The 282,428-nt window shown below is 43.1% G+C and overlaps 1 protein-coding gene across 6 annotated transcripts; it reads left to right on the top strand.

The window, feature by feature from the left end:
- Positions 1 to 58,460: 58,460 nt before the first annotated feature.
- LOC126284653 (putative fatty acyl-CoA reductase CG8306) lies at positions 58,461 to 233,073 on the top strand. Of its 6 annotated transcripts, none has more exons than XM_049983753.1 (9): positions 58,461 to 58,563; positions 162,691 to 162,943; positions 166,207 to 166,458; positions 170,068 to 170,213; positions 170,335 to 170,444; positions 201,828 to 202,020; positions 208,843 to 209,082; positions 217,863 to 218,120; positions 232,582 to 233,073. In XM_049983753.1, the coding sequence occupies exons 2-9, from the start codon at positions 162,740 to 162,742 to the stop codon at positions 232,718 to 232,720; spliced, it is 1,542 nt and encodes a 513-aa protein (XP_049839710.1). In that variant the 5' UTR covers positions 58,461 to 58,563; positions 162,691 to 162,739; the 3' UTR covers positions 232,721 to 233,073. The 6 variants fall into 6 exon arrangements, with proteins under 6 accessions (XP_049839710.1, XP_049839714.1, XP_049839715.1 ...); XM_049983757.1 differs by lacking the exon at positions 58,461 to 58,563 and adding an exon at positions 67,508 to 67,526; XM_049983758.1 differs by lacking the exon at positions 58,461 to 58,563 and adding an exon at positions 140,795 to 140,888.
- Positions 233,074 to 282,428: the final 49,355 nt, after the last annotated feature.

The raw sequence follows: 282,428 nt of genomic DNA on the forward strand, positions 1-282,428 counted from the left end.
TCATGCTGTCCAACAGAAAATTCCAAGTTCACCTAAAAGGTCAAGTAAGCAAGGTATACAATTTAAATGATGGACTACCACAAGGATCTTGCCAGAAACGAAAGCAAGAACATTTATCCATGCTGATGACATAGCCTTGGTGACGCACGCTAACGATTTTACAACTTCAGAAATGACTCTCACTGAGGATCTGCGAATTCTAGATGAATTTTTTAATGGATGGTGACTCAAAGTAAACAGAAATAAAACTGAATCCTCCACCTTCCATCTGAGTAATAGGCATGCTCGCTATAAACTGCATATTTCCTTTAGAAATCAGTTGCTGTTATATAACCCACTCCCAAAATATCTCGGCGTGACCTTGGATCGTTCGCTAACATAGAGAAAACACCTAACCGAAACAGCTTTAAAAATGAGAACCAGAAACAATATATTACACAAACTCTCCGGAACAAGCTGGGGAGCTAAGGCACCAGTACTCAAAACAACTGCCCTCTCACTTGTATACTCTGTAGGGGAATATTGCAGCCCAGTATCGCTGAACAGCGCTCACACAGACCTGGTAGACACGCAGCTGAATGGCTAACTGTACTGTCTAATATTGCACCACCCAAGTTACGTCGTCAAGCAGCGTTGAAAAGGGTATGGGAGAAATGCTCCAAGAATCCCGAGTTACCGCTACACCAGGACTGTGATGCCACTCAAAGGCAACGTCTTAAGTCCTGGAAACCCTCCTGGAGACTTGGAAAAAGGCTTACTTCTGAAGGATTCCAACCAGAAACAGCATGGCGGCAAGAATGGTTTGCAGCCAATCCCGATTCTGCAGGTCTCATTGCTGATCCTACACGAGTCCCTAGGAGGTCGTGGACCACCCTAAATCGCATACGCACCAAGCACGGAAGATGCCAGGACTTGAAGCATAAGTGGGGAATCGCTGAAAACGCCAAGTGTGACTGCGGACGCCAACGACAAACAATAAACCACATAGTAACAGAGTGTCCCCTACGGAAATGTGCTGGAACTCTGACCAGCATACATGAGGTCTCTGAGGAAGCAATCTCCTGGCTGGATACTTTAGATATTAATCTATAGTTTTTATTACAACTTGAAGCTCTGTTTGTCAATATTACTATTTATAAAAACCACTTTTTCTCTTTTACATGTAACTCATCCTAGTGTTTTTATCCGTATGAATATTATTGATTTATCGATATAATCTAAGACTTTTATTACCATAAATGAATGTAATCTATTTTATTTGTAGTATATGCATATTGTGTTACTAGTAATACCATTGCTGTTCAATTCAAGTAATGTATCCTTGATGCCAAACGAAATAATAAAAAAACTTTAAGAAATTCGCATGTTGCATGAAGTCGGGGTCCAGGTGATATTTTCACGAAGTTGAGTGGGGCGGACGAGCGACACTGCTCAAAGGCAGGGCAGAGGGGTGCGGAAGTTTACAACCGACCATTACGAGTCGGCATGCGAGAGCGTCCCACTGGGGGAGACGCACCGCCGGAGCAGGTAGGCACCCACTGAGCGGGGCCTTGGAGGGACGGCGCCTCGTTGGCGCTGGGCGTTACGCCGACGCCACTACGTCGAGATGAGCTGGCGCCTAAGGCAGCCTTCCCACGAATCTTCACGTTTTCTGGGGCTTTCTATGGAACGCGATTAAGCTAGTGGAATGACTTTCTCCCGCGCGAGGGCGAACAGAGTTTCAGTTTGTTCCAGAACATTCTAGGCGCAGTAAGGCGCAGAATCTTTTAATTGGCTGGAAGAAGCCAGGAAATAATAGTGGGAGCGAACTGTGCTGGTCTAGAGCCACGGGATTGGCCAGCTCGAAAAATAGCGGTGCTGATTTTTGCAGAGGGAAGCTTTTGGAGCTGTTAAGGGGGAAGCGTCTTAGCTCCTGTAGCGAGCGGACGTCGTGCTTTCGGCTCTCCTGTAGGACAGTAAATTCTTTTCAGTGTGCTGTGCAAAACTTTGAATAAGTCTGCCAGCTGCAACTGAAACTAGAATTAAGTTAGGGGTACTCTCATGTTTTACTCTTAGAGACAGGCTGATTCCACTAATTACGGTTGGGAACACTGTCTCACGGGAAGCATACAGGAACAGAGCAATTTCCTTGAGCCACACTTTATTAAAGACGTTACTGGATACCGTCTTTGAACTGGTGAGTCCCGTCTTAACGAGTGCGAGACGATTGGAAAGAAATCAGAATTAGCTTTTGAATAGGAGTTTACGAACAGGAAGCCTGTTCGCGAAAATAAATTCATTTTGCTGCAATTGAGGCTCCTCGACGATGCAGACGCCATCGGCAGCCTGCTGACCTGTCCACGTCGCTGTTTTTGGTAACGTGATGCTCAGCTTCGGCATTTAATACGATATTATGCATGCCTGTGATTACCAGAGCTCAGTTTTCCAGCCACGCTCTTATTGAGAATTTGTTAATTGCAGTAGGTTTGTCTGACGTGTTTTATGCCGTCTGACAAGGGGAGAGAGTAGAAAATAACAAGTACAGATGCGTTATCCGACCTTAAGAGTTAGTTTTGGAATTTAAGGGCCATTGCCATTACTCTCTTAAATTTATCACTTACAAATCTGTCATTGTTCAGTTTGATGTTAGGAAGATTGGTGTTCAATAAATATGTTCAATGCTATCATTGTTTGTCTAGTATTGACCAGTTTCCTGAAAACTATTTAGTTATTAAACATTAATCAAAATTAGTGAAGGAGCAGTTTTAATTAACAGGTTGGGTCTCATAACAGGCCTTCAGACAGTGCCAACGACCTCATCCAGTAGGTAAAATGAACAAGTGAAAGCATTCTTGTTAAAAAAAACCGACATTTGGCTGACCCGCCTAAGGTCTCTAATCATCATTTTATTCAAAGAAACCCCTTCCAAAGAAAAGAGCAGGCTGCTCGCTCCTTATGACAAGAGGGGACTTGGACGTGGCTCGTGGCGCTGAACACGTACCTGAGGGCTGCGGTCTCCACTGCACAAGTGAATTCTGCGCCCAGTGTGTGAGTCTGTGGAACTGTGATCCTAGAGTTGCACCCCAGAGACCCAGAAATGGGGCTAACGCTCTGATCGTCTTCCACTGATAGTTTATGATGAGCAGAATAGGAGCACTGGCGCCTTAGGACTGTCTGTAGTCAGAGTCCAGCTTTTCGAATTGAAAAGGAAAGGTACTCTTGATAACCTTATTTCTCGCAGCCGATTGTCGTACTTCTCCTGTCATATTGGCCCCACCTCCGAGCAGCAGGCGAGGAACTCTCCAGGCTGAGATGAGAAATCTTCTCAGGGCCGCTTTTCGTCTTCGTGGTGTTGCTGCTGTGGGTTCCAAGTATAAGGTGAGAGAAAGGGAAGAAGAAGAGATACATGACACTTAATTGGCGGGACCGCCTTCAATTAAGAGCAGATAATTTTGAGGTTTTGGACTGCTGACGCGACAGTGTTGCGTGGCCCATTAGCTCCGTGGGGTATAGTGTCCTGCTAGTAACGCGAAAGTCATGGGTTCGATCCCTCCACGGGCCATCCCACTTCTTCCTCTAATAGGAAATGCAGTCTCCCGCGAGACTGCCACGCAGATGCCAAATGATCTGCACATCGAGCTGCAAGTCTGAACGTTTCACTCAGTTGTCGCCAACGGACGGCTCCCTTTCGATTAATGAAGTTAAGCAGAGGTGGGCGTGGTTAGTGATTAGATGGGTGATAGGCGGAAACTCTGCGTGCTCTTGTACCTTTCTCCTTTCACCCCCGCCCTCCCCCTTTTGTATTACTGTGTTGATGTGCTATGATGCCTCCCTCAGCAATTTAAATTACGTTAACAAACATAGGATCCAAAATTTAAAGAGGTTCTTTGCAAAAGGAGCGAAGGTTAAGTGCCTGAACGACTTTGGCAGTAACAGAACCGTACGAATCCACAGATAATTTCTCAAATATCGTAGGTAACACTGCAGCGGAGCAGTCAGAATTCCGAAATTTGTAAATGAAAATTTAGCTTTTCGAATAGAAAAGGAAAGGTACTCTTGATTACCTTATTTCTCGCAGCCGATTGTCGTACTTGTCCTGTCATATCGGCCCCACCGCGGAGCGGCAGGCGAGCCAAGTCGGGCCAAGTTGACACATGATTTTAGCTGGACCGAGGTGAGAGACGAGCAGATACTACTTGTGCCGCGACAAACAAATAAAGATGGTAGAGCACTTGCCCGAGAAAGGCAAAGGTTCCGAGTTCGAGTCTCGCTCGGGCACACGGCAGGCGAGCCAAGTCGACACATGATGAAGAAGCCGCCCACTTAGCTGAAACGAGGCGAGAGACGAGCAGATACTACTTGTACCGCGACAAACAAACAAAAAAAAGCTATCAAACAACTAAAATAAAAAATAGAAGAAAAAAGATGGTAAAAAAGCTATCAAACAACTAAAATTTAAAAAAATAGAAGAAAAAAGATGGTAGAGCACTTGCCCGCGAAAGGCAAAGATCCCGAGTTCGAGTTTCGCTCGGGCACACGGCAGGCGAGCCAAGTCGACACATGATGAAGGAGCCGGCCACTTAGCTGGAACGAGGCGAGAGACGAGCAGATACTACTTGCGCCGCGACAAACAAAAAAAGAAAAAGCTATCAAACAACTAAAATAAAAAAAAGAAGAAAAAAGATGGTAGAGCACTTGCCCGCGAAAGGCAAAGGTCCCGAGTTCGAGTCTCGCTCGGGCACACAGTTCTGATCTGCCAGGAAGTTTCATCTTTAGTACAGTTCATATCTAAGCAGAAACGTAGTTGCTATCCCTAAACCTAGAATAACTTAGATCTTCCAATACAGGGTAGAAAATATTATAGACCCCTAATGTTAAACTGGAGCATAATCATTGCATACACTCGATGAAATGTATATAAACTAACGTCGATTATATCCTGAACTGTTGCAGCGTATCGACAAGCGCCGGCACGAAGCGAAGAAAGCAAGACCAGAGAAGGCGGTGAGACGACGTCAGCCAACAGCCGGCTGACAAGGACCGCACCATCACTGGACCGCCCTCTAGCTGAAGAGAATGTAAGCGACGCTCCTGGCTGACTCGGCTGCACAGTACTACGAGAGCACTACGTGTCATCCACACCAATTGCTTACATGGACCTTTGACTGTTTGCATGTCGCCCATCGCTTGCGACACTATTGTAAATTCAAAGTTAAGTATTGCTTATCTTCTTTATTGTAATAAAAACTGTTAAAGTGATTTACTTGAATTGTTGTATAGCAGTCCGAGAATACAGCATTCTTTAGGCACCTTATACGAGACGAGTGGGCAGGACCGCACATAAACGTAATGAAAATAGTATCCATAACATAAAAACAATCTAAAATACAGTGTTCAGAAATAGGTTCAAAACTCAGTCAGCATTCATATGCATCTAATTTATAATAGTGATCAATTACTGTAAAATATCGATTACATTTAAAGGAAAACATCATATTAAATAAAGTTTCGTTAAAGTGCTTAATTAGAAGCCTAGTGTGTCGGTAATACTACACTACTGGCCATTAAAATTGCTGCATCACGAAGATGACGTGGTACAGACGCGAAATTTAACCGACTGGAAGAAGAAGATGTGTACGCAAATGATTAGCTTTTCAGAGCATTCACACAAGGTTGGTGCCGGTGGAGACACCTAGAACGTGGTGACGTGAGGAAAGTTTCCAACCGATTTCTCATACACAAACAGCAGTTGACCGGTGTTGCCTGATGAAACGTTGTTGTGATGCCTCGTGTAAGGAGGATAAATGCGTACCATCACGTTTTCGACTTTGATAAAGGTCGGATTGTAGCCAATTTCGACTGCGGTTTATCGTATCGCGGCATTGCTGCTCGCGTTGGTCGACATCCAATGACTGTTAGCAGAATATGGAATCGGTGGGTTCAGGCGGATAATACGGAACGCCGTACTGGATCCCAACGACCTCGTATCACTAGCAGTCGAGACTACAGACATCTTATCCGCATGGCTGTAATGGATCGTGCAGCCACGTCTCGATCCCTGAGTCAACAGGTGGTGACGTTTGCAAGGCAACAACCATCTGCAAGAACAGTTCGACGACGTTTGCAGCAGCCTGGACTATCAGCTCGGAGATCATGGCCGCGGTTACCCTTGACAGACAGAAGCGCCTGCGATGGTGTACTCAACGACGAACCCGGATACACGAATGGCAAAACGTCATTTTTTTCGGATGAATCCAGGTTCTGTTTACAGCATCATGATGGTCGCATCCGTGGTTCGCGACATCGCGGTGAACGCACATTGGAAGCGGGTATTCGTCATCGCCATACTGGCGTATCACCCGGCGTGATGGTATGAGGTGCCATTGGTTACATGTCTCGATCACCTCTTGTTCATATTGACCCGTGGCTCTACCCTTCATTCCATCCCTGCGAAACCCTACATTTCAGCAGGATAATGCACGACCTTATATGTTGCAGGTCCTGTACGGGCCTCTCTGGATAGAGAAAGTGTTCGATTGCTGCCCTGGCCAACTCATTCTCCAGATCCCTCATCGATTGAAAACGTCTGGTTAATGGTGGTCGAGCAACTGGCTCGTCACAATACGCCACTCACTACTCTTGATGAACTGTGGTATCGTGTTGAAGCTGCATGGGCAGCTGTACCAGTACACGACATCCAAGCTGTGTTTGACAATGCCAAGGCGCATCAAGGCCGCTATTAGAGCCAGAGGTGGTTGTTCTGGGCACTGATTTCTCAGGAACTATACACCCAAACTGCAGGAAAATGTAATCACATGTCAGTTCTAGTATAATATATTTGTCCAATGAATACCCGTTTATCATCTGCATTTCTTCTTGGTGTAGCAATTGTAATGGCCATTAGTGTAATACCACAAAGAAAGGGAAGAGAATTAAGTAACCACAGCATAATCAATCATGTGCCCAAATCTGGCTTTAAGGAATATTGACAACACATGTATATAATAGTGGTAGTGATGAGTAAGATTCTTTGACGAACGTAAAACTTTAGCTAAAAGACATTAGAGGCTCACACATTAAGTACATATTTGAGAGGCAAATATATAAAAAAAATTACATTTGCCTCTTTTGCGTTTTGTATTTGCCATTTCAAGAAAGGTTTGGCTAGTGTGCTTTTTCCTCATCAATCAACAGCTGTTTACTACATTGTGGGAGGTTGCTACAGAAGATGGGAAAGTAATGCAGCGAAGTGAGTTGAGCTCAGCAGCTGCGGCAGAAGAACTGCCGGCGTCGTATGCACGGCTACCGTAACAGCACCAGAGGCTCTGGACCCGGCGTGTCGAGGGCCGGCGTGTAGCCGCGCCGCTCGCCGGCAAGGACGATGTTCCTTCCGGTCAGTGGACTCGCCCCGGCATCCAGGGCGCCGATAAGCGACGGAAGCGGCAGATGTGCGACCACAACGACCCCTGCGGCGTGCAAGGAACGGACAGGGCGCGCCCCTGCTCTGAGGGGCTAACGAGTGCCTTGTGGGGTAGTAGCAGGCATAGTTAGATTTGACATTTACAGTACAAATAGTTATTTTTAGTTATTCTTATTTATATTATTATTGTTAACAGTAGAAATAGTTATGGTGATGGAAGGTAGTGTTGTGTAGGAGCTAATAATGTGTATTACATAATTTGTGTAAAAATAAATTCAGCCTGCGTTTAATTTATAGACAACAGCCTGTAGTGGAATAAATAAATAAATGATACGCTACTGGCCATTAAAATTGCTACACCAAGAAGAAAAGAATGGCTCTGAGCACTATGGGACTCAACTTCTGAGGTCATTAGCCCCCTAGAACTTAGAACTAGTTAAACCTAACTAACCTATGGACAGCACACACATCCATGCCCGCGGCAGGATTCGAACCTGCAACCGTAGCGGTCTCGCGGTTCCAGACTGCAGCGCCTAGAACCGCACAGCCACTTCGGACGGCACACCAAGAAGAAAAGCAGATGATAAACGGGTATTCATTGGACAAATATATTATACTAGAACTGAGATGTGATTACATTTTCACGCAATTTCTGTGTATAGATACTGAGAAATACTAAGAACAACCACCTCTGGTCGTAATAACGGCCTTGATACGGCTGGGCATTGAGTCAAACAGACCTTGGATGGCGTGTACAGGTACAGCTGCCCATCCAGCTTCAACACGATACCACAGCTCATCAAGAGTAGTGACTGGCGTATTGTGACGAGCCAGTTGCTCGGCCACCATTGGCCAGACGTTTTCAGTTGGTGAGACATATGGAGAGTGTGCTCGCCAGGTCAGTAGTCGAACATTTTCTGTATCCAGAAAGGCTCCTACAGGACCTGCGACTTGCAGTCGTGCCTTATGCTGCTGAAATGTAGGGTTTCGCAGGGATAGAAGGAATGGTAGAGCCACGAGTCGTAACACATATGAAATGTAACGTCCACTGTTCACAGTGCCGTCAATGCGAACAAGAGGTGACCGAGATGTGTAACCAATGGCAATCCCTTACTATCACGACGGGTGATACGCCAGTATTGCGATGACGAATACACGCTTCCAATGTGCGTTCACCGCGATGTCGCCAAACACGGATGCGACCATCGTGATGCGGTAAACAGAACCTGGATTCATCCGAAAAAATTACGTTTTGTCATTCGTGCACCCAGGTTCGTTGTTGAGTACACCATCGCAGGCGCTCCTGTCTGTGATGCAGCGTCAAGGGTAGCCGCAGGCAGGATCTCTGAGCTGACAGTCCATGCTGCTACAAACGTCATCGAACTGTTCGTGCAGATGGTTGTTGTCTTGCAAACGTCCCCATCTGTTGATTCAGGGATCGAGACGTGGCTGCACGATTCGTTACAGCCATGCGGATAATATGCCTCACATCTCGAAAGCTAGTGATACGAGGCCGTTGGGATCCAGCACGGCGATCCGTATAACAGTCCTGAACCTACCGATTCCATATTCTGCTAACAGTCATTGTATCTCGACCAACGCGAGCAGCAATGCCGCGATACGGTAAACCGCAATCGCGATAGGCTACAATCCGAGCTTTATCGAAGTCGGAAACGTGATGGTACGCATTTCTCCTCCTTACACGAGGCATCACCAGGCAACGCAGGTCAACTGCTGATTCAGTATGAGAAATCGGTTGGAAACTTTCCTCATGTCAGCACGTTGTAGGTGTCGCCACCGGCGCCAACCTTGTGTGAATGCTCTGAATAGCTAATCATTTGCATGTTGTTGTTGTGGTCTTCAGTCCTGAGACTGGCTTGATGCAGCTCTCCATGCTACTCTATCTTGTGTAAGCTTCTTTATCTCCCAGTACCTACTGCAACCTACATCCTTCTGAATCTGCTTAGTGTAGTCATCTCTTGGTCTCCCTCTACGATTTTTACCCTCCACGCTGCCCTTCCTGTGATCCCTTGATGTCTCACAACATGTCCTAACAACCGATCCCTTCTTCTGGTCAAGTTGTGCCACAAACTTCTCTCCAATCCTGTTCAATACTTCCTCATTAGTTATGTGATCTACCCATCTAATCTTCAGCATTCTTCTGTAGCACCACATTTCTAAAGCTTCTATTCTCTTCTTGTCCAAACTAGTTATCGTCCATGTTTCACTTCCATACATGGCTACACTCCATACAAATACTTTCAGAAATCACTTCGTGACACTTAAATCTATACTCGATGTTAACAAATTTCTCTTCTTCAGAAACGCTTTCCTTGACATTGCCAGTCTACATTTTATATTCTCTCTACTTCGACCATCATCAGTTATTTTGCTCCCCAAATAGCAAAACTCCTTTACTACTTTAATTGTCTCATTTCCTAATCTAATTCCCTCAGCAGCAGCTGACTTTATTCGACTACATTCCATTATCCTCGTTTTGCTTTTGTTGATGTTCATCTTATATCCTCCTTTCAAGACACTATCCATTCCGTTCAACTGCTCTTCCAAGTCCTTTGCTGTTTCTGACAGAATTACGATGTCATCGGCGAACCTCAACATTTTTATTTCTTCTCCATGGATTTTAATACCTACTCCGAATTTTTCTTTTGTTTCCTTTACTGCTTGCTCAATATACAGATTGAATAACATCGGGGAGAGACTACAACCCTGTCTCACTCCCTTCCCAACCACTGCTTCCCTTTCATGTCCCTCGACTCTTATAACTGCCATCTGGTTTCTGTACAAATTGTAAATAGCATTTCGCTCCCTGTATTTTACTCCTGCTACCTTCAGAATTTGAAAGAGAGTATTCCAATCAACATTGTCAAAAGCTTTCTCTAAGTCTACAAATGCTGGAAACGTAGGTTTACCCTTCCTTAATATAGCTTCTAAGATAAGTCTTAAGGGCAGTATTGCCTCACGTGTTCCAACATTTCTACGGAATCCAAACTGATCTTCCCTGAGGTCGGCTTCTACTAGTTTTTCCATTCGTCTGTAAAGAATTCGCCTTAGTATTTTGCAGCTGTGACTTATTAAACTGATAGTTCGGTAACTGTCACATCTGTCAACACCTGCTTTCTTTGGGATTGGAATTATCATATTCTTCTTGAAGTCTGAGGGTATTTCGCCTGTCTCATCATTTGCATATCACAGCATATTCTTCCAGTCGGTTAAATTTCGCGTCTGTAGCACGTCATCTTCGTGGTGTAGCAATTTCAATGGGAAGTAGTGTATCTACTACACCACTGAATGTAACTGCAAAATTATGCCACTGGACAACACATAGTTCAGGAGACGTGACATCATAAACATAGAGATGCGTGAGAAACAAGCTTTTTTTTAAAAAAAAATGGAGTGAAAATTTCCCAGACTGTACTCATGCAGTGTTTGACGACAGCTTGTAAGTGACCTGTAACAAACTTTACGAAACTTGTTCTCGCTCACATGCTCAACTTGAGATACTTAACACATTTGTGTAGTAATCAGACTTCTGAAACTGTTTTATACATGGGAGTTGTGTACTTTATACCGTCGATGATTCGATGGTTGCCTTTGAGAGTTACAGCCTAAGTCTTTGCAGCTGTACTTGCACGTCACTTTAAACAAACAGATGACACCACATTAACAGTCCGTTAAAAAAGTCGCCCCAATCCTACAGGCTTCTCTTTCGTCATTGGAACAGCGTTTTCGAAAGCATCTCCAACATTAAATGAACGTGAAGGCTGTGAATGCCATAAACAAAACAAGTTATAATTAAAAAATTGCTATTTTTCGAAAACAGAAATACAGGCTGACGCTTAATCACGTTTGTAGGCTCTTGTTTGCAGCATTTGTGAATAGTGTAGGACGGCCCACCGCAACTTTCTCTTCCCCTTGTCCTTCCCATTTTTTGACGGACTAAAAAGTTGAGCATCCATTTCAGGAAACACGTACGTTTCAGAATAACTGTAACACCTAAAGTGGAACAGCGAGAGTTTCATGCACAAACCGGTGGCAACCCTGCAGCTCTGGTGAGGAGGTACGCCTCGACATAACGGTGGCGGGCCTGCCACTAACTCCAGATCTCGGGGATTGTCCTGTTGGAAACCTGACTCCTGATCAAACCTCGTCAGGATACGTAAAAATTCCAATAACGTGGCAACGGATGATATTTTACATCAGGCAGAGGTGGGTCACTGTGTGCAGCAAGTAACCGTTCGCGTTCAATGATGTGTTCTGCCCGCTCGTCTAATATAGGATGCCTAGGAAAGCTGCTTTCTGGGATCGCTATACAACAATTCAAGCAAATCGTATTAATGGGGTTTATCACAAAAGGAAATGATTACAATAATTAACTTGTGATATATAGACGTGCAGCAAGCAAGGGGCGACAGACAAACATAAGGAAGCTCTTCAGTATATACAGTTCGTAATACAAATGAACCAATACAGTTCCTAAGTCACTGCTGTAGCGTTCGTAGCTCGGTTCGACCACAAATCGGACCGCAGCCAGGCTAAGCGGCGCTTATATTCTCTTCGTGCAGAGGCCGCTCCTGTCTCGGTGTCATCCTAGAGACAGGTCCGTCGGCGTGCTACTGGCTGGCGTCGCCTCGCAGCGCTCTCTGCTGTAACGTCACTGGCCCATGTGCCGCCGCTTCACGTCACGCCAGAACATTCACTACTTAAAGACAGCGGTAAACAGGCACACTTCCCACTGCTTCTGCCCTCTTCTCATTCCTGTAAGTAACAAACAGGAGCCGGCCGGTGTGGCCGTGCTGTTCTAGGCGCTTGAGTCTGGGACCGCGTGAGCGCTTCAGTCGCAGGTTCGAATCCTGCCTCGGGCATGCATGTGTGTGATGGCCTTAGGTTGGTTAGGTTTCAGTAGTTCTAAGTTCCAGGGGACTGATGACCTCAGAAGTTGAGTCCAATAGTGCTCAGAGCCAGCCAACAAACAGGAATAAGAAGACAGGCATCAATTGAGCTGTGGAATTCGCGAATGTGAATGTGAGCAGCCCTGACGAGAAGGGGGGGGGGGGGGGGGGGGAGTAGCGCCCAAATCGCCGGAGACAGAATCCTCCAGGGTGCCCAGTTGGCAAATGTTAGATTCCTATTGTTGCTTGGAGAGCTGCATCAAGCCAGTCTTCGGACTGAAGACAACGATAACATTGTAAAATAAATTTTTATCTTAAATTTATTTATTTACTCGAATAACATTTTTGAATGGTACGATAAATCAATTATGGTCTTGCTGCCTTATGTTTCATTTTAATTGCTCCCAGACTTCCTTCATCCTTCGAGAGTGTCGTTCCCTTTCTTTCTGGGTCCGCTTTGTTCCTTTTACAGACCTCTTTCATCCCTGAAATCCTGCCTTTTATGTTACTTCTCTAAAAAGTATTGTGTTATTTATCTATAAGGGAATTCCATATCTTTGTCACTTCCGGTGAACTATGTGTGTTGGGCTTTACTGCTGTTCAGTAAGTTGAAGATGTGCTTGCTTAGTCCGTTGTTATCCATTTCGTGTATGTGTCCATAAAACTGTACTCCTCTTTTCCTCATTACATGACTTAGCTTTTCCGCTTTCAAATAGAGCTCTGTGTTTCATCTTAATTTGCATTCAACATTACTATCACTTCCAGGTCCCGGTATTTTTCTCAGAATTCTTCTTTAATTTTTCCTTCAAGATCTTCAAATCTTGTTAATTTATGTGTTTCTGCCGCACACAGAGTTTCAAACGTTGCCAGTGTTTGACAGTGTCTTAGTTTTGTGTTCCATGACAAGGCTGCTTTGTTATACATGTATATATTTTTGTCGTTTGGAATGTCCTTTCTATTTTATGTACTCAGTTTTCAATGACCATCTTTTCTTTTATATTGCATGTTATCCATTCTTCTAGGAATTTAAAACAGTTTGCATTACTTATTCTGTTGTTAAGAGTTTTAAGATATGGAGAGGCCTCACTGATGTTTATCATGAAGTGTCTATTTACAAATGATACTTTTAGTCCTACTTGTTTCTATTGTCCTGTGATTTGTTTTTGGCCTATGCTGTGAATTAGTAATTAATTCCATGTCATTTGCAAGAGCTAGACAATCTACGGCGATTTTTTTTGGGCTTCTTCCTAGTTGAGCACCTTACTACCTTATCTAATACGCAATTGAAAAGTAGGGGTGATAAACCATTCCCCCATTTCAAAAGATTTTGACAGTTCCTCCATAAATTTTACTTTCGATTTTGTGTCTGTTAAAGTTGTTTTTATTATTTTAAGTTGTTTTATTGTCGAATCCGAATACCTCTATACTGCTGATCAATGCATTCCTTTTTAAAATCTACAAAAGTTATCACATATTTCTAGTTTCTGATTTTCTTCGCTTCTGCTATATTACTCAGAGTTAGTATTTGCTCCACGCAAAACTTTCCCTACCAAAATGCTGCTTGCTTCTCTCCTCGTTGTGCCGCGCGGGGTAGCGCATTGTCACGGCCCTCGCAGCTCTCCCCGTTGGAGGTTCGAGTCCTTCCTCGGGCATGGGTGTATGTGTGTGTGTTGTCCTTAGCGTAAGTTAGGTTAAGTAGTGGGTAAGCTTAAGGACCGATGACCTCCGCAGTTTGGTCCCATAAGAACTTATCACAAATTTCCAAATTTTCCTCGTTGTGAGTCGGGCATTCTTTAAGCTCTCTTTAAAAGTGCCACGGACACGGCCTTATACGAGAGAGCATGAGGGAGAGCTTTCGGAGATTGTTAGGATCAGTTTTTCTTCTCTTTTTTGTGTGTTGGATGTATTAGTGCCGATGTCCCTTCTGACGGTAAGCTGTTTCTTGTGTAAATTTCATTAGTGATTTCCGTTAGACATGGAATAAGGTTATCGATAGGGTATTTCAACAGTTCAGGAGCTATACTGTCTTCTCCTCATGCTTCGTTGTTTTTAAGTTGTTTTATGTGTCTTTTAATGAATAAAGAAACATTACCGCAGCATCAGCGTTACCAACCAAGCTGTTACTTTCCACTTCAGACCTTCACTTTTATGATTCTTACAGTCCAGTTGCACGCAATTCTATTCCGTGCTTAATCTCGAGTGTGCAATATTCTGTTTAGATACCGTGCGCTAAAACTACTTTGTGGTGGAGTCTAAAACGCGCTTTCTTTAAATGTTGTTGGAAGTCGTACCAAAACTATTCCGCAGCAATGTACGCGGTAATAGCTGTGAAATGCCCTTATGATTTGTTAGGTTTGCCAACAACAGGGCAGTTCTGAACCCTTCACAAGGTGATTTTGCAGCCGGCCTGTGTGGCCGTGCGATTCTAGGCGCTTCAGTCTGGAACCGCATGACCGCTACGATCGTAGGTTCGAATCCTGCCTAAGGCGTGAATGTTTGTGATGTCCTTAGGTTAGTTAGGTTTAAGTAGTTCTACGTTCTAGGGGACTGATGACCACAGATGTTGTCCCATAGTGCTGACAGCCATTTCAAACAATTTTTTTTGATTTTGCGCTAAATATACAGAAAATATTTTACATTCAAGAGTAAACACAAAAAATATATATGGTAACTCTGATGTTACTTGATGTCACATTATTCCTTGGTCACAGAGCCTTGGCTTTCAGAGGTGTTTGATTGTGATCCATCGATAACCCCAAACGAGAGTGTCCGCACGTTCCAACACTGCAGGAGCCACAGCGATGCGCGGCCGGCCGGCGCGTGGAACGTCGGACAAGTTTGCGCGACTTTGTCGCGATGATGACTGGCGCAACGTCTCACGCGCTTTTTTTCACTGCCAGGTCTCCGTACACATTCTGCAAGCTCTGGTTTACTACCAAAAGAAACTCTGTAACAACTCTCTGCTCGGAAAGCAGCTCCGTCACAGACGCCATTTTGAGAGCTATGTATAGCGCCACCACCTATCACAACTTCATGAAATTGTACGGACTGAAGCGGGAATACTTCACAATGCCCCACAACAAGTTCTGCATTTTTTTACCGAAACTGGCAGAGAGAAAAAACGTGTTGCATTACTTATTGAACGCCCCCGTACAACTGATGTATAAACGAGTAAACAGTTGGGTTGTCGATCATCTAAGGGTTGTGAATTTGTAAAATAGACTGCTTAATTTTTGATTATTATGCTTCTCTCTCTCTCTCTCTCTCTCTCTCTCTCTCTCTCTCTCTCTCTCTGAAGGCTAGGGTGGTCATGCAAGCGCGCATCCTAACGCTTGGCGTTAGAGTTGCTACAACACGTGACACGTGTAGTCCCGTATCAAGATTGTAGTTAGCAACTCTTCAGAATTTGAAAGCAACAGCAGGAACACTAGCAATAAAAGTGACTTCCACTAGACATAACCTAACCTGCCTGTCTGTGAAATAATGGAAAAGAGAAAAATCATAAGAAGTGAAAATATACGACAACCTCCTAGAAAAATGAAGATGCCTATAAGGAGTAACAAAAGCTTAAAAAGTGAATTTAAATCAGTTTTGCTTCGTAGCCTCTGCACCACAGAGGAATGTTTTGACTAAAGGATGTGCTGTTGGTGTATGTGTGCGCGTGTGTTGCCTGCGTGTGTGTGTGTGTGTGTGTGTGTGTGTGTGTGTGTGTGTGTGTGTCTGTGTGTGTGTGTGTGTGTGTGTGTGTTTAGCAAAAGACATTTAAATATAGAAGTATCGTGTAAATACAATTTAAAATTTCTCTTGTGAATTGTCATATGGTAGCAATCTATTCTTTAAGAAAGTGCATTATGTTTGTAAATGGCGCTAACGTGATGCACAGTTGGGCGCCGACGCGCGGCGGCGCGTCGTTATCTGTGTCCCACGGCGGGAAGCGGGAGTTTTCCCCAGGCGTTACGTAATCAGAGACCTGCCTCGATCTTCCCGGTCTTCTCCAAGCCTCTGTAGACTTTTTGCTCCGGTAAACTTCCTGTACGCCAAGAAATCGTTCTCAGCATCTCCCTACAATTTGATCCTGAGGTTAGCGACGTGTTTTTATCGTGAATTAATTTTGCAATCAAACAGCAGTTCGACTAGCGGCTAGGTTTTATACAAAGATACATCAGCAATGGAAATTCAGCAAGCACAGTTTACGACCGTAGTTGACAAAGGCTGTATGATAAAGTGCATGCTGCAGGTAACCTTCACATTACGTAATTTACGTTGCGGCTCAAACAATTCCATGTTGTTGAACTCCACAAATTAAAACGCGCATTTCATGGGCGATGCGTGCTTACACGTGTACGTGAATGTTACTTCGGCCAAATGACGCATGCCAAATACTTGCCGTGTAGGAGTTGGGCAATGGACTTACTGTGACTCCCGAAAAGTTCACAATGCTGATGTTCACGACGGAAAGGAATAATCACCTATCGAAATAAAACTTGACCTGTTGAAATTTCCCGTACCACAGTGGCATGCTGAACTACTTGCTTGTTGCTGTGACTGAAGAATAACGTGAAGTAGTCTTGCCGACTAGGAGAACATGGCAAGTGGCATCAACCGATTTCCCAGTAATTTCGCTCATTGGAAGAGGAGTCAAAAACACCGAACACGTGTATCAGTTTATCCGTAGATGCTCGACCGTTTCAGAGAAAACGACCGTCAAAGTTTTCGACGTAATTTAGATGCCTTTTAGTGCGCGATATGCTCCCTTTTGCTACTTTTATGTCACGTGTTCGAAACCCAAGTATTGTTTTTATTTACTTTATTTTACTTTTTTCGTTTATCTGCCCATGTTCATAGAATTTCAGCACACGAATGTTTCTTATCATGTTATGGGGTACAAGGGCATTTTATGAATCGTAAAATTACAATTGGGTTTCACAAGAAGTGTCATACATTTATTAAATAATATATCTGTGTGCGGTATTTTGAGATTGTCATATTCTTGTATTTCATTCTTATATTTTATTCTTATTTTTATTCTCCAGGAAGTTGGATGGATTGCCTTAGATGAAACCGATCGTAGAAACATTTGAAACCCGGAAATTCCGAACACCAGGAGCATCACACGAAGGCAGAATTGCCACAACGACATTTCTCGGTATGAATTTAACTCGGAAAAGGAACGTCGCTAACATTCTTAAAGATTTAACAAGGTGGCAATAATTTCGCGACAAACGACGCATAACGGGTCACTTTTATGAAAATCTGCGCTTGCAACTGATTATGAATCAAGATTCACTGAAAAAAATTCCAATAATTTTTCAATTAATTTATCGTTTTGTATTCTATTTTCTGTTGTTCTTTTTTAAATTCATTCAGCAGACATACAGTTAGTAGAAGAACAAGAACAACGTTATTTCAGTTCACATTGGAAAATATTCATGTAGTAATATTATACGGACATGGATAGGAAACGAAAAACAAAAATAAAAGTTATGAGCGGGTTTCGAACACGGGGTCACCGCTTCCACTGTACTGTTTCTCTCTCTCTCTCTCTGTGTGTGTGTGTGTGTGTGTGTGTGTGTGTGTGTGTGTGTGTGTGCGTGGGGGGGGGGGGGGAGGGAGGCTGGGTGGGTGTGTGCGCTAAAAGGCACATAAATTACCTCGAAAATTTTGATCGTCGTTTTCTCAGAAGCGGTTGAATATCTACCGATGTGTCGAAACACATGATCGCCTATTTTGAGTCCTCTTCCACTGAGCAAAGTTTCTAGGAAATTGCCTACCGTGTTCTCAGGAGTATCTAATAGGCGAGGTGGAAGAAAGTACGAGTGCATTAAGAGTAGCTGCTAGGGTCTGCTAGAGAGCGGGAGCGGCGATGCTTCTGATTCTGCACAAAGTCTTGATCACTTCTCACTTCGGTCATGGAAGCATCATATAGGTCACGGAAGCGAAATCTATTTGCACAAAACAGATGTTCTCTATTACAGGACCATACGCCTAATACCTGGAGCCATGAAATCTCCTCGCACCAACACGCTGTTACTGGAAACCTACTATGTAATGCCAGTAGTGAAACGAAGACAGATGCCTGGTACCTTCCGTTGAATTGTTTATCGATATATGATCATAACTCCACAAAGGCAGTGTACAAATCCTGGAAGCTAGCAGAGGCACATCACAGGAAAAGCACAGACCGCACTCTTCTGCTGATAAGAAGCCACGAGAAGTGATGACATCTTTTATCAATAATCCTACAGCACAGCAAATTACCTTGCTTTCGGTATCCGTTTGACATCATCTTTACTATACCGCTGGTGTCATACTTGCCACATGGTTCAAAACACGGAAAGAGCCTGACTTACGAAGCAGGGCAATTTACTGTACGTTGTTGGTCACAGGACGCTTATATATACACAGACGGCTCAACTACACTATGTTGCGCTATCCACAGTGATGAAGACATTCTCTTCACTTACGTTAACTCCATGTCTATGTGCTATTGTTAGCCGTATGATCTATGGGGCCTAAAGCCAAAATAAAAAAATAAACATATAAAAAAGGTCTTTAAATTCGTGTTCCGCAGACTTGTAGTGTCTTCATCACTGACTGCTACGATTATTCGTTACATACCTCTAAAGAACTGTTCAAGAGAAGTAATGATCCTCCAGAGTCTCACTTAAAATTAGATATGTTAATTATTGTAGTTTTCAGATACAAATATTATTGCTATATGGCGCGTGGGCGAACTGTTACTGATTATTTTGCATAATTACATTCCATGATGCCACATAGAATAGTACTTGAGGGCAATTCAGTTCGAACACAAGGAACATTTCTGGCCTTAAAGGTACAACTTCACAAAGTTTCGACAAGTTGCTGCTTAAAATGTAGGAAACTAATTCAATTTTTTCTTAGAAGCGAAATAATAGTAATAATTATAACAATAATATGAATAAACATTATTGTACCTGTCCGTGATATTTCACTTTCAATTCTATGCCACGCTTTATCTTGCCCTTTCCCTTTGTTGCATTCAGCACTGTTGTCGTCGTAAACACAGGAATATTTCTCCACAAGGTCAGCAAAAGAGTACTGAAGTCAGGATCATTTTTGTTTTTATTTTCCAGGGTACGCACAAAATCGCGCAACCAAAGCAGAAAGTTCCGCCAGCTGATGCTAGCACTAAAAGTATAAGGGGCTATCACAAAGTTGCCATACAGTCCAGAATCGGTGTGCGGATGAGACAAGTGCCCTGCTGCGTAAAGATTTATGCTGCACGTCCTCGGCCAACAGGAGTCTTCGACTTCAAGGGTCCGGAGGCGTGGTTGTCGCACGGGGAGATATCGGAGTGATACTCGAGTGTGTCCCACGTGAGATGGCGTAACGTCTGCGTTACGACATTTGGAATCAGGGAAGTGCGTTATCGCGTAGGAGCGACACCCCTTGACTCAGCACTTCACAGTGGTGGTTTTCGACAGACGTGCTGCCCCGTATACGTACTTCACGGTCCCATGGATGTCTGTAGACTACCATCGGGAGTCAGGAAAAAAATACCAGCACGTTGGTCCTGTCCCGATACATTGGGTGATAACGTCCTTATAGTTCACGTTTCCGCCTCTATTGCACGCACGCCCGAAATACACGGGTGCCACACAAATCCCTTTCCTACTTCTCGATGCTTATATACCGGCATCGGAGTCGCACTACGTTTCCATAGATGCTGCACCAACATCCTCAAACGAAAACTTTTTGATCTCCCCTTAAAAATAAAAATATGTCACATGGTTTCTATAAAATCTTCTTGCAACTTGTTTAGCCGCTCGGAGTGCCCGCGTGGTTCGAGACGCCATGTCACGAATTGCGTGGCACTTCCCGCCGGAGGTTCGAGTTCTCCCTCGGACATGGGTGAGTGTGTTGTTCTTAGCATTAGTTAGTTTAATTTAGTTTAAGTAGTGTGTAAGTCTAGAGACCGATGACCTCAGCAGTTTGGTCCCTTAGGAACACAATTGAACATTTTTCAACTTTTTCACTGATTTAGTAGATCTCAGGTAATATTAGATCCTTTCTATACGTAGTATGTAGCTAGAGACAGACTTGGTCTAAGAAAGAAACTACAGAGCCGATTTCTAACCTCCACGACATTGTTTTAAGCATGGATACGTATGAATTTATGAAACAAAAAGTCTTGAACTCACACATTGAGCTATTCATGTCATGATTTATTGATCTTCGGCACTAACTTACCAAAAGAACATTCTATAGATCTTCGTTCCTTAGATAACTTTTAGTTAAATTTGTGCCTTTCATTAGACGCTTCTCTACGAGGATATGGTCTGAATATATATTTTGTGAGATGAAAAGCTTCATCCGCAGCAAAACAATAAGAAAATTTTCAGACCTCTTCCGATAAAGGTGGGAGCACATAACCAGGAAGTGATTTACAGAAATAAGTTTCTTTTAATACTCTTCCATTACAGTTGCAACCACACTCCCCAGTACCAACAAATAAGGATAGTACAGCTGCATCTGAGACAGTTAACGCGATTATGGATTGTAATTACAAAACATTGATCCGGATTTAGCAGGAGCTTTAACTGTGATGTGCTTTCCGCCAAAGCTGCGAATATGGTCTGGAAGATTTCATAGTTACCAGTAGCGATCAGCCATTTCCTTGCAGATTTATTGACATTATGTTAGCAAATTTTCATGCTGCTGATTTGTCTTGTCTTTTACATTTCTGACACAATTCTTCAAATAGTAATGTGTCCTCAGAAAAAATAAAAGGCAAGCTTGTTACATATACAGCTCTTTAAATACGTTACAAACATCACAATTGCTCACATTAGTATGCCAGTAAGGATATACTCTCTTAGGTCTTGTTGTCCTGAGAAGGCTCGGTGCCACGTTATTTCTATTGGCAGTGAGTCACATGATCACCATCCTTCTGGCATGTATCTGCCACGATACACAACATGTCACTTGTCACATCACGTCGAATGATACACATACCACGTACCTGACATGCCACACATCGCTCACTTGCCGCGCTACGTTGACACGCACATCAATGCTACTGTCCAGTATCTACCATGTCACGTGTCATGTCGCTTGCCATACCACATCAAGTCACAAACATACCGCGCCAATACTATGTATCTGCCACTCCTACGTTACGTCACTTTCCACGCCACGCCGAGTCACACACGTACCACGCCACTGTCGCACATCTGACACACCACTTGCCACATCATTTTTCACGCCTTGCTGTGTCCTTCCTAACGTGTAACAAACCAGAGGTATAAACGGGCTGAGGCAGTCAATGTGTCAGTACATTTGTGTCTGTATTTACATAACTGTCAAGCCTACAGCGAGTCATGGGAATTGTGCAGTAAGATGGAATATATCCAGATAGATGTATAATCGTGACACACAATCCACATCCACGTTTACACTCTCCAAGCCGCCTTTGGTGCTTGGCGGAGGGTATTTTGTGTACCACTCTCTCTTCCCCTTTCCTGTTCCGGTCGCAAACGGTCCACAGCAAGAACAATATTGCTGGTAAGCCCCAGTGTGGACTAGAATCTCTCTGATTGTACTTTTATGGTCTTTCCGCGAGACGTACGTAGGACCAAGCAAAATATTGGTTCCGTCTTCTAGGAATGTACGGTCTCGGAATTTTAACAGAAAACCACACCATGTAGCATTCCTGATTCGTGTATCACAGTTTTCATAATGGATCTGAGTGAAACAAAGTTTATTTCACTTTTTTAATATTCAAATGAAAGTTAACCACATGCTGCGTACAAGTTACATAAAAGTATACATTTTCTGGGATGTTTCTCTCTGAACCCTCTGTTCTTCTTTGAAAGTTGTGGATTACACATATCTCCCCCATATTTCAGCTTTTCTGTATTCTTCACGGCTTTTCTGTATTGGATGTTTCTTTGGGTAGAAAAGACTGTATTAAACCATACAAAGACTCGTCCTGAATTGATTTCCAGATCATGTCTTCTTTTTGCGACTTTCACGAAACTGACCTGGCAATACAGTAGTATTGCTTAAAGAAGACGTATGTCAAATATGCTTCCGCTATTATCGGTGTTGAGCTAACGAGCATTTCGCTCTCATTTAAGTATATGGCCGAAAGAGTCAGCCTTCAGGAATTGTGAAACGAACCCTGTCGTCCAGGACCGGATGCCACAAAGGGCGCAGATTCACCACAAGATGGGGAAACTCACAGGCGTCTATTGTCTTTTAAAGGCTAAGCGCTGTAGTGTGTGAGTGAGACAGAGAACTTACGTCATAGGAAAACCCAGTAGAAGGTGTTTGTGGCCAGGGAGACTTAGCAGTGTTAAACATGGCGGACCTAAGATAGGCCATAAAGGGAAACATTTATGGAAACTATTCCATAAATTCAGGGAATGAAGCCAGAGTAATTTTAATCTTCCATCATAAATTTTCATGATGACCCCAATAAAACTTGAATAGTTTAGGGTTTACTGCTAAAGTGACATTAACAGGTTCTGTAACAAAGACCTCAATGCTACAATCTGAACTCCTTGGTCGATCTTAATGATCGACATTTCATATAGAAGCGCATCATTAAAATGACAAATATTGTAAATATTAACTCTGTAACTTTCTTTGTTTAAAAGATATAGCAAATTTAAATTATCAGTATTTTCAGTTAAGCATCAGATCTTCATTTCCACCATACAAAACACATTGAATGATAACAGCATGACACGTTATTGAATCATTACGTAATAGAATATTTGCTGTAAAGCTTAGAGCAAGGAAATGGTATTGGTTTTATGTAAAAGAATTTAACATTTATTATGTAATGGATATTTTTGTTACTTTATTTAGAACGTGAAATTGGTCAAGCTTTGATTATTTAAATATGTTAAAATGTAAAATAAGCTGTAGCCAATCAGATGGCCTGCTTCCGGAAAGGGAACTGCCCGTCAGCTAGCGCGAAACGCGGCCGGGGCGGGGAGAGGGACAGATCGGCTGGAGACACCAAACGGTACAGTGCGGATTTAGACGCGAAAGCGGACAGTCGGTCTTTAAGCAGCTGGGAAGTGAAGCGACAGAAAATTTCCCGTTGTGTGGTATCGCGGGACTTGGTCTCTGAGCGGTGAGCAGCCGCGCTCCTGGTGCGAACTCTAACTTTTCGTGTAAATATCGAGGTGGAGTATTAAATGGTTCAAATGGCTCTGAGCACTATGGAACTTAACTTCTGACGTCATCAGTCCCCTAGAACTTAGAACTACTTAAACCTAACCAACTTAAGGACATCACACACATCCATGCCCGAGGCAGGATTCGAACCTGCGACCGTAGCGGTCGCGCGGTTCCAGACTGAAGCGCCTGGAACCGCTCGGCCACCCTGGCCGGCGTGGAGTATTAGACTTACGTTTCGCGATGAGATTGTGAATGATCGAACTGTGTCAAGTGGATTTGCGAACGAGTGTAATACTAATTCTAAATACGACCACTTTCGCTATTAGTTTTCTTTGTGAATTCTAACAAAATCGCAACTGTGTGGCCTACATCATTTATGGGTCGTTAATTTAGTTCCCGATATTATTATCACTGTTATGTTACATTAACTTTGTTTCATACAATTTCGCAGACTTGCCAGACAATTTAACCAAAGGGTCACAAGTGTTTAATTTATATCGTGTAATGCGACACATGCGATTCAACCCTTAGACTAGTTTGAGCCAAGACATTTCGAGGAAGAGCAACCGCATGTGAGCCCGAACATCAATGGGATGTTAGCTCGCAGGTGGTAATTCCATTTCTGGTCGTAATCACTAAACTTAAAATGTTGGATGTCATTTCGTACTTACTTGACACGTTGTCTACCTCTACCCGACACCGTAACCATATACTTGGCGGAGGGTTGTCCAGTTTTGTTCACTGTCGTCGCTGTGTTGTCTGTCTATGGTGTCCTATCTTTTTCTCTAATAACAACTTTATTCAAATCGTCAATGATGCATATTTTTATGCGCACTTTGCTGATTCTCCTTTGCGGTATAAAGAAGTCCTGGAGGGAATAGAGCAGTATGACCTGCTTTACAAGAAGCTGTAGAGAGTTAAAAATGCACAATGAGCTATAGGTGACGAAAAATTGAGGATGAAAATTGTAATATCGCCTACAAGGAGGAAGGGATGGCAAAAAACTGGAAAAGTATATTCAACACTTATATGAAGCAAAGGAGAAATCAGATCCAATCATTGAACTGGAAGATGAGAAACAGAGAGAGAATAAGCCCTCTAAAATTGAAAGAGCGATAACGGGAATGAAGATACGTGAATATGCTGCACTGGATAGTCCTTCTATAGAGTTATTTCAGTTGTAACTAAACTGTTACTACGGGCTATTACGTTATTATTGGGAATGTAAATACTTATTGCTTGTGAAGTTAACTTGAGAAGATTAGGGTCGCCATCGACTCTAACCTTACAACTAATCGAAGGTTTGGTCGAGTCGGAAAATAAATTAATTTGATCACAGACCAAGAACTCACACAAATGCATACGTTCTGAGGTCACTCATAGCGGATACGATGTAATTAATAGTATTGCCCGTGCACTGTTCACGACAATCAAACATTAAAACTAAAATAGAAAATGCATGAACACTGCATAACATCAGCTCCCAGCAACACACCTAAAAATAAGACTTAATCTAAAGCATTTGTTATAAAATACATGGGGGGACTAATCACTGGACCTGTGCATAAGGAAACGCATTGGATGTCCTAACGGGAAAGTTACGAGGTGAGTGGCGTAGGTGCAAAAACGTAATCTCGGAACACAAGAGAAAATTGTAGATAAAATCATTTATTCCTAAGATAAGGATGTGAGGCATGTACACCGTTCCTGATAACACGTGGTTTGTGGAGACACAATTTCTAGGTATAGTGTCCAAATTCCAACAATATCACATCACACAATCATGTTAACATTATCTAAAACAAAGACGCGATCGGGCAGTTAGTTATGCCGGTAGCCCAACAACTATAATGTTCTACCACGTGGTTGGCTCCCCAATGACGAAAAACACATTAAGCAAGGAAAATTTACGAGAAGGCAAAGCTCTAAATATTTAGAAAGGTGAAAGCTTATACAGGCACAGCTGAAGGCAAACAGACATTCATACAGAAGCGAGTGCTCACTTCTTATCGACACCTTTGTGTGGCGCTCTTCCGGTGGAGCCAAGTCTGCTATAGAAATTTACTAAAAGGGAAATCTACCAAAGTTTTGCATTCCTTGCTGCGACAAGGCAAAGCAATCTTTCAGATTTGAAACGCAATTCCAAAAGTTAACAGGTCTCCTCTCGCCAAGTAACAGCGCGCCACGCGGTCAGTATAACTCACCCTTCTTCGACTGGAGCACAGCTGTGGACGCTTCCCGTACCGGCGGTAGACTGCCTCCCGCTTTTCCAGCCTCTTCCACGCTCCGCGTGGCCCGGAAAGCCCAAAGATGCCATTTCCCCACCAACCTAACGCGGGTGGATTGCTCACAAGTAGCGAAAACCTCTTTGCCGACTTGACCACTACGCGAGTTGGCTATTCTGTACACTCTTGCTGAATCTGTACGACTATCGCAGACTTTCTGCAGCAGACTACGCCCCCGTCTAGCAACGTGATACAAAACCACATTCATTCACATCACACCACTATGAGAGTAAAGAGAAAAGAGAAACAAGGAAAAGAAAGAGAAAGGGTAATGAAAATGGGCTACCGGACTAATGAAAGGGGGCTACAGGACCATTTCACGGTGTACGCTTGTAAAAGGCATACCAGAAATGACAACTGTTACGATGCGATATTCGGAAGTGGAACATGGTTAGAAGACTTTTCCAACGCAATGAAGGTTCCAATTACCCCAAAAGTGGGCATAAAGAAATAGACAGAATACAGGATAAAAAGTATAGTCTCTCATGCTGACAAACTTCTTTAGAGTACTGACTCGTAGATGGTATATAATAGAAGACAGAGTGATTGTGTGGGTCAACGTAAGTGGGGTGGGAGTGAATGAGTGAGTTGCAGTTTGTAAGTTTACTTCTCACTACATGACATATTTAGCCATTTTCTCCACATTTCTTCCTTCTAATATTTTTAAAGGGTTGATAACCACGCCTTTGTTCACCTGTAAACTCCAAAAACACATGCACACACACACTGTAAAACCCCACCCGTCACTTAGCTGGTTTTCTGGCGTGTGTTCACCCCTACTAATTGACTAACAGATCAACAGAGTGTGCAAAACTGCCGCAATATCGGCTAACGCAAAAGCGTAATATGGCCCTGTGACTCCTGATTGAACTGCAGTGGCAGTGTTGACATTACTTTATTCAGAATTGATCACATTTAATTAAAAAGGGGTGCACATTCATGCTATATTCAGCTATTGAACACCAGATGCAAATGTGGAAAATAAAATTAATTAAGAAATTGACGTGGGATTTCAACTACTTGATTGAAAACAGATCCAGTCGATTATCACAAATTTATTTTAACTCAAGATCTTCAATCATAACATTACAAGACTCTCCTATCAGGCAGTGGTAATAAATTGCGTTTGTGTGGAGTAAAACGTGATACTCAAAAGTAATTCCTATCGACTGACCCAGGTGTAATGTGAAGTGTGAGAAGAATTATACAATACACGGTCCATGATACCCTCGTGGAAACTTTGCCGATGTGATCCAACAAATTAATCAGTGGCCGGAGCGGGCGCAATATCACCGAACACAGTGTGGCAGAGCGTCGTCGTTGTGTGGACGTCTGACGAACTCGTGGTGCTGAAAGGCTGCACTCATCTATTCACTCCTAGCTATCTTGCTCAGTACATAGCTGAACCAAAATGTCCCATCTCCAAACTCAATCGTTCCCTTTGCTAAGTCCTAAACTGCAGAGATGCTCACTCTTTCTCAGGCAAGCTGAGTCAAGAACGCCACGTCTGCACTCTAGGCAAGCTGGGAATGGGAGACCTCTATGGAGACTTCTCACAGTCTGCTCTTCACCTCGGTTTTCCCTCCAGCAAAATCACTTACATCAATTGCAGCGCCGACCAGTGCGTGCTTTGGGAAGTGAACAAATTCCCACAAAATTTCCCTTCCTCTCAACTTCTGCTATTTCGATCCTCCCAGGCCACCCATCAAGGTTAGCATCTGCACAAACACCAAATTTTATGGAATTCTGACTCCCAGGAGAGTGCTTCAAATTCCTTGGTCCTACGTTCCCATTGGATGCCAGCGTATTTCATGCTGTCGCTGATCACCTGATTTACTTCAGGCTCTGCTCTCGCATGTTTCACAGAAAATGGGATGACAGACATTTATCAACAGGCGTACAAGTTCTCTGTCTGTTTCCCGGTACACCCGGATGGAGTCAGGGTCAACCACCCACTCACTGTCACTCATCTTAAGGCTTGAGCCACCCTAAGCTGCCTATTGTCACTTCCCTTCACTGTTCTCCAGCCGGCCACGGTCCACTCTAGATGCTTCCTTCCCTGGGGTAAACTACAGTCCAGTAAATCAACTCGTTTCCACAAAGTTTTCATGTCGTGTGAATTACTTTAAAACCATCACCTGACATTAATTAAACCTATAGTCCATACTATAATCTCTACAAGATGCATTGTGCCTTGTCAGTCATTTTTTGTTCAGCCCTACTGTTCCCTCAACGTGAGTTAGGTGATCTTTAATCACTTCATGTAAAGGGAATAGTTCTTGCCATCTTACAACACAAACACACACACACAAACACACACACACACACACACACACACACACACACACACACACACATGCACGCATGAAGGATTATACACAAGGCAGAGTGAAACTTCCAGAAGGGCAGAAGGAAATGAATTGAAACTTCACAGGTAGAGAGGGTATGTGATGCTATTTCACTTACTATTGTATGAACCCATTCATCAGTACGACACTGCTCCTCCTATGGCCAGGATGCACGCACTGACTCAGCTGGCAAGGCTGCCACACAGCCGCTGTCTCCTCTCCCGAGGAAAGCTGCCTCACAGCTGCTGTACATGGCCCTCGATTTGCCAGGTACTGGCACTGGGTCGGAGTTGACGTCCCAGCTGGTCTGGGGACCCTGCTTATGACAACAGTACCTCAACATCACGCAGGCAGTTCAGAGACGAGCATTATCCTATTGAAAAATGGCACCACCATACACGAGAGGTATCGCACGATGCTGCACGGTGTCCATGACACACCGTTTTCCTGCCAGAGTTCCCCATTCACTGCCAGACGCCACCTGAAGTCGTACGTGATGGCTCCCACGCCTTGACAGCAAGAGTACATCTACATCTGTATACCTACTCCACAAGCCACTGCCTGGTGCATGGTATTGGGTACCATGTACCATCACTAGTATTTGCTTGCCTGTTATGCAAAGGAGATACGACTATCTATAAACCTCTGTACCAGTCGTAATTTCTCTAATCTTATCTTCGAGATCCTTATGCAAAATGTACATTAACACGAACAGCAGCGACGCGCTCTGGCGGTCATTCCAGCTCGCTCGCAGGCAGCCCTTGTACACGTGTGCACATCTGTCGTCTGGGTGCCTCACATTCTTGTCGGCGGTGTACCGAGCACTAGATGAAGATGCTAGAAGTAGCGGAGGAAAGAGTAAGCATACGAGGCGACAATCAACTGCATCAGATTCTCTGATGACTCGGTACTGCTTGCAGATAAAGCAATATCTCTTCAAAGAATGATATCGAGACTTGAAGGACGTATACAGTTAGGAAAATGAAGTCCAAAAACAGAAATCTAAAGTACAGTGGAAGGAGAGAAAAAAAAGTGGATGAACGGTAAAGAGGAGGACACGAGACTACGAAGCAGTTGGCGTGGAACGCAGTCAGATGGAGACAGCAGTGGTAGGTTCTGGAACCTGTCAGCGGGCACAATATCATATAATGACGATTACCTGAATCCCGGTCCAATCGGCGTTCTGTCCCTCATGTCGTTAACTTGCACTCCTTACTCAAATTAGACGTTTTGTTGGCATTTCTCACCGTCTGCTCCATCGCCACTGTCACTGTGACAGTGGCACGTAAAGTGACCTCCGCCACACACCGTTGGGTGGCTTGAGGAGTATAAATGTAGATGTAGATGTTAGTAAATTTAATGGGATTAGGAGCAAACACTCGCACCTGTCCGTGACAACACTTTATACCATTCTTTCTGTGTTGGCACTACGTGTTAACAATTCACACTACTTAGAATTGGAGCGTAACTTTAACTAGTCACGTGATCAAGTTAGTACCCACTACGGCAGCGTCTATGGTTCGCTTTGTCGAGAAAAGCCTCTTCTGCACGAGTAATTTTCTTATCTCAATAGAAGTATCGCGGCCAGTGAATCTACTGTAGAATCCCTGGTGTATTATCTCTTTACTAACGAGGAGAATACGGCAAATGCTATCAAGCAATTTCTCAGGAACTACGCTCAATGGAGGAGGAGTCAAAATAAGTCATCATGCAGCCAGGCTTACCTGTAGACACTACCATTTCTGAAAAAACGGTAGTCAAAGATTTCGAGGCATTTTCGAGGTACTCGATGTGCCTTTTACTGTGCAACATCCTCAGACGAAGTGTCGGGTCAGTGTTTACTGTCGCGTGTTATTAATTTATTTATTATTTTTTGTTATTGTTATTTTATTTGTACTGTTTTCATTTATCTACCCACTTCCGTAGAGAGGCGTGATGTTATCGTGAGGCACTACTCGTGCGCTGGCCGTATAAATCTCGCCAGTGAAAACATCACCCGTGGACTGCGAGGGGTGGCACCAGCCCGGCAGTGGACGCCGCAGCTCCCCTCTCCGGGAAGACTGCGCGACGCGCCACCCGCTCAGCTCGGGGGTCCGGTTTGTCGCCTCCCCAGTTCCACGGGATAGCGGCTGCCTCCTTCGTAGTTAGGCCTGCGAGAACCAGCGCAGCAAGACAGATGGTTTGCTGTTGACAAAATACTTCATCAGAAATAGCAAATGACTATCATGTTCTATATGACTGCTTCTCAAAAGATAAGTAAATGTGTTTCATTATTCAATTACAGCACTCTCTTCTTCTACAGTTTTTGCCCCCTACGGCTCCCTCTAGCACCATGGAAGTCATTCCCTCATGTCATAACAGATGTCCTGTCATCCTGTCCCTTCTCCTTATCAGTGTTTTCCACATATTCCTTTCCTCTCCGAGTCTGCGCAGAACCTCCTCATTCCTTACCTTATGAGTCCACATAATTTTCAAAATTCGTCTGTAACACCACATCCCAAATCCTTCTATTCTCTTCAGTTTCGGTTTTCCCACAATCCATACAATTCTGTACGCCAGACGTACATTCACAGAAATTTCTTCCTCGAATTAAGGCTGATATTTGATATTAGTAGACTACCCTTGGCCAGGAATGTCCTTATTGCCATTGTTAGTCTGCTTTCGATGTCCTCCTTGCTCCATCCGTCATTGATTATGTTACTGCCTAGGTAGCAGAATTCATTAACTTCATCTACTTCGTGGCCATCAATCCTTGAGTTTCTAACTCTTCTCATTTTCGCTCCTTTTCATTATTTTCGTCTTTCTTCGATTTACTCTAAACGTATATTCTATACTCATTAGACAGATCGTACTATTCAGAAGATCATGTAATTCTTCTTTACTTTCACTCAGCTTAGCAATATCATCAGCGAATCGTATCCCTGATATCATTTCACCTTGAATTTTAATTCCACTCCTGAACATTTCTTTTATTTCCACCGTTGCTTCTTCGATGTACACATTGAACAATAGGGGGCCCTGTCTTACACCCTTTTTAATTCGAGCACCTCGTTCTTGGTCGTCCACTATCATTATTCCCTCTTGGCTCTTAAACATATTGTATATTATCCGTCTCCCTATAACTTACCATTATTTTTCTCAGAATTTCGAACATCTTGCACGATTTAACATTGTCGAACGCTTTTTACATGTCGACAAATCCTATGAACGTGTCTTGATTTTTCTTTAGTCTTGCTTCCATTATTAACCGCAGCGTCAGAATTGTCTCTTTTGTGTATTTGCCTTTCCTAAATCCAGGCTGATCGCCATCTAGCGCATCATCAATTTTCTTTTCCATTGTTCTGTATATTATTCTTCTCAGCAACTTGTATTCATGAGCTGTTAAGCTGATTGTGTGATAATTCTCTCACTTGTCAGCTCTTTCAGTCTTCGGAATTGTGTGGATGATGCTTTTCCGAAAGTCAGATGGTATGTCGCCAGACTCATACATTCTACACACCAACGTGAATAGTCGATTTGTTGCCACTTGCCCCAATGATTTTAGAAACTCTGATGCAATGTTATCTATCCCTTCTGCTTTATTTGATCGCGGGTCCTCCAAACTTCTTTTAAATTCTAATTCTAATGCTGGATCTCTTCTAAATCGACTACTGATTGTTTTTCTATCACATCCGACAAATCTTCCCCCTCATAGAGGATTTCCATGTATTCTTTCCATCAATCAGCTCTCTCCTCTGCCTTTAACGGTGGAATTCCCGTTGAATTCTTAATGTTACCAAGCTTGCTTTTGATATCTTCGAAAGGTGTTTTGACTTTCCTGTGTACTGAGTCTGTCCTTCCGACAATCATATTTTTTTTTCAATTTCTTCACATTTTTCATGCGGCCAACTCGTCTTAGCTTCCCTGCAATTCCTACTTATTTCATTTCTCATCAACTTATATTTCTGTACTCCTGAGTTTCCCGGAACATCTTTGTACTTCCTCTTTTCATCGATCAGTTGAAGTATTTCTTCTGTTACCCATGGTTTCTTCGCAATTACCTTCTTTGTACCTTTTTTTCCAACTTCTGTGATGGCCCTTTTTAGAGATGTCCATTCCTTTTCAACTGTACTACCTACTGAGCTATTCCTTATCACAGTACCTGTAGCCTTAGAGAACTTCAAGCGTTTCTTGTCAGTACTTCCATATCCCTATTCTTTGCTTATTGATTCTTCCTGACTACTGTCTTAAACTTCAGTCTACTCTTCATCACGACTATATTGAGATCTGAGTCTATATCTGCTCCTGGGTACACCTTACAACCCAGGATCTGATTTCGCAATCTCTGTCTGACCATGATGTAATCTAACTGAAATCTTCCCGAATCTCTCGGCCTTTTCCAAGTATACCTCCTCCTCTTGTGATTCTTGGTCAGAGTATTCGCTATTACTAGCTGAAATTTATTACAGAACTCAATTCGTCTTTCTCTTATTCCTTGTCCCAAGCATCTATTCTCCTGTAACATTTTTTCTACTTCTTCCTCTACAACTACATTCCAGTCACCCATGACTATTAGATTTCCATCTCCCTTTACGTACTTGGTTACCCGTTCAATAATATCCTCATAAACCTTCTCTATCTCTTCTTCTTCAGCTTGCGATGTCGGCATGTATGTCTGAACTATTGTTGTCAGTGTTGGTTTGCTGTCGATTCTGATAAGAATAACCCTATCACTGGAATGTTCACAATAACAAACTCTCCGCCGTACCTTACATAACGAATCCTACTCCTCTTATACTATTTTCTGCTGCTATTGATATTATCCTATACTCATCACCAGAAATCTTTGTCTTCTTCCCATTTCACTTCACTGATCCCTACTATATTTAGATTGAGCCATCGTGTTTCCCTTTTCAGATTTTCTAGTTCCCCTACCAATTTTAAGCTTCTGACATTTCACACCCCAACTCGTAGAACGTTATCTTTTCGTTGATTACTCAGTCTTTTTCTCATGATCACTTCACCCTGAGCAGTCCCCTCCCATGGCTTCGATAGGGGGACTATTATGGAATCTTTTGCTATGTCATCATGACACTTTTCAATTACAAGTCACATGTCCTGTGGATTCACGTTACGTGTTTTGCCTTCTGCATCCTCACGTCGTTGATCATTGGTGATTTTTCCGCATTTAGGGGCAGTTTCTCACCCCTAGGACAAGAGAGTGCCCTGAACCTCTGTCCGCTCTTCCGCCCTCTTTGACAAGGCCATTGGCAGAATGAGGGCTGACTTCTTATGGCGGAAGTCTTCGGCCGCCAATGCTGATTATTAATCAAAATTTAAGCAGTGGTGGGATTCGAACTCTGGACTGAGGACGTTTTTGATTACTAATGAAAGAGGTTATCCCTAGACCACGGGTACATCAATTTCACCGACAACAATTTCAAATAATTTTCTCGTACTTTTAATTCATTCATCTGACACACAATTAGTAGACGAATAAAGACGACGTTATGTCAACATACACCGGGAAACATACATCTAGTATTTTCTTCAGGCATGGGTATACAAGGTGTTACAAAAAGGTACGGCCAAACTTTCAGGGAACATTCCTCACACACACAGAAAGAAAATATGTTATGTGGACATGTGTCCGGAAACGCTTACTTTCCATGTTAGGGCTCATTTTATTACTTCTCTTCAAATCACATTAATCATGGAATGGAAACACACAGCAACAGAACGTACCAGCGTGACTTCAAACACTTTGTTACAGGAAATGTTCAAAATGTCCTCCGTTAGCGACGATACATGCATCCACCCTCCGTCGCATGGGATCCCTGATGCGCTGATGCAGCCCTGGAGAATGGCGTATTGTATCGCAGCCGTCCACAATACTAGCAAGAAGAGTCTCTACATTTGGTACCGGGGTTGCGTAGACAAGAGCTTTCAAATGCCCCTGTAAATGAAAGTCAAGAGGGTTGAGGCCAGGAGAGCGTGGAGGCCATGAAATTGGCCCGCCTCTACCAATCCATCGGTCACCGAATCTGTTGTTCAGAAGCGTACGAACACTTCGACTGAAATGTGCAGGAGCTCCATCGTGCATGAACCACATGTTGTGTCGTACTTGTAAAGGCACATGTTCTAGCAGCACAGGTAGAGTATCCCGTATGAAATCATGATAACGTGCTCCATTGAGCGTAGGTGGAAGAACATGGGGCCCAATCAAGACATTACCAACAAAGCCTGCCCAAAAGTTCACAGAAAATCTGTGTTGATGACGTGATTACACAATTGCGTGCGGATTCTCGTCCCACACATGCTGACTGTGAAAATTTACAATTTGATCACGTTGGAATGAAGCCTCATCCGTAAAGAGAAGATTTGCACTGAAATGAGAATTGACACATTATTGGATGAACCATTCAGCTGCTGATAGTGGCTGCACACGCTGTACATGGTACGGAAACAACTGATTCTCCCGTAGCACCCTCCATACAGTGACGAGGTCAACGTTACCTTATACAGCAGCAACTTATCTGACGCTGACATTAGGGTTATCGTCAACTGCACAAAGAATTGCCTCGTCAATTGCAGGTGTCCTCGTCGTTCTAGGTCTTCCCCAATCGCGAGTCATAGGCTGGAATGTTCCGTGCTCCCTAAGACGCCGATTAATTGCTTCGATCGTCTTCCTGTCGGGACACCTTCGTCCTCGAAATCTGTCTCGATACAAACGTACCGCGCCACGGCTATTGCCCCGTGCTAACCCATAAATCAAATGAGCATCTTCCAACTCCGCATTTGTAAACATTGCACTGACTGCAAAACCACGTTCGTGATGAACACTAACCTGTAGATGCTACGTACTAATGTGCTTAATGCTATTACTGTGGAGCAATGAGTCGCATGTCAACACAATCACCGAAGTCAACATTCCCTGCCTTCAATTGGCCAACTGGCGGTGAATCGAGGAAGTACAGTACATACTGATGAAACTAAAATGAGCTCTGACATGGAAATTAAGCGTTTCCGGACACATGTTCACTAACATATTTTCTTTATTTGTGTGTGAGGAAGGTTTCCTGAAAGTTTGGCCGTACCTTTTTGTAACACCCTGTATAAACGAAAAACGAAAATGTAAGAAGAAATACAATTTCGAACATGAGGAGCAAAATTGACAAGGCATGATACTAAGCACTGTGCCACAATTAATATCGTGGTATAAAAGACACATAAAGTACTGGAAAATGCCTCGAAAACTTTTACCGTCGTTTGCTTCAGAAATGGTCGAGTATCTTCCACTCGACGAAGTCTCTGGGAAATCGGGTTATAGCACTTCACGTGTTCTCCTCGCAAGTTTTGTCTGTCACAAGTTCTTCTTTAGGTTTGCACATCGGTGCCAGAAGTGAGTGTCTTGTGAGAAGTGTCTGCCTTGTAGACTGGCTCTCAAATGGTGAAAGGTAGGTTCACAATATAGGAACTGGCAGCGATAACAGAATTTATTAGTCGCTAAAACAAAATTCATGATGAATGGTCTTCACAAAGTTCGTTTGGTAAATCCTCCACATAGCTGAGAACTGAAACAATAGGTAAATATCAAAATTGTTTTGCTCGAGATATACAAAGTATCAAACATCATTTAGAAAATTGTAAATACCATCTTTTGACACATTCCTTTGTATTTTGTGCCTTTCTAAGTGCCAAAAACTTAGAAAATAATTCATCTCGTTTAATAACATGACTTTTTCACAACTGAAACACTTGTCGACAAAAAAACATGCCTGTTTATGTTTCTTGTCTACGTACGGTGTAGCCTTTCTGTTTGTGCAGGTATTTTTGTTCTCAGATGTTTCGTCCCTCTGTGTCAGACATCAGTAAGACCACAAATATCAAGTCCCCACGCAACCTGTGCAATACATCACAAAAAATATCAAGAAGTGGAAAATCGCAAATTCCAAAACAACAACACACGGCTTAGTGCCCATAATACCTGTTTCTGCACATGCGCACTTTGCATCATACTCAGGTTTTAGAACTTTCTGCTCAGACTATTGTTATCACTGGTCCACTCGTGACGTGGTTGGCAGCTGATTTACAAGCAGACACGTGATGTGCACCCATAATGAGTTTTCGCTCTTGACCAGAAAGTCGCTCGTGAAAAATAGGGTTTAACGCAGGGTATCCATGAAAGAATGTCCCAGTTTCAGTGGTATATTGTAGAGTCTAATTACAATTAATCATACATCAAGTAGAAGATAAGCTAAAAGTTGCTTATGAATATTCAGTCTGAGCGCCTATAGTAATATGACACACATCCAACCCAGAATATGCAATTCATCCCATACTTTAGTTAAGAAGTCCGGGGCAATGGCAGCAACAGCCTCTTCAATTCTGTGTCTCAACTCTTGCAAACCATAAGGCCTAGATTTGCGTAGGAAACGTAGGAAAAAATCGCATGGCGTGAAGCCAGGTGCACATGGTAGCTAACGGAAAAGAGCTCCATTCCATTGACCATTACGACCAATCTGACAGTCAAGGTCTTCGACGTTCAACCGCTCTCCTATGAAGAGGTGCGTATGGGATAGAGTTCCATACACCTTCCAAAAAAGTTTGTTTTCAGTTTCATCTTCTAATTGGGGAAAGAGCCATTCTTCCAACAACTCCAGGTAAGCTATCCTCTTACAGTAGCTTCAGTGGAAAAAAAAGGTACCCATACCCTCACCCAGAAAACGTTTAATTTTGGGGAATCTCTTTGAAATTCCACAATTTCATGAGACAATTATGACCACAGACACGGGAGCAGTAGGGAGATGGCGGCGTCTCCCCAATTTTCATATCAAATTGATACGCAAATTAATGAAATTGATCAATTAATTACACCCCCGACCACGCCCAACTCCGCCCCCGACCACACCCACGCCGCAGACTACACGTGGACAGCAGCCCCCTCCTCCGCTTCACCCTCTCCTCTTACCCTCTTTTGCGGGAATTTCGAACTTTGGTGGGAATTTCTTTGTCCCAGACTTGTGCTGACGTCCTACCCGGGAAATGGGGGGGAAATAAAAAATGGCGCTGCCATTTCCGGGACTTGAACCCTGGTCCTCCTGGAAGAAAAGCCCAATAGCACTTCCATAACACAATTTGTAACACCCCAACAGTCACTCATCTGGTTTTGGCGTGTGTTCGCCCCAGCTAATTGACTAACAGATCAATAGAGAGTGCAAAACTGTCGCAATATCGGATAACGCAAAAAAAGTAATTAGGACCTGTGACTTCTGATTGAACTGCGGTGGCAGTGTTGACATTAATTGATTCAGAATTGATAACTTTTAATTAAAAACGGGTGCACATTGATGTTATATTCAGCTATTGAACACCAGATGCAAATGTTGAACATAAAATTAATTGAGAGAGTGACTTGGGATTTCAACTACTTGATTCAAAACAGATGCAGTCGATTAGCACAAATTTATTTTAATTCCCGACCTTCAACCATCACATTACAAGACTCTTCTATCAGGTAGTGGCAATAAATTGTGTTTGCATGGAGTAAAGCGCGATAACTCAAAAGTAATTCCTATCAACTGACCCAGGCGTAATGCGAAGCGCAAGAAGAATTCTACAATAGATGGCCCATGAAACCCTCGTGGAAACATTGCCGCCGTGATCCATCAAATTAATCAGTGGCCGGAGCGGGCGCAATATCACCGAATACAGCGTGGCGCAGCGGCGTCGTTGTGTGGACGTCGGCCGACCTTGTGGTGCTGCAAGGCTGCGCTCTTCTATTCACTCCTAGCTATCTTGCTCAGTACATAGCTGAACCAAAACTTCCTATCTCCAAGCTCAATCGTTCCATTTGCTAAGTCCTAACCTGCAGAGATGCTCACTCTTTCTCAGGCAAGCTGAGTAAAGAACGCCACGTCCGCACTCTAGGCAAGCTGGGAACGGAAGACCACTACCAGGACTTCTCCCAGCCCGCTCTTCGCCTCGGTTTCCTCTCCCGCAAAATCACTTACGCCAATTGCAGCGCAAGTCGCGTTAATTATGCGTCGCTTCCCAGCGCCGACCAATGCGTGCTCTGGGAAGTGAACAAATTCCCACATAATTTCCCTTCCTCTCAACTTCTGCTATTTAGCTCCTCCCAGGCCACCCGTCAAGGCCAGCATCTGCACAAAACACCAGTTTTTCCGGAATTCTGTCTCCCAGGAGAGTACTTCACATTCCTTGGTCCTACGTTCCCATCGGAGGCCAGCGTATTTCATTCTGTCGCTCTCCACCTGATTTACTTCAGACTCTGCGACCGTAGCGGTCGTGCGGTTCCAGACTGCAGCCCCTAGAACCGCTCGGCGACTTGGGCCTGCCATTCCTGTTCCAGGAAATACGTTATGCACTTAGTGGGGTAGAGATTGATCGTATGCGTAATGTTGGTGTAGCATCAACCCTTAAAACACATGTCTCATCATCACACTCGGATCTGAATGGCTTAGAAAATGCAGGATGGTTCATAGATGAGCTTGTAGGCAGAACAGCAGAAAAGTACCGCCGATTTACTGCAGGCATATCTCTCTCTACAAATGCTTATGGGGTACTTTGAGGACATGCAGAGAATTATTATGACTGCTAAAGGGGAGCTTATTCGGGTACGTAGCACAACGGATAGCAACTCATACAATCAAGAAGCTCGAGAGGAGAATCAGATCATCATCAAAAAATTCTATGGAAAATGCCGCCCATCACTGTAGCGGGCGAGGAGCGTCTGAAGCTTTTAAAAGTTCTGAATACATCTACGTCTACATCTACGTGATTACTCTGCTTTTCACAATAAAGTGCCTGGCAGAGGGTTCAATAAACCACCTTCAAGCTGTCTCTCCACCGTTCCACCCTCGAACGATCCCTTGATTTTTTCTGTGCGAGCTCTACAAATCATCTTATTTTATCATGATGATCATACTGGTACACATCTGCCATTAAGTTTCCGCTCACGCCACGTTTTCGAGTACCCGTTGCTACCGACAGCGAGCAGACAGACATGGGATAGTAAAATCTCAGTGCAGCTGAAAACACCAAGATTCATCATACTTGCCTTCCAGACCAATAGAAGAGGGAATTTAGTAAACTATTCCACCGTATTTGGCAATTACAATTTAACTAATGCCAGAGTCTACTTGAATTCTGAATTCTATACGTATGCCAGTTTACTGCTACAGTGGGATGAGAATGTATACAGTTTAGCATTTGACATGTATGCAAGGTTCCGAGCTTCTTACTTTGGAGGTATTGAAGAGGAAGGATGCCTACTCAGTCCACGGAAATTCAAGGAGCTGACAAGCTAGAACCAGTCATCGTGATAGACTGTTGTAAGAAGAATGAGATACTTAAATCAGGACCGATAGATGTACGAATCGAATTTGAATCTTCATCAAATTTCCCAGAACACACTGCAGCGTATGCTCTAGTTCTACACGACTGTGTGATTCACTATTGCTGTGCACCGCGCTGTGAAAATGACCAAGTGCTGTGGCATGCCCAGAGCATTCACAATGACAACTTGCAGACTGAACATCGTTATCGACATTCAAGATTTCTATGATGATGAGTGTAGACAGTTCATATTTAAAAGATGTTGCACTCATAGCATACACGGAAGACGCTCGTATAATAGATACATTCTCAGCATGAATTGCATCTCCGAGGCCTTTCAAGGATGTGACTATGCTAAAACACAAAGGAGTGCAAAGTCGCTAACACGTGTCTTTCATGGACTCCACTGGGACGAACCTGGTACACCTCATAAAGGAATGATGACGTCACATTGAATTTCGATCATCCTGAGACCATCATCTACGTCAAAGACGAGGAGAATATCACTTGGATGCTGCGAATCTTCAACTTTGCATCTCTTCAAGACCTGGAATTTTACAAGTACCCTCCTATCCGTAAGCTCAAGAGGAAGAAGATGTGTGAAAATAGTGCTGTGTCTCCTTATGAAAATTTAAAATTACTTTTATGTTGGATTAATGAAAGTAAATGAATATCTTATCCCACATTCTGTGTTTTTCTTTCTTTCTACCTAGCTCCTACTTATATAGTATGTAGCTTTACCCAGATCCTATGTCTGTGGCTTTGTTCAAGCACAGGAGATGTAATTTCAGTCATGATTGCTATCTGTATTTGTAAGCGGACACGATCACGCGCCGCCTGTTTCCAAATACCTATATGTGCAGCACTATAGGCGAAATCCCTTGCAATAATTACATATATTTTGCTTTCCTCCATCTTAAACGTCACCTCCCTCATGTTTTATTCTAATATCTTGTGTGTCCTGCACAGCCTTTATATACATTTGTAAGGGTAGGGATTTGTGAAATAACAACAAAGACGTGTTGTTGTTGTGATCTTCAGTTCTGAGACTGGTTTGATGCAGCTCTCCATGCTACTCTATCCTTTGTAAGCTTCTTCATCTCCCAGTACTTACTGCAACCTACATACATCCTTCTGAATTTGCTTATGTATTCATCTATCGGTCTCCATCTACGATTTTTACCCTCCACGCTGCCCTCCAATGCTAAATTTGTGATCCCTTGAAGCCTCAGAACATGACCTACCAATCAGTCACTTCTTCTTGTCAAGTTGTGCCACAAACTCTTCCCCAGTTACATGAAATACCTCCTCTAATTTTCAGCATTCTTTGGAGCACAACATTTCGAAAGATTCTATTCTCTTCTTGTCTAAACTATTTATCGTCCACGTTTCACTTCCATACATGGCTATACTTCATACAAATACTTTCAGAAACGACTTCCTGACACTTAAATCTATACTCGATGTTAACAAATTTCTCTTCTTCAGAAACGCTTTCCTTGCCATTGCCAGTCTACATTTTATATCCTCTCTACTTCGACCATCATCAGTTATTTTGCGGCCCAAATAGCAAAACTCCTTTACTACTTTAAGTGTCTCATTTCCTAATCTAATTCTCTCAGCATCACCCGACTTAATTCGACTACATTCCATTATCCTCGTTTTGCTTTTTTTATGTTCATCTTATATCCTCCTTTCAAGACACTGTCCATTCCATTCAACTGCTCTTCCAAGTCCTTTGCTGTCTCTGACAGAATTACAATGTCATCGACGAACCTCAAAGTTTTTATTTCTTCTCCATGGATTTTAATACCTACTCCGAATTTTTCTTTTGTTTCCTTTACTGGTTGCTCAATATACAGATAGAATAACATCGGGGCTACAACCCTGTCTCACTCCTTTCCCAACCACTGCTTCCCTTTCATGTCTCTCGACGATTATAATTGCCATCTGACATCTGGTTTCTGTACAAATTGTAAATAGCCTTTCGCTCCCTGTATTTTACCCCTGCCACCTTTAGAATTTGAAAGAGAGTATTCCAGTCAACATTGTCAAAAGCTTTCTCTAAGTCTACAAATGCTAGAAATGTAGGTTTGCCTTTCCTTAATATTTCTTCTAGGATAAGTCGTAAGGTCAGTATTGCCTCACGTGTTCCAATATTTCTACGGAATCCAAACCGATCTTCCCCGAGGTTGACTTCTACCACTTTTTCCATTCGTCTGTAAAGAATTCACGTTAGTTTTTTGCAGGTATGACTTATTAAAATGATAGTTCGGTAATTTTCACATCTGTCAACACCTGCTTTCTTTGGGACTGGAACTATTATATTCTTCTTGAAGTCTGAGGGTATTTCGCCTGTCTCATACATCTTGCTCACCAGATGGTAGAGTTTCGTCAGGACTGGCTCTCCCAAGGCCGTCAGTAGTTCTAATGGAATGTTGTCTACTCCCGATGCCTTATTTCGACTCAGGTCTTTCACTGCTCTGTCAAACTCTTCACGCAGTATCCTATCTCCCATTTCATCTTTATCTACATCCTGTTCCATTTACATAATACATCGCCCTTGTATAGACGGTCTACAGATTCCTCCCATCTTTCTGCTTTCCCTTCTCACACAAAGACGTATGGTAACGAATAACAATTTTTTATTCAGACATACATACTCACAGTAGCAATACACAGCTTCACATCCACAAACATGATGTTTTTACAATACACGAAGTAGTACTGCTTTTAAATTCGCAGTTCTTGCAACTGTTTGAATTTTTTATTTACATTTCATAATTTTAAAAATAATAGGACTGACTGAAAAAAATGTGTACTTTACATTGCAGTATTGTTTACAGCTATTGCAGAGGCATAGTTTCTCTTACACTAATACTATTACTAGTGAAATTCTGCCCAAGCTAAATTATTTTTATAGCTTTAACTGGGTGGCTCTAAACATTTTCCACCTCAAGCAGCTGAAATAATGTATTAATACAATGAAGCGGATGGCTCTAAAACGTTCATCCCAAAAAGCTGTACTAAAACGAACTGGTGGAACTCACACTTAAAACTTACATACTTGGATAGCTAGCGGTAGGTGAAACTTATACAGTCGCACACACACATGAAGTGCAAAAGTGAGAAAAACGTCAAACTATTTTTTTCCTTCATTTACAATTTATTAACTTTTCCGATGATTTTTGTTCAATTTTGATAATCTTATAAATAATTTTTTTTTATTCCTGCTTATGTATTCGTGCATAGATATGATGCTACTTATTTAGAAAAAAAGAATATATTTTCATACTGTCATATACATTTACACAGGCATCCACAGTCAAATGCACTCACAAGTATACACACAGACACACACATGCATAAGCACTCACACATGTATGCACGCCAGGCATCGCACATACAATATTTAAACTAGGATAAAAGAAGCGTCGTATTAGGTACAAACCCTCGCCCACACACTCTCTCTCACTCACACCATCGGAGTCCCCATCCCCTGTCCTGCTTCAAGTAAGCAGTGTGAGTAAGGTGGGGTTTCGATCCCGTCATCACAAATGGTTCTTTTACCGTCATGACGTGACAATCCGACTTCAGATTGTAGCACAGTGTATATCTTGTGGTCTCATGATCGAATGCTAGTCTGCACTCATAGTGCACCAAATATGGAGGCTGTGGCGATGCACCGCGAACGCCACCGTGCAGGCACTGCAAGCAGTCTTCGACCGTGTGGACACGTGATGCTGTGTGTTGCCCATCTCTGGGCATACACTTTGGATCTTAGACCCACAAACTCCACAATCGGCAATCCACCTGCCTCATCTGTCATTACCCAGATAACGTTCTTGTTCTGAGGAAAAATACTGTGAGGATTATCGGCTGCATATCGCAAAGTGTCGAGTTCATTACCGTGACACCTAATTACTTCATACGGATCGCAGTTCTTCACCCAGAGGATGAAGATATCTGTATCCGTATAAAGTAACTTTGGTTGCACAAATTGAGTTTTAGCAAACTCATAGTGGAACTTGTCCATGTGGAATTTGGAGATATCCAGTATGCACATACCCAGATAGATTGGTTTCTTAAACTCTACTTAAACCTTCGACATCTTCACAGCAACAAAGTTCTCATTGAAAACAGTGACCCGCTTAAAATCTATTCTGGCGATGCACTTTCTTACACCCCACAGCTAATCCTATTCCGCCATATCGTTCATTTCTTCTGCATGGTTTTACCGCAAATGGAATTATTCATCAATGTGTAAAAATACAGATATTGATTATACATAACTTTGAAAAAATTAAATAAATTCTGAGTCGTGGTCACCTTTGTGCTCATACGGCAAAGACTACCAAATCCACTGGTTAGTCCCTCAGCCTGCCGCGGTGGCCCTGCGGTTCTGGCGCTGCAGTCCGGAACCGCGGGCTAAATATGATGCTGGCAACAATCAGAGCAAAATGCCTCGGACCTTTGGAGGTGACGGAGTCCCACCTCTAACTGACAAATCAGGGACTCCTAAGATACGACTCGGCAAACAAATGGTAATGAGATGGGGAGCTATTAACATCAATGGGGGCTACTCTGGGAAGAAGGTAGGGCTGGCAGAGGCTGCAAGTAAGACGGGGCTGGACGTTTTAGCTGTTAGTGACATTCGGGTAAGGAGTGAGAAAGAAGAGGAAGTGGGAGAATACAATGTCTACCTGTCAGGAGTCAAAGCAGGAATAGCACAATGACGTGTAGGGCTTTACATCAGAAAAGAAATGGAACCCAGCACAGTTGCAGTAAGGTATGTAAATGAACGTCTGATGTGGATAGATTTGACAGTGTCTAGCTAGAAAATTAGGATTGTGTCAGTATATTCACATTGTGAAGGGACAGATCAAGATAAGATGGGATATTTTTTATGAGGCACTCAGTGATGTAGTTGCTAGAGTAAAGGACAAGGACAGTGTCCTGATCATGGGTGATTTTAATGCCAGGATTGGAAATCGAACAGAAGGGTATGAAAAGGTTATGGGTAAATTTGGAGAGGATATGGAGGCCAACAGGAACGGGAAACAACTCTTGGATTTCTGTGACAGTATGGGCTTAGTAATCACAAACTCCTTTTTTAAACATAAGAACATTCACCGGTATACTTGGGAAGGCAGGGGAACCAGATCTGTCATTGACTACATAATAACAGATCAGGAATTCAGGAAGGCTGTGAGGGACACACATGTATTCAGGGGATTCTTTGATGACACTGATCATTATTTAACCTGCAGTGAAATTAGGATTGTGAGGCCGAAAGTGCAGGAGGTCAGGTCTATATGTAGGAGGATAAGAGTGGAGAAACTTCAGGATAAGGAAATCAGGCACAAGTACATAACAGCGATCTCATAAAGGTACCAGTTAGTTGAATGTAGTCAATTACAGTCATTGGAAAAGGAATGGACAAGGTACAGGGACACAGTACTAGAAGTGGCTAAAGAATGTCCTGGAACAGTAGTGTGTGAAAGTAGGATGAAGCAAACAGCTTGGTGGAATGACACAGTCAAGGCAGCCTGTAACAGGAAAAAGAAGGCGTATCAAAAATGGCAACATACTAGAACTCAGGTAGACAGAGAAAGTTATGTTGAAGAAAGAAAGAAAGTCAAACAGATAATTGCAGCATTCAAGAAGAAATCTTGGGAAGACTTTGGAAACAGGTTGGAGACTATGGGTCAAGCTGCTGGAAAACCATTCTGGAGTGTAATTAGCAGTCTTGGAAAGGGAGGTAAGAAGGAAATGACAAGTATTTTGGACAGGTCAGGAAAACTGCTGGTGAATCCTGTGGATGCCTTGGGCAGATGGAGGGAATATTTTGAAGAGTTGCTCAATGTAGGTGAAAATGTTTCAGATTTCGAGGTAGAATGGGATAGGAATGATGATGAAAATAGGATCACATTTGAGGAAGTGGAGAAAAGGGTCAATAGATTGCAGTACAATAAAGCAGCTGGGGTGGATGAAATTAAGTCGGAACTCATCAAATACAGTGGAACGTCAGGTCTTAAATGGCTACACAGAATAATTGAAATGGCCTGGGAGTCGGGACAGGTTCCATCAGACTGGACAAAAGCAGTAATCACACCAATCTTTAAACATGGAAACAGAAAAGATTGTAACAAATACAGAGGTATCTAATCAGCGTTGTGGGTACAATCTTCTCAGGTATTGTTGAAAGGAAACTGCGAGTATTAGTTGAGGACAAATTGGATGAAAATCGGTGTGGGTTTAGGCCTCTTAGAGGTTTTCAGGACCAGATCTTTAGCTTACGGCAAATAACGGAGAAGTGTTATGAGTGGAACAGGAAACTGTATCTATGCTTTATAGATCTAGAATAGGCATATGACCGGGTTCCTAGGAGGAAGTTATTGTCTGCTCTAAGAGATTATGGAATAGGAGGCAAACTTTTGCAAGCAATTAAAGGTCTTTACATGGATAGTCAGGCAGCAGTTAGAGTTGACGGTAAATTGAGTTCATGGTTCAGAGTAGTTTCAGGGGTAAGACAAGGCTGCAACCTGTCTCCACTGTTGTTCATATTATTTATGGATCATATGTTGAAAACAATAGACTGGCTGGGTGAGATCAAGATATGTGAACACAAAATAAGCAGTCTTGCATATGCGGACGACTTAGTTGTGATGGCAGATTCGATTGAAAGTTTGCAAAGTAATATTTCAGAGATAGATCAGAAATGTAAGGACTATGGTATGAAGATTAGCATCTCCAAAACGAAAGTAATGTCAGTGGGAAAGAAATATAAACGGATTGAGTGCCAAATAGGAGGAACAAAGTTAGAACAGGTGGGCGGTTTCAAGTACTTAGGATGCATATTCTCACAGGATGGCAACATAGTGAAAGAACTGGAAGCGAGGTGTAGCAAAGCTAATGCAGTGAGCGCTCAGCTACGATCTACTCTCTTCTGCAAGAAGGAAGTCAGTACCAAGACTAAGTTATCCGTGCACCGTTCAATCTTTCGACCAACTTTGTTGTATGGGAGCGAAAACTGGGTGGATTCAGGTTACCTTATCAACAAGGTTGAGGTTACGGATATGAAAGTAGCTAGGATGACTGCAGGTACTAGTAGATGGGAACAATGGCAGGAGGGTGTCCACAATGAGGAAATCAAAGAAAAACTGGGAATGAACTCTATAGATGTAGCAGTCAGGATGAACAGGCTTAGATGGTGGGGTCATGTTACACGCATGGGAGAAGCAAGGTTACCCAAGAGACTCATGAGTTCAGCAGTAGAGGGTAGGAGGAGTCGGGGCAGACCAAGGAGAAGGTACCTGGATTCGGTTAAGAATGATTTTGAAGTAATAGGTTTAACATCAGAAGAGGCACCAATGTTAGCACTGAATAGCGGATCATGGAGGAATTTTATAAGGGGGCTATGCTCCAGACTGAACGCTGAAAGGCATAATCAGTCTTAAATGATGATGATGATGATGATGATGAATTAAAAAGTTCATACCAGGATCCAACAACCTTACCAAAACAAAGGTCAAAATTTAATAATGATTCTGGTATCGCTGCTAAATACTGCATTTTCGGACAACAACATAGTTATTATGTGGCAGGTGTCATTAGAGCACAGTTAATAAACTCATTTCATGTAATAATGAAAAAACTAGGCACTCGTCTTTTCGTGTTTCCCACGCTGGTCTCGTTGTAAAATCATGGCTCAATCGTCGAAAATCTAAGTGTTGATGAGTACAAGCTCGGATGCAAAGAGGCCTAGGTTTTATTCTGCTGAATTCAAAAGTTTTGTAGATGCGTTTCACAAACCATTCTTGAAGATTTATACCTTTCAAAGTTAGCACAATGGTGATGTAAAAAAAATAATCAGCACTCCGAATTTAAGTTACACTTCTTTTTTATTGCTTTTGTTGCAATAGCACGTAACACACAAAACATCACTTCATAATAAAAAACATACTTGAAAACATCTTCCTCACTGTTAAAGTTCACATCTTATAAACTGGCTACAATATGCGTCTTTCCAATATGACGTCCAAGACTTGACTTTTTCAAGGTCCGACTCTCTAACAACTAACTAATAACCGCTTACGCTCCCAAAAATCAGAGTTACAAGTATGTCAAAGATCATAGTGACAAAAGAAAGAATACACATAAGAATAATATCATTGCAATATAAACATATCGATGAATCAAAGTAATCCTACATTAATGAAATCAAATCTGAATGTTGTCTCAGAAATATGTCAACCAGTTTACAGAAACACAGTAGAATATTACTGGTATCGAGAGGTTCAGGTGAGGTGCCGTAATGGTTATGTAATTCAAGCACCATTACAAGGGGGAAGTGACGACTTCTGCTCATCATTCTCGAAGCATACCCCTGCCAGAATCTCGTTTTCCTCTTGGGAATTAGCAACATCTACAACATAGTGTATACGTCACACAACTGTACATGATGAAAAAAAAAGTCTAACGGCAATATATTCTAACTGTACTTACTTTCTTGCTGCATTTCAGACTCCAGCAGCAGCTCATTGTCCATCAGCTGCTGCTCTAAAGGTGCAACAGCGAGATCAAAAGTTTTATAAACACTTGCTACGATCTGAATACATCAAGAGCTGTTTTCTGAACATGTAAACTATCACACAGAATTTGGAGATATCTTTACATGGTGCTGGCACTACCTCTTCTCCTTGCTGGAGCCTTTCAGCTTCCTGCTGGCATCTTAGTTCCTTCAACATTTCGGGAATGAATGTTGTAATAGTAAGAAAAAAGAACTTTAATAACCACTTGTTACGAAAATGTATCGCAATCTCGAAAAACTTGAATACTTTGCTACGAAATTTTATAAGTGTCGCAATTGAACTCGTATTTTTTTTATATAAACACTTACATGGCAACTGACCCAAGTTTGGCCATTTCCCACCACCGCTGCTGCTGGCATCACTGCTGCCTGACCATTTCATGTTGCAGGAATCGCACTGACACCACTGTGCACTGTCAAAGACTGGTGATGATTGCGGTGAGGGTAGGGCTTTATATAGCTTTAGACTCCACCCTCTGTTTTGTAGAGGACCAATAGGAACTCAGAATTCCACATCGGCAAGTTATAAGTTGCCTTCTTTTTTGTTCAAGCACGCTCGATGCAGCTATTTGAGGAAGATATCACATCTGTGGAGGGATGGAAAAAAGGTCTGAGACAAACATCCTTTATTTGCTGGCAAGCAGCTGCAATACTGGACGCAGCTGCTAACTTTAGAAAAATACTCTTTGTTCATTCTGAAGGAAACAGATAGCTTGTTATTTTTGACGTCAGCTGCACCCTTTGAAGCACATGTTGTTGTTAGTCAGGGTATAGGTGTGGGTGAGGACGGTGAAACCACATTTCCCTTTTCTTCTTCAAGTAGGCTTGGTGCAGGAAGCTGCTGTGGGAGACAAAAAATTCTGTGAAACATCCTGTGTTTGCTGGCGTGTATGGATGGAAAATTTGAGACATCTGCTATCTTTAGAAAAACACCCTTTGTTCATTCTGAGATAGACTGATAGCCTGGCGCACCCAATACCAGCTGCATCCCTCGAAATATATGTTGCTGTTTTCCTTAGGACACAGCTGTGGGAGAAGATGCTAACCTCCGAAATCAAATCTGTTGTTTGTGTGGAATTACCAACATTGTACATTAAGCCTTCTGGCGATTTTCAGCTGCGGCATGGAAGTCGTGGACTGGGGAACTGTTAGAGAAGCAGACATGTGGTCATCAGTAAACCGCCGAACATGTTGCCAAGCGGAACATGTGTTGCAGTTGTGTCATTAGGCCACCTGAGAGTTATGAGCATGTGTGGTGCAGCTCCTTTTGTGTCAAAAGTCGAGGAGGCAGGGTAGGCGTGTCCGGCAGTGTCACGTGAGGCACATTCTCCGATTTCAAATCCTCTCAGTTTTTGTTGTTGTTTTTTTTCATTTTCTACCACGTATTACCATTATATAAATGGGAATTGTTTTATAAATAATTTTCATCAACAGTTTCCGTTACGTCCTTTGAACTGACAATCGATTTGTACAATGAGAATTTGGAATTGCCATCAAAATTATAAATTCCCACCAAAATTCCAGCCAATATGGTAGGCTGAGGGAGGAGGGGTGGGGGAGTGGGGGGCTGAGGCCCACATGCAGGCTGACGTCATCCATGGATGGAGGTGGGCGTGGTTGGGGGTGGGGTGAGCGAGGTTGGGGATGTAATTAGTTGATCAGTTTAATTAATTTGCATATCAATTTAATATGAAACCTGCGTTGTTGCCACCATCTCCCTACTACTCACGAACATTTTGGGTATTTATGTCCCTACATAGATGAAAAGTTGCCTCGTCACTGAACTCCACACAATCAAGAGAATCATCTCCCTGCCGCAACACTTCACTTGCAGAACTATGACGTTCACCATAGCCATCTGGCTTTAAGGCAAGTACCAACTGGTATGGGCGCATGTGTAGACATTTTCTTAAAACCTTCCATGCTGTCTACACCAACTGAAGCTCAAGATGTACTTTCCAAATAGCCTTCTTAGGACTTCGAGGGTAAGACGCTCTGACACAGACAACATCCTCTTCAGACACATTTGGTTGTCCTGGGCTTTTCTCACTTTACACACAGATCCGATCATTTTGAATCGACTACACCGTGTTTTTGCCACTTGGGGGATCACAATTAAACTTTGAACAAAACGCAAGTCGAACTGAAATCATACATTCATTCTTAGCAAACAGCAGAGCGCAAAACGCTTTACGCTCCAGCGTCACCATTTGGTGCATGTGACATATGGACCGGCCACGTTTACTTTGCCCCTCTTTGATCGGTCGAAGTCGGCGTACTTCGTGTCGCTCTGGAGTGTTTATGGTCGCTGTGAACAATAGCCACCTAACAGTACTGCGCGCCGTAACAACAGGCAGCCGTTGTGAACAGAGTATTGATTCGAGCGCGGAGTCGTGCTCCCTGATTCTTAACATCACCGACAAAAGAAAGCGAAGAGACTGTACTTGGTCCTTGTAGTGACGTGCCACCAACTTCGTATCTCTTCTGTGACCTGTTAACCCATGATACGTCGATTCCTTTTATAAGTTGTAAGCTAACTGGTCTGGGGAAAGCAGAAAAGCAGACGGGGCTTGTCTGACAAAGGAAACTCCCCCTCCCCAGATTTAGTCGTAAGATGGCCCAGTGGACAGCCCGTCAAAAACACAGATCAGGTATGAAAAGAGGAGAAGGTGCACTGCACTGTGAAAAAAAAGCAGAATAGAAACAGTGAATGTGCCAAGAACAAGAAATGCAGTAAGAGCAGGAGAAGAGAAAATGCGTCGTCGTTAAGTGGTTACGATGATACACTGCCATGCGAGCAAGCAATGTTCAAACCTCTCTGGTGCCATCTTTTTTTTTATATCGCGGTTCACTTTATTCTAACTTATGTCCGTGTCGTGATGTAACGTACATTTGCAACAGCGAGGTATAAGGTAGGGAACTAGAATGACCGTTGATTCCGCACAACTACACTATTAACAGCCGAATGGAAGTGGCTTTCGAATGGGAACCGCAACCGTTTGATGACAAGATGACAAGTCAACAGAACACTCCATCGGAAAACATGTCTGGTGTGTCATACACGACACTAGTGATAGTACGTGTGTCATATGGTAGGAATCTCTTATCGACGAACCTAATTGGTACGACTGAGTGAGATATGCCTCCTTGCCCGATGGTTGGCTCTGAGCACTATGGGACTTAACTTCTGAGGTCATCAGTCCCCTAGAACTTAGAACTACTTAAACCTAAGGACATCACACACATCCATGCCCGAGGCAGGATTCGAACCTGCGACCAGACTGTAGCGCCTACAACCGCTCGGGCACTTCGGCCGGCTCCTTGCCCGATGTAGGTGTTCGTATGAAAGTTAATGTGATTACTCCCTAAGTTCGAAGGAAATGACGAAAGTCGCATAAACTGCAACAAAAGAACGCAACAATTTCACAATCACACAGTTTCTCTGTGCTCTGTCAAAACATATGTCTTTAACGTTTTTGAAGTTGCATTCCGTTTTGGAAGCCATGATTCTTGAATTCTTTTGTTGTAACTTAGTTCACACCCGTTTATTTGTTGTTTTCATTTCTCTGAGACGTCTATGTTGTACCTCGTCTGCTCTCACTATTCATCGCGTTTACTTGCAACGGTAACGTATTCTCACCACATCTCACACACTCCATAGCCAATGTACAGTACGACAATTGTCAAAACTACAGAAAAAGAACAAACATTGCAATTGCCGGACGGACAGTTCATAATACTGAAACAAAATGGTACGGGGGACTTTGGAACGCGGCTCACCAGCTTGGAAGACTAACAGCACGTGCACTTACCCTCCAGGCCGTCGCTGTTTCAGGCTGCTCTTTATTCCACTTCTTGATCTCGGATCGTTCACTGTTTCCATTTTGCTGGTTTTTTCCCCAACAGTTCAGTACCTTCTTGCTGTTTTCCTGTTTGATCTGTGCTTAGTTTTCGACGGGCTGTCCCCCACTAGATCTGAGCCAATGTGCCGTGAGCCGACCGTGAGCTTGCGTTCCCACCATCCTCCGCTTAGGGACCAAGTGAAAGTGTACGATCAGTACCTATCACTGCAAAGGGGAAAACAACAAAACAGTACTCGCTTGCGTGCTGCTTGAGTTTTTATTGTAACCTTGAACTGATACTCTACAACGCTTATTACAATTTATAAATGCCGCAATACACGCACCAGTTTATCGGCCGAACGACGAACCAACCAACCAATTTCGAACCAGCCTACACACGCCCCGACCGGCTTCACTCAGCTATTCCAGCGCCCTCCTCTTCTTGCGAGGTGTTCATCTTACGTTCACTGAGGTCATGTTCTGCGAGATCCTGCTTGGTATTTCACGGAAACAAAAACTAGGATTAGCCTTGGGTGAAAAACGTCGATGCCAAAGAAAGCCGAGAGATAGCCGAGGGCAAAGAAACGGCTAATGCAAAAGGAGGAATTCACGCACGGTCTTGTACCTATGGAGCAGGGAACCGATGATTTGTGAAATTTTTCAGATTGATTGAAACATCGTTTCCGATCTGCTGAAGGTCATATTTCATGAAAAAGAGTACACCCATTATAGAAGTTGTGAGGAGAAGTGTTAGCTATATTACGGTCACTAGGAACTGGCAGAAGTTATGGGGACCTCCCATTCTGCGCAGTTGTATCCCCACAATTGTAATGTAAAAAGATTCCTGAAACCTGCAAGATGATTTATCGTTGCATGAGGAAATGTAACAGTAAAGTAAACCAAATAAAACAAAATTATGTTCACGTAAACTTTATGAAATTATTTGTTTATGAATGTAGCACAAAATATGTGCTGTAAGGGTTTACGAAACTCGTTTCAGCTTACAAGAAGAAAGCCTACAAATGATGGTCACGCACATCATGTCACAAAAACAGCAAAAGGCATGAAAGAAAAGGAAGCCTCAACAACTGCCTGTGTTTTGGTCTCAGGTTTTATTTCCGATACGTATCGGAAATGAAATCTAAAACATAATCTGATTCTATTACCGTTATTTCCGAATAGTTTCAGAAATAAAACCTAAAAACCGAAATTCAGGCAATCGAGCGATTTTTATTCATAAAATATCTCTCACTGTCTCTCGAAAAATTGGAAATTTGTGATAAGGTCTTATGAGACCAAACTGCTGAGGTCATCGGTTCCTAAGCTTGCACACTATTTGATATAACTTAAACTAACTTACGCTAAGCCCGCCCGGTTTGTTGTGCAACGCACTTCTTTCCGGGCTGGAAGGTGTGCCGGTCCCCAGCACGAATCCGCCCGGCTGATTAGTGTCGAGCTTCGGTGTGCTGGCCAGTCTGTGGATGGTTTTTAAGGCGGTTTTCCACCTGCCTCGGTGAACGCGGGCTGGTTTCCCTTATTCCGCCTCAGTTACACTATGTCTTCAGTTGCTGCGCAAACACTTTCTCCAAGTATGAGTACTCCATAATTACTCTACCATGCAAACATTGGGATTCCATTCGTCTGCTGTGAGGCGTTCCCTGGAGGGTCCACTGAGGGCCCAACCACACAATAACCATGGGTTCGGTGTGGGGCGGCGGTGGGGTGAATCGACTGCTGTATCCTGTGGTGGGGTTGTGTACCACTGCGGGCTACGGCGAGGACGAAGCCTCTCCGTCGTTTCTAGGCTTCAGTTCCATACAATACAATACAATACGCTAAGGACATACACACCCATGCCTGAGAGAGGACTCGAAGCTCCGACGGGGGGAGTCACGTGGACCGTAACAAGACGCCCCAAACCACTCGGCTACCCTTTCGCGGCCACTGCCTCTGTGTGCGACATGAAACTGTAATGAACTCGTTAAAAAATAAAACGAATCCACCACCTCGCACGAAATGTCTCAGAAACATATGTAGTCTTTCAGCTTCTTCTGTAACTCTGTAACCAAAGCTTCATCCGTCTCGCACTGTGGCATGTTAAGGCGTGTGCACACAGACCAACTTCGTTGGCCGAGATTTGCTTAGTATGTATGTACTGTAAACTGGAACCAACGAAGCGGTTGGTCTTGGTTGCAATTCTATCTACTGGCGGAAACATCAACGCATTGGCGATTGGTCGAATATTCGTTGTCTCTAGAGCTTGGCTGTAAAGTAAAGTATCCGAATATGGTCCCTTATCCAAAAATGGCCACCCTATATAAGCTCTCCAGCAAGTGGCGCAATCATGTGGTATTACTGTGAAGTTAATCAGCGGGCACTGGAGAGCTACGAAGAGTCAATACAACAAGAAGCTTTCCAGTCCGGAATCTTGTCTGCTCTTTTCGGAGCAAAGGTAAGTTTTGACACGTTTTAGTCAGAGAATCACAGGTAGTCAGCACTCTTTGCTTCATTTTGGATTTGTTGAACATATTTTATATCAACTGTACCGTTGGCAATCACGCGCCATATGCAGTTCTTGCCGTGCTCCTAATATTTCCCCCATGCCGGATCTAATTATGGACCCTCGGCCATATTTGGGTAAATAGCTTATCATATCATCAAATAGTTTCTCTTCATATTTTCAGATGTCAAAACGACGAAACGAGGATAAAAATGTAACGTTCAATGCAATTAAAGTTGCTCGAGAGGAAAATATGCCTGTTAAACAAGCATACGTAAATCTGGGTTACCGAGAACAATATTGATGACGTATTTGAAGACTCTAAAGTCGCAAAATGCTGAATCTGCAGGTGTTTTGAATGTTAGTCTAGGAGTAAAATTATTTTACCTTCGGCTACTACTATTAAACAATGTAGAGCAATTATTATGGGTTACATGCAGGTAATGTTAAAAGTATAGCTTTTCAGCTAGCCATTATAAATAATATTGAGTATCCTCTTTAGTCTCAATAAGAACTCGCATGTAAGAAATGGTTGCAACTGTTCGTGAGAGGCCGGCCGATGTGGCGAGCGGCTCTAGGCCCTTCAGTCTGGAACCGCGCGACCGCTACTGTCGCAGGTTCGAGTCCTGCCTCGGGCATGGATGTGTCTGATGTCCTTAGGTTAGTTAGGTTTAAGTAGTTTTAAGTTCTAGGGGACTGATGACCTCAGATGTTATGTCCCATAGTGCTCAGAGCCACTTGAACCCTTTTTTTGTTCGTGAACCACCATCCAGATATCTCCTTCAGAACACCGCAGCTGCTGTCTAAAGATAAAATCCACAGAATGTGAAAAAAAAATGTGAACAGTTTTTTTTTCGACTCTAAAACGAGAAATGGAGAAAACAAAACAAAATCCTATGAAAATCTTTAGTGTTGATGGAACGGCTTGACGCTAGTTCAGCATATATGTAGAAAATTGTTGCCGTAGAAGGCATATGTCAAGTTCACTCATTGTCTTCTGCTGGGCGTAGTTCACTTGTAAGTCTTATAACGTGTACGTCCGCATATGGACAGTTTATTCTGCCCATGATGATTTTTCCACGCAAGAACTTCAAGGCTGAATACTAGATCGAACTCCTGCAGGAACAATGTGGGCAAATCATCCTTATGGACGGGTACAGCTGAAATTGTTCACAAAGTGGCTCTAACACTTCATTAACACAGCCAGGCATCCTAAGACGATCCATAGCTCCTGATCTTAGACGGCCACATGACACACACTCGTAACATCGACGGTATTCAGCCTGGCCCAGATAATGGTGTTTCCATAGTTTACCTGCCTCCACGCTGCACTGATAAAATGCAACCTTTGGACGTTTCTTTTATCTTCCCATTAAAATCATACTTCATCCAAGAAATTGAAAAGAAGTTGGATGCACAGTAAAATATAATTGTTACTCATTATCAAATAGGTGCTCTGTTGGGTTGTACTTGCACAAGAGATGCAAACGTGTCGAAGGATATCAATGGGTTTAGAACCGTGGGAATTCAGAGAAATTGAGGGAATTTTCCCCATGGATGAAAATATCTTAGACTCATATTTTATGCAACCAGATCCTTCTCCAGAAGCTGCTAATCGTACCACATCACGTATGCCTCTTGTCAAACCATGCAGTTCCATCCGACGAGGTTCAGCTACCCTTGGCACACGCTCAATTCACAAAAATATTATTGTGAAGTCACGTCAGAGGAAGCAAGACAAGGAGGAATCACCTGCAAGAAAGCAGACAGACAGGTTGTGCAAACCGAAGGGGGAAAAGAAAAAATGCTTCCTCTGAAGATTCTGTTGCTGAACAAGATTCAAATTCTGGTGAAGTAGATGTTAGTGAGGAAAGCGACGGATGTGAAGACGCAAAATGCCCAGTGTGCAACAAACTCTATTCGTAGGACAACAAAGGACAAAAATGGGTTCGGTGCATACAGTGCTTTTTCTGGAGCCATGAAAACTAGAATGGACGAATTTCACCTAAATCTACATTTATTTGCACTCTTTTTTTTAACTTAAATGTTAATACTCGCGATAGAGTTTTCTAGCATCAACTAATTTTTGCAAGTTCTTATGTATTTTGCGACTTTATTAAAAACTATCAAAGTTTTGTGTGCCTTTAATAAATAGGAGCCATATCTGGCTCACCTCACGCAAAAAAAGGAATGCCACTTTTTTGTATTATCATTATTTTTTAATTTTAATTTTTTAAATTCTTAATTATTACAAAACTTGATCTTGCCACATACAGTAAACTAACTTGGGTGTATAAATGACACATTCACTTGTCTTTCTTCTAGCAATTTGATGGACTAACAAGTGACAATAAAAAAGGGGGCGATATTTGGGGACGTTACCTTATTTAAGTTATTCAGGACAGCCAAAAGTCGTACTTTCATTGGCCGGTTTCACTCTTTAATTTAACAAAAACATCATGATAAACTATGCAATTTCAAGTCTAAAGTACAGTAGTTGACTGTCAAATGAAAGAGCGAGACAAGTCAATAAAACCTACGGAGTGCGGCTTGTGGCTGTTCTGGAAACTTAGTTTTAACTGTCGCTGCTTGCCTGCAGGCAATGGCTGCAATCGCTAAGAGTGTATATTTATTGTGTTTAAAAATAGTGCAGAGTAGGGTGGAATATGGAAAGAGCATCAAAGCTTATAGAGCTTTACTGCGAACGGGTGTGTTTAAGAGCCTCTACGAACTGCTTTTATAACAACACACTTGAAAGGCGCTTTCGGGGAATAACTCAGCAATTAGAAAGTGATATGCACGATAATAAAAAGAAAGTGGTGTCTTTATTGACATCTTCTGGCTGTGAACGGCAAAGAGAAACAAGCAAAACTTTCTGGTGCAGCTACAGCTCTCCTAAAAGAGACGTCATCTTTGGAAATGTTAGAGTTCTCATAATTCAATAACAATTCGAAATCTGTAGTTTTCATCAGGGGAAAAAATTATAAAATAGCCCGTATTCCCATTCCACTTTAAGGTAGATATTAAGTTTGTCTCACAACACTTCTCCCTACTTTTTAAAAGAGAGGTCGCCCACCAGCGTCGTTTCTTTTTCGTGTTTTTTCTGATGGTCAGCTTCTTGGAGAAAAATACGCCTAAATGTTGCGCGTGTGACGACTGCTACGTTCTCTTCTTCCATCGTAATGCCGCCCAGTGAATCTGTAGTTAAAGCGCTACTTTGTAACGGTAGCAAAACGTGAGCAACGTATTCGAGTTATCAGAGCCAAAAGCGATTGCACTTGGCCGAAACCCTTGGCCCCAAGTCTCAAGTTTAGTGTGGATGAGAAACCGAATGCATTGGCGACCGACGTTCAAATGTGTGTGAAATCTTATGGGACTTAACTGCTAAGTCCCTAAGCTTACACACTACTTAACCTAAATTATCCTAAGGACAAACACACACACCCATGCCCGAGGGAGGACTCGAACCTCCGCCGAGACCAGCCGCACAGTCCGTGACTGCAGCGACGCGGACCGCTCGGTCAACCAACGTTCGGCCGAATCCAAGCTTGATTGGTTGGTTGGCTGTTGGACCAAACAGCGAGATCATCGGTCCCATCAAATTGGGGAAGTATGGGGAAGGAAACCGGCCGCGCCCTTTCATAAGATCTTCTCGGCATTTGCCTGATTCATTTTAAGGACATCACGGTAAACCTAAGTCAGGTTTGAACTACCAACCTCCCGAGTGCGAGTCCGGTGTGCTACCCACTGCGCCACTTCGCTCCGTGAATCGAGGCTTTGTCGTTCGTTGGCCTGGTCTTTACGCGCCTTTAGCAATATCTGAACAGCGTTTTTACCCGCGCGCAGTGAGAGAAGACGAGCTGAAACATCCTTTCACGGGCACCTTGCACTGTGTGGGTTTGAGCAGGCTTCTAGGAGTCGCTTGCACGCGGACGCTCGTGCAGGCTGGGCGCTAGTGGTCGACCCAGAGCAGCAGGCCAGGCCTTCACCTGCCAGCCCTCCCTCCCCCTGCCGCGGCCCCCCTCCCCCCGGCCCCACAGCCGCACGTGCTCTCCCGTCGCGTCGCCGGCAGCTAACGCAGTCGCTCAGCGCTGGCAGCACGCATCGGCATTCCGCCGCAGGTCACGCCACACAGCGCGCTACGGTACGCCACGCCTTCCAGCCACTGCCGCAGGTGAGTCCCAATTTTCCACAAGTTCTCCGTTTCTCCATTTTCAAAAGCCTGAGGCGCACACAAACAAGGAGCAGCGTTAAAATCCATCACGTAACAGAACCTAGAGCGTTGACCTCGGTGGGGGGTGTTCATCCGAGACAAGGGTATCGTCAGGAGTGCCCCAGGCAAGTGTGGTAGGACAGCAATTGTTTTCTATTTACGTAAACGATCTTGCGGACAGGATGGGCAGCAGTCTGCGGCTGTTTGCTGAATATTCTGTGGTTTATGGGAAGGTGTTGCGTCGAGTGGCTGTCGGAAGCTGCAAGGTGAACAATACAAGAAGAGATACATTGCTACATACCGTAAAGACGACACGCTGAGTTGCAAACGGGCACAACGAAAAGACACTTACACATTAGCTTCTTCAGAAAAGAAAACATACGCACACTTACTCACACAAGCAAGCACACCTCACGCATCCACCATCTCCGGCAGCTCGGACGAAAAGGGCAGAAGAGAATGAAACAAGCAAACAATCCTAGTGAACGTATGTCCGGAAACCAATGGTTTCCCCAGTAAGAGTGTTACGACTGAGTTCGTGAGCACCTTATAACAGATCAAATTCGATTTGTTCGATAGGGTTCGACACTGCAATCCTTATATGGCGAGAAGTTGTAACACGCAATGCACCGAGGAACCGTGTGGAACATGATCGTTTTGGTGGTATGGGTATGGGGAAGCATAAAGTTGTACTGGCGTCTAATCCTCTGAACACGGCACACTGCAGCCAACGTCACTGTTACCCTCTGTTCCTTCCCCCATGCGTCTTTTGAGGGTGAATTCGGAACTCATTTTTAGGGTTCTGTACCTGAACCTGAATCGGTAGAAACGGATCAAAAATGTTCAAATGTGTGTGAAATATGATGGGACTTAACTGCTAAGTCCCTAAGCTTACACTCTACTTAACCTAAACTATCCTAAGGACAAACACACACACCCATGCCCGAGGGAGGACTCGAACTTCCTCCGGGACCAGCCGCACAGTCCGTGACTGCAGCGCCCTAGACCGCTCGTCTAATCCCGGGCGGCTAGAAACAGATCACCTCTGTCCGTCCGCCCCTTTCTACTCAGAATCGGGTGAGGTATCAAGCGGCAGAGCGGTTCTCGCCGCTTCAGTCCGGAACCGCGCAACTGCTACGGTCGCAGGTTCGAATCCTGCCTCGGTCATGAATGTGTGTGATGTCCTTAGGTTAGTAAGGTTTAAGTAGCTCTAATTGTAAGTTCTAGGGGACTGATGACCTCCGATGTTAAGCCCCATAGTGCTCAGAGCCATTTCATTTTTTTATTTTTTATTTATTATTATTATTATTATTATTATTTTAATTATCAGGCTGACATTTATGTCACATGCTAAGGTATAGGTCACTCGGCGGCGTGAAAAATTTAACCTCACAAGTCAACGCAATCGAAAGATAGAACCGTAGATGGCACACATTTCGACACTCACAACATCAACCCTCAAAATCTATATGCGAAATGTATGTAAGATATCAGGGGAGCTGTAAGTCTGGAGGTTAAGGGCTTGCCTAAAAACAGACAAGTCGAGGCATCGAATCTCGGTCGGACAACGGATGTTTCATTCCTCGTTTTGAGTAGCGTTAAACTCTCAAGGACGTTAGGTGTCGCCGGAAACAACACGCAGTTGAACTGTAGGTCCCTCTTCCCCGGCTGCAGAACTACGGCAAGTTAGCGACACGTAAGTCGCCGGTGTGGTGTCCAGTAGAAAGACTTGCAACAGCTCGTTGAGCCATCTAAATCTACATCTCTGCAATTCACATTCAAGTGCTTGGCAGAGGGTTCATCTAACCACAATCATACTATCTCTCTACAATTCCACTCCCGAACAGTTTACGGGAAAAACGAACACCTAAAATTTTCTGATTTCTCTCATTTTATTTTGACGATCACTCCTACCTATGTAGGTTGGGCTCAACAAAATATTTTCGCAATCGGAAGAGAAAGTTGGTGACTGAAATTTCGTAAATAGATCTCGCCGCGACGAAAAACTTCTTTGCTTTAATGACTTCCATCCCAACACGCGTATCATATCTGCCACACTCTCTCTCCTATTACGTGATAATACATAACGAGCTGCCCTTTTTTGCATCCTTTCGATGTCCTCCGTCAATCCCACCTCGTAAGGATCCCACACTGCGCAGCAATATTCTAACAGAGGACGAACGAGTCTAGTGTAAGCTGTCTCTTTAGTGGACTTGTTGCATCTTCTAAGTGTCCTGCCAATGAAACGCAACCTTTGGCTCGCCTTCCCCACAATATTATCTATGTGGTCTTTCCAGCTGAAGTTGTTCGTAATTTTAACACCCAGGTACTTAGTTGAGTTGACAGGCTTGAGAATTGTACTATTTATCGAGTAATCGAATTCCAACGGATATCTTTTGAAACTCATGTGGATCACCTCACACTTTTCGTTATTTAGCGTCAACTGCTAACTGCCACACCATACAGCAATCTTTTCTAAATTGCTTTGAAACTATACTGGTCTTCGGATGACCTTACTAGACGGTAAATTACAGCATCATCAGCGAACAACCTAAGAGAACTGCTCAGATTGTCACCCAGGTCATTTATATAGATCAGGAACAGCAGAGGTACCAGGACGCTTCCCTGGGGAACACCTGTTATCACTTCAGTTTTACTCGATGGTTTACCGTCTATTACTACGAACTGCGACCTTCCTGACAGGAAACCACGAATCCAGTCGTACAACTGAGACGATACACCATAGGTCCGCAGCTTGATTAGAAGTCGCTTGTGAGGAACGGTGAAAAAAGCTTTCCGGAAATCTAGAAATACGGAATCAACTTGAAATCCCCTGTCGATAGCGGCCATTACTTCGTGTGAATAAAGAGCTATCTGCGTTGAACAAGAACGATGTTTTCTGAAACCATGCTCATTGCCTATCAATAGATCGTTACCTTCGAGGTGATTCATAATGTTTGAATACAGTTCATGCTCCAAAAACCTACTGCAAACCGACGTCAATGATATAGGTCTGTAGTTCGATGGATTACTCCTACTACCCTTCTTAAACACTGGTGCGACCTGCGCAATTTTCCAATCTGTAGGTACAGATCTATCGGTGAGAGAGCGGTTGTATATGAGTGCTAAGTAGGGAGTTATTGTATCAGCTTACTCTGAAAGGAACCTAATCGGTATACAATCTGGACCTGAAGACTGGCCCATATCAAGCGATTTGAGTTGCTTCGCAACCCCTAAGGTATCCACTTCAGAGAAACTCATGCTAGCAGCTGTTCGTGTTTCAAATTCTGGAATATTCCATTCGTCTTCCCTGGTGAAGGAATTTCGGAAAACTGCGTTGAATAACTCCGCTTTAGCGGCACAGTCGTCGGTAACAGTACCATCGGCACTGCGCAGCGAAGGTATTGACTGCGTCTTGCCGCTTGTGTACTTTACATACGACAAGAATTTCATCGGATTTTCCACCAAATTTCGAGACAATGTTTCGTTGTGGACCTATTAAAGGCATCTCACATTGAAGTCCGTGCCAAATTTCGCGCGTCTGTAAATTTTAGCCAATCTTCGGGATTTCGCGTTCTTGTGAACTTCGCATGCTTTTCCCGTTGTCTCTGCAACAGCGTTCGGACCTGTTTTGTATACCATGGGAGATCAGTTCCATCTCTTACCTATTCATGAGGTATGAATCTCTCAATTGCTGTTGCTCCTATATCTTTGAATTTGAGCCACATCTCGTCTACATTTGCATAGTCAGCTCGGAAGGAATGGAGATTGTCTCTTAGGAAGGCTTTTAGTGACACTTTATCCGCTTTTTTGAATAAAATTATTTTGCGTTTGTTTCTGGTGGATTTGGAAGAAACGCTATGGAGCCTAGCTACAACGACCTTGTGATCACTAATCCCTGTATCAGTCATGATGCTCTCTATTAGCTCTGGATTGTTTGTGCCTAAGAGGTCAAGTGTGTTTTCGCAACCATTTACTATTCGCGTGGTTTCGTGGACTAAATGCTCGAAATAATTTTCGGAGAAAGCATTTAGGACAATCTCGGAAGATGTTTTCGACCTACCACCGGTTTTGAACAAATATTCTTGCCAACATATCGAACCACGTGAAATTATTACCGTCTGTGTACATAATTAAGTCCTTTAAGCACATCTCCAGGTTTGATGGATGACAATGCGCGATCGTATCGAATGGCGCAGGTGTAGGAGCCCTTGCAAAGAGAGGGATATCTTGCGAATGAATTGGCCTGTCCTTGCCCACGACATAAAGCACATCGAGCACGTGTTGAATGCGTTGGGCAGCAGTACTGCAGCACATCTCAACCGCGCCAGTGGAAGAACGGAACGCCCCACCGCTAGAACTCTTTACAAACCTTGTGGCAGGGATGCTACCACACACACCACCTTGCAGATCGCCCGCTGCCGTCCGTGATGCTCACAGACTGTTACGAAGCAATCAGCGCCTTTTGTAATGCCCAAGTGGCCGTCATAAATAGCAATTATTGTCTCGAATAGAAGTGTCATTTCTCTCGGTCTCATTGCACATTTCTTTCAGTTAATTTTTATATTCCACTGTAGCAGTTCTTTCTATATATAACCGAGTTTCGTCTCATTCTTAAGTTTTGCACATCAGTGTCTTATTTATGAAACGACTACTCGCTTTATTAAAGCTTCTGAATTTCACGTCGAATGATTTTACACGTATTAAATTGACAGTGTAAATGTTTAGGGCAGGGTCTCCAAACTCTGTTCCGCAGAACACTTGTCACCGAGAAAAACTATCAGTAACGTGGGTCTCTTCTCTGACATTTTGACGACACTAATCAATGACACACAAATCGTGATATACTTTTAAAAGTCATGATTTCTGTGTCATTAGTTAAGTTTCAAAATTGAAGTAATCACTGAATAAAACAAGTTGTCTCATTTAAATTTTGTTAACCCTCAAAATAAACAAAGTGTTCCATCAGAGGACCGGAATTCTCAAAGTGTTCCGTCAGAGCAGAGGTTTGAGAACTCCTGGTCTGCGATAAGCCAATTCTTACAGCTACACTCAAGTTCACTGTCATTTCATGTCATCTAACTCTCCCTCACACAATTTATAACAGGAGTTACACTAATCGACAGTGCTGCTATTGACAACGTTTCTGTAGACACATCGAGAACGCAAAACCAGTACATACATTCTTGCAGTTAAACTGGAAGACTAAGGAACGAAAGAGGAATTGATGAATAATAAATGAAAAACGAAGTGTATTAGCACATTGGAAATATATACACATCTCTTTTGCCGTCTTTAAAAAATGTAATGTATTCAGTAAAGTAACCTGCCGCTAAACATACTTCTTATTCCATAGCAGAACTTCTCCACAGAATGGCGCTCCAAATTACTGGCTGAAACTTCTGAGTAAGTCGATCGCGTGACGCGAGCGATCGATTGCAGGCGGTGTCGACCTTCAGAACTCGACACTCGGCAGTCAGCTGGTTTACACGTGAGCACGTGACACAAAGACGCGTAGTCGTTTTGACACGAAAAGTCGTTCTCGTGAAACCGGTTCAAGGCGGCGATCTGGAACTCTGCCAGCTCTGCCTTTGAGTCATATCGTTATCGATCTAAGCTTCCAGCAAACCCTTATTGGTACAGCTAATCCTGTCTCATCAGAATGAAAGACAGTAAGAGCAATAATAATCCTAATGGAAAATTCGTGGCGAGGTTCGGTTTCATAATGCTTTCACGTTGTTGCAGTGCCAGAGTTGATATCTCCTGAAGATTACGTCACTATTAATTCCCTGCTACTGCATCTCTTTACAGTTCCGGTATTCATACTGAAATACGCATAATTTCCGCTAAAAATTACTTGGCTGTTCTTTATAGATATTGTGTCGTATTTTCCGCTATCTTTATTAAAAATCAAATGCGCATTTTAGAAAGAGATATTCATAAAATTTCTGTGCTCTTATGACAGCTACTACCTCAAATTCTGGAGGCCTACCAATGAAGAGGAAGAATTATAAATGTAATGACTTCCTGTGATAACAGTTCAATATGGGCATGGGTGTATCGATAACGTAATGTTAGCTTCACGATGATTTTTTTATTATAGTGCCAGTACAGCTCACCACCGATGTACCGCTATGGTTGTTATTCTTCTTCTTCTTCTTCTTCTTCTTCTCCTGCTTTTACTGCCTTGTTGGACCACTTCAATCATTTTTCGGTGGCCTTGTTCAATAGATTTCTTTCCGAATGCAGAGTATCTTTCCATTCGTTCTGATATTTTTTGTCATTCCTCATCTCTAAACAGCCTTTTTTTGTCTATTTTTGGTTCAAATATTATTTTTATGTTTTTCAATTTCCTCAAACTTGCTGTTTGTTTTGCAAATCTTCCAGGGTTAATTTTTGCTCCTTCATATTCTCCTTGGTTTTATTTAACCACTCTACTTGCTGGTTTCATTTATCCATTCTACTAGCTGCACTGTGTTCCACAATTCCTCTATAATATTTCTTGGTAATCTAGTTTCTGATGTCTTCGTAATGTGAACAAAAAGAGATCTTATTTTTGTGTATAGTGACTATAATGGACTCTGATTCACCTTATACCACTTCATTTCGAGCTATCCGCCTTTGGCCACCTTTTTGACATTTCTGCATGTTCTGTTTCCCTTCTGCATGTCACCTCTGATTAAATCACCATCTCGTAACATTGTAATTTTGTTTTCATTGATAGACATTTTTTTATTGTTTGTAGACTGTGTTAATTTTTGAGCATTTTTATTTTGTTAGTTCTTTCTTACTATGCAGGTTTCTACTCCAAGTTGTATGTTATAATTTCTCATAGGTATTAAAATTGCTTCACTATTTTTACTTTCCTGTTATTTACTGTTATGTAGTTGATTACTAATATATCTGCTTCTATTATCCCAGTCTTTTCGAATAATATCCGGAGTCCTATTTTTATGCTACATTTGGTAGGCTAGTTATTTGATTTCTGGCGTCTTGAATGTTATTAGCTAGTAACACTGAGTCATCAACGAATGCAAAGCAGTTGAAGTTTATTTGGTTTCTTGGTTCCAATTCTTAGGCTTTTAGGATTTTCCTTGTACCATTTCCTCATCTCGTACTCGAGAGCAAAGTTGAAAATTAATGGCGATAAATCATATTCCTGTCTTAGCTCTGTTTTAATCATAAATGGCTCAGAAATTTCACCTCTAAACTTTTCTTCAGATTTTATGTTTGTTAGAGTTTTTTAAATTTATAATTTTTATTAATTTTTGATGGAGCGTCTTCATCATTGAAGATTCGTGGATACAACCATAAGGTCTTTTTCAAGACTACGAAGATTATGACTCCTTTTTTTGTCTTTTTTTTGTAGTAATTCATTACCAATTTCAAGATGATGATCTGCTCTGGGCAGCTTGTCCAGGATCTAAATCCTCCTTTGTATACTCGTAGATGCACTTCAAGCTGATCTTTACGACAATTGTATATAATTCTTGACATGACTTCATATGTGATATCCCAAATGGAAATTCCTCTATAGTTTACTTAATTTGATTTGTTGCCTTTTAAGCGTTCTACGCCTTTATTCCATATTTTCACTATCCATTGGTGTAATGATGTCTTCACTGGTTCTGATGCACATTTCCAGTGTTCCGAAGTTTGACCTTACCCACTTGCTTTGTAGTTTTTGAGCTCTTTCAGAGCTATGTAGACTTCATGGATTGCTGGTGTTTCAACAGAGGTATCTGTGTTTATTTGAAGTAGATCTGAGCGTTCTTCGAAATTAAGTAATACGGTAAATGTTTCCGGTGAAATTCCTGTATTTCACTACTATTGTTGGCTATCTTATTCTTTTTATCTTTTAACACTAATGTTGCAAGATCATATCTTTATAATTGTCTACTAAATATTTTGTAGTAAATCCCTGAGTCTGTTTTCTCATTATTTGTTTCTATCATTAGAAGTATATCTTTTTGAGAGAACTAAAACACCGTCAGGAATTGTGAAGCAACTACAGACAATATGGCCGCACAAATGAAGACTATCTTTTTGATATTGGTGCTTAATCTTGCTTATTATTTTTATGCTATCTTTCTTTTTTCTGAGAGTCCCAAATGCGATTCTTCTGTTTTATAACTCTGATACCGTAACCAGGCTTGGTGTCCGTGTGCGACTGTTTTAGCACGCTTTTCGTTTCACCACTGGTGTTTTTTCCCTGGGTTTGTTGAGGTCATCTCTTCAGCTATTTCTGGGAACTATTTCCTCTATACCATGTGCCATTTTTAAGTTCCTTGTTTCTTGTTACTTATGAATTTATGAGAGTCGTAGGTTCTCTTCTGTTTGGTGCGAGTTTTCTTTGTCAATGGGGTGAATTCAGTTTTTATTTTTGTCATGTAATGATCTTGTCCAGTACCGGCCCCTTTCAGAACTTTCACATTGTAGATTTCCATATGATAATTTTTATCCCTATAGACATGATCCAGTTGCCATTCCCCCTTTTTACGATGTATCGTTATTATTGCTTACATTCCTGACCAAGAAATCCTGATACGTTATGTAACACTAGGAAATAAAAATAACATGACTCGAATCCAGTATGGGCTGACGTGTAGTCTGCCGCACTAAGATCGAGTCACATTCGATGGAACACAAGGGAAGTTGAAAACATTCGACAATGCATTATAGCGGTGGCATCCACACAACCCGTCGACGGAACGGTACGAGACTTCAGCCGTCAACGCTTCTCGAGAGAAAGTTTTGTCGTTTGCGTTGGAGGGCGAGTGAGGGTGGGGGTTGGCGGCTGACAGAGCGGGGGAGGAAGTGAAACTACTCGCGCAGTGCTTACTCAAGTTGCACCATTCGATCTAGTGCTTTTGCACTCTCTTCGTGTTTATTTTATTACTAGCTGAGGACCCCACGTTGCTCGGGTATGTATTTATTCGAATTCTTTTAGTCTATCTCTCCTTCCCCATTCTTTGACCATCTCCTCCTCCGGTCTTTCCCTGTCCATTCCCCTCCTCTTTCCTCTCTCTGTCCATCTCCTCCTGCACCTCTCCCTGTCTCTCTCTTCTTCCCTTTCTCTGTACAGTCCGCCCTCCCACTCTCTCTGTCCATTTGCTCCTCCCTCATCTGCGCGTCCATCTCCTTCTCCCTCTCTGTTCATCTCCCATCCCCCCAGGATTTCTGTCCAGGTTGGTTGAAATCGATCCAGCGGTTTAGAGGGATTTTTTTCCGTCGCTTTGCCGCATATACGTACATTTAACTTGCTTCGCTCATATTGCTACGCGTATTTCTAACGAACTTGGCCCTGCAGTTTCGTTTCCACGCTTTATGACGTCATACCTCCTGACCTAGTGTCATACAATGATATAATTTTGCAGGTAAATCCAGTGGTATACGTTGACACTGTTTTCGAAATGTGTTGCAAATAGAGTTAGTAGTAAGTAAGTTAGTAATAAATTAAAAGGTTATGTTTGGTGCGGCAGTTTTACTGCACGAACAGAGAAAATGTAGTAAGTGATAAAGTTTTCTCCTTTCACCATTTTGTGGGTGCTGTGTGAGAGAGAGAGGCTCGTAAAGGTTTGAAATTCCGTTTAAGGCTTGTTGCAGTTCAGTAAGCGCTCTCATTCTAAACACAGAATAAAAAATAAAGTCTTTCTATTCGCGCCTCCTGAGCTACGCTCCATTTTCACTCCCACCCATTTGAGAGGTTGACGGTTTTTACCCCCAGAATGGTTCTTTCCAGACGGTAAATAACGTGTTTACCAAATTTGGTTGAAATAGATCCAGTGGTTTACGAGTAGATGTGAAACATACATGTTGTGTAAATGTTAGACACCACGATAGCAGTCCAGCACTTGCAACCTCTCTGGACTCGCTGGCGCTTGCAGTGCCGCCGTATGGCACGAAGAGAGACTTGCAGATCGCACCGGCCGAGTCAGCTACAGGTCCTGAGCGACGTCAGATTAGAATAGCGTTCAGCTCACTAGTTTCTCAGCCTCTAGTTCGCGCATGTATTACGCACGTAATACCAGAATTGTGTTATCTTGCTTGTTGAATAATCTAGTTAATCTTTGTTAATGAGTCATTTGTATCCAAGAAAGATAGGTAGTTGTTATTAATTATGTTCGTGGAGTGCAGTAACAGGACAAAGTTTAGTAAAAGTTATTTATCAAAGTATTCCAGTACTAATTATTATAGAACGTTCCAGATTCCTACAACCACCGCACTCGTGCTAGCCCATCCCACTGCAAATCCCAGGGGTAGCGATCGAAAAGCATCCTGCATTTGCGTCGCGTCATGACATGCTGCCATCGACCTTCACATCAATACATAGTTTCATTTTTATAATATTTATAGATTTAGTTTCATTTTCCATGACGAGTGCGATATTTTTCCCAAGGTGCTCTTTCACAAGAAAACCTAAATATTTCAAAGCGACAATGATGTAGGTTTTATAAAATCTAGAGAAAGACTGCACTGTGGATAAATAATAACATCAATTGATGAAAGAGTTGTTATTAAATAACCTTTTCTTTAACTGTGAGAAAGTAACCTTTCTTGCAAAAGGAAGTTGTCGTGACGTTATTTAGTTCTTGTAAATAAAAAACACAGTGGATAAGGCAAACGCGCTCCACCGACGAGGGAGTGCTGAAAAGTAATGCATCCGAATATTAAATTACAGTTTTTGAATAACACAAACGTTATTAAAATTCTATATCTTTATTACTCGTGTCTACATATTTATTTCTCAATCTAATCACCAAGGCGACGAACTCATTTCACCCGTCGAGAGACCAGTATATTCATAGCGCCATTATAGAATGTTTGTTAACGGAGCCACAAACTCATTTCTGCCTGCACTGCTTCATCACTATCGCAGTGAAGTCCTCGAAGGTGCTCTTTAAGTTTTCTAAACAGAAGAATATCGGATGGTGACGATTCGGGACTGTGTGGAGTATCGTCTATGACAGTGGACCCAAGAGCCTGGACCGTTGCAAGCGTCGCAGCACTCGCGTGTGATCTGGCGTTCACATGCTGAAGGATATTTCGTGCTCCACGTGTGGACCAACTGTTTGAATTCGAAACGAGATTACAGCACGCTGTACGCTACACGCCGCCATGTTGCACGCTGCAATTCGGAGCCATCGAGCGGCACACGACTGCAAATATGTGGATACGAAGAATAAAGCCGTAGAATGCTAATAATGTTTGTTTTATTTAAAAAGCCTTAAGAGTTTTCACATAAAAAATTTGCAGGCATGCCTTTCCAGTACGCTCTCTTATTCCTTTCTAAATATAGTTGGATGAGCTTCTATGTAATAAATGCCGTTGTTTTAAAATCTTTCATCTACATCTACATCTACATGACTACTCTGCAATTCACATTTAAGTGCTTGGCAGAGGGTTCATCGAACCACAATCATACTATCTCACTACTATTCCACTCCCGAACAGCGAGCGGGAAAAACGAACACCTAAACCTTTCTGTTCGAGCTCTGATTTCTCTTATTTTATTTTGATGATCATTCCTACCTATGTAGGTTGGGCTCAACAAAATATTTTCGCATTCGGAAGAGAAAGTTGGTGACTGAAATTTCGTAAAAAGCTCTCGCCGCGACGTAAAACGTCTTTGCTGTAATGACTTCCATCCCAACTCGTGTATCATATCTGCCACACTCTCTCCCCTATAACGCGATAATACAAAACGAGCTGCCCTTCTTTGCACCCTCTCGATGTCCTCCGTCAATCCCACCTGGTAAGGATCCCACACCGCGCAGCAATATTCTAACAGAGGACGAACGAGTGTAGTGTAAGCTGTCTCTTTAGTGGACTTGTTGCATCTTCTAAGTGTCCTGCCAATGAAACGCAACCTTTGGCTCGCCTTCCCGACAATATTATCTATGTGGTCCTTCCAACTGAAGTTGTTCGTAATTTTAACACCCAGGTACTTAGTTGAATTGACAGCCTTGAGAATTGTACTATTTATCGAGTAATCGAATTCCAACGGATTTCTTTTAGAACTCATGTGGATCATCTCACACTTTTCGTTATTTAGCGTCAACTGCCACCTGACACACCATACAGCAATCTTTTCTAAATCGCTTTGCAGCTGATACTGGTCTTCGGATGACCTTACTAGACGGTAAATTACAGCATCATCTGCGAACAACCTAAGAGAACTGCTCAGATTGTCACCCAGGTCATTTATATAGATCAGGAACAGTAGAGGTCCCAGGACGCTTCCCTGGGGAACACCTGATATCACTTCAGTTTTACTCGATGATTTGCCGTCTATTACTACGAACTGCGACCTTCCTGACAGGAAATCACGAATCCAGTCGCACAACTGAGACGATACCCCATAGCTCCGCAGCTTGATTAGAAGTCGCTTGTGAGGAACGGTGTCAAAAGCTTTCCGGAAATCTAGAAATACGGAATCAACTTGAGATCCCCTGTCGATAGCGGCCATTACTTCGTGCGAATAAAGAGCTAGCTGCGTTGCACAAGAGCGATGTTTTCTGAAGCCATGCTGATTACGTGTCAATAGATCGTTCCCTTCGAGGTGATTCATAATGTTTGAATACAGTATATGCTCCAAAACCCTACTGCAAACCGACGTCAATGATATAGGTCTGTAGTTAAATGGATTACTCCTACTACCCTTCTTGAACACTGGTGCGACCTGCGCAATTTTCCAATCTGTAGGTAGAGATCTATCGGTGAGCGAGCGGTTGTATATGAGTGCTAAGTAGGGAGCTATAGTATCAGCGTAATCTGAAAGGAACCTAATCGGTATACAATCTGGACCTGAAGACTTGCCCGTATCAAGCGATTTGAGTTGCTTCGCAACCCCTAAGGTATCTACTTCTAAGAAACTCATGCTAGCAGATGTTCGTGTTTCAAATTCTGGAATATTCCATTCGTCTTTCCTGGTGAAGGAATTTCGGAAAACTGCGTTGAATAACTCCGCTTTAGCGGCACAGTCGTCGATAACAGTACCATCGGCACTGCGCAGCGAAGGTATTGACTGCGTCTTGCCGCTTGTGTACTTTACATACGACCAGAATTTCTTCGGATTTTCTACCAAATTTCGAGACAATGTTTCGTTGTGGAACCTATTAAAGGCATCTCGCATCGAAGTACGTGCCAAATTTCGCGCGTCTGTAAATTTTAGCCCATCTTCAGGATTTCGCGTTCTTCTGAACTTCGCATGCTTTTTCCGTTGCCTCTGCAACAGCGTTCGGACCTTTTTTGTGTACCACGGGGGATCCGTTCCATCTCTTACCAATTTATGAGGTATGAATATCTCAATTGCTGTTGCTACTATATCTTTGAATTTGAGCCACATCTCGTCTACATTCGCATAGTCAGTTCGGAAGGAATGGAAATTGTCTTTTAGGAAGGCTTCTAGTGGCACTTTATCCGCTTTTTTTAAATAAAATTATTTTGCGTTTGTTTCTGATGGATTTGGAAGAAATGGTATTGAGCCTAGCTACAATGACCTTGTGATCACTAATCCCGGTATCAGTCATGATGCTCTCTATCAGCTCTGGATTGTTTGTGGCCAAGAGGTCAAGTGTGTTTTCGCAACCATTTACAATTCGCGTGGGTTCGTGGACTAACTGCTCTAAATAATTTTCGGAGAATGCATTTAGGACAATCTCGGAAGACGTTTTCTGCCTACCACCGGTTTTGAACAAGTATTTTTGCCAACATACCGAGGGTAGGTTGAAGTCCCCACCAACTATAACCGTATGAGTGGGGTATTTATTTGTTACGAGACTCAAACTTTCTCTGAACTGTTCCGCAACTGTATCATCGGAGTCTGGGGGACGGTAGAAGGAGCCAATTATTAACTTAATTCGGCTGTTAAGTATAACCTCCACCCACACCAATTCGCACGGAGTATCTACTTCGACTTCACTACAAGATAAACCACTACTGACAGACACCAACACTCCACCACCAATTCTGCCTAATCTATCTTTCCTGAACACCGTCTGAGACTTCGTAAAAATTTCTGCAGAACTTATTTCAGGCTTTAGCCAGCTTTCTGTACCTATAACGATATCAGCTTCTGTGCTTTCTATTAGCGCTTGAAGCTCAGGGACTTTTCCAGCGCAACTACAACAATTTACAACTATAATTCCGACTGTTCCTTGATCCAAGCACGTCCTGTAATTGCCAAGCACCCTTTGACATTGCAGCCCATCCCGCACTTTCCCGAGGCCTTCTAACCTAAAAAACCGCCCAGTCCATGCCACACAGCCTCCGCTACCCGTGTAGCCGCCAGCTGAGTGTAGTGAACTCCTGACCTATTCAGCGGAACCCGAAACCCCACCACCCTATGGCGCAAGTCAAGGAATCTGCAGCCAACACGGTCGCAAAACCGTCTGTGCCTCTGATTCAGACCCTCCACCCGGCTCTGCACCAAAGGTCCGCAGTCGGTTCTGTCAACGATGCTGCAGATGGTGAGCTCTGCCTTCATCTCGTAAGCAAGACCGGCAGCCTTCACCAAATCAGATAGCCGCTGGAATCCAGAGAGAATTTCCTCAGATCCAAAGCGACACACGTCATTAGTGCCGACATGTGCCACCACCTGCAGCTGGCTGCACCCTGTGCTCTTCATGGCATCCGGAAGGACCCTTTCCACATCAGGAATGACTCCTCCCGGAATGCACACGGAGTGCACACTGGATTTCTTCCCCTCCTTAGTACGATACTTTTCAATTACTTCACTTCTCCGCAGCTTACCGTTGAAACACTGTCAAGATTAACCATTTTGAGATTTGCTATGGATAACAATAAACCTTATCGTTGCAAGTTGCTTAATGCTGATACTATATTTCGACTTTTTTTGCAGCACACATGATACCTCATAACATCACTTACATCATAAATTCGTTTTCAGTTAGTTCTGCCGTGAGTAAGCACAATTTTTCCTTCTTTACCACCCAGACGTGTGGCGCGGCAGTTACAGCGTCATAAGCGCTTTTCTTTTTTTTAAAAAAAAATATTTGAGCGGAATGAAAATAAATACTCCACTATAACTGAATGGTTTTTTGTACAATTTTTGGTAGCCAAAATGGACAACTGAGATATTAAATGGACCGGCGTGAGGACTAATTTTAGCAAATGATATTTAATTGCTTGAAACTAATCAGGATAGTCGCCAAAATATTAATTAGTGATTTGAGAGAAAATTGAAATATTTAACGATCAGTTGCTGCTCTCAAAGGCCTAACTATTTTGCACCTAAAAGTTACATTGGTGTATATTGGTGACATAAAGGCTTCCTTCGAATCAAATACTAAATTTAGGACATTTCGAGAGAAGGAGACACTAAGAACATGAATGAGGAGTCGAAAAGTTTATCTAATCAAGGCGGAGCTATTTCGCAAAAAGCCAAATAAAAGTTACATTTAACTGTCAAAATGGTTAGTTGATACCAAGTACTAAATTCAGGACACTAAAGAAAGAAAAGACCATAGGAAAAGAAATGAAGTGTCAAGATCAGACTTTCTGATAAAAACCCTGAAAATTAAAAAAAAGTTGAAAACAATGGGTCAAATGTTTTGTGTAGACTAGAGAAATATTTCACGTGCATTTGAATGATGCTCGAAATCTTATACAGGAACTGGGGTGCGTCAAAAGTTTCTCGAATCTTTTTTATTCCTTACTTTTAGACAAATCATTTCAGACAGCATTTGATGGATATTTTTCAAACACGTTTGTTAACACGTGCTGTGGTTTTTGTAGCACAGCATGTGTTAACACGAAAACAAGTAAATCTACCACTGAGGATGCTGTAACTTCAGCTTAACGTGTGTGGCATAAAAGAAGGGAAAAAATGTTTGTTCAAGGCGGAAGGTATCCAAAAACAAACTTATTTGTAAGTAAACACTGACACAAGTGAGCTTCAGCGTCAAGGTGACTATCACTTTCAGCGTTTGCTATTGGGCTAAGCGATGTGTTGTCGTTCGGTCGAGTGTGAATTCGCCGCCGCTTGACGGCGAGGTCGCCTTCCAGTTCTGTGAACTGTGTGTTGTCGGCTGCGCCAGCGTCACTGCCCGACGCCTAACGCCGTCCTGTGGTACACAACAGGCTGGTCAAACTTTGAACGTCGATTTGCTTCTGAAACGCGAGAGCAGCATTCTTTGTATGTGAGGATGCGCTACATTCGTGCAAAAATCGAGCACTATCGGTGACCCGTTGGATGTATGCATCCCCTGCGGAAATTAACACGCTATCTGCCAGTCACTTATTTTAGTTTTGGTGCCCGAAGTATTTTCACGAGATGAGTGTACATCTTCAGCGGGGTTATGTATTATTCGCATTTGACGAGACACACAGTTCCTTTATTCTATTAATCATAAAAGCAATAGATAAAAGACTCGCCGACGACGGCGTCATCAGGGACGGAACACAAGGGGTGGAAGTAAATCGGTTATCTCCTTCCCAAGGGAACCATCCCGGCTTTCAGCTGTACACACTAAGTAAGAAAATCACAACAGCAAGAAAGTGTTGTGCAACATAAACGAAAATTGTTAGGTATATTTATACATCTGAAAGATGACGTCGACCGAAATTGCCCCCCAGTTGCGTAAGAGTGGTGATAGTACCAACAATCTGCGGATGCAAATCACGTTTGCTTTAAATACACGGTATAATGGTCCTGAACGATAGTTACCTTTGAGACTGGGCGTAGTGAGTTGATGTTAGTCAAGAATTCCTTTAAGACAACAAAGACGCCATTTCCAACACCTCACTGAGTTTAAACGAGGTCGTATAATAAGGCTACAAAAGCTGGTTGTTCCATCTGCGATATTGCAGAAAGCTGTGGCAGGAATATAGTCACTGTACAAGAGTGCTGGCAGCAGTGGTCACAGATCAAGGTTACAGGTCACATGGCGCTACTGAGGGAAAGACCATCACGTTCAGCATACGGGTTCTATCGCCTCGTACTGCATCTGCAGCAGCAAACTAAGCAGCAGTTGGCACCACAATGACACAACAAAATGTTACAATACCGATGATGTAGCCCGGCACGCTTTACAGAGTGTTGACATGTTGCCTTGGTCGGCTCGATCACCAGACCCGTCTCCATTATCGGACGAAAACTCCAGCGCCATCCACAGGGCATTAACTGTCCCTCTGTTGACCGACTAATTGCAATGAGCGTGGAACTTCATCCCAGAAACTGACATCCGGAACATGTACAACAAAATACATGCCCTTTTGCACGCTTGCATTCAATATTATGGCGGTTACAGCGGTTATTAATGTACCAGCTTTTCACATTTTCAATGACTAATCTCGCGCCTATATATTAACATATGATTTTGCAATACATATCACTGAAATATGTTAGGTAGTCAAATGTACTCCCGAAATTTCATTACTCTACATTATTTTTTGGCGTTTCAGTTCTTTTTTTCTTATGCAGTATGTTTAAGCAACCAAAATCCGGTGGCCTGAAAATGCCTCCTCCATTGGCGGGGCCATCTCGTCTTTCGTTTTTTGCCTTTCATTCTAGTCTATACTCGTTGTTGGGGTACTTCTGGATAGTTGCATGTTAATAAAAATGGCGGAGAGTGGTTCTAATGTTAAGTGGTATATTTTGGGCCTCTTTAGTTTTAAGAGTTTTAACCACACGCATCTCAAGCTATTTTCGCAGGAGCGCTAATAACCTCGGTGTTGCACACACACATGCGCGTACACCTCGCTATGCAGTTCCGTGCACGGTGTAAACAGGCGAACCTGAGAGTGGAAGAAATGTGCATGCATCTCAGATTGTCTAATGCACTTGTTTTTCTCACAAATACTCACATGGCGCCGTCGTTTTTCCCTGCTGCTGCAAGGAATAAACAAACTTCTAATCAGAAACAGCGTTTCCGCCGTTTTTAAGACCCAATTTAGTTCTACGTAAAGTAAGATCTTCAAAAGGAAACAGCGGATGTAGTGCCGGATGAAAAAAAAAAAAAAACTTGAGACATTCGTATCGGAATTGTAGTGAGTGCTACCAAGCCTAGATTTACTTCTGGAGGAGGTAGAACGGATACTATAAGAAAACTAAAAATATTATATCACTTAAACACAGGTTGAGCAATGTAAGAATATTTAACCTGGAAACAGTCCATGTCAACAGGAATGTCACCATGTTTTTATTGCTGTCGATGAACACTACAGAGCCGTTATCACTTGATATTTCAATGGACACCTGCCTATAAACTCTGGTATATAGATGTCAGGTCGCAGTGGGGTTTGACTGAAAACGATGCTGTCATCGCAGGCGCTGATTGTAGAGAGGTTCAGAGCAGCGCTACGCATTGACGTAAGTAGTCTTCCGGCAGCGGCGGCGTATAGAACCTCTCTCATTCACTGCTTCGTCAGGCAGCGACTGTCCTTACCTGTGGTTTCGTCGTGAGGTACCAACTCTCTGACATGGGTCCTCGTTCTTAGGACGACACCACAGTGTATATCAGCTGTCGTGTATACGATGTGCGATATTCGCGACTACATTCGTGACAGACATGAGCAGAAACGCCCATTTTCACATCTGTGCATATTTTTTAACGTCTCTTCCGGTTCGTCTGGTCAGGGCAAATGGGACTTTTGCGATAAATCTGTACTGTGTTCCGTCAAATGTTAAATACCAGGTGGTTAAAATTGAAGTGCAACTACTCGCGGAGGTCCAGTGTGGCAGCGAAAATTGATAGATATGCTGAAGCATTAATGCGGAACAGATATACGCTGGAAAACATTAGTTCTAATTTTGTACACCAGATACAAATCTGGCGCTGTTTTTTTGTGACGGCGCGACATTAACGCTGTAATGTGACAAGCCATTAACGTAAGTGGACAGTACAGCCATCAGTAAGAAAGACTATGCAATGTTAGTGGAACCGTTTTTAGGAGTACGTGAATGGCAGCAATTACAGTGCCGCATTGAAAGAGCGTAGCCCATTGAAAGGTCTGGGGAGATGCTCGTTGTTACTATATTTTTTTTTAAAGAAGGTGATAATGAAATTGAAAAATACGAGTGAGCTGTGTGGCACGTGGAAGAGGAAGGCGTCCTATCCCGGTGGAAGTTATTGACGAGGTTGCTGTTGCTGTAACTGACCACACAGCACGTGCCCCGGGTAGAGCTAGCGCTCGTGAAGTGTCGCGAGAATCGTCCACACCGTGGTGAACAATATAGGAAGTTTTGCGGTCTATTTTACACCGGTACCCGTACAAGATAAAGACGATGCAGCAGCAGCTGAGTCCTCATGATCCCCAGCAAAGTTTTAGATTTGCTCTTTGGTTTCTGGCAAGGATCGAAGTTGACGAAGTGTAATTCGGTAATGTTCTGCTGAGTGACGAGGCGCATTCTACACTGGATGGTGCTGTCTCTGCATGAAACTGCAAAATTTGGGGTGCTGCTTAACCGCGTGTTGTGTATGAACAACCATTGCACTCAAAAATGTTCAAATGTGTGTGAAGTCTTACGGGACTTAACTGTTAAGGTCATCAGTCCCTAAGCTTACACACTACTTAGCCTAAGTTATCCTAAGGACAAACACACACAGCCATGCCCGAGGGAGGACTCGAACCTCCGCCGGGACCAGCCGCACAGTCCATGACTGCAACGCCCCAGACCGCTCGGCTAAACCTGCGCGTCACCATTGCACTCGCTGTATGTGACTGAGTGGTGTCGATTCACAAGTACTTTTATTCTCGGTCCGTTATTCTTGGAAGATAGTGCAGCCAGATGGCCTGCCAGGTGTAGCGTGACCTCATGTGCAGCATGCGATTCCTGCTGTGGAAGCGTGGAGACCCCTGTTTTCATGCAAGAGGGAGCAGCATCTCATCGCTCGCCCAGTGAAAGATGTGCTCAATGCAACCTTCCACGAGCATCTTATCTCCAGAGGCTTTCCACATGCGCGACCTGCAGGATCACCTGATCTGAATCCATGCTACTTTTGGCTCTGACGATATTTAAAAGAAAGCGTTTACCAGTAACACACTCGCTCTCTACCTGACCTGAAGACCAGTATACAGATTCCACTGGAACTGCTGCAAGTAGCCGTTAATCACGTTTTGCTCTTACTTTGATGCGTACATTACATCCATGAAATGTGTACAATTACTTTTGAATCACCCTGTAGAGCAGATTCTCATCCTACTATATTTTTTTAAAAAAGTTTTCATCTTCACGTTTCTACAAGGTTCTGGGACTACCTTATTAACATATCTCTCTCTCTCTTCTCTCTCTCTCTATAAGGAGTGTATTGGTACTATCAGTACCATACAAATTAAGTATGAAACACCCAAATCCGAATAAATACTCAAAACACGTTGATCATCTGATGAAAAAAAAAACTCAATACCGACACTCTTTTGAGATATCTTCAATGTTTTGGAAGAGAATTTATTAATCGGACGTAAAATAAATGACGTGCTGCTTTAAGACGTCCCATCTAATGACAGACCAACTCCTGAAACTAGTTTTCGGAGTTTCTAAAAATAAGCTTGTCTTGTTGAAACATCTTAATGAAGGCGGTTGAACGTATATGTTATTGGATTCAATGCTAGCTGGCTTCAGATTTTTTTCCCTTGTAAATCAGTAAGTCGTCTCACTTTCTGAGCTGGTAAAGGCATATTAGGAAAAAAAACGACTTTTTCAGTAAGTTTCGGAATTTTTTCTAATTATCATTTCAATCTCTCCCTTATTCACAGCCTAGTCCATACGAATGCAGAACTTCGCATATTTATAAACGATATAACTTCGACGTTAACGTACCGTGCAGTAAAGGAAAAGCGTAACCATCAGTTCACTCTACCTGGGGTGAATGTTATTGTTTTGAACGTCATGTTCGCCTCGCGTGCACTGAACCGAACGATCTCAAAAGTCGACGAACGGCTCTTTTCGTCTTCGATGCAGCACGTGACACCAAAATGACGTCATGTTTGCGCGAAGTCTTGACAGCTGTAGGTTACCCACAATAACGTCTTAAAGGAGAGAAGATAGTCACAGAAATCATCGAACGTGTCTACTTGTGTCATCGAGTTTAAGGATTCTCTTAAGTCATCTATCATAGTACTGTATTTTGTGAACAATGTTTCAGTACAACGTTCACAAAATACTATAATTTCGGAAAAGTTTGCCTGTCGAGAATATCGGAGCTCCTCGCAAGGCATGCAATTTGAGGCGACGCGACACAATCTTGCTGTGCAGACAAGTTGTCGTGGCTGTGCGTCCTGCTGCATTTAAAATAATATATAAAACACTCTGCAACACCAGCCACGCTTTAAAGACATGATTTTTAATAATTTCTGGTTTGCGGTACCCGTTTCTAGGACACTGGCAAGGCCGTGGGGCCTTTTGTTCGTAACAGAGTCCAGTTTCTCATGGCTGGTCCCATCAAGGTTTCCCTTGGCTGTAACGCAGTTCCAGAACTGGAAATTCCTACCGGAATATTCCTAATCGCCCCACTCCTGAATCCAAGAGAAGAGGGGGGAGTGCGGACAGGGGAGGGGGGAGGGGAGTGAGAGAGGTGCCACAGTTCCTTACTTGCTCCTCTCCCACATCCTGCCCCAATCTAATTTGCTTTCGGCATTAATTTTAACGTACCGTACCACAGATGCCTACGATATTAATAACAACAACAATAAAATATACAAAACGTTTTAATATAATAGTGATAATTTGTTTCCGTTAGTGCTCGGTACATTTACTTTTGGCTTAATTTGCAAGAGGTTGCAAATCAGAAAAGGTGGTCTGAGGTGACAAAAGTCATGGAATACCTGCTATTACCGTTTCGGACGTCCTTTTCCCCGGCGTAGTGCAGCAACTCCACGTGGCGTGGGCTCAGCCGCTGGAAGTCCGCTGGAGAGATACTGAACCGTGCTGCATATGTAGGTTCGAAAGTGGTGCCAGTGTACGATTTTGTGCACGAACTCTCCTCTCGATTAGGTCTGTGACGTCGTTTGGCATTCGTTACGTCACATAAAAAAATTATTACACATATATTTTTCTTTTAATTTATCAGCATGATTCTTTCTCTCAGGGATATTGTCTTCTCTTATCACTTTTACTTACGTGCATAAGTAAATATGAAATGGAGTCTTGAAGGGCCTCAGTTATTCATGTACCAACTTTAGATTTTGAGCGTGATGACTAAAATATATTTGTCGTTAACTGAATTGAATGTAATTTTGTTAATTTCTATTTATTGATTGCAAACCAAAGCCGTGGAGCGGCCAAGATGAAACTTACTGAACTCATGGAATCTGTATAATTTAAAAACATGAACTTTAACGTAAATTAATTATTTGTTGCAATTTTAAAAGATTCGTCAACGAAATCTCTCGCATTTACATTTACTGTTAACAGTTCGGCGCGTAATGACCGCCCAGAGCCTGAATCGGAAGATGAGCTTCTCGCAGCGCAATTACTGAAAAATGCTTATTAAAAATAATTAGCCACTGCGAGCATTTGTGATGACAACTATTACAAAGAAATTCATTTTGTGATAATAATAACAAGTTATTTTAGGAATAAATACAAATAACTTACTTAAAATATGTGTAGCCGCTCAATGGCTGCCTTCCGTACAGCGAAACAATACAGTGTGCGTCCCACAAAATACGTCCTTCCTCCTCGGCCGTAAAATCGCGTCTCTTTCGATCCTTTTTTATTTTCATAGACATTAAATAAAGATGCTATCGCTGCATATCAGTTGTTTCAAGAACATTAACTATATCTTTAACACTAATTATATTCATAAAATACGTAAACTATGATTTGCAACCGCTAAAAATGTCAATATTTATGTGACGTACCGTCACAGGTCCTATAAATGTTCGTTGCGATTCATGGCGGGCGATCTGGATGACCAAATCATTCGCCCGAGTTGTTCAGAATGTTCTTCAAACCAGTCGCTAGCAGTTGTGGCCCGATGACATAGCGCATTGGCATCCATAACATAAAGTCCATGAACGACTGCAAATAACCCGAACGTAGCCGAACATAACTATTTCCAGTCAATAATCGATTCAGCTGGGCCAGAGGACCCAGACATTTCCATGTACACACAACGGACTTCATCGTGGGGCCACCACCAGTTTGCTTAGTGCCTTGTCGAAAAATCCGTGGCCACACCCAGACACTACCGACAGCCCTTACTACAATCCTGGAAATGGAAAAAAGAACACATTGACACCGGTGTGTCAGACCCACCATACTTGCTCCGGACACTGCGAGAGGGCTGTACAAGCAATGATCACACGCACGGCACAGCGGACACACCAGGAACCGCGGTGTTGGCCGTCGAATGGCGCTAGCTGCGCAGCATTTGTGCACCGCCGCCGTCAGTGTCAGCCAGTTTGCCGTGGCATACGGAGCTCCATCGCAGTCTTTAACACTGGTAGCATGCCGCGACAGCGTGGACGTGAACCGTATGTGCACTTGACGGACTTTGAGCGAGGGCGTATAGTGGGCATGCGGGAGGCCGGGTGGACGTACCGCCGAATTGCTCAACACGTGGGGCGTGAGGTCTCCACAGTACATCGATGTTGTCGCCAGTGGTCGGCGGAAGATGCACGTGCCCGTCGACCTGGGACCGGACCGCAGCGACGCACAGATGAACGCCAAGACCGTAGGATCCTACGCAGTGCCGTAGGGGACCGCACCGACACCTCCCAGCAAATTAGGGACACTGTTGCTCCTGGGGTATCGGCGAGGACCATTCGCAACCGTCTCCATGAAGCTGGGCTACGGTCCCGCACACCGTTAGGCCGTCTTCCGCTCACGCCCCAACATCGTGCAACCCGCCTCCAGTGGTGTCGCGACAGGCGTGAATGGAGGGACGAATGGAGACGTGTCGTCTTCAGCGATGAGAGTCGCTTCTGCCTTGGTGCCAATGATGGTCGTATGCGTGTTTGGCGCCGTGCAGGTGAGCGCCACAATCAGGACTGCATACGACCGAGGCACACAGGGCCAACACCCGGCATCATGGTGTGGGGAGCGATCACCTACACTGGCCGTACACCTCTGGTGATCGTCGAGGGGACACTGAATAGTGCACGGTACATCCAAACCGTCATCGAACCCATCGTTCTACCATTCCTAGACCGGCAAGGGAACTTGCTGTTCCAACAGGACAATGCACGTCCGCATGTATCCCGTGCCACCCAACGTGCTCTAGAAGGTGTAAGTCAACTACCCTGGCCACCAAGATCTCCGGATCTGTCCCCCATTGAGCATGTTTGGGACTGGATGAAGCGTCGTCTCACGCGGTGTGCACGTCCAGCACGAACGCCGGTCCAACTGAGGCGCCAAGTGGAAATGGCATGGCAAGCCGTTCCACAGGACTACATCCAGCATCTCTACGATCGTCTCCATGGGAGAATAGCAGCCTGCATTGCTGCGAAAGGTGGATATACACTGTACTAGTGCCGACATTGTGCATGCTCTGTTGCCTGTGTCTATGTGCCTGTGGTTCTGTCAGTGTGATCATGTGATGTATCTGACCCCAGGAATGTGTCAATAAAGTTTCCCCTTCCTGGGACAATGAATTCACGGTGTTCTTATTTCAATTTCCAGGAGTGTAGTTAGAACTCGGCTCTCCAGGCCACGTTTCACATTCGTCTAGTGCCCAGCCGACATTGTCACGAGGCGCTGCAGGCGATGTCGTGCCGTCAACAAAGGCACTCGCCCCAGTCGTCTGCTGCCATAGCACATTAACGCCAAATTTCGCCACACTGTCCTAACGGATACGTTCGTTGTACATACCACATCGATTTCTGCCGTTATTTCACGCACTGTTGCTTGTCTGTTAGCACTGACAACTCTACGCGTACACGTCTGCTCCCGGACATTAAGTGACGGAAGTCGGACTTTTGTCGCCTCAGTGTATATCATTTTAAAAGCATATGTCCGAAAATTTGCGAAATTCCCGTGTCACGCAGTTGCTTTAAGAAGTTTGATAAAAATACTCTCTCACAACTCTGGCAAAGTCCTAATGTATCAAATCGAAGTGTGGGATCACTATAGCCAAATTTCCTTCAGTGAACACAAGTCTGCCCGCATCTCGTGGTCGTGCGGTAGCGTTCTCGCTTCCCACGTCCGGGTTCCCGCGTTCGATTCCCGGCGGGGTCAGGGATTTTCTCGGCCTCGTGATGGCTGGGTGTTGTATGATGTCCTTAGGTTAGTTAGGTTTAAGTAGTTCTAAGTTCTAGGGGACTGATGAACATAGATGTTAAGTCCCATAGTGCTCGGAACCATTTTTTGAACACAGGTCTCCACATTATGACTATACGAATGTGTGAATAACAGCATTGCCGATTCATTCAGACATCTTTGCCGATGTTCCACAAGTCAGTCCTGGGTTTTCCCCCTTTCTCGTTACATTTATAGTTAAACTCCGCAAGCCATCTTATAGTGTTTGGCGGAGGGTACTTTGTGTACCACTATAATTTTCCCCCTTTCCTGTTGCAGTCGCCAATAGTTCTAAGAGAAAGTGATTGCTCGTAAGTCGCCTTGTGAGCTAGAATCTTTCTAACTTTTTCTTGATGATCTTTTCGCGAGCTAGGGTTTCGTAGGCTATATCCCTTGTGGGAGGACTACATTTCCTGAGGATTGTTCCAGTGAATCTGTCTGACACGGCCCATACATGTGAAATGAAATGAAATGATCGTATGGGATTGATAACAGGGAGTTCAAAAGACAAGTTAATGAATACTATTGAAAACCATTAAATTTACAGACACCTCTAAAAACAGCCCGGGAATGTACTAAATCAGCAATATGGATGTAGCAATAACTCTTTTTAGTCCTTGTTCAGACGCAGGCCGGAGTGGCCGAACGGTTCTAGGCGCTACAGCCTGGAACCACGCTACCACAGGTTCGAATCCTGCCTCTGGTGTGGATGTTTGTGATGTCCTTAGCTTAGTTAGGTTTAAGTAGTTCTAAGTTCTAGGGGACTGATGACCTCAGAAGTTAAGTCCCATAGTGCTCAGAGCCATTTGGCCAATTTTTTTGTTCAAACACCTCCTTCGAGACTGACTCCCTACTTTCTCATTGTTTTATGAAGATGGATCAATAAATTATTCGCATACTGGGAGAAAGACGTCAGAGCTACGTGTGCCTGCACCAGCCTGAAATTTATTTTTCTTTTAAACCTACACCCTTGTAAATTTAAGCACGAATCGCATCGCTCGGCAAGTTTTAAATCCTGCAGCATAGAATTCTTGTGGCTGCGTTCTCATCTGACGAGTGACCTCTCGGGATATAATAAGTTGATGTGGTTTCTTAAACTGCTGCAGTCCCCAACACCGATGTGTTCCGGGGGAAAGAGCGTGCCGTCACTGTGTAACCACGGCGGCCAAGACGCTCCTTGTTTACGATTTTTTCCTTATTCTTTGCTGTATTCCTGTTTCCAACTGAACACAAATTTCCAAGAAATACCGTCGTAACCATGTACGGGACGAATGTCGCTACGGGCGTGCTCTAGGGATAGTCCCTGGACTCACAAAATTCGCCCACAGGGTTCTGCATTAAGTTTCAGACTCTTTCTCATCGCCATGGGCTCTCTCCCATGGCTTGCAGTTTTCTTGCTCCAAAACGCGAGTTATGCATGTTTGCTGTAGACCTACAGTACACCCCGATACAGATCTTTATTTAGGCTACCAGCTCGTCGGTGCTGTGGCGCAGTTCCGTTTTTTGGGATTTCTTCTTGGTAAAAAGCTGACGTGGCTGTCCCATATTCAGCACCTAAAGACTCCCTCTATGCGGAAGCTTAGTGCTCTTCGCCTCCTGGCCCACGCACCTTGGTATGCAGACCGTGCCTCACTACTCCATCTTTACCGTTCTCTGTTTCTGTCCAGACTAGATTATGATTGTCATGTTTATGGCTCGGCGGCTCCTTCCATTCTGTAACTACTTGACCGTGTTCATAACTGAGGCGTGCGCCTGGCTGTCGTTGCCTTTCGCACTAGTCCTGCCGACAGCCTCCTCGCAGAAGCGGGGATTTCCCCTCTAAAAATGCTACGCAGCCAATTCCTGGTTTCATACGCAATCGCCATTCGACTATTCCCTGACCATCCCGTGTCCACCGTCCTCTTCGCAAACGAGGTATGTCACCTCCCTGAGGCCCGCCCTCAGGTGGGATTCCCTGTTGGAATACGCACGCCTCACTTCACTATGTCGGGATCTCCATCTCCACTCACTGGAATGTGTCCCTTGTATTTCCTCCCACCCCCAGCCCTTCCCTACACGCCCCTCTTGTATGGTGTCTCGACCACGGATTAGGACCAACTGTGGTCCTAAGGTTTCTGTCACCTCTGTGACATACTAGTGTCTTGCGCGCTCCACCATTCCAGGGTACTCTCATCTTCTACACTGATGGTTCCAAACCGATAGATAAGGTAGGATACGCTTCCACGTCCCCAACTGAAATGGAACACCATCTACTGCCGGGACCTTGTAGTGTGTTCATAGCTAACCTAACCTAACCTAACCTAACCTGCTATCCATTAACAGGGCCCTAAATTTTGATACTCAGGCTTCCCTCCACAGTGTTTTAATATGTACCGACTGAATAAGCCCCCTGCAGGCTATAGACAGATGCTACTTTCGTCTCCCTTTGCTCCCTGTTATCCACGACCTTCTGTCTGTCCTTGGCCGTGCCGCCTGCTCAGTTGTCTTTCTCTGGGTCCCTAGTCATGTTGGCATCCCACGGAATGAACCGGCTGGCCGTTTGGCTAGAGGGGCAGACTTACCCTCCCCCCCTCCCCCTCCTGTCCATTACCTTTTATGATTCCAGGTGCTGATATGCGGATTCACGTCAAATATCTTTTTTCCTAAAAATGGAATGACATCTGGTGCGCTACTGCTCTCAGTAATAAACGCCACACAATGAAGCAGATTACTGCAGTTTGCCGCTCTTCCTTCCGTTCCTCTCTGAAGGAGTCCACTGTCTTATACCACATCGGTCATGCTAAGCTCACTCATTGTTTCCTCTTGCGTAACGAGCCACCCCTACAAAGTAGCTATAGACCCAGACTGACTGTATCAATATACTGGTGGAATGTCCCCTTATTTTGGCCCTTTGTACGAAGTACGGTCTTCCAGTCTCTGATATTAGCGGACTAATCACGTGTGGCTTAACTGGCCCTCAGTTTCCTCGGTGAAAGTGGTTTTTATTTTCAGTTGGAATGTTTTGCCTTCCTCCTGGAGCAGGGTCAGAATGCTTATGGTCGGGACCTTTCTTCGTGTTTTCTATTTTCAAGTTTTTGGATGTGACCTACCCTTTTATGCCTTCTACTGTGTATGTATTTAGCTTCCTCCTTTTTTGTTTGATTCCTCTGAAAGAATCCATCCACTTTTCGCCGAGACCTCTTACACACGTACTTTTGAATTGCGGGACTGATGACCTGCCTGTTTAGTCCCATAACCACACGCATACAGTCAATCACAAGAATCGCGGTGCTCTAGTCGGGAAAATACTAATAGTACGGCTACTATCTTCGTCTGACCGCAGATCAGTAAACAACGACGCGTAATACTGTGATATCGGGTACCTTCCACTTACTGTGCGCTGCCACCTTCTTCATACAGAGAGGCGCGAAATTTAAAACGGTGTTCACATTTCATCGTTTTCTATCTGCCATTGTACCCACTCTATAGCACAATCAGCGTATACGTGACACGTTTTCCAACATTACGTTGTGTGTTCCCTACTTCGACACATTAGGCACAGCAGCCGTTGTCGAGCAACGTTCTGTAGCCAACCGCTGCGGTGGTCGCGTAGTATCCAGGGGGACTTCGCTGGCTTGTCGGCTGCATAGAAGAAACTCGCGTGACTCAGACCTACGTGAACAGGTAGAGCAGGCAGGCGTGGCGTAACGTACTCCAGGACGGTATTCGCCATCTGTACGATCACCTGGACGCCAGAGTCTGCGTCTGCATTGCCGCCCGTGGACACTACACCACGTACTGTACTGTATAGGTGTTTCAGCATGGGTCGATACCCCGTACCTCACAACCCTTGTGCTATTTATCTGCAAATGTAATCATTTCATGTACTCGACCTGCACTGTTGCAACGGTAAATCTTGAATGAATTGGAAACCTCTGAAAGGGCACACTGATCTTTCCCGGCAGTGCATGTATGAGGATCACCCGCAAATCAGTGCCCCACTCTTTTGTTTCTCAGCGGACAACAATATTCCGAAAGCGAAATATTTGATGTGAATTCTTCGTAGTTTCCCGAGCAGGCCTCCAGAATTTCTGTTTCGTTCGGCAGATAAAGAATCTGCAGAAATGCTTCAAAATAGCGCTAGTAAGTGACGTAAGTCAGAGGAGGTGATCAGGAGGCAGATGAGCGGAAATCGACGATTTGAAGGGAGCAGAGGGACCGTCCACGGCCGTCACACGTGGTGCGTTGCGAGGGAGCTGAACTTCCGACGCATACGACCCAGTAGCTGGCTCTGCGGCGATCATCAGCGAAGAAAGTCTAGGTGCAAATTGCAGGACAGTTGCGGCTATTATACAGCTCCTCCATGCGAATCGTTTCTTACCGGATAATCTTCGAATATCAAGACACATCCTAGTGATATTTCCATCAAAACGGCGTCTCTAGAACTACCAAGAAGTGTCAACATATGGCGTTCAGCGAGCCTACAACTGTTTCTGTTGGTGTTCTTCAACGAGTCTACTACTGTTTCTATTGATATTTCAATTTCACTAAATATTTCATAAATTTGTAGCAAGGCTATCAAATACTTGTGTAATTTGTTTCGACAGTCATATCTGTGTAATGTTGTACATACAATTGACCTGTAATTTTTACATTTTATTCAGAAGTTGCAATTTTTTTACGTAAGTTACATTTCTACTGACGTAATGCAGCAGATGCGTGCGACTTGGTACTCTATTTAACCCGTGGCAGAATAGCCACAAGGAGCAGTTCCCACGCATCCGTTCAAAATGGTTCAAATGGCTCTGATCACTATGGGACTTAACATCTGAGGTCATCAGTCCCCTAGAACATAGAACTACTTAAACCTAATTAACCTAAGGACATCACACACATCCATGCCCGAGGCAGGATTCGAACCTGCGACCGTAGGAGCCGTGTGGTACCTAACTGAAGCGCCTGGAACCCACGTACCTGTTCCAGTGACTGAACTCAACGCTGCAGTACTTCCGGACTTTTGTATAGTTTATGTAAAGCTCCAGCCACATATCGCGCTGTTATGTTATGTAAGGCTGTATTCCAAAAAAAAAAAAAAAAAAAAAAAAAAAAAAAAAAAAAAAAGTTTCATATCTTCACAGTGAAGGTGGCCGTTTAAACGTGCCGAAACCGGTCATTTTAATAAATAAGAGATCTACGACTCTGTTTTCTTTATATGTTTATCATCAAGAACAGATCGCTGTCACCCCTTTACCATGTTGGTTAAAATTGCAAACTGTGTTATTTTGTGGAGACGCGTGTACCTATATGAAGACTTCCACTGGCTGGCACCACGAAGTGCTCTGTTGGGAGAACTGAGCCGCTGCACACTCCTGCTGCATTCTGATATTCTGATGCAGCTGTCGGCTAACAGACACCGGTTCACTGTTGGAGAGAAGGAAAACAGCTGGGATGTGCCGAGAGGGAAGCTACGCCGATAAAACCAGCGAAGCCTTTAGTCTCCTTTTGAATCTGGAATTGATTTGTCTAAGACGAAAGCTGACATATTCCATGTTGCATCTGCAGGGATTTTCTAGAATTTTGTAAGACGCGAGTTAGAGACCAGTTTATTTTAGTGTAGTTGGGCTGAAGTGGTGAAGAAGAGGAGAGAGATCCAGTGTTATGCAAAGGCACAGCGAAAATGTTGGTTGTAACCGGTATGGCGTTGCAGATCTGAAAAGATGACAGGTACTGGATGTAGTTTGTCACGAAAGTCGACGAGCCTTAAAATTCCTACGTTAGCTATATTAAAACGCACATTCCGTCTGGTGTGGCCTTCTCCACCAGACATCACGGCGCCTAGAGTATCAGCAACGAAACTGACAGCCTGCAGCCGCGGGTTGGCCGCCTCGCAAGCACACCGAAGCACTACACAACCGACAGGCAATAGTGATGAACGGCCACAGCAACAACCACAACAACAACAACACCGTAAAGACACAGCGGCCAGCCTGGACCACTACCGGTCCACATAAACATAAGGAATAGGTCGCTGCAGATCCCGGAACTATTTTCACACGTCAAACCACGTGAAGGAAAATAGTTCCGAGGTACTCATCCGCCGAAGCGCTATAAAGGCCGGCGCTCGGCCGCACATCGGCAGTTCAGCGAACGCCATCAGCCGTGGATAGCTGCCACCCCGGCAGCCCGGCAGCCCGGCTTGGATCTTCTCGCTGATCTCTGGATTAGGCTCGGTATATTGGAGAAGTCTCTGGCGGAGTCTAGTAGGAAATTATTTCAGTTGTTTTCTGTCTTATTCTTGTATGTAGTTGTGATTCGAAGACGGATCACTGTTTTGTGTTGGTGTTATACTTGAAGAATTTGTTTTGGTTGATTGAACAGTCCAATAAATTGTTTTCGGACTTTGATCGTTAGTTTCTTCTGCTTACGCAGACATAACACCCTCCCGTATCAGTACGCTAGTCGTGTTGTTCTGTCTGTATTACATGCAAATAAAAACTTCAGTATTCATGACCACGTAGTAAGACAAAAAAGATACATGCCCAACCTGTAAGGTCATCAGCTTATAAAATTTCACAAAATCGAAACGGTTCACTGCTGACAGAGGGCGAAATTATGTTTACGTTACATCAAAATATTGTTAATTTAATAAGAAAGTCCCATAGTCCCTTACAAAAGACGAAGATAAAAAGAAACCGAATACGGCAGTACACTGAAGTTCCGCAGTGTGCGACTTTGTATTTTATTCCACAGTGTTCTGAAGGCTTTAACATCGGATATGCTATTAACTAACATATAATTACAACAATTCCTTCCAAGAAGGACACGTGTTTGATGAATCTTCAACGTGTCGTCGCCTTAAAACGGCGTGCTTTCATAACACGCTAACTTACTCTGTCCAGTCACATCAACGTGCCGTCCTGCCAAAAGCCTGAGTAACCAGCTCTAAGAGCGCGGACCGCTGGGAGACGTGCGGGAAGAGTGAGTGCGGCTGTGGTGGAAGGCACCGACACTAGTGCAGGGCCATGCGGACTCCACTGCCGCTGCCAGATGCGACATTGACGGTTGAGGGTCCATGTTGCCCACAGCTCGAAAGAGGTGGCCCCGCAGATTCTCCACACGGTTTAATCCGGGGAGTTTGGTGGCCAGGGCACTACAGCAACCGCACGTTGGTGCTTTTCGAAACACGCGCTTACACTGCGAGCTGTGTGACAGGCTGCATTGTTCTCCTGGGACTGCCATCGTGCTGTCGACAAACAAAATGGTTCAAATGGCTCTGAGCACTATGAGACTTGACATCTTTGATCATCAGTCCCCTAGAACTTAGAACTACTTAAACCTAACTAACCTAAGGACATCACACACATCCATGCCCGAGGAAGGATTCGAACCTGCGACCGTAGCAGTCGCGCGGTTCCGGACTGTGCGCCTAGAACCGTGAGACCACCGCGGCCGGCTGTCGACAAACAATCTCCGTATAGAAGAGGATCTATATCTACAGCTACGCGATTACTCTGCTATTCACAATAAAGTGCCTGGCAGAGTGTTCAGTAACCCACATTCAAGCTGTCTCTGTTCCTTTCCACTCTCTAAAGGTTCTCTGGAAAAACGAGCACTTAAATTTTCCTGTATGAGCCATGATTTCTCTTATTTTATCTTGATGATTACTTCTCCATATCTAGGTGGGTGCCAACAGAATTTTCTCGCAATCGGAGGAGAAAACTGGTGACTGAAATTGCACGAGATCACGTCGCAACGAGAAACGCATTGGTTTTAGTGATTGCCACTCCAATTCACATATCGTGTCTGTGGGCACTATCTCCCCTAGTTCGTGATAGTACAAAACGAGCCGCGCTTCTTTGAACTTTTTCGATGTCATCCGTCAGTCTCACCTGATGCGGATCCCACACCGCACAGCAATACTCCAGAATAGGGCGGACAAGCGTGACGCAAGCAGTCTCTTTAGTAGACCTGTTGCACCTTTTAAGTGTTCTGCCAGTAAATCGCAGTCTTTGTTTTGCTCTACCCACAACATTATCTCTGTGATCGTTACAATTTAAGTTATTTGTAATTGTAATCCCTAAGTATTTAGTTGATTTTACAGCCTTCAGATATGTGTGACTTATTGCGTAATCGAAATTTAGCGGATTTCTTTTAGTACTCATGTGAATAACTTACCACTTTTCTTTATTCAGGGTCAATTGCCACTTTTCAGACCATACAGATATCTTATCTAAATCATTTTGCAACTCGTTTTGGTCATCTGATGACTTTGCAAGACGCTAAATGACATCATCAAGTGCAAACAATCTGACAGCTACTCATATTGTCTCCTACGTCGTTGTTGTAGATCAGGAACAATAGAGGTCCTATAACACTTCCTTGCGAAACGGCCGATATTACTTCTGTTGTACTCGATGACTTTCCGTCTGTTACTACGAATAGGAAATCACTAATCCAGTCGCACAACTGAGGCGATATTCCAAAGACACGCAGTCTGCTTAGAAGACGCTTCTGAGGAACGGCGTCGAAAGCCTACCGTAAATCTAAAAATATGGAATCAATTCCTTGTCGATAAAACTCATTGCTTGTGTTTCAGAAGAACGACGTTTTCTGAATCCGTGCTGTCTCTGTGTCAATAAATCGTTTTCTTCGAGGTACTTTATGATGTTCGAATGCAGTATATGTTCCAAAACCATACTGCAAATCGACGTTAGTGATATGGGCCTGTAATTGAGCGGGTTACTCCTACCTCCCTTTTTTGGTGTTTGTGTGACTTGGGCATACAGAAGAGGATTTGTCCTCAAAGAACGATGCATACTTGTGTAGACCCACTGCGCCGTCACAATGGCAAGATCACCCAGGGAATGCCACGAAAACATTCCCCAGACCACAACGCCCCCTCTGCCAGCTCGGACCCGGACGTTTTACGCAGTATATGCCGGTGGCCACGTGTCCGACAGAGAGTAAAACGCGATTCGTCGATGAAGGCCACCTTCCGCCACTCAGCGGACGTCCAGCTGCGTCACTGGCGTCACACTTGTAGCCTTCGTCGGCGATGAGCGGCAGTCAGCCTCGATGCAAGTACCGGTGACCTGTTGCAGAGGCCCATCCGCAAACAACATTCGCTGATCGGTCGTCGAGAAGACACTGCTCTCAGCTCCACGGTTCACCTGGGCGGTCGTTTGCTCAACGGTTGCACGTTATTCGCCCGTACACACCTTCGCAGCCACCGTTGTCCGCTGTCCTCTACGACCCGTGGTACGGCTCCGGCTTTGAATGGCGCCAGTTTGCTGTGCACGGTGTACTTTAAGCACGGCGGCACGTGAACCATTTACAGACTCGACCGTTTCCAGAACGCTTCCGCCCTCGGCCCCTGAGTCAGTGAGCTCGCCCTTTGGGACGCCAGACAAGTCGCTTCCTCGACATGCCCACCACCGCTAGCGCTGCCACCCACCATCTGTGAGTGATGATTGCGCGTTGACGTCCAACAGAGGCGGTAGCCACATTAATGTCACTGGACCCTCTGTACAACACAAAAATAACTAGAAACGAACATTCTTTAACCACCAATATGACGTTTCCTGTCATTTAGTGATAACAAATCGTACCAGTTCTCGAGAGATCCTCAATGTGATAGTGCTTAGAAGCAGCGTATATTCATTGGCTGTAAGTTACAACATATAACCTACCAACTATGGGCTTGAACTAAACACATCGAATACAGTTTGGCGTCTCTGAATTTCTGATTCTCATTGGTTCTAATTCACGTGGCACGTGGCCGAAATATCGCAGAACTTATATTGTGTTCATTCTGTGATAAGAGCGCGAAAAACAGTGGACTGACGTACTACAACATGTACTAAAAATCGGAAATACTACAATGATAATGGCTAGTTACTGGCCGAAATCTAGATTTGCTTTAATAAAGCCTGAAAGGAAAGGATGACTGATCGCTGTGTTCTATCAGTTCCAAAGCCATATCACTGTAGTTGCTTGCATTCCACATTCCTGATGGAAGGTAACTTATTTTGTGTTTCACGTCGCAAAATGTTTCCTCATCGTGAAATAACACGAAGTGACGTCTCTGGACTCGCAGAACGCCACACCATCGTCAGCTAATTCACCCCTCGTGACGAAAGCTTAAGGATCCATAGGTTGGAGTGACGTGAGAAATAATTCTATCTTACAAACGTATCTTACGCAAGAATTGGTAGCTAGCTGAACTCGTCTGAAGTTATCGCCATATTTTGTCCTGTGTTGCACTACGTCACACAAGTAAAGATTTGGCAGGTCTAATTTTTGTTTTATATCATGTAGAAATATTTTTCTACATTTTTGTACTGCGATTAGGCAAGATATTTCCTGCGTGCTGTGACAGTTTCTTCTTCCAATACAACGCCGATAGGCCGGCCGGAGTGGCCGAGCGGTTCTAGGCGCTACAGTCTGGAACCGCGCGACCGCTACGGTCGCAAGTTCGAATCCTGCCTCGGGTATGGATGTGTGTGATGTCCTTAGGTTTGTTAGGTTTAAGTAGTTCTCAGTTCTAGGGGACTGATGACCCCAGAAGTTAAGTCCCATAGTGCTCAGAGCCATTTGACCCATTTGAGCCATAACGCCGATATCTTTTAATGTTTTATTCGATACCATGAAGGATTATCGAAGGAACTATTTTGCGAAAATATACACTGATCAGCTTTCGATGCAAGATGAAGATAACCTATGACTCCTTAGGGTTTTGTTTAAAATCAGCGTTTTTCTCTGTATGGCGTGTAACTCACGACATTGCCCTTCAAAGCTCCACGTAAGATCTGTTGTATTTCAGTCTGGATTATTTCAACGTTGAAAACAATTATTTATGAACCAATGGAGGTCTCGTCACTAATGTGCTAAAGGTTTATCTCAAACGTCCAATTTGGCATTTGTCTTTTTGGTGTTCACCCCTGAGGACGTGCCCTTTCTTGTAGCTTGTGAATGGGAAACTAAACATTTGGACTGTTTGACCTCTGCAAACACTTGGGTTTGCTCTTAGTGTTCACAGAACGCGAGGAACGGCTGGCTCTCAGCAAATTTTGCGGGCTATGCATAAATCTTACAAAGCACCCCATTCTCATCTCTACCTAAGACACCGAAATCTCGCTCAACACCTCTCTATATCCCGTATTATATTTTGTAAACATAATCGTGTTTACAGTATTGCAAGATCGTGGAAGTACTTTCTGTCACCTTTTCTTTTCTCTCCAAAGAAGGCCAGTATTAAATGTGGAAGGGACATATACAATGGCTACACGAGGGAGATCAACATGAAAAGAATAGCATTAGAAAGAGGAAGAAGGTGAGGATGATGTGATACTCGGCGACGAATCTCGCAGAGCGGTGAAAAACCTAGGTCGAAGAAAAGCCACTGGAGTAGACGGTATACTCTCAGAATTATTTAGATGCTCAGGAGAGACAGAACTATTGCACATGGTTCACGAAATGAGACATGCGTTCAATAAGTAATGCGATGAATTTTTGTAGGCCAATTTCGGTTGCAAAACAGGCAGAATTCGTTGTGGGACATAGTGGAATATTCTCACATCATCCCCTATAGTTTGATGAAGTTCCGATAGATGGCGGCGCTATACGTAGCCTTCAAAATGGCTTCTGTAACGGAGGTGCGTTCCAGACAGAGAGCTGTCATCGAGTTCTTTTTGGCGGGAAACCAGAGCACTGTAGGCCCTCGTAGGCGCTTGCAGAATGTCTACGGAAACCTGGCGGCGAGTTGTCGGGCGAGGTGTCCGTCACCATGGCAACAACGTACGGCAGACATGTCTGATCTCCCACGAGCCGGCCGACCGCACACAGCTGTGATGTTGAAATGTGCGGACACTCGCATTCAAAGTGATCAACGGATCACAAGCAAACCCCTCGTTGCACAACTGGACATCTCTGCTGACACACTTGTCCACCACCTGGGGTACTCGAAGATGTGTGTCCGCAGGATTCCTCGCCGTCTAACATAAGTGCAATGAAGCTGTGCACTCCGTGGGAGGCAGTACGTCGGTGATGGGGAGAATATTGTTCCAGCAAGGCGTTGGCTCCGACGTCGACCAGTAGAGTGGTACAATGCGTGCATACAGGCTCACTCAGTAAAGTGGCGGTCGCATTGAACGGAAGTTATGTTGAAAAATAGGGTTTCGTAGCCGAAAGAATGGGTAATAATATGATGTACTGGAGTATAGAATAAAACCAATCTGCTTAAAAAAGGTTGTATTACTTATTGAATGCTCCTCGTATACATGACAAGTGGCATACCCACAGATTGCAAGAAGAATGTGTAATAAGTCCGACGAAGAAAAAAAAGAGAGAAAGAAAGAATGGCCAGGTGCTGGCAGGAGCGATTATTACCGACCTACGAGTTTAATAAGTCATGGTTGCAAAGTACTCACGTTGTTTATTTACAGAAGAATAGAAAAAATGGTAGAAACCGACCTCGGGGAAGATCAGTTTGGGTCTCAGAGAAATGGACGAATACACATGCCAGTACTGATCGTATGACTTACCTTAGAATTTAAATAATCCTATTGTAAATATCATTTGTAGATTTATAGAACGCTTTTAAAAACGTTTACCAAATTACACTTCTCAACATATCATGGATAAAATATTGGCAGCGAAGGGATATTTACGGTAGCTGTAGAATACCAGACTACAGGTACTAGAGGCGAAGCTCATAAAAGGGAAGCAGTAGATAAGAAGAGACCGAGACATCTACGTCCACATAAATGCTCCGCTAGCCACCTGACAGTGTACGGCAGAGTGTACTTCTGGTAACAATAACTGATTTGCTCTGCCCTGTTCCACTCGCAAATGGCCGCGTGTAGAGCACGACTGCTGGCAGACCTCCGTACTGGCCCTAGTTTCTCGTCACGGTCATTTCGCGAGACATATGTGAGAGGAAGCAATATGTTGTCCGACTCTTCCCGGGAAGTATTCTCTCGAAATTTCGGTAGCGCATCCCTCCGTGATGCACTAAGCCTCTCTCTTGTACTACCACTGCAGTTCTTTGAACTTCTCGGTAACGCTCTTGCGGCGAGAAAACGATTCCGTGACGAAACACTCCGCTCTTCGTCGGGTCGTATCTAGCTCTTCTATCAGTCGTACCTCGTAAGGATCCCAGACTGATGATCAACGCTCAAGAATCGGTCGAACAAGCATCATGTAAGCCACTTCTTTCGTGGATGACTTCCATTTCCGGAAGATTCTTGCTGTCAATCTCAGTCAGGCATATGTTTTACCTACTATTCTTTTACATGGTTTCTAGCGTCTCCCCGATTTATTAAATCACTTAGCAAACAGTAAAGGAACTCAAGACGAAAACTGCAAAAGGGGAGCCGGGTGTAGTGGCCGACCGGTTCTAGGCGCTACAGTCTGGAACCGCGCGACCGATACGGCCGCAGGTTCAAATCCTGCCTTGTGTGTGATGTCCTTAGATTAGTTAAGTTTAAGTAGTTCTAAGGGACTGATGACCTCAGCAGTTAAATTCCATAGTGTTCAGAGCCTTTTTTTTTTTTTTTTTTTTTTTTTTTGCAGAAGGGGAGAAAAATAAATGTTTGGGGTTTGCCGATAAGGACAGTGTGATACCATCAGAGGTGGCAAATAACTAGGAGGAGCATTCTTGAAAAGAGTTTATAAGGAAAATATCGAAAAAAATTAAATAAGCGCAATGAAATATACTGGAATTAAATCAGGCATTTGTGTCTACTTTAAGTACAACAGCTGAATGCCCAAAAGACAATAAGGACAGAAGAAATAGGAATGTGAATGTTTGAAAAGAAGAACGACATACTCCATATTAATTTGCTCTCTAAAATCCGATATCCCTTACGGCGGAACATTAGTTAATAAATTGTAGCGGGACAACGTTCGAAACATGGCAGGAAAAACGTTCACTAAATAGAGATAAGAACATCAAAGATTGACATGTCATCTAAAGTCGACGTACAATTTTGAAATGTTAGAAATAAGGAATATTTACAGGGTCACAGAGAAAGCATCCTTGGTTTTGGAGGGAAAAGCCGTAATTGTAATGATCTGCACTACAACAGAAACAAGAAGGACAACTTAAGGAAAAATAATGTAATGTGTCTTTCAGCTCACAAGCGACATTGAAGCAGATAGTTGCTGTGACTTAGTATGGGCAGAGGTTATATTCGACAACCGAAATAAATTAATAATTGGCTCCTTTTACCGACCCCCGGTCTCAGATGAAACAGTTGCTGAACAGTTCAAAGAAAAGTTGAGTCTCATAACAAATAGGTACGCTACTCATACAATTATAGTTGGCAGTAACTTCAATCTACCTTCCGTATGTTGACAAAAATACATTTTCAGACCCTATTGTAAATAGAAAACACCTTCCGTAATAGAAAACACCTTCCGTAATTGTTCTAAATGCTTCTTTAAAAATTATTTTGAACAATTAGTTGGCGAGGCCATTCAAATTTTAAATGGTTACGAAAACACACTTGACATCTTAGCCACAAATAATCCTGAACATCACGACGGATACAGGGATTAGTGAAGACACAGTCGCAGCGAGGCTCAATTCCGTAACAAAGAAATTCAGCAAAACTAAACGCGAAATAAATCTATTTATAAAAGCAGCTAAAAATTCGGTTGACGTCTTTCTAAGAGACAGTGTCCAATCCTTCCAAACCGTGTAAGTGAAGACCGTACGTGGCTTAAGTTCAAAGAAATAGTATCAACAGCACTCGAGAGATTCATACCAAATAAATATATAAGAGACGGAACTGATCCGCCATATTACACAAAACACGACAGAAAGCTGCTGCAGCTGCACCGAAAAAGGCACGTATAATTTAGACGGACGCAAAATCTCCAAGATTGGCGAGGTTTTACTGAGGCTCGAAATTTGGTGCGGATTTCAATGCGAGATGCATTTAATAGTTTCCACAACGAAAGACTCTCTAGAAATGTGGCAGAAAATCCGAAGAGATTTTGGTCCTATGTTAAGTAAACCAGCGGAAAGGCTCAGTAAGTACCTTTACTGCGCGACAGCGATGAGGAGGAGGAGGAGGAGGAGGAGGGGGAGACAATGACCCAACCCTTCGGAGCAGGTAAAGTCGTGGCAAATGTCCGGCATTCGATCAGAGAGAGCCAGGAAGAGGCGCGCGCCACTGAGTCGGTCTTCTCGCCCGCTGGCGGCCGCGCAGTTCCGGGAAAGGCGGCGCTCCGCCGGCGAAGAGCAAACACTTGTCGAGCGTGGCGCGCACACAGCCCTCCCACTCCACTGCGGCCAGCTAAGGGCCTCCCGAGGCCGCGCGCCAACAGGTCCTGCCGCAGGACAGGTTTCGTTTACAGCTAAAAGGAAATCCCGCTTCCGTCTCCCGCACTGCGAGAATCACAGGCCGTAGAAGTAAGTAGAGAGGCTTACCCCCTCCCCCCCCTGTCCTCCCTCCCGCACTCTTGGATACCTTCATCGTCTAGCACAGCAGCAGTTACCGCTGTTTCCTCTGTGTTCGCTTGTTTACTCACTCGTCTCTCTATCGGGTGTGCTTCAGATGTGTTAGTTTTCAAGCTAGTAATAACTTGTTCATTTTACAATCGCCGACGGCAGAACGTGGAACTAAACTCTGTTTACATACTGACTGAGCCAAACGCGTCCGACGGTACTCTACATTACACGACTGACGTACGTGTCTCGACGTTGAACAGCCACGTTGTGGTCATAGTACGTTACTACTTTTGCGTATTCTTAGCGTCTTCTGAGGTCGATAGTAATCCCGCAAACATACATTATCTAACAGTACGCTCAGATGGAAAAATGATAATAACGTAGTTCCGTTCTGTCTAGGAGAGAAAAAATAAAGGTCTACTTCGTTTTAAAAACTGTAAAAATAGTATATACATAAAGGATTTGGCTGACAGGGTGGGCGGCAACCAGCGGTTTTTTGCTGATTAAGCCATAGTGTACGGTAAGGTTTCGAATTTGAGTGACTGTAAGAAGGCACAAGACAACTTAGACAAGGTTTCCAGTTGGTGTGACGAATGGGAGTTAGTCCTAAACGTAAAAATGCGGATGAGTAGAAAGGTCAAACCTGTAATGTTTGGATACAGTGTTGCTAGTGTCCCGTTTGACACAGTCAAGTCTTTTAAATATCTGGGCATAACTCCAAAACCATACGAAATGCAACGAGCATGTGAGAACTGTGGCAGACAAGGCGTATGGACGACTTCAGTTTATTGGGAGAGTCATACGAAAGAGTGGTTTACCTGTAAAGGAGACCGCCTATAGGACGCCTGGTGCGATCTGTTCTTGAGTACTGCTCAAGTGTTTGGGATCCGTACCAGGTCGGAGTGAAGGAAGACATCGAAGCAGGTCGGAGACGGGCTACTAGATATGTTACCGGTAGGTTGGAACAACACGTAAGTGTTACGGAGATGCTTCGGGAACTCAAATGGGAATCCCTGGAGAGAAGGCGTCGTTCTTTTCGAGAAACACTACTGAGGAAATTTAGGGAAACGACATTTGAAGTTGACTGCCGAACGATTCCACTCCCTCCAACATACGAGGGTAATTCCAAAAGTAAGGTCTCGTATTTTTTATAAGTACACAGACCTGTTTATTTGTACAATTGTTTACATCAGTTTAAAGCTTGAACATTTAGCTATTTTTGACGTAATCACCATTTCTGTCGATGCATTTTTGTAGACGCTGTGGCAGTTTTTGTATGCCCATGTCATACCAGCTTGCTGCCATGCTGTTCAGAAAGATATTCTCCTCGCCGTAGGAGCTGAATCGCTGGGAACACAATTAACGCTGACAGGTGCTGTGAGACTCTGAAAATACTCAAACGGTCAATTCAGAACCGGAGAAGAGGAATGTTGAGCAAGGGCGTACACATTCTCCATGACAGCGCTCGCCACACATCGCTCGCAAACCGTTGCTCTCCTGCAACATTTTCAGTGGAATCATCCATCCATCCTAAAGTCCTGAGTGGGCGCCCAGTGACTATCAACTGTTCCCTAGGTTAAAACAATATTTAGCCGGAAAGCAGCTCCGACGACGAGGTGAAAGAGAACGTTCATAACTTTCTGAACAGCATGGCGGCGAGCTGGTATGACACGGGCATACAAAACCTGCCACAGAGTCTACAGAAATGCATCTACAGAAATGGTGATTATGTCGAAAAATAGCTCAATGTTCAAGCCGTAAACTGGTGTAAACCATTGTAGAAATAAATATGTCTATGTACTTATAAAAAAATAGGTGACCTTACTTTTGGGATTGCCCTCGTACATTTCGTGCAAGGAACACGAAGGTGAAATACGAGAAATTAGGGCTCATACGGAGGCATAGACAGTCGTTTTCCCCTCGCTTTATTTGCGACTGGAACAGGAAAGCAAGCGACAAGTGGTGGTGCAGGGTAACCTCCGGTACGCATCGTGCAGTGCGGATTGCCTCTGTAGATGTACATGTAGACGAAGAATGTTTCTGGTTAAGAGGAAACACATTGTAGCATGGCATGCACACATTCTTATAACAAAGAGAGAAAACGAGAATGGTGCAAATAAACCTAAAACTGTGTTCTGGACCTCCACCTGGGAGGTACGGAATCTCGTGTGCGGTCGCAACAGGAATCAGTATTAAATAAATGCTGTCCGTAGATCTCCGGTTCATACACACGCTTTGCAAGAGTATGGCGGACAAAGTGACTGTTAGAATTCTGCAAGCACTTATTTTTAAATCTACACTTTCTTGGTCACTGGTCACATCATTTACTTAATACATTTGCGAGGCAATATAATGAAAGAAACCGACGCACATTTTCATCAAGTTGTAGTGAATTTGCTGAGTTATTTGACTTCTTACTATTTTAATCAAATTTTCAAGGACGAGGGAAGGGCCTGGAAAGCCCAAGTCGAAGCTCAATAAGTAATGATGCTAATGACGTTATTGGGCAATACAGTAACTCACAATGTGCCGGACTCGTCCGATGTGCTCTCGATGTCATACGCTGCAGCGTGGTATTTGTCACAGAGACACAGAAAACGCAAATTCCGGAGGGGTCTAGTACATTGAATGAATGCATTGTTCCCGCATTTGCAGGGAATGTTCAGAGTTCCTAAGGGAAACGCACCACGTTGACATTTTGAAAAATTTCTCTTTCTTCCGATAGTATAGATTAAAAATTAAGTCGAAGCGGTAGCCAAGCTGTCACGTCACACTGGTTCGTTTCACGAAGCTCAAACACTAACCACTTCCAACTCTTAAAGTCTGGCACCTACTCACAGACACATCAGTTAGACAACAGACGCGTAAAACTTCTCTCTTGATTTTTTCGGAATTGCCAGAGTAGTGCACCTTACAACTCTCACGTTATGTCGTTTTAACGGCCCAGTAAAAATGTACAAAGTGTGAAGTAAATCTGTGGTCCCAACGTTGTGGCTCCCCCTTGTAAGTTGTACAAGAGCCCGTTGTCTTCTTCTGGAGGAATGACAGACGAATTAATGGGGAAAAAAGTGCAATGAAGGTCGAGGGGCGTACCGCCACTCGACAAATGGCAAGTCGCAGTCTCTAAGGCATCTGAGCAGCCTGTGCTCGGTATGAAGTACGTGGAGAACTTTATGGAGTGTCTTTCTCGCCAAGTTGCGGCCACTATCAATGCGATACAGGCGTATTGTCTGTTTGCAGTGAATAAATTTTTGTGCGCTTTGATTATCGTCATTAGAAGAGATCCGCGTGGAAATGGGTGGAACTCTTACGAAACGCTGCAGCAACAAGACCTGTGCAAGTACTGACGTCAACATCGGAGCTCCCGCGGAAAATCACAGACGGCCGTGAGCCGTGTTGTGCGCGACCGAGGACAGCCGCCGCGGGCGTCCCGGAGTGAAGCCAGGTGCCCACAGATTCTCGGAGGCCTGCAGTGGCCGCCTGTGTGCCACTGCTCGCAAAGCCGTGGTTACACGGGACGGGCCAGCTAGCGTGGACGCAGACGCGGGCAGTGCATCCGCCCTCGCGAGAGACAGCGCCGTCGCGTCGGCACACGGAACTAGAGAGCATGTGTAGGGAGAGAGTGGCCAACCGGACGATACGGCGGCCATTTTTCTGCCAAACTGCGAGCGGGACTTCTGAATGGCCAGTAGTGGAGTACACACTCACCGAATCAAAAGCACAAGACAAAATGGCGAAAATCATTCGTTTAATAAATGCCTTTCTTTACAGCTACAATATACTCATAGTAGCCTACTACGTACAGTGGCTGTAAAAATTATTCGTTACCTCCATTTATCTCCTTTAAAGTTCGTTTACTAGACATATTGCAATGAAGGTAACGTAAATTAAAAAACTGTAGTGTGTACCATTTGTTTTGTATCGAAAGTGCATAACGCTAAAGATTTAACGTACCTGTATTACGTCAGATGAATGAAAGTCGTAGCCGGCCGCGATGGTCTAGCGGTTCTAGGAGCTCAGTCCGGAACCGCGCGACTGCTACGGTCGCAGGTTCGAATCCTGCCTCGGGCATGGATGTGTGTGTGTCCTTAGGTTAGTTAGGTTTAAGTAGTTCTAAGTTCTAGGGGACTGATGACCACAGCTGTTAAGTCCCATAGTGCTCAGAGCCATTTGAAACATTTGAACCATGAAAGTCGTAAGCAGTTGTTTACTTGTGACATGCGAAAAGTGTGAGACGTATTAGTACTTCTTGTCACGTCTTCAAACTTTTTGCATGTCACAAGTAAACAACTGCTTACGACTTTCTTTCATATATATAGAATACCTCTCGTAGATAAAAAACGAAAAAGATTAGAAAAATCAGGTAATGTTAAATGTAGGCTACTGTAATAACGACCAAATATGACAAGAAAACTACCGTATCCCTTCTACCCCACAGTACGTAGGCCTATTAAAAACTGTCTTCAAGAGTATTTACAATTATTTACTACGAATAATGTATCAGCAACAACGACAGCTGCGGAAACGTGCTTACAACTTGCCTGTGTCAACAGTCAGGCAAAAATACTGAAATCAAAATAATGCCTAGTGTTCTGATTCGGAACGAAATAAAGTTTGACGCTATAAAGTCGAATGAGCATGGCACAACAATTACAGGATCTTTCAGTTTCCAGCAAGGACTGTCAAATGGCTCTGAGAACTATGGGACTTCACTTCTGAGGTCATCAGTCCCCTAGAACGTAGAACGACAAACCTAACTAATCGTAAGACATCACACACATCCCTGCCGTAGCGGTCGCGCGGTTCCAGACTGGAGCGCCTAGAACCGCTCAGCCGATCTGGCCGGCCAGCGATCACACACCTGGGTACAATTTGTACCATTAATATGAGGAATCAATGCTCTGGGTCTCTTCAAAAATGGAGCACTCCGGCCGGCAAGGACAGTCAGATATGGCTTCAGAAAAGCTTGTGATGCTAACAGGACGCACACAAACGCTAATTACGTACTAAAAACGATATACAACTAAATCGAACACGCATGCACAAACCATAACAGGTCTCTCAATAATGGCTCTGAGCACTGTGCGACTTAAGTTCTGAGGTCATCAGTCCCCTAGAACTTAGAACTAATTAAACCTAACTAACCTAAGGACATCACACACTTCCATGCTCGAGGCAGGATTCTAACCTGCGACTGTAGCGGTCGCTCGGCTCCAGACTGTAGCGCCTAGAACCGCACGGCTACTCCGGCCGGCTCTCTCAATTATTCAGATACCTTTTAATCGTTTCCAAAAGTCCTCTGAACTTCAATTCAACTCGTAAGCACGGCGAACGTTTGGCAGATAAATGGCCCAAAGGTAATCAACGAATCACGGGCGACTTCAGCTATGGCCACTCTCTCTGTATACAGGCTCTCTACACGGAATGAGATGGTCAATGTGACCTGCGCCCACAGCGCTCTACAGCGGCCGTTGTCGCCGTCACTTGGCACACTGACGGTACACTTTCTTCACGAAACCGGACGCGCGTGCACTAGCTGCGACATCCCTGTGACTGATTGTCGACGAAGAGCGGAGAAAATAGCGAGGAAGATTCTTCACTCGTCGACGGCTCGAACAGATAATTTCTGGTGGAGGAGCACTACGTAATGCTGTAAAATGATCTGAGAGACATACTAGTAGAAGTTATATGTTAACCGAGTTGAATTTTCAACCCATTTCCGGTTTTAAATTAAATATTGCTCCGGGATAATGTGTAATGTCAACCTGCGCGTGCATAATATCCATATTCTTAATGTTCCATTTACTACCAACACTCTGAAATTACGTACTTCATTACATAGATTTGTAGATCGACATTCGTTTCGAAATTCCATCCCAGTGGCAGAGGAGATTTTTTCGGAGCTGCTCACCATAACTGAAAAAGATATTTACTGTCAAGCTGCAAACATGAACCAGTCCAAGAGACAAGTATATACAAATTTTACAGAAAGTTTCATAATACCAAAAACTATCATGGAGTAGCTTAAGATTTCTGGTCATTGGGGAAACATTCCAGTCGTAGGTCTGTGCAACAAGAACCGCAGCAAATACATTATTTATAATAAATAACATTTACTTTTGAGATAATACTTCTATTGAATGAATAAGGAAGACCCAGAATCTCTTAGAAAAGAAAAGGTTAAAAAAATGGTACAAGGCAGATGCAAACCATGGTACGCAACGCACGACGCTATCAATAGCGCTACAACTTCGATAGCACATCCGCTTCTCCCTATGTAGCATACAACGAGTGGCGGTTATTGTGTAATAACTTAGGAGCACGTCAACACCCTGATTTCTGACACCTCGCCGATTCATTAACTATTATTCTTTCATTGCTGTTAAACGTAATGTAGAAGCGGTAATCTGAAACACACGACCCTTAATCTACCGCGCTATGCTACATTGCTACTCCTCTAGTCTCCGTGAAACTTAGCATCTCGGTCGCCAGCACATCTCTAGTTGTGCAAGTTTTAGGGAGCTTCTGCGCATCGCCTTCCGCTGTCGCCGTGCGGTTCTGGGCGCTTCATTCCGCAACCGCGCTGTTGCTACGGTCGCAGGTTCGAATCCTGCCTCGGGCATGGATGTGTGTGATGTCCTTAGGTTAGTTAGGTTTAAGTAGTTCTAAGTTCTAGGGGACTGATGGCCCGTAGTGCGTAAAGCCATTTGAACCATTTCTGCCCATGCGCACTGTCGTTGTGTAATTCCCTTACCGACAAAACATATACGGATTTGATAAATAACGTAAACAGTTCACCGCTCAACTACAAGTATACACCATTGCCAGCAACCAAGGAAGCAGACTTTTATCCCCATTCGCTTGTCATAAATCCCGGTAGACGGTAGCCCACGCTTTAGATGTGCCATTTCACTCATTATATGGTAAAATTAGATTGGGCGTCAGTGTATGGTTGAGTCATACAGATAGAAACACCTATTTTGTGGGATTCTGAATGAGACAGAGTACATTAAGTCTTGGATTATTTCACTCAGTGATCCATTTGAGATTCTGACAAGAACCATAAAGCACATCATCGTCGATTATAAGTCTGTAGCATTTATTCACGATTCTGACATCTGTTGATCTTATGCAGGGTCAGGTTTGTCTTGTGCTGCACGCCCACAGATATTGTATACATGAACGCTCGAAACAAAAAGCAGTCTCGCTGGTTTCTTTGATATTCACTTAAATGTGGGGCCGACAGCTGTGTGCTTTTCGCCCTTATGATTCTCAGCGCCTCATTTGTGTTCCAGTCAAGTAACCATGTTGTTGTTCTACTAGAATTTAATGTTTTCCATGATCGGCGATTTTTGTTTGGAGTTGGTTGTTTACGGTGCAGGAATTGGCTTTCTGTGCAGTGTCAATTACAGGGAAAGCTAGCTACAGATAAACTAATGCCTCCCAGATCAGATCCGTTGACCGAGAAATTGACGAAATCAAATAAGCGTGGCTACAACCGAACATTTAACAAAGAAGTATATAATAGGCGTAAGTTGGTGTCTACAGCCACTGTCAACAATAATAATAGCAGTCATTATAATAATAATGATATGTTTAACTTTTCTGAAAAAAGAAAGAACTGTTTTTGTGGAATTCTGTGGTTTTGTACATAATTACGTACAGTTTATGGCAAGAACGAAACAATATGTAAGCTTTCACTACTCTCTGTTTCGCATTTATGTGTAGATGGAAGTTTTCATTCTTGCCCTATACCAGGGGTCTCCAAACTTTTTAGTCCACGGGCCACATTGACTCCTCCACGAAGTCATAAGGGCCGAGATCTACCTAATGGGATTAAAGCACCCTAGCACTCCTTGATCACCGTAATATAAGGCTAAAGGAAAGATGAAATCTCAAAAATCTAAGGTTGTGGAAATAGCTAGCACTGAAACTAACTACGATTTTTATTTAGTTACATAATTTTGATTGGTGAACCGAAATTCTGGCGTATATTATTCAGGCGAATTTCGCCGACAAAAAGGTATGTCACTGCACATTCTTCACGAAAGGGTTTTGCAAAGTTAACGAAATCTCAAAATCATTGTAAGCAGCACTATTACTGCAAGACGTCAACGCATTGTTATTTCAAGCGGCGCAACAATAAGTTTAGTTACGTAGTCCTGTAGCGAGTAGCAGAGCCAATGTCGCGGTGTATTGGTCGCGATAGGCCTCGAAACTCAATTGTTGGCAGTATAGGTACCACCTCAAATATCTGGCGGGCCGGACACCGTCTTGCCGGCTCTCGCGGGCCGGTTTCGGCCCGCGAGCCGTAGTTTGTAAACCCCTGCTCTAAACTGTACGTAATTATGTAGAAAACAACAACAATCCACAAAAACATTTTTTTCTTATTTCAGACAAGTTATGCATATCATTATGATTATTATTATTATTGTCGAAAGTAGCTGTAGGTGTATAAATATGCTGATAAGCTTAACTGTTGTTCAGCAGATCCTACTAATTTTACTCTCATATTTATATGAATCTAAAAATTTGTGAACACCCGGAATCTATGAGGGTTGCCCAGAAAGTAATGCAAGCATTTTTTTTCTCAGTTGGAAAAAGATGCTACGAATCCGAAACGTTACGTGTGCATTATTTGAAGTTTCCTTAGTGATCAAGCCAAGTTTCCGTTACTTTCGACAGATAGCGTAGCTGCAGGACAGTTTGAAAATGGCGTCTGTAGGTGATGTACGTTGTTAGCAACGTGCCGTCATTGAATTTCTCGCTGCGGAGAAAGAAACTGTGGGGAATGTTCACAAAGACTTGTGTAACGTCTATGTTGACAAAATTATAGTTAGTTGTTGGGCACGGAGGGCGAGGTCATCAGAAGGCGGTTCGGCGGAGCTCCACGATTTCGAGACCATCCATGGTTGTCAAGGCCGACATGTTGCAGCGACCCAATGTTGTCTTCACGAGGACAGACGCATCCGTGGTAGACATTTTGAGGACACAGTGAAGCACAGGCTCCGCCACCAGGACAAGAATAGGTACCGACAGGGCACACATGCCATTGTTTCGCGCTGGAGGAAGACCATAAAACAGGATGGAGATTACGTGGAAAAATAAGGTGTGTGAATAAAACACCATTCTTTCGTGTGTATAGTTCTCATTGTTGTGGTTGGCAGGAGAGCCAACACCGTGTTACTAGAGGAGGCCGAAAGGCACGCGTTTTAGTTCACGCAGGCTGGCGTGAGGTCTGGAACAGGACACGGAAATTAGAATTTAGAATCAACGGACGTAGCTGGTGGGATACTTAACTTTAACCCATTAATGACGAACGTCGGTTTTGACGGTACATACTTCACAACATCAATAGTACCTGATAATGGCGCCTTGCTAGGTCGTAGCAAATGACGTGGCTGAAGGCTATGCTAAACTATCTTCTCCGCAAATGAGAACGTAAGTAGGCAGTGAACTATCGCCAGCCAAGTCGGCTGTACAACTGGGGCGAGTGCTAGGGAGTCTCTACACGTGCCGTGTGGCGCGCTCGGTCTGGCGACACGCGGGTCCGACGTATACTAACGGACCGCGGCCGATTTAAAGGCTACCGCCTAGCAAGTGTGGTGTCTGGCGGTGACACCACACGCATTATGTTCAATAAAGAACTGTTAAAGAAAAAAATGTGGTGCATTACTTTCTGAGCAACCGTCGTACTCTCGGGGCCCGTCACTGCCTACAACGTCTAAAGACTACATCTACGTATGTCATTATTTGATATTTAATATGCAAGACGTGTTTTTGGTAGATCATCATCGTGCCGTAGGATTGAAACGGTAACCCTTCGTAGAACACAAGTTATAACACTAAAAACATCAACTAGAGGATGTACCGACCCATGTGTAGTTTCCTGCTATTTTATTACAACAAATCGCAGCTAAAACGACGTGTTTTCGAGAGATCCTCAATTTCCTGTTGCTTTGAAACAGCTGCCGCGCTCTCCTTGAGAATGAAGATCCACTGAATACGATGTTTAACGCAATACAATATGATAGTTCCTATGTTATGTTTGTAACGTAAAACGTTGTCGCATCTCTTTCGGCACGTCTCCCCCCAGGAATGAAAATTTGACAACCAGATTCTTTATTTCACGTTCCGCATTCTAGTGGGACGTGGAATTCAACGTTGTGACGTCGCCAGCTCCTCATCCACGTGCGTTTCCAGGTCCCGTGAGAGGACGGCTTAAGACTGGAAACTCGATTTGTGGGAGACGCTTGAACAGTGCATCGCACTAGTGCAGCATTCGATAGACGTAAGTACGTACTAGAATCGCGTGAAAGGTGAGTAAATTCTCCGAGCCGTTGGGTGTATACTTCCCTCGCGAGCATTCGCCGCGCTGCAGCTAGGACTCACAAGACTGTTGTATTCGTTCCGCTGCGAGTCGACTCACAATGACAGCGCACGCCGTCAGCTAAGGGAGCGCGGAGTGGTAACAGCGGGCAATTACCGTGCCTGTCGGCGCTACGGGGAATGTATGCGGGGGAGCAGGGCGGCGGGGGGCCAAAGAAACGTAAACAGCAGAGCTCTGGAAGGCGGGAGGGGGGGGGGGGGGGCGGACCGCCAGCAGACGCGAGGTTGCTTTGTGCGGTAGGGGTGGGCTAAGCTGTTATGGTAAACCTACGTGACTTGCTGGTATTACTGATCGTAAATGAAAAAGCAAAAATTTTAAATCTAGGATTTCCGTATTTTACATGTAAGAGACACCATAAACAACACTTAAGAAATGAGAAACGGTTGAAGTTATAAAATGTAGTAAACAAAGTGGGCATGCTATCCAACTTTGTCATAGTACACTTAATCCTATGATACGAGTCACTTAACTTCTTTATGATGTGCTTAATTCCGAGATAATTTTCTTTTGCATTGTTGAAGTTCACTTAACGCTTGTTTCACTGATTTTCAACATTCTACATTTGTACAAATATTACACTTATGTGCCGTAGCTTCTGCTGAATAGGGCGAATTTACAACTTTCATCGGCCCATTGCAGACAAAAGTTACACTCAGTCCGACCACTATTATTCTTTCTACAGCTGTAGCTCTCTTTACAAGTGACACATACGTCATCATTTCTTTTGTTCTTTGAGTTCTGCTTTCCCTTAGACGCTGATTTCACTATGCTATAGTGGTTAACGGATTATTCGGTTAACGTTCTGGACGAACCTTAATTCCTGTATTTGTGTTATGAAATTAATTAACTTCACTTCATTCGTAAGGCTAAACGTTCTGCCAGCCGCGGTGGTCTAGCGGTTCTAGGCGTGCAGTGCGGAACCGCGCGACTGCTACGGTCGCAGGAATCCTGACTCGGGCATGGATGTGTGTGATGTCCTTAGGTTAGTTAGGTTTAAGTAGTTCTAAGATCTAGGGGACTGGTGACCACAGATGTCAAGTCCCATAGTGCTCAGAGCCATTTGAACCATTTTGAGCTAAACGTTCTACCCATTTTGCCAATGGTCACATTATCTTTGTCTCCATCACTGCAGTCTACATAGTCTTTTAACAGACTCCATGGAATGGAGAAATGTTTAGCAGCTGTGTAGACTGATGAGCGAAAACATTACGATTACCCACTTAATAGCTTGTTTGTTCGCGTTTGGAACGAAATACATCACTCACTCTGCATATCACGGATCCGACAGTTTGTTGGTAGGTTTGTGGAGGTATGTAACTCAAATAAATGATTCAAATGGCTCTGAGCACTACGGGACTTAACATCTGAGGACATCAGTCCCCTAGACGTAGAACTACTTAAACCTAACTAACCTAAGGGCGTAACACACATCTATGCCCGAGGCAGGGTTCGAACCTGCGACCGCAGCAGCAGCGGGGTTCCGGACTGATGCGACTAGAAGCGCTCGGTCACAACTGAGGTGTGTAGCATTGGATGTCTGCGCACAGATCAAATACTTCGCGTAACCAATGGGCCGCCGATTTTCGTACGCGGTGATGGCGCCCGATAACGACCCAGGTGGGTTCCATAGGATTTACAACAGACGAAGTTGGTCGCCGAGACATCAGCATGACGTGAGTTCACTATGTTGCTCCTCAAACGGACATGCCCACCAATTGCTGAATAAGGACAGTCAGCCTTTTTTCTAATAAAATAAAAATAAAATAAAAAAATAAAATAAACCTTCTGCTCTGTTTTCGTGATGTCACGAACATTTTTAACAATCACGCGTTTTTGCGCCCAGCAACTAGCCTCTCATCAGAGCTCTTCTGAAAATAAACGAACAGCACCCGAGGCTAGGCTGTTACTGTGTTTCTGTGAGAAGAGTGCCACCTGCCGAAGGCACGGGAAGGCACTGGCCCTCCGCTGATGGCGCTGCTTGCCCGGCTTCCGCCCGCCGCGGGGCTGGGAGCGGCCCGTAGAGGCCGACACCCTTTGCTGGCCGCCAGAGCCAGCTTTCTGTCGTTAACGTCAGATGCCGCTGTGCTGACCCAGACCCAGCCTCCTGCCCTCTCCCCACGCACACACAAAAGATAAGAGGTAAACAGGACCCCCACCATGTTAAACGTAGTTCAGCTTTGAAGTTAGTTACAAATCACTATGTACAGTCACTGTAGTCCACTTTGCTTTTATAAACATTACGATCATATTGTGCCGCCCTCACCGTACTCTAAGTACAGTATTACTTTCACATTAAACTAAAAGTGGCACAACAAAGCGCCTTCCGATTTTTGATCCTGCTTTTCCTTCTTTTGTGATGCTTACTAAACCCTCTTAAACTATGAACATAAAATTTTATAAAGTTCATATATCTTCCACTTGGCAACACTGACAATGATATGCAGAACGATGATCAACATCGTTTTCACATTTTAATGTCATACGAAGAGCAAGCGTGCATGCAAGTGCTACGAGCAAAAGCTGAATCTCGTACAGCTTGAAACGTCCCCTTAGAAATATTGTACATAACTGTGCTTAAACTGACACACAATATTTTTAGCGCAACGCAATCTGACTTTTAATAATCCCTACAAAAGAATGGCCCTGACTAACATTAACCTATACCTTTCAAAAATCACTTACCTCACCAAAAATCTTCGTTACTCGAACTACTGCAATACAGCAATACTGCAATACTGCCAGCTAAATAAAAGATTCAAACTACTGAAGGCACTAACTACTGGTAGGCATAGTTAGCAAATGAAAGATTTTGATAGAGAACAAACAATGTATTTACCTTAATAGTCATAATATATATATATAGCTGTTGATGACATCCAGTCTTACAAATTTCAAAACTCCGCCATCTCTCTCCCCACATTCACCACTGCTGGCTGCTCACCTCCAACTGCGCAACGCTACGCGCAGTTAGCATCCAGCTGCCGCTGCCCAACACTACAATGGCAGACAACAATGCAAACCAGCCACAGACTGCACACGGCACAGCCAGTGATTTTTATACAGAGCGCTACGTGAAGGTGGCGTTACCAATAAAAAAACGTAAACAGCCTACTTACATTGCCCCCATGCTCCCCACAAAAAAAAATTACAAATTGTTTTGAGCAGTGGCCAATACAGATTTGAAAATTTTTTTCATAATTACAATGACAAAGAAATGAAATGCACACACTTATCGATACAATGTTGGTCAAAAGCTAAAATTTTCTCACAGTCCATAAAGACAGTCCTGATCATTCATCAAAGTAAAATTGCAGTGTTTTTCTCAAAAGTCTGAGTAGTAAAAGAAAATACACACGGAAGTAGTGGATTTCCATGCAGTCTTGAAGAAGTAGTGTTGTCCTTTCAACGGAAAGACAGTGCTGACTCTTCACATGCAGACAGATAATGGGCCACAACAGAGCAAACCCACAGCACAGTAGGTAGGTCGTCACAGAGTAGACCCATTGTAGCCCTGGTAGAGATTACGGTATTGGTGGACCACCAGAGATGCAGACCCACTCTAGACCTTGTAGAAATAATGGTATTGGTGAGTCATCAAAGGTGTAGACCCACTGTAGTCCTTGTAGAGATGGCCAGCAGCCATCTGTTTGACTGTGCAGGCGCACAGTCACCATTGAAGAGTCTTGCAGATAATATAGCAAGTCCATAACCACCACTTGTGCACTCACAAAAATTGTTTTTGAAATGTCCTTAGAACCAGCAATGCTGTTATCCAGTCCCTTACTGAATTATTAACACATGTGCAAACACTATCAGTCCCTACTTCTCACATATTGTCCATATACTATGACCAACAGAAACGTGTGCAGTGAAATGTAATTTACAAGTTACTTAATTTGATGAACTGGTGTCAATTACAATTTTATAACATAAGAATACAATAACAAAGGTACAAAATACATCTTTAAATAACATAACAATACAGATAACATTTGCAGTAGTACAGGCTTTACAAAAGAATCGAAATAACAAATACATCAGTGTTACAAAAATTATGACATAAGTACATACACAAAAGATCAGAATAACTTTTGAAACCTCAACTTCACAGATGAGCATTAGAACAAAACAGAATAAATAATGTGTAAACATCTTTAAGAAGTAAATAACATGTTATTAATGCAAATTATATTTGAGGATAACAGTATTCCTCATCATAGTGAATGTAGCTTAGTATTATAAGAGAAAAAAATGTATGAAACAGTACACAGAGACAGGAAGAAAACAAATACACAAGGGTACACAAACACATATTGGGATAACACAAAGAAAGGACAGGGTTTGTTTTACTGCAGTATTTTGTAAACAAAACTTTCTTTACTTCTCGGAGAGCTCCCTTCATTCTCCATTATTTCCAAAAAGTCATATCGAAGCCTGCTTTCTGTATTATGCTCACATCCTCTTTCAAAAATAGTTTTTCTCCACTATACACTACTTTTTTGGCCAAACCATTTTCTTATAGCTTCTCAATGCATTTCTTCCAATTCATCATAGTTATTTTCTTATATAGTCTACCCCCTCTTAAGCTAACTTAAATCTACTGAGCTCAGATGCTTAACTAAGGGACGAGGCAATGCAGCAGCACAAAACAATTTACACAAACAACAATGATAAAAAAATGGAAATTGGCAAAAAAAGGCAGCAACATTACAACTAATATAAGGCAATGCGCAGCAAACAAGAAAAATAAATCAGTAACAAAATTGGCTTAACCTAGTAATACAAAGTGACATTCAGTAGCACTATGAATGGCAAACAGTCGCAGCAAATGCTATAACTTATACCTAAACATAACAAAGCTCAAGCAGAAAAAAATGTTACACTAAATACAACAATGCAGATAAGGACAATGTCTATTCACATCTTAATGTCTATGCAGTTAAAGCGGTGCACCACAAAAACTAATGCTACAACAAATTACCAAGTACTTGAAAAGAAAATTATATATACAGTTACTGTTATTAGTCGCTTCTTATTGCTATTTCCATTCCAAGAGCTCCTTTTTCGAAGAATGTGGATCATAAAGTAATTATTTAATAGATCTGTTGACAGAGAGTGTTCACATTAGCGAATGCATTTAATTTTATTTTATAAAACCAATGCTGCAACACAGCTGGAAACCAGATATCAAATGAAATAAGCAACTATGAAAGGCAAAGCATAAAAATATCATTCAATAGTCATGTGACATTTCATAAGTTAGTACAAATTCTCTCAACTCTCGTAGAAAGACGCTTGTCATTATCAGGTGTGCAGAAATAAATAAGTATCTTTTCCAAGTAATGAGCGTGTCGTTTTTGCGACGCTTTCTGCAAAGGAATGTCAATAGCGAGGATAATTGCCTCCCTTTTTTTTCCTTGTGCCTCTGAAAGGCACACACTAATGGCTTGTTTCCTGGTGGCTGTCACCCAGCTGGGTGCCCACGACGCAGGTGGTCACTTACCTTTCTTACTGAAAAATTTACGACAGCAGTTTCCGCTACAGTGACAGTCTCTTATAAAAATATTTTCACAGGTTGAGAATTTGCTTTATAAATGTGTAGAAAATAAAATCCTATAAATATAAGAGTGTCCAAAAAATTTTCGTCGGCATTGTAATACATTCACGCATTTACATACATTTCATAACTCTTGAAGTACGATTCATGGTTTCCAACCACCTTTTTCACAAACCAGAGTCCCTAACCACTACTCATTATTCCTTACCCTATTCGTCGACACTTCTTCAATATTTCATCATAACAGATACGTAGCATAATCAAATAACTCATATAGCATCAGCTTATTGATCATAAACATACCGCAACAGCATAATACACATAGTCATCGTCATAATAACATCATAGCACCTCAGTCAAATTCTCAAAATCGTCGTAGCTTGCTCTAATAATTACAAAACCTACAAAAATTCTCTGTTCATGTCAAAAGTGTCATCTGCCTCAAACGTACTTTCAAAATCGTGATCCCATACCAAATATATCATTCAAAGCTCTCATAGTACCACAATGGTTCCGAAAATGTATGAACAGTTCACAAAGTACAGACAAAATACAATTTTGTAAGTGTGAAGTTATCCAACAGTGTAATTACGTAAACATGGGTCACTGATGTAATAAAAAAAATGTTTGTCTCACAGTTAAATGATCAGATAGCTGCGTAATTTATGTGTTAGAGAAATATGGTACCGATGTGTAAAGTTGTATAAGCAAATACCATATTAGCTAGGGCTCCTTGTGCTTGCCATACACATGGTACACAAAGTAGGCGTGTACCCCCCCCCCCCCCCCCCCCTGAGGATTAATGTAATTACATCCTCAGATGTTGCAGATCACAGCAATGGAATGAAATGCATCACGGAAAACCCTTGCATCATTGTACTTCATATATCTTTAAAAATAAATGTTTCAAGCACAAAATTAGTCACTCACATACATGCATTGTAGCGCCAAACCGTGCGTCGTGTTGCAAGACCATGTCTGTGGAAGTGTCGTACTTATCGTCCTCTGTAAGCACAGTTCTGCTGAAGTCAATGTACTTACCTCATGATAAACAAAAGTGAAATGCTTTGCGTACCAAAAATCTTCGTTACTCGAACTACTGCAATACAGCAATACTGCAATACTGCCAGCTAAATAAAAGATTCAAACTACTGAAGGCACTAACTACTGGTAGGCATAGTTAGCAAATGAAAGATTTTGATAGAGACCAAACAATGTATTATCTTAATAGTCATATATATATAGCTGTTGATGACATCCAGTCTTACAAATTTCAAAACTCCGCCATCTCTCTCCCCACATCCACCACTGCTGGCTGCTCACCTCCAACTGCGCAACGCTACGCGCTGTTAGCATCCAGCTGCCGCTGCCCAACACTACAATGGCAGCCAACAATGCAATCCAGCCACAGACTGCACACGGCACAGCCAGTGATTTTTATACAGAGCGCTACGTGGCGGCGGCGTTACCAATAAAAAAACCTAAACAGCCTACTTACAAGCTTTATGTCACGTACGAGCCGAGTCCTAGCCTTTTAGTTGTTATAACGAAAAAGGAGGGAAACGAACTGTAGAGTTTAACGTCCCACCGGCAGCTCAGTCTTTATAGATAGAGCACAAGCTCAGGCAATGAAGGGATGGGGAACGAAATCGGGCATATCCTTTTCAGAGAAACCAACCCAACATTTGCCGTAGTGATTTAAGAAAGTCGTGGAGAACCTAACTCTTTATGGCCACACGGGGACATGAACTGTTGTCCTCCCTAATGCGAATCCATTGTGCTATTCACAGCACCATCTCGCTCACTTAGTGGGCCATGGTGTCTCATCTATGTCAACATATGCTGATCTATTGATATGAACATCATTTTTGAAACTGCGTCCAACAAAAAACTTTATGAAAGAAGCGATAGGATACTCACGGAGGCAGTGAGCAATCGTGAGCTGATAACTGAAGTAATTGTGGGGACAGCAGAGGTAGACAAGGGCTTGAATATAGTAAGCAGGTTTAAACTATTTTAGGTTTCAGTGGTTATGTAGACATGAATAGACTTGCAGAAAACTGACGGAAACGGAGAGCTGCATTAAAGCTGTCATCGGACTAAGAACGACAACAACAGCACGTGAGAATGAGTCTTTGTTAAGCATGAAATGAACGAAATATATTGTTCTTCGGAATTAGGAACGCTAATCGGACCAGGTCAACGTATGTAATTGAAGGTTTTTCACCGACAAACAGTTGTCCCCAAACATTACTTGAAAAGTAGAAAGTTTTATAAATAGTAGGCTGATTAACATCTAGCTAAGGTGCAAAAGTGAAGTAACTGAATGCGGTGCCATCAAAAATTTACCACATAACATGTGGAATGTGCACAGGTGAGACAGCACGAGGCTCCACTAACTGCAGACGGCCGGTCAGTAGTAACACACTGTGTAAGAGCCTCACTGTTGATCTAGTTATGGACTTAACCAGAGATGGATTAATCGACTTTTCCTGCTCACAGATCTCATAATTTACAGGACACGATATACATTGTATATCGCTAAATTGCGCTCGTCCTGTGCTAACGATGTATAGAGGGTGAACCAGAACTTCACCGGCGTAATTTCGGAGGTTCTTCACCGATGTACTTTGGTACAATTCCCGTGGTCTCCAGTGGTTCTTAATTGCATTTCGTTTAATTCCTTGCATTATCCCATCTTTTTACCTATATTGCACTGTAATGTCGACGGTGAGCGGTGTACGTCTTGTTTGCAAACACCTGTTCGACTCACTCAAGGCACTTGTTTTTGACAACAGTAAAGCTCACTTCAGTCTTCGACGTGAAGACTGCAAGCAGTTCCATTCTTTGTTACACGTCACCGAAAAGTAAAATACGCTGCCATGACGTGGTCTTTGCATTGCTCTGTGTTTTGGCACATAAGGACCACACAGAACACCAAAAATCAATTTTCCAGAGACAATTTCGTGAAGAAAAAATCTTGAAATTTGCATAAAGTTTTTAGTTACATCGGATAGAGTAAACTTACGATTTATCTTCACGAGTTCTTCAAGAGCAGGAACCAATTCCTTAATACCCAAACGTGGACGCCCGTTAGTTCGTCATCGTTCAAATGATCACGTCTTCCACTAAATTGCCGGGCCCGTCTCCTTCTACTGATAACTGTAAACAACAGATGTGTATCGACCAATTTTGACCAGGCAATGTTAAGTAGTGAATGTGTGGCTGTAGTGTGTCAGTATTGTTGTTCTCCAATCGCAGTAGAGCAACATGTAAAGTGTTCAGGACATCCCCCAGATTGTTTTTAAGAAGAAGAAAGTGTGTGCAAAGTTTGTGCCGAACGAAAATGACAAGTGGACGCCTTGCACAACTTGATTGAACGGAAAGCACGGACGTGGCGTCATCAGCTCGAACCTCTCACAGAACCACGACCTGCAAACGTTCACATCAATGGTGATCATTTTGACGACATAACCAACATTCAAAGAAACGTAATCCTGAGTTCATCTACATCCAAGAAATGACTTTTCTGGCAGTTTCATATTTTTGTATGAACGTTCTGTGCTTAGTACTCAAGCGAGGTGAGGCCCTGTCGAACAACTGAAGCGTTAAAACCACTATCTTATCTCTTTTTTTTTTATTAATCCAGTCTCGCAACTCTTTGGACTTACGGAGTTACGAGCACGAATCTCTCCTGTGCTAAAAAATCAAAGCGATAATGATTCTTAGCGCGCGCGCGTCTGTGTGTGTGTGTATGTGTGTGTGTGTGTGTGTGTGTGTGTGTGTGTGTTTGTTCGGCTTCCCTGTCGTAGGCGGTTTGTGGTTTGTATGAGCGCAGCTGGAGGAACCAGTCGGGTTTGCTGTAACACAGGGGTTCACCGGTACTGCACTGTCTGTTTGCTTAGTTTCAGCTTGCTATAGGCAGTTAGAAACCCCTAAGAAAAAGCGTTGTGCTTCAACCTGGCGTAATGATCGTAGTTCCCCAGGTTTACGATATAGTGTCTATTCGTTTCGAATTACTGTACAATCATGAGGAGAGTTTTTTGAATATTTGCACGCGGTTCTCGAGGTATCATTGGCCTACTAAGTAGAATGTAGATGGATCTCTGCACCCTCCTGTTTAGTGTGCCTGTTAAGAGTTGCATAGAGTTGCTCTGTTGGCGACATACACTGACAAGCCAAGGAAACTGGTACACCTGCCTAATACCATGAAGGCCCCCCTGCAAGCACGCAGAAGTGCCGCAACTCCGCTTGGCATGGAGTCGACTGATGTTTGAAGTAATGTTGAAGGGAATGGACACCATGAATCCCGCAGGTCTGTCCATAGATCCGTATGAGTACGAGGGCGTGGAGATCTCTTCTGAACAGCGCCTTGCAAGGAATTTCAGATATGCTGAATAATGTTCATGTCTGGAGAGTCTGGTGGCCAGCGGAAGTGTTTAAACTCAGAAGAGTGTTCCTGGAACCACTCTGTAGCAATTCTGGACGTATGGGGGGTCGTATTGTCCTGCTGGAATGGTCCAAGTACATCGGAATGCACAGTGGACATAATGAGGGCAGGTGATCAGTCAGGATGCTTATGTACGTGTCACTTGTCAGAGTCGTATCTAGACGTATCAGTGGTCCCATATCACTCCAACTGCACAAGCCCCAGACCATTACAGAGCCTCTACCAGCTTGAACAGTTCTCTGCTGACATGAAGGGTACGTGAATTGATAAGGTTGTCTCCAAGCCCGCAGGCGTCCATTCGCTCGATACAATTTGAAATGATATTCGTCCAACCTGGCAAGATGTTTCCAGTCATTAACAGTTCAATGTCGATGTTGACGAGCCCACGCGATACGTGAAGCTTGGTCTCGTGTTGTCATCAGCGGTACACGATAGGGCCTCCGGTTCCGGAAACCAATATCGATGATGTTTTGTTGAACGGTTCGCACGATGACTCTTGTTGATGGCCCAGCATTGAAATCTAAAGCCATTTTCGGGAGGGTTGCACTTCTGTCACGCTGAACGATTCTCTTCAGTCGTCGTTGGTCCCGTTCTAGCAGGATCTTTTTCCGGCCGCAGCGATGTCGGAGATTTGATGTTTTACCGGATTCCTGATATTCACGGTACAGTCGTGAAATGGTCGTACGGGAAAATCCTCATTTCATCGCTACCTCGGAGATGTTGTGTCCCGTCGTTCGTGCATCGACTGTAACACCACGTTCAAACTCACTCAAACCTTGATAACCTGCCATTGTAGCAGCAGTACCGATCTAAGGACTGCGCCAGACACTTGTCGTCTTACATAGGCGTTGCCGACCGCAGCTCCGTATTCTGTGTGTTTACATACCTCCTCAAAGCTACCCATTCCTCTTCTACTGTATTTGTTTCCCCCATTCTTGTCAATTGTTCCCTTATGCTCTCCCTGAAACTCTGTACAACCTCTGGTTCTATCAGTTTATCCAGGTCCCATCTCCCTAAATTCTTACCTTTTTGTAGTTTCTTCAGTTTTAATCTACAGTTCATAACCAATAGATTGTAGTCAGTGTCCACATCTGCCCCTGGAAATGTCTTACAATTTAAAACCTGGTTCCTAAATCTCTGTCTTATCATTATATAATCTATCTGAAACCTTTTAGTATCTCCTGGCTTCTTCCATGTATACAACCTTCTTTCATGATTCTTGAACCAAGTGTTAGGTATGATCGTTATGGTTTAGGTATGGCAATTTCTGGACTCGGTGGACAACAAGTCGTGAAATGTTGAAAACAATTGTCGTTTACGCCCTGCATTGTTCCTAAATAAGGTGCAGCACGGCCGCGATATACTGAGGTGACAAAAGTCATGCGATATGGTGATGCAGATATGGGGATGCCGGTGCTGTGGGGTACACAAGGTATACTACGGTACCGCATTGGCGGAGGTATAATTTGTACTCAGGTGATTCATGCGAAAAGGTTTCCGACGTTACTATCGCCGGGCGAGGGAATTAACAGACTTTGAACGCTGGAGCTAGACGTATGGATCATTCGGAGATGCTCAGTGTAAAGTGCGTGCCCAGAATATCAAATTTCAGGCATTATCTCTCACCATGGACAGCGCAGTGGCGGCCTTCACTTAACGATCGGGAGCAGCGACGTATGCATAAAGTTGTCAGTGCTAACAGGCAAGCAACACAGAGTCAATTCAACATGGGATGTGCGACGAACGCAACCGTTGGGACAGTTCAGCGAAATTTGGCGTTAATGAACTACGGCAGCAGCCTTTGCTAACAGCACCACATCGCCCTCGACGTCTGTTCTGGGCTCTTGGCCATATCCTTTCGACCCCAGACGACTGGAATACCGCGGCCTGGTCATGTGAGTCCAGATTTCTTTTCGTAAGAGCTGACGGTAGGGTTCGAGTGTGGCGTTGACCCCAGGAAGCCATCCACCCGAGCTGTCAACAAGGTACAGCCCATAATGTTGTGGGCTGTGTTTGCATGTAACGGACTGGGTCCTCTGGTGCAACTGAACCGTCATTCACTGGAAATAGTTGCGTTCGGCTTCGTAGAGATCGTGTGCAGACATTCGGGGACTTGGTGTACCCGAACAACGATGCAATTTTCACGGATGCTAATGCACCATGTCACTGAGCTACAATTGTTCGCGGCCGGTTTGAAAAGCGTTCTGGACATTTCTAGGCATCGTTCTGGCCACCCAGATCGCCCGAGTCGAAACTTTTATCGGACGTAATAGAGAGGTCAGTTCGTGAACAGAATCCTGCAGCGGCAACCCTTTCGCCATTACGGACGGTTGTAGAGGCATCATGGGTCAGTACCCTCGCTGGGGACTTCTAACGAGTTGTTGGGTGCGGCGCCTGGCATATGGAGAGCCGACACGACACTGGGCGGTATCCCAGGACTTTTGTCAGCGCGGTGTGTCCTGGCGGCGAGAGCGGCACAGAGCAGGCAGTCGCGCGCGTCATGGGCCGTTGTCAGTCGCTCACCCGCCGACTTCCGCTTCCTGCTGCTCACACACGGCTTCTTCTGCCGCCCGCGCGGCGCCCCTCCACCTTGTTCTTGTTGCGCCATTCACCACGTGAGCTGATTTCGTGAGTCCACTTTTACAGTGAAACACTATCTTTAGAAGCTGGGACGCTATTCATGGATAGAAATAGCGATTCAAAAAATATGTTTGTTAACGTAATTCCAGTCTACGATCACAATAGTTGTTAGACTATCCATATTTGTCCATAGTGACCGTCTTCGGAGCGGTCACAATAAAGGCAAAACCGACTGCAACTAATGGACAATGTACCTCTTGTTAACATTAAAATTTAGCGTAATGAAAGCTACCATTTTCATACGTACCAAATTGAACTAAAAATATGGTGCGAACTGGACCACGGTGCCGGCAGACGCGTAATGTGAGTGGGATGCAGTAGCGACACAAGAAAGAGATGACAAAATGCACAGCACACAGCTGTCACAAGAAATGCAATTTTGGCACTGGCGTGTAGATGGAAATGGCAACTCGAGACAGACGTGACTAATCGACTAAGACACGAAAGCTGCTCGTGCAGCTGGGGTTTTGCTCGACGAAGCGACACCTGGACGCAGTCTTGGTGACGTTTCTGGTAACAGCTACACCTACTCTCCAGTTCAAAGCGGTGGTGTGTGTTGTTAATCACGTAGTGCAAGCACGTGAAGTGATCCCAGAGCATTTCTACACGGGCTCGTGTGGCAGTTCGCTATGAGATAGGACTGTTGAAATGTTTAAAAATATCGGGAATCCGATATATTGATACTTAAAAGATGTCATTATCGGCTCTCGATATATCTAGGAAAAGTATCGATATATCGGCGGGAACAATATCGAGAACGTGCCTATAAAAATATCGGCTGCGCATTGTAAATATTTTGCCGGTTTTAGAGCCTTATATTGATTTTCTTTTAGATGTTCTGTACATCAACGAGCTGGCAGATTGCCCATCCCCCTGAGAGCCAGAACTGAAAGAAAAATGATGCACGTTCACGCTTGTCGATAACCACTTTCCTAACAATGGTAACTGCAGGTAATGTCACACAATGTAAGGTGTCTAGCGCATCCGTCGTTCGGTTTCGTCACATATCGGATTTGTCCGGAACAGTTTATGTCGACTTCTCTGTCTTTTCATTTCTGCAAACGCCAGCGAACTAGGAGCTGTAGTGTCAAAACTGCGTGGCGAAGCTAAACGTTGCAGTTTCTATTGGCAGCGACGATTATGTCAGCATTTTCCCTCATACGCCTCCGCCCACCGCAACGACCAATCATGTCTTTTACATCCTTGTTCATCATTTTTAGCAGCTGTTTTTGAAAAATACCGATTTGATTGAATAGCACGCTAGTTGCATTAAAAATTGTTTTTTTTAACGCAACTGGTTTGTTGTTCCTTCACATCGGAAATCTTGACCTACTAATTACTCTCGGCAGAGGAAAATTAACAGTAGATTGCTTAGCATTTGCAGACGATCTAGCCGACTCGCGATGTTTCAACAGACAAAAAACAAATTGAACTCGTAAAGAAACTACGGAAAAAGTCAGCTTGCAAGTATCTTTTGAAAAGACAGAAGATATGACTTGCTACAAACAAGCATAAAAATTCATGGAGACAAAATATGGAAAAATTAAATGAGTCCCACAATTTAAATATCTCGGTTAAACGATTCAGGAAACTGGAACAGAAACGAAAACCAACCAAGTCAGACGCCAAAAGATGGACACTGCTTATCGACTCACTCAGAATATCTACAGTAAAAAATGTGTCTCCAAGCACACAAAACAACGACATTACAATACCATCACAAAACCAGAATACCTATATGGATCAGAGACAGGAAAACAGACATAGAAAAATTTCAGAAAAACGAACGGGAGATCATAAGAAAAATTTTAGGTCCAAACTTGTAGATAAACGTATCGGCTCAGAGGCAAACAGGAAATCAAATAATATTCTAATATTCACAGTGACATTAGAAAACGCAGGTTAAGATTCTATGTTTGCATCAAAAGAATGAATCCGGACAGACTTACAAAGCAAATAGTTGAATGCTATGAAAACAGGAGTAAATCTAAAACAGACCCAATGAAACAGATTGGCGAAATAAAAACAGATCTGAAACTAGCAGGAATTACACCAGAGGAAATCTAAAACAGGGAAATCTTCAAAATAATCAAGTGGCAAGTTGACCAAGAGAAGAAACCAACGAAGAAGAGTGGAACAACGTGGTCTAAAGAAAGAAAAGAAGCCCGCAGAAAAAGGATGAAAGAAGTATGGGCACAAAGAAAGACAAATGCACGCCGTAAGTGCTTTGCGTAGTCCTAATGGGCTCATTCGCAAGTATATATATATATCGGTAATCGATACTGTCTTTACGATATCGATACGTCGTGGCGGAAATGTTGCCTATATGTGTTGCTATGGTTTGGAAAAAACGATAGAGCGATATGTCGATATTTTATCAACAGTCCTACTCTGAAAGCATTAAATTTAACGCCCTCGGGTACGGAACGAATGACCGCGAGCAGCGGATGATGTGGAACACACGGACGACTACACTTCACAATACTTATTTAAATGAAAACTTTCTAAAATGACATGTTTTAAAAAATGAACTAACAGGCAGAAAATAATTTCCCTGGCCCCATACACTCAGACAGTCATGAAAATTTGTCCTGGTGAATTTTTAATAGCGATGACAGTACTTCTAAAATTTAAATTTAAAATGAAAAACGTAGGGCACGTGGCAGAGCTAACTGATGCCTGAATAGTTCACCCAAGCCGCTAACAGTTTTATTGCACTGAAAATGGTGTAAACTATTGGGTGACTTTTTTTCTCAGCAGATCCTAGTCCCTACACTCATAACGATTATCTATTAATGCGCTCCAAGTTTTTCGTTTTACATTGTACAAATATTGCTATATCTATTAAAAACGATAAGCACAAATTTTCAGGACTGTCTGTATGGGAGTAGTGAGCTGTATGGTGTAGTAATTGTTTTATGCCTTTTAGTCCATTTTAAAAATGTATTAGATTTAAAAAATATTTAAATAATTATTTTCTGCTTTTTACTCTTGTACGTGTGAAACACTTCGGTGAGATGACAACAGAGACATGTAGAAAATATCAGGTTTATGTCACTTTCGGTTCACCTGACTCAGCCCATGTACTGCTTCGTCCTACGTGTGTCTGGCGGAGGTAAGAAGTAGCAAGACTGGAGGTCACGCAGAGGACCAGCAGCGGTCATCCTTACCGCCACCCGCCAGACAACAAAGCGAATAAATACGGCACTGTCGTCCAGTTCGGAGCTATGTTGAAACTTTCAAATCCCTACTTTCAAAGATGGTTTCAAAACCAATTGCAAAATTTGTACAGAACAAAGCGACCTTATAAAAACGTGTTAAAATGAGGACAACGCCTTTAGTTAACGTGCCGGTTGTGAGTGAGCCTTGCCGAAATGCTGACCACCCTGTGAGAGCACGGCCACCTCGAGCTGTCGGCATTCGACCGAACCAGAAGCGGTCCTTCCGGAAACTGGTCCGCCTCTGCTCTGGGCGCCAGTCGCCATCCAGTCTGCGAGCAGGCGAGGCCTCCACGGTGCGACGACCCACTGGCTCTGACGACCATTTGGTCAGTCGATTGTCTCTTTCTCTTAATTTAGTTTTTTAGCGGAATGGAACAACCGAATGAAGCTGTCTCTGTAGCCACGTCAGCCAGGTCAGTGTTTTCCACTTGCCCTCCTCGCTTGAGGGGCTCCTTCAACGTGAGACAACCAGCTAACACTAACACAGTTGTTTGACGCCAATAGGAGTTACGGTTCCACGTGACTCTGACTATATAACGTAAATAACGTATATCATTTCAAAGAGAGGTGCATAAAAAGTATACTTCTAAAAATGAAGCATTTCCAAAATTTTTGTTCGTTCGTTGGTTGATTTGAGGGAGAGGACCAAACAGCGAGCTCATCGAGCCCATCGGATTAGGAAAGGATGACGAAGGCTGCCTGCCGTCCTCAAAGGAACCATCCAAGCATTTGGCTGAAGCGATTTACGGACATCACGGAGAAACTAAATCAGTATGAGTGGACGCAGGTTTTAAGCGTCGTCCTCCCGAATGTGAGTCCAGTGTGCTAACCATTGAGGCACCGCGCTCGATAAAGTGTTTGCATTTTCTTAAATACAAATTTTTCGTAGTTCCAGCATTGAATTTGAATTTTCGCTTGGTGTTGACAGTTTAGTAACTGGTGCTACATTGTAAATATGTGTGTTGTGGTCTTCAGTCCAGAGACTGGTTTGATGCAGCCCTCCATCCTACTCTATCCTGCGCAAGCTTCTTCATCTCCAAGTAACTACTGCAACCTACATCCTTCTGAATTTTCTTAGTGTATTCATCTCTTGGTCTCCCTCTACGATTATTACCCTCCACGCTGTCCTCCAGCAGTAAATTACTGATCCCTTGCTGGCCGGAGTGGCCACGCGGTTCTAGGCGTTACAGTCTGGAGCCGCGGTCGCAAGTTCGAATCCTGCCTCGGGCATGGATGTGTGTGATGTCCTTAGGTTAGTTAGGTTTAATTAGTTCTAAGTTTTAGGTGACAGATGACCTCAGAAGTTAAGTCGCATAGTGCTCAGAGCCATTTGAACTGATCTCATGATGCCTGAGAACATGTCCTACCAGCCGATCCCTTCTGCTAATCAAGTTGTGCCACAAATCCCTCTTCCCCCAATTATATTCAGCGCCTCCTCATTAGTTACGTGATCCATCCTTTGTAAATACATGTTTAATTAAATGAACGGTGCTTTCTAAGTTTATAGTTATTGAAGCTGTCTCTCTCTCTTCTCGCTCGTTGGATCCATCACATGTAATTCTCTTTCGGTAAATACTCAGTTGAGGTGAACGGAAAGTATACAGGATATAATTTTTTTTAGTCGTTCTGTAACTGAACGAATTGGTTTGTAGAAACTATTTGCTCCAAAATTTTGCTTCCGCCGTTTTGCAATAGCTACAAGTGGTGGTGGGCCGTAAGCGTTATACAGTAAGCTGAGACATCTGTAAACATGACGCCATCAAGATATTAGTCGATTTGTGATTGCATCATAAAGTTATTCTCGACTGAATATGGCAACTTACGAGCGCAATTCTGGTCATTTGCGGAGAGTTTTAATTTTCCGCTTTAACAAGAAGAAAACTGCGGCTGAGGCTCATAAACTGCTGGGTAAAATCTCGAATGAGGTACCTATTACTGAAAGAACGTCCACAGAACGGTTTCAACGCTTCAAGGACGGCGATTTTGTTGTCAAACACCGGCATGGTGGAGGAAGAGAGGATTGCGAATCTACTCAAATCGACGGAAACAATCACGGGAGATCGTTATGGAAAGCAAATGATGCGTTTGAGCAGAGCGTTGGAAAGGCAAACGGCCACAATAAAGTGATACACACGGAAAGGTGATGTCGCAGCGTGGCAGTGCCCAACCCCTTCTTGCAAAACCCGTCAAAATATACTCGGAAACGTTGAAATGGGAAGTCCTACCCCACTGGTCGTATTCTCCATTCTCCATTCTCCCAGCCTTTTCCATCAGTGGCACACGGCCTGGGTGGCCAGCGCTTCCGATCGTGTGAACAGATGTAAAATTGGACCGACTCGTGGACCTGTCGAAAGACGCCCAGTACTTCCGCCGCGGGGGAGAAAGTAGTGGCCAGCGGTGGGCGGTACTTGGAATCGTAACTATTTCGTAAGATTTTCATAATAAAGCCTCGAACACCGAGAAAAAACTTCGGAAGCATGGTTACAGAGCCAACACTTTTTCGTGAAAAAATTCATCTTTCGTTAATATCCTTTCGCTTTTTAAGCATCCCAGCGTGCGGATGGACAAGAGAGGGGAAACCGCACTCAGGGTGGCCGACGGAGCCCACAGAGAGACTACAGACCGGCTTCGTTTAAAAGAAGTGATGTCTCCAAATTTGTATATGAAAACTCCTAACGCTTTCTAAATAAAACGAACGTTAGTAACATTCTACAGCTTTTATCTCGCTGTTTCTCAAATAATGAAGTAGCTACAATACACACCGCTATGTTGCATGCTACAACTCGGCGCCCTCCAGTGACAGGGGGCTGCTTAGAACGTTAATAACATTCGTTTTATTCAAAACGTTTAAAGAGTTTACGCATAAAAAATTGGGAGACGTTACTTTTCAGCACACTCTCGTACAACAGAATGATTCAGTTGTTTTCTGATAACCAACTGCATCGCTTGTTTTCTTTCTGTATTCCCATCGGTACGCGATGGGTCATAGATCCTCCTGCGTAATTTGACCCCTAAATAGCCTATACACGCAGAAAGAGAACGAGAGTGATTTGGGGGGGGGGGGGGGGGTGAAAGAGAGAGAGAGAGAGAGAGAGAGAGAGAGTGCGCACAGAGGTGAAGTCGCACATGATTCGCTGATCAGCTGCAACGCTATGTTCATCCGCGATCGCCAGTCGATTCGTATGTCCACAATACTTTCTGGTGTTCGAATGTCGTTTTGAAGACTTCAAATCGATTGCAATATAGCAGAGTTATTTTATGATTTGCTACGCACTCGGTATGTGTCTTCACCTTGGCCAGACAGCAGATTTTATACATTTTACTCATCTCAACGTAAATCATAGGTTTCATCAAGGAACTGTCTTTTCGAAGCTCAAATAAGGAGGTATTCGTGATGAAGCTAGTACTGTTTTCAAGTAAGTACGGTGACATTTGTACTCAAGTATTTCACCATACCTCCTTCATTCTACAGATACTCAGAAGAATGTCAGGTACTACGCGCATATTTCCACGGAGTGAGGGCATTCCTAGCAAGCAGAACGAAACATACCGTCGTCTCCCCTCCCCCTCCCTTCTCACTCTCTCTCCTCTCTCTCTCTCTCTCTCTCTCTCTGTCTGTGCTTTAACTTACGACAGCTATAAATATCTCGTAAACAACGCATCGTTCGAAAAAAATGTTCAAGGTGAAAAAAAATTAGTGAAGGGGTCATCCGGTTGTGCTACAACTGGCCACCTTCCTAACCACCCCTCCTGGGTGGGGGTTGCGGGGGGGGGGGGGGGGAGAGGGCGGGTCAACCTCGTATTTTCAGATGAAAGTCCCCATTTTCATTACATATTAGTATTCAGCACCAAAAAAATATGTATGGTTTACTGAAATCATTCGAGACAAATATCAAATGTGCCTGTTTTTGTAATTAATAACCGACGCATTTGATTCTACATTGCGTTTACGATGTAAATGTAAACCTTTGAGTTCTAACGCTTGATATTTATGTTCGAAATTTACTTTAGTGCTGTAAATTTCGTTATACAGTCATGGTTAGCTGTTTCAATCTCTGGTTAGAAACTACGTTTAACGTAATCCAGGAACAATGACGTGGATGTAATAGTTTTCGTTGCCACCGGGATGCGAGTTACCGGTGAGTCGCCTTGCCTCTCACAACTGGGGTGCCCGATTTCGGTGAGTGTCGATGGCAGTAGCGTCTGTCACTGTCACTTCACGGACATGTTACTCGTCACGACGGTTGTGGCTTGTGTTCCGGTGGTAGCCAGCGCGAGAGTAAGAGCAGTTGAATGGAAACACATGTCGCCGTCGTTCACCTGGATGAAGCGGTTTGAGGACGGCCACCGAAATCAAGCCTTCCCATGATATGAGGGCTCACCACTCTCAATCCCTAGGGAACAGATAATTACGTTACCAGAAAAGTAGCCTATTTGCCAGAAATGTCGTTTTCTAGCCATACTCATATTTGTACTTTAGAATCACAGCACTCAAATAACTTTGAATACGAGTATAAATGTCAACCGACAGGATACAAAGTTTTACATTTACCTCGTTCATACAATGTAGAATCAAATTTGTCACTTCTTAATTGCAAAAACAGGCTCTCTTGTTGTTTGTCGATTATAGCGTCATCTAGCGCGAATGGGAAATAGTGGTTTGTGTACACCGCACATGTTTTTTGGCATAGAATACAAATTCGCGATAAATATTGGGGTTCCCATATGAAAATGCAAAGTGGACCCCGCCCACACAGAAGGGGTGGTTAGGAAGTGGCCAGTTGTTGCACAGACAATTGTTCCCTTTATTAATATAAAATTTTCACCCAGAACATATTTTTTTTCGCACGATGCGTCGTTTTCGTGGCACTTAGTTGTCTCAATTAAAACAAACCAACTCCCTGTATAGCCTCTCTAGCGACCCGGATCTGGGAGCGCCTCCCTCAGAGATCATAAACCTTCATAAATACTCCATAAGCCGCTGTATAGCGCATGTCGGAGGGTACTTCGTACCAACATTACCAGTTATCTTTCCCATTCCATTAGTGTTCTGAGCGAAGTAATAACGACCGTCACATGTCTGTAAGTTGCCGTAATCTCTCTCATCTCATTCTCATGATCCCTGTGCGAGATACACTACGTGCACAGAATAATGGCCGCACTGCCTTCTCGGAAGCTGGTTCTGTAAATTTACCCAACAGGTTTTCCCGAGAACTACGTGCTTCTTTCAGATATTCCCCTATAAGTTTGCTGCGCGTTTCTGTCACACTTTCTCCAGGCTATACCGAATGGTATTCACATTGAACACTTGAAAGAAAAAGTGTTCTAAGTTGCTTTTTCATTTGATGTATTATTTATAATTGTAAACTGAATGTAATAAATTCTAGGAGACCGTAAAACCCTTATATTCATGTTCGCATACACTGTACACTGGATGCCATTTGCATCGCTTACTTGTCAAGGTCTCAAAACACTGTAACACTGCACTAGCGTCTTTTGTTACCAGTCGACGCTGCTCATTGTTCGTTGCTGTCACTCGCCAGTTGTATTTTTCGCTACAGTCCACCCCACATCGTCAACCCACCTTATGTGCTCACCCCCTTCCCCGATCTATCCTTTAAAAAAATTGTTTCAAGACAAGTTAGTTTTCACGTATCTCAGTGTTTATGACATCAAATCTTGTGAACTACGTGCCATACAATGATGGAATTTCGCACCACATTAGTGGTGTAAGTCAATAATGTCTGCAAAATGTTTTGCGAATAGAGTTAGTAGAAGTAACAAAACTAAATTGTCGTGCCTGTGCTGAAGTTTTACTGTATGAACAGCGAAAATGTACCGTACTTCACTTCTTTCCTCCCATAGTTTTGTAGGGGGTATCGGAAGGGAAACTTTTCGAAACGGTTTGAATTTGTGTCTCAAGTTTGTAGGAAGTCGGTAAGTGCCCTCATTGTCAAGTAATGAACTAATACGTTGTGGTCCTCAGTCCGAGGACTGCTTTGATGCAGATGTACGGCTACTCTATCCTGTGCAAGACTCTTCATCTCCGAATACGTACTGCAACCTACAACCTTCTGAATCTGCTTAGTGTATTCATGTCTTGATCTCCCTCTATAATTTTTACACCCGTACTTCCCTTCAACACTAAACAGACGATCCCTTGATGTTTCAGAATGTGTCTCACCAACATATCTCTTCTTTCTGTCAAACTACGCCACAAATTTCTGTGCTCCCCAATTTTGTTCAGTACTTTATCATTAATTACATGATCTACCCATATAATCTTTAGCTTTCATCTGTGGCGGTACATTTCGAAAACTTATTTTCTCTTCTTGTCTGAACTCTTTATCGTCAGTGTTTCACTTCCACACAAGGCTACATTCCACACAAATACATCCTGACACTTAAATCTATATTTTATGTCAACAAATTTGTCTTCTTCTAAAACGCTATTCTTGCAAGTGCCAGTCTACGTTTTATATCCTGTCTACTTCACCTGAATAGCAAACCTCACCTATTACTTTCAGTGTCTCATTTCTCAATCCAATCCCCTCATTATCACCTGATTTAACTCAGCTACATTCCATTATGTTTATTTTGCTTTTGTTGCTGTTCATCTATTGTCCTCCTTTCAAAACACTGTCCATGCCGTTCAACTGCTCTTTCAAGTCCTTTGCTGTCTCCTGCGGAATTACTTTGTCATCGGCAAACCTCGAAGTTTTTATTTCTTCTCCATAAACTTTAAATCCTACACCAAATTTTTCTTTGGTTTCCTGTACTGCTTGCTCAGCGTATAGACTGAATGAGACTGGGAATAGGCTACGACCCTGTCTCACTACCTTCTCAACCACAGCCTCTCTTTCATGCCCTCGCCTCTTACAACTACCGTCTGGTTTCTGTACAAGTTGTAAATAGCCTTTAGATCCATGTATTTTACACCTGCTCGTTTCAGGATTCAAAAGAGGTTATTCCAGTCGACATTGTCGAAAGCTTTCTCTAAGTCTATAAAAGTCATAAACGTAGATTTGCCTTTCTTTAGCCTGTCTTCTAAGAGAAGTCCTAGGATCAATGTTGTCTCCCATGTTCTACATTTCTCCAGAATCTAAAATGATCTTCAACGAGGTCGGTTTCTACAAGCTGATATAATCTTCTGTAAATAATTCGTGTCAGTATTTTGCAGCCATGGCTTATTAAACTGGTAACCTTGGAATTACTACATTATTGTGGAAGTCTGAGGGTTCTTTGCCTGTCTCATACATCTTGCACAATAGGAAGAATAGTTTTGTCGCGGCTGGCTTACCAAAAGAGATGAGCAGTTCAGACGGAATATCGTCTACTCCAGGGGCCTTGTAGCATGCATAATTTGCATGCTGTCACATACACTTCCTCAAGAAACATAATTAGTTTCTAACGGTAATACTTGACTCACCGTGTTAGATGTTTACCTTAAGATTTACTTCTTTATGAGTAAATTTCGACAGCATCTTAAATTTTAAATCCGCTCAGTCGGTATGCATGTGACAGAATACATACCTAGTATGTTCCAAAACGCCGTGCATAAAAATGGGATTTTCCAGTGCACATACCTACAGGTGATGAAACGGCAGGGTTTAGTATTTTGGACAGCCTTGCGCTAGGGACCATTATGAACCCCGCAGAAGGATCGTCCTAGACTCACTGTCCCGCAGTGTAGCGTCAAATAATGAATATTACACACTTCCTTCTGCTTAGGTAAGTGCAGCAAATCGGTTGGTTCTTTTTGTATCTGATGTGGTCTACCGTGGGCTTGATGAGACTTGTGGAGCATCATTAGCTCATGGCCGGTTCCTCGTAAAACACGAAGAAAGGGCTTTTTTACCATATTTTCGGCATAACTATCGGACCAAAACACAGAAAAGCATTCCAAAACGGCTATTGACAACAAGTGGCAGAAATTTTTACGAAATATTTCTAAGATCCCAATCTCAAACAACTTTAAATTTTTTTTGGTATCCTTATCCGTTTCCAAGACACAGCGGTTCACAGTTACCCTACTTCTACACGTAAAATCCAGTATGGGGCGAAATCTAAGTAGCAAATAACCGCAGCAAATTGCTCAAATTTTAAATGTATGCTCTCTCGGCATTTCTCTAGAAGAGCCATGTCCCCGTTTTCAAAAATATTTATCCATTACCAAGGAACCCTTAAAAGCTTCCACTTGGGAGTGGATGGGTATGAGAGACTTACAGCGAGGGACTAGGGAGTGTGAGTGAGCTACAATTAGGAGAGCTCGTGGAAGTCATTGGTGAGTTTCAGGTTAGAAAAGCGCAAAATATGTTCTTATGCTAAAATTTTTGAGAAAATTTTTAAACATACTGAGGAACATAGAATGAGCCACCTGGTACTCCACTTCTCAGTCTTTTAAAGAAAGAAGAACATATTCGCCTTTTTTGTACACAGTCCTGAGACTGGTTTGATGCAGCTCTCCATGCAACTCTATCCTGTGCAAGCTTCTTCATCTCCCAGTACCTACTGCAACCTACATCCTTCTGAATCTGCTTAGTGTATTCATCTCTTGGTCTCCCTCTACGATTTTTATCCTCCACGCTGCACTCCCATATTAAATAGGTGATCCCTTGATGCCTCAGAACATGTCCTACCAACCGATCCCTTCTTCTGGTCAAGTTGTGCCACAAACGTCTCTTCTCCCCAATCCTATTTAATACTTCCTCATTAGTTATGTGATCTACCCATCTGATCTTCAGCATTCTTCTGTAGCACCACATTTCGAAAGCTTCTATTCTCTTCTTGTCCAAACTATTTATCGTCCATGTTTCACTTCCATACATGGCTACACTCCATACAAATACTTTCAGAAATGACTTCCTCACACTTAAATCAATACTCGATGTTAACAAATTTCTCTTCATCAGAAACGCTTTCCTTGCCATTGCCAGTCTACATTTTATATCCTCTCTACTTTGACCATCATCAGTTATTTTGCTCCCCAAATAGCAAAACTCCTTTACTACTTTAAGTGTCTCATTTCCTAATCTAATTCCCTCAGCATCACCCGACTTAATTCGACTACATTCCATTATCCTCGTTTTGCTTTGGTTGATGTTCATCTTATATCCTCCTTTCAAGACACTGTCCATTCCATTCAACTGCTCTTCCAAGTCCTTTGCTGTCTCTGACAGAATTACAATGTCATCGGCGAAGCTCAAAGTTTTATTTTTCTCCATGGACTTTAATACCTACTCCGAATTTTTCTTTTGTTTCCTTTATTGCTTGCTCAATATACAGATTGAATAACATCGGGGATAGGCTACAACCCTGTCTCACTCCCTTACCAACCACTGCCTCCCTTTCATGTCCCTCGACTCTTATAACTGCCATCTGCTTTCTGTACAAATTGTAAATAGCCTTTCGCTCCCTGTATTTTACCCCTGCCACCTTTAGAATTTGAAAGAGAGTATTCCAGTTAACATTGTCAAAGTCTACAAATCCTAGAAACTTGGTTTGCCTTTCCTTAATCTTTCTTCTAAGATAAGTCGTAAGGTCAGTATTGCCTCACGTGTTCCAGTATTTCTACGGAATCCAAACTGATCTTCCCCGACGTCGGCTTCTACTAGTTTTTCCATTCGTCTGTAAAGAATTCGTGTTAGTATTTTGTAGCTGTAGCTTATTAAACTGATTGTTCGGTAATTTTCACATCTGTCAACACCTGCTTTCATTGGGATTGGAATTATTACATTCTTCTTGAAGTCTGAGGGTATTGCGCCTGTTTCATACATCTTGCTCACCAGATGGTAGAGTTTTGTCAGGACTGGCTCTCCCAAGGCCGTCAGTAGTTCCAGTGGAATGTTGTCTACTCCGGCGACCCTGTTTCGACTCAGGTCTTTCAGTGCTTTGTCAAATTCATCACGCAGTATCGTATCTCCCATTTCATATTCATCTGCATCCTCTTCCATTTCCATAATATTGTCATCAAGTACATCGCCCTTGTACAGACCCTCTATATACTCCTTCCACCTTTCTACTTTCCCTTCTTTACTTAGAACTGGGTTTCCATCTGAGATCTTGATGTTCATACAAGTGGTTCTCTTTTCTCCAAAGGTTTTTTTAATTTTCCTGTAGGCAGTATCTATCTTACCCCTAGTGAGATAAGCCTCTACATCCTTACATTTGTCCTCAAGCCATCCCTGCTTAGCCATTTTGCATTTCATGTCGATCTCATTTTACAGACGTTTGTATTCCTATTTGCCTGCTTCATTTACTGCATTTTTATATTTTCTCCTTTCATCAATTAAATTCAATATTTCTTCTGTTACCCAAGGATTTCTACTAGCCCTCGTCTTTTTACCTAGTTGATCCTCTGCTGCCTTCACTACTTCATCCCTCAAAGCTATCCATTCTTCGTCTACTGTATTTCTTTCCCCCATTCCTGTCAATTTTTCCCTTATGGTCTCCCTGAAACTCTGTACAACCTCTGGTTCTTTCAGTTTATCCAGGTCCCATCTCCTTAAATTTCCACCTTTCTGCAGTTTCTTCAGTTTTAATCTACAGGTCATAACCAATAGATTGTGGTCAGAGTCCACATCTGCCCCAGGAAATGTCTTACAATTTAAAACCTGGTTCCTAAATCTCTGTCTTACCATTATATTATCTATCTGATACCTTTAAGTGTCTCCAGGGTTCTTCCATGTGTACAACCTTCTTTCATGATTCTTAAACCAAGTGTTAGCTATGATTAAGTTGTACTCTGTGCAAAATTCTACCAGGCGGCTACCTCTTTCATTCCTTAGCCCCAATCCATATTCAACTATTATGTTTCCTCCTCTCCCTCTTCCTACACTCGAATTCCAGTCACCCATGACTATTAAATTTTCGTCTCCCTTCACTATTTGAATAATTTCTTTTATTTCATCATACATTTCTTCAATTTCTTCGTCATCTGCAGAGCTAGTTGACATATAAACTTTTACTACTGCAGTAGGTGTGGGCTTCGTATCTAACTTGGCCACAATAATGCGTTCACTATGCTGTTTGTAGTAGCTTACCCGCATTCCTATTTTTCTATCCATTATTGAACCTACTCCTGCATTACCCCTATTTGGTTTTGTATTTATAACCCTGTATTCGCCTGACCAAAAGTCTTGTTCTTCCTGCCACCGAACTTCACTAATTCCCACTATATCTAAATTTAACCTATCAATTTCCCTTTTCAAAATGTCCAACCTACATGCCCGATTAAGGGATCTGACATTCCACGCTCCTATCCGTAGAACGCCAGTTTTCTTTCTCCTGCTAACGACATCCTCTTGAGTAGTCCGCGGCCGGAGATCCGAATGGGGGACTATTATACTTCCGGAATATTTTACCCAAGAGGACACCATCATCATTTAATCATACAGTGAAGCTGCATGCCCTCGGGAAAAATTACGGCAGTTGTTTTCCCTTGCTTTCAGCCGTTCGCACTACCAGCACAGCAAGGCCGTTTTGGTTATTGTTACAAGGCCAGATTAGTCAATCATCCAGACTGTTGCCCCTGCAACTACTGAAAAGGCTGCTGCCCCTCTTGAGGAACCACACGTTTGTCTGGCCTCTCAACAGATACCCCTCCGTTGTGGTTGTACCTACGGTACGGCTATCTGTATCGCTAAGGCACGCAAGCCTCCCCACCAACGGTAAGGTCCATGGTTCATGGGGGGGGGGGGGGGGGGGGGGGGATATAAAATATAGAAAATCAAATTATTGTTGTCTATGGAAGCCGTTAGGTAAGCAACTTGCAACTGGGACCAGCTGAGCGGCTGACCATCTTCGCTGTTGAGTGACACAGGCTTCTCCTAGCCTGCCCCTCCACCTCTCCCGTTTCACCTCGCACTCGGCTACAGTCTTTAATCGTTCCGCTTTCTCTTCCTTATTATTCATATTTCGCACACCTATCAGCTGTGCTCCAAACATAAATTTCCTTGAATCTCTTCCTACTCGCAACATCTAAATGACAGGACGCTGACAGTTCATTTTTATATGAAAAAAGACTCTTTTGCCTTCAACAACCCTTAGTACCTTGTTTCCCGTGAATCATCTCATTTTAACTGTTTCAGTCTGTGGACAACAATATTCGTTCGCTATCTAAACAGTCTCTTGTCCAAGTTTGACATGCAGCAGCCGCGCGGGATTAACCGAGCGGTCACAGGCGTTGCAGTCATGGACTGTGCCGCTGGTCCCGGCGGAGGTTCGAGTCCTCCCTCGGGCACGGGTGTGTGTTTTTGTCCTTAGGATAATTTAGGTTAAGTAGTGTGTAAGCTTAGGGACTGATGACCTTAGCAGTTAAGACCCATAAGATTTCACACTCATTTGACTTTTTTTTTTTTTTTTTTTTTTTTTTTTGAAATCAGCTTCCGGTTCTTCCTTCTGGCACACACATGACTTCCCCAGATGGATTTTTCTTCGTGTGCATCCCGTAGCCACTCCGCTTACCCAACATTTACTGCGAACCGTATCGCCCTGATGTTCTGTCCGCTGCAAACAATTGCAAGCCTAGGCAGCGCTCTACTCCTCTCATTAGCACTTCAATATACATTTTAAATATTATTGATGGCAGTGAGCAGCTCTGTCGTACACTGTTCCTGGTTAGGGCTTCTTGTGTGCTTCCCGAGAGAAATCGTGGAGGTCCGCATCAAACCAGTCAGAAGACATAACTGCTTACAGCGCAATCATCTCCCCCCCTCCCCTCCTCTCCCAACCACCCCCTCACCCAAGGAAGAAAGTCCCCTAATGCCGTCGCTGCTGTCAGCTTCGCGTAAACAGAGTGGATTAAACGTCTATCCCTCCCACACAGCCCAATTAAAAAAAAAAAAAAAGAATCCGTTCCCCGTTATCAAAAGTCATATCTAAACCTACGAATGAAAAGTATTTTTTCATATTCCCAAAAATGCGTCGTATGTTATTAACAGGAGAGTAAAGCTTGCTTCTCGAGAGCTTGACCTCAAACGAAACTGCTCCTCTCCTAAATTCCACTTTTAGTTTTCCCGCTCATTCTCTGAGACTTCCTCTCATGAGCATTTTGCGCGTGAGTTACACTACACTGACCGTGTCATAATTGTCACATCAATTGGTTCTTACTTTCTTACCGAGCGAGGTGGCGCAGTGGTTAGCACACTGGACTGGCATTCGGGAGGACGACGGTTCAATCCCGTCTCCGGCCATCCTGATTTAGGTTTTCCGTGATTTGCCCTTTGAAAGGGCAAGGCCGATTTCCTTCCCAATCCTTCCCTTACCCGAGCTTGCGCTCCGTCTCTAATGACCTCGTTGTCGACGGGACGTTAAACACTAACCACCACCACCACTTGCTTTCTTAGGAAGCCTAATAATTACATTACTATCAAACCTGATGTACCGGTAGCTTCCCCACTTACACAAATTTAATTTACGAGCGCATAAAGGGTAATTACTTAGAACTTGCACTCATTTTATTTCGTGAACGATTCGAGATATCGAAATGAGGATTTTAGCAAATTGATAGTAGACCGAGGGGAAGGAAATTTGTTTGGGTAATAGTTGTACATTACGTACCAACAAATATGTTGAGGCGAGTGTCTTTTTTTTAAAAAAATAGGAACTATTCGCTTTTAACGTCATTGGCATCCTGTTAAAAATACATCGACGGTGATACAACGCTTCATGACGTTAGCGTTGAAATTATTCGTGACAACATCAGAACTGAGCAAAAGTGAAGTTAAGGCTACTGCGGTGTAAACACGGCCATGTGAGGCTTTCATCCGGCTCCAGAACCATCTACTGTTAACTTGTTTTCAAAAAAATTGTTCGCTTTAATATGAGTATGGAGACATTTGAAACAGTATTTAAAAGCCCCTCTGATACACTAGTAGTTAGCACACACACTGCATGACAAAAACAGAGAGGCATCCAGAAGGATTGGCGGATGTCTAGGTAGAACGACCAGCAATGTGCGTTACTGCTGTTCGTATATAGTGTTTTTACCGGACTTAGTAGGGTATACAAAAGGCGCCAATAGAGTTAGATGTTGAGTGATCGCTGTGAAGGAGATCCCGTGTACACGTGTGAGGCAACGTTATTAGCACCTGACAACGCTCGACAAGGAAAACGGTATGACTCTCCATTTCGCCGGTGGTGCAATATCCAGATTTGTGGGTCGTTATCATTTTTAATTTTATCCTAGAGTGCTAACCTACAGCAACACTTCCAAAATCCCATCTCCATTAACAATAAGTTCCTCTAATCTCTTTCAGCCTTTTCTCATGTTTCTGCCCCATACGTTGCTCCACTTTCTACAATAGTTTTAAAAAAGCATAATCTTCATTTCTAATCTAATTTGTGTGCTCGATAAAACTCCGTTGAACTGTTTGGTTGCGTTTCTTCCTTCCCCAAAGATGGTTGGACAGTACCGAGAAGCGTGTGGAGACGCTCAGCAATCGCTCTGCTGAAGGCAGCAAGATGCCCGTTCCCGGGCTATCTGTTCCCCGTCATTCGAAGTGCGTTAGGTACAGTTTAACATTGCCACCTACTGAGCAACACAGACCAACTGTGTTATTCAACTGAAGAAGTTGTGTAACTAAACATCGAAAACATTGTGTAACTGTTTTGTTTATGTAAAATGTTTTCGATGTTTAAAAGTGTACAACAAGTTGTGTGTGATGTTTAGTGCGTGTGAGACTCTGCACAAATGGACCATAAGGAAACTTAAAGTCAACGAAATAAAGCAGACTCTCACAGATCGACAACATCACATAGAAATGGCAGAACGAACACAAAAAAAACGCACTTGAAAATGGGAATCATTTCCCGAAATGCGTCGTGCGAAAAATAAAGTAAATAAAATCGTGACTGGTAGCAGATGAGTTATTTATAAACAAACCTATTGTTTTCACAGTCGCAGGCTTTCAGAAGCATTTCTGATGGATCAAATGAAAGTTAAAATTTCGTCACTTTCTACCAGTCTTTGTGTTCCTTGTGTTGCAGCTTCATCACACAACAGTGTACGGTGGTGAGGCTACTCGTGTTTGTGTGCTCACATTACGTCACCGACTCTCTCGCCTGCGACGTCACCGAGTACACGTAACTGTCGAGCAAACAAACGTCGAGATAGGGTGAGCTGTGATGTGACGCATGATGCAGCTGCTTTTCAGAGGCGTCCCTGCAGACTCAACGCCCAGTTCGAACGTTGCTTCGTAAAAGACGTGTACTGTGAGTGCGGCTCACTGATCATGAGCAAGTAACCTGCTGTACAGAGTTACGACTGAGTAGCTCGAAGATCGAGCATTCCTTCAGCGTCCGACCGAAATTCTCGGGAGGCAGGGACTGATAAAAAATTTCACGCTGAAGCAGATAAGGCAGACCATCGAAAATACATAGGAACCGAGTGAGTACATTAAGATGTGTTTTTCGCCTTAATTCGGGCCGACAATGTGACGAAATGTACAGTTTGAACCGGGTGGTTATAATTAAAGTCCAGTGTGGGCTGTAATTATCGTATAAAAGCGAAACTTGGTAGATATTCTAAAGCGTTAATGCGGAACCGCTTTACGCTGGTAAAAAATTGGTTACAATTTTAGTCATCAGTCGCAAATACGGCGCTGTGAATGTAAGAAAAACGTATAGAAATGTTTCCATATGTAATGGATTATGAATGGGGCGTGGGCAGGAAATGTGGAACAAGTGAGAAAGGCTAATATTCAGAAAGGCTAATATTGATCTTGTTATTAACCGCCGATTACATAATTTGTTCAATATGAACACTGGATACGCCGACCCCGACGTGCTGAGATGCTGTACAGATGCCGAGATGCTGTACAGCGCCAGGTTTGCACCTGGCGGCGAAAACTGGAACTGATTTTTTTTCAGCGTAAATCTGTTCCGCATTAACGCATTAGCATGTATGCCGTATGGTAATTACAGCCTACACTGGACCTTCTGAGTAGCTGAACTCTAATTATAGCCCCCCAGCCCCCCCCTCCCCTCCCGGTAGTTGCCAAATTCTTATTGGAACTATATTCCATTTTCGGTAACGGTGGGAAAAGCAAAAAGTATTCGAAGAGGACTTTTACGACATAACATGTGTAGAACAAGTGTATGTAGAGGATCAAACATCTACAGGGCTCAGTGTTTGGAACTCTTTATTTATTACATACCGGGTACGAGTGGTTTGCCCACTGCCCTGCCTTCTGTACCCGTCCTATATGCAGATGATCTGGTTTACTAAATCCCTAGCCCGGAATGTGGTACCAGTTGCAGCACAGGGGCAACAAAAATTCGATTTTCAATATTTCGCGTAATTATTACCCGAAATTAAAAAAATTAAATTTCTGTCGTAATTGCCTCATTAAGAAGCATAATCTTACGTTAAGAATTCAACACAATAAGATACGTATCGTTCGTCTTGAGGCAGCCCAAGTGACGGCGCGGAAATACACGGACTTGATGCATCCAGTACTTCAGAATGAAAGCTCCCAACAGAGCAGGGGCCTAGAATCTCACCGACTGGAGTAGAAGTGTCCTCAGTGGTGAGTCCCACTTCCAGCTGACACCCGGTGACCAGCGAAGACGTGTCTGGAGACACCCGAGACAGCGGTGGATTGCCGACCCGACTTCAGCAACATAATGCTAAGCCAAATAACTGCTTGTATAAGGTCGAGACGTAGACCAACGCGTTATTGCCCTGCTAAATTTGTGAAACTCTTTCTCTTGAATAAATCATCCATTTTTACCTGAAATTGTAATCATTCGGTTGTCTGTACATTTACATCACATCTACCGATTTCCGTTACATTGCGGTTATTCCTTCGTGGTGCGTCGTTTGTTTGCCTTAGAGTGTAATTTGTATAACGGATTACACAGGGGAAAGATTTCAACAAACCAAAGTGTGGGACAAGAGTGCACTTTAGCACCTGCTCTTCGTAATATTTATATGAAAGATACCATCTAAAAATAGAAAGGAGTCCCAGAAGAGATCCACATAAACATGAATAAATATATTTACATGCTACTATACGCCTGTGGTATTGTATTAACAGCAAATTATGAAGGCAAAGTGCAAAAATAAATCCATCTTATAAATTTTATCGGAGGGGATTATAATTTTAAGGTAGCAGTAAATAAAATTAAGACAGTAGCATTCCATGGAAAACACCCAGTCATCATCATCATCATTATCATTTAAGACTGATTATGCCTTTCAGCGTTCAGTCTGGAGCATAGCCCCCTTATAAAATTCCTCCACGATCCCCTATTCAGTGCTAACATGGGTGCCTCTTCTGATGTTAAGCCTATTACTTCAAAATCATTCTGAACCGAATCCAGGTACCTTCTCCTTGGTCTACCCCGTCTCCTCCTACCCATGAGTCTCTTGGGTACCTTGCTTCTCCCATGCATGTAACATGACCCCACCATCTAAGCCTGTTCGCCCTGACTTCTTCATCTATATAGTTCATTCCCAGTTGCCGGCTGGAGTGGCCGAGCGGTTCTAGGCGATCCAGTCTGGAACCGCGCGACCGCTACGGTCGCAGGTTCGAATCCTGCCTCGGACATGGATGCGTGTGTTGTCCTTAGGTTAATTAGGTTTAAGTAGTTCTAAGTTCTAGGGGACTGATGACCTCAAATGTTAAGTTCCGTAGTGCTCAGAGCCATTTGAACCATGCCTCGGTTTTTCTTTGATTTCCTCATTGAGGACACCCTCCTGCCATTGTTCCCACCTACTAGTACCTGCAATCATCCTAGCTACTTTCATATCGTAAGCTACTTTCGCTCCCATACAACAAAGTTGGTCGAAACATTGAACGGTGCACAGATAACTTAGTCTTGGTACTGACTTGCTTCTTGCAGAAGAGAGTACATCGTAGCTGTCCGCATTAGCTTTGCTACACCTCGCGTCCAGTTCTTTCACTATGTTGTCATCCTGTAAGAATATGCATCCTAAGTACTTGAAACCGTCCACCTGTTCTAACTTTGTTCCTCCTATTTGGCACTCAGTCCGTTTATATCTCTTTCCCACACAAAGTACAAAAGAAAATTATAATCGAAGATCAGTTTTTAGAGCAAGTTCAGCACGTCAGTTACCTAGGGAGCTACATTACTTCTAACGAAGAAAAGGATGTGGGGATTAAATTACAGAGACATCAAAATATGTGTGGCACTACAAGCAAAATATATATAAAAAAAGAAAAACACGCAAGCAGACAGAAAAACGACATTCTATAAGGGAATGGCTGTCTACCTTCTACTGCATGACAGTGAAAAGTGGGATATGAAAAGTAAATATCGTAGTCATGTTCAGGCGGGTGAAATGAAATTTTTACTAGCAGTCAAAAGCTGCAGTAAGATGGACCGTTGGGAAATGGAAACACAAGGCAAGAACTGAATATTTGTGCAGTAAGTGACAATACAGAGGAACATAAACAAAACTGGAAGGAACATCTGAAACGAATGGAAGAAGCAAGTACTCCAAAGATTACCTTACAGTACAAATCCAAAGTAAAGCACGGCTACTTAAATGATGGAATTGAGGCCAAAGAATGTTCGATAGGACTATCTGTGAAACTCAGAAGGAGAGGAGAAGGTAATTTTTGGAAAGACTCAGTTCAGTGTGAAGACTTTTTCAAGTGTGAATAGGACCTTAAGCTAAGTCTCAACGCAATGGCACTATCGTCCCTGGTGCAGGTACGAGTGCAATTAGAATTTAGTTTTAGCTGTGAGGTTTCTGTGTTTTATATGGACAAAGTGTATGTTACGTTCTTTATATTCGCAAAGTATTACCACAAGGACTGAGTGTGGTGATGCTTGAATACTCAATGTTAACTGAAGGTATGAAACTTCCTGGCAGATTAAAACTGTGTGCCCGACCGAGACTCGAACTCGGGACCTTTGCCTTTCGCGGGCAAGTGCTCTACCATCTGAGCTACCCAAGCACAACTCACGCCCGGTACTCACAGCTTTACTTCTGCCAGTATCTCGTCTCCTACCTTCCAAACTTTACAGAAGCTGTCCTGCGAACGTTGCAGAACTAGCACTCCTGAAAGAAAGGATACTGCGGAGACATGGCTTAGCCACAGCCTGGGAGGATGTTTCCAGAATGAGATTTTCACTCTGTAGCGGAGTGTGCGCTCATATGAAACTTCCTGGCAGTTTAAAACTGTGTGCCCGACCGAGACTCGAACTCGGGACCTTTGCTTTCGCGGGCAAGTGCTCTACCATCTGAGCTACCCAAGCACGATTCACGCCCGGTACTCACAGCTTTACTTCTGCCAGTATCTCGTCTCCTACCTTCCAAACTTTAAAGAAGCTCTCCTGCGAACCTTGTAGGTCCCGAGTTCGAGTCTCGATCGCGCACACAGTTTTAATCTGCCAGGAAGTTTCATATCAGCGCACACTCCGCTGCAGAGTGAAAATCTCATTCTGGTTACTGAAGGTAATTCATTTAGCTATGAAACTTCAATTTCGCGTGAATCAATGGGTGATGAAATGATGCTCACATCCAGTCTGCAGATAAAATCGCACTAACGGACACATTTTGGGCAGAGCAAATGGAAAAGATTTACGTTGAAGCAAGTGACAACTGCTTCTGACTGTGAAATTTGTTTACAATGAACAAAATCTATTGTCCAGCCGCATGGTAGTCTCCAGCAAATACATTATTTCATGTCTGATTTCTCCCCTGTTGGAGATTTCACGGGTAACTGTTCAGATACTGGATATGGTTGACACTTCTAGAGGTAACACGTGACTTCCTTGCCGTAAGTAATCATCCACTTGTGGTGAACGCACGTTCAGACGATGCTCGGGTAGCTGCTACGTATCCCCGAGATTTTTCGGGCCATGTTCACCAGTTTAGGGCAACGATATTTTTGTAAAAACAAATAATTGCCGAAAGCAGATAATATTTCTAAAAATAAAATTTGCAGGGACAGTCCAGGAGGCTTCAGTTCGTCCTCCTCTGTCTTGTCGGTGTCACGCCCTTCGTCATACCCGTTATCACGTGATCGCTTTAAGAATGGTCGGAAAGCTGACTCGGTCACATTATCCCCGAACGGAATAGTGGCCCAAAGCTTTCTAATTTCAATGTGAAGTTGGCGCTGAATATAGTCACCGTTTATTATGTTGTCCTTTGGTTCACACAAAATATCAGACTTAAAAAATCTTACGTACCTCGTTCCTATTCTCTTGGTCATTATTTTAAGACGTCGGAATCGCGGCTATAAAAACACCACTACCTTCTGCAATACGTGTAGCACAAACTTTCACACAGCAAAAATCGCTATTTTCATATCAGATTGATCATTGCCGCACTTTCACTGTCCACGGTTGCACAATGTTCCACAAGTCTAGCAAATGACACCAAGACGTACTTACGTATCTGTAGGTGCTCTTTCAACTTCCATTATATCTGTTTCTTCCTCAAAAGTAGTAAAATAGCTAATTCAACAACAACAGTTTATTGTATTAAATGATGTTTGCAATGAGTCTCGAAAGTACGATTTATCTACAAAAAGGGACTACTTGATGTTTTCTGTGCAATGTTACTGGTGAAGCAGTATGAGCCGTCTTTCTTCTGTGAGGAGGCTGTGACCGGTGCCTCTTACCTTGATATGGTGCGGTTGTGTTGTTTGCACAACTGACTGCTGGTTCCGAGTATTTCAGCTTCCATCAAGACGGGGTACCCCCTCACTGGAGTATCGACGTTTATCGCTGGGCGAACGACGAAATTCCGCATCATTGGACTACGCGTAGTGGCGTGGCATTGTTCTGGATGTCATCATCATCATCATCATCATCATTTAAGACTCATTATGCCTTTCAGCGTTCAGTCTGGAGCATAGTCCCCTTATAAAATTCCTCCATGGATCCCCTATTCAGTGCTAACATTGGTGCCTCTTCTGATGTTAAACCTATTACTTCAAAATCATTCTTAACCGAATCCAGGTACCTTCTCCTTGGTCTGCCCCGACTCCTCCTTCCCTCTACTGCTGAACCCATGAGTCTCTTGGGTAACCTTGCTTCTCCCATGCGTGCAACATGACCCCACCACCTAAGCCTGTTCGCCCTGACTGCTACATCTATAGAGTTCATTCCCAATTTTTCCTTGATTTCCTCATTGTGGACGCCCTCCTGCCATTGTTCCCATCTAGTAGTACCAGCAATCATCCTAGCTACTTTCATATCCGTAACCTCAACCTTGTTGATAAGGTAACCTGAATCCACCAAGCTTTCGCTCCCGTACAACAAAGTTGGTCGAAAGATTGAACGGTGCACAGATAACTTAGTCTTGGTACTGACTTCCTTCTTGCAGAAGAGAGTAGATCGTAGCTGAGCGCTCACTGCATTAGCTTTGCTACACCTCGCTTCCAGTTCTTTCACTATGTTGCCATCCTGTGAGAATATGCATCCTAAGTACTTGAAACCATCTAACTGTTCTAACTTTGTTCCTCCCATTTGGCACTCAATCCGGTTAAATTCCTTTCCCACAGACATTAATTTCGTTTTGGAGATGCGAATCTTCATACCATATCCTTACAGTTCTGATCTAGCTGTGCAATATTACTTTGCAAACTTTCAATCGAATCTGCCATCACAACTAAGTCATCCGCATATGCAAGGCTGCTTATTTTGTGCTCACATATCTTAATCTCACCTAGCCAGTCGACTAGTCTATTGTTTTCAACATATGATCCATAAATAATATGGACAACAGTGGCGACAGGTTGCAGCCTTGTCTTACCCCTGAAACTACTCTGAACCATGAACTCAATTTACCGTCAACTCTAACTGCTGCCTGACTATCCATGTAAAGACCTTTAATTGCTTGCAAAAGTTTGCCTCCTATTCCATAATCTCGTAGAACAGACAATAACTTCCTCCTAGGAACCCGGTCATATGCCTATTCTAGATCTATAAAGCATAGATACAATTCCCTGTTCCACTCATAACACTTCTCCATTATTTGCCGTAAGCTAAAGATCTGGTCCTGACCACCTCTAAGAGGCCTAAACCCACCCTAATTTTCATCCAGTTGGTCCTCAACTAATACTCGCACTTTCCTTTCAACAATACCTGAGAAGATTTTACCCACAACGCTGATTAAAGAGATACCTCTGTAGCTGTTACAATCTTTTCTGTTTCCATGTTTAAAGATTGGTGTGATTACTGCTTTTGTCCAGTCTGGTGGAACCTGTGCCATTTCAATTATTCTGTGTAGTCATTTAAGACCTGACGTTCCACTGTATTTGATGAGTTCCGACTTAATTTCATCCACCCCAGCTGCTTTATTGCACTGCAATCTATTGACCCTTTTCTCCACTTCCTCAAATGTGATACTATTTTCATCATCATTCCTATCCCATTCTACCTCGAAATCTGAAACATTGCTGATCGTATTTTCACCTACATTGAGCAACTCTTCAAAATATTCCCTCCATCTGCCCAAGGCATCCACAGGATTCACCAGCAGTTTTCCTGACCTGTCCAAAATACTTGTCATTTCCTTCTTACCTCCCTTTCCAAGACTGCTAATTACACTCCAGAATGATTTTCCAGCAGCCTTACCCATAGTCTCCAATCTGTTTCTAAAGTCTTCCCAAGATTTCTTCTTGGATGCTGCAATTATCTGTTTGGCTTTGTTTCCAAAGTCTTCCCAAGATTTCTTCTTGGATGCTGCAATTATATGTTTGGCTTTGTTTCATTCTTAAACATAACTTTCTCTGTGTACCTGAGTTCTAGTAGGTAGCCATTTTTGATACGCCTTCTTTTTCCTTTTACAGGCTGCCTTCACTGTATCATTCCACCAAGCTGTTTGCTTCATCCTACTTTTACACACTACTGTTCTAGATGTCTTGTCCGAAAATTACCTTGAGCAGATAGAGAACCAATTCGTTAGGGTACGTCTTCGACCTTCTGCCAACAAACAGACCTGAACTTGTCGAATCAGTTAACGCAGAAGGTATCAGTGATCGTAAGGCTGTTGACAGCATCTGTGAGGAAGGGTCCTACGAGGAGTGTTAAGAAAGGTAGCAAGATATACTTGCTCAGCAAGGATGATAGGATACAAATTTCAGAATATCTCAGAAAAAATTCGGTGATGAGGACGAAGATGTGGAAAACAAATGGAAGAAATTCAAAGGCATCCTTCAATATGCCCTAGACGAGTATGTCCCGAGTAAGATTTTAAGGGATGGGAAAGAGCCATCATGGCTTAGTAGCCGTGTTAGAAAAGCGCTACAAAAACAAAGGGCACTTCATCTCATATGTAAGAGAAGTAAAAACCTAGGTGACAAACAAAAGCTGAACGATGCGAAAATGAGCGGATGGAGAGCAATGAGAGAAGCGTTCAATGATTTTGAAAGTAAGACGATGTCAACCGACCTGAGTAAAAACCCTATGAGATTTTGGTCGTATGTAAAATCAGTAAGTGGGTCAAAATCATCTATTCATTCTCTCAGCGACCACACCGGCACCGAAACGGAAGATAACAGAGAGAAGACCGAAATACCGAATTCTGTCTTCTGAAGTTGTTTCAACGCGGAAGATCGAAGTGGCAGATATTGAGATCTCGGAACTGAAAAACAGATACAATCGCTTAGTAGCGGAAAGACTTCAGGGCCAGATGAGATACCTATAAGATTCTATAAAGATTATGCGAAAGAACTTGCGCCAGCAGTAATTTATCGTACATCGCCTGAGCAACGAAAGATACGTAACGACTGGAAAAAGCGCAGGTCATTCTCGTTTTTAAGAAAGGCCCTAAGACAGACCTACACAATTACAGTCCTGTATTATTAACGTCAATCTGTTGTAAAATTATGAAACAGGTTTTATGCTCAAGAATTATGACGTTTATGGAAAATGAACATCTCCTCTATAAAAATTAACATGGATTCCTCAAACAGAGGTCCTGCGAAACTCAGCTCCCTCTGTTCCTGCATGAAATCCACAGCGCAGCGGACAACGGCGCTCGAGTTGATGCCGTGTTCCTTGATTTCAATAAGGCATTTGACATCGCCACCCTTTGCCGTTTAATGAAAAAAAAAAAAAATACGAGCTTAAGGAGTATGGGAGCACATTTGCTATTGTATTCAAGACTTTCTTGCACGCAGAACTCAACACGTCGCTCTTAACGGAACTAAATCGATAGATGTAAAGGTAATATCCGGTGTACCGCAGGGAAGTGTGATAGCACCGTTGCTGTTTATAATATAATATATAAATGATCTAGCAGAAAGCGTCGGATGCTCTTTAGGGGTATTCACAGATGATGCAGTTGTCTGGTTCAAATGCCTCTGAGCACTATGGGACTTAACATCAGAGGTCATCAGTCCCCTAGAACTTAGAACTACTTAAACCTAACTAACCTAAGGACACCACATACATCCATGCCCGAGGCAGGATTCGAACCTGCGACCATAGCAGTCGCACGGTTCCGGACTGAAGCGCCTAGAACCGCTCGGCCACAACGGCCGGCTCTTCGTGAGTTTGAGTGAATACAAGATTCTTTAGTGAGTGCGCATGAGTTCTTATCGATGATTGACAATTAAGTACAGAGTTACGCTTTACACTAATCACTGTATTTAGAAGAGATGAGAGTAGGTTTCGAATTGTTTTCAGTTAAAAACAACAGTTTGTTATATGATCGCTTGTTGTACAAGCAGGCAACGAAAAAAGTTAGACATGAAGTATTATGTATTTCCGGGGAACAAAGAGTCATAAGAAAAATTGATACATGACGTTTCGTTTTCAGTTCGTAATGCTTGTGTGTGATCAATACATTTTGCTGATTCGGATAGTGAGACTAATGTGAAGATTGTATTGTTGAATTTTCCTCAGAGGCATTAGTTGGTGCCTGACGCTGTACCGTCTCTATTTCTCCTAGTCTCCAGAGCTGATCTAAGGGCTGGTAATAAGCCTAACAATGAGAGAAATTTCAGGCAAAAAGAAAACATATTTGCCATTAAGAATATCGGAAGAGGTTTTACGAATAAATATAGAACCAATTAACGAAGAAACTGCTAGTAGAGAAGAAAATTCACTATGTAAGCAAACAATACTTTAAGTACGACAATGCACATTTGTACGAACATGTAGAAACTATGGAAAAAGAAATAAATGAATAGCCAAGAGCACACAGATTTAGGCGATCGTCCATCTCAGTGTAATGCTGAGTACATAAAAATAATTGCAACAGTGACTGAGGGTCCTTTCGCTGCCAGCAACAAATGGCCATGTAAGGACGGTATAGTAACTGGTGATTTGAAGATGTTGCAAAGCGTTATGTTTTGGCATGGACGTACTAAAAATCCTTTCGCTAGTGCAGTCACTACTAAAAGTGTAGCATCTCATCAGGTTTTATAGACTTAGCCTTAATCTCATGGGAATACAATCAAGACTACTGAATAAATGTGAAAAATATGCATTTCTTAGTTTCTCGTGGAATGGAAGTTAACAGTGACTTACGTCTACCGGAAATCAAGTAATAGACGAAAGGAAAGACTCATGTCAAGTGCTCCTGCTGTTAGAATATAAAAGCAGAAATTACAAACTTGGCACGGTTAAAGTAACATTTTTAGTGTCCCTCATTCATCTGCATCTACATCTGTACTCCGCAACCCAGCTTACGGTGAGTGGCGGAGGGTATTTGTACCACTGATACTTCCGTCCTTTTCCTATTCCAGTCGCGAATGGTATGCGGTAAGATTGACTGCCGGCAGGCCTCTGTGTAAGCTCGAACCTCACCAATTTTTCCATTATAGTAAGATAGATGTAGGTGGGGGGGGGGGGGGACCAATGCAGGGTATAAGTGCAGATATTTCTATTGGTGACTGAGGACTGTGTAATGTACAACATTTTAGCAGTATTTACTTCATTTGCAGAATAATAATTACAGCTTTTAGGAGTAGTAGGTTGGTTAATACCTCGAAGTACATGTGGCGAGGCAAGCCATTAATGCTTATTTCCGCATTCGCAGCAGGTCATGTGTTAGAAGTATGGACTCTTGGGCCCTAAATGGTAAGTGTACACTGGCAGGTGGAGTCCACTTAGTGGTGCAGCTCTGACCATGCACAAAACATCAGGTAGTAAATTATGTGACATGTTTGCTGGAAGACTGTTCGACGCAGAGAAAAAACAATGGAGACACTGATGTGTGTACATGTTAAGGTTATCCGTATGACAATATCTGTGTATACTGACCGACTCGTCAGGGAACGTACGCTGTCGTAATCTTAACAGGAAAGCACAATGGACGCCTGTCTTGTAGAATCCCTCACTGGAATCCAATTAAGATCTCTATGACATTTCGGGCTCACTAAACGAAATTTCCAAGAAACGCGCGGCTCTTCTTTATTTTCTCTACCCGGTAAGGGTGTCACACTGATGCGCAATGCTCGAGGAAGTTTCTGTAAGTGTGGATGATATGCACTTTCTGAAGATTATTTCAATAAAGCTAACTCTGTCATCTGGCTTCCCTACAGTTACTTTTATGTGGTTCTTCCTCATTAAATCGTTCAGCGCGCATACTCTTAGATGTTGAACTGATGTAACAGCTTCCACCGATTGCTCGGCAATAACGGGGATGTTTACCTACTTGTAGGGTTGGAGCCTTAGTTCGTAGCGTTATTCTATAGGTTTAAAAAACACAACATATACGCACAACAGAGACTTTAATCATCAATAACGTATTCCCCTTCATTATTTAAAGTAGTCTGCCAACGCTGGGGTAGCTTTTTGATTCCGCAACTGTAGAAATGACGTGGTTTTGAGGCGAAGTATTCGTCACGTTCTGAGTGCATTTTCGTCCGGAAAGGAAGTCCCTTGAGGGTTTTTCGATAGAGAGCGGAAAAGATGAAAATTGAAGGAGGTAGATCGGATGAATAAGGTGGCTGCGGAATGACTTCTCTACCCACTTCCTGTGCAGTGTTTTCTGTCAGTCTAGCAGAATGCGTTATCGTTGAGAAACATCATCTCGCGCATTGTTCCCGGTCGTTGTTCCTGGACTGATTCTGCAAGGCATCTCAGTTGTTGACAGTAACTCAGTATTCGTAGTACAACAGTACACCGTCGCTGTTCCACCAGAGGCTTCACATTATCTTTTGTGAGGGGAGTTTGGGCTCAACCACTACTTTCTTTTTCTTACGCTAACATAAAGTAACGATACAGTACAGGAATGGTCGGTGTTGTTCACGAGCCAATTGATGACAAGCAAGCAGAGATTAACATACGGCCACTCGCTGATTTTTTGTGGTTTTGGCTTAGAGCATACGGTACCCATATATCCGATTTTTGAACCTTTCCCATTGAATACAAATACTGCAAGATGGTGAAATGATCACAGTTAATTACATTTTCCAGTGCACTGACTTGAACCTTCCTGGATTAATACGTTTAAACGAGTTGCATCGAACCCCAAAGCTCCTCCTGTATGTGAAGAGTCACTAACGTGAAAACGATCCTCCTTAAATCCATTTTCTTGCCGTGCTCTGTCCAATGTCCTTATCCCCGTACACGGCGCAAGTGTTTTTTGCTGCCTACGCTTTTGTCACTCCTCTACTGAAGTCAAACAGAAGAATATGTCGAAAATGTTCCGATTTCTGCGCTTGGCACTCCATTTTCTAGCATCTCAGCTCCACTCACTACCTACAAATGACAATATGTAAACTCAAATAGCGACAGTGAACTACAAATACAAATGACACTCGACAAATTCATAGCAGCCGGAATAACCAAGGAAGTATATAGTGTCGTTTATATAAGTCGTTGGGAATAACAACATGCAAAACAAAACGCTACGAACTTATGGTCAAGCTAATAGAATTATAATCTCTGTTTGCGCTGAGAGTCAACTGTCATTCGTGCATTCATCAGGGTAATGGAGAATCCAAAACTGAAAGAGATATTCTAATCTAAGGAGATTTACATATGGAAGAACTTACTACGTGTACTTTCAAATAAGAATAACTTGCGTATAATCTACACATTGGTGAGGAAAGTGTACAAATTTACAATGAAGTCATTCACTCAAGTGATGAGGTTCAACAATTAAAGACAGCAACCCACTGGACGGAAATAAACAAACAGAACAGAGCAAAATTACCTCGAGTGCGTATGGTGATCTAAATTGAGTTTTCAATGCGAAACGATTTAAAAGCTGTGTGTGGAATTTATGAAAGGCGGGAAAACAAATACCGGTAGTTTACTCAGCAGACAAACATAATTATAGGGATTGTAATGACACGTATGGGGACTGACACGGAATGTATCGAAGCGAATCTGGAACAAGGAAAACGTTCACCACATTCCCTACCAAAACTGGAAGTTCAACTGCTGCTTTCCGAGCATTCAGGCCAAGGGATTCTCGTACGTAATTTCTTGGCGTCCATGAAGTGTTGCTGGAATGTAAGAAAACTATTTCCGATACTGCCGTCGGGTATCCCAGATTTCGAAACTCGCACAGAGATGGGCGTCTTTTAATAATTTTTTTTGGGGGGGGGGGGGGGGGGTGGCAGAGTCTAGCCCTGGAGCCACGCAGTGTTTGTAATGTTTTGGCGACTTGTAAGTAGCCATAAAAAAGGTCTAGTCCCGACCCCGTTAAAAACCTGCGTCGTATCGACTTTCAAATCATTTTCTCGAAAGAAAAGCACCTGACTATCGACATTTTTTTTCCTTTCCACGAAAGCTGGGTGGGGGAGACGGAGACCATTCACCCCCCCCCCCCTCCCTCTGTCCTTGGCTACAGCACCCCTGAGCGCTTTGAGGAATGATGATAGTTCAACTCTTTACGATGAGGCAATTGACAGACCGATCGGGAAGTAAATCCTCCATTTCATGTAGGCTTTACTCGTTCACACCACACGAGTCAACGCTATTAAATGTAACAGAAATCAATAAATTAGAAGATATGTTAGACGAACCTTTGAGTATGTCTATTTTGTAAAATCAGGTGTCGTAAACCGCCATTTCTCATTCTTTTTCTTTTGTGGCACACCAAAGTACGTTTCAAACGTTCGCAACACCCCATACGTTATTTTTCCCTAGATGTAAAAAAAAAGTATCACATACAGCGTTTTAGAATTGAATGCAAAAAAATATATGACTGTTATGATGTGTGGTCTAGGGGTAGCGTCTTTGATTCATAATCAAAAACGTCTTCGGTCCCGGGTTCGATCCCCGCCACTGCCTAAATTTCGATAAATTATCAGCATTGGCGGCCGAAGACTTCCGGCATAAGAAGTCAGCCTCATTCTGCCAACGGCCTTTTCAAAGAGGGCGGAGGAGCGGATAGAGGTTCAGGGCACTCTCTTGTCCTAGGGGTGGGAAATTGCCCCTAAAGGCGGAAGAATCAGCAATGATCAATGACATGAGGATGCAGAAGGCAATGGAAACCACTGCATTAAAGACACGTAACGTGTATCCACAGGACATGTGGCCTGTAGTTGAAGAAGTGTCATGATGATCTCTCCATTGGCAAAAGATTGCGGAATAGTCCCCCATTAGGATCTCTGGGAGGGGACTGCCAAGGGAGAGGTTACCATGAGAAAAAGATTGAATAATCAACGAAAAGATAATGTTCTACGAGTCGGGGCGTGGAATGTTAGAAGCTTGAACGTGGTAGGGAAACTAGAAAATCTGAAAAGGGAAATGCAAAGGCTCAATCTACATATAGTAGGGGTCAGTGAAGTGAAGTGAAGTGGAAGGAAGACAAGGATTTCTGGTCAGATGAGTATCAGGTAATATCAACAGCAGCAGAAAATGGTATAACAGGTGTAGGATTCGTTATGAATAGGAAGGTAGGGCAGAGGGTGTGTTACTGTGAACAGTTCAGTGACCGGGTTGTTCTAATCAGAATCGACAGCAGACCAACACCCACGATAGTTCAGGTATACATGCCGACGTCGCAAGCTGAAGATGAACAGATAGAGAAAGTGTATGAGGATATTGAAAGGGTAACACAGTATGTAAAGGGGGAAGAAAATCTAATAGTCATGGGCACTGGAATGCAGTTGTAGGGGAAGGAATAGAAGAAAAGATTACAGGAGAATATGGGCTTGGGACAAGGCATGAAAGAGGAGAAAGACTAATTGAGTTCTGTAACAAGTTTGAGCTAGTAATAGCGAATACCCTGTTCAAGAATCACAAGAGGAGGAGGTATACTTGGAAAAGGCCGGGAGATATGGGAAGATTTCAATTAGATTACATCATGGTCAGACAGAGATTCCGAAATCAGATACTGGATTGTAAGGTGTACCCAGGAGCAGATACAGACACAGATCACAATATAGTAGTGATGAAGAGTAGGCTGTAGTTCAAGACATTAGTCAGGAAGAATCAATACACAAAGAAGTGGGACACGGAAGTTCTAAGGAATGACGAGATACGTTTGAAGTTCTCTAACGCTATGGATACAGCAATAAGGAATAGCGCAGTAGGCAACACAGTTGAAGAGGAATAGACGTCTCTAAAAAGAGCCATCACAGAAGTTGGGAAGGAAAACATAGGTACAAAGAAGGTAGCTGCGAAGAAACCATGGGTAACAGAAGAAATACTTCAGCTGATTGATGAAAGGAGGAAGCACAATCATGTTCCGGGAAAATCAGGAATACAGAAATACAAGTCGCTGAGGAATGAAATAAATAGGAAGTGCAGGGAAGCTAAGACGAAATGGCTGCTGGAAAAATGTGAAGACATCGAAAAAGATATGATTGTCGGAAGGACAGACTCAGCATACAGGAGAGTCAAAACAACCTTTGGTGACGTTAAAAGCAACGGTGGTAACATTAAGAGTGCAACGGGAATTCCACTGTTAAATGCAGAGGAGAGAGCAGATAGATGGAAAGAATACATTGAAAGCCTCTATGAGGGTGAAGATTTGTCTGATGTGATAGAAGAAGAAACAGGAGTCGATTTAGAAGAGATAGGGGATCCAGTATTAGAATCGGAATTTAAAAGAGCTTTGGAGGACTTACGGTCAAATAAGGCAGAAGAAATAGATAACATTCCATCTGAATTTCTAAAATCATTAGGGGAAGTGGCAACAATACGACTATTCACGTTGGTGTGTAGAATATATGAGTCTGGCGACATACCATCTGACTTTCGGAAAAGCATCATCCACACAATTCCGAAGACGGCAAGAGCTGACAAGTGCGAGAATTATCGCACAATCAGCTTAACAGCTCATGCATCGAAGCTGCTTACAAGAATAATATACAGAAGAATGGAAAAGAAAATTGAGAATGCGTTAGGTGACGATCAGTTTGGCTTTAGGAAAAGTAAAGGCACGAGAGAGGCAATTCTGACGTTACGGCTAATAATGGAAGCAAGGCTAAAGAAAAATCAAGACACGTTCATAGGATTTGTCGACCTGGAAAAAGCTTTCGATAATATAAAATGGTGCAAGCTGTTCAAGATTCTGAAAAAAGTAGGGGTAAGCTATAGGGAGAGACGGGTCATATACAATATGTACAACAACCAAGAGGGAATAATAAGAGTGGACAATCAAGAAGGAAGTGCTCGTATTAAGAAAGGTGTAAGACAAGGCTGTAGCCTTTTGCCCCTACTCTTCAATCTGTACATCGAGGAAGCAATGATGGAAATAAAAGAAAGATTCAGGAGTGGAATTAAAATACAAGGTGTAAGGATATTAATGATACGATTCGCTGATGACATTGCTATCCTGAGTGGAAGTGAAGAAGAACTAAATGATCTGCTGAACGGAATGAACAGTCTAATGAGTACACAGTATGGTTTGAGAGTAAATCGGAGAAAGACGAAGGTAATGAGAAGTAGTAGAAATGAGAACAGCGAGAAACTTAACATCAGGATTGCTGGTCACGAAGTCAATGAAGTTAAGGAATTCTGCTACCTAGGCAGTAAAATAACCAATGACAGACGGAGCAAGGAGGACATCAAAAGCAGACTCGCTATGGAAAAAAAGGCATTTCTGGTCAAGAGATGTCTACTAATATCAAATACTGGCCTTAATCCGAGGAAGAAATTTCTGAGGATGTACGTCTGGAGTACAGCATTGTATGGTAGTGAAACATGGACTGTGGGAAAACCGGAACAGAAGAGAATCGAAGCATTTGAGATGTGGTGCTATAGGCGAATATTGAAAATCAGGTGGACTGGTAAGGTAAGGAATGAGGAGGTTCTACGCAGAATCGGAGATGAAAGCTATATGTGGAAAACACTGATAAGGAGAAGGGACAGGATGATAGGACATCTGCTAAGACATGAGGGAATGACTTCCATGGTACTAGGGGGAGTTGTAGAGGGCAAAAACTGTTGAGGAAGACAGAGATTGGAATACGTCAAGCAAATAATTGAGGACGTAGGTTGCAAGTGCTACTCTGAGATGAAGAGGTTAGCACAGGAAAGGAATTCGTGGCGGGCGGCATCAAACCAGTCAGTAGACTGATAACAAAAAAAAAAAAAAAAAAAAAGGAAGATGCGCCTCATGTTTAAATGCGTACAATAACGTACAGTGATGGGCGATTTCTTGCAAATTGTTTCTTCGAGAAACGATTTGGCGATTTTTTTGTTCTAGGTATTTTATCTGCAGAAGATCAGAAGACAATATAAATCTCGAGACACTCCTGACGACACGGTGGTCGACAAACGCTGGTAGTAAACAATGCAGACATCTCTTGAAGTTGACATTCTTTACTCCAAAATGTTACTGCTGATGAGAAACAATTACGAATAAACTAAGAAGTTACTTTGTAATTATTAACTGACATTAAATTGTGAAAGGGTGCCCATATCTCATACTTGGTGAAAAAAAAATTAAAATTCTTGGTATATCAAATGATGCATTGGTTGCTTGCTGTTAGTTGTGTAACGACTCAGTATGTTAATGACATTGTATTTTCCTCAACAGTACATTAATTCTCGAAGTTTCAGGAAGATTATCCTCTGCTATGGATATTGAACGTAGTCTGTTGCAATAATAGATACACATGGAGAAGGTGATGGATAGGGATACGTAGTGTTGTAAATGTTAGTCAGTTTCTAAAAAATTCACAACAAAGATATTAAGTACGAAAATATAAATGGGGTACTAACTATTCTTATACTACTTTCATGAACCAAGTCACTGATTGATTATAAAACATCGTGTGTTATGTGAAGGAAGACATTATTCTGTTGCGTGGCCATCGTTTGACGAACTACTACAAGTTTGTGCTGATTTGATAAGTTTTCTACTTCACATGCCATTATAGTAATAAGAATAATCGCATACAGAACGATGGAAACATTGTGCCTAATTACAGTCTGGCAGACGACAAAAACTGCAGGCACTCTGATATTGTACGATCGGAAAAACGAGTTTTAAGAAGTACACCGAGCGATGTGACGCGGTGGTTAGAACACTGGACTTGCATTCGGGAAGACGATGGTTCAAACCTGCGTCCAGCCATCCGTCGTTTCCCTAAATCGCTTCAGGCAAATGCCGGGGTGCTTCCTTTGAAAGGGTATGACCGACTTCCTTCCCGATCTTTCCTTAATCCGATGGCACCGATGACTCCGCTGTTTGGTCCCTTCCCCCGAACCAACCAACCAGTGAACCAGCTACATGGTACAGAGATTACTGATTCCAAGCGATAAGACCGATTTAACGACCTAAGAGGAAGTGGGTAAATAAAATAAAAAACGTAGATGCGTTTAACCGAATATCGTGAAGCATGGAAAAGTCTACGGGAAGCTATCTAGCAACAGAAGGCAAATAGATGCTGCTGATGAAGAGACGTTTTACACCTGAAATCTCGCATCTCCCACCTACCCCGGCCGTAGTGGCCGTGCGGTTCTAGGCGCTACAGTCTGGAACCGAGCGACCGCTACATCGCAGGTTTGAATGCTGCCTCGGGCATGGATGTGTGTGATGTCCTTAGGTCAGTTAGGTTCAATTAGTTCTAAGTTCTAGGCGGCTGATGACCTCAGAAGTTAAGTCACATGGTGCTCAGAGCCATTTGAACCATTATTTCTTCCACCTACCCATTCATCTAGTGTCAGTCAGTACGTTGGTAGAAAAACTGGCCCTCTTGCTCCGTCGCTATTTAAGTAATGGGATTCTTGAAAGTATGTGCGTCGCGCTCCTCAGGAAACGCTATTATTTTATTTTTATTTTTTCTTGCAGTTTGGACGACGTCTCATTGCAGTGGCCTTTTGAGTGTTCGCGCTTCAGCTGTAGAAGGCTGAGCTATGCAAACGAAATTTCGTTCGAACATTTAGATATTATTTCACGTTATTATAATTTGTAGCGGTATGCCTTAAAAAATTCTGTCAACACGCAGGGACTGTAATAAAACATAGTTTAATGTTGCAGTTCGTATAAAAATATAATTTGGGATTGGGGTGGATGGTAGTATTCGTAATGCACTATATCTTGCACTATACTCGTCATAGTGATCTACCAGTCATGTATGAACTAAGAATATTGATAAAAATGTTTCATAATTTAATTTGTATTTTGTAATGTGTTTTATTTTCTGAAGAGGGGCAGCAGCCTTTTCAGTAGTTGCAAGGGCAACAGTTTGGATGATTGACTGATCTGGCCTTGTAACAATAACCAAAACGGCCTTGCTGTGCTGTTACTGCGAACGACTAAAAGCAAGGGGAAACTACGGCCGTAATTTTTCCCGAGGGCATGCAGCATTACTGTATGATTAAATGATGATGGCGTCCTCTTGGGTAAAATATTCCGGAGGTAAAATAGTCCCCCATTCGGATCTCCGGGCGGGGACTACTCAAGAGGATGTCGTTATCAGGAGAAAGAAAACTGGCGTTCTATGGATCGGAGCGTGGAATGTCAGATCACTTAATCAGTTAAATAAGCCACAGCTACAAAATACTAACACGAATTCTTTACAGACGAATGGAAAAACTAGTAGAAGCTGACGTCGGGGAAGATCAGTTTGGATTCTGTTGAAATGTTGGAACATGTGAGGCAATCCTGACCTTACGACTTATCTTAGAAGAAAGATTAAGGAAAGGCAAACCTATGTTTCTAGCATTTGTAGACTTAGAGAAAGCTTTTGACAATGTTGACTGGAATACTCTCTTTCAAATTCTAAAGGTGTCAGGGATAAAATACAGGGAGAGAAAGGCTATTTACAATTTGTACAGAAACCAGATGGCAGTTATAAGAGTCGAGGGACATGAAAGGGAAGCAGTTGTTGGGAAGGGAGTAATACAGGGTTTTAACCTCTCCCCGATGTTATTCAATCTGTATATTGAGCAAGCAGTAAAGGAAACAAAAGAAAAATTCGGAGTAGGTATTAAAATCCATGGAGAAGAAATAAAAACTTTGAGGTTCGCCGATGACATTGTAATTCTGTCAGAGACAGCAAAGGATTGGAAGAGCAGTTCAATGGAATGGATAACGACCTTAAAGGAGGATATAAGATGATCATCAACAAAAGCAAAACAAGGATAATGGAATGTAGTCGAATTAAGTCGGGTGATGCTAAGGGAATTAGATTAGGAAATGAGACACTTAAAGTAGTAAAGGAGTTTTGCTATTTGGGGAGCCAAATAACTGATGATGGTCGAAGTAGAGAGGATATAAATTGTAGACTGGTAATGGCAAGGAAAGCGTTTCTGAAGAAGAGAAATTTGTTAACATGGGGTATAGATTTAAGTGTCAGGAAGTCATTTCTGAAAGTATTTGTATGGAGTGTTGCCATGTATGGAAGTGAAACATGGACGATAATTAGTTTGGGCAAGAAGAGAATAGAAGCTTTCGAAATGCGGTGCTACAGAAGAATGTTGAAGATTAGATGGGTAGATCACGTAACTAATGAGGGAGTATTGAATAGGATTGGGGAGAAGAGAAGTTTGTGGCCCAACTTGTCCAAAGAAGGGATCGGTTGGTGGGACATGTTCTGAGGCATCAAGGGATCACCAATTTAGTATTGAAGGGCAGCGTGGAGGATAAAAGTCGTAGAGGGAGACCAAGAGATGAATACACTAAGCAGATTCAGAAGGATGTAGGTTGCAGTAGGTACTAGGAGATGAAGAAGCTTGCACAGGATAGAGTAGCATGGAGAGCTGCATCAAACCAGTCTCAGGACTGAAGACCACAACAACAATAATGTGTTTTATTTTATGGAACAATCGAATTAATACAGCAGTGAATAACTTGTAAAGATAAATGTAAGTGTGTTAAAATAAGAGGTTCATCTTATTTGTGAAAAGTTTGTCGCTGTTAAGGAATTTTCAGAAAAGTTGTGTTGGCTACCCTGCTTGTTTATATATTTTCTGTTTCCGTCAACAGTGTCAAGCGTGTAAGCTGCCGGTTAGGGCCTGAACTGGTTGATTGTCAAACTTTTATGAATCGGTGGAGACTACGCATTCATTCATACAGTTTGCATATTTAGATCAAGACAGTAAGTATTGGTAGCACTGTGGAGTTTTGAATTACCCACCGTGCAGCGGTGTCGCATCTGGTGCTTTGACGAACTTTCGTATTTCGATTACTTGACATATCTGGCACATTTTTACAACATACTCTTCAGTGACTGATTTTGTTGTTCTGTCTTTGTGTTCAGTGGAGTACTTGTCCCCAAATACTCTGACAATCTCGAAAAACAAGCTACAAAAGATGATTAATGGTGTTCGTACATGTAGTATTTCTGCCTTGCTGGTGATTTTGTGTGACGCTATTTTGTAAGCCGTTACGGTGAGTGTAACCGTAGATACTTCTTGTTCTTCTCTAAAACCCGTTAATTGAATTGCCTTTTAAAAATAACATCGGATAGATGAGAATTTGCTCATGAGCACTGTAAAAAAGAACGCTCATATTGATGTTCTGTATACTTGAAAGTAGCACCAAGTCCTTAACAAGAGTCTCTTTATGATGCCTATGTTGTTTCATAGGGGTTGAGAGAAGTGTCGTAGTGATTTAGAAGCCAGAGTCGTTACTTTTTCCGTGACCTCTCTTGTCATTATCGCGTGACTGCAGTGTTTGGACCCACAGAATGGATATAGTCCGGTTTCCTTAAAGTGTAGTGCTCTCTTGTATTGGCCATGCGGCGACGGGACTTTTAACCTTAACCGCTTTTCCTTCTTGTTTAATATGCGACTTTCGGCACGTTGACTGCACAGATTAAAAGATTACTGCTTGTCCGTAACACCATGTTTGTTTACTTATTTTTATGTTGGTGCTGAAAGTTTCATTTCTCTTACAGGACTGGTGATTTTTTTACTCCTATCTCTTCAGCACAATTGTTACTGATCATGGCTGGTGAGGGCAGTAACTCACCAATATTGGATTTCCTTCGTGGGAAAAAGATATTCTTGACTGGGGGCACTGGTTTTGTAGGTGTTGCCCTCATAGAAAAACTCCTTCGCACAACTGAAGTCGATACTATTTACCTTCTGATGAGACCGAAGAAGGGCAAGCAGATAGCAGAAAGACTCCAGGAACTTGAAAAAAATTCTGTAAGTATTGTGGGTAGAAATATTCTGCAGTGTTAAAATTAGCCATAGGGAAGAGTTTTCTCTTGTGTATATTGATAAGACACGTATGAGAAAAAAGTAATGAAATACTGCTTAAATAAGACTTCATTTTATATAGTGTGCGTTGCTTTTATTGTCTTTTAGCTGAATACTGAACATTTTTGTAGAATCTTTCAAAACATTTTAAGTTATGAGAAAGGTTAAACTGAGTTGGAATTGCCAGTAATTCACTTGATAAAGTTCTTTCGTGGAGATATCCATGGTTTTCATGAGTTCAGTAATTATTATTATTTCAAAACACAAAGGCAGCAGCCACTTTCTTTAAAATCATACCATTAACTTATTTACTGCAGTTTGTGCTGAGGACATAAATATCTTGTGAAATGGTTCTTTATAATGTTTCTGCTTCTCAGTAAAATTAATCTGGAAAATCTTGTAACACTGAATTTTTTTTTCTGTGTTTGGCTTTCAGTTGTTGAAGGGTCAGAGACACTGTTACTGGAGGAATATACAGGGTGAGTCAGGAGGAAATGTACAGGTCTTGAAGGGTGATAGTATGAGTGATTCTGAACAAAAAATTCATATTAATATGTGCCTTATTGTGAATGGTTTCAGAGATAGAGCACATGTAGTATCACTTTTGTACAATTTCTTTAATTACTTAAAATCCGCACCCTCCAGTGAAGACATGTTACTGTGCAAAATTAAATTACATTCAGTTTCCTACAAAAACAGGACCTGTTCATGTTTCTCAAGGACTTAAGTTTGCCCAAAGACAGCATGAGGATACTGACAATTTAGTGCTATGCACATGTGCTGTAGCTAGGTGCTCTTTGTAGCCCAATTTGAAGTAGCTTCATGGCCTGATAGAATACAAGTCTCCTTATCAAACTGTTCGTCTAAGCTTCCTCTAAACTACCACTGTACATTGTGAACAATAACAATGTTTGAGTAACACAGAAAATAAGTAGGCCTAACAAAGTATTATTATGCATGTTCTATGTCAGAAACCATGTTCATATGATCTTTTTTGTTCAGGATCACTGATACTATCACCCCTCAAAGCCTGTACCTTTCCTCCTGACTTGCCCTCTGTATCATTTAAATAAAATCCATATGGTTAGATGACTCTCATATGTAGTAAAACTACCATTGTTGGCAATTGTATTACACATGACGTGTTCACACACTCGGGAGGATTTTATTGAAATGGGTCCTGGCACAAACTGTTTGCTTTAGTATTATGTTGTGCAGTTATCCCAGAGTGTCAAAATAGTGTCATGAAACATAAGTTACTTTTGGCTAGCCACAGTTGAGATGTACATTTAGTGTCTGGCTGCCACATAACAGTGTGTGGAGAAAAGAAATTTTTTTTTCGCAACATAGAAGCGAATTGATGTAAGAAATTAAATGCAGTCCTATATTAATTGGATTACATTGATTCCTCAAAAGGTAAGCTGTAGTGTGTGGCAAGATTTCTGATGAGATAATTTGCAGCTCCCATTCAGAAGATTCAGTATCCATACAGGATAGGCTGACTCTGAAGTCTACTAACAAATTTTGAAAGGTTGATCAACACTTCTTTCTCAGAATTTTCCCAGCAGGCTCCACTGCTCTCCAGTGGACCTTTGTGGAGCAGTTAATTCTGCTTGTCACCTCAGTCATCTGTGTGACTCTTGTTTGATAAGAATACCCACAGACTAGTGAAGATGTGTGTAGAATAAAACGTGTTGTACATAAAGTGTCATACAAACTAGTGTCAATAAGTTTACAGTACTAACTAATGACACAATTTTTCAATGTCCTCTTGCTTCTTTAGTTCTATACTTGGTTTATGGCAACAGTAAGACACCATTTATTGTAAGCCAACGGAAACAAAAATTTGAAAAAGAGTAATGCAGGAATTCATTTATTCCTTCAACATTTTCCGTAGTGCCCATCAAGAAGCAGGGATGTAAAACAAGTCACAGTACACATTAACGTATGTTGAGGACATAGAAACATATGTTTACTGTATCACCAGCACTCTGTTCTGGTATTTACACTAATGTTGTCTAAATTAAGTCGAGTTAATTACTAAGAAAGCTGTTACATTGAAAAAAAGCTGCTGCTGCCTCAGTTTTACTGTGTACCGTTTCATAATAAACATATCTGGTTGTCATGAAGCTAACAAAACTTTTCTGTTTCTCAATCCAAATATTCACATAATTTATGGGAGGAGAGGGCAACAAGCTGTGTGTATAATTATTATTTTTTTTAAATTTGTAGGTATTCCCATTTTCTTCATTTGTTAGATGGGGACTTGTTGACTATCTTACCATAACTGTATGTAACTTCATTCTGGACACTGGACAAGCAGGCAGTCTACTCAGTAATTATTTTTGTGACTTATATTGTGACTGCATATATCACAGTAAAAATACTGATGCACCACAGCTGATACGGGTCTCCACTGGAGTGCACTTGCTAACTGGAACAAAAATTGTGGATTAACTGCTGTGTCATCATGGAATGCAGAGCAGTATGTTATGATTCTTGAAAACTGTAGGTTTGTCTGTGGTATGATCATGCAGATGTACATTTTAAACATCCTCTGTAAAGGAACAGTCCTGTGTGTTTATGTTCCTTACAGTAACTATGTTATTACTACTCATGTGAGTGTCCCACTGTTGCGAGAGTTTGAACCTGTGACAAGAGAACATTTCTCTGTGTGGCCAGCAGTGAGATATTTTCAAAAAGTACATACATTTTGTGTCAGAGTGAGTAAAATTACTATTACATTGTGCATTGACAACAGATTTCTGAAATCCTTCGGAGGATGTAGAGATCAAACTTGCAATCCTTAATGGTTGGAAGTCTTCAGATATCTTCTGATACAGGTTGTGAGATTTGAGTGACTGACAAAAGTCTGCACTGGAATGGTATCAGTGCAATATAGTCACAAAACTAACTAGAACTGAACATAGAATGAGTTGTAGTGTATCTTAGAATTATTTACCAGAGTACACTGTAAATCGATACACTTGGCAAACGACCATGACCAATGCCTCAAGTTTTGTGAGCAAAGTTGACTCATTCTGCTGATGCTGTTTTTTGTCATAATGTAGTCTATATAGTGGGCTAACACTATAGTCCACACAGTGATTGGGCCCAATTCATTGAGACAGCAACTCAGTCAGCAGTTCTGCTAGAAGTTGAGGCTGTCTGCAGTTTGTGTTGTGTCACTGACTCAACCGGTTCTGCAGGGATTTGAACGCCTCGTGAAGGAGTGCCCCGAGAAGCCTTTTGCGCGGTTGAAGGCTGTGGCCGGAGACGTCTCGGAGGAAGGACTGGGTCTGCTGCCAGAGGACAGGCAGATGCTGGCGCGGGAGGTGCAGCTGGTGTTCCACTCGGCCGCAACCCTCGACTTCGAGTCGCCTCTCAAGCCGACGGTGGCCACGAACCTGCTCGGCACTAGGCGCGTCATCGAACTGTGCCGAGAGATGAGCAAGCTCGAGGTGAGTGATTAATTTGCCGACTTTCTCTGAGAGGAAAATATTGAGTTGACATCTTAATAGGACATGTGGTTAGTGACTTGTCAATGAAATATATTTTGTACTAACTGCCATGTTTGTGTTTGATTCTTCATTTAACCTTTGTGGAGCATATTGTCCGGGAGATGCATTATTGGTACTGACAGTTCAGTAGCATTGTTCCATTGCCTAGTGAACGCAGGTAGCCAGCCAACATTGGACTGTACTCGAGCAGGCAGCAGGAGCCACATTGGCTCTCTGCAAATCTGATGCTTGCTTCAGAACATACCGTTTAGTGTCTTGCATGAAACTGGTGCTGTCGTTTGGTCATTTGTGTTAATAGCGTAGTTTGTAGTTTATCTTCCTTTTGTTGTTGTTGTTGTTAGTGTTTATTTGTTCATGTTTCTTTTTAAACAATATCCAGTGCAATGAGTAGTGCCAGCCAAATTGTGAAGTGAAAGAAAGAAAAGTGTCCTACACAGCGAAGCCCTGCGAATTTGTGTTTTCTGTGAGGGAATACTTTGAAAAAGAAAAGGAAAAAGGTGATGCCTTATTTCCTGTTGCTCAGGTTAAGAGGAGTGCAGCAGCATTGAAAATAAGCAAGAACACTGTTGTAATAATAGGGAAAAAACAGTACAGTATAGGCTGTGGTGAGAGTGGCGCAGTAAGGCTGTACACACTAAGCACGTGATAGCTGTAGAGGGTTTCCAGAAAGACACTATTTGTCATCATATATATAGCTATTATAATAACAGAAGGTAACATCCCACTCCATCTAAATTACTCGTGTCACTTCAGAAAGATAATATTTTTGAAGCAAGCAAATTTTCTTTACATACAGTACTGAAAGGCATAGCCTTCAGCTATTCAGTGTTTAACAGATGCAAAATATTGGTGGAAAGGACGGTTGTAGTTGCATTTCTATGCAGAATCATGGGTGCGAGATTCGAAAATATACTGTGGCTAGATGAAATGTGGGTTAATGCCATTTATTCAATTATGTAGAGGCTTGAGAGATGGATCACCTGAGAGGGTCATGGCAGTGCCTGTTGGAAAAGGACGAATTATTGCAGTACATGCAGATACTTTGGACGGTTTCTGTTAACTGCTTATTAATGTTTCAACTAAAAAAGACAGGCGATCACCACAAAGAGATGAACAGTGTGGTTTTTCAAAAATGATTTGAAATATTGCTTATGACAAATCTGACAAGTCCATCAGTGATAGTCGTGGACAGTGCCCCATATCATTCCATTGTTCATGATAGGACACCAACTGTGGAAATGAAACGAGAAGAATTATTCAGTGGCTCAGATGACAAAAAGGGGATTTCAGAGAAGATTGAAGAAGGCAGAATTAGTTGAAATTGTAGTACAAAAGGAACCACAATTTCCAACATATGTAATTGATGAGATTTCTAAAAGGTACGGGCATGAGTGTTAGGCTTTCTTCATACCATTGCCATGTCAGTGCCATTGAAGGGATACGGGTGCAAATAAAACATTGTTGCTGCAGACAGTAAAAAATTCATGATCTCTGAAGTTGAAAATCCTCTTGTCATTGCTGTCAGTCAATTGACAAGCAAGACGTAGACAAAAATTTTGAACAGTGCTGAAAGTGTCAACAGAGAGTCAGTCAAAAATGAAGACACTGTGAAGGATCGCGTAGAAAATATAATAATGCAACTGGGAGAGAGCAGTGAGCACTACTGAAGAAGACAATTTTAAATCACATTCTGATAGTAATGAGAGTGGCGTTTTCCTGTTAGCATAACACTACCACACCAGAGAGAGTAAGGAGTGAACATGCCATCGACCTACTGTCGTATTGTGAGTACGATATTCAGATTATAGCCATTAATATAGTGCTAAATTATTCAGTTGTTTGTTGTGTGACTAATTAATATTACTAATATTTAGTTGTCATTTATTTTGTGAAGTTTAACAAGTAACTTTGATATTTCACATATATTGCTATTTCATATATATTTACAAATATCATTGGAAAAGTTCTTGTAGAATCTAATTACTTTGGGATTAAAGGAGACCACTTACTGAGAAACAGAAAGATTGTTATCAACAGCCACACATGAAAGAAAGAAAGCTAGTAAGTTTCTCTTTCTTTTTTACTTTCTTTTGTGTGTGCCCGTCGACAATTCAACGCTTCTTTTTTTCAACACATTTACAGGTTAATTTTTAAATCTATCAGAGTAAAGCTCCTGACCACATATTCATACAGATCTTTTAAACCTTCATTAGAAATGTGGATCAGACACTTCACTACAGTGTCATATTGTTTATTCCTGCACACCACAGTCACACACAGCACTTTCACAATAACTGTATATCAAAATGTGGCCACATCTCCCTTGTAGTTGTTTTGACTATCCACAATGGGGAAGGTTGCCATCACTGTTGGGCTATGAATTAGGTGGACATTCTGGAGTGGGTATTCATTCCACTGTTCTGTCAATTTTTCAGTAACATAGAAAAATTAGTGACCCAAAGAGCGACCCAGTTTGGCTTGCTGGACTTCGTGTAAAGCTGGTGGAATTTAAAAAGTGCTGATTACACCAGAATTCTTATGGGACTCTGTCTTAAGAATTTACACCTTGGCAGCCTTCCTTTTGGGATGAGGTGTAGCAAAATTGTATAGAGCAACCACTGGGTGAAAGTAGATATGAGTGCCAGCCACCCTCCTTATGTCCTCGTTTAGCCGTACACCTGCCTTTGTTATATTTTTTTCTGGTTTGCTATGCAGTGCCACAATATCGAGAATCTGAGCACGAAAGTGAAATTGTAGCATTGCATAGTTACATCCAACTATTTTGGGTGGGGTGGATTTATTCTTGAGCCAAGCTTCTTTGACAGATTCACACACTGCCACTTAAATGACAGTGTCAGATTGAGGGTGAAATCCTGATATTTAGGAAAGTAGTTACGGGAAATTTTAACCCATCAAATAGCATGTATAACTCCCTGTGTGTCTCTTTATTATGGAAGTGTGATACTGTGACCTCTGTTTTGCTAGACTTTGGTGGGAGTCTCCACTTGCAAAAGTACTCATTCAGTATGTTGAGATCAGTGGAGTGTACTCTCACAATCCTTGAAATCTTTACCCTGATATTTTAATACCATGTCATGTGCTTACTGGTTAGTAGCTGGCACATCGTAGACATAAATAGTAAGCAGGTGTAAAAGCAGGACTGATTACTGATATGGCACTAAAATTCAACAGTTTGAAAACACTTCAGTAGAGACACATCATCTGAAAATATCAGTGTTCATGACTTCAGTTTCTGGAGAGCCATGTGCATACTGTACTTAAACCTAGTGTAGAGCAGATGATGACAGTTGATTGCAGTGCCAACATAAATATGCTTTTCTGTGTCTAGTCCACAAGATTAGGCAAAAGACTTCAAATTTTGTTCTAGGAACAAAAATAGTACTGACGTTGATGCAGTGGAGTGAAATAAACAAAATTTTGCTGTGGTACTAAGCATTGATTAGAAATGTGTTTCATTCTATAATTATAATAATTTCATTGAATTTTTTTCCTGAAGTTCTATAAATTCATAAATATAATTTGTTTCAGGCTATGGTTCATGTTTCTAGTGCGTATGTGAACAGTGATAAAAAGAAAGTGGAAGAAATTCTGTATGATCCCCCAGCTGATGTTGAAAAAGTAATAAATATTGCAACTACTCTTAATGATGAAGCAGTAGATGCTATGACTCCAAAGTAAGTAATGTATCTCTGACTTTTTATTCTGAAGGAACTTATTATAAGAAAAGCTCAAAAAACTATAAAACTATTGGTGTATTAAAATTTTGCGGAATACAGAGCTATTTCTTGTTAACAGGTTACTAGGGGAACTTCCTAATGCGTATGCACTGACAAAGAATTTAGCAGAACATGAAGTATCAAAAGCAGTTCAGTATTTCCCTGTTGCCATAGTGCGTCCCAGTATGAGTGAGTACAGACTTTACATCATTTCTTCTCTGAATATGCCATTCCTTCACTACATTAATGACAAATTTTTGAATGCATTAATGGTGTAAAAACAAGAGCATGTATAGAATTTACACTCCGTGTTGGCCAGATGATTCCGTTCTCCGTTCTAGTGTCAAGCAGTTAATTTTATTGTGTACAGTTCAGTACAACTAAAAAGACAAACATATCTGTCTATAACTTACACCTCTGCTCGTCTATACTTAATAATAAATATTTCATTGGACTGTATTGTGCGCCACCACTTACTGACGTCAAGTTCAATGAATCCTGTTTCCTGGCTTAGGACCTCTTCTAATGACAATGATTCTCTTATGATGAGGTCCATCCTTGCTTCTGTTCCAGTTTTTGACTGCAATTGATGCTCTAACTTATCTGTGTTGAGGTAACTTAGGTAGATGTTATTCAAATGAATTAATTCTCAATTTGTGTCACTATTGATAGCCGACAAATCAAAAGTTTGTGCCACAAGAACCTCTCTTTCTTTTGTGTCTGTATGTGAAATATTGAATGCAAAATATGACATAATTTTTGTGTAAAATTAATTGGTTGTTTTCTGTGTAGCACTATGTGTATTACTATTAGATATCTGGAATTTACACAGCCTAGGCTTATTGCACAGCAGGAGTACAGACACAGTCGTTTAACTGGATTCTATTTTGATGGGTAGTGATCAAGTTTTAATTATCACATTAAAAAAATATGTTTTTTAAATTGTTTACAGATATGTATGCAGCCTTGGTTCACTTTGAAACTCGTGAGCCATAGTACTGTGGCACACCACTAGACCAGGAAAACCAAACTGACACATCCCATTAATAAAGTGGAGCTCAGCCATGCCGTTTTATTTTCCCGTATCTGGTGGTGTGCTCTGGTACTTTGGCAAATTTCAAAGTGAACCAAGGCTGCAGACATAAACCTGCAAACAGAAACAAAAAATTAATTATATAACTTTATTTTTTATTTATTTATTCATTTTTAAGTAATAATTAAAACTGTATCACTACCCCTCAGATTGTATTTCTCAGACTCAGGTGATATACTATTACCAAATAATCATCAGATATTCTGTTTAACATTTTGAAGTCAACCCACTTAGCAGAATAGCAGGCCTAGGAAGCCAGCTGTTAATGGCATTATGTAATGCTCAAGCAGGTGTCTGTGTATAAAGTATGCCACCCACAAATAAATTTGTCTTGTACCATTCCATTGTCATTTTACAATCGTGGACCCATACCTATTCCATCTTCATTGCCTCTGCCAACACATCTGTGTTGTCATATTCCCAAACAAGCAGATGTAATATAAAACTAATTGCGAACTACATGAGAAAAAAATTACTATCCGTGCAAGAAAATGACCCACATTACAGGGTACCAGCACAGTCTCGTAATGAGGCAGTTGTCTGATACGGGGATAAAATAAGTCGTTGGCTGGAATTTGATGCAGCTGCACTGTTTAGTGCTTAAAGTGGGTCATTACTGTGGGGTAACACTTGTATGTGGCAACAGAGTTATATAGTGAATGTTTAGTTTATTATTTTTTAATTAAACAGTGCTTTAGCTCATGTCATGGAAGTTTATCACATAGTTGTTGAATCAGGCTATGATTAAATTCTGATTTTGGTCATGCATGTTTAGCTTGGTGACATAAACATAGCTATTCTTTACATGTGTACAAAGTGTGCTGTGTGCCCGCTCGTGGTACGAAAAAGATGTGCCTCCTCAATGGGTAAAATTTTACTACCAAGTTTGTGTTTCGTATATCTGAAAAAGTAACACTTCTAAAAAAGACCAGGCTTCAAGATTTGTTTTTCTTATTTATAGAAGTTCTCTGATAGGTTACAAATTTTAAAATATTGGTATAACTATCTGAGAGGGAGGGCAAGTGTGATGTTAGTTATAGAGCAATTCCACGTAACTGCCTTTTGTATGGAAAAGTCTGAAGTATTCTGGCATGCAGATAAATGTGTTGCAATCAGGGCAAAACCTATTTATTACTTTCCTACTTGCTTGGACAGTAAAACGTATCATCTTCTTCACTCAAACTGTGGAAACCCATGTTGAATGCTGCTTTGTCGTGAGTCGTCTGTGAACAAGACAAGATTCAGACAAATAAAATGGAGGTAAATTGTCATTGCAATAGCAGTATTTGTAGCAAGAATTTAAATGGTGAAAAAATATAGCAGACTGCAACTTACTGGAATATGAATCTTCTGCAGACTATTGCCTTTCAGATTATTCTCCCTTCAATCAAGAATCATTGAATTATTCCTTTTGAGCTGCCAAAATTTCTTCTTAACTCCCCAGATGACGTATTTGTAGCAGAAATTCCAGCTAACTACATAACCTAACAGTTAAACACATGAAAATTGTGACAATGTGAGTACACTTTGGCTCAGTCAGTCATGACAGCAGTTCCTAAGTTTGTTAGTTTCTTTCAAAATAATTTTATAGAAATTGAAAACAGAAGGTAGCACCAGTCAAGTGGCAGGTAGTGAGACATCCATATGTTGTTCTCATACAAAATCAATGCAGTTTGAGTGATAGGCACCTTGTGTGGAAAAAATCACAGCCAATGATATACTCAGGTGTGACCTTTTTAAGCACAACATTGTGGCTAGAGTTGCGCTCAGGCTGGGTCATCAAGTTATTTAGAAGAAATGAAAAATGAGGTTGTAAAACACTAAGAAACTAAATTACAAATCAAACTAACAGCTATACACAACTATATACACTTGAGTTCAATATTTAGTAACTCTTTTTTTTTGGTGTGTTCAGTTGACAAGCAACTATTTAGTGAATTCAAACATGTGTAATTCTATGCAATGCTAGTTTGATTTGCAATGTAGTTTCTAGCATTTTATTGTCGCAGTTTCTCCTTGTTCCTTATGATTATTTCCTAAGAAGTGTAAGTCAGTTGTCATAATATTTAAACAATGGGAAATCTAGGATGGAATGACAATAATATTATGAAAAGGATGGATTGCTACCCATCGTATAGTGCAGATGTTGAGTTGTAGACAGGCACAGCAAAAAGATTCACACACACACACACACACACACACACACACACACACACACACACACACACACACACACACACACGGCCACTGTCTCTGGTTGTCTCAGCAGCATTTCCTTTTCATAATATTCTCCTCATACTATTCTTGTGACCTGAGACAAAAAAAAAAAAAAATATTGTAATGCTATACAGACACAGCATCGGAAGTAACACCAACCAAGTTTTATTCTGCTTCCACATGAAGAGATCAACAATGACATTGAATGAAGTGTAGAACAGTACTAAGCCTCGTAACTGTATAATACATTGATATACGGTCTTGTAGGTGAATATACAATAAGCAGTAAACACAAGGGAGACAGAGGGCACATGGCACAACACTTGGTGCACCATCTGTCTAGACGGCGAGGCGACATCTCTGTGCCACCCGTGGAGGCACATGTATTGTGCACTGTTTATGTGTGCTCACACTGTAGGGTCACAACAACAATAAAAAAAAATGGTCTGAAATTTCTTTGTAATTTACAAGCCATCAAGTTCTGTTAGAAGTTCCTCAATTCTTATACAGAGGTTCCTGGAATGAAATACTAAGAAAGCGCGATTTGTGCCTGTAGTGGCAGTATGTGACTTCTCTGACACTTTTATTGTCTTTATTACCTGTCTGTGTTGCTGTCTTAAGGAATTCATGAAATATTTGTACAATTTTTTCCCTATGTTGCTAGTAAATGAGTCATCTTAACTGGTAAAGAGTGCTGTCTAATTTTTTTTTTTTGTTTTCATTGTATCTTCAGAAAAATAATACATGTAACTGGCATGCACATCGGCATAAATATATCCTTGGGCGTGGGAGACAGAAAGGCTCTAAAATAGGCATTTTTTAATATAAATGAGTGGCTTTTTTAGACATTTCATGTCATGATAATGAAATGTTATAAGTGACATGCAAAAACTCATTATATCATAGGGAATTGATGGCTAGAAGTGTATGAGTATTCTGTAATGAATAACTCCTCTGGGTTCCAGGGAGGAGAAACAAATGCCTCCTCTTCCCCCTCCCCACCCCCCTCTCCCTTCTGGATCAATATCGTAACAGTGTGGAGCATTTCTCTGAACTAAATGTTGTTGTTGTTGTTGTTGTCTTCTGTCAGAAGACTGGTTTGATGTAACTCCTCATGCTACTTTATACTGTGCAAGTATGCCTGTCTCCAAATAACTACTGTAACCTACATTCTTCCGAATTGCTTACTGTATTCATCTCTCGGTCTCCCTCTTAAACCCCCCCCTCCCCCCCCCCCCCCCCCCCCCCCCACCCTTGCCTTCCAATCTTCAGCATTCTCCTGTAGCACCATATTTCAAAAGCTTCTGTTCTCATCTTCTCTAAACTGTTTACTATCCATGTTTCACTTCAATACATGACTACACTGCATACAAATACTTGAGAAAAACTTCCTAGTACTTAAATCTGTATTTTATGATAATAAATTTCTGTTCTTCAGAAAAGTCTCTCTTGCCATGGTCGGTTTACATTTTATATTCTCTCTACTTTGGGCATCATCAGTTATTTTGCTGCCAAATAGCAAAACTCATCCACAACTTTATCTTGTTTCCTAAGCTAATTTCCTCAGAATCACTTGATATAGTTCAGTTAGTCCATTATTCTGGTGTAGGTATTGTTGGTGTTAATCTTATGTCCTCCTTTTGAGACATTATCCATTCTGTTCAAATGCTCTTCCAAGTCATTTTCTGTCTCTGATAAAATTACAGTCATTGGCAAACTTTAAAGTTTTTATTCTTCTCCCTGAAATTTAATTCCTATTCCAAATTTTTCCTTTGTGTCTTGCTCAGTGCACACTTTGAATAAAACAACATAGGTAATAGGCTACAATCCTGTCTAAAAACAGTACAGTGAAATTAGTCAAATAAACAAGAATGTGGCAACTAGGGGGAAAATTTATCTCTGAGTACAAAAAAAGTAAATATATCCCTGTTTATTTAGAAGACTGTGTCTGAAATTTGAGATACCAGCTTGCCTCACTCTACCTTCCTCATTAGCTTAAAAATTTTCCCAAAACTTTTGGCATGCAAACACATTCACGCTTTTTTATGGTGCAACTCACCTCAAACTCCTACAAGCTTCGCTAACTAGCCAGTCCATACCCATTAGTCCATCACCGTAAGTTGCTCATACCCATCCACTCCCAGTCACTCTCACTCACTCATTTATCCCAAATCAGTGTCATTATCTCTTTGTTTCTATGTGGCATTGTCTCCTATGTCACATCGACAGTCACCTTCATTCTGTTCTATTACTACAGTATTCCACTTTCTCTTCATTCCTCCCCTGCCCCGCTCCCCCCTCCTCCCCTTGCCGCCCTGGCTCTGTCTCCTCCACTTAGTACCTAGTGCTGTTCTATCACTGTCAGCTATGTTCCGCTGCCACTGTTTCTCTCATATGGTCATTGTCTCCTTCGCTCTTTCTACATCTACATTTATATCTACATCTACATCTACATGATTACTCTGCAATTCACATTTAAGTGCTTGGCAGAGGGTTCATCGAACCACAATCACACTATCTCCCTACCATTCCAATCCCGAACAGCACGCGGGAAAAACGAACACCTAAACCTTTCTGTTCGAGCTCCGATTTCTCTCATTTTATTTTGATGATCATTCCTAACTATGTAGGTTGGGCTCAACAAAATATTTTCGCATTCGGAAGAGAAAGTTGGTGACTGAAATTTCGTAAATAGATCTCGCCGTGACAAAAAAGTCTTTGCTTTAATGACTTATATCCCAACTCGCGTATCATATCTGCCACACTCTCCCTCTATTACGTGATAACACAAAACCAGCTGTCCTTTTTTGCACCCTTTCAATGTTCTCCGTCAATCCCACCTGGTAAGGATCCCACACCGCGCAGCAGTATTCTGACAGAGGACGGACGAGTGTAGTGTAAGCTGTCTCTTTTGTGGACTTGTTACATCTTCTGTGTCCTGCCAATGAAGTGCAACCTTTGGCTCGTCTTCCCCACAATACTATCAATATGATCTTTCCAACTCAAGTTGTTAGTAATTTTTACACCCAGGTACTTAGTTGTAAATAAAATAGAAAGAAACTTCCACATGGGGAAAAATATATTAAAAACAAAGATTCCAAGACTTACAAAGCGGGAAAGCGCCGGTAGATAGGCACAATAAATAAAACACACAAACACACACACAGAATTTCTAGCATTTGCAACTGACGGTTGCTTCTTCAGGAAAGAGGGAAGGAGAGGGAAAGATGAAAGGATGTGGGTTTTAATGGAGAGGGTAAGGAGTCATTCCAATCCCGGGAGCGGAAAGACTTCCCTTAGGGGGAAAAAAGGACAGGTGTACACACTCTCGCGCGCACCCACCCACACACACACACACACACACACACACACACACACACACACACACACACACACAAGCAGACATTTCAATTTTACTAGTGCGTCCAAGCTGCCAGATGCACACATGCACAGCAGGCTTGGGTCTAGAGGGTGGGAGGGGTGGGGGGTGGGGCATTTGTTATTGGTACTTCGTGAATTAAATTCTGTCATGTTATAAAAATGACCAATTGTGCCAAAACAGTCTTGTTACGTTTTTACTGCCTAATTATTACGTGTTTATCTATTCTGCTCATAGCGGTCAACAAATTGTGCATAATTGGCGAGCAGTCTGTGCTGGGGGCTGGTTTTTTGTGCTCCACTTTATATTATTTCACTGCGATCAGCCACATAACACTACAGTTGGCTAAATGAGAGGTTTTGCAGAATCATGAAAATTTTTACAAGTGTGTGAGAATTCTGTAATGAATAAAAACTATGTACTCCAGAGGGGAGGCAAGTGCTCCCTCATGGCGCCTTCGATCTTTAGTCACCTGTGCTACTAATTTCCAATTTTTCGTAAGAACTGTATACCATGCACAAATGAAAGGTAAATGAGTAAAAGTGAATGGTTCCCAAAAAAAGTGTGATCAGCAGTGAACTAGTTCCCAAGGACGAACAAGTTTGCCCATCTCCAATGTTGGCCCTGTACTGTAGTGTCTCTCTCTCTCTCTCTCTCTCTCTCTCTCTCTCTCTCTCTCTCTCTTCTTTTTCCCCCTCCATCAGTCTGCTGACTGGTTTGATGCGGCCCGCCACGAATTCCTTACCTGTGCCAACCTCTTCATCTCAGAGTAGCACTTGCAACCTGCGTCCTCAATTACTCAATTATTTGCTTGATGTATTCCAATCTCTGTCTTCCTCTACAGTTTTTTGCCCTCTACAGCTCCCTCTAGTACCATGGAAGTCATTCCTTCATGTCTTAGCAGACATCCTATCATCCTGTCCCTTCTCCTTATCAGTATTTTCCACATATTCCTTTCCTCTCCGATTCTGTGTAGAACCTCCTCATTCCTTACCTTATCAGTCCACCTGATTTTCAACATTTGCCTATAGCACCACATCTCAAATGCTTCGATTCTCTTCTGTTCCGGTTTTCCCACAGTCCATGTTTCACTACCATACATTGCTGTACTCCAGACGTACATCCTCAGAAATTTCTTCCTCGGATTAAGGCCAGTATTTGATGTTAGTAGACATCTCTTGACCAGAAATGCCTTCTTTGCCATAGCGAGTCTGCTTTTGATGTCTTCCTTGCTCCGTCCATCATTGGTTATTTTACTGCCTAGGTAGCAGAATTCCTTAACTTCATTGACTTCGTGACCATCAATCCTGATAAGTTTCTCGCCGTTCTCATTTCTACTACTTCTCATTTCCTTCGTCTTTCTCCGATTTACTCGCAGACTGTACTGTGTACTCATTAGACTGTTCATTCCGTTCAGCAGATCATTTATTTCTTCTTCACTTTCACTCAGGATAGCAATGTCATCAGCGAATCGTATCATTAATATCCTTATACCTTGTATTTTAATTCCACTCCTGAACCTTTCTTTTATTTCCATCATTGCTTCCTCGATGTACAGATTGAAGAGTAGGGGCAAAAGGCTACAGCCTTGTCTTACACCTTTCTTAATACGAGCACTTCCTTCTTGATTGTCCACTCTTATTATTCCCTCTTGGTTGTTGTACATATTGTATATGACCCGTCTCTCCCTATAGCTTACCCCTACTTTTTTCAGTATTTCGAACAGCTTGCACCATTTTATATTGTCGAACGCTTTTTCCAGGTCGACAAATCCTATGAACGTGTCTTGATTTTTCTTTAGCGTTGCTCCCATTATTAGCCGTAATGTCAGAATTGCCTCTCGTGCCTTTACTTTTCCTAAAGCCGATCTAATCGTCACCTAACGCATTCTCAATTTTCTTTTCCAGTCTTCTGTATATTATTCTTGTAAGTAGCTTCGATGCATGAGCTGTTAAGCTGATTGTGCGATAATTGTCACACTTGTCCGCTCTTGCCGTCTTCGGAATTGTGTGGATGATGCTTTTCTGAAAGTCAGATGGTATGTCGCCAGACTCATATATTCTACACACCAACGTGAATAGTCGTTTTGTTGCCACTTCCCCTAATGATTTTAGAAATTCTGATGGAATGTTATCTATTTCTTCTGCCTTATTTGACCGTAAGTCCTCCAAAGCTCTTTTAAATTCCGATTCTAATACTGGATCCCCTATCTCTTCTAAATCGACTCCTGTTTCTTCTTCTATCACATCAGACAAATCTTCACCCTCATAGAGGCTTTCAATGTATTCTTTCCATCTATCTGCTCTCTCCTCTGCATTCAACAGTGGAATTCCCGTTGCACTCTTAATGTTACCACCGTTGCTTTTAACGACACCAAAGGTTGTTTTGACTCTCCTGTATTTTGAGTCTGTCCTTCCGACAATCATATCTTTTTCGATGTCTTCACATTTTTCCAGCAGCCATTTCGTCTTAGCTTCCCTGCACTTCCTATTTATTTCATTCCTCTGCGACTTGTATTTCTGTATTCCTGATTTTCCCGGAACATGTTTGTACTTCCTCCTTTCATCAATCAACTGAAGTATTCCTTCTGTTATCCATGGTTTCTTCTTAGCTACCTTCTTTGTACCTATGCTTTCCTTCCCAACTTCTGTGATGGCCCTTTTTAGAGACGTCCATTCCTCTTCAACTGTGTTGCCTACTGCGCTATTCCTTATTGCTGTATCTATAGCGTTAGAGAACTTCAAACGTATCTCATCATTCCTTAGAACTTCGGTATCCCACTTCTTTGCGTATTGATTCTTCCTGACTAATGTCCTGAACTTCAGCCTACTCTTCATTACTACTATATTGTGATCTGTGTCTGTATCTGCTCCTGGGTATGCCTTACAATCCAGTATCTGATTTCGGAATCTCTGTCTGACCATGATGCAATCTAATTGAAATCTTCCCGTATCTCCCGGCCATTTCCAAGTATACCTCCTCCTCTTGTGATTCTCGAACAGGGTATTCGCTATTACTAGCTGAAACTTGTTACAGAACTCAATTAGTCTTTCTCCTCTTTCATTCCTTGTCCCAAGCCCATATTCTCCTGTAGTCTTTTCTTCTACTCCTTCCTCTACAACTGCATTCCAGTGCCCATGACTATTAGATTTTCTTCCCCCTTTACATACTGTGTTACCCTTTCAATATCCTCATACACCTTCTCTATCTGTTCATCTTCAGCTTGCGACGTCGGCATGTATACCTGAACTATCGTCGGTGTTGGTCTGCTGTCGATTCTGATTAGAACAACCCGGTCACTGAACTGTTCACAGTAACAGACCCTCTGCCCTACCTTCCTATTCATAACGAATCCTACACCTGTTATACCATTTTCTGCTGCTGTTGATATTACCTGATACTCATCTGACCAGAAATCCTTGTCTTCCTTCCACTTCACTTCACTGACCCCTACTATATGTAGATTGAGCCTTTGCATTTCCCTTTTCAGATTGTCTAGTTTCCCTACCACGTTCAAGCTTCTGACATTCCACGCCCCGATTCGTAGAACATTATCCTTTCATTGATTATTCAATATTTTTCTCATGGTAACCTCCCCCTTGGCAGTCCCCTCCCGGATATCCGAACGGGGGACTATTCTGGAATCTTTTGCCAATGGAGAGATCATCGTGACACTTCTTCAACTACAGGCCACATGTACTGTGGATATACGTTACGTGTCTTTAATGCAGTGGTTTCCATTGCCTTCTGCATCCTCATGTCGTTGATCATTGCTGATTCTTCCGCCTTTAGGGGCAAATTCCCACCCCTAGGAAAAGAGTGCCCTGAACCTCTATCCGCTCCTGTGCCCTCTTTGACAAGGCCGTTGGCAGAATGAGGCTGACTTCTTATGCCAGAAGTCTTCGGCCGCCAATGCTGATAATTTATCGAAATTTAGGCAGTGGCGGGGATCGAACCCGGGACCGAAGACTTTTTGATTATGAATCAAAGACGCTACCCCTAGACCACGGGTCTAACCCCGTGTCACTGTAGACTAGCTACACCAAAACAATTCTTTTGTTGGGTATACAAATGATCCCAGGCCCAAGGGCTTGAGCCTACCTTTTTACCACCAATTGAATCCGAGGTAACAGAAACAGGTAAAATGCTGGCTTAAAGTGCATGTTAGGTAAGCATGCTATCTGATGCATGCATACCAATAGGCATAATCTACAGAAAGTGTAAGAAAACTCGTTCAGACTTCATAAAAGCAGCATAATAAAAAATAATGATCTTCTACATCTACATGACTACTCTGCAATTCACACTTAAGTGCTTGGCAGAGGGTTCATCGAACCACAATCATACTATCTCTCTACTATTCCACTCCCGGACAGCGAGCGGGAAAAACAAACACCTAAACCTTTCTGTTTGAACTCTGATTTCTCTTATTTTATTTTGATGATCATTCCTACCTATGTAGGTTGGGATCAACAAAATATTTTCGCATTCGGAAGAGAAAGTTGGTGACTGAAATTTCGTAAAAAGGTCTCGCCGTGACGAAAAACGTCTATGCTGTAATGACTTACATCCCAACTCGTGTATCATATCTGCCACACTCTCTCCCCTATAACGTGATAATACAAAACATGCGGCCTTTTTTTGCACCCTTTCGATGTCCTCCGTCAATCCCACCTGGTAAGGATCCCACACCGCGCAGCAATATTCTAACAGAGGACGAACGAGTGTAGTGTAAGCTGTCTCTTTAGTGGACTTGTTGCATCTTGTAAGTGTCCTGCCAATGAAACGCTACCTTTGGCTCGCCTTCCCGACAATATTATCCATGTGGTCCTTCCAACTGAAGTTGTTCGTAATTTTAACACCCAGGTACTTAGTTGAATTGACAGTGTTCTTTCAAGCACTGATTAACAGATTAATTGTATTGTGCCTAAATAATAAAAAACTAACAAAGAACCAAATACATTCTGCCATATTGCCTCCAGGAATGGCTATTATTACTGTATGGTTTACACACATAATTCTCAACTTGAGGCTCTTCAGAATATAGAATACAAATTTAGTGGCAAAACTGCAGAAAGATTAAAATATATTTTGTTTCCCTTTCATTGGATTGTGTCTTATAAACTCAGTGCATTGCTGTGCAGATGTCATTTTAGAATAGCCTTCAAAACTGGTAACACATCTTGTCAGCTGCTTGTTCACTATATTAAAAATTAAAAAGTCAAATTTACAACGGCAGGCATTTATAAAATCTGCTGCACCTTTCACACTGGACAAACACACAGAAACTTTAATGCTATGGTCGAGAGAGATCAAGCATTGCTTCTCACTTAATTTTGAAAGTACACAGTCACTTGTATTTTCAATAAGCTCACAGTTGTTTTGTGTAAAATGTAGAAAGGCACCTCTGTGGACATTGTGGAGGAAACTGAAATTTAGAACAGTGTGTGCCATGACAACAAAATTCTTAAAAAGGCTGGATGCCTCAAAAACTGTTTTATGATATGAATTTATCAATTAATTTAGTGCTGGTACATTTATGTTATCCGATAGGCCAACATTTTGTAAAAAAAAATAAAAAAAAAATGAGTGAGAGCCAGGGAGAGGGGGGGGGGGGGGGAGAGAGAGAGAGAGAGAGAGAGAGAGAGAGAGAGAGAGAGAGAGAGAGAGAGAGAGACCCACTCAGTTTCTCAGGCTGCACGTCGTATAAACATTGTGTTTATACACAAATATACCATTTGCCTTTCCCACTTGTTTCTCAGAATCTATTATTTCTTTGTTTTTAATGTCTCTGAGCATTGTCTGTTGTCCTTTCTTTTCCCGTAACAGTAATTTTTGTATGTCTGATGCTTATTTATCTACGTCATTCTCTTAAATACCACATCGGTATTTTATTTTATTTTACTTTTAAAGCATTGTATCAGTATTCTTCTCACTACTTTCCTCTGTCTATGTCCCCTTCCCAGAGGGCTCGCCGCTTTTTGGCAGATCCGTGGTTGGCTACCACAGGGCCCCAGCCTGTTCTCTTGCTTTTCTTCTTCCCCTCTATTGGGGAACATACCTGGGCTGTTTTCGTAAATTTATTCTGCATTTTCGGTAGTCAATAGCAGAATACTCTCTACTGTTTTTAATTCCTTTTTTCTTCGTTCACCTTCTCTTATCTTTGCTCCACTTTGGCGTTCAAGGTCCCTTTTTTTTTTCTTCTTCCTATGCACTCCTTAAGGCCAGCCCATATGTCTGACATGTAACAGGTGACTGGGTAACCTGTAATTCCCAGCCCTGGGTTGACAAGTAAGGTTTGCATGTGGTACAGGCCAGGCCTAGGGAGGGATGAGTGCCTGAGCTATGTTACCTTCCCAGATTGTTGATTGGTGCCTCTGTTAGGTGTTTGGGAGGTATGAACAATCACCTAAGGCGGGTGCGCTCCCTTTCGAATGGGGCTCCCAGTTGGGAGCGTGGCATCAGGGACATGGGCTATCAGGGATTTTCGCGCAATGAGCCAATCATCTTCACAGTCAGCGGCTGCATAACATAAATGGAATGAGGCTAACGATTCAAAGTCTGTCCCAGCTGCACCTTGGTTCCTCGTGGTTTCATGTACTGAAAATGGTCAGTCCACACTGCAGTTAGTCTGTTTATTATTCACAAAGGTGTTGACGCAATTGCTGGCTGTGTGTAATCTTGCTCTCATTTACTCAATGGAACTTTGATTTTGGAGACTACTTCTGATTCTCAGTCATAACAACTGCTTGCAGCTTTGCTCCTCCATGGCTATCCTGTATGTTTCAAGGCCCATTGAACCCTGAATTCTTCCCATGGTGTTATTTACAGTAGACTGCTGATGGTCTGACTGAGGCAGAAATCCAAACATACCTCCGTGAACAGGGTGTCATTGCAGACACGATCATGTGATGAAAAAAGTACATGCCTCTTTAGTGCCCACATGCGCTGTCTTTCTCACATTTGAGAGTGGTTCTTTTGTCAGATCTGTTGTGGTTGGCAGGAGAGCCAACCGTATGGTTAAAGGAGGCCGAAATGCACGCGTTTTAGCTCACGCAGGCTGGTGTGAAGTCTGGAACATGGCAAGGGAATTAGAATTGAGAAAAACGGACATAGCTGGTGGAATACTTAACTTTAATCCATTAATGGAGAACGTCGCTCTTTATGGTACATGATTCACAATATCAATAGTACGGATACTGGCGCCTTGCTAGGTCATAGCAATTAACGAAGCTGAAGGCTACGCTAACTATCGTCTCGGCAAATGAGAACGTAGAAGTCAGTGAACCATCGCTATCAAAATCGGCTGTACAACTGGGCTGAGTGCTAGGAAGTCTCTCTAGACCTGCCGTGTGGCGGCGCTCGGTCTGCAATCACTGATAGTGGCGACATGCGGGTCCGACGTATACTACCGGACCGCAGCCGATTTAAATGCTACCACCTAGCAAGTGTGGTATCTGGCGGTGACACCACAAGATCAGTGCACGTTATGAAGTTATCACAGTCGTTCTTACAACCACACTAGAGTCCTGTCGATGCCCCGCCTGTGGTAGGGGTGCTTATGAGGGTGATTGTTCGCTTCCTTCTCCCTGCTGGATGAACTGCAATGGCGACCATGTCGCCTCCTCCCATGGTAGTCCCCTGTATGTCGATGAGTGAGCTGCCCAGGAGATCTGTGTGAACTAAAAAGTGCTTTGCCCAGTCGCTCGCTAGTTGTTCACTAGTTGGAAACCCTGTGTGCTCCCATCTGGTATCCTTGCTACATCTTACTCCTCTGACATGGCTGCGCACATGTGACCTCAAATTTAGCACCACCATAGCAAAATCACCCAGCATCACAGTAGCATCACCATCTCATTCTACAGCTGTGCAACATGCCAACAAACTTTTGCCTCATGGAGTGAAGTCACCAGCTACACAACCGGCAAGCTGGAAAGGATAGAGGAAATACTCCCATGAAGACTTCGTACATCCCTCCAGCCAACCAACCTCTGAGTGTTCTTTTTCCAACGCGAAAGGCTTCAAAAAGTCAAAGGCAAATGGTCTCCTCCTCCTCCGACTCACCACGTGATACCCCCCTGTGGGTTCGGGGGTAAGAATAGGCCCACGGTATTCCTGCCTGTCGTAAGAGGCGACTAAAAGGAGTCTCAAACGTTTCGGCCTTGTGAGATGGTCCCCTAACGGGTTTGACCTCCATCCTTCTAAATTTTCCGAAGAGCGAGCCGATTGGGGAAGGGCGCCTTACAAGGAGCGATGTGTCCATCATGCATTACCATCTCTAGCCAGGTTTGTCATCATCGCTTAGCAGTCCCGCTCACCTACCATCTCTTGGGCGTGGATTTGTTCTTGGGTGCAGTTTATTGCAGTCTGCTATGCTGTGTCGCGTTATGCACCAATGACGATATTGGACTACATCACCTGAAATCCAGCACGGTAGCCAGTCCGTTGTGGTGGGGCCGCCATGTACCCTGTTGGTTGTAGCCCCCTGACTACACAGGGATCGCTCTGCTGATGCCAGCGCCGTTAACTCCCCACGTATGCCAAGGAGTAGGTGCCTATCTCCTTGGGGCATTAGGACTCCCGGCAATGGCCATCCTGCCAGGTGGTCGTTGCTGATGCTGGGTGGCGCCCGTGGGGAGGGCCCTTGGTCGGAGTAGGTGGCATCAGGGCGGATGACCCGCAATGAAGCGTGGTACATCATCTCTTGCTGGCGGCCAGCCGCCAGCAGTCTCTAAGCGTTCCAGGGCTCACTACAACGCAACTACATATGACCCCAAATCGTTCCCCTCCCTGGCTACACCATGGGAGGAACGAAAGACTAAGGATGCCAGCGAACCATACTCGCCCCGCTACCTGGTGTGTACGAGAGCTGATGGTGAATCCTTTACATCCATGAAGCCTCAGTTCTTCGTCGAGCACTTAGAGGACAGTTCGGGGAGGTGGAGGGCTTGTCCAAAATGCGCTCGGGCTCGGTTTTGATCAAATCAGCGTCCTCCGCCCAGTCCCGTCGGTTACTCGATTGTAACAAGCTAGGGGATGTTCCGGTTACAATCACGCCCCGTAAGAGTCTTAATATGGTCCAGGGCATAATATTCCATCGGGACCTTCTATTTCAGTCCGATGACGAGCTTCGCGCCAATTTAGAGCGGCGAGGTGTTCACTTCGTCCGGCGCGTACATCGTGGTCCAAGGGATAAGCAGGTTGCCACCGGTGCCTTCATCTTGGCCTTCGAGGGTGATACTTTACCTGAGAAGGTCAAGGTGATGGTCTATCGTTGTGACGTCAAGCCATATATCCCTCCCCCGATGCGGTGCTTTAAGTGCTGGAAGTTCGGGCATATGTCTTCCCGCTGTACTTCCAGCCTCACATGTCGAGATTGTGGACGCCCATCACATCCCAATACTCCATGTGCTCCGCCTCCCATCTGTGTAAACTGCGGAGAGCACCACTCGCCTTGCTCGCCGGATTGCAGGATCTTCCAGAAAGAGCGCAAAATCATGGAGTATAAGACCCTGGACCGCCTGACATACGTTGAGGCCAGGCAGAAGTTCGAACGCCTCCATCCTGTTCGAATGACTGCCTCTTATGCCGCGGCTACTACTGTTATGGCCCCATTAGCTCTCCCTCAGACTGCCACCTCTCAGAGCTGGAATGCTACACCTGCCCCCTTGATGGTGGGGGGCACTTCACTCCCTGCTGCTCCTGCACTACCTGCCTCAGGAGCAGCAACCCCCCAACCATCGGGGACATCAGTCCCCACTTCTAAGCTGGGGAAGCCTCAAACTTCCCCGGCTCGAATAGCATGGAAAGGGTCCCTTGGGTCCCTTCCTTCCCAGGTTTCCGCCTCTGGGAAGGGTGACGTCAGCCAATGGAAGAACAGCAGACCAGCGGCTGGTCGCAGGTCTTCCCGCTCCTCCTCCGTCCCGGAGACTGACTCGCTTGAGCCCTCCCAGCCAATGAAACCCAAGGACCAGAGAGACAAGACGAAGAAGAAGACCTCTAAGACCAAGGAACACGCGGTGGCATCCACCCCACTGCTCCCTACAGGCTCTGCGTCCGAGGGTAAGGTGGAGATCCGGGCGTCCGCTGAGGACCTGGATCTCGCCGGACCCTCAGACACCATGGAAGCAGATTGTACTGGTCCTCTATCGGTGGCAGCAGGTGACTCAGTGGGTATCTGGTGGAGTCTGCGTCTACATCCTTAACTCTGTCTACAGCGAATGTGTACCTCTTCACACACCTTTGGAGGCTGTCGCTGTAAGGATGTGGACGCCTCAGCCTATTACTGTCTGCAGTTTGTATCTTCCGCCAGATGGTGATGTCTCGCGTCATGTGTTGGCTGCATTGATAGCACAACTGCCTCCTCCTTTTGTGTTACTGGGTGACCTTAACGCCCATAACCCCCTGATTACTGGCCGGGGTAGAGATGTCGAGACTCTTCTCTCGCAGCTTGACCTCTGCCTCTTAAACACGGGAGAGCCGACACATTTCAGCGTAGTCCATGGCACATTTTCGGCCATCAACCTATCTATCTGCAGCCCCGGACTTTCACCATCCATCCACTGGAGTGTCCATGACGACTTATGTGGTAGTGACCATTTCCCCATCTTTCTGTCACTACCACAGCGTCACTCTTCTGCACGCCCCTCCAGATGGGCTCTGAATAAGGCTGATTGGGGCTTGTTCTCCTCTCTCGCCACTATCGCACCTCCTTCCCACGACACCATTGATGCGGTGGTTCAGTCGGTCACCACCGGCATCGTTTCTGCGGCGGCATCTGCGATTCCCTGTTCATCCGGGTCCCCTCGGCGGAGGACTGTGCCTTGGTGGGTGCCCGAGATCGCAGAGGCGATTAGAGATCGCCGGCGGGCTCTTCAACACCATAAGCGGCACCCGTCCTTGGAGAACCTCATCTTTTTTAAACAGCTCCGTGCCCGTGCCCGATGCCTTATTCGCCAACGGAAGCAGGAGTGCTGGGAACAGTATGTTTCCACCATTGGCGTCCGTACCTCTGCATCGCAGGTTTGGGCTAAGATTAGGCGACTCCATGGCTATCGGCCGCCTGTCTCTGTCCCTTGGCTTTCGCTGAATGGAGTGGTGTGTCCTGACTCCGACACAATTGCGGACCGGTTAGCAGCGCATTTTGCTCAGTGTTCCGCATCTACGAATTACCCACTGGCCTTCTGCTCCCGGAAAGAGCGGTTGGAAAGTAGGAGGCTTTCCTTTCATACGCGCCACGCGGAGTCGTACAATGCTCCTTTCAGCGACTGGGAATTCCAGAGTGCACTATCTGCTTGCCCTGATACGGCTCCTGGGCCAGACCGCATCCACAGCCAGATGCTGAAACACCTCTCTGTGAATTGCCAGCGACGCCTCCTAGATGTTTTCAACCGCATCTGGGTTGAGGGTGTGTTCCCGTCTCAATGGCGAGAAAGCATCGTCCTCCCCATGTTGAAACCTGGCAAGAACCCGCTGGAGGTGGACAGCTACCGCCCCATAAGCCTCACCAACGTTCTTTGCAAGTTGCTAGAACGTATGGTGAGCCGGAGGTTGAGTTGGCTCCTCGAGTCTCGAGGCCTTCTGGCTCCGTCTCAGGGTGGGTTCCGTAAAGGTCGCTCTGCCGTTGATAATCTGGTCTCCCTAGAGTCTGCCGTCCGTACAGCCTTTGCACGCCGCCAACATCTGGTTGCCGTCTTCTTCGACATGCGGAAGGCGTACGATACGACTTGGCGATATCACATCCTGGCCACACTTCATGGGTGGGGTCTTAGGGGCCCGCTCCCGATTTTTATTCAGAATTTTCTGTCGTCTCGTTCCTTCCGCGTGCAAGTTGCTGCGTCCCATAGTTCCTCCCAGGTCCAGGAGAACGGGGTCTCACAGGGGTCTGTCCTCAGTGTCTCCCTGTTTTTAATTGCGATCAATGGGCTCGCTGAGGCGGTGGGATCGTCCGTCGCAGCTTCGTTGTATGCAGACGACTTCTGCCTCTACTACAGCTCCGCTGGCATTGCAGTTGCTGAGCGCCAGCTGCAGGGCGCTATCCGCAAGGCGCAGTCGTGGGCTGTAGTGCACGGCTTCCAGTTTTCGCCTGCTAAGACCTGCGTTATGCATTTCTGCCGGCGTCGCACGGTTCACCCTGAGCCACGCCTTTACCTTGACGGTGAACCTCTTGCTGTGGTAGAGACGCATCGGTTCTTGGGACTGGTATTTGATGCCCGGTTGACTTGGCTGCCTCATGTTAGGCAGCTTAAACAAACATGCTGGCGGCATTTAAACGCTCTCCGTTGCCTAAGCCACACCGGATGGGGTGCCGATCGGTCCACCCTTCTCCGGCTGTATCAAGCGCTGATCCAGTCCCGCCTTGATTATGGGTGTGTGGCTTATGGTTCGGCATCGCCATCAGCATTGCAATTGCTGGATCCCATCCATCACTGCGGGATCCGACTCGCCACAGGAGCATTTCGGACAAGCCCTGTTGACAGCTTACTTGTAGAGGCTGGTGTTCCTCCATTGCGGATCCGGCGCGACCGTCTTCTGGCCGCTTATGCTGCCCACGTTTGTAGCTTGCCAGGGCATCCCAACTACTGTCTCCTGTTCCCGCACTCGATCGTCCATCTTCCAGACAGGCGGCTCCGGTCAGGGTGTACGATCGCGGTTCGCATCTGGGCTCTACTGTGTGGGATTGAGTTTTTTCCTCTCCCGCCTGTTTTCCGGGCCAATCTCCGTCTGCCCCCTTGGTGTGTGTGCCGACCATGCATTCGGCTGGATTTGGCACAGGGTCCGAAAGACTCGGTCCCTCCTCCGGCCCTCCGCTGCCGCTTTGTTTCTGTCCTTGCCGAGTTTCCCGGATCTGCCATGGCCTATACCGACGGTTCGATGGTCTCTGGTCGCACTGGTTACGCTCTTACTCTAGAGGATCATTGTGAGCAACGGTCGCTGGCACCCGGGAACAGTGTATACACTGCCGAGTTGGTTGCCATCTATCGCGCCCTAGAGTATATCCGCTCCCGCTCAGGTGAGTCCTTTGTCATCTGTAGTGACTCCCTGAGTGGTTTACGAGCTCTTGACCAGTGCTTTCCTCGTTCCCGTCTGGTGATGGCCATCCACGAGTCGCTCCATGCTCTTGCCCGTTGCGGCCGCTCCGTGGTCTTTGTTTGGACCCCAGGTCATGTCGGCATCCCGGGCAATGAGCGGGTTGACACGCTGGCTAAACAGGCAGTGAGTTCACCGGCTCTGGAACTCGGCCTTATGGAGTGTGATCTCCTGTCGCTTTTGCGCCAGAAAGTGCTTGGTGCCTGGGGTGACGAGTGGCGCACCCTGCCCACGCCCAACAAACTTCGGGCGGTGAAGGAGACGACCGGTGTGTGGCGCTCCTCCATGCGGGCCTCTCGGAAGGACTCTGTCGTCCTCTGTCGGCTGCGCGTTGGCCACACGTGGCTGATGCACGGCCATTTGTTGCGCCGGGAGGCCCCACCGCTATGTCGCTGCGGGGCAGCTCTGACGGTGGTCCACATTTTGGTGGACTGCCCGCTTTTAACAGGACTCAGGCAGACGTTTGCACTGCCTGATACCCTCCCTGCCCTTTTATGTGATGACGTTGCTATGGCGGACCTCGTGTTGAGTTTTATTCGGGCAGGGGGTTTTTATCGTATGATTTGAGTGTTTGTCCTTTTATTTCCTGTATTGACTTGCGCCTTTGGCCTGTGGTTTTAAACTGTGGGTTTTAATGTCGTTTGGTGGTTGGCTTTTCCTTATTTTCATGGTCGGCCAACCACCTTCACACTCGGTGTGATTTTAGTTCCGTTTGTCTGGTCTTTGTCTGTCTTTCTTGTATTGTGTTGTCCCTTGTCTCAGTTCTCCGTTTTTAATGACTGACAGTTTCTATTTCGTGTGATTTTATCGTGGAACAAGGGACCGATGACCTTAGCAGTCTGGTCCCTTCAATCCCGCACCCAACCAACCAATCACCACGTGATACCCCTCGACTGGCAGACCTCCGTTTCGGTGCTCACCACCAACCATTCTTCTGCCCTGGGCTCTGCAGACTGACAGGAGGAGACTGCCAAAGTGTATGAAGAACTCGTGGAGCAGGCTTTGTGTTTGTAGCACCGAGTCGTCAAAGGCTGGCACTTGGCAGCCGCCAAGGTGACATCCCTTCATGTTTTCCTCATCATGACTCTCCTCCAATGGAACGTTCGTGATCTTCAATTCACCAAAGAGAATTTACGGCTGCTCTTACAATTGCAGTGTGTACACTACATCAACATGGATACTCTGCAAATCACATTTAAGTGCCTGGCAGAGGGATCATCGAGTCACCTTCACAATTCTCTATTATTCCAATCGTGTATAGTGCGCAGAAAGAATGAACACCTATATCTTTCCATACGAGCTCTGATTTCCCTTATTTTATCGTGGCGATCGTTCCACCCTATGTAGGTTGGTGTCAACAAAATATTTTTGCATTCGGAGGAGAAAGTTGGTGATTGAAATTTCGTCACAATGAAAAACGCCTTTTTTAAATGGTGTCCAGCCCAAATCCTGTATCGTTTCTGTGACACTCTCTCCCATATTTCGCAATAGTACAAAATGTGCTGCCTTTATTTGAACTTTTTCGATGTACTCAATCAGTCCTACCTGGTGAGGATCCCACACCACGCAGCAGTATTCTAAAAGAGGACGGACAAGCGTAGTGTAGACAGTCTACTTAGTAGGTCCATTAGATTTTCTAAGTGTCCTGCCAATAAAACGCAGCCTTTGGTTAGCGTTCCCCACCACATTTTCTATGTATTCTTTCCAATTTAAGTTGTTTGTAATTGTAATACCTAGGTATTTAGTTGAATTTACGGCTTTTAGATTAGACTGATTTATCGTGTAACCGAAGTTTCACTAGTTCCTTTAAGCACTCATGTTGATGACCTCACACTTTTCCTTATTTAGGGCCAACTGCCACCATTCAGATATTTTTTCTAAATCGTTCTGCAGTTTGTTTTGATCTTCTGATGACTTTATTAGTTGATAAACGACAACGTCATCTGCAAACAACCGAAGACGGCTGCTCAGATTGTCTCCCAAATCTTTTATTTAGATAAGGAACAGCAAAGGTCCTATAACATTACCTTGGGGAATGCCTGAAATCTCTTCTGTTTTACTCCATGACTTTGTCAATTACTACGAACTGTGACCTCTCTGTCACTTGTTCCCTGCTTGCAGGAAACAAAATTGTATCCTCATGACTGCTTTGAGCTTTTGCATTTCTTCCCAGTCTGTTTCGAACTCCCCCCCCCCCCTCCCGAGCAGATGCATTCCACCTCATGCTGCTCAGGCAGGATGACATTCATATTCAACCTATCTCCCTCACTGCCTGCCTACACGCTGTTGCAGTTTGCCTTTTCCTTCCTCACTTGACCTTTTCCCTTTCTACTGTTTACATCCTTCTGTCATTCAATGTCACCAAGGCAGATTTCCCCCTGCTTATTGTGCAGCTACCTCACCCCTTCCTGCTGCTTGGAGACTTGAGTGCGCATCATCCTCTTTGGGTTTGTCGCAGAACCTGTCAGAGAGGTGCTCTCTTGGCTGTGACCTTCTCAATCAACTTAACCTCTTCTGCTCAAACGCAGGTGCACCCACTTTCCTTTCAGACTCCACGCATACCTGTTCCCATTTGGACCTATCATTCTGCACTGCCCATCTTCCCCATCATCTTGAGTGGTCCATTCTCACTGACACCTATTTGAGCAAACCATTTCCTGTGTGCTATCTGTTTGCTTACTACTACCCCACCTATGTGCACACCCAAACGGCAGTTACTAAGGCCGACTGGAGGCTTCAGTCCTCCCTTGTGACCTTCGACGAACAACATTGCCACAGTTGTGATGACCAGGTAGAACATCTTACAAACTCTATCCTTACCACTGCAGAACGTTCCATTCTTTGCACTTCCTCTTTACCACTCCGTGTCCCAGCCTCTTGGTGGACTGAGGCATGCTGCGATGCAATTCGCACACAGGGATGTGCTCTCCACGTTTTTAACAGTCATCATATGAGGGCAAACTGCATTCATTATAAACAGTCGCATACACAGTTCACTAGTTCTTTTAACAATTCCACTTCACCTTTCGTTGTGTGGTCCAGTCTCTGACAGCTCTCTGGGACGAATTTCCCCAATTTCCGGCCTGATAGTAGCGGGCGATGCCATTGTGGACCCTATTACTATCTCCAGCACCTTATGCCGCCATTTTGTGGAGATTTTAGAGCTCCTCCCACTCTTGCCCTGCCTTCCTCTATCGGAAACCAGCGGAGGTGCCTTGGGCAGTACTCTTATCTTCTCAGATTCATGAGTGCTGCAGTGCCACTTTTACTATAAGCGAGCTAGAGCATGCTCTCACATAACCCTGATCCTCCACCCAAGGGCCAGACAATGTTAACATTCAGGTGTTGCAGCACGTTTCTCGTGTGGGCAAGCACCGTCTGCTTCGTATGTTAAACTGCATCTGGGCAGAGGCCACATTTCCTTGACACTGGTGTGAAGCCACTGTCGTACCTGTACCTAAGCCCAGTAAGGACAAACACCTTCCTTCTAGCTACTGCCCCATTTTTCTCAGCAGCTGTGTTTGCATGTTGATGGAACGTATGATTCATGCCCGGCTGGTATGGTGGCTAGAGTCTCTCAATTTACTAACCACTACACAGTGTGGATTCAGAGTGCGCTGTTCTGCAGTTGACCATCTCATTACTTTGTCCACCCATGCCATGAATGTTTTTCTGCAGAAATTCCAGACTGTGGCCGTGTTTTTTGATTTGGAGAAGCCTAAAGCACCTGCTGGATGACTGGTATCCTTCGTACTCTCTACACCTGGGGTTCTTCTGTGGCCACCTGCCCCATTTTTATTTTTTCTCCCCCAGGAATTTTTAAGATTGATTTTTCAAGGTACATGTAGGTTCTGCCTTGCAGGGTACCTTTAGATGGTAATTGTGTGCCTCAGGATTCCATCCTCAGCATCATCCTCTTTACTATCACCATTAACCTTATTACAGCCTGTCTTCCACCGACCATCTGCAGTTCCCTTTTCGTTGACAATTTTGCCACCTATTGCAGTTCTCTGCAGACCTGTCTCATTGAGTGGCATCTTCAGCGATGTCTCGATTACCTCTACTCATGTAGCATCGAATTTGATTTTTCCTTTTTTCCACTGACATAATCATTCATATGAATTTCTGGCAGTGCAGTTGGTTTCTTCCACTACTTAACTGTGTTATTGACTTGGTACGGATGTACCGTGTAATGTTAATAAATTTTATGGGGACCTGCCGTTGTGGGTGTTCATTTTAGAAATTGACTATGCCCATTTAGGCAAGTTGTTTTTTATTTTGTTCTGAAGAAGGCGTGGTTATCCACATTGAAACCTGGGTAAACACCGGGAATTTTCGCAATCGAGGCGGATTATTCATAATTTATTTAGATAATTACGATTGCTGACGCGCTGCGATGCTGAAGGTCCTCCCATGTGTCTTATGTGGTAACCTGCTGTATGCAGTCCCTCAATGTCTTACGTATCCTCAGTGGTACATCCTGGGGAACGGATCAAATCACCTTCTGTTTGCACCAGTCTTGTTTTCCATTCGAAACTCGACTATGGTTGTTTCATTAGTGCAACTGCATGTCTCTCTCTCTTATACTGTCTCAGTACTATCCACCATGGTGGCATCACTTTCGCCACTGGCACTTTTTACGCTAGCCTGGTTTTGAGAGCCTGTGTGCAGAAGCTGCTGAACTATCACTGTGACTTTCTGCCCCGCAGATATGCATCCTGTTTGTCTGCCATGCGTGGCTACCCATCCTATGCCTCCTCTTTTGATTGCCAGTATGGGACACATCCCTCCTCTCTGTTAACTCATGGAGTTCGCTTTCGGCTCTTGCTCCGATAGCTTAACTTTGGGTTACCTGCAATTTTCCCGGTCTGTGTAAACCCTTCACCATCCTAGCTTCATGCATCGGCGCACATTCTTCTTGGCCTTCATTTGCTTCCTACTCCAGTCTCACTCTATTGCCTTAAGTTTCACTGTCTTAGCACAGAACTTTGCAGTATTACCTTTGTATACACAGATGGCCCTCGGACTGACTACAGTGTCTGGTGTTCCTTTGTCATTGGCAATGAGATTTTTCATTATCGGCTTTCGGAACACTGCTCAGTATTTACAGCAGAGCTCTTCGCCCTGTATTAGGCCATGCAGTGTACATCCGTCGACAGGCCTTTCAATTGCGTCGTTTGCTCAGATTTTCTCAGTGCCCTTCAAAGCCTCTGTGTGCTGTACAATGTACATCCCTTGGTGCAATGGGTCCCCGAAATCTGTCACTTGCTCTTTCTCGATGGAGCCACTGTGATGTTTATGTGCATTCTTGGTCATGACAGTCTGACAGGAAACAAGGCCACTGATGCTGCTTCTAAGGCTGCAGTCCTCATACTTCAGTGCACCAGTTCTTACATTCCTCTTGACACTCTCTGTCACTCTCTGTGTTGCTGTCTGTTAGAGGGGTGGTGTCACCTTGGCATCAGCACTGGTCCTCCCTTCATAGGAATAAGCTGTGGTTTATTAAGCCTCTCCCAGTGGCTTGGACAATTTCCTCTCAGCCCTCTAGCAATTAGATCATTTTAGGTAGGTCGTATATCGGATACTGTCTTTTTAGCTATCGCCATTTGTTAAGTGGTCTCCCACCCCACTTTGTACTCATACTGTGAGCCATGGTGATGGTCTGCCATTTCCTTACAGGATGATCTTTTCTTTAAACACTTAACATTCTCGTTTGTGTATTCCGTCTGAGTTATCAGCCATTTTAGCAAATAACACTTGGGCTGTTGACTGTGTTTTACTTTATATATGTCGCAGCAATTTGGCAGAGGCTATTTAATTTTTAATTTATGACCTCCGTTTCTCTATGACATATTTTATAGATCTTTCTCAACGTCCCTGTTTTTAGCTGTCTGCTCTTCTGTCAATTGGGATTGACTACTAGTCGTTTTTAGCTCCTGTCTTTGTCTTTGTGTTCTACACTTCTGATGTGGGCGCGTGTGACCCTAGGTCCCGAGAGAGAGAGAGAGAGAGAGAGAGAGAGAGAGAGAGAGAAGAAAAATCCTCCCTGCTGTCTGTAGGTCATCTCTCTATCTTGCTCACCGCCTTCTGTGTGTCCATGTGTCATAAAACTTGTTCTGTGTTGTCATGACAGCTGACATTTAAGTTCATATTACATTCATCAATTTCTTAAATTATAAGAGTTTATTCAATATGTATATTATTATACTCTGTTATGATGTTTGTAGATAAGCTGTTTTTCATTATTATTTAGTTTGTTACATATTTCTACCTTTTAATAGCAGACAAGTTGCACTTTGTTTTTCGGTGCTATGTAGGTACCACTGGATAGTGAGCTTGGGGATCCAAACCAGTCGTCTGAATTAAAATTAAAAGAAACGGAACTGGTGTCAAAGAGTGAAATATTATGACCACAGTCCAATGCCTCGTTGCATTGCTGGCATGTGATGCTTTTAGGAAAGTGCATAAGAGGTGTGGAAATGAATGGTGAATTAGTCTAGCAATGATACATGCAGCAAATGGGGAAAGCAACTGATATAAGCGTCTTTAACAAGAGGAGATTGTTGTGGTCCAGCACCTGGGACTGAACACCACAGAAAAAGTGAAGCTGGGTAGTCGTTTGCATGCTACTGCCGTGAGTGTTTGAAAAGTGATTGAATAGTGGTGAACCACAAGTAAGCAGCAAGGCGTGGTATCTTCGTGCCTCAACACAGAATGTGCTTGTTGGATACTTACCTACTCTGTATGCATCAGTCTGTCGTGGATCTGAGGACAGAGAGTAATGCTGGCACAATTATTTAGGAACACAGCATTCAGCACATAAGCATTCAGCACATATTGTTAAATGTGGGGCTCCCCAGAAGATGCCCCTGTGTGTTTCAACATTTTCCCATCATTATCAGTTAAGATTGCAGTGGACACAGGATTGTTGTGAAAGGACTATGGATCAGAGGAGACAATGTTGCCTGGTCAGGTGAATCACATCAGAGGTCATGGCCGAAATTCACTTTATTTCAACTGGCTGAAATGCATATGAGATGCTATCAGGTGTCTGCTCTTTACCCTCAAACCACAAGCCTGTGATTTATGGGAAATGCATGGCCTGTGGGACATTTGGTACCATGAATCTTCAAAAACGAGCCATGCACTTGTTGAACCTACGCCACACAGAACTCCTGCTGTATTGCATTCCCAAGGTAGAGTAACTATTACGAAGGTGATCTTAATGCTTTTCTCTTTCTATGCCTGCTTTCGCCCAGTTGGTACCATGCTGTCTGACAGAATCGAAGGACACGTCCTGCAGTTTGCCAAACAATTTTACAGATACTATTTGGTAACAACTAAATCAGTTCTAGGGTTTTGTATCACAATTGATAAAAACAGAGCCTTTATAGGATCAGTTTGTTGTCTGTCCATCTGTTACAAACACTTTTTCTCAGGAGTGGCTAGACGTATCAAGGTGAAATTTGTCATGTACTAAGTTCTACGCTCCTTTGGCAATGTAGCAAACTTTAGCTTCCAAGCCAAAGTAATCAAGAGATGGCCATTTGTGTCACATATTTTGATAGCTTCAAACTTGTTCATCAGAACCTGTAGAGTATTTTCCATTGAACTATAATCATGAAATTCGGCAAGAAGTAAGGTATCACACTAAAAGTGAAGGAAAAAAATCCAAAAATTATCTGTTTGTAGTTACATGTAGGAAAAAATATTTCTTTTGGCATGTGAAATCCAACATCAAACTTGAAATTACAACTTTTCAAAGATCTTGGAATCCCTGGGGCCGATATCTTGCCAGTATCAGTGGCGATAATAGCCAAAACGGTAGAGAGTCTTGATTGCTGCAATGGATGAATTGTCTGTATACACAGTAAAGTTTGTATGGTACCCACACTACATGGAGCCTACTTGCACCTGGCCATTTTTGTGTTGCTTATAGCTTTGTGTGTCAACTTCTTCATTTTGTTAACGGTTGTAGTTATTGTGATATTTCCATTTAAGTAAGACACTGTGTGAAGTCCGAAAAAGTTTGCAATGAGAAATAGGGCTCACTACAACTTTGCGTCAGATGCATATTACATTGTATGTTACTGTGTGTGAAATTTAGCTAATGTATTGATTTTTTCTTTAGACTTGGGTAGAGGTCTCTGTCACCAGTCACGAGAAAATTGGTTTTATGTACTGTAGTACACTCATTTGTGATCATGTGCGCCATCTGTAAAGCCAGAATGAAATATCCATGACATATCTTGTAGCCCACAACTGGTTTGTGGTATCGAAACAATGATGACACACAAAGGGGAGAGTATTCGGCATGTAGTTAATATGTGAAACTTAATTATCTACCGTGTTATTCCACTAACTTCAGATTTTTTGATGAAATGAGAGAATTTTCAAGGGACGTCAATAGATGATGGAACGAGAATTGCTGTGGACTGTGGAACAACATAGATGATGGCATTACTCATTTATTTTTGTTCTGAGGATGTGCTTTTTCATAAGCAACTGACTTTGCTTGTCCCCAGATCCCCACTTAATAAACTGAGTCAACCACTGTTTCAGGATTCTGTCACAATTGTATATGCCCGATGTCTTTGTGAGGAGACATTGTGTATAACACCACTGTGTTATCGCAAAAGAGACAAATGTTAGTGTGACAACAAGAGAAATGTAGGTTTTACTCAAAATTTTTCACTCTATATGTGTGTCTGAAATTGACAAATGGTTAACAGGTCTGGCAAAAATAAGTTGCGGATTTTGTTGTATTTTCAGTGGAATTATTTTTAGATACCAACCAAAGCAGAGGTGACAGTAGATCTTTTTGGAGGTTCACCACTGAAGTGCAGGTGTGGAGGGGTTCCAATTATTATTTACAAAAATGTGACTGTAGATTTCAGTTTAGAACAGTGTTTCTCTTCAAGTGCTCAGCATTTCCACCACAGTGTATTGACAGCTTGCCCACAACCCCCAACACTACTGCTCTCCTCTGCTTCCTCAGCCAACTGCATATCTATTGGCCATGTTATTTTGCATGCACTCCACTACCAATAGTCACATATGAAGACTGTCATACACTTTTGAACCTAATTGTTTCTTTGGGGAGGAAAGAAGCATAGATTGGGAAGGCAGGGCATGTGACCCCAGGACAAGAAGGACCCAACTGTTGTGAGAATGAGCAAGTGTGGTCAAATTAATTGCGGAGGGAATTAGATTAGCAAATGATGTACAGAAACTAACAGTTTTATCTGTTGCACAGCAAAATAAAATACAATGGCAGATGTAAAATGTAGATTAGGTAATGACAAGAAAAGCCTCTCTGAAAAAGAGAAATTTGTTAACATCTAATACAATTGTAAGTAGTAGGAAGTCTTTTGAGTGTAGCTTTTATATGGAAGTCAAATGAGAATAATAAACAGTACAGACGAGGAGATTGTAAAAGGTTTTGAGATGTGGTGTTAGAGAAGAATGCTGAACATTTGAAGGGCGTATCTTATAACTAATGAAGATGTATTGATTCTACTGGGATTAGAAATACCTTTATGGCAGATCATGCCAAAAAGATAGAGGATGGATTGATGGGAATACCCTAAGGCATCAAGGAATAGTTAATTTGGTAATGGAAGGGAAAAAGAGTAAGGAGAGGGAAGGAGCCATAAAAATTATGGAGAAATTGTAGAGCAAGACTTAGGCATGTGAACTGGATGCAGGTGGATTGGACGTGGGCTGCAGTGGTTATGCAGTGATGATGGGGCTTGCATGGGGTAGATTAGAGTGGAGCGCTGCATTGCACCAATCTCCAGACTGGAGGCTGCAATAAAAATAAGAAGTAACCATTGTTCTCACACAGTGCTATTGTTTTGTAATTAGAATCCTGTATTGCTCTATAAAGCTTCTGAACTTGCAATTTGTAATTCCTGCAAAGAATAAGAGTATTTTTTATTGAATAATTAAAAAAAAAGAAACACTGTACATGTTCTTATAAAGGTTGAACCTTCGTTATACCATGAAATAGATGTATTATATGTACCTGCATCTATTTTACATTCTGTGAACCACTCTAAAGGGCATAGCAGAGGGTATGTCCTACAGTACCAGGTATTAGGGCTTTGTACTGTTCCAGTCACCTATGGAGTGCAGGACAAATAGGCAGACAACCTTTTGGGTGGGCAACCACAGCTTAGAGACATTATGAATAACTACAGCAACACTCAGCACTCAGTAACCATTCAGATTGTCATAAAAATTATAACAATTAAAAAGTCAGGAATGTCTTAAGTGTTTCCAAAAGCTGCATAGCTGTATGAAGGTGCTTTGCTTTATTGATAGGTACCAATTTTTCATCAGCAGACACGGATCTTTAGGTTTATAATGCTATATTTCCATAATGTAGATTAGAGTCCCAGCTTTTGGAAAGTTATCCATGTTCAGAGTCAAAACACAATGGTAGGTCATCATAATAAAACTGAGTACACACAAAGATGAGTGTAAAAGTATACAAGGCCACAGTCCACCCGCCAGTGTACTGTTAGCCTCCACAGGCTGCTTAACACCACTTTGGCCTGTTAGCAATACATGGAATTCTAAGTTTTACTTCACTGATTTTTACACAACTGGTGTATACTGGATCAAGTAATATATCCTTAGGGATGTTGTCTGTTCTGGCTTGTTTAGCAGTCATGCTTTGTTCATTTTGACAAGCATCTTTTGGTGTACTGAACTTCATTATGACGACCGATGATCATGGCTTGACTCGTTGATTACTACCCCAAAGCAGGGACTCTGTAATCATCTATCTATGTTATGTAAATATAACCATTATAAATCTGAAGGTGGGTCTATATTGATGTTAAACAGGAGTTGCGAATAAAGCTATTTTTCATACAGCTACGCGGCTTTTGAAAACACTTCATCATTCTTGACTTTTTAATTGTTATAATTTTTATGATAATTTGAATGAGTCTCGAGGATTGTAACTTTTACAAGGAAAAATAATTGTTTAAATGCCTTTGTGTGTGCTGTAATTAATCAAACTTTATTCTTGTGAATCTTATAGAAGAGTTATGTAGGGGGTTGGGGGCTTTTTCTAAAGTCATCATTTAAAGCCAGTTCTTGAACACTAGGCAAACAAACCAATTATCATTTGTGCTGCCCTTCTTTGTATGCCTTCAATATCCCATGTTAGTCATATCTAATATGAGTCTCTCACACTTGAGTAATATACTAGGACGGTTTACACAAGCTATTTGAAGGCAATCTTCTCTGGAGGCCTTATTTGGAAATGAAAATTGCACCCCCCCCCCCCCCTCCACACACACACACACACACACACACACACACACACACACACACAAACAGAGAGAGGAAGTTCAGGCCACAGCAGCCAGATACAGCTGTGAGGATTTCTGAAGAAGACTCTTTTGGCCAAGGGCTTAAATGTTTAAACGTTCAGTAGTCTGTCCATTGTGCCCACCTGTGACTAAATGCGTCATCTATGTGGTGCAGCAATCTATCCTTTTCATAATTTTTTTTTGTTATCCCTTCCAGATCTTTCCAGTGTTTGACACGTTGCTTAAGATTTTGTAGGTTTATAGTTAAAAACGTATGTATGAATCATTGATATTAATACTGTAGGATAGTGTTTACTACATCAGATCTAAAAGTTAACTTATTGTTTACATCCTCTTCCATCTTCATGGAAGAATTGTGTGGCTTCAGTATTTAAGATTGTTCTTAAAATTGTGCTGTGGTTCTTTAAGAAGTTAGTGTCTCAGAGTGTTGTAATATTTAATTTCAGTCACTGCTGCATGGAAAGAGCCAGTACCTGGGTGGACTATATCCAAGAATGGACCAACCGGTTTCATGATGGGAGCTGCGAAAGGTGTGGTTAGGAGACTGCCTATGAAGACAGATGTAGTCTGTGATTACATACCAGTTGACTGTGTGGTGAATGAGCTAATCGCAGCGAGTTGGGAGGCAGCTACGACAAGGTGGGTTACACATAGCTTATATCTCTTTTTGATAACTGTTCCCCATTTACCAGAAGTTTTGTGTGCAGAATCTCATAATTTCCATTTCCATTAATTTTGCCTCATAATCTAATAATCGCACCCTGTAATGTGGTTTACTGTGCTCTTGAAGTGGAAAGGTTTCAATGTCCTCATTTATAGATAAATTTTAATTTCTTGTGATGTTGGACAGTGTAGTGTACTAGCTATTACCCAAGGCCGCACATTCATATCATTAATTTTGTTATGATGAGTCAGTAAGTTATTGTACATACAATAACATCAGCTACCCTCACATATCTGCTTGGTCGGGTAAGCATTGCTCTTGATGTATGCCCACTGTCTAACCCCCTTCCGACTGCCCCAGTACGTGACGTGCTGGGATGTGCAGTCACACATTGTGCTATTAAAGTAGCTATACAGTGAGGTGACAAGTCATGGGATAGCATGATGCATATACACAGATGGCGGTAGTATCGTGTACAAAAGGTATAAAAGGACAACGCATTGGAGGAGCTGTCGTTCGTACTCAGGTGAGTCAAGTCAGAAGGTTTCCAATGTGATTATGGCATCGGGATGGGAATTAGCAAACTTTTAAGACGGAGCAGTAGTTTTAGCTAGATGCAAAAGATGTTCCATTTCAGAAACAATTAGAGAATATGATATTCTAAGATCCACAGTGTCAAGAATGTACTGAGAATACAAAATTTCAGAAATTACCTCCCATCGCGAACAATGCGTTGGCAGACGACTGTCACTTAACAACTAAGAGCTGTGGTGCTCGCGTCGAGTTGCCAGCACTAACAGACAAGCAACACTGTATGAAATAACGCCAGAAATCAGTATGGAATGGATGACAGACATATCCATTATGACAGTGCGTCAAAATTTGGCGTTAATGGGCTGCGACGACAGACAGACAGACAGACGTGAGTACGCTTGATAACAGTACAACATTGCATACATTGTATTCAATGCCTCTCCTTGGCTCGTGACAGTATCAGTTGCACTGTAGACTGGAAAACTGTAGCCTGGTCAGATGAGTCCAGATTTCAGTTGGTAAGAACTGATGGTAAGTTTTGAGTGTGGTGTGCACCCCACAAAGCCATGGACCCAGTTGTCAGCAAGGCATTGTGCAAGCTGGTGGTGGGTCCATGATGGTACGGGCTGTGTTTACATGGAATGGACGGGATCCTCTAGTCCAGCTGAACTGAGCAGTTACTGGAAATGGTTATGTGCAGTTACTTAGAGACCATTTGCAGCCATTCATTGACTTCATGTTCCCAGAAAATGGTGTAATTTTCATGGATGACAATGCACCATACCACTGGGGGTCAGTCTTTTGTGATTGGTTTGAAGAACATTCTGGACAATTTGAGTGAATGATGTGGCCCCACAGATTGCCCATCATGAATCCCACGAACATTTACGGGACATAATCGAGAGATCAGTTCATGCACAAAACCGTGAACGAGCAATATTCCATAATTATGAATGACCACGGAGGCAGTATGGCTCAGTATTTAGGAGGGGACCTACGACGACTTGTTGAGTCCGTGCCACATCACATTGGTGCAGTACATCCGGCAGGAGAAGGTCTGACGCAATATTAGGAAGTATGCCATGACTTTTGTCACCGCAGTGTACATTATGCAACAAACGTGGTGATTTTTCAACACGGTTTATGTTCACCGATGTAAAAAAGCAGAGTCATTCTCTAAATCATAGTCTTTGAGATCAATTTTTAAAAAAGTAGCATACGACATTTCTCAGGTTTCAAGGTATTTCCACACCAAATTTCAGGGAAATCATTTCGATGATGCCTAGCAAAGCGCGGTGGCCACTCTCCCCCCCCCCCCCCCCCCCATTTGAGGTTGTTGTTTCTCTTCTTCCTCCATATGTGCTCTTGAAGGCCAGCCCATACATCTGATGCATAATAAGTGACTGAGTAATGCGTAATTCCCAGCCCTGAGTTGACAGATAGTTGGCACGTACACCCTGGTACAGGCCAGGCTCAGGGAGGGGTGATTTCCTGAGCTGCTACCTTCCCAGATTGCCGATTGGTCCCTCTCCTCTGTTAGGTGTTTGGGAGGTGTGAACAATCACCCAAGGTGGGTGCGTCCCCTTCTGGAGGGGACACCCCAGGGAAGGAGTGCACCATCATTAGAATTGTTGGCAATCGAGGGACATTTACTCGCAATGAGCCCCTTGTTTTCACAATCAACGGCTGTAAAACGCACATGGAATGAGGCCATTGATTTAAAGACGCTCCCAGCAGCACCACGGTTCCTCGTGGTTTCAAGTACTGAAGACAGTCTTTTGCTACAGTAAATCCATTTATTATTTAGAAGGGTTTTGTTGCAATTGCTGACCCTTAGAAATCCTGCTCTGATTTACGCAATGACACTTTGCTTTTGGAGAGTGTCTGCTTCTCAGGTGCAACTACTACGTGCAGCTTCACTCCTCTACGGCTATCCTGTACGTGTTGAGGCCCGTCAAATGCTGAATTCTTCCTGTGGTGTCATTTACACTATGCTGCTCAATGGTTGGACAAGGCAGAAATTCAAATCTACCTCTCTGATCCTGGTATCATGCAGTCCATTGTATGATGATAAAAGTAGATGCCTCCTTAGTGCCCACATGCACTCCACTTCTCAGTTTTGATAGAGTGGTTCTTCCGTCAAAGATCAAAGCAGGTTATGAAGTTATCACAGTCACATCGTGAACCTGGAGGACTGCTACCTGTGTCATTGTTACAACCGCACTTAGAGAGTCCTGTTGACACCTAGCCGAGTGTGTAACCTGCGGTAGTGATGCTCATGATGGCGATTGTCTGCCTCCTTCTCCCCGCTGGACCAAATGCAGTGGTGACCATGCCACCTGCTCCTACAGTTGTCACGTATCTCGATAATGGGGCAATCCTGGAGATCGAAGTGAAGGAAAAAATGCTCTACCCAGTTGCTCGCAAGTTGGCTAGTCGGATACCTTGTGTTCTACAATTTGGCACCTGCAGTACTGTTCTCACTCGAAGGACTTGGCCACGCAAATGTGCAACCTCAAATTTATCACTGCAGTTGTGAAATCGCCTAGCATTGTGGTACCATCCCCGTCTCATCTTCCAGGTGTGCAACATGCCACCAAACTTTCGCCTCATGGGGTGAACTCACCAGCTACACAACCGGAGGGCTGGAGAGGACAGAAGGGTCGCTCCTGTGAAGACTTCCTAAGTCCATACAGTCACCCAGCATCTAAGCCTTCCTCTACCAACTGCAAAGTCCAAGAATTGAAACAAAGGCAAATGGCCTACTGCTTCACTGATTTGAAGATCGTCTTTGACGGTGTCGACCATGTGGACCCTCGCCGGGCCGACCTATGTATCACCTGTGTGCACAACCAACTGTTTTACTGCCCTAAACACTTCAGGCCAACAGAATAATGCAGACACTTATGTAGACCTCGTAGATCAGGATCCTCCTGCCTCTGGCCGTGTAGCAGCGAGTCTTTGCAGGCAGGCACTCATCACACGCTGAGGTCACATCCCTTCATTTTTTCCTCGTCACGATTCTCCTCCAGTGGAAAGTTCGCGGTCTTCAATCCAACAGAAAGGATTTACAGCTGCTCTTAGTCACAGCACCCACTTGTTCTATGCCTTCAGGAAACAAAACTGCATATTCGTGCCCGCTTAGTGCTCTCGCATTTCTTCCCCCCCCCCCCCCTCCCCCCCCACCCTCCTCCCCCAGTTCTCATTTGAATCTATCCCTCTGCACTGCCCAGCTTGCCCATCATGGTCTGCTTTTTCTGACACATACTTGAGCGACCATTTCCCAAGTGCTATCCTTTTACTGACACATACCCAGCTATGTGAACACCCGAATGGCAGCTTACTAAGGTTGACTGGAGGATTTCTTCCTCCCTGGTGCCCAGCGATGAAAAACATTTGTGCAGTTGTGATGACCAGGTAGAATACTCTAAAAACATTATCCTTACCAGTGCAGAATGTTCCATTCCTTGCACTTACTCTTTACCGCACTGTGTCCTGGTTCTGTTGTGTTGTGTCCAAAGAAGAGCAGCAAGAATTGTGACTGGTACATTTAGCCTTCGTGAGAGAGTTACAAATCTCGTAGAAAGTTTGGAGTGGGATACACTTGCAGATCGATGATGTGCGAAACGAAAGGGGCCGTTCACTAAATTCCAAAATCCAATCTTTGCCAAGGATGTAGAGCATATATTATTACCACCAGATTTCAAATCGTGCAATGATCACCATTCAAAGTTAAGGGAAATTAGAGCTCATGCTGAGGCGTCCAGACAGTCATTTTTCCCTCGTGCGATCCGTGAGTGGAACAGATGGGGAAAAATGACTTTGGCGTGAATTGTGCCTTCCGCCACACACCGCTTGGTGGCTAGCGGTGTATATATGTAATGTAGATGTAGCCTAAGACACCTGCTGGAGGACTGGTATCTTCTGTACTCTGTACACTTTGTGCTTCTGTGGCCACCCGCCCCGTTTCCTTGAGGATAGGAAACTTTCTTGGTCCTCGCACGTCTTACCCAACAGCCCGCTGTACTCGGTCACTCACTGTTCTGAGTGTCCTCAGTGGTACTTTCTTGAGCAGATTGAATGACCCTCCTCTGTTTGTACTGGCCTTTGTCCATTTTAAAGTAGATTATGGGTGCTCTGTTTATCCATCTGCACATCCAGCGCTCTTACGCTGTCTCGGCACCATCTATAATCGTGGCATCCATCTGGCTACTGGTGCCTTTTACGCTAGCCCAGTTGAGTCCGTATGCAGAAGCTACTGGACTACCACTGTCCTGCCGCTATGATTTTCTTCTCAGCATATATGCGTGCAGTTTGTCTGCCATGCGCCACCCATCCTATGCTGCCTCCTTCAGTGACTTCCTTGATTGACAGTATGGCATGCATCCCTTTTTTCTGTACCCTCCTGGAGTTCGCTTTCGGCTCTTGATCCAGCAGCTTAACATCACGCCACCTTCAACTTTCTTGGTGGCTGTAAACCCTTCACCACCTTGGCTTCACGTGGTGGCATGTGTTCACCATGGCCTTCATTCACTTTTTAAGGACACTACTCCATTGCTTTTAGTTTCATGACCACCTCATGGAAGTTCATGATAATGCCTTTGTATACATTGATGGTTCTCAGACTGTCCGCCATTTTTCACTATCGGCCTCCGGAACACTGTTCAGTATTTACAGTAGAGCTCTTCGTGCAGTATCATGCCACACAGTACATCTGGCGGCATACAGGCTTTTCAATTGCATCATCTGCTCAGATGCTCTCGGTGCACTTCAAAGTCTCTTGTGTGCTGTACACTGTCCATCCCTTATTGCAGTGGGTCATTTGCTCACTCTTGATGGAGCCTCTGTGACTTTCATGTGGGATGCTGGTCACATCAATCTGACAAGTGACGAGGTTGCTGATGCTGATGCCAAGGCTGCAGTCATCAACCTCAGCCTGCTAATTCTTACATTCCCTCTGATCTCCATGTTGCTGTCTTTTAGCAGGTGGGATCACTTTGTCATAGCCACTGGCCTTCCCTTCACAGGAACAAGCTCAGTCATTAAGCCTCTCCCAGCAGTTTGGACGGCCTGCTCTCAGCTCTTTCGTCATGAGGAGATAATTTTAACTAGGTTGTATATTGGGCACTGTCTTTTTAGCTATCACCTTTTGTTAAGTGGTGCTACCCCACCACTTTGTGCACATTGCGCTCAACTGTCGACGGTCCACCTTTTCCTTACACAATGCCCCCCCCCCCCCCCTTTTTTTAACTGCTTATGTTCTTGTGTGTTTTTGCTGTCTGAATTGTAAGCCATTTTAGCAAACGACCTGCGGCCTGTTGACCATGTTTTAATTTTTCTTCGTCATAACAATATGGCTAAGCCCATTACATTTTTAGTTCAGGACCTTCGTTTCCCTATATGGCGTAATTTATTGACCTTTCTTCATGTCCCTGTTTTTAGCTGTCGTTTCTTCCGTTGATTGGCATTGACATGTAGTTATTTTTAACTCTTCTTTGTCTTGTGTTCTACAGTTTGGACATGGGCGCATGTGACCCAAGTTCTTTTTGTGACCTAAAATAAAACAATACAAAGTGAAGCGCAGTAGTGTTCAAAAGTAATTTCCGGATTGATGAACGGCGTCATTCTTTTTTTATTATTTCATTTATTTATGTATTTAGTGTGTGATAAATTTGCCAACTTATGTGGTTTAATAATGCTTGGCTTCTGTTTCTGGGCGTTTTTAGAATCATAATTGAGCTGAAGCTCAATAGTTTGAGGAAACAGTATTGTTGTTCCCAGAGATTCGTAAATGGGGTTGTGTGTGAATGTGAATTAAGTCTGAATTTTGTTCTGTGTTCATGAAATAGTGTTACTGTGTGAATATGAACTGTGGCTAATGTCTGTATGTCTTCCCATTCCTGCTTTCATTTTTGTTTTACAGGAAATATTGTGTGTGTTGCATCATTCGGCTTACAGTACTACATATAATGACACACATTACATGTTCATATTTTTCTTTTTTTCTCTTGATTTAGTCTAGATTAACCTTCTTTACATAGTAAATAGTTCTTTTTTATCAAATTTAGGAGCGAAGGTAACAGTTCATCCAATATTAGAGGCCATAACTTATCGACAGGCATCTAAGTGAGACCAAAAACTAGGTAGCTTTGGGATGACTCAAATTGTTCAGTGAGTTGTTACCATTGCTCCTAAATTATTTACGTTCTAGGAAGATTTTCCATTATTGTATTGTTTTGTATGACTTGTTTTTGTTTTGGCAGGCCCAATAAGGTACTGGTGTACCACTGCACATCGAGCACACGCAATCCTTTCCGCTGGGCAAAGATAGAGAATCACGTGAACACCTACCTCCACAAGTATCCTCTCAACTCAGCTGTGTGGTACCCTCACCTGAAGTTTCTGCCCAGTTTGCTTCTCTTCCGAATTTCGGCAATTTTTGTGCACTTTGCACCAGCTTATGTGCTCGATACAGTCATGCGTGTAGCTGGCGGTAGACCAATGTGAGTATTTTTATGGAATTAATGTGTCCATTCATTAAGTCAATAGTATGTCATTGAAAGTAACGTATTTTCTGTTTGTGTAGCTTAGGAATCGGGGAAATCCTCGGAAATACACACACTGTGGCCAAAACTTCTACGTGCATGTTCCTTGTTGCCCCAAAAGATACCAGCTAATGCAACTCTTGGAATTGAGGTCCAGCCTTTTTTGTCAGTGCAGTGTGTAATTTTAGGGGGAATATTGTAATGTAACTTGGTGTATACAAAAGTGAGATTTATATTTCAATTGTAGCACAGTAATTACTTAACGTGGGGCAGTTAATGTTATTGCTCACCTCAGTGATGTGCCTTCAGCTGGGCACTTGAACAAATCCACAGATTTCCTTGAAGTAGCCCTTATTTTGTAGACAAACTGTCATCACATTGTGAAAAATGTACTATGTACAGTAAACATTCTGTTAAACACCCACATTACTTACCATATTTACCCAAATGCAAGCCAGCCGTTTTTTCTAATTTTCATGGTGTGATTTTCTGTGTCTCAGATTCATGCGCAAAGCCTGAGTTTTGCCACAGAAGCTGCTGGATTAGTAGTTTGAGTATTTGGGGTTAATCGTGGGAGAAATTCAAATTTAATGTTGCTCATCTTCGAATTTAGCAGTTTTTCAAATATTCATATCAGTAAAAATTAATCTCTTTGTGTATATACCATCAATATGGACATTTTTAACAAACGTGGAGAAGTTGAAAAATATGGTAAATACAGTTTTATGTTTTCACAGCTCCAATTCCATTTGGAAATTGTTGGCACACATTGCTGTACATCAAGCCATTCCTCAATGCAGGATTCTGGAAATTGCTACACCCAGTCATCTAGCTTTATTCTTCAATTTTTTTTATTTTCCATTACCAGTTCTGAGTTGCTTACCGATCATCAGGCAGGAAAACATTCCACGTGGGGAAAATATATCTAAAAACAAAGATGCTGTAACTTACCAAACGAAAGCCTTGGTATGTTGATAGAGACAAAACACACACACACACACACACACACACACACACACACACACACACACACACACACCCTTAGATATGCAGACACAGGCAGGCAGACATATGTAAAGACTTAGTGTCATGTAGTGGTGGCAAGGTGCAAAAACGAAACATGTAAGCAGTGAATGTGGTGAGAATCATTTACATTGAGATTGATCAAGATGCATTACTTACACTTACTACATATGTAACTGTAAGTAATGCATCTAAATTGAACTTGTAAAGTAAATAATTCTTGCCACATTCAGTGCTTGCTTGTTTCATTTTTAGATCTTGCCAAAGCTACACAGTGCTGCAGATATGCAGTAAATTTGTACCATTTGATGATGGATCTCTAGATGATTCAAAAGGTAACTGAAAATAAAAATTGAAGAATAAAATAAAAGGCAACTGATTGCACATATTTCTGGAATCCTGTATTCATCATTCGCAGAATTCCACATGCATTATGGATAAAATTTTTATTCCTCAATGCTGCCAATATTCGTGACATAACAATAAGTCCTAATGGTGTTTGCAGTGCAAGATTCGTGTGGGACATCACCGATCACAGCCCACCTTCGTGGAAGTCCCAGCTACAACTGCCTTTATTCTAGGCGGCTCTGTCCTTATGTGTTCGTCAAACAATATGGAGAGACGTAGGAGAGACTGCAGGAGACAGATTTATTGCGGTGATGATGATACTTACAGTTCACATTTTGTACAGATCGCTAGTGTTGGAAATCATTTTTGGACACCAACTATATTGTTTAGAATCTTAAAAAAGTAATATAACGAAGTATCTGGTGTAGCCTCTGCCAGAAAAGATACAAACCAGCGTCTTGAATATGTGGATTTCTCTTCGCCCAGTATATATCCTTTCAGCAAAGTGTGATTCTCTGTCAAGTCAAAATTTAACATTCTTGTATGATAACACTGTATCTCATTGAAAGAAAACATGCTTTAAAAATTGTTAAGGCTATTATGACACTTGTTGACAAACTACCTGTTGGCTTCTTTTTTTGGTTCTTCGGCCAACATTTTGCTGACATGTTCATCATAAGCAATGGAGGGTGAAGCTTTGACAATGCCAGCTACTTGGGCTGGTGAAATGTCAGTAAAATCATGAGACAAATGTCGGCCGAAGAACCCGAGACAGAAGCCAATATTCAGTTTGTAAAAAATGCTTAAAATGACATTCGTGTAATATGGAAAGACTGACATACAACTCGAACACACATTCCGGTACAGTCTATAAAAGTAATAGTGGCCTCAGCTACCCAAGTTCCACTTGGAATATTGCGGGACAACTAGGAGATCTTGGAAAAATTTGGGAATTCTTTCATCTGGGAGAAAACCGGGATAAACCTGGAAATTTTTTAGAATTCCAGGAATTTCTTTTTTGTTTCTGTTTTCAGTTAAATTTTTGTAATTTTGACTGGTAAGAAACAATACTCTAATAAAGGCTATTATTTATCCCACTAATAATTCTGCAGGAATAAAATGTGAAAGAGAGCAGGGGGGGGGGGGGGGGGGGGGAGGAAATGAAAAATGAAACTTAAGTTACAAAAGGAAATGCGCCATATACAAATAACAAAACACAGTCCTCATACAAGTGTCTGCCAACAGCAAAATGTGTCAAAGGCCTTAGGAAGACCGTGCAATGCTTCATAACAACAAATTGCCTCTGATGAGCATGACATCACAACTGTTTACTTCAGATTTGTATGAGCAGTTGTGGGCAGGCGCATGTGCATATGCAGTTGACTCGCACATGTGTAGTACCTTCTCCCGCTTCTGGCTACAGAAGTTTGGCTGTTGGCTGTTAGCTGTATAAGCAGCAGCAGCAGCAGCAGTAGCAGCAGCAGCAGCAGCAGCAGCAGCAGCAGCAGCAAGCACAAGATGCTACCCAGAAAAAACTTTACTGTCGCATGCAAGCTGCCAGGTTCACTGGGGGCAAACCAGGGTAGGTACCTCAGGCGGCAATTTCAGGGAAGGAGAGGGAGGCTGCCAAATTCATAATCTTGAGGAAAAAAACCTTGTTTCACAGAGCGCCTAATATCCGGAGCATGTTGGTCTGTCAATTATTCATATGATTTTGAAACTCATCCCCATTGGTTTTTTTAACAATTTTGAACATATTCTAAGTTTATTTCTTAATGAATCATAAGTTGATTTTTGAATGCATGCATAGTATACGTCATGTGTCTGCCAGGGGAATCCCCGTCACAATTACAAATAAACTTTCCTGGAGACAGAAGGTGATGGGGCTATATGAACTGAGCAGAATAAAGCCGAACTGGTGAATGGCAATCGCTGTTTGTTATGTGATTGACTGGGTTTGCGAATGATCAGCGTTGTTATAATTACCAGCGAAATCTATAGATTCAGACTTCCAGAGTGGAAATAAATAACCAACAGGAATAATACAGGTAGGTAAGACAGATCACACATTATCTTCTTGGTGTATCCAAGAAAATGAAATTGTAATAGAAAAATTTTGGCCAGAGTGCTACACTGACAAGGACCAATTGTACTGTCCCAGGTAGTAGCCGCCTGAGTTATATTCTGGGAGTGGTGTGGAAAACGCATTATGTGAAAACACAGTAAAGCATAACAGGAAAATAAATGTGGGGTAAATAAACCGTTGATACTGGTACTTTGTGAATTATTCTGTCGTGTTATAAAAATGACCATTTGTGCCAAAACAGTCTCGTTCATTTGACATGTGTTAAAATTGTTGTAGTATTAGACAGGCCTATTTCGTTTTATTCAGCAGACAGTGACAAAATACATGTAATCAGACTGAGAAACCACACCAGTCTTGGGTACTGTTTGTATTAACAGCTTTTTCAGTATTAGACAATGACATTTTGTTTTTTCGTGTAGGAAAACGTTTAACAAACTTTGATGAGGTAATGGATCCTTTCGCAGAAAGGAAAGCATGCCATGTAAAGCTGTAGCAAGGTTACAGAGGAAAAAAATGGCCGGACTTAAAAGGATTGAAGAAATGTGTACTGTCTTGCTTGTCTCTTCCGCCAGTTTCATGTATCCTATATTTAATTTTATGTCACTCAAAAAAGCAAATTATTAGCTATAGGCAATAAACAATGCAAATTTTCTGACGAGTTCTTTTCCTCCCAGTTAAAATTATCTCATCCAATATTAATTGATAGGTGTCGTGTCCCCCCCCCCCCCCTGGCCCAGATGCACAGAGCAGTCTGAGTTACAGTGGGGTGGTGGATAATCTCCATGTGACCTGCACTTGCGTTTAATGATTTTACTGTTTCCTCTTCGTCTGTTGCTCTCGCGTCAAATGAAAACAAAATGGATTTTTGTGGCCAGGACCTATAAAGTGAATTAAAATACATTGACATGAGTATGGATGTTGTTAGTTTCAGATTTTATTTTATTTCCACCTTTCTGACAGTCAAGCATTAATCGCCTTGCAGAACAATGAAGTTATTTTTGTTGGTTTGCTAAAGAAACTTAGCTTTTATTAATCTTTTCTGCTGAGGAAGTCAATTTTGAAACAAAGTGTTTAAGTCCACACTATTGGCTGGTTTCAACTGTTTGCTGCATTTCAAAAGTGCATGTTTTCATCCTCTAGCACGTATGACATTATGTCATAATAAAGAACCAAACATGAGATAATACAGTACTGGTACTCAAGAAAATTTATATCTGGATCTGGACATATGAATGTGCACTTTAAGCCAAATTACGCATTTTAGTATGGTTTTGTGAAATTCTGACACTCTTGGCGTATCCTCTGATGTCTTGTTTCTAAAGTAAATTTCCTTTTGTGCAAGATGAACTATGTGCAAAAATGTAAGATGAATTTCTTCAATCGGACAGCGGTTGACTCTCATTTAAAAATCAAGTCTTTGAGGACGTACATTTAGGAAAACTTCGAGCTCAGAATTTCAAACATTTATGTCTTTATTAAATTATGTTACTGACACTTTGTGTGGTATATCTCAAAGTGTAACACACACCAAAAATATCAATATTATATCTGAAAGCTTAGCTTCTCTTGCAGCTTATTAATCTTAGAGACCAATATTTTATGTGAAAGCTTTTCTTTTCTTTTCTTTTAGTAACACCGTGTATATTAATTTAAACCATTAACTTTTCCTATTTTTGTGTACGCGCTACTTAACAGTGATATTGCTATTGGCTGACTAAATCACGTGTCCTATACTAGAATATCCGCTGTCATCGGCTGGCAAGATCACGTGATGAGCTAAGACTGGCTACAAAAGCGCTTTGTAATCTTGATTTCAATGCTTCGGAAAATAACATGTGGCCTTGGGTGGAATTTAAATTTACACTTTCGTGATTTGAAAATATGCAGTGTACATGTTGCTGCACATCAAAAATGTATCTAAAACACTTGTTTTTTTTACCAAGTTTGGTTCTATGCTGGTGTATAAAACCATAACAATTCAAAGGATTGGTAAGTTTTACAGTTCCGAGGAAAAGTATACTGTAACTTAATACAGAAAAAGTATATTTTCACCCAGGAGAAAGTGTAATTTTAACTGGGAAATCCAGGAAGTTTTTTTCTTGTCCATGTATACACCCTGTTATTGCTGTCAGTGTTTGCAATGTAACAGTAATTTTAAGTATCAGACAGGCTAAATTCAGTTCCATGCAGATTGCTGCAAGTATTGCTTTCTGCAAATCCCTAAGAGGGATTTTATACCTTATCCATCATATGAGCCATATTTGATTTTATTTTTAAGTGCAACATGAAGTGAGGGTGATTTTTAGTTTTCTCCAAGTCTCATTTCTGGGATGTAGCTTGCATTCGAGATCAGCTTACATTTGAGTAAATGAGATAGTGTTAAAGTATCCTAAGAATGATGCTGCATCAGTTGTACAAGTGCATGTTGAAAAGTAACATCTCCAAATATTTTATGTGAAATTTTTAAAGTTTGTTAAATAAAACAAATATTGGTAAAACCAGTTACAATAAAATTTCCCACTCCTTGAGCCACAGAGGGCCAATAGTATCAACAGTTTTATAATTGCGAAGTAATATCATGCTTACTAGATAAGTATAGGTGAAATGTGGTGAATCGTGTACTGCAAAGTGCACAAATAAACCCTGAAGGAAGCCACACTTAACATGCCTTTTATCCAATGACTGTAACCTGCAATATGATGTGACACTGTACACTGAAAGACTTCTATGTTAACTGACTGGTCTCTGAAGTCTACACAATTATGCCTGCATTTCTTGTTTCTTCACCAAAGATAAAATTGACTGTGTCCAAACTGATGAGCTGTCAAATTGAAACATTGCCACAAGGCACCAGGGTGTATAATGTTCACCAGTCTCTGTTGGAGAGCTGTATCATGTGCATTATCTGCACCTATGGCACTGTGCTTCTGGGCCATGACTTACAGGTGCCTCTCGACATGGGAGCATTCTCATTGCCTCTCAACAAATACCTCTGGCACTGACTTCTGTACCTTTGCTGCAGTAGAAGTCTCCTGAAATAGGTCACAGTATTCCTCAGTGTCTGGCAATTGCTGTTAGTTAAAATTTTCACTTACAGCTGTAGCGAGCCTCTTTTGGCATTATTGTGGCAGTAACCACAAACCCTATTCACTGCCCCATGTTTCCATGCAACGAAAAAGTCCAAAAGTTATATAAATTTGTGGTAACTTTTGCATTTCCTGCTATTTTAAACTTGACTTCGTATAGTTGGCATTTTTCCCGTGCCAGAAATTGAGGCAGTTTTTAAAAATATCCCGATTTTGATCTTTATTTCATGTGATTGGAAGTGATGAGTTTTACTTTGCCGATGCCCAGCACATTTGGGCGTTCTTGAGAGCCGCATTCTGGTTTATCATGTCGCTTTGACTCCATTTTCGCATCTGGGCCTCACTCAAATGCAACAGCTGCTACCTTTACATGAATTGTGTGCCAAATGAATTTGAGTGCAAAAATAATTGTAGATAGGAATATATGCTGATTTATGTGCTGTCGACAATTAAGTAAATTGTTGACATTAACAAAAAAAAAAAAAAAAAAAAAAATCTGCATTTGAACTTAGTTATGACAGCATCATTATGAATTACTGCAGTGGTTGTACGAAACTGGATAATTGGCATGCTTTCTGTGCCATGTTGTAATTACTGTTTTAGTATTAGTTTTGCTATATAAATCTGTATTAACAAAACCATTCATTAGGACGAGATGGGGTGGAAAATGTTGGTGGTGTGTAAAAAAGGGGAAGGGGGATAAGTACAGAACAATGCTGCAAAGGTATGTGATGTGTAGTTGGTGGTATACTGTGACTTCATTTTTGTCACGTCTTATTGTCAGAGATCATATTTTGTAATGCTGTTACATGTTGGAGCTTTTTATACTGTAGTGATGAGACAAGTAGTTCAAAGTTCACTGTTTGCATTATGTAGAACTCATTCTCGGCAAGAAAAGAGTTAAAACTAGCCTACAGCTTAAATGACTAAACTTTTATAGTAGTCTCCCAACAGTGGATGTTAATCCGACCTTGAAGCAACCAATATTCAGTTTTTTTTTTTTTTTTTTTTTTGACAAATGTGACATTCTAATTAATGAAATAATTTATCACATACATTTTGTGTTGGAACTGTCCAATGTATTTAGAATAAACTGGTATAGTGTTAATGTTACAAAAGTTGAATCAGAACTGAGCCTCATATGGACATTGCCATGCCATTTAAATGCACTTGCATTATTGATTTACTTTCCTTTGCATTATTACAAACATTATTTTGTCAAATTTATGATTAATAATTTTAAGATTTGCAGAAATTACATATGATATAATTTAAGATATGTTGTAAAGTATTTCCTCAGACAGAAATATTATTAAAGGTACTAAATGATTTAAGAGAAATTACATAAGTTTTCCTAACACTAATGCTTTTAATTGATAGTGATATTACAGCAGTCAATTCATGCTAAAATGAATGCGACTTCTAAGTGATATATTTATTCACAACTGGTTTTGATCATTGATCATCTTCACAATGGGAAAATATTGTGACAACTTCACATGTCATACATGCTATTTAACCAGAAAAGATGCTGTAGCTGACTTGCAAACATAAGAAAATGATACTTCATGCCATAATACTGGCTTAAGCAAATAGAAAACATTGAAAAATTAAACTGTGTGTCAGCTGACACACATTATCCTTGAACTTTAATCCTGTTACAAAATTTCTCTTTGGTCTCATTTAATGCTTGCTGAGAGCACTGATGGAATAGCATTGGGCATGTGCCACAATACTGTCTCACTCCTTTCTTAGCCACTGCATCCCTTTCATGTCCTTGAACTTGTATAATTGTAGTCTGGTTTCTGTTCAAATTGTAACCTTTTATTCCCTGCATTTTATCCACGCTTGCATCAAAATTTAAACATTGTCAAAAGCTTTTTCCAAATCTAGAAAATTTGTAAATATGGATGTCTTTCTTCTCCTAAGATAAGTTGTACGGTCATCTTTGCTGTGCATGTGTAGTAAGTAGAAAAGCTACTTACTTCTGGCAAGCCCACTTTTCTGCCTAATACTTTTGTAGCAGGTAGAAAAGCTAATTGGCAGTGGAGTGAGGAAGGTGGGAGACAGTATGTTAGGTGTAGGGAGGGGTGGGATGATGTGGGGCAGAGCAGTATTATCATCACAGAGAGACGGTGCTTGCAGTAATTTAGTTTGGTTTGTAAGGTAACCACTGTAGACTGTTTACTCCACAGCTTGGTGCGTCTGCACACAAATGTGAGCCGCTCGCTGTCCCGGCTGGAGCCTTTCATCTTCTCAGAGTGGTTCTTTGATAACAAGAACACCCTGGCACTACAGAAAAAGCTTTCGGCGAAGGATGCAGATTTATTCAACCTGGATGTCGGATCACTGCAGTGGGAGAACTACTTTATCGACTTAGCACAAGGAGTGCGACAGTACCTGAACAATGAATCGCCGAAAACACTTCCTGCTGCCCGTCACAAGGACACAATGTGAGTCTGACTGCACTAGTTAGTTATGTAGAAAGTAGGACACAGAACACTGACTCAAAGTAGCTAATGCCAGATCGATAGACATCACTAATGAAAGGTCTGGAAACGAGTTATGTATTTTTTTTATTCTTCTCCCCAGATAACAATTGTAATAGAATCTATATTAATCAAGTATCTTAGTTTCAAATGTTTGCACTAGAAATATATCATATTGGTTGCTGAACATGTAAAGCCATGGTGTGACAAGCCATTGGTTATGACTTCAGTTTACAGTGCTTTCATAATTATTGTTGATACAACTGCCTCATGGTCTTTAATACCAGTTTGAATATAAACATCCACAAGAGGTCAGGTAGATTTGGTGCTATTTCATATAATATATTTCCATCGTCAGTGGGATTCCAAATATACATCTGACAGAAGAGTTGGCAAAAGAAGATCCATAACAGTTGCAGTGGATGTGGCACTGTTATTTCATGTGCCTACCCCGAGCTAGCCACATTAAAGAAATGTGAACATATCTCTATGGTATTGCTTTAGTTGTCACAGCCCCGTAGAATACTATTGCTTCACAAGCAACCATTTATGGTTTGGAGCTTGGTCTTGTGGAAAGAGACCTCCGGTCAGCCCTACATCGCAAAGTCCACGATGTCTGGAGCTCTGAATGGTCTGTCTTGAACGTGCCAAATAAGCTCCGCATGGTAAAGTCATCCACGGCCGTATGGAACTCATCCTTGAGGAGCACTCGTAGGGACTCTGTTGTTCTCTGCCATCTCCGAATTGGACGTACGCGGTTGGCCCACAGCTATCTCCTTCGCCGTGAGAACCCACCGACCAAGTGTTGGTGTGATGCAGGGCTGACAGTGGTCCATCTTCTGATGGACTGCCCCCTTTTAGCCTCCTTGCAGCAGTCCCTTAATTTCCAGCTGCACTTCCTTCAGTTCTAGGTAACGATGCCTATATAGATGATTCAGTTTTACGTTTTATCCGTGCAGCTGGGTTTTATCACTCACTTTAGTGTGGGCGCTCTTGCGTGGTTTGTCAGGCTACACCCACTCCAGCGACTTTTGTGATATGGATAGCGAAATAGTGTCTCTTATGGTAACAAGTTGTGTTGGTACCTCTGTCAACGCTTTCCAGCTGGAGGATCTTCATTTGTAGTTGAGTGGTTGACCTTTTACCTAATCCATCAATGACTGTAGTCTGTTTTACTCTAGTCACCTATTTGCTCTGCTCCTTTTAAGCGTCCTCTATTGTGTGTTATTGTGGTGTTCATTTTAGCTCTGTACCCCTTGGTGTTTCCTTCCTCTGGGTGCAGAGGTTACGCTTTTACTGTATAGGCCTTTTACAAGTATGTCTGTTTGGAACAGGGGACTGACGACGTCGATGTTTAGCCCGCATCAAACCCCAAAACCAACCAAGCAACCTACCTACCTTTGGTATTTTTAGTATGTCTCTCCTGTTAGCCCTCCCAGCATGCCAGCAACTTGGCAGTAACTGGACATCAGTGAATTCCATTTCCAGCTGCTAACAATAAGAAACTAACTTGTCACACGCTCAAGAACAGCATTCACAGTGGGGCTGCATTCCAGCTGGTTTGATGTTTTACCAAACTAACGCTGTTGCAGTTACCAATCAACAAATTGATTTTTGTTACAAAAAGAGTAAAATTTGGGATAAAATTTACTGATTTCCTAAAGCTTGCTAGGAACTAAGGATTCTTGTCACTAACCAACTCACTACAGTGAAATCTCCTTAGCTTATTTTTGAAAGGATAACAGATTCTGAATGTCATAAGCAGCAAAATTTACTATGTAAAAATGCTTAATTTGGTAATGATTCGATTTTTTCATCCTTGAAAATGCAGAACTAAGTGTGCCCATGTTTGTGCTAATACGGGATCTCAAAATGCGACAAGTCCTGTTGTGATGTAGCAGTAAATTATAATTCAAAACATACCTTTTAGAAATTACGTTTGGAATATCAAACCCAGAAACTCTCAAAACTATGTATCGGTATACAAGAAGCAAAAATGTGACAGATGTGGTGACACTGGCTAAATCCAGTGTATCGAAAGTGTACACTTGTGCTATCAGCCATGCAGGTGTGTCATGAGACAACCTCACATGTGATTAGAATAAATAAAAACCCACTAAAATTCCTGTTTTTGGTACACTTTCTTTTAAAAAGTAAACGTCATTTGTTCAGCATCTCTTCATTAATGAATCACCTGTGCTAACCAAAAAAGGGTTGTCATTCAAACTGTTTGGTGTATTGTACAGCCTAACTACACTACAGCGTGATAACATACATAGTCCTGTTATCACAAAGGTTTGAAAAACATATCAATTATTGACTGTTTCTTTTGTCTTGATTTTAATATTGTAGTGTCTGTCTTGGTTAAGATGTCCTTCACTTCTCCATCAATTTTAAAACTCAAAACGTAACTCTTAACTGTGTCCATTGCTTCAGTAGTTTTTGATAGTGTATTAACAGTTCATCCTCGTCTTCAGTTTCCTCTCATTTCTCCGCCATCTGTTCCAGCAACACTTCAGTTGTCATGGACTGACAGTCGGAAACACTTTCATTGGAGTCAAAACATTCATCGAAGCTAAGGTACTAAGTTTTCTCCCTCGCCCCATTGTTTCCTGCCATTGTTCAGCTGCTATTATTTGATTTTCTGAAGTGATGTCAATTGCAAGTACCTGATGGAGGCTACCTCCTGGAAGCATTTTGAGATTGTGCTTTCTGGTCAGAATTCCACACTCTTCTTACAAAATGCCTTTTGTCAAAGATCATAACCTTTCTGGTTGTGGAATGAAGACAAGCCAGCCTCTTCTGTATAAGAATCTTCCTGTATTTTTGCTTCAGGCATTTTATGATGTTTTGGTCAAGTGGCTGAAGGTGGCTTGTACAACTGGGAGGAAGAAACACTACATTTTTGTTACGTAGACTGGTGATACAGAACTTTACCCATGGTCTAGTGGTAGTGTCTTTGATTCATAATCAAAATGTCCTCGGTCCCAGGTTCAAACCCTCCCATCACATAAATTTTGAATAAAAATCATCAGCAATTGTGGTCAAAGACATCTGGCATAAGAAGTCACCCTCATTCTGCCAACAGCTTTGTCAAAGAGGGCAGAGGACTACAGGGATTTAGGGCACTTTCTTGCCCTTGGGGTGGGAGATTGCTTCTAAAGGCAGAAGTATCAGCAATGATCAATGGTATGGGGATGCAGAATGCAATGGAAACCTCTTCATTAAAAACACGTAATGAGTATTCACAGGACATGTAGCGTTTAATTGAAAAAGTGTTGTAATGATCTCTTCATTGGCAAAACATTCTGGAATAGTCCCCCGTTCAGATCTCCGGGAGAGGACTGCCAAGTGGGAGGTGATGGTCAGAAAAAGATTGAATAATCATTGAAAGGATAACATTCTGTGAGTCAGGGCATGGAATGAACGAAGTTTGAATGTGTTAGGAAAGGTAGAAAATCTGGAAAGGGAAATGCGAAGGCTCAGTCCAGATATAGTGGTGGGAATCAGTGAAGTGGAAAGAGGACAAGGATTTATGGTCAGATGTGTACAGCAGCAGACAATGGCATAAAGGCAGTGGGATTCGTTATGGATAGCAGTGCCAACTCTTGAATATACATTCTGGGTGTTCACAAATTTTTAGTCAGATAAATTTGAGAGTATGAAGTTAATAGCATCTGCTGTATAACAGGTATGCTTGTCAACAAGTTTATAGAACTACAGCAATTTTGAATAACAATAACAACAACAACACTAATAATAATAATAATAATAATAATAATAATAATAATAATAATAATAAATATGCGTAACTTAAATGACAAAAGAAAGAATTGTTTTTTGGATTTTTTTTTTATTTTGTATGTAACTAAGGACAGTTTAGGGCAATAAGGAAATAATGTATAAGCTTTTGCAACTCTCCATTTTGCATTGTTTTGTGTAAGTGGGCATTTTTATGCTTTTTCATTTTTTCGGAGAGTTGTATAAGATCCCTAACAGATATATTACTTCACGAATTTGTGGCCTGAAAATCGGATATTCATATGCTGCAACCACACAACAACTTATGCTATAACTTTGTGTTAAATGTTCGCTTGTATTCACGCTTATTTGATTTCGCACTATCTCAATTGGAGGATCTGTTCTCAGAGGCGCTAGTTCCTTCTTGGGTAATCTTTCCTGGTAATTTATTTTTCTGTTCCCAGAATGAGATTTTCACTGTGCAGCAGAGTACATGCTGTTATGAAACTTCTAGGCAGATAAAATATGTGTGCAGGAGCTCAACGTAAACTCGGGACCTTTGCCTTTAGAGGTCAAATGCTCTACCATCTCAGCTACCCAAGCACGTCTCATGTGACATCCTCACAGCTTTACTTTTCTGTTAGCATTTAAAATAGTCAACATAGTTCATGTTTACACTGCACAAGAAATCAGATTCTCACTCAGTAAAACAGTAAACAATAAACTCCAAACATTTGTGGAAATGATGACACTAGAGCGGTAATGTCTACAAACTTGGTCACTTGACTAGAATACAAATGAGGTGGTGAGATCCATAATGGCCTAAACTGTGCCACTGCTGATCCCACATTTAAGTGAATATCGGAGAAACCAATGACAACAGCTTTTCCTGAGTTTTCATATGTGCAGTGTGGGCCTACAACACAGATAAATGTGACTCACCATAAGATGAACAGATTTCAGAAGCACGCATAAATGCTACAATCTCACAATCAACGGTGATGTGCTCTATCGCCTTATGATTCTCAGTGTCTCAAATGGATTATTGTATGATAAAATTTATAACTTAATATACTATAACTCATTCAGAAAGCCACAAAGTAGGTTTACTGTCAGTATGACTTTAAAATATATTGACATCTGATCTAATTTTACTACAGTATATAGTGACTGAATTAGCACACCTGTGGAGTGTGCTAACATTTAGCAGGATTTATGCCGAGCGAACGGGGATAAAAGTCTGCTGCAGTGTGTTACCACCTGCTGGCCCTGACCTAAATTACTAGTTGTGTGGCAAGGGCTCGCTATGCCCCTGTGCACAGTGTGAGCTGTGCACATTGTTTGTATTTAGCCCGTCAGGCAATTATGTCGCATGAGTTGCACATTCGCAAAAGCTCTTTAAAACATGGACAACTGAATGTGTGCTCACGATCCTGATCCCAAGTTTCACGGAGTGTAGAGGAACACTAGCATGGTAGATTTAAGTGCAGTATCTTTCAGATTACGTTTAACAGCGTTCAAACAAAAATAACCACTAAAACCACAAGGTGTTGAAAGTTAGGGTGTTCACATGCTCTTGTACTCTTACACAGCAGCCGCCACTGGTGGATAGGAAGGTAGGACAGTGTGTGTGATACTGTGAACAGTTCAGCGATAGGATTGTTCTCATCACAGTTGACAGCAAAGCAACACTGACAATGATAGTTTAAGTGTACGTGCTGACATTGCAAGTCCGAGATGAACAGATGAAGTATATGAGGATACTGAATGGGTAATTCAGTACATAAAGGCAGATGAAAATCTAATAATCATTGGGGAGTGGAGTGTGGTGGTAGTGGAAGGAGTAGAAGAAAGGGTTATGAGAGAACATGGGCTTCGCACTAGGAATGAGTGAAGAAAAGAACTAATTGAATTCTGCAATAAATTTCAGCTATTAATAACGAATACTCTGTTCAAGAATCACAAAAGGAACATACGCTTGGAAGAGGTCGGGAAATACAGGAAGATTTCAATTAGAATAAATCGTGGTCAGGTAGAGATTCCGGAATCATATACTTGATTGTAAGACATACCCAGGAACAGATATAGACTCAGATCACAAATTAGTAAAGTTGAAGAGTCTAGTCAGGAAGAATCAGTATGCAGTGAAGTGGGGTACAAAAGTACCAAGGAATGAAGAGATACGCTTGAAGTTTTTTGAGGTTATAGATACCGTGATAAGAAATAGCTCAGTAGGCAGTTCAGTTAAAGAGGAATGAACATCACTAAAAAGGGCAATCACGGAAGTTGGAAAGAAAAATATAGATACAAAGGAGGTAACTGCGAAGAAACCATGGGTAATAGGAAAATTCAAGGAAATTCTGAAGTACAGAAATGAAGTGAATTGGAAGTCCAGGGAAGCAAAGGCAAAATAGGGGCATGACAAATGCAAACTAACTGAAATAGAAATAATTGTTGGAAGGAATGGCTCAGCTCATAGAAAAGTCCTAGCAGCCTTCTGTGAAATTAAAAATGAGGGTAGTAACACCATGACTGCAATGGAAATTCCACTGTCAAATGAAGAGGAGATTGTGGATAGGTGGAAAGAGTCAGTTAAAGGGTTCTATAAGGTAGAAGACTTACCTGATGACGTGATACAAGAAGAAGAAACAGTAGTCAGTGTAGAAGAGGTAGGGGATCCAGTATTAGAATCAGAATTTAAGAGAGATGTGAATGACTCAAGATTGAATAAGGTAGAAGCAATAGATAACATTCCATCAGAATTTCTAAAATCATTGGGAGAAGTTGCAAAAAGTGGCTGTCCACATTGGTGTGTAGAATAGATTGCAAGAGCTGACAAGTGCAAGAATCATCGCACAGTCATCCTAACAGCTCATGCATCCAAGTTGCTGCAAGAATAATATATTGAAGAATGGAAAAGAAAATTGAGAGTACGTTACCTGACAATGAGTGTGCCTTTATGAAAGATAAAGGCACCAGAGGCAGTTCCGATGTTGCAGTTGATGATGGAAGCAAGACTAAACAAAAATCAACACACCTTCTTAGGATTTGGCGACCTAAAAAAAGCATTTGACAATGTCAAATGATGCAAAAAGTTTGACGTTCTGAGAAGAGTAGTAGAAGAAACAGAATGAAGTGCTTTGATTAGGAAGGGTATAAGGCAGGGATGTAGTCTTGTGCCCCTTTATTCAATCTATACATTGAAGAAACAACAACAGAAATATAAAAAAAAGGTTCAGAGTGGAATTAAAATCCAGCATGAAAGGATTAAGTGATAAGATTTGATGACATTGCTATCCTAAGTGAAAGTGAAGAAGAATGAAGACTTGCTGAATAGAATGAACAGCCTAGTGAGTATGGTATATGGATTGAGAGTAAATTGAAGAAAGACGAAAGTAACGAGAAGTTGCAGAAATGAGAATAGTGAGGAACTTAGAATCAGGGTTGATTGTTATTTTGCTGCCTAAGGGGGTGTATTCCTTAACTTCATCTACATCATAACGAATAGACCTTAACTTGAAAAAGACATGACTGAGAATGTGTGTTTGAAGCACAGCATTGTGGGGTGTGGGAAAATCAGAACAGAAGAGAATCAAAGCATCTGAAATGTGGACTACAGAAGAATGTTGAAACTTAAGTGAAATGATAAAATAAGGAATGAGGTGGTTTTCCGGAGAACTGGTGGGGAAAGGAATTATGGGAAACACTGATAAGGAGTACAGACAGGATGGTAGGACATATATTAAGACATCACGAAATAACTTCCATATTGGTAGAGAAAGCTGTAGAACGTAAAAACTATAGAGGAAGACATAGATTAGAGTACATTCAGTGAATGACTAAGGATGTAGGTTGCAAATGTACTCAGAGTTGAAGAGGCTGCCATAGGAGAGGAATTCGTGGTGGGCTGCATCAAACCAGTCAAAAGACTGATGACTCAAGAAAAGAAAAGAAAAGAAAAGAAAAGGCACAGCACATCTTGCAGGTGCACTCATGCTGGTCAATAAACAAGATGATTTTCCATTTTTAACAGCCAACATTACATCCCAGGCACTCAAGGATAGTTTGAATATACACTCCTGGAAATGGAAAAAAGAACACATTGACACCGGTGTGTCAGGCCCACCATACTTGCTCCGGACACTGCGAGAGGGCTGTACAAGCAATGATCACACGCACGGTACAGCACACACTCCAGGAACCGTGGTGTTGGCCGTCGAATGGCGCTAGCTGTGCAGCATTTGTGCACCGCCGCCATCAGTGTCAGCCAGTTTGTTTGCCGTGGCATACGGAGCTCCATCGCAGTCTTTAACACTGGTAGCATGCCGCGACAGCGTGGACGTGAACCGTATGTGCAGTTGACGGACTTTGAGCGAGGGCGTATAGTGGGCATGCGGGAGGCCGGGTGGACGTACCGCCGAATTGCTCAACACGTGGGGCGTGAGGTCTCCACAGTACATCGATGTTGTCGCCAGTGGTCGGCGGAAGGTGCACGTGCCCGTCGACCTGGGACCGGACCGTAGCGACGCACGGATGCACGCCAAGACCATAGGATCCTACGCAGTGCCGTAGGGGACCGCACCGCCACTTCCCACCAAATTAGGGACACTGTTGCTCCTGGGGTATTGGCGAGGACCATTCGCAACCGTCTCCATGAAGCTGGGCTACGGTCCCGCACACCGTTAGGCCGTCTTCCGCTCACGCCCCAACATCGTGCAGCCCGCCTCCAGTGGTGTCACGACAGGCGTGAATGGAGGGACGAATGGAGACATGTCGTCTTCAGCGATGAGTCGCTTCTGCCTTGGTGCCAATGATGGTCGTATGCGTGTTTGGCGCCGTGCAGGTGAGCGCCATAATCAGGACTGCATACGACCGAGGCACACAGGGCCAACACCCGGCATCATGGTGTGGGGAGCGATCTCCTACACTGGCCGTACACCTCTGGTGATCGTCGAGGGGACACTGAATAGTGCACGGTACATCCAAACCGTCATCGAACCCATCGTTCTACCATTCCTAGACCGGCAAGGGAACTTGCTGTTCCAACAGGACAATGCACATCCACATGTATCCCGTGCCACCCAACGTGCTCTAGAAGGTGTAAGTCAACTACCCTGGCCAGCAAGATCTCCGGATCTGTCCCCCATTGAGCATGTTTGGGACTGGATGAAGCGTCGTCTCACACGGTCTGCACGTCCAGCACGAACACTGGTCCAACTGAGGCGCCAGGTGGAAATGGCATGTCAAGCCTTTCCACAGGACTACATCCAGCATCTCTACGATCGTCTCAATGGGAGAATAGCAGCCTGCATTGCTGCAAAAGGTGGATATACACTGTACTAGTGCCGACATTGTGCATGCTCTGTTGCCTGTGTCTATGTGCCTGTGGTTTTGTCAGTGTGATCAAGTGATGTATCTGACCTCAGGAATGTGTCAATAAAGTTTCCCCTTCCTGGGACAATGAATTCACGGTGTTCTTATTTCAATTTCCAGGAGTGTAGTTTTTATCACCCATGCATATGCATTACATATACAGGGTGATTTACGAAGATATGCAAATTATTTAATATGTTATTCTACAAAGAAAATTAAAGAAAGAAGTCCATACGGAGTTACGACTAATAAAAGATTTTGCCTGAAATTTAGCAACTTCACTAATATGAAGCCATCGCAAAACTGTATGAGGTTAAAGAAAAGCTGCTTTCCATGTATTTGGGCTGGTGAATCTAATAAGACGTGTCCCAGATGCGTAGCTGTAGTAATTTCCAGAACATCCAGAGAAGCATAGATAATTATGCAAGTAAATTTGTTTAATTTCCATTAAGAATGTAGAACCGTTTGTCATTGTTGGCAGCCCTTATCGAGATGTTGCAGTTGTTTTTTAACTTTGAAATGGGATAGTTTTCTTTATTGTTCAGTGAAAGAACATTAGACAAAATTATGAACAATCTTGTGAAACTGAAACGAGCAACAAAATCTGTTCATACACGTACAGCTAAAAGCATTGAACTCTGAGACATTGTAGAATGTTTATTGTGAATGTTCTGTGAAATTTTATGTACACTGTGCATCTTACTTAACCCTGAGCTTTGTTTTTTCCCGTTTAACAAGAATTCATATGTGCTATGGTATTAATAAAAGCAGATTATCTGACACATTCATACCGTTTCAGTTAAGGTTATTACCATCATTTTTCAAAAATTAAATTATCTACAACTTATGTTGAAAACTTTGTGCTGTTGTCTGGAATTTAAAAATAAATTGGGCCAAGTAGTTAATAAATTAAAAATTTTATGAAATTACTTCTTTACTTCTCTGGATGTTCTGGAAACTACTGCAGATACACATCTGGTTCATATTTTATTTGATTCACCAGTCCAATAATAACAAAGTAAATGGGAATCGTGCTTTACTTTAACCTTGTGCAGTTTTGCTATGGCTTCATATTAGCGAAGTTGCTAAATTTCAGGCAAAATCTTTTATTAGCTGTAACTCCATAACTTAAAGTTTCCAGACCTATGTTTATATGAACTTTTTTCTTTAGTTTTACTTGTAGAATAACATATTAAAATATTTGCATATCTTAAAAACAAAGATTCCAAGACTTACCAAGCGGGAAAGCGCCGGCAGACAGGCACATGAACAAAACACACAAACACACACACAGAATTAAGAGCTTTCGCAACTGGCAGTTGCTTCGTCAGGAAAGAGGGAAGGAGAGGGAAAAATGAAAGGATGTGGGTTTTAAGGGAGAGGGTAAGGAGTCAATATCTTTGTTGATCACCACGTATATTGACAGGAAAATGACTTAACATTTTTGAAGTAGCATGGACTCTTCACCTTTCCAGTTATCAGTGGCACCAACATTTCTGTTCCACTTTCATTACAATGTAACAAAACAGTTAGTGTTTGTTTACTAAATTTTTCACAGTGCAGGTGATAAAATAAGTCTGTCTCATCGGCATTAAAAACATTATAGGGGCTGAAGTTGGGTGGTTGATGGAAGAGTATTTTCCCTGATCGAACAGTGTCAATTTTCGTGCTTCGAGCCTTACCTTGAATACATTTATGCACTAAATTATGTCTCTTCTTGAACCTTTCAATCCTAACGATGCCATAAACTCTGCGAGCCCCAACTTTTGTGTCAAATATATTGCTTTAGCACAAATTGTTGTATTGTCAATTGCAATGTTTGAAACATGAGATTCTTTTATCTACTGTAGCAGCATGTTCTCCAGTTCTGGAAACTGACTGCTGCACACTTCTATTTGTTTGCTGTTTCCTCCTCCTGAAAATGCTGCTTCAATTATTTTTGTTTGCTCACTTTTGTATTTAATGTTGGTAGAGTAATGTTCAGTTTTTGTCCAATGTTAACATGCTTCATGTGTTAATTTTTGTCCATTTCAATATTTCTTCATTTGTTAATTGTCTCACTGTCTCTCTGTTGGTGATGAACCAGTACACTATTTAACACAAAGAAACCTCAGACTGAGAGTCAGTCAAACACTAAACATAAACAAAGGAGCCTAGCAACTGAAGTTCACGCTGTGTAGTTTGTTTGGTCTCTACAGAAGTCGGAAGTCATCAGAGCGACTGCTGACCTACATGAACTACTACTTTGCTTAATTTCTACCACAGCGAATGATCTGTATGAGCTGCAGATTGCCTGCATGGAATAGCGATGTCTCCCTGCACCTTTTTGGTACCATGCATCCACAAACATTCTACTCCCACCACTCTCATAATGCTCGGCAGCAAAAGTTGCAGTGTTCAAACAATACTGATATCATCTAATTTGAACTTGAAAAGCTGGGAGGGAGAACGGACACACATGTCGTTTTAGGATGGAACTGTGACTACACTGGACAAGTGGCGTCCTCAACAGTCAGTCATTCTTTCTCAGCCTGTCTGGTATGTCTCCCCTGATCTGGGGTTCTGCGTGACTTACCCGAACTCTGCTTCTTTTCCGAAACATCTCCAGTCCTTTTCCTTCATCCCTCTACCTTTCTCATCAACCCTCTGTCAGGAGGAGGAGGAGGAGGAGGAGGAGGAGGAGGAGGAGCCACTGGCTGCAAAATCATGCAAATGTAAAATCTTTTTTTATGTGTGTTTGCCTGCAACCACTTGGTGAGTAGATTTGTCTATCAAATTACATTATATTGTCAAAAATTGATTATTTTCTTTGTTAAAACCAGAATACTGTATGAGCTATAATGCCTCATTTCTAAGTGGGGCCTTGGATATTTAGAGAATGTCGTTAATTGCCCCAACCCTTGAAAAATCCTATTGGAGACATATGCTATAGAGTGCTGGATGCCTTGCAAACACTTACTTACTTACTTACTTACTTACTTACTGATGGATGGATGGATGGATGGAAGATGTAGAGATTGTTTCTGTGTCTTGCTTTTACTGGCTGGCTGCTGCTGTCAACACTAAGTGAGTGTGTTAAGTGAGTGGCATAAGTCAGTAGCTGTACTGTGGCATAATTGTGAAAACCCTGAATTTGGTAAATATTACCTCATTTAATTACCAGCCTTTGAGTTAAAAATAGTGTTTGTGGCTGTACTGAGTTGCTGCAAAACAAATTGAAAAACGATTTAGAAAAGATATCTGAATGGTGCAAAACGTGGCAATTAGCCCTTAAATAATGAGAAGTGTGAAATCATCCACATGAATACTAAAAGGAATCCATTAACCTTTGGTTACACGATATGTCAGTAGATGTAGATGTAATCTAAAAGCCATAAATTCAACTAAATATCTAGGATCTACAATTATGAAAAATTTAAATGGGTACGAGCACACAGAAAATGATGTGGGGGAATGCAAACCAAAGACTGTGTTTTATTTCCAGAACACTTATAAAATGTAACGGATCTATTATAGAGCCTGTTTACACTATGCTTGTCCATCATTTTTTGGAGTACTGGTGCACGGTCTGAGATCCTTACCAGAAAGGATTAATTGTGTACATCGAGAAAGTTCAGAGAAGAGGAGCACATTTTCTATTATCGTGAAATAGGGGGGAGAGTGTGTCAAGGACATGATACAGGATTTGGAAAGCCTTTTTTTTATTGCAGTGGAATCTTCTCATGACATTTCATCACTAACTTTCTCCTCCGAATGCGAAAATATTTTGTAGACGCCAGTCTACTTAAACGATCATCATAATGAAATAAGGGAAATCGGAGCTTGCACAGAAAGATATAGGTGTTTGTCTTTTCCGCACACTGGTCAAGAGTGGAATAATAGAGAATTATTGTGAATGTGGTTTGATGCACCCTGTGCCACCCTCTGAAGTGTGATTTGCAGAGTATCGATGTAGGTGTAGATTATCGCACTTTGTGGTGAGGAATCAAGTTAAACGAAGTAAAAAAGTTTGATCATCTCGTGCACTAAATGTGCACATATTCTAATTGTAAAGATAGCATTCATTTCATAAAGAAGGCCATAAATAAGTGCCTTTTGCGAGATTTCCTTTTCTGCCCTTATCCTCAGATGTCTAGTGTCTCCTGCTTCACTAAACGTACCACCATTGTAAGAGTGCTGTATGTCACTATGAATAGAATTCTGTGTAGAAAATCTTGACTCGGGAACTCTTACACTCTAGAGTGTGTGTGTGTGTGTGTGTGTGTGTGTGTGTGTGTGTGTGTGTGTGTGTGTGTGTAGAACCTGCATGAAGTAGGTCTAACACGAGATGCAGTCTAGAACAGTCTGACATAACCATTGTGAGAGACTCGGCAATCATTTAGATATTTAGAATGTATCATTTATTTTGAGGTCACAGCTGGATATTTTTATGTGGTTTGACTAGTTTCATTCACCTGTGTAGCAAAGTGTACCCGGATTCAGTTCATGCTACTGCCAGAGATTTTTCCTCGGTGGGAGAACTGGACTGGGGTGATGCCAAGTGAGGAGCTATCCGATTGAGAGACAGTGACTGCAAGGACTGAGGATGGCATGGCATTCGTCAACTTTTACATGGTCTTCAGGGCCTGATTGTAGGGCTCTTATGACTAATATTGTTCAAAGCTGATCACCTTCAGATCTGTGTAGTTGTATAAGCAACACGTCATACCCATACGGAACAACTGAAATTCCATGTGGTTGCCAGTTGCTTACACAACCCCATAGATGTAAAGATGGTCTATTGTGATCAATACTAGTCACAACAAAAATTGATTTAGAAGTGTGAAGGAAAAATAAAACATACATTCTTAAAGGCCATATGTCTGTCTGACCCACAGGAGAGCGTCACAGAGCTGCTGAAAAATTTGAACAGCACACACTTGAAAAGAAGGGTCAGCTGTCCTGTGAAAGACTGCTTACAAAATTTCAAGAACCAGACTCTTAAGAACATGCCGCAGACCCCTATGTATTGCTTCTGTACAGACTGGAAAGACAAGACACATTGCAATGCACATAGATGCATTCAGGCAGTCTTTCTTGCTGCACTCCATATGTGATTGGAACAGGAAGAAACCTTAACACATGCTTGTGACATCTGCCATTCACTTCACAGTTCTTTGCTGAGTATGGATGTGGATGTAAACTGTCCTGAAGTTAGCACTGTTTTGTGTATTTAATATGGTCAAGTTTTTCACTTTGGAATTTTAGTCTCGAGAAAATGAGCTACTCGTTTTGTACCATGGAAGTGACATGCCTGGTGTTTTCTTTGCAGTCTGCTGGTGGCACACCTGTCCCTGCAGGCAGTGCTGTACGGCCTGCTGTGGTGGGCGGTGTCCAGTGCGCTCAACGCGTCGTTCGCCGGCACGGGCTGGGCTGTCATCATCGCGTACATCTTGTTCAGTTTCTTATAAATAATTTGCATAGCATGAGAGCTGTTGCTGTGCACTGCAGTGATTTGTTATTAGGAAGAGTTTAGATCTGGAGAATGTGGTCAGAGAGAGAGAGAGAGAGAGAGAGAGAGAGAGAGAGAGAGAGAGAGAGAGAGAGATGGAGGGGGGGGGGGGGGTTGGGGGTTGGGGGTAGCATGTTTGTGGCTGTTTTTATCTTTCAGCAATATAGGAACAAGGTGAGGGAGGCAATAAGAATTTCCTAATACAGTTTTGTTATATGGATGGTATTCAGAACAATGTTAATGCTTTTTATTTGTTATATATCATTCCGTTTCCTTTAACAGATGCAGATAATAAACATTTCTGTAACTACATTTTTACTGGTTATCTCAGTAATTGATTTGTACCAACTTTTGTAAGTAAATATGCTCAAGAAAACTTGAGTGACTTTTTTTTTTCTTCTTTCAAGCTAAGTAAAATGTGGCTGACTCCTGTATTTACATGCACACAGAAAAATACTGGGCTTCTGGATCCACGCAGTACAGCAAGCAGTAAGGTAATGTCAGTAGTCGACAAATAGATTTGAAATTATGATGGTTAAGCTAGTTGACAGACAGGATCTGTTTTAATAATCACTTCTTTCTACATCTTTCTTTTTCATTTGAGAAAGAACCCAGGATATAGGTGGTAAGTTTTACACTTTGCCAAAGGATGACATTAAGATGGAGGGGGGGGGGGGGGTGAGGGAGACAAATCTGTAGCATACAACTGCAGATGGGTACTTCCTAATGGCTGCAATCTTCTCCCGTCAGATGTTGTATCTGACCTCAGCGATACGCAGGAGCTGATGGAAAAGAAGTGAGTACGGAGGGAGCTGCTCGTGGGCATGTGCAGAACCAAGTGGGCCACACTGTGGCATAGAAACTGCTGTTTTGCTTCACTACATAGATGTGTGTTACTGTTCTTGTAGAATTTAACATGTACATTTCTCAGTCTCACCTGATTTTTTGCTGATGGGAATGCCACTGGCATTTTCAACAAGAGGAGATTGTAGAAAGCAGTAGTTGTTTTAATGGGTAACACATTCAGACTCATAAATTTCTGAAGCGAGTCTCTTGCCATTTTTAATTTGTGTGTGTGTGTGTGTGTGTGTGTGTGTGTGTGTGTGTGTGTGTGTGTGACTTAATGGCGTGCATTTGTCTTTCTTTGTCCCCATACTACTTTCATTCTTTTGCTCTGGGCTTCTTTTCTTTCTTCAGACCACATTGTTCCAGTCTTCTTCTTTGGTTTCTGGTCTGGGTCAATTTGCCACTTGTGAATTTTGGATCTCAAGATTTCCCTGTTTTGGATTTCCTTTGGTGTAATTCCTGTTAATTTCAGATCTGTTTTGATTTCGGCAATCCATTTCATTGGGTCTGTTTTAGATTTACTCTAGTTTTCATTGAATTGAACTATTTGCTTTGTAAGTCTGTCTGGATTCATTCCTTTGATTTGTCCATAGAATCATAATCTGCATTTTCTAATATCACTGTGAATGTTAGTGTTGTTTGATTTCCTGTTTACCTCTGAGCCGATACCGTTCATCTAAAAGTTTTGGTCCTAAAATTTTTCTTATGACCTTCCGTTCCTTTTTCTGAATGTGTTCGATGTCTGTTTCCCTGTTTAAAATTAGTGTCTGTGACCTGTATAGGCATTCTGGTTTTATGACAGTATTGTAATGTCGGTAGCTTTGTGTGCTTGGAGACGTGTTTTTTGTAGATATTTTGAGTGAGTCTATAAGCAGTGTCCATTCTTTGGCATCTGACTTCGTTGGCTTTTGTTTCTTTTCCATTTTCCTGAATCGTTTCACCGAGGTATTTAAATTGTGGGACTCATTTAATTTTGCCATATTTTGTCTCCATGGATTTTGGTGCTTATTTGTTGCAAGTCATATATTCTGTCTTTTCAAAAGATACTTGCAAGCTGATTTTTTCCGCAGTTTCTTTCAGGAGTTCAATCTGGTTTTTGACTGTTGAAACATCACAACTTAAGATGGCTATATAGTCTGCAAATGCTAAGCGATCTACTGTTAATTTTATTGTGCCGAGAATAATTGGTTGGTCAGTCTTGAGGATTGGTTTTTAATTTATATATAATAAAGAAAATTGGTTGTTAAACAAACCACATGACTGGAAACAAGCAACTGAAGCAGGCCTACAAATCTCTATCAAGAAGACACAGTATGCGAGAAACAACAAGGCAGCTCCTAGTGGGATGACAGTAGGAGGAGCGAAAATTCTACACTTGAATTTCTAAACACATGGGTCATATAGACCCAAGGGATTACAAGTGTAATAAGGAAAGCTGTAGCAAGGGGAGGGAGCCTATTTTTTCCCATTTTAGCCTTAAGCTATGTAAAATGTATAGAAAAACAGTGGTTAACTTAGCAGTGCTTGATTTTAAATATGAGGCAGCTATTATCAAAACTGTGTATGTCTATTCAGTTTGAAGTTGAGAAAAAGCATGAAACCTATGTAGTACATGAAAGACGTGAGATTTGTTCAACAAGGCTGGTGTTGTGGCCTTCTCCGCCAGACATCACGGCGCCTAGAGTATCAGCAACCAAAGTGACAGTGTGCAGCCGTGGTTGCCCGCCTCGCAGGCACACCTTAGCACTACACAACCGACAGGCAATATTGATGAACGGCCACAACAACAACAACAACAACAACCACCACACCACCACCACCACCACCACCACCACCACCACCAAAGCAAAGACACCAGGGGGCACTACCAACCCAGATAAACATGAGGAAGAGGTCGCTGCAGATTCTGGAACTATTTTCACACGTCAAACCACGTGATGGAAAATAGTTCCGAGGTACTCATCCGCCAAAGCGCTATAGAGGCCGGCGCTTGGCCACACATTGGCAGTTCGGCGACCGCCAGAAGACGTGGATAGCTGCCGCCTTGGCAGCCCAGCTTGGATCTCAGTGATCTCTGGATTAGACTAGGTATATCGGAGAAGTCTCTGGCGGAGACTAGTAGGAAATTATTTCAGTTGTTTTCTATATTATTCTTGTATGAAGTTGTGATTCGAAGACGGATCACTGTTTTATGTTGGTGTTATACTTGGAGAAGTTGTTGTGGTTAATTGAACATTCCAATAAATTGTTTTCGGACTTGAACGTTACTTTCTTCTGCTTACACAGACATATCAGTAGCGACGAGTTGGTTCGTAGTTTTCATGTGTATGTTACTAGTTCTCCATGGCAGAGGATATTCCGGGAATTGATCAGCCTTCGGCACGCGTCCTGGCGCTTTTAGCGAGTATACAGCAGACGAATGAACTTATTATTCAGCAATTGCAGGCCCTGTCGCTGTCTCCCGCAGGTCTCTGGCACCGAGTGCTCCGTCTGCTTCACCGCTCGTGGGGCTGTGAGCCACACCTCCCGCTTTTCCTAAGTTTGATAAGTTTTTGGAGACTTGGGGCAATTATGTATCATGGTTGGAACAACATTTTTTGGCACATGACGTCGTTGGTGACGTGCAGAGGCACGCGTATTTGCTTGCTTATGTCGGTTCGGAAATATATTATCTGTTGCAGCAGTTGCACCCCGACACGGAGCCGCACGCTCTCTTGTACGAACAATTGACTTCGAGTTTGTTGGAGTATTTTGATTCTCAGGTCCAGGTGGCGGCTGCCCATGACAAGCTTTTTTGTTGTCAGAAGCTCCCCTCCCCATCTTACAGGGAGTGGATTGCCACACTTCAAGGCCTGTCCTTTTCTCTCTCTTTTTTTTTTTTTTTTTTTTTTTTTTTTTTTTTTTTTTTTTTTTTTTTTTGTAACCCCTCGTGTAAACAGTTGTATGGTTCAGCGCTCATTTGGGACATGCTTCTCGTACATGCTCCTGATGACTCCTTGCGGGCCGACTTTCTTAAGTTGAAGGATCCATCGCTGGAAACTTGCTTAAATGTTGCTCGTGCTCTTGAGCAGTCTACTCGCTCATCAACAGAGTTTTCCCTCCTATGCAGGTCTTGGTCGCCCACCCATCGCGGCGCCAGTATGCCTCACAGAGGTCTCACAGGTACCCTCGTCTGGAGGGCCCTCCCCCATTCCCAGATCCGGGGGGTGGGGCCGCTCCACCACCGGACCAGCCACCGTGACGGCGGCATCAGCCACAATAGTGGCAAGGGTTGCCATCCTCTCGGCAAAGTTTCATTTCGCACCGGCGAGCTGATTGTCGGTTTCGACATGTGACCTGTTCGGCCTGCAGAAAACGGCCACAAGGCGGAGGTGTGCTGGTCGTCCTCTCCGATGCTTGTGGGCCACACGTCTGTTGTTGCTCCCGACTCTCTGGAGGACGACTCCGTCCCTCCGCCGTAGATTTCCTTTGTGCAGTCTGTTTTTTCCCCTTCAACAGCGGCAATCACTCTGAAAATACAGGTTGATGGCGTCCCCCTCCTGTTTCAGGTGGATACAGTGTCTTCCGCCACCATCATCGATGCTGACTCGTACCATCGTTTGGGTTCCCCACCTCTCTGTCCTTTTCATGCGGTCCTGTGTAGCTACAGTAATGATGTCATTAACCTCCAAGGGTGGTTATCTGCTCGGGTCCAGTACCGCTCGCATGATGTTCAGGCTCGGGTATTGTTCCTCTCTGCGCTCATGGCCACGAACTTATTGGGCATCGATATTTTCTCTTTATTGGGCTTGGAGATCCATGATTTGGAGCCAGCAGTCCAGTCTCTTTCGGCAGGTGACCACCTCCAACAAGTGTTCCAGGAGTTCCCTGATGTTTTCTCAAACTCGTCTCCGGGGGTTTCAGGGTTTGAGGCCCACATCAAACTCCTTCCCTCGGCTGTCCCGAAATTCCATAAGGCTCGCTTGGTTCCTTTTGCCCTCCATGACAAGTTACGGCAGGAGCTTCAATGCCTGGATGATGAAGGCATTCTCAGCCCCATTCCCCGTAGCCGTTGGGCTACGCCCATCGTCGTTCTTGAGAAACCCAACGGGTCCTTGCGCATTTGTGGGGATTTTAAGGCCGCTGTCAATGCTCAGTCTGTTATCGATTCTTACCCGATCCCGAAGGTTGAGGATATTTTGTCAAAATTCGCTGGTGGCAAGTTGTTTGCCATAATTGACCTGACGGATGCGTACCTCCAGTTACCTTTGGATGAGCCGTCCAAAGCTGTTTTGGTCATCTCCATAACTTTTGGGCTTTTCTGCTATAACTGCCTTCCTTTTGGTGTCGCTAGCGCTCCCGCCGTTTTTCAGCGCTATTGGGAGTCCGTGACGGACGTTCCAGGTACGACGAACTACATGGATGACATCTTAGCCATGGGAACCTCTGTTCTGGACTTGGCCCGGAATCTCCGCCACCTCTTCTGCGTCCTCCAGGCTGCCAGGCTTACATTGCAACAAGGAGAAGTGTCTTTTTTTTTTTTTTTTTTTTTTTTTTGTGCTTCAGGTGACCTACCTCAGCCATGTCCTCAGCGCCTCCGGCATTCGCCCCACACCACAATATATCGAGGCCATCCAAAAGCTGCTGTCTCCACGGGATGTCTCCCAGCTCAAGTCCGTCTTGGGCCAGCTGAACTACTACTACTACCACTGCCATTTTATTCCGCATGCCACGGACTTGCCGAAACCTCTTCACTGCCTCCTTCGGAAGAACATTGTCTGGGACTTGTCTCCGGCTTGTGATTTTGCCATCTGAAGGCGGCTCTCCTGACGCCGGCTTGCCTGGTTCCGTACGATCCCGCATTTCCTCTCACATTGGCTGCTGACACATCTGACTATGGCATCAGGGCAGTGCTCTCTCACATCATCATCGGGGTGGAGCGCCCGGTGACTTTTGTCTCGAAGACGCTCTCTCCAGCTCAGCGGAACTACAGCCAGATTGAGAAGGAAGCGTTGGCGATCATATTTGGCTTCAAGAAGTTCCACAATTTCATATATGGTCGTCGGTTCACCTTGTACACCGATCACAAATCGTTGGTCTCGTTGTTCAGCTCTATGTCCGCCATCCCCACCTGGTCTGCTCGCAGTCTCCAGCACTGGGCTCTGTGCCTTGCGGGTTATTCCTACAACATCTGGTTTCAGGCCACGGCACTTTATGCCAATGCTGATCTTCTATCTCGCCTACTGGTGGGGGCCAACCCCGTTTTCGACGCCGACCCCGTGGCTTGTTTCCACTTGGATGCTGCTGAAGCCGACGCTGTCACTGCCTTGCCGCTGGGTGCCGAGCTGGTGGCTTGTCACACGACCGAGGGTCGTACCCTCCGGACTTTGCTGCACTATGTCCAACAGGGGTGGCCGATGGACAGCTATCACCTGCGGTCTCCGGAGTTCCGCGCTTATTGGCACCACCGCCAGAACCTCCCTGCCCCTGATGGCGTCCTCCTCATCTCGGGAGATGCTGATCGTTGGAGGATGGTCCTGCCTTCCTCTCTCCACTAACGTGCCTTAGAACTCCTTCACGTGGGACACTGGGATGTCATGACCAAGCAGCTGGCACGCCAACATATCTACTGGCGGGGGATGGACGCCAACATCGCACGCATGGTGGCTTCCTGTCCATTGTGCCAGCAGCAGCAAGTGGCGCCACCGCCTTATGTCTCCCACATGACCTCGACGATGTCCGCCCAGACCATCCAAGCGCTTTCCCGCATTTTTGCCATTCAGGGTTTTCCGGAGACGCTGGCGACTGACAATGGCCCTCAGTTAGCCGAATTCAAGGCTTTTTGCACCACCTTGGGCATCCACTTGATTCACACCGCTCCTTTCCAACCGGCGTCCACGGATTGGCTGAACGGTTCCTTCACACTTTCAAGGTCCAGATGTCCAAGCTACGCCCTCTCCACTCCCTGGACGATGCCCTTAATATTTTTCTGTTTTTGTACTACTCCACCGTCCGAGAGGGGTCTTCCCTGGCTGAAAAGCTTCACGGCCACCCTCATCGGACCGCTTTGTCCCTCCAATGCCCCTGCACTCGCCGCGGCCACGTTTTTGTCCACAGGATCCAGTCTGGGCGCTGGTCTTCACCTGCAACTGTTCTTGGTGGGTACCTGCTCGGATATCGGCTCTCCTTGGTTGGTCAATGGTGGCTGTCATCCTCGACGATGGATCTGTCTGCAGGACGCATATCAATCAGCTCTGCCATCTGTGTTGGACGCAGCCCGGCAGTTGGATCGCGGGGGGGTTGTCCCTCCTCCCCTCGCTGGGCCCCAGCCGCCGCCTCCGGCTCTGACTGTGCACCCGCCGCCATGTCTACTGTCTCCTGGATCACCGCAGGTGGTCGCTCCTGAGGTGGTCACTCCACCCATAGACGTGGATGCCTCCCACCGGCCAGGGTTCTTCTCTCCCACCAACCTAGGGTCAGACGTCGACATGGGCTGGCCGCCCAAGCAGGCTGGTGGGGGTGGGGGGGTGGTCTGCTGTGGCCTTCTCCACCAGACATCACGGCGCCTAGAGTATCAGCAACCAAACTGACAGCCTACAGCCACAGTTGCTCGCCTCGCAGGAACAGTGAATACTACACAACCGACAGGCAATATTGAAGAACGGCTACAACAACAACACCGTAAAGACACAGTGGCCTCCCTGGACAACTACCGGCCCACACAAACATAAGGAAGAGGTCGCTGCAGATCCCGGAACTATTTTCACACGTCAAACCATGGGATGGAAAATAGTTCCGAGGTACTCATCCGCCGAAGTGCTATAAAGGCTGGCGCTCGGCCACACATCGGGGTCATTCCATGCCAAGTGGTCTAGAGGCTCCCACATGACCCTCATGGATTTTGATGAAATTTTGTATGAACATTCACACGTTTTCTCAATGAACACTGGTTAAGTTTCAGTTTCAGCAGTTCAATACTTTCAGAGATAGTCACTTGTTGAAGACCGTAGCACAACTTTCTATAGTGCGTCCTTGAAATTTCAGCAACTTTGAGATGAGATATCTTTGTAAGTATATGCATGAACAAAACAAAACTGGACCATCTTGTGCAACTTTCAGAGCTCTTTAAAGTAAAATATTAAGAAAAGGATTTCTGAGCAATTTTCATATAGATAATTCGAAGCAAAGTTGGGCGAAAAAATAGCTGTTTAAAAATAATGCAAACTTTAGTTTTTTATATTTCCAAAAGTAATTGTGGTATGTTCATGAAACTTTGCACAACATAACTCACCAACACAATGTCTTAGAATATAAAATTTCATTCTCCTATTGCTTTCTATTATTTGACAAATCTAAGGTAAAGTTCACGATTTTTCAAAAAGTGCTAAAAATGGGTATTTTTAGTCAAATTTTTCAAAAAAAGTGTTTTCCCCAGACTCTTCGAAACTATGGTCATTAGAAAGAGCATATTCTAAACTATCTAGAAAAGTGGATTTGGTTTTGCAATGGAAGCATATAAGGCCCTAAAAAGTAGCATCATCAAAGAGGTGCACTGGAAGTTTGAATGCATTTATCTGGCACTCAAATTATACCTGAAATCTTTTATTTTGCCTTATACATGTTTATTAATGTCTGGGATAAGTGAAAGGACAAGCCCTGATGAATAGGACCTAGCTTAAGTCTGAATAGCAAAAGAATAAAAATAGAAACAATGTTATTTCTTAATTCCCCCCCCCCCCCCTCTCTCTCTCTCTCTCTCTCTCTCTCTCTCTCTCTCTCTCTCTCTCTCTCTCTCTCTCTCACTCACTCACACTCTCTCTCTCTCTCTCTCTCTCTCTCTCTCTCTCTCTCTCTCACACACACACACACACACACACACACACACACACACACACACACACAAAATTATTATTATTATTAAGAATGAATGTAAATCGTAAAATTTATTTGCAAAATCATCTAATAATTAGTTGCCTGTTTAATGATCAGCTTACTGATGGAAAAGAAGTGTGTAAATGAGTTGCAATGGTCCATAGTGGCTTAACCACTGCTAGTTTCATTTCACCTGAGAAAACCAGCATTCCCATTGCCATAGGGGCTTAGCAACAACAGCCACAGATGGGTTTCTTTACACAGGTTCCCAAGCCTGATAGTAAAATTATTTAAGTGCTCTGTGTAAAATTAGAAGGCACTCTTGGATTCCTTAGATTGTTTTATCTAGCTATTTCAATTTTTTATATGCTACATTAATTTTCTGATGAATATCAAGAGGAATTGTGTATTGCCGGCCAGACGAATTTACTGCTGGAGCTGGAATAACTGCAATAATGTGGTGTTCTGGAACCCAGCACTTGTCACTTCTTGGTGGCCAATAAAATGAATTTGCTGGACCATGTGGGTGCATAAAGTTTATTAATGCATCCCTTTGCTCTGTGGAGGTCTCACAGATATTCCCAATCCACCATACGTTTTCATAGATGCATGCAACATATTGTCCCGGTTGGAGAGCAGAAATTAATATGCCTCCTTCATTACTGTGACCCATTTTAGCTAGAAAAGATGAAAAATCATTTGAAACTCTGCTGATCTGATTGTTGTTTCATCAATAGGTAAAAAGTGATGATTTTCTCTAGTGCCTGCTACAGTTTGTCCAAGTTTAAACCTCTCTTCTTGTGACAAAATATTTTTTTCAATTTCGTCTTTACTGACGAAAACAAATTTAATTCTATTAATGTTTTCAGAGCAAAAGTGAAACAGATCTACGGGAGTAAGAATTTGTCCATTAAGTGGCCGTTGCAAGCTTGCTCTAGCTGCTAACCCCTTTGTTGTACCACCAATCCCATCGGAAGGTGATTTCCTGTGACTAGCAGCAAAAAAATTCCGTTTGGCTGTCATTCCAAAATCACTCTTATGATAGCACAAATATAGGAAATTCTTGAAATTTTTATATTGAGCACTGGAGCCATCACTGAAATAATGAATGTGGGATATCTGTGCAAACCATGCTTTTATATATTTGATGAGCTCCTTGATAAAAACTTGAACTGTAATAGTGTGATGCTGCAACCAATCACTGATAATGCATAAACTTAGAGATTCAACTTTCTCATTTTGACGAAAGTAGATTCCAAATGGATGAAGTGTTGTTTGACTATTGTCCCAGTGGAAGCCTTGCACAGCATCCAGGATGATAAAAGAATAATTTTCTGCAAAATCCATTAGGACAACAAGCTCTTCGTATTTCAGATGACATTTAAGACCTTTAAGATGCAAGCTTTGATTCTTGGCAATTTAATGACTGCATGACAGACTCCATATTTTATTTTTTACATCTTCAATAAATTCATCCACTACCATTTGCTACATGTCCAGTGTGGGCCGATCGGTATGTATCCATTGCTTAAGCACAATAACTTCCTGTGGCTCATGATCTACGAAATAGCTGGCACTTTCAGATGCTATAGCTTTGGGCCCAGGACATCTTTCACAGCGATGTAGTGTGCACTGTTTAGAGTTCAAACTGCAAACTGCCTTGCTGAGAATCTCCTTATAATTTTCACGTATACCAGCTCCGCTGAGCATAAGCTTAACATTTTGGTGAATTTCACAGACGCAAACTGCATGCATTCCAGCTGATTCTACTATTACACACCATTTGGGTCTAAGTTCACAAAACTTTGAGAACCCTAGTTCTGGACCATTTATATTCTTATAGATAACATACATTTCCCGTAAATTGCAAATTAACAATCTTTTCTGCATGTATGTCTTTCTATCTAAAAGTGTAACTGAAATACTATCTTTTTTCCAGGTGACACCCTACTAGTCATCTTCAAAAAATTTTTGCACTCTACTAGCAACTTCTGCTGGTAATTTCCTGCTTTGCCTATTTTCAGGAAGTGCCAGAATGCCCTTCTCTGCCTTAAGCTTCCGCGCATTCTTCACCATTCTTTTGGACACGCTGAACTGAGCTGCTGTTTGTCTGACTGCCTAATTTACAGGTGCCAAGGTTAAAATTTGCATCTGTTCTTTATGAACTGCATTCTGCATCTTGGCTTTCGTCAGCAAATGTGCATAGTCGGCACAGTTTCCACATTCCTTAATTGCACTAGCATCTTCAATTTGTCAGTTTACTCCCATTGCATTTACAATTCTGTTTTTAATCACATTTTGAGCCTTTTGAATTTTCTTCACATATTGGGGCTTATCTCAGTAGCTTACTGTTCTCTTCAGGGGTGAAATACCGATAGACAATAAGCTACTATTTAATTATTCTTTTGGTGTGAAGTCCTCATCTGAATGTAATGATGAGGCTGATAAAGCTTTGTCCAAGTGTTTATTTAAGGTAGTTCTGCAAGCTGGACAAATTTTCTGACCTGTCTTTGTTATTAACAAGCTGCTTCTTCAACATTTCAGAAGCCTTATTAGCTGTTTCAGTATCAAGAGTGCGAATTCCTGCCTTAGCATCATGATTCACCTTCCCAAAGGGATTGAAGCATTTTTTTTAACCTCTCATATTGTGTCAATAACAGGACTTCATGGTGTAGGCAAACTTGAAAGCTATTGTCCAGCTTTGTTTCAGAACGTCGGACCAACAACTCTTTTCCCTCATCACTAAAATCTGCAAACCACTTTAAAGCAGCTGTTTTGGCAAAGAAAGTGACATGACACTTTGTTCCACTATCTCCTTGCCCAATTGAGAAGGAAGGTATGCTGTTCCCTTCTGCATGCATCTGTAATCAGTAACTAAATAATGTATTTGGCCTCTAAGTGCAAATTATAATCTGCTTAAATTTCAGACAAATTGCTACTGAATGAAATTATACACAATGCATAATACCAATGAAAAAATCTAATAAGAGATATATTCTATAAAAGACACAATCAAAACAATTTTTTGTAAATTAGATTACAAACTTTGATGGTCTTACAAATCACTTAACAAGCCACACTGTCAAGAGAAACCACTCTATGCTGCAAACACACCACTGAAATACTGATTGTTCAAACAAGGCTCACAATAATGAAACAATCTGATTGTTAAGGTAATTCTTGCCATTATATTTTCTATAAACAGGGAATCTTCTGAATTTTCTCTGTGAAAATAGTGGTTATGTATTTACCAAGGTAGTAGGCCACATTTAAGTGTGATTAAATACAAAATTAAAGCTCTTAGTTGTTTAACCAACCAATTTCACATGTTCCCATAATAACTTTAAGACAAAAATTCACAAGTTGCAACACCTAGGTATTAAAAGCTCTGCAATATTGATTGGAAAATTTACATCACTTGGTGCATGATTCAAGCAAACCGATTCTTTTTTGGAAAAATGTTTCATACAATTGAATCCAAAAATTAGGTCTTCATTTTCGACTTGTAAATATTTACAATTTTGAGAAGTACAAAAAATATGAAGGTGAGAAGAGTTTTATGCAGATGTACACTTACGATAAAAGCAGAAGGGCTACTTCTCATAGTTTTCAAGTTTTTCTTACAGTCTCATTGGCTATTTACCAGATCTTTTTATGTCAATTATTCAAGGCACTAATAAACATTTATTAGGCATAATAAAAGGTTTCAGGTATAATTTGAGTGCCAGAAAAATGTGTTCAAACTTCCAGTGCGCCTCTTTGATGATGCTAAACCAAATTCACTTTTCTAGATAGTTTATAATATGCTCTTTCTAATGACCATAGTTTAGGAGAGTTTGGGGAAAACACTTTTTTTGAAAAATTTGACTAAAAATACCCATTTTTAGCACTTTTTGAAAAATTAACTTTACCTTAGATTTGTGAAATAATGGAAAGCAATCGGAGAATGAAATTTTATATTCTAAGACCTTGTGTTGGTGAGTTACAGTTTGCATAGTTTCATGTACATCCCACAATTACTTTTGGAAATATAAAAATCTAAAGTTTCCATTATTTTTAAACAGCTATTTTTTTGCCCAACTTTGCTTCAAATTATCTGTATGAAAATTGCTCAGAAATCCTTTTTTTAAATATTTTACTTTAAAGAGCTCTGAAAGTTGCAAAAGATGGCCAAGTTTTGTTTCGTTCATGCAAATGCTTACAGAGATATCTCATCTCAAAGTTGCTGAAATTTCAAGAACGCACTATAGAAAGTTGTGTTATGGTCTTCAACAAGTGACTGTATCTCTGAAAGTATTGAACTGCTGAAACTGAAACTTTACCAGTGTTCATTGAGAACATGTGTGAATGTTCATACAAAATTTCATCAAAATCCATGATGGTCATGTGGGAACATTTCTCGATATATTGGACCACTTGGCACGGAATGGCCCATACTGAAGTGGAGAGGATCCAGGACATCTGCAGCATATATGATTCCAAATGAAGTGCCAACATGGCCTTACATGATAATTGAGGATACATATGTGCTGCAGAATTCCACTAGAGGCATTCATTTAAATTCTTCTTCCAACACCAAAGCATATGTCAGTTTAATAAACAGTTCAAATTCTTCTGCCGAGATGGTTGAAGGTCGTGCATTGCCAATAAGTAATTTTTAATTCACAATTCATTTTCATATTTAAATTAGGACTTTGGTCTGTTCACATTCTTAGAATGGACCAGGGGATGTTGACACATCAGATAATGCAGTTTCTTGTGAACATCAGAAACAAAGTACACTGTTCAAGAGGTACAAAGGAATATGGAAGAAATGGAAAAGAGAGGAAACAGACAAATAGAACAGTCTAATGTTCAAATTAAAAAGATGTGGCTGCCAAAGGTTTTTGGGACACAGACCCAACAAGATAGTCAGAAGAGTGAAGAAGGTTGCAAAGTAGGAGAATCAAAGAGTGCTGAATGAGGATGAAGATCAGACCAAACGAAAAAGTAATCAAAATTGTATTGGTTGTTTGAATTTGCTTTAGTTTCTGTATAAAAATTGAAAACCACTATTTATGGGGTCACATGTTTTCTTCCCTATGCATTTGTTATCAAGAAATTTTAAAGAAATGATAGTGCTACAAGAATGTTTTTTCTACACCTTAAACTCTCACTTTACATCTTCAAATCACTCGCAGAGTTTTTTTAAATTTTGTTTATATGTTTGTTAATGATGGACTGTTGGGTATCGAGAGCTGTATCTGTCTGTATTGTGAATCACCTGGTTCATAAGATACAAAGCATTTCTTAATTGTACTGATATAATACAGGAGTTTTTGTGAAGTAACAGTATGTAAACATTTTTATACCTGCATAGATGGAGCAACTTTCCATGATGAATTGCTGGGATTTGAGAGTTCATAAACAGAGAATTACAATGATACATCAGCTGTCATTATTGAATTTGTAACTTTCCACTTTTTTACTGGCACCGAGCCAATGATTCTTGTCCACATATCTACACTCCTGGAAATTGAAATAAGAACACCGTGAATTCATTGTCCCAGGAAGGGGAAACTTTATTGACACATTCCTGGGGTCAGATACATCACATGATCACACTGACAGAACCACTGGCACATAGACACAGGCAACAGAGCATGCACAATGTCGGCACTAGTACAGTGTATATCCACCTTTCGCAGCAATGCAGGCTGCTATTCTCCCATGGAGACGATCGTAGAGATGCTGGATGTAGTCCTGTGAAACGGCTTTCCATGCCATTTCCACCTGGCGCCTCAGTTGGACCAGCGTTCGTGCTGGACGTGCAGACCGCGTGAGACGATGCTTCATCCAGTCCCAAACATGCTCAATGGGGGACAGATCCGGAGATCTTGCTGGCCAGGGTAGTTGACTTACACCTTCTAGAGCACGTTTGGTGGCACGGGATACATGCGGACGTGCATTGTCCTGTTGGAACAGCAAGTTCCCTTGCCGATCTAGGAATGGTAGAACGATGGGTTCGATGACGGTTTGGATGTACCGTGCACTATTCAGTGTCCCCTCGACGATCACCAGAGGTGTACGGCCAGTGTAGGAGATCGCTACCCACACCATGATGCCGGGTGTTGGCCCTGTGTGCCTCGGTCGTATGCAGTCCTGATTGTGGCGCTCACCTGCACGGCGCCAAACACGCATACGACCATCATTGGCACCAAGGCAGAAGCGACTCTCATCGCTGAAGACGACACGTCTCCATTCGTCCCTCCATTCACGCCTGTCGCGACACCACTGGAGGCGGGCTGCACGATGTTGGGGCGTGAGCGGAAGACGGCCTAACGGTGTGCGGGACTGTAGCCCAGCTTCATGGAGACGGTTGCGAATGGTCCTCGCCGATACCCCAGGAGCAACAGTGTCCCTAATTTGCTGGGAAGTGGCGGTGCGGTCCCCTACGGCACTGCGTAGGATCCTACGGTCTTGGCGTGCATCCGTGCGTCGCTGTGGTCCGGTCCCAGGTCAACGGGCACGTGCACCTTCCGCCGACCACTGGCGACAACATCGATGTACTGTGGAGACCTCACGCCCCACGTGTTGAGCAATTCGGCGGTACGTCCACCCGGCCTCCCGCATGCCCACTATACACCCTCGCTCAAAGTCCGTCAACTGCACATACGGTTCACGTCCACGCTGTCGCGGCATGCTACCAGTGTTAAAGACTGCGATGGAGCTCCGTATGCAACGGCAAACTGGCTGACACTGACGGCGGCGGTGCACAAATGCTGCGCAGCTAACGCCATTCGACGGCCAACACCGCGGTTCCTGGTGTGTCCGCTGTGCCGTGGGTGTGATCATTGCTTATACAGCCCTCTCGCAGTGTCCGGAGCAAGTATGGTGGGTCTGACACACCGGTGTCAATGTGTTCTTTTTTCCAGTTCCAGGAGTGTACATTGCAGGAGTTACGAAAAATAGTATGTAGTTCAAACAGACAAATCTTGTCTCCTTTCAAGAAGAAATGAGTGGAAAGTTGTGGTTTCGATAGTGGCAGCACATCATAATTTTAGTTGTAAAGGCTCAGACTAAGAGATATGAAGAAAAGAAAAATAGAAACTGTAGGCCTGCATAAACAGAACAATTGAAAAGGAATATTGCAAACCAAACTTTGTTATTAGAATGGTACAATGCTGTGAAACACACAAGAAATAGTAACGAAAGTATGGTAGACTGAATGTGTTTGTGCGAAATATTTTGAACAGCTCATCCATTATTTTGTTAAATTCTGACAGCCATTTTATTGAACACACAACTGAATGTGAAAGTGATTAATTCATAAGTGAAGTGCATCTATTGATTGTATAGCCGTTTCTACCAATAACTCAGTTGTGGTTTTGATGTACAATTTTTTTCTACTGTTATGGTAGTTGTTACTTCGTGATGAATGCCGTCTAAGGATGAACACTCATCTTATGAGAGTTATCTACCTTTAAATATGTAACTACAATACCAGTATGAACTGTTCATTGTCTGTGGTTTCCTCAGTGGTTAGACTGAACTACAGCTTTTATGTGAAAATGGCCAGTAACAGCCAAAACCAGCAATTTCACACTGAAATTGTGCCAGACAAGAAATTATATTCCAAGGAAGCAATAACTGGTGTCTTCAATACTACTGATATGAAATGTTACTGTGAATTAAAATCTGTTTTAGAATTTTGCTCTCCTTAATTTATATTTTCAACTAAGAGAGACATAAACTGGAAGTAGTGTGACGATTGAATACATAGGTACATTCTTCTGTTTGTACAAATGTGTACCTTGCAATAAAGAGCTGTTATAGAGTGTACAGTCTGGTTTCCTTTTCACTAATTTGTTTGGATGACAATCTGACTTGAAGTGACTGTCCAGCTAACAGAGTTCTTGCTGGTGCCTGCCCTCACTGTACAATGCACAGCAGATGTGAGGAAATGTGGCAGTGCTTCACAAAGGCAACTGCTCCATTGGTATCTCATGCTGTAAAGTTTAAAACTATCTACTCTGGAAACATGCCCTTGTTTCCTGATTACCTTGCACTCAGTAATGTTTATAAATGAAATTGCAGTCACATGGGGTTTGAATAAATTGTATAGGAGCAGTTCAAGAACATTTTCCCCCATAAATGACACCGCATTCACATGTCCCCCCTTCCCCTCTGCCTCTCCCAGAGACATGTTGCCTTTCCTTGGCTTCTTGATACCTTTAAAACTAAATGTAACTCTAGAAGAGAAGAGAGAATTTGTTTCAGTGTAAAGTAATTCCTGAGGATTTTTCAAAAACTGCTAAGTGAAAAAAAAAATTGTTAACCTATATAGGTTGGATTATATTGTCAGAAACTGACTTTATGAAAGTATACAGTAACAAGCAAAAACATTCCAATTACTGTGGGTCTACAGGTGAACCATTTGAGAGATAAATGCAGATGTGTGGTTACGAGCAGCCACCATCTGCAGTATGAAATATTGGAAATTTCTGGTAAGCCTACACACACCTCTGAAGGGGAGAGCCACATGGACCATGACAAGGTGCCCTAAGACAGCATGGCTACCCCGTGCTGCTATGAAATATTGTTGTAGTTTGTGCAAAACTATTTGAAGTGTACACTTTTCCTTTAAATCCCCATGTAACTGTGTTGAAATTTCGCCCATAGCCCCACATTACATGATGATGTAGACTGTAGTACATGCATGACGAGGCAGAGACATTTTGCTGCAGATATATCTATAATGCCTATATGGTCCTAGTTGAATAGGTCAAGAACATCTGTAGCTTGTCCTCTAAAGCCACATGACCTCAATCATTTGGAGCAGGCTGTTCCAGTTCGTCGGCTCAGTTGTGAGGCGCGGAGCGCTCCCTGCTCCAAGGAGCCGGTCGCTCGCTGTGACCATTAAAGTGGGCCGGTATGTGGCACGGCTGGCTGAGGCAGGCGGCAAGGTAAGTGTTTTGATGTGCCAGCTGCGTCTTACAAGATCGACAGCCTCCTACTCTTAGCTGATAAGACGTGGTGACATGCTACATCAGCAAATACGAGGTTCAGGAAATAAATAAGAAACAACAGTTTTACAAGAAATTGCATACTAAATTTATTGGGCCTCTGTAGCCTGACATTTTCTTTTAATTACAAAATCGGAAATATGGGAAGTCAAAGTGTTCGCAGCGTTAATGCGGAGGATGGCCTTCATTGTTGCATTCAGAAGAAACGATCGTTCCTTTCTTTTTACTCTTTTCATTGCTGAGAAAAGCTGCTCACAACAATACGTAGATCAAAACATGCACGTGATCTGAGCGGCATTGTTGTGTAGTACCTCTCTTTCAACAAAGTTGAATTTTGCAAATCAGTAATCTAAAATTGAAGTGACGATGACAAGTCATCGGGGGAAACTGTAAAAGGAGTGCTGAACACCTCAAGTTCCATTTCCAAACTAGTGAGGTCTCGGAATCGTGTTTCAAACGACGTGATGAGCTGCTTTAACTTTGCCTGGTAATTGCCTAAAGTAATACCTTGAGGTAGTTTTAAAGAAACAAGACGACTGAGGAACGTTAAATGTCCATTACTCATCTGCCTCTCAAATAAACGTAACTTTTCCATGAACGCTTTGATGTGGTCGTGCATGTCAACGCCCTTTGCCCTGCAATGGCAGATTTAAATTACTTAGATGCATAGTTATGTCAGCTAGGAACGCCAGGTCTGATATCCATTTTATATCTTTCAGACAACGCATTTCATCCCCTTTCATTTCAAGAAAAAGGGATATTTCCTCACGAATGGCAAAGAAAATATCAAGAACTTTTCCCCTACTCAGCCCACGAACTGTACTCTTGTAACGTATATAGCCATACTCCGCTTCCATATCTTTCAGGAATCCTTTGAACCGGCGATGATTCATACCGTGACGCCGCACAAAATTCACACACTTCACGACATCTTTCAGTACGCCACCTAGCTCTACTGTTTCAGCACACAGTGCCTCTTGGTGAATAAAAACAATGAAGAGTCAAAATGCCTTTCCCGAATTCGTCCCTGAGTTTATTTTTCAAACCAGAGACAAAACCTTGGTGACGCCCGATCATTTGTGGTGCACCGTCTGTCGCTACAGAATGGAGCTTATCCCACGGGAAATTCATATTGTCCACTGATTCACAAACTGCTTCAAAAATGTCACGTCCTGTTGCGGTGTAATCGAGTGGTACCACATCCAAGAGTTCTTCAGTTACTTGCAGCTCCATGTCGACACGACGTACAAAGACTGCAAGCTGAGCACAGTCAGATACGTCGGTGCTTTCGTCAAGCGCTAGCGAAAATGCAACAAAGCTCTCCGCCTTTTTCCTGAGCTGTGTCTCTGAATCTGCTGCCATGTCCAAGATTGGAAGAGACATTGTTTGCTTCGACAGGTAAACCCCTTCTATTGCCTGCACCTCCCTTGTAAACAAACATTCTGCAACTGCTATCATGCATGATTTTACGAGTGGTCCCACCGAAAACGGCTTGCCACTCGTCGCAATGATGCGAGCGACCCCGTAGCTTGCTCGAATTGCAGATTCAGTAGTGTTTTCTCCGCTCTCATTCACCTGAAAATTATAAATGCATTACATAAAACGAACTATGTTGCATGTTTTGATACCCTCCGTATTACGCAACCGTCGTTCTTAAGACTGGATACCAGTTCTCTGCATCCAACGCCTTCTACCTGGTCGTAGTGTGCTGCGTGAAGACGTATATAATGTCGTTGTATATTGTACCTCTTCGCAGAATTAAATACTTTATGACATACAAGACACTGCGAACGACCATGCCTCTCAATAGAGGTACAGAGCTCCCGCGGCTGATCACAGGTGTCATTGAACACGGATTATTGCGGCTGCATGCGGCCAGGGGGCAGTGAGTTCGCTTTCCCCTTCCACGCGGGCTCCGAGCTGCCGCAGTGAGCGCTCCGGCTCCCTGGAGCTCGGTTGGAACAGCCTGCCCTGGAGTTCCCTGCTTGAGGACATCTCAGAATTGAACCGTACAGCAGTCCGATTAATATTACAGAGAAGTCATCATCGTGGAAAAATAATGCAATCGGAGCTTGCACAGAAAGATTTAAGTGCCTAATTTCCCCATGTGCTGTATGAGAATGGAAGGGCAGAGAAATGGCTTGATGGTCATTCGATTAACTCTCTACTAGCCTCTTAATTACGAACTGCAGAGAAATCGTATAGATACAGAATACGGTTGAAGAACTGGAGCTGCAAATTGTTTAATCTTGTCAAGATTTACGAGATAAGAGGGTACCAGACACAATATCTGGATATAAAACTTTTATTCACACTACACAATTCAATGCTTACATCTCGTAACATGTTCTAGAATGAAATGCCAGTCACAGTTGCAGATATTCTTCTCCTCCATGTGAGAACACAGTACAGTTATACTATTTTTGGTGGAGTCTCCACAACCAACCCCCTCTGCATGGAGTGTGGAGCACTGAAGAGTGTACTGTAAGGTCAATATTGTCAAGTGGCAAACCCTGCTTGTACCTGTTGATGGTTGTCACCTGAATATCAAATCAGATGGTAAGGCACTAGCCATGGCAGGAGTTGATGAGGCAGGCTGTAGCTCCACGAGGTACTGGGCTCAAGGCAACTATGCACCTGCAATTGATGATAGTGGACCACATGTGGGCATGTCAATAGTGATGCCTTAGCCATGGGTGGCACAAGGAGTGGGGAGTCAACTGGAAGACTGACAGTAAGATCACCTGCTGAAGAAAACCTGGAGGGCACAACAGCAAAATCCACAGTTGGCAGTAGGCATAAGATACGGCTGCTATGGGTAGTGATTGGTGTGGGCAGGGAGTCCAGTGGCAGCAGCACCTGACGCCTGGCGGACTGAAGCTCGCCGTGGCAAGCCACAGCATCAGTCCAACTGTAGATAACCGGCCTTTGCATCGCTGTGGTGAGTAGTGGTCAGATTGGGAATTAACAGGCAGTACGTATTGAGATTTGAGGAATTGTCATTGAGTGAGGCATTCTGTATTGGGGTTTGAGGAATTGTTATTGAGTGAAGCAGAAATTGATGATTCCAACTCTTATTCACCAGCCAGTCCGCTTAATCGAAAGAAAGGGAGATCATGTCTACAAGTGAGATGTAATTGGCAACAGTGTTGTTCGCTCTGTGCGTATGATGGACGCTGATGAAGTACTGGGCAATGAGATTGAGATGGGAAAACTGTTGTGGGTTGACAGTTGTTTGTAGGGAGTGTAGATTATGACATGGCAACCTTAGAATGTCTTCCCAAAAATAGCACACAACCTCGTACATAGCAAACAACTTAACTTGAAAGCAGACCATTTTGTTTGAGAGGCTGAGAGATTCCTGAGAAGAAGCATGGGCTGTGTGTCATCTGCCACATCTTGAGAGGTTGCATGTCATCTGCCAACTCTTATGAGAGGCTGGGCGTCTGGTATCGGGCGTGCCAGGGAAATAGCCATTGTGAGGCGCTTCTTGGAGCGGTCTAACACCATTTTCACCTCCTGGGCCAGACAAATTTTCATATCCAAAGTGTGTATGGGTTCGCAAGGATGCAGTCAGCAGTGTTAGGATCTCTGTGGTGTGTGGTAAGTGTTGACAGTAGAAACTGACGTTCCCCAGTAACCAATGAAGCTCATGATAGTTTTAAATGGTGGTAGCTGACGAAGGAGTTGAGCATGGTCTGGTGTCGGTTTGATCTCATTAGCATTGAGGGTGTGTGCAGGAAATGCTACCTTCGGCTTTCACAATTGTTTCTTCTCATTGGTGGTCACTCTTGCATCACAGAGGGCAGCAAGAATGAGTCTGAGATGCCATTCTTGGCTTTGAGAGTTGATAGAGAAGATTAAAGAATTCATCCAGATCCATGTAACAACACTATGTCAATAAATTGTGGCCACGTTTGAGTTGCATTCTTCACTCCATAGCGCATGACAAGGAACAGGCCACAAGGCGTAATAATAGCCATCTCAGCAACATTGAATGGGTGCATGGAGATTTGATAATAGACCTTCTGGCAATTGATCGCACTTCAAATAGTAGCACTTGGGGGTAAGGGCGTGGCGTTTTGTATGTTCAACACGGGATAGCTGTCATGAACAGTGTGGGAGTTAAGAATCTTGTAATCACCACAGAGCCAGAGACCAACTTTATAGGAGAAAGGTCGTTGGCAGGAGATATGGACAGCAAGTTGGGAGGGCTGTGCAGCAACTCCATTGAAGGACTTAGTGTTGGTATCAGGTGCAGCCCAATCTCGAATCCACAGCTGTTGCTGGCAATGCCCAGTAGTCTGGATCTCCAGCATAGCTTTGACGTCATAGAGGTGATACTGGTCTCTGGCAACGAGAAGCGCCCCTGTCTTTAAATTAAGACTTTTTTAATATGCCCCCGACACGTGTTTATTTTACTAACATCGTGCACCCAGTCGTGTTGCCTATAACAAGAGAGGCCTCCTGGTGTGGTGACATCAACCTACTTGTTACACAGTTACTGCTGTATGCTGTGCTCGGCTGTACTCATCTCGCAATTCCCTCGGGTGCCTGTTATTGCGACCCACATGTTGGGACACTGGCGCCTACTGGCCCACGCTTGCTAAAGCAACACTCTATCGCAGCTGTATCTCTGCCTCTAATTACTTTTGCTGAAGACTTATTAATTTGGCTCAAAGACTGGGTAGGAACACTGTATTGCCCCCCTCTATGCAGAAGACCTGGTCCTTCAAGTGTTACTTTGACCTAAACCTCTATTGCAGTTACCAGACTTTTAGCCTTAAACTGTGAAATAAATACATACTATTTGACGTGTTACTGTTAGACGCTACACAATTGCTACATTAATCCTAAATTCCATGAACATCCTTCTTGTAACTTGCTCACACTGCTGAATCTCACATCATTTGACAAGGGTCCCTCACTCTGCTCATTTACTCGTACGATGAAATATTTTCTCTGATAGATCTTGTGCAGGAATCTCAAAATAGTGAGCACGGAGGACGTGGACAGGGACTGCAGAAGGATGGTGCTGGGTGGGAACGTGGAACGGCCGGGAGATGGGCAAAGATAGTCCACGCAATTGCGATAAATGCTGTGTCCAAATGGCATTGTGGCTAATGCAACTACCTACTAGCAGGAGATCCTGGGTTCGAAACACTAGCCTGGCACCCATTTTCGCTCATTGCCACTGATTCTGCATAAAGTTCCAATGCAGCTGTCATCAATAGTGCCTTCCCTTTCTTTTCCTATCTCCCCTTCCACCTTCAGTTTACATGCTTATATTTACTTCTCCTCCCATTATTGTCTGCATTCACCTACTGTCCACTGAACTTCAAAATGCAACTCAACTTCTGGCAGTACCTAGTGACTTGCCCTGCTCTCGCTGTCCACAAAAACAAAACAAAACTAAACAACTACATTCACTCCACAATGAAGAGATTATAGGTGTTATTGCACCTTCTGCTGTCACCAAGATCCCCTTCTGACATCACTGAAGAGTCAGAGGGCTCAACTGCCCAGTAGAAACATTGCTGATATTGAAGAATGACTTTACTTACCTCCAAGACATGAGGTGTCATGCCATAGCGACGCAAATATGCCTCCCTCTGTTGACCCTCGCCAGCGCGACCTGTGGGTGACAGCTTCCACCCTGGATGCTGAGCTGGCACCTTTCAATGTTCTCGGTAGGCTTGTGGTAGGCCGGTGGCCTTTGGAAGCTGTGGCCATTGACATCAGCAACAAGACCCTTCCCTTAGCATTGTGGGCACCTGGAGACCTCTCACTGTAAGTTACGACTCGTTGCCTTCTGGCGGCAGTTGGATGGTGGTTGGTGCTGATGCACTAAGACCCACTAGGGTTGGTTCTAGCAGGCATGGACTGCAGGTTAGTGGGGCTGTAGCACCAAGTCCTGTCAAGAACTTAGTGCTGGTGGTTCACACAGTGTGGCCTTACCTATGTCTGCCACTGGTGGTGCCCAGTCGTCTGGCTATCCAACATAGCTCTGATGTCATAGTGGCCCTGGTTTCTGGCAACAAGATGATCTACTGCCTTCGAATTCAGACTTACCTATATGCCTCTGGTGCGCATTTGTTTCATTACAACCTGATGGCCAATCGTGCTGCCCCTAACAAGAGACTTGCTGAGGTATGGTGACGCTGACCTGCTTTTTATGCAGTTACCACTGTGCAGTGCAGTTTACTGCTGTGCTGGGCTATCTTCATCTGACAATTCCCTAGTGTGTCTGTATGTTGCCCCACTGGTGCCTACTAGCCCATGGCTGCTAATCCAATGCTGCGCACAGGATTTCTCATGGTTGGTGACACTACATACTGTCCCTGATATCACACCGATAGATCTTAATGCACCAATATAATGTGAGAGATCAGAATGTATTTGCTGAACTGGGAGGAGAATGCGGAAAGTGCTCTGACCTGTTGTGGGTGTCGCTGTGGTGGGTCCTGTGAGATAATTTCAACAGGTCATGGTAAGGGGGAATGCCCAGACATCAAGGGTGTGATCTTGTTATCCGAGGTAACTACAGGATGTGATAGGCATCTGAGCTGCTTGTATGCATGTACGAGAGACTTTTCATGTATTTAAGAGTGTAGGTCGTTTTGGCAGAGCATAGGAGCCATGAGTCATTGCAGGTTGCAAGGAGACATTCCTGGACTGCGGTGATAGCTTCAAATATGACAATGCTCTCTTGAACAATTGAAGAATGGTCAGTGCAGCAACAATATATGTCTTGGGTGGGTGTTGGCACTGACTTGTGGCCTGTGGTGGAGTCAGGGCAAAAAGTACTGGAATGGACCGATGCACTGTGAGATGGAATAAGCTACCATAGTCGAGATTGGGAGAGGGACAAAATCTGTGGAGGAAGTCGATTCCCAGCACAGTTCAGCAACATCAGCCATTGACATCAGCAACACGTCCCTTCCCTTAGCATTGTGGACACCTGGAAACCCCTCACTGTAAGTTACGACTCGTTGCCTTCTGGCGGCAGTTGGATGGTGGTTGGTGCTGATGCACTAAGACCCACTAGGGTTGGTTCTAGCAGGCATGGACTGTAGGTTATTTGGGCTGTAGCACCAAGTCCTGTCAAGAACTTAGTGCTGGTGGCACACACAGTGTGGCCTTACCTATGTCTGCCACTGGTGATGGCCAGTCGTCTGGCTATCCAACATAGCTCTGATGTCATAGTGGCCCTGGTTTCTCACATTAATGTGTTGCCTGTGCTGCAGAGCTGTAAATAATTTTTCAACGAAGGCGAGTGTCTTGTCCAGTAGTTTGCATTTCATGTGCGATCATGGCTAGTTGTTGTTGAGATAGAGTTTTAATGATCTATGGCATCCATAGTGAAGCATCCAGCATCAAAGCAGGATACACAGACGAACAGTCAGTGCGACAGTCGAGGAGAGTATTAGGGCAAGAGTGGCATGGGTACATATTTTTTGTGCATGTTGCCTACATTGGGACCAAGTTTACATTAAGGGGCAAACATGATTGATTTATGACCCCTCCCACTCCTCTTAACCTCTTGTTGTGCTTATTGATTTATGACCCCCTGGGGATAACCCATACTACTGAGAAGTCCCCACCTCTCCCCCTCCCATTAACCTATTTTTATGCCAGTTGATTTATGACCCCCTGGGGATAACTGTCTTCATGATAAACCTCCCGGGCCTTCCTGTCTGGGGAATCCCCAACCTCTCCCCCTTTCCCCTTGCCAATACATGCACAATTTTGATATCAAATTAGTTGACTAATTAATCAAATTGATCAATTAATTATGCCCTTCCCCAGCCATCTCCTCCCTTCCTCCCACTTTGCCCCTCCCTACACAGAAAAAATTGACAGGAAAATCACTCAGTATGTGCAGAATTGTTGGTGTGGAAGATGCAAGTATTACCACATCCGGCAACTACATGCCTGAATCACACAATTATACGACTGTGGATTGGAGGTGTCATCGTATTGGAAAATTTTTGTGTGCGCACTCACTTTGACGTGCAGGGCTCAATTGAACTAGAGCACAATGCCACCACCTGCGGACATCCCATCATTGCCTCCTCCCTCCACACACATCCCAGAAGAAATTGCGTGGAATAATCGCTGAGCTGATGGACTGGAAGGATCCCACATCGTGAAATTCTACAACTCTATGAAGGATATAATAATATATTGTTTATTTATAAAATTCAGTTGCCAGGGGTTGGATCCCTCTTTTATTTGGCGGGGAAAGCTCATGATTCTCTGCTCTTTTGGAAGATGCAGGTCTTGTAGAATGCATTGAAAAGAAGTAAGTAAATCGGGAAATGCTCAGTCTGTGCTGGAAGGTGCAAGTATTATCTTGTTCAGCAACTACATGTCCCAGTTATGTAATTTCACCACTGCAGATTAGAGATATCTTGTTGGAAGATTTTCGCGTGTGTGCTCACCTTGACGTGCCGGGACTGAGTGAGCTAGTGCACACTGCCACCACCAGAGGACGTCCCCAATTCTTGCCCCCTCACTTCCCATCTCCTAAAAACATTCGTGGGAAAAAGACTCAGTCTGTGCTGGAGATCTCATGACACATAATTCAAAGCAACGTCAATAATATATTGATGCATATTCTTTATTTAATCAGTTTGTGGGAGACAAGGCTGCCCCACTTGGGTGGAGCTCATGGCTGTACCCTCCATCCCCACTTCCTGTCAAATGATAACTATAAGCACCGAGGTATGGAACGAAGTGCAGTGTAGTAGCTGTGGTCTGAGGTCTCCAACGTGTGTGTCTGTCGTCCAGGCTCCGCCAATGTCCGAATTACAGATCATGATACTAAATACCATAGACTGGATACCAGCAGCCTTTAATCTCGTAGCTCCAAACAAAGCACCAGGTGGTGGCGTTCTGTTTATCGCGAAATTCCAGGCTCACTTCCTGTCCTCTCTCAAGAGGCTGCTTCCTGTGTGTGAGTGTGAATCATCGTCTCCAAATATGCAGACAGAGGTTTTCATCTTTCCTCAGAATACTGTGTTCCCGTTGGCTAATTCTGGGAACAAAGGGGGAGCTGATGCAATTTTGATATCAGAACTAGAGAGAAATAGGCCATTTGCAATATCCTATCAAATTAATTGTTTAAAAGTTACAGGAGTCAAATAGGTCATTTAAAACACTCACCACGACCTTTTGGTGATACTTGTTCGTAATAAAAACATAGTTTTAACGTTTGAAAATGACACACAAACATTCTGCAAATCAAGTAATTTCCGCCACAAATAGATCGTAGTGCTAAATATATCCAAGGCCTTGTGTGCACTGATGTTTGACAACACAAGCACCCTCCTCCACAACATTGTTTTCGCTAAACATATATCGTGAAAACATCCTACCGAGCACACACTCCCGCAATTGCTGCATTTCAACATCACTGAAATATTGTTACTTGCTGCGAAAATCCTGTAGCAGTATGGCATGGGCTATATTTCTTCTAAGTATTCTCTCATTAAGTAAAAAAAACAAATCTGTTGTAATCAGCTTAGTGTCTCTTACTTCCAGCATCACAGGACTGGAATATTGAGCTCGTTATTGGCCCATGACAGTGTGCTAGGATCTACACTCCTGGAAATGGAAACAAGAACACATTGACACCGGTGTGTCAGACCCACCATACTTGCTCCGGACACTGCGAGAGGGCTGTACAAGCAATGATCACACACACGGCACAGCGGACACACCAGGAACCGCGGTGTTGGCCGTCGAATGGCGCTAGCTGCGCAGCATTTGTGCACCGCCGCAGTCAGTGTCAGCCAGTTTTCCGTGGCATACGGAGCTCCATCGCAGTCTTTAACACTGGTAGCATGCCGCGACAGCGTGGACGCGAACCGTATGTGCAGTTGACGGACTTTGAGCGAGGGCGTATAGTGGGCATGCGGGAGGCCGGGTGGACGTACCGCCGAATTGCTCAACACGTGGGGCGTGAGGTCTCCACAGTACATCGATGTTGTCGTCAGTGGTCGGCGGAAAGTGCACGTGCTCGTCGACCTGGGACCGGACCGCAGCGATGCACGGACCGTAGGATCCTACGCAGTGCCGTAGGGGACCGCACCGCCACTTCCCAGCAAATTAGGGACACTGTTGCTCCTGCGGTATCGGCAAGGACCATTCGCAACCGTCTCCATGAAGCTGGGCCACAGCCCCGCACACCGTTAGGCCGTCTTCCGCTCACGCCCCAACATCGTGCAGCTCGCCTCCAGTGGTGTCGCGACAGGCGTGAATGGAGGGACGAATGGAGACGTGTCGTCTTCAGTGATGAGAGTCGGTTCTGCCTTGGTGCCAATGATGGTCGTATGCGTGTTTGGCGCCGTGCAGGTGAGCGCCACAATCAGGACTGCATACGACCGAGGCACACAGGGCCAACACCCGGCATCATGGTGTGGGGAGCGCTCTCCTACACTGGCCGTACACCTCTGGTGATCGTCGAGGGGACACTGAATAGTGCACGGTACATCCAAACCGTCATCGCACCCATCGTTCTACCATTCCTAGACCGGCAAGGGAACTTGCTGTTCCAACAGGACAATGCACGTCCGCATGTATCCCGTGCCACCCAACGTGCTCTAGAAGGTGTAAGTCAACTACCCTGGCCAGCAAGATCTCCGGATCTGTCCCCATTGAGCATGTTTGGGACTGGATGAAGCATCGTCTCACGCAGTCTGCACGTCCAGCACGAACGCTGGTCCAATTGAGGCGCCAGGTGGAAATGGCATGGCAAACCGTTCCACAGGACTACATCCAGCATCTCTACGATCGTCTCCATGGGAGAATAGCAGCCTGCATTGCTGCGAAAGGTGGATATACACTGTACTAGTGCCGACATTGTGCATGCTCTGTTGCCTGTGTCTATGTGCCTGTGGTTCTATCAGTGTGATCATGTGATGTATCTGACCCCAGGAATGTGTCAATAAAGTTTCCCCTTCCTGGGACAATGAATTCACGGTGTTCTTATTTCAATTTCCAGGAGTGTAGCTTCTATGGCTTTCTTTTATCCCTGTGTCCACTGTTTCCAATGTGATAGTGAAGTGGAAACGTGAAGGGACACGTCCAGCGCAAAAGGCTGAGAGAGGGTCTGAATCAGAGGCTCAGACGGTTCTGCGACCGTGTGGCCTGCAGATTCCTCGACTTGCGCCATAGAGTGGTGGGGTTTCGGGTTCCGCTGGATAGGTCAGGAGTCCACTACACGCAGCAAGCGGCTACACGGGTAGCAGGGGTTGTGTGGCGTGGACTGGGCGGTGTTTTAGGTTAGATGGCCTCGGGCAAGTACAGAAAGGCGAACAGCCTCAAAGGGTGCGGGGCAAAGTCAGGACATGCGGGGACCAAGCAGCAATCGGTATTGTAATTGTAAACTGTCGAAGCTGCATTGGTAATGTACCGGAACTTCAAACGCTGATAGAAAGCACCGAAGCTGAAGTTGTTATAGGTACAGAAAGCTGGCTGAAGCCAGATATAAATTCAGCCGAAATTTTTACAAAGGCACAGACGGTGTTTAGAAAGGACAGACTGCATGCAACCGGTGGTGGCGTGATTGTCTCTGTTAGTAGTAGTTTATCCTGCAGTGAAGTAGAAGTGGATAGTTCCTGTGAAATATTATGGGTGGAGGTTACACTCAACAACCGAGCTAGGTTAATAATTGGCTCCTTTTACCGACATCCCGACTCAGCAGCATTAGTGGCAGAACAACTGAGAGCAAATTTGGAATACATTTCACATCAATTTTGTCAGCATATTTTAATCTTAGGTGGAGATTTCAATTTACCAGATATAGACTGGGACACTCAGATGTTTAGGACAGGTGGTAGGGACAGAGCATCGAGTGACATTATACTGAGTACACTACCCGAAAATTACCTCGAGCAATTAAACAGAGAACCGACTCGTGGAGATAACATCTTGGACCTACTGATAACAAACAGACCCGAACTTTTCGATTCTGTAAGTGCAGAACAGGGAATCAGTGATCATAAGGCCGTTGCAGCGTCCCTGAATATGGAAGTTAATAGAAATATTAAAAAGGGAGGAAGGTTTATCTGTTTAGCAAGAGTAATAGAAGGCAGATTTCAGACTACCTAACAGATCAAAACGAAAATTTCTGTTCCGACACTGACAATGTTGAGTGTTTATGGAAAAAGTTTAAGGCAATTGTAAAATGCGTTTTAGACAGGTACGTGCCGAGTAAAACTGTGAGGGACGGGAAAAACCCACCGTGGTTCAACAACAAAGTTAGGAAACTACTGCGAAAGCAAAGAGAGCTTCACTCTAAGTTTAAACGCAGCCAAAACCTCTCAGACAAACAGAAGCTAAACGATGTCAAAGTTAGCGTAAGGAGGGCTATGCGTGAAGCGTACAGTGAATTCGAAAGTAAAATTCTATGTTACAACTTGACAGAAAATCCTAGGAAGTTCTGGACTTACGTTAAATCAGTAAGTGGCTCGAAACAGCGTATCCAGACACTCCGGGATGATGATGGCATTGAAACAGAGGATGACACGCGTAAAGCTGAAATACTAAACACCTTTTTCCAAAGGTGTTCCACAGAGGAAGACCGCACTGCAGTTCCTTCTCTAAATCCTCGCACAAACGAAAAAATGGCTGACATCGAAATAAGTGTTCAAGAAATAGAAAAGCAACTGGAATCACTCAACAGAGGAAAGTCCACTGGACCTGACGGGACACCAATTCGATTCTACACAGAGTACGCGAAAGAACTTGCCAGCCCCCCCCCCCCCCCCCCTTGTAACAGCCGTGTACCGCAAGTCTCTAGAGGAACGGAAGGTTCCAAATGATTGGAAAAGAGCACAAGTAGTCCCAGTCTTCAAGAAGGGTCGTCGAGCAGATGCGCAAAACTATAGACCTATATCTCTGACGTCGATCTGTTGTAGAATTTTAGAACATGTTTTTTGCTCGAGTATCATGTCGTTTTTGGAAACCCAGAATCTACTCTGTAGGAATCAACATGGATTCCGGAAATAGCGATCGTGTGAGACCTAACTCGCTTTATTTGTTCATGAGACCCAGAAAATATTAGATACAGGCTCCCAGGTAGATGCTATTTTCCTTGACTTCCGGAAGGCGTTCGATACAGTTCCGCACTGTCGCCTGATAAAGAAAGTAAGAGCCCACGGAATATCAGACCAGCTTTGTGGCTGGATTGAAGAGTTTTTAGCAAACAGAACACAGCATGTTGTTCTCAATGGAGAGACGTCTACAGACGTTAAAGTAACCTCTGGCGTGCCACAGGGGAGTGGTATGGGACCATTGCTATTCACGATATATGTAAATGACCTAGTAGATAGTGTCGGAAGTTCCATGCGGCTTTTCGCGGATGATGCTGTAGTATACAGAGAAGTTGCAGCATTAGAAAATTGCAGCGAAATGCAAGAAGATCTGCAGCGGATAGGCACTTGGTACAGGGAGTGGCAACTGACCGTTAACATAGACAAATGTAATGTATTGCGAATACATAGAAAGAAGGATCCTTTATTGTATAATTATATGATAGCGGAACAAACACTGGTAGCAGTTACTTCTGAAAAATATCTGGGAGTATGCGTGCGGAACGATTGGTAAGGCGGGTACCAGGTTGAGATTCATTGGGAGAGTCCTTAGAAAATGTAGTCCATTAACAAAGGAGGTGGCTTACAAAACACTCGTTCGACCTATACTTGAGTATTGCTCATCAGTGTGGGGTCCGTACCAGGTCGGGTTGACGGAGGAGATAGAGAAGATCCAAAGAAGAGCGCCGCGTTTCGTCACAGGGTTATTTGGTAACCGTGATAGCGTCACGGAGATGTTTAGCAAACTCAAATGGCAGACTCTGCAAGAAAGGTGCTCTGCATCGCGGTGTAGCTTGCTCGCCAGGTTTCGAGAGGTGCGTTTCTGGATGAGGTATCGAATATATTGCTCCCCCCTACTTATACCTCCCGAGGAGATCACGAATGTAAAATTAGAGAGATTCGAGCGCGGACGGAGGCTTTCAGACAGTCGTTCTTCGCGCGAACCATACGCGACTGGAACAGAAAAGGGAGGTAATGACAGTGGCACGTAAAGTGCCCTCCGCCACATACCGTTGGGTGGCTTGCGGAGTATAAATGTAGATGTAGAAAGGCCGACGTCGTCTGTTGACTGACAGAGACTGCTGACAGTTGAAGCGGGTCGTAGTGTGTAATAGGCAGACATCTATCTCGACCATCACACAGGAATTCCAAACTGCATCAGGATCCATTTCAAGTACTATAACACTTAGGCGGAAGGTGATAAAATTTGGATTTCATGGTTGAGCGGCTACTTGTAAGCGACGCATCACGCCAGTAAATGCCAAACGACCCCTCGCTTGGTGTAAGGAGCGTAAACATAGGACGATTGAACAGTGGAAAAACGTTGTGTGGAGTGCCGAATCACGGAACACAATCTAACAATCCGATGGCAGGGTGTGGGTATGGCGAATGCTCGGTGAAAGTCATTTGCCTTCGTGTCCAGTGCCAACAGTAAAAGTCGGAGGGTGTGGTGTTATGGCGTGGTTGTGTTTTTCATGGCGGGGTCTTGCACCCCTTGTCCTTTTGCGTGGCACTATCACAGCACAGGCCTACATTGATGTTTTAATCACCTTCTTGCTTCCCACTGTCGAAGAGCAACTCGGGGATGGCGATTGCATCTTTCAGCGCGATCGAGGACCTGTTCATAATGCACGGCCTGTGGCGGTGTGGTTGGACGGCAATAACATCCCTGTAATGGGCTGGCCTGCACAGACTGGTGACGTGAATCCTATAGAACGCCTTTGGGATGTTTTGGAACGCTGACTTTGTCCCAGACCTCACCGACCGACATCGATACCTCTCCTGCGCAGCATCCACGAAGACTGGGTTGCCGTTCCCCAAGAAACCTTCCAGCACTTGATTGAGCACATGCGTGCGAGAATGGCAGCTGCCATCAAGGCTAAGGGTGGGCCAACACCATATTGAATTCCAGCTTTACCTATGGAGGGAGCCACGAAATTATAAGTCATTTTCAGTCATGTGTCCGGATACTTTTTATCACATAGTGTATTACAATCTTTCACATTTGTCTTGTGAAGTGAATGTAATGACAAAATTAGGAGCTAATATGAAGATTTTTACCGAGAGACAATCAGCAGCAGTAGTTCCATCTTTTGTTGTCTTGATAAATAAGAGACAACATTCTTCCGTGAGTATTGCGTGCCTGTTAATGGATGGAGAGACGTCGTAATAGGTAGACTAAGTTTACACTTACATCTGCGTGCTTACTTCACAAGCCATCGTATGATGCGTGGCGGAGGATAGCCTGTACCACTTCTAGTCATAACCTCTCCTATTCCACTCGAGTGTAGAGCAAGGGAAAAAGGTGGTCTATATATCTGCTTATGAGCGCTAATTTCTCTTATCTTTTATTTGTGGCCCCTATATGGAATATATGTTGGCGGTAGTAGAATCTTCCTGCAGTCAGCTCAGTAGTGTTCCTTGAAAAGAACATTGTCTTCCTTCCCCTCCCCCCCCCCCCCCCCCCCCAAGGATTCCCACTTCAGCTACCTGGTGAGTGCAATCGGACGGCTGGAAAAAAATACTCGCTATACAAAGTGACTCTCATTTTAATTTAATTAATTAGTCTCTCAATTTGATATCAGTGACATGGTGCTGGGTGGGAGGAAGCTAGAGTACCACAGATACGATTTGCGAGTTGCAGCAGTAATCAGACGTTTCTCCGTTATGGTGATATCTTTTAACGAAATTTAATCCCCTATCTACACATCGTAATAATATTAGCTATATTAACGAATTTATAAAGTGATACATGGTATAAACGTGATATTTACACCTTCTCTGTGCTGTTACCTGAAGAGACATTGTGTGTGACGAAGCATTTGGTTGATTTAAGGGAGTCTGAAACTGAGGAACCATGCTGTGACACATGTAGACCTTAGCACCCCATCAAGTACGAAAAATGAGTTTAATGTTCTAGTTGTGATGTAGGGTATAACACATATTAACCTGATTAGAACAGATTTTTTTTATTTCATGATGATTACTTAGAGGACACATAGCCTTTGCCATACTGTTACAGGATTTTCACAAGTAACGATACTTTAGTGATGTGAAAAAGCGTGTACACCCTGATTTCTTCTGTCTTCGAAAATAACTCATATAAAATGGAGAAATCTATATTTTGCACCGAGCGAGGTGGCGCAGTTGTTAGCACACTGGACTCGCATTCGGGAGGCCGACGGTTTAATCCCGTCTCCAGCCATCCTGATTTAGGTTTTCCGTGATTTCCCTAAATCATTTCAGGCAAATGCCGGGATGGTTCCTTTGAAAGGGCACGGCCGATTTCCTTCACAATCCTTCCCTAACCCGAGCTTACGCTCCGTCTCTATAAAGACCTCGTTGTCGACGGGACGTTAAACACTAACCACCACCACCATCTATATTTTGCGTAAAAAGTTCGAGGTGTGTGGTCAACAACATTCCTGTCTCAGGAGGGGTAAAGCGAATTTTTTTAATTGAGGGAAACTGTACATTGCGGTGCATTTAGAACTATACGTCCAAGCTGTTCCTGCTTGTCTTGAAGTGCGTCGCAGTGACACAAGTGGGCACAAGGTTTCGATCAACTGGAAATCGTGGATTAGCTCAGTCCACGATGAGCGGCTATTTACGGAGAATGTCCCGAATTGTTGGCTCCTGTCCGCGGCGTTGGTACTCCGTGGACGACTGACTAGCGAAGTGAGTGGCGGTGGGGTGGACGTGCGTGTTGCGTGAGAAGCTTCAATGTGATGGCTATTTGCACTGGACAATTACCCCCCTTGTAAACTGATGGGTTGACTGCTGGGTAACAGTCTGTGCGATCTCTGAGCGTTCGGTAGGGCGAGCGTGTGGATGCAGGGGGATGGGCGTGTGGTGGGGTCTCTCCTGACGGAGTCCACGCGACGGTGTGGTGTCCTGGCCGGCAGCTGGCGGACGGAGCACTCTTTGTGATCGCGAGATTGTGTGCTGGGTAGGATATTTCACCAGACATGTTTTGTGGAAACGATGTGGTAGAGGAGGGTGTTTGCGTTGTCAAACGTTGGTGCATACGAGACCCTGGTTATATTTAGCACTTTGATCTAATCTATTTGCAGCGGCAATTTAATTGCTTGATTCGCAGGATGATAGTGTGTGATTCTCAAATGTTGAAAACTGTTTTCATTATGAAAATACTAAGGTGATGGTGAGTGTTTTAAGTGATCTATTTGACTTCTGTAAATTGTTAAACGATTAATTTGATAGGATACTCCAAATGGACTATTTCCCTCTGTCTTTTTGATATCTAAATTTCGTCAGCTTTCGATTTGTCCCCAGTATCTAGTATTGTGCACTGTAATTAGGACATTGACCTCTGCGGCGGCGCTTGGACGAGAACACATGTGCAGGGGACACCAAACCAGGGCTACCGTACTGCACTGCATTCCATTCCTCGGTGTTTACAGTTATTGTGTAATGGAAGGGTGCAGACAGAGCATTACCAAAGGGGGGGGGGGGAGGGAGGGCAGGGTAGCGCTGTCTCCTGCGTACTGATCAAATAAAGAATATGCATCAATACGTTATTGATACTGATTTGAATTTCGTGTCCTGAGACCCTTCCTCTCCAGCACTGACTGAGTCTTTTTCCGCCAATTTTTTCTGGGTGGTGTGGGGAGTGAAGGGGTGAGTTGTGGGGAGGAGATTGGGTGGGGCGTCCTCTGGCTGTGGCAGTGTGCACTAGCTCACCCGATCCCTGCACATCGAGGTGAGCACACGCACGGAAATCTTCCAGTGGGACAACACCTCCAATCTGCATCAGTGTAATTATGTAATTACGTTCAAATGGTCCAAATGGCTCTGAGCACTATGGAACTTGAATTCTGAGGTCGTCAGCCCCCTAGAACTTAGAACTACTTAAAACTAACCTAGCGACATCACACTCATCCACATCCGAGACAGGATTCAAACCTCCGACCGTAGCGGTCACGTGGTTCCAGACTGTAGCGCCTAGGACAACTCTGCCACTCCAAGCGGTACGTAATTAGGACAGGTAGTTGCCGGACAAGATAAAACTTGCCTCTACCAGTCCAACAGCTGAGTGTAGACTGAGCATTTCCCCATTTTATTACTTGTTTTCCATGTATTTGACAAGACAAAACAGCAGAGAATCACGATCTTTTCCCACCAAACAAAAGAGAGATCGAAGCCCTGTAAATTGAATTATATAAATAAACAAAAAATATATTACTGCTCCCTCTGCAGTGTAGGTGAGTGATCTGTCGTGATCCCTGCAGTCCACCAGCTCAGCGGCTTTTCTCTCCAATTTCTTTATATAGTGGTCGACCTCCGTGTCTGTCAATGGGTGGCACACAAGAAACGTCCTCCTGCGAATTATTTAAATAAAGAATATTTCATAAATTCTTTAAATAAACATTTGTATTAGGGGCATGCAAAGACTTTCCAGCAATACTTGGTGGTGAGTGTAAAATTGTTTAAACAAATAAACAGCATAAAATTGTTCCTAATTTTTCAACTAAAGAAGTAAACAAAGTGAAGTTATTTAAATATACACTATATTGATCCACCCAGTCCGGCAGCTCAACACAGACTGAGCGAGTTTGCCGCCATTCTTTTCATTCTTTTCTGAGTGTGGTGTGGGAGGGGGAAGGGACAGGCTAGAAGTCAGGATTTCCCATAGAGATGGGTGAAGGGACACACATGCCAGGTGGGGAAAATCCACAACGATGTCAGGGGGTGGGGCGATTAATTAATTTGATATCACGTAACGCCATTTCCCCCCTCCCCGCAAGTTGTTCTTCGTAGATCACTTGTCACACACGCCGCTCCAGGGTTCGAGCGCCCTGTTGTAGCAAGGCTGCCTTCTCAGTATCATACTTATACGTGTGATGTCACTAATTAGTTCAGCATTTTTGGAAAGATGGCGGCTCAGCACAACAAACTTCGAAATGTCATTCACTATGGCCAGCAAAAAAGGAGACTCACTATGCTGTCGCAAAACCATAATATCGCTTGGTCAGAACAGCAAGACAGAAGTTTACGTTGAGGTGTGGATCAGAACTGTGTTGTATGGTCCGATGTGCTGTGTGGACTGAATAGTAAGGTACGACAAGAGACACCGACGGCATGTTAGCACTAAGCGTGGCGGCGCCACTGCACGGCGGCTGTGCATGGAAAGTGGTTGTGTCGAATGCGGAAGATGCGGCTGCCGCCAAATCCCTCCGCACAAACACCGAACGCAGATTGCCACTGAAACTTGCCGGAGTAGGTTGAGATCGTGATTTCATTAATAATGGCTCCGTTGTTGCGTGTCACTCCTGTGTCTTGCGAAGCAACATTTGCACTGGAATCCTAGTCGGTTTTCCACGCTGTCTGCTGCTGAAGACAATGAAGAGACCGCCCGGCGGCCGGTCCCGATGAGATCAGAGGTAGAGCCGCCTGGGATGGCTAACAAAACTGGTTTATTGTTAATACGCAGTAAGGCGACTCGGGACGAAATTATGCGATTATAGCGGCGTTCACAGTAGTACGGGTCACCAGTGTAGGTAGTTCCCTCGCATAGGATAGGTGAACATACCAGTAATATATTGGACGGGATACACTGACAAAATGCTTGTGCTGGCACGCAAAACAATACAGTGCCCACACCTCATAGCACAGTCTTTGGCGAACTGCCACTCACAGCCACACACAGTCCACTCCTCTCTCTGAGTGTACTGGTCAGATCCTATTTGTGACTATCTCCCCACAAACACTTTCTTTAACAGGGTCGAGTAATTTGTAACGTGCTGAAGTATTATATTTCTTGTTAAAGTGGGCCTTAGGTTAAATTTGAGTCCCATTAGATAAGGACTTAATCAGAAAGTTTATACTTCAAATACATTTGTATTAACTACGACAATATTTGACACTGAAGCCAGTGGTGGATCATAACCACACGTTCCCAGTTACCTCACAAATCGCTCACTTGTAGAACCATGTTTGCTGGAATATTTTTGCCAGTGGTGGCTGGTGAAGATGTGATAATGTGCTGCAGCACACCGTAAATTAAGCACTAAAACTATGCCATTTCTCTTCGAATGCGAGCCAGAAATTTCACTAAAATTATACTAACTCACTTTGAACGTGTGCTGGTAGGCAAAGAAAACAGACCAAAATATGTTTGGTAGCGTTCTCTTCGTGATAACTAGAAACCAGTGTCGAGTGCTGAAGTGATGGTCAGCTGCACTGCCATCAACTCAGAGAAGGGACACAGCTGTCTGTTTTAGACTGCACATTAAAATGTCATTATCCCTGCTAGCACCGAGGCTGCTACGTTGCTGACAGCACTAGGTGGGTATTTTTCTTTGACCACTGCTTGTAAAGTATTGTGCAAGTGTAGAGTATGAGGGATTTAGAGGACCAGCTGGCACATCGGTGCCATAACTCAGAATGGAACTGCTGTTACTTGTGGTCAAGTACACGAAGTGTGATGCCACCTTCCTCTACATCAAAATTTCTCATCTACATGGCCTGTCTGCTGCTGAGCATTACCTCAACCAGCGTCCACCTGACCCCAGACGTATGACATCCTTCCTGCTCACCTTAATCAACTTTATAATTAGGAACAACTACTTTACGTTTGAGAGGCAGACGTGCAAACAGATCAGGGACATAGCAATGGGAACTGGAATGGTTTCTTCCTATGCCAACGTTTTCATAGGTCGCTTGGAGAGCGCTTTCCTGGGATCCACAAGCTTTCACACCCTAGTTTAGTTTAAATACAAAAATGGTTCAAATGGCTCTGAGCACTGTGGGAATTAACATCTGAGGTCATCACTCGCCTGGAACTTAGAACTACTTAAACCTAACTAACCTAAGGACATCAAACACACCCATGCCCGAGGCAGGATTTGAACCTGCGACCGTAGCAGCAGTGCAGTTCCGGACTGAAGCGCCTAGAACCGCTTGGCCACACCGACCGGCGTTTAAATACATTGATTACATCTTTGTCACATGCACACATATTGACTCTGACATATTATAATTTTTGGAATCTCTAAATACATTCTCACAATTATGTTTCACGTGGTCGTATTCTGAATCCTACGCCACCTTTCTTGTTGTTGATCTCAGTTTCACCAAGGGCCTGCTACACACTTCTTTTTTCATTAAATCCGCTAACAAGCAACAGCACTTCCATTCAGGCAGTTGTCTTCCTTTTAAAGTCAAACGTTCACTTCCATTCAGCCTTTGCATTCCAGGCAAAAATATTTGTTCAGATGCAAACTGTTTACAGCATCACACAGCCATTCTCACCTCAGCCTTCACTCGACATAATTACCCCACCAGCCTAATTCAAAAGCATATTTCTTGGGCCATCCCTGATCCCACCAAAAAGACAACTTCGGAGCACACTACTTGTCACTCAGCATTATCCTGGTCCTGAATGTATTAAACAGTTACTTTGACAAGGCCATGACTTCGTAAAATCATGCTCTGAAATAAGATCCATTCGGTCTGACATTTTCCCCAGCACAGCTAGAATAGGTTTTCGTCCCCTCCCCTCCCCTCCCCCCCCTCCCTGCACCCCTCATTCCCAGTAACGGCAATATCCTGGTCAAAATACTTGCTCTAAGCACCCTCCTACCACCACCTATACCATACCTGTAACAGGCAAAACATTTACTATCAAAGGGAGATCCACCTGTGAAACTATACACGTCGTGTAGCAGCTGTTAATGAAACTCTGTTCGGCCTTTTACATTGGTATGACAACCACCAAGTTATTAGTTACGGTGAACGTGCATAGGCGGAGGGTGTATGCTGGCAATACACAACTACTTGGTAGCAGAGCATACTCTACAACATGACAGTCGTGAGCTTGGCGTCTGTTTCATCATATGTGCCACCTGAAATCTCCCCTTTGACACCTGTGTCTTAGAACTCCACGGGAGGGAACTAGCATTACAGCACGTCCTTGGTTCTCGCCTGGCCTTAGTTTACGTTAACTTCCTAGTTCTCAATATTTCTTTTCAGTAAGTATTCCTTGCTTCGCTCTCTTTCAGTTTCCTACATATTTTATTAAATGACCTGTCTATTTTTCCTTACCCCACCTCCCCCCTCCCGCGACCTTCACCAGTCTACCAAGCGTAGTGCATTTAGCTCTTATTGACTCTCGCACGATGTTTCTCTGTTTTGCTTATTGCCCTATCTTTCACCTATAAGCTCTCAGGTTTTCAAATTTCGTCTGATGCAGACCACAACACTCAGTCTTCGTTCTCATTCTGTTCGATAAGTCTTATCTGGCTCAGGATTCTGGGCCACTTTTTTGTAGCCTTTCCCATTTCCTAAAACTCACCAGTCGTTTCCCTTCATCCCTCTTCCTTCCCTGTCAACCGTTCTGCCAAAAAAGGAAGCCACAGGCTGAAAGATTGCACATTTCCTTAATTTTTATGTGTTTCCTCTCTCAACCGCTTGGTGAGTAGATATTCTATCTACCCAACATATTTTCAAAAATTCTTTTTGTGCGTGTTATTCAGATATTAATACAATCTCAAAGTGGTAGAAAGAGTACCAGTTTGCTTCAACATGTTGGCGGCCATGGTAGAGCTTGACACCTAACTCTGTGTGTTTGTCCTGCTGTGGCAGTGAAACAACCATCACTAAGCATGTGGAAGTTAACGTGTTAAATGTCCAAAAGTTTGAAACTGTGCACTTCACAAAATACAAAAGCATAGATTCCTGTAACTACAATATCAATGAATCACAATTGGAGCCAGTCAGTTGATACAAATGCTTGAGTGTAGCTGTTGACTTCAGTTCACTGACAGAATGTTGGGAAAACGCAGTCAGTTTATAAAAGACTCCTTATGAAATACTTGTGTAGCACCAATAAATAACAACTATGTCTTATGGGGATAGTGAACTTTATGTGAAGAAGGCACCATGGCTGGACACAGGTTTTTTTCGACCATGGAAGAGTGTTGTGAGGATACTGAACAAAGTGAACTGGCAGAGTTTGAAGATAGCATTCGAAAGCCTACTTTCAAAGAATCAAGCACACTATTAAGTGACACCCACAGGAGCCGCAAAGACGAGGCGAGACTGATTACGGCGCAGAGAGAGGGATTTATATCGTCATTCTTCTGGCATTTTATAAGCAGATATATGGTACTTGTTGTACAGTACGTGACATGCGGTTCGGTGGTTGATGGAGTATAGTTATATGTCGTAGATGTGTTCTTGTTCACAATGTGGGATTATCAATAGTGACAACCATCGCGGGCCAGAGAGAAGAGGACTATATGTTGGTGAGCCAAAGACAGAAGTGCTTTCTGAGTCACAATTATGTAGACATATGGCTGTACTGCACTTTGTGAATGAAGTATATTCGTTATCCAGCATCTTGACTCCATTATTGGGATGTTCCTTGTCACCTGGTAGGGAAATAGAGGAGACCCCATGTCAACCGAGAAATGCATGATGCAAGTTTTCGTACAAATCGTTTTAATGTGCATTAACAATGTGGCCATCTTTGGTTGTGAACACAGCTCCGCGGAACATCACATCTGGGATTCAAGCGAGTGAAGTGTATCGGCAGTGCAATCATTGTGATAAAATACTAGTTTACCACTGCTATGAGTGCAGTGCTACCAACCAACACAACTCCTACTACACTACGACAGTGGCAGTCAACAGACAACTTGTTGCTTGACATTGCACAGATGGAATCCATCACAAATTCACAACGCTGTGCACAAAATCAACAATTAGAACTTATTTCAAACTGTGGTGTGCTTCAGGAATCGAGTGAGACGTCGACTGCGTAATGTGAGCGGATGTTAAGCCATTTCACACATTCCCACACAGTCTTATGGGTCCTACGACAATCTGAGAGCTGTGTTTCCTACCGGTCCAAGATATAAGCAAAGTCTCTAGTTGCCAATACCAGCTCAGCCTACTGTAACTGAGCCATACCACAACCATTATCTACCTCACAGCCTAAACTGCTACTGATCAGAACAACCAGCATTATGGTTCACAGCGGAGGAGTGTGCATTCATTTTATAACCCATTTTGAGATGATTATACCCCATTAGTCACCCTGGCTTTTATCTGGCGGAACAAGCCGACCTCATCAGTGATGTCATATTAGTGCTGCCTATTCACAACAAGTGTAATACAGCCAAATCTGCACTGTTACGACGACTCTCACGGACACCCGAGCAACAGCTAAAACAAGCTATCTATGATGAACAACCGGCTTGCAGAATGCCGTCTCAACTTTGCTGATGATTCTGCACTACTCTGAATGTTAACTTCATGCTGGATACTGCCCTTTGGACGCTCTGAATTGTTAATCTTCCACCACAACTATAACTGACAATAATATCACATGAAATCAACAACGGGAATAGTTCCACACCATGCAGGATGTGAGCGTGGCCAGGCATGCAGCCCACCAACCTGAGCTGATTCTCCAGGGCTATGCTCAAAGAATGTATCACCACTCCCCTCCAGTCGCTCCACCTGAAAGAAGCAATGAGCAGCCCACACACCATGTCAGCAGTAACAGGGAACAAGGCCACAAGTGTCATGGAGACTTCAACGTCGCAGCTATGCTGACACAATAGTCAGTTTAGCACCATTGCACATAACTGTGATGCACCGTGTGTGTTCCCAAACTCCAGATTCAGGTCGCAATAGGCACACCAGCTTGCATGACACCATCTAGTTGCCTGCAGTCCCAACAGGTGACTCGATTACACATGTCAGAGGCAAACTTCAAACTGTTCAACAAAGCACTTTCTGGTGGATATCAGGTGTGACATCAACTTCATGTGGTTTATAGTTCAATGATCACAGTTCACGGATCTACCATATGCACGATACAACTAAAACCTCATCATCAACTCAGATTAACCCTTTACATCATTGAATTAGTAGTGGGAATCGACTTCTGGCATCATTTCCGTATACATCATCATGCTTTGCTCCTGCATGCTGGTACAAGTTACTGATCCCGAGGGCTATTCTCCCCAACAGCCCCATTCCTACACAACATAGTAAACTGCGAATCTGAGCAGCACGACGATGATTTTGCATGTGTCAGCACACTCAAGGAGTGTGTCATGATGACAGAAAATCTGCTGTCAGCACTTAAGCGGTACAATGACTATCGTGCTACTTCTGAGGCAATCCACACTGAGAACACGTCTCTCGTCCAGTGTGTCAAGGACACGTACATTGCACGTGAGTTAGAGCGTGAGCTTCTCGAGGTCATCTCGTACACCAGTCTCTCCGATGTGACTTAGGAAGGATGCACGGCCCCCACCTCGCCCCTCTGCCCCAGCACCCAGCACCTGCAAGGCCAATGACCCTGAGTGTGCAGTACAAACAAATCTTAGTACAGAGCATCCTGCCTTGCTGCGCAGCCACTCGGATATAGGCCCCAGCACCTTTTCTAATAATAGTATGAAGGTACAAGCTTGTGGGATATGTAATCGCGTGGTGTATTGTATCTTGACAACCAATGGACTGCCAGTATGTATAACATGCGCTTAGAAACGATGAATAGTAAATAGTAATGTAAATGATTTTTCTAACGCTAAGAATCACTGTGTGCTGAAAATGTAGTATGCATTTCATTTATAAAACATTGTTTTTAATAATTAATGTAATCATCAAAGAGTAAATATATATGAAAGATGACGCATCTTGGAGTTACATTGCAGTAATATCTGAGGTAACGTTAAGTTTTGTTATTAAAAGAAAAAGAGCGCCATTAGAGGTTTCGGTCTCTCTTCTCTTTGCTTTCGATGTTAACGGTTGAACTGCATCTGTTGGAGTAATCAGGTGCTTGTGTGTGTGTGTGTGTGTGTGTGTGTGTGTGTGTGTGTGTGTGTGTGTATAAATCTGTTAAATGCTTCAATCTATGCTTATGTTTCAATCTATGCTCATAGAGCATTTGTTGGAATTATTAAGCAGTGTAAATACCGTTCCACGTCAGATTTATTAAGATTTTTCAGAATTTAGCATTGTTAGCTGTTCGAGCATTATTGCTGATGAGCAGCAACCACCGCCATTATGTGGGAAATATGAATTTAAACTAATTGTGCAAAAGGTGCATGACCTGCAAGGATTTAAATTGTTTCATTAATAGAGCAGCAGAGAAACTGAGTAGTCCAATTTATAAACATCTACTTACTGAATTTTGACTCAAGCCAAACTTGAAATTTGGCCTGGACTAACATAGGCACTTATAATGTTTTTGTGAACAGTAAAGAGTTTTGCTACATAAACTCAATGAAAGCATTAACTAATATGACAGTAAAGTATTTCCCTCGCAGTCAATATTACTACAGATGCTAAATATGTTGTACACTGGTTGATTTTTAAAGACAGTCTGCAACAGCAAATTAATATTCGAATGGAGAGACGGCGTATACATTACAAAGTGCGCTGACTGGCACCAGCTAACTTATGCACCGCTAAGACGGCAATCGATGAAATGTTAAGAGAACTTTGAGAGTCTTTGATGACTGCACAGTTCTCAGTAACTGTACTGTGTATGACAGCTACTCAGTACAGGGGTCATTCCATAACCCAGGGCAACCATGGTATATCTTGCGATAAAGTCACAATATGAGAATTTCACAATGTCCATTGAACTGGTACGGCAGTGTGTATCTGAATGCCAACACAAAACAGGGTTCCACCACAGGAGGTCGCGGTAAAGGTTGAAATGTACTACACACATTGGAACTCTGCAATTTTACTGTGCAGAAGTACAAATCGAATGGAAACGGATTAGAATCAACTACTGTGCTTCAAAACAGTTCCCCAGTGCGAACCATCTGTCCCTGAAGTGCCGTGAGGACATTCGCCCCGTTTGCGAAGCTCCTCCCATGCAATGATTTCCTCAGTTCAGGAGTGAGATCGAAGTCACATTGACTGAGGTCTGGTGAGTAGAGGGGGTGGGTGGGGGAGGATCCATATTGTACCATCATAACTTCGTACTGAATGTTTCAGGCATTGATACTGACCAATCCTAACATGTGTTCACAATCTGTTGGTTGAGTCTGATAATGTTTGCCATGGGCTTTCGAGTAAATTTAGTAGTGTGCTTAAAGTGATGCCACACACTTGGACAACATATAGCAGACATGACCTATAGCATGATCCTCATATAAGATTTCATGCACTCACTAACAGGTGTAACTATTTTCAGTGTGACTGTTAAAAGGGTTACCTACAAAAACCCATGCACAAAAACGAGATCGCAAAAACTGCGATTATCAAGCTGTTCAGTCTCTTTGAATATCTTTTCACGACACACGCACTGAAGAACGCTGCTCGGACGTGGCAGTGCTTCATTGAAGGGATGTGTTTTTGGTCTGATTTCTGCTATGCCTATTTGGGCGATATTCTCATTTTTTCTGCTGTGTCCGAAGACCGCAACCGACACCGTGAATAAGATCTCACTCCTCTGAAAAAGAGGGTGGTGTGGCGATGAAACAGGACGAATCTCAGTTACAGAAGCCAGCAGTTATCTTCCTAGGGCAGACAGTTAATGCTATAGGCATCAGATCGATCTCGAATCAAGCCAACACCATAAGATAGTCTCTGCTCGTCAGAATTATCGTGAGCTCCGTCAGTTCGTAGGAATTTTTAACTTTATCAGTGATACCTTCCGCAGGCAACAGATTTACAAGCACCAATGCACGATGTGTGGGCAAGAATTAATAAGAAAAAATGAGAAGGAGAATTGAGTGGACTGCAAAGATGAAGGCTAAGGATCGCCTTGCACATTTCATCACCATGGCTCACGCTACACCAAATGTGCAACCCACAGTCACCACTGACGCAAGTGATACTGCAATTGGTGCTACACTGCGACAGCCAGTGACTCCAGAGGCACGACCCCTTCGATTCTTGTTACAGAAACTTGCATCCTGTCATTCCAAATGGTCGACCTTTGAGATCTTCTTCCTGTTTATCAAGTGGTGATGATACTTTTGTGAAGAGGGCGACATATTATAGTGTTTTCAGACCATAAACCTTTTGTTGCACCGTAGGGCATCTGTCAAAGGACGTCAGTCCCCAATACTACCGACACCTGGACCTTATCTCTTAGTATACTATGGATATCCGCCACATGCACAGGGCTGATAATCTCCTTGCCGACTACCTATAATGAGTTAATGTCATCACTCTTCAATTAGATTATGAGAAACTAGCTTCTGACCAGTGCAATGCCTCAGGTATCGCAGAATCGATGCATGACGACGCTGCCATCTTGCAAATCGAATGATGCACTATTCCATTAACTGAAATGCTGATCCCATGTGTCTCTTAATAGCATCTGCCTTCTGGTGCCACAAACAATGCGTTGCACAAATTTCGACCAACTCCCCAGTCTGTCCCACCAGGACGTTAGACCCAAAGTCTGAATCATTACAGAATGCCCCGCGCTGCCCAACATCAAGAGGGAATGCCACATCTGGGCACAGGCATGCGTACTGTGTCAACGCAGTGAAGACATGCACGACCATAATTAGGTCGTTCTGAAATTTCAAACGCTCACATCCTCCATGTCCACATCGATCTCGTCAGCCCTCTCCCAGAGTGAGAGGGATTCAAGTATCTCCTGTTAATGAGAGACTGTTCTGATGGGTGGAAGTGGTCCCCTCAAGGACGTCCGACAGAGCCCACTGCCTGAACCTTTGTAGAAATATCGATGGCCCCATTTTGGCACACCGGACATAACTACAGATCAGGCCGCCAGTTTGAATTGTCTCTATCCATTGCACTGTGTAACCTCTGTACATTCAAATGCAAATGCACCAGAGCCTATTATCCCCAGAGTTCAGTGGCACAGGGCTCTCAGACTGCCCCTCTGTGCCGAAGCAGATTGTGGACTGAAGCATTACCATGGGTACTACTCAGCAACTGAACCACCTTCAAGGAGGACCATGGCGAATCATGTGCTTCCCATTGATTTCGCAAGACCCTAAGCAAATGGAGCTTCCTGCGCTGGTTCAGTGGGTAAAGGACCACATGAGATATATCACCTTGCCACCTTCCACTTCGCACACAGCGTTCACCACATGCACACACTACCCAACATCGACTACACCCTGATATTATCCCAGCTTTCAACAGATGGCGTCCTACCACAGTCGCCACCTACACACCAGCCACAGGCTGTGGCAGATCCTGCTGCACAGGCGACCCCATTCACATAACTTCCTTCATCCCCAGCCAAGCCTCCCGAGTCCCAGTACGGTCGCAGTAGGCCCCTTCCTCGACGCCTGCTGCCCTACCGGCTGTACAGTACCAATGCGCCATTCGACTTTTTCTTTTTTGAGTCATCAGTCTTCAGACTGGTTTGATAAGGCTCTTCATCTCAGTGTGGCACTTGCAACGTACGTCCTCAATTGTTTGCTGGATGTATTTCAGTCTCTGTCTCCTTGACAGTTCTTGCCTTCCACAGTTCCCTCTAGTATTGTGGAAGTCATTCCGTGATGTCTTAGCAGATGTCCTATTATCATGTCTCTTTTCCTTGTCAGTGTTTTCCCCAAATTCCTTTCCTCTCCGATTCTGCACAGAACCTCCTCATTCCTTACCTTATCAGTCCACCTAATTTTTAACATTCATCTGTAGCACCACATCTCAAATGCTTCGATTCTCTTCTGGTTTTCTCACAGTCCATTTTTCACTATCAAACCAGTCTGAAGACTGATGACTCAAAAAAGAAAGTGAATAATGGACTGTGAGAAAACCAGAACAGAAGAGAATTCCATTTATTACAGAACTCAATCAGCCTTTGTCCTCTGTCATTCCTTGTCCGAAACCCATATTCTCCTGTAACCATTTCTTCTACCTCTTCCCCTACAATTGCATTCCAGTCACCCATGACTATTAGGTTTTCATCTCTCTTTACGTACTCTATTACTCTTTGAATATCCTTCTCTATCTCTTCATCTTCATCTTGCTACGTCGGCATGTATACCTGCACTAACGTTGTCGGTGCTGGTTTGCTGTCGAATCTCATTAGAACAACCCTATGATTGAACTGTTCACAGTAACACACTTTATGCCCTACCTACCTATTCATAACGAATCCTACTCCTGTTATACCTTTTTCTCTCTGCTGCTGATATCACCCTTTACTCATTAGACCAGAAATCCCTGTCTTCTTTCCATTTCATTTCACTAACCCCTACTATATCTAGCCTGAGCCTTTGCATTTCCCTTTTCAGATTTTCTAGCTTTCCTGCCACGTTGAAGCTTCTTAAATTGCACGTCCCGACTCGTAGAGCGTGATCCTTTCGTTCGTTGTTCGTTCTTTTCTCATGGTCGCCTCCACTCGGCAGTCTCCTCCCGGAGATCCGAATGGGATCCTTTGCCAATGGAGAGATCATCATGACACTTTTTCAGTTACAGGCAACATGTCCCGTGGATGCACGTTACCTGTCTTTAATGCATTGCTTTCTGCGAATGAGGGTGATTTCTTATGTCAGAAGTCTTCGGGCGCCAATGCTGATTGTTAACCAAAATTTAGAGGTGTCAGGTTTCGATTATTAATCATAGGCGCTACTGTTTCTTTTTAAATTTCCACCGCCATTTTTTCCCTAAATAAAAAAAAAACATTTCAGGCGTTGGCCCCTATCTTCTGCTACTCCCAGTGCGACTAAGCTAGGGCTATGAGGGGGCGACAAAGGATAAGCAAAGGAAACCACAGGGGAGCGATGAAAATAAAACATAATTAGGTTTTTCGTTTTTTTTATTTATTTATTTTTGCTTTAAATTTGAGCACCTTGAGTAGCAAGTCCTGCGTCATCCAGCACTTCTCGTTGAGTGGGTGAAGATTCAGTTATCGGTTCTGTTCGGTTCGGGCGGGTTCAGATCAGTTTTGAGTTTCTCATGGTTTGGACGTTACAGCTGCGATGTGGATCATTTAAGGTGCTCCCTAAGAAATTGGAGAAATACTGCTGATAGCGTGGGTTGCGTGTTAGGACACAGTGTGGTTCGTTGAGATAATTCCAATATTGTAGAACTGACTTATAGCCAGAATTAAAAAGTTAACGGATTGCGTGACCACTTATCCAGTTCACAAAGTGAGTTTTGGTGATGGGGTAAAAAGTTCTGTCTGGGAATAAAGGTGCGTGGATGTCGATCTCAGGGGGAGTAGAGACATTGGACGCTGGACCACAGTGGAACCCGTGGTCGTCTGTGTCGCCCACTTCACAGCGGCTGCAGAGGGAAGAGTCGGCTGGATGGATGCGATGCAGTCGAGGTTGGTTAACTTGTTTGCCATTCACTGTCATATACCACGTTGATTGAGCGTCGGATTCGAGAAAGCACCGCCACGCATACTGGTGATGCTTAACTTCGATGGGGTTGGGCGGCCGGCACTGTTCTAACACTTGGCAAACTGTTTTCGTCTGAAACGAGAGTGTAAATGGTAACGACCGGTAGACATAACTACATGAAAAATCGCCGGATATGATAAAACAGGATTGGATGGTCGATACCAAAGCTGCGGTGGACAAAGAGTTGGCCAAAAAGTCTTGGAATACGAGTCCAGTGAGTCTCTGCGGGCAACGATACCAGAGTTTGAGTTGGGAGCTGATGTACAGCGCCGTGACTCTGGTCGGTACATGTATTAGTCCCATCCTACCACAGTCCCATGGGAGTGATACTGCACTTTGAATAAGATCCCTGAGCTGACGAAGGAGCCAAATGACATCAACAGACGTCGGGCCAAGAGAGTACGGATCGGTAGTCAGAGCCATATGTGGTATATGGGAGGCATGATAGATAATCACACATGTTGAGGGCTCATAGCTGGTGATCTGCAACGCTAGCTCTGATGGTCTGCACCAAACGCCTACCGTTAATCAAC

This window comes from Schistocerca gregaria, chromosome 8 (genome assembly GCF_023897955.1).
Source record: "Schistocerca gregaria isolate iqSchGreg1 chromosome 8, iqSchGreg1.2, whole genome shotgun sequence".
NCBI lineage: Eukaryota > Metazoa > Arthropoda > Insecta > Orthoptera > Acrididae > Schistocerca > Schistocerca gregaria.

Coding starts and splice junctions, on each gene's coding strand:
- LOC126284653 (XM_049983752.1), top strand. Junction 162,944..166,206: donor AGGAACTTGAAAAAAATTCT/GTAAGTATTGTG, acceptor CCGGTTCTGCAG/GGATTTGAACGCCTCGTGAA. Junction 202,021..208,842: donor TGGGAGGCAGCTACGACAAG/GTGGGTTACACA, acceptor TTGTTTTGGCAG/GCCCAATAAGGTACTGGTGT.